The sequence below is a fragment of the Rhipicephalus microplus genome, chromosome 2, assembly GCF_043290135.1.
Source record: "Rhipicephalus microplus isolate Deutch F79 chromosome 2, USDA_Rmic, whole genome shotgun sequence".
Classification (NCBI taxonomy): Eukaryota; Metazoa; Arthropoda; class Arachnida; order Ixodida; family Ixodidae; genus Rhipicephalus; species Rhipicephalus microplus.
The window spans coordinates 50788612-51076969 of record NC_134701.1 but is presented as its reverse complement, the minus strand read 5'-3'; the positions used below and the strand labels follow the sequence as shown (position 1 = coordinate 51076969).

The following is a 288358-nucleotide window of genomic DNA, read 5'->3' as shown; positions in this document are numbered from 1 at the left end:
CAGCCAGATTGTCGGCCAAAACATTCCCTTGTATTTCACGGTGCCCTAGAACCCAGCAGACAACGACCTGCTGTTTTGATGTGTAGAGTGTGCACAGAAGTGAGTAGAGTGACACCAGCACGGGGTTCTTGTGTTTTTTAGGAGTTTTCAGGGCTTTGACCACGCTTAGGGAGTCTGTGTATATTACCGTATTTTGTAATTTTATCTGTTTAATGTGTTTTACGACCGCCAGTATTGCGTAAGCTTCTCCTGTGAAGATGCTTGCATTAGGATGAAGAACGCCGTACTCGGTAAAGGATTGGCCTACCGCTGCATATGACACAGAAGTGTTTGACTTTGACGCATCAGTAAAGAACTCAGGGCATGTGTATTTATGTTGTAGTTCTAAAAAGTGTGTATGTATGTGTGCAAGTGGTGCGTGCTTTGTGACATCAACAAAAGAAACATCACAGTCTATAAGCTGCCACTGCCACTGTGGCAGATATGTTGCAGGATCCATCAAACTGGGTTCAAGAAGAAGCACACCTGTTTTTCGGCCAGGCTCCTTACACGCAGCGCGTAGGGCTGCCTAAACGAAGGACGGTTCTCGAACAAGCCATAACAAGACAAATCATTAATTGAGAAATGGGAGGGATGTTTCTTGTCTGCCTTCACCTTCAAAAAGTACAGAGAGGACAAGGAACATCTTTGTAGGTGGAGCGACCATTCATTCGAATCCACGTACAGGCTCTCCACAGGGCTGGTGCGGAAAGCACCTGTAGAGAGGCGAATGCCTAGATGGTGGACAGGGTCGAGAATTTCCAAGGCTGATGGTGTTGCCGACTGATAGATTATAGCACCATAATCTAGGCGTGTGCGTACGAGGCTTTTATATAAGTTAATTAAACATTTCCTGTCACTACCCCATGTAGTGTGTGACAACACTTTCAAAATGTTCATTGTTTTTAAGCACCTGTCCCTTAAATACTTGATGTGTGGGGGGAAGGTTAGTTTAGGGTCTAATATGAGACCAAGAAACTTGTGCTCGGTCTTCACTGACAGAGGTTGACCATGCAGGTCAATGTCGGGGTCAGGATGGAGGCCCCTCTTTCGGCTGAACAAGACACAAGTGCTCTTTTGCGCGTTGAGTATAAAACCATTCTCGTTAGCCCATTGAGATACCTTGTTCAACCCTAGTTGAACTTGACGTTGGCACATTGAGATATTGCACGATTTGTAACCAATCTGCACATCATCGACATATATGCAGTAAACAATATTTCGTGGGAGAGACAGGTGCAAGGAATTCATTTTAACTATGAAAAGTGTGCAGCTCAATACACCTCCTTGTGACACTCCTGTTTCTTGGACAAATACTCGAGATAAGGCAGTGCCAACTTGGACACGGAGTGTACGGTTGGACAGGTAGCTTTCGATAACTGTCAGCATTCTACCCCGCACACCTAAATGTGAGAGGTCTCGCAATATGCCGAAGCGCCATGCAGTGTCATAAGCCTTTTCTATATCGAGGAACACAGAAAGAAAAAATTGCTTATGAACAAAGGCGTCGCGAATTTGTGCTTCGATACGGACAAGGTGGTCAGTGGTAGATCGAGCCTCTCGAAACCCACACTGGTATGGGTCAAGTAGGCCACTAATTTCAAGAAAGTGCATCAGGCGCCTGTTAATCATTTTTTCAAAGACTTTGCAAATACAGCTGGTTAATTCTATTGGCCTGTAGCTGGAAACTGAGGCCGGGTCCTTGCCTTGTTTTAGGATTGGGATAATGATAGCTTCCTTCCAGGCTGAGGGTAGCTCACCAGAAGACCATATCGCATTATACAGAGAGAGGAGAGCTTTCTGGGTTTCAGTGGGCAGGTGTTTTAACATTTCATATGCCACACGTTCCGGGCCTGGGGCAGATTTATTGCAGCCGGCAAGTGAGGCCTGCAGTTCAGCCAAACAGAAAGGTTCATTGTATGCCTCATGTGTTTTGGGCTTGCGCTCTAATCTCTGTTTGTCTATTGCGGTTTTGTATCGTCGGAACACTTCACTATAGTGTGTTGAGCTGGAGACCTGTTCAAAGTGCGCTCCGAGAGTATTTGCCTGGTCTTCCAAACTCTCCCCTTGTGTGTTCACTAGAGGAAGCGAATGTGCTCCTCGTCCTGCCACCTTACCAACCATGCTCCAGACTCTCGACTCATCTGTGTATGAGTTAATGCCCGATAGAAATTTGTGCCAACTTTCTCTTCTCGCCTGTCGGCGCGTCCTCCTTGCTTGCGACTTCACGTTCTTAAAGTTTACAAGATTCTCGGCTGTGGGGTGTCTCTAAGCAACCTCCATGCCTTATTTTGTTTTTTCCGAGCCTCACGGCACTCATTATTCCCCCATGGTACTCGTCGTTTGCTTGACGGTACACATGTTTGGGGAATACATTTTGTTGCTGCATCAACCAGGAAAGCTGTAAAGTAGCATACAGCATCCTCTATGTTCAATGCAGCCATGTCAGTCCAAGATGATAAAGTCATTTTTTGAAACTTTTCCCAATCAGCTTTGTCGGTGAGCCATTTGGGAAGTTGTGCAGGACATGTATTTGTTATTGATGTGCTGACAACGATAGGAAAATGGTCACTACCGGTAATATGGATCATTAATGACTTCCCATTTAAGTAGAGGCAGGAGTGATGGGGATATTATGCTGAGGTCTATTGCTGAGTACGTATTGTTAGCGATGTTGTAATATGTTGGCTTTTTCCGATTCAGCAGGCACGCACCGGAAGAAAAAAGGAGCTGTTCAATCAGGCGACCTCGAGCATCGCAGCGAGAGTCACCCCATAGATTGCTATGTGCATTGAAATCTCCAAGGAGGATATAAGGTTCTGGAAGTTCCTCTATGAGGGACTCGAATTCATTCTTTTCAAGATGGTGTTGTGGAGGTATGTAGAGGGAGCCAATGGTGACGAGCTTATTCAAAAGAACTGCTCGAACAGCCACCGCCTCAAGAGATGTTTGCAGTGGTAGGTGTGTGCATGCAATCCCTTGATTGACTATAATGGCAACACCAGCGGATGGCACAATGGCATCATTCCGGTCTTTCCGAAAGATAACGTAATGACGTAAAAAGTTGGTGTGTTTATGTTTCAGGTGTGTCTCTTGTACGCACAGCACCTTAGGTGTATGTTTGTGTAAAAGTTCATGGATATCGTCGAGGTTTCTCAAAAGTCCTCTGACGTTCCACTGTAGAAGTTGTGTCATTTTAATGTAGTGTGGTGCTGTGTGTACAGGTGTTGCGTTAGTTTACAGGGCCTTTTGAGGGCCCCGTGATTCGAGGTTTTTCTTTTTTGGCGCGCTCCAAGGAGTTGCGCCTATCCTTCGGCGTCTGAGGCGCCGGAAGAGTGGGACTTGTATCCATCACCTCTTGTGAGGTGGTGGATGGTGCCTGCTGGGCAGGCACATTCACTGAACTTTTGGACCTAACTGCGCCTGCAGTGGTCCCAGGTTCGGCAGACACCGGGGTCTGCCGGCCCTGTTTGTCAGGTGGCGGAGCAGTACAGGCTGCTCCAGCCGGGGGCGCTGGCGGCACGACCGCGGCCACACACTGTGTGACATTCGCGGGTGCCGAGGCATGTGGCGCAGCGCCCCGGCGCGTCACATCTGCAAAGGAGGGATAAGATGGGTTGTGTATTGCAAAACGTTGGTGTGCTTCTTGGAATGTGAGATTGAATTTAACCTTAAGTTCTACTATTTGTTTCTCTTTTTTCCATGCGGGGCATGATCGTGAGTAGGCAGCGTGATCTCCTTCACAGTTCGAGCAATGAGTTGTTTCTGAGGTGCAATTGTCCGATATGTGTTGAATGGATGCGCACTTTGCGCAAGTGGCACGCCCTCTGCAACTCTGCGATTCATGACCGAAACGTTCTCACTTGAAACATCGACGAGGGTTGGGAATGTATGGTCTTACACGAAGCTTACAATAGCCGGTTTCGATTGATTCTGGTAGGTCACTTGTTCCGAAGGTAATTATTACGTGTTTTGTAGGGGTCAGTTTGTTGTTGCGCCTTATTGTTATTCGTTGGACTTTGACCACGTTCTGGTCCTGCCAACCTTCGAGCAGCTCACTTTCAGGAAGCTCAGTAAGATCATCATCGGAAATTACGCCACGGACAGTGTTCATGGACCTGTGTGGGCCCACCGAAACAGGGGTTTCCCCAAAGGCTACAAGCTTAGACAGCTTTTCATACTGAGCTTTGTCACGAACCTCCAAAAGAAGATCGCCACTTCCCATCTTTGTCACTTTCTAACCTGGGCCTATTGCTTCTGTGAGAGTTTTGGAAACGAAGAAAGGTGAAATGGCTCGGACTGTCTTGTTTTCTTTTGACTGTGGATTACATGGTACTTTGGGAATGTCGGCTTTGGTGTGTTAAGCAGGAAAGTATCATCGGTGCGCCACCTTTTTAGGGAGCGATCAGGAAGGAGGGGAAAAGCTTTTGCCATAAAAATACTATAAAGTTCGGCGGCGATGGTGGCCACCCACCACCAAGCCCAGCAAGGGGACGCTACAAGGTTGACTAGTGAACACTTGGAGACGCAAGCCATGCATCGCCGCTATAACCGAATATAACCGGTTAACCCTGTGTAGTTACCCAACCCAAGGTTGGGTAACTACACAGGGTTAACCCTCGCCGCCAGGAAATTTGGAAGTAAACGGAAAAGATAAGATGACAGGACAGATAAAAAGAGAGAGATAAAGACGAAGATGTAGGAAGAGAGTGATAGGAAAAGGCGACTGCCGATTTCCCCTGGGTGGGTCAGCCCAGGGGTGCCGTCTACGTGAAGCCGGGGCCAAAGGGGTGTGTTGCCTCTGCCGGGGGGCCTTAAAGGTCCAATCACCCAGCGTCGGCTCAACCCCCAGGATCCACTTTTCCCCAGACACGGCAAAGCCACGCACGGCTAGGCGTGGGAGGGAGTAGAAACTCCCCCGTTTGCTCGGGTCCGTGGTGTCGCTACACACCAAACGCCTGCTTTCACAGGCGCCCCTGCGGGGAAGCAATCTGTGGTATGAACCGCGCTTGTTCTTCATTGTCATCAGGATCATACTTGCCATGACGTATACACTCATACCTTAATAGAATACAGTTGGTATTTGCACGAAAATAGGTACTTTATGACCGAAAATTTAAAATAAAGGTATGTTTTTAGCACCACTTTCATTGCAAGACCACTCTTCGCTTACAGCGTTATAATGCTTCGTTTTATCCAGGTTCATTATAAGGAGGGTTGAGTGCAGTTGGCACCTTGCAAATGCTGTTCCGTAATGGCAGAAGATTTGTGTGGTATGAATAGCGCTTGTTCTTCATCGACATCAAGATCATACTCAACAGGATGTATACACTCATACCTCAATAATATACAGTTGCTATTTGCAAGAAAATGGGTACCTTATGACCAAAAATTTGAAATAAAGGTATGTTCTTAACACCTATTTCATTGTGAGCCCACTCATCATTTACTGCGTTATGGTGCTTCATTTTATCCACGCTCATTATATTAAAGCTTGAGTGCAGTTTTCCGTTGCAAATGCTGTGCCGTTATGGCGGAGACATTGTGTAGTATCGATCGCGCTTGTTCTTCATCGTCATCAGGATCATACTCGTCATGTCGTATACACTCATAACTCAAGAAAATAGAGTTGCTATTTGCTCGAAAATGGGTACCTTATGACCGAAAATTTGTAATAAAGGTATGTTTTTAGCACCACGGTCATTGCAAGACCACTCTTCGCTTACAGCGTTATAATGCTTCGTTTTATCCAGGTTCATTATATTAAGGGTTGAGGGCAGTTGGCACCTTGCAAATGCTGTGCCGTGATGGCAGAAGCATTGTGTGGTATGAATCGCGCTCGTTCTTCATCGTCATCAGGATCATACTCGCCATGACGTATACACTCATACCTAAATAAAATAAAGTTGCTATTTGCACGAAAATGGGTACCTTATAACCGAAAATTTGAAACAAAGGTATGTTTTAGACCACTTTCTTTGCAAGACTACTCTTCGCTTACAGCGTTATGATGCTTCGTTTTATCCAGGTTCACTATATAGAGGGTTGAGTGCAGTTGGCACCTTGAAAATGCTGTGCCGTGATGGCAGAAGCATTGTGTGGTATGAATCGCGCTTGTTCTTCGTCGTCATCAGGATCATACTCGTCATGACGTATACACTCATACCTCAATAAAATACAGTTGGTATTTGCACGAAAATGGGTACTTTATGACCGAAAATTTGTAATAAAGGTATGTTTTTAGCACCACTGTCATTGCAAGACCACTCTTCGCTTACAGCGTTATGATGCTTCGTTTTATCCAGGTTCATTATATTAAGGGTTGAGTGCAGTTAGCACCTTGCGAATGCTGTTCCGTGATGGCAGAAGCAATGTGTGGTATGAATCGCGCTTGTTCTTCATCGTCATCAGGATCATACTTGCCATGACGTATACACTCATACCTCAATAAAATACAGTTGGTATTTGCACGAAAATTGGTACCTTATGACCGAAAATTTGTAATAAAGGTATGTTTTTAGCACCACTGTCATTGCAAGACTACTATTAGCTTACAGCGTTATGATGCTTCGTTTTATCCAGGTTCATTATATTAAGGGTTGAGGGCAGTTGGCACCTTGCAAGTGCTGTGTCGTGATAGCAGAAGCATTGTGTGATATGAATCGCGCTTGTTCTTCATCGACATCAGGGTCATACTCGTCATGACGTATACACTCATACCTCAATAAAATACAGTTGCTATTTGCACGAAAATGGGTACCTTATGACCGAAAATTTGAAATAAAGGTATGTTCTTAACACTTATTTCATTGCGAGCCCACTCATCATTTACTGCGTTATAATGCTTCGTTTTATCCACGCTCATTATATCGAGGCTTGAGTGCAGTTGGTACCTTGCAAATGCTGTGGCGTTATGGCAGAAACAATGTGTAGTATGGATTGCGCTTGTTCTTCATCGTCATCAGGATCATACTCGTCATGACGTATACACTCATCCTTCAATAAAATAGAGTTACTATTTGCTCGAAAATGGGTACCTTATGACCGAAAATTTGTAATAAAGGTATGTTTTTAGCACCATGGTCATTGCAAGACCACTCTTCGCTTACAGCGTTATAATGCTTCGTTTTATCCAGGTTCATTATATTAAGGGTAAAGGGCAGTTGGCACCTTGCAAATGCTGTGCCGTGATGGCAGAAGCATTGTGTGGTATGAATCGCGCTCGTTCTTCATCGTCATCAGGATCATACTCGCCATGACGTATACACTCATACCTAAATAAAATAAAGTTGCTATTTGCTCGAAAATGGGCACGTTATGACCGAAAGTTTGTAATAAAGGTATGTTTTTAGCCCCACTTTCATTGCAAGACTACTCTTCGCTTACAGCGTTATGATGCTTCGTTTTATCGAGGCTCATTATATTAAGGGTTGAGTGCAGTTGGCACCTTGCAAATGCTGTGCCGTGATGGCAGAAGCATTGTGTGGAATGAATCGCGCTTGTTCTTCGTCGTCATCAGGATCATACTCGTCATGACGTATACAATCATAACTCAATAAAATAGAGTTACTATTTGCTCGAAAATGAGTACCTTATGACCGAAAATTTGTAATAAATGTATGTTTTTAGCACCACTGTCATTGCAAGACCACTCTTCGCTTACAGCGTTATGATGCTTCGTTTTATCCACGTTCATTATATTGAGGGTTGAGGGCAGTTGGCACCTTGCAAATGCTGTGCCGTGATGGCAGAAGCATTGTGTGGTATGAATCGCGCTTTTTCTTCATTATCATCAGGATAATACTTACCATGACGTATACACTCATAACTCAATAAATTAGAGTTGTTATTTATCGAAAATGGGTACCTTGTGACCGAACATTTGTGATAAAGGTATGTTTTTAGCACCATTTTCATTCCAAGACCACTCTTCGCTTACAGCGTTATGATGCTTAGTTTTAACCAGGTTCATTATATTTAGAGTTGAGTGCAGTTGGCACCTTGCAAATGCTGTTCCGTGATGGCAGAAGCATTGTGTGGTATGAATCACGCTGTTTCTTCATAGACATCAGGATCATACTCGTCATGACGTATAACTCATACCTCAATAATATACAGTTGCTATTTGCACGAAAATGGGTACCTTATGACCGAAAATTTGAAAAAAAGGTATGTTCTTAACACTTATTTCATTGCGAGCCCACTCATCATTTACTGCGTTATGATGCTTTGTTTTATCCACGCTCATTATATCGAGGCTAGAGTGCACTTGGCACCTTGCAAATGCTGTGGCGTTATGGCAGAAACAATGTGTAGTAAGAATTGCGCTTGTTCATCGTCATCAGGATCATACTCGTCATGACGTATACACTCCTCCTTCAATAAAATAGAGTTGCTATTTGCTCGAAAATAAGCACCTTATGACCGAAAATTTGTAATAAATGTATTTTTTTAGCCCCACTTTCATTGCAAGACTACTCTTCGCTTACAGCGTTATGATGCTTCGTTTTATCCACGTTCATTATATTGAGGGTTGAGTGCAGTTGGCACCTTGCAAATGCTGTGCCGTGATGGCAGAAACATTGTGTGGTATGAATCGCGCTTGTTCTTCGTTGTCATCAGGATCATACTTGCCATGACGTATACACTCATACCTCAATAAAATACAGTTGGTTTTTGCACAAAAATGGGTACCTTATGACCGAAATTTTGTAAGAAAGGTATGTTTTAGCAACACTTTCATTGCAAGACCACTCTTCACTTACAGCGTTATGATGCTTCGTTTGATCCAGGTTCATTATCTGGAGTGTTGAGTGCAGTTGGCACCTTGCAAATGCTGTTCCGTGATGGCAGAAGCATTGTGTGGTATGAATCGCGCTTGTTCTTCGTCGTCATCAGGATCATACTCGTCATGACGTATACAATCATAACTCAATAAAATAGAGTTACTATTTGCTCGAAAATGAGTACCTTATGACTGAAATTTTGTAATAAAGGTATGTTTTTAGCACCACTGTCTTTGCAAGACCACTCTTCGTTCAGCATTATGATGCTTCGTTTTATCCAGGTTCATTATATTGAGGGTTGAGTGCAGTTGGCACCTTGCAAATGCTGTGCCGTGATAGCAGAAGCATTGCGTGATATGAATCGCGCTTGTTCTTCATCGACATCAGGGTCATACTCGTCATGACGTATATACTCATACCTCAAAAAAATACAGTTGATATTTGCTCGAAAATGGGTACCTTATGACCGAAAATTTGTGATGAAGTTATGTTTTTAGCACCACTTGCATTCCAAGACCACTCTTCGCTTACAGCGTTATGATGCTTAGTTTTAACCAGGTTCATTATATTTAGAGTTGAGTGCAGTTGGCACCTTGCAAATGCTGTTCCGTGATGGCAGAAGCATTGTGTGGTATGAATCGCGCTTGTTCTTCATCGTCATCAGGATCATACTTGCCATGACGTATACACTCATACCTCAATAAAATACAGTTGGTATTTGCACGAAAATTGGTACCTTATGACCGAAAATTTGTAATAAAGGTATGTTTTTAGCACCACTGTCATTGCAAGACTACTATTAGCTTACAGCGTTATGATGCTTCGTTTTATCCAGGTTCATTATATTAAGGGTTGAGGGCAGTTGGCACCTTGCAAGTGCTGTGTCGTGATAGCAGAAGCATTGTGTGATATGAATCGCGCTTGTTCTTCATCGACATCAGGGTCATACTCGTCATGACGTATACACTCATACCTCAATAAAATACAGTTGCTATTTGCACGAAAATGGGTACCTTATGACCGAAAATTTGAAATAAAGGTATGTTCTTAACACTTATTTCATTGCGAGCCCACTCATCATTTACTGCGTTATAATGCTTCGTTTTATCCACGCTCATTATATCGAGGCTTGAGTGCAGTTGGTACCTTGCAAATGTTGTGGCGTTATGGCAGAAACAATGTGTAGTAAGGATTGCGCTTGTTCTTCATCGTCATCAGGATCATACTCGTCATGACGTATACACTCATCCTTCAATAAAATAGAGTTACTATTTGCTCGAAAATGGGTACCTTATGACCGAAAATTTGTAATAAAGGTATGTTTTTAGCACCACGGTCATTGCAAGACCACTCTTCGCTTACAGCGTTATAATGCTTCGTTTTATCCAGGTTCATTATATTAAGGGTAAAGGGCAGTTGGCACCTTGCAAATGCTGTGCCGTGATGGCAGAAGCATTGTGTGGTATGAATCGCGCTCGTTCTTCATCGTCATCAGGATCATACTCGCCATGACGTATACACTCATACCTAAATAAAATAAAGTTGCTATTTGCTCGAAAATGGGCACCTTATGACCGAAAGTTTGTAATAAAGGTATGTTTTTAGCCCCACTTTCATTGCAAGACTACTCTTCGCTTACAGCGTTATGATGCTTCGTTTTATCGAGGCTCATTATATTAAGGGTTGAGTGCAGTTGGCACCTTGCAAATGCTGTGCCGTGATGGCAGAAGCATTGTGTGGAATGAATCGCGCTTGTTCTTCGTCGTCATCAGGATCATACTCGTCATGACGTATACAATCATAACTCAATAAAATAGAGTTACTATTTGCTCGAAAATGAGTACCTTATGACCGAAAATTTGTAATAAATGTATGTTTTTAGCACCACTGTCATTGCAAGACCACTCTTCGCTTACAGCGTTATGATGCTTCGTTTTATCCACGTTCATTATATTGAGGGTTGAGGGCAGTTGGCACCTTGCAAATGCTGTGCCGTGATGGCAGAAGCATTGTGTGGTATGAATCGCGCTTTTTCTTCATTATCATCAGGATAATACTTACCATGACGTATACACTCATACCTCAATAAAATACAGTTGGTATTTGCACAAAAATGGGTACCTTATGACCGAAACTTTGTAATAAAGGTATGTTTTAGCAACACTTTCATTGCAAGACCACTGTTCACTTACAGCGTTATGATGCTTCGTTTTATCCAGGTTCATTATATGGAGGGTTGAGTGCAGTTGGAACCTTGCAAATGCTGTTCCGTGATGGCAGAAGGATTGTGTGGTATGAATAGCGCTTGTTCTTCATCGACATCAAGATCATACTTGTCATGATGTATACACTCATACCTCAACATAAACAGTTGCTATTTGCACAAAATTAGGTACCTTATGACCGAAAATTTGAAATAAAGGTATGTTCTTAACACCTATTTCATTGAGAGCCCACTCATCATTTACTGCGTTATCATGCTTCGTTTTATCCACGCTCATTATATCGAGGCTTGAGTTCAGTTTTCACCTTGCAGATGCTGTGCCGTTATGGCAGAGACAATGTGTAGTATGGATCGCCCTTGTTCTTCATCGTCATCAGGATTCTACTCGTCATGACGTGTACACTCATAACTGAATCATATACAGTTGCTATTTGCACGAAAATGGGTACCTTATGACCGAAAATTTGAAATAAAGGTATGTTCTTAACACTTATTTCATTGCGAGTTCACTCATCATTTACTGCGTTAGGATGGTTCGTTTCATCCACGCTCATTATATTGAGGCTTGAGTGCAGTTGGCACTTTGCAAATGCTGTGGCGTTAAGGCAGAAACAATGTGTAGTAAGGATTGCGCTTGTTCTTCATCGTCATCAGGATCATACTCGTCATGACGTATATGCTCATACTTCAATAAAATAGAGTTGCTATTTGCTCGAAAATGGGCACCTTATGACTGAAATTTTGTAATAAAGGTATGTTTTCAGCACCACTGTCATTGCAAGACCACTCTTCGCTTACAGCGTTATGATGCTTCGTTTTATCCAGGTTCACTATATTGAGGGTTGAGTGCAGTTGGCACCTTGAAAATGCTGTGCCGTGATGGCAGAAGCATTGTGTGGTATGAATCGCGCTTGTTCTTCATTGTCATCGAGATCATACTCGTCATGACGTATACACTCATAACTCAATAAATTAGAGTTGTTATTTATCGAAAATGGGTACCTTGTGACCGAACATTTGTGATAAATGTATGTTTTTAGCACCATTTTCATTCCAAGACCACTCTTCGCTTACAGCGTTATGATGCTTAGTTTTAACCAGGTTCATTATATTTAGAGTTGAGTGCAGTTGGCACCTTGCAAATGCTGTTCCGTGATGGCAGAAGCATTGTGTGGTATGAATCACGCTGTTTCTTCATAGACATCAGGATCATACTCGTCATGACGTATAACTCATACCTCAATAATATACAGTTGCTATTTGCACGAAAATGGGTACCTTATGACCGAAAATTTGAAAAAAAGGTATGTTCTTAACACTTATTTCATTGCGAGCCCACTCATCATTTACTGCGTTATGATGCTTTGTTTTATCCACGCTCATTATATCGAGGCTAGAGTGCACTTGGCACCTTGCAAATGCTGTGGCGTTATGGCAGAAACAATGTGTAGTAAGAATTGCGCTTGTTCATCGTCATCAGGATCATACTCGTCATGACGTATACACTCCTCCTTCAATAAAATAGAGTTGCTATTTGCTCGAAAATAAGCACCTTATGACCGAAAATTTGTAATAAATGTATTTTTTTAGCCCCACTTTCATTGCAAGACTACTCTTCGCTTACAGCGTTATGATGCTTCGTTTTATCCACGTTCATTATATTGAGGGTTGAGTGCAGTTGGCACCTTGCAAATGCTGTGCCGTGATGGCAGAAACATTGTGTGGTATGAATCGCGCTTGTTCTTCGTTGTCATCAGGATCATACTTGCCATGACGTATACACTCATACCTCAATAAAATACAGTTGGTTTTTGCACAAAAATGGGTACCTTATGACCGAAATTTTGTAAGAAAGGTATGTTTTAGCAACACTTTCATTGCAAGACCACTCTTCACTTACAGCGTTATGATGCTTCGTTTGATCCAGGTTCATTATCTGGAGTGTTGAGTGCAGTTGGCACCTTGCAAATGCTGTTCCGTGATGGCAGAAGCATTGTGTGGTATGAATCGCGCTTGTTCTTCGTCGTCATCAGGATCATACTCGTCATGACGTATACAATCATAACTCAATAAAATAGAGTCACTATTTGCTCGAAAATGAGTACCTTATGACTGAAATTTTGTAATAAAGGTATGTTTTTAGCACCACTGTCTTTGCAAGACCACTCTTCGTTCAGCATTATGATGCTTCGTTTTATCCAGGTTCATTATATTGAGGGTTGAGTGCAGTTGGCACCTTGCAAATGCTGTGCCGTGATAGCAGAAGCATTGTGTGATATGAATCGCGCTTGTTCTTCATCGACATCAGGGTCATACTCGTCATGACGTATATACTCATACCTCAAAAAAATACAGTTGATATTTGCTCGAAAATGGGTACCTTATGACCGAAAATTTGTGATGAAGTTATGTTTTTAGCACCACTTGCATTCCAAGACCACTCTTCGCTTACAGCGTTATGATGCTTAGTTTTAACCAGGTTCATTATATTTAGAGTTGAGTGCAGTTAGCACCTTGCAAATGCTGTTCCGTGATGGCAGAAGCATTGTGTGGTATGAATCACGCTGTTTCTTCATAGACATCAGGATCATACTCGTCATGACGTATAACTCATACCTCAATAATATACAGTTGCTATTTGCACGAAAATGGGTACCTTATGACCGAAAATTTGAAAAAAAAAGGTATGTTCTTAACACTTATTTCATTGCGAGCCCACTCATCATTTACTGCGTTATGATGCTTTGTTTTATCCACGCTCATTATATCGAGGCTAGAGTGCACTTGGCACCTTGCAAATGCTGTGGCGTTATGGCAGAAACAATGTGTAGTAAGGATTGCGCTTGTTCATCGTCATCAGGATCATACTCGTCATGACGTATACACTCCTCCTTCAATAAAATAGAGTTGCTATTTGCTCGAAAATAAGCACCTTATGACCGAAAATTTGTAATAAATGTATTTTTTTAGCCCCACTTTCATTGCAAGACTACTCTTCGCTTACAGCGTTATGATGCTTCGTTTTATCCACGTTCATTATATTGAGGGTTGAGTGCAGTTGGCACCTTGCAAATGCTGTGCCGTGATGGCAGAAGCATTGTGTGGTATGAATCGCGCTTGTTCTTCATTGTCATCGAGATCATACTCGTCATGACGTATACACTCATAACTCAATAATTTAGAGTTGTTATTTATCGAAAATGGGTACCTTGTGACCGAACATTTGTGATAAAGGTATGTTTTTAGCACCATTTTCATTGCAAGACCACTCTTCGTTCAGCGTTATGATGCTTCGTTTTATTCAGGTTCATTATATTGAGGGTTGAGTGCAGTTGGCACCTTGCAAATGCTGTGCCGTGATAGCAGAAGCAATGTGTGATATGAATCGCGCTTGTTCTTCATCGACATCAGGGTCATACTCGTCATGACGTATACACTCATACCTCAAAAAATACAGTTGATATTTGCTCGAAAATGGGTACCTTATGACCGAAAATTTGTAAAGAAGGTATGTTTTTAGCACCACTTTCATTCCAAGACCACTCTTTGCTTACAGCGTTATGATGCTTCGTTTTAACCAGGTTCATTATATTTAGAGTTGAGTGCAGTTGGCACCTTGCAAATGCTGTTCCGTGATGGCAGAAGCATTGTGTGGTATGAATCACGCTGTTTCTTCATAGACATCAGGATCATACTCGTCATGACGTATAACTCATACCTCAATAATATACAGTTGCTATTTGCACGAAAATGGGTACCTTATGACCGAAAATTTGAAAAAAAGGTATGTTCTTAACACTTATTTCATTGCGAGCCCACTCATCATTTACTGCGTTATGATGCTTTGTTTTATCCACGCTCATTATATCGAGGCTAGAGTGCACTTGGCACCTTGCAAATGCTGTGGCGTTATGGCAGAAACAATGTGTAGTAAGGATTGCGCTTGTTCATCGTCATCAGGATCATACTCGTCATGACGTATACACTCCTCCTTCAATAAAATAGAGTTGCTATTTGCTCGAAAATAAGCACCTTATGACCGAAAATTTGTAATAAATGTATTTTTTAGCCCCACTTTCATTGCAAGACTACTCTTCGCTTACAGCGTTATGATGCTCTGTTTTATCCACGTTCATTATATTGAGGGTTGAGTGCAGTTGGCACCTTGCAAATGCTGTGCCGTGATGGCAGAAACATTGTGTGGTATGAATCGCGCTTGTTCTTCGTTGTCATCAGGATCATACTTGCCATGACGTATACACTCATACCTCAATAAAATACAGTTGGTTTTTGCACAAAAATGGGTACCTTATGACCGAAATTTTGTACGAAAGGTATGTTTTAGCAACACTTTCATTGCAAGACCACTCTTCACTTACAGCGTTATGATGCTTCGTTTTATCCAGGTTCATTATCTGGAGTGCTGAGTGCAGTTGGAACCTTGCAAATGCTGTTCCGTGATGGCAGAAGCATTGTGTGGTATGAATCGCGCTTGTTCTTCGTCGTCATCAGGATCATACTCGTCATGACGTATACAATCATAACTCAAAAAAATACAGTTGGTATTTGCACAAAAATGGGTACCTTATGACCGAAAATTTGTAATAAAGGTATGTTTTAGCAACACTTTCATTGCAAGACCACTCTTCACTTACAGCGTTATGATGCTTCGTTTTATCCAGGTTCATTATATGGAGGGTTGAGTGCAGTTGGAACCTTGCAAATGCTGTTCCGTGATGGCAGAAGAATTTTGTGGTATGAATAGCGCTTGTTCTTCATCGACATCAAGATCATAATTGTCATGATGTATACACTCATACCTCAATAATATACAGTTGCTATTTGCACGAAATTGGGTACCTTATGACCGAAAATTTGAAATAAAGGTATGTTCTTAACACCTATTTCATTGCGAGCCCACTCATCATTTACTGCGTTATGATGCTTCGTTTTATCCACGCTCATTATATCGAGGCTTGAGTGCAGTTTTCACCTTGCAAATGCTGTGCCGTTATGGCAGAGACAATGTGTAGTATGGATCGCCCTTGTTCTTCATCGTCATCAGGATCCTACTCGTCATGACGTATACACTCATACCTCAAAAAAATACAGTTGATATTTGCTCGAAAATGGGTACCTTATGACCGAAAATTTGTAATGAAGGTATGTTTTTAGCACCACTTTCATTCCAAGACCACTCTTCGCTTACAGCGTTATGATGCTTCGTTTTAACCAGGTTCATTATATTTAGAGTTGAGTGCAGTTGGCACCTTGCAAATGCTGTTCCGTGATGGCAGAAGCATTGTGTGGTATGAATCACGCTGTTTCTTCATAGACATCAGGATCATACTCGTCATGACGTATAACTCATACCTCAATAATATACAGTTGCTATTTGCACGAAAATGGGTACCTTATGACCGAAAATTTGAAAAAAAGGTATGTTCTTAACACTTATTTCATTGCGAGCCCACTCATCATTTACTGCGTTATGATGCTTTGTTTTATCCACGCTCATTATATCGAGGCTAGAGTGCACTTGGCACCTTGCAAATGCTGTGGCGTTATGGCAGAAACAATGTGTAGTAAGGATTGCGCTTGTTCATCGTCATCAGGATCATACTCGTCATGACGTATACACTCCTCCTTCAATAAAATAGAGTTGCTATTTGCTCGAAAATAAGCACCTTATGACCGAAAATTTGTAATAAATGTATTTTTTAGCCCCACTTTCATTGCAAGACTACTCTTCGCTTACAGCGTTATGATGCTCTGTTTTATCCACGTTCATTATATTGAGGGTTGAGTGCAGTTGGCACCTTGCAAATGCTGTGCCGTGATGGCAGAAACATTGTGTGGTATGAATCGCGCTTGTTCTTCGTTGTCATCAGGATCATACTTGCCATGACGTATACACTCATACCTCAATAAAATACAGTTGGTTTTTGCACAAAAATGGGTACCTTATGACCGAAATTTTGTACGAAAGGTATGTTTTAGCAACACTTTCATTGCAAGACCACTCTTCACTTACAGCGTTATGATGCTTCGTTTTATCCAGGTTCATTATCTGGAGTGCTGAGTTCAGTTGGAACCTTGCAAATGCTGTTCCGTGATGGCAGAAGCATTGTGTGGTATGAATCGCGCTTGTTCTTCGTCGTCATCAGGATCATACTCGTCATGACGTATACAATCATAACTCAAAAAAATACAGTTGGTATTTGCACAAAAATGGGTACCTTATGACCGAAAATTTGTAATAAAGGTATGTTTTAGCAACACTTTCATTGCAAGACCACTCTTCACTTACAGCGTTATGATGCTTCGTTTTATCCAGGTTCATTATATGGAGGGTTGAGTGCAGTTGGAACCTTGCAAATGCTGTTCCGTGATGGCAGAAGAATTTTGTGGTATGAATAGCGCTTGTTCTTCATCGACATCAAGATCATAATTGTCATGATGTATACACTCATACCTCAATAATATACAGTTGCTATTTGCACGAAATTGGGTACCTTATGACCGAAAATTTGAAATAAAGGTATGTTCTTAACACCTATTTCATTGCGAGCCCACTCATCATTTACTGCGTTATGATGCTTCGTTTTATCCACGCTCATTATATCGAGGCTTGAGTGCAGTTTTCACCTTGCAAATGCTGTGCCGTTATGGCAGAGACAATGTGTAGTATGGATCGCCCTTGTTCTTCATCGTCATCAGGATCCTACTCGTCATGACGTATACACTCATACCTAAAAAAAATACAGTTGATATTTGCTCGAAAATGGGTACCTTATGACCGAAAATTTGTAATGAAGGTATGTTTTTAGCACCACTTTCATTCCAAGACCACTCTTCGCTTACAGCGTTATGATGCTTCGTTTTAACCAGGTTCATTATATTTAGAGTTGAGTGCAGTTGGCACCTTGCAAATGCTGTTCCGTGATGGCAGAAGAATTGTGTGGTATGAATCACGCTGTTTCTTCATAGACATCAGGATCATACTCGTCATGACGTATAACTCATACCTCAATAATATACAGTTGCTATTTGCACGAAAATGGGTACCTTATGACCGAAAATTTGAAAAAAGGTATGTTCTTAACACTTATTTCATTGCGAGCCCACTCATCATTTACTGCGTTATGATGCTTTGTTTTATCCACGCTCATTATATCGAGGCTAGAGTGCACTTGGCACCTTGCAAATGCTGTGGCGTTATGGCAGAAACAATGTGTAGTAAGGATTGCGCTTGTTCATCGTCATCAGGATTATACTCGTCATGACGTATACACTCCTCCTTCAATAAAATAGAGTTGCTATTTGCTCGAAAATAAGCACCTTATGACGAAAATTTGTAATAAATGTATTTTTTTAGCCCCACTTTCATTGCAAGACTACTCTTCGCTTACAGCGTTATGATGCTTCGTTGTATCCACGTTCATTATATTGAGGATTGAGTGCAGTTGGCACCTTGCAAATGCTGTGCCGTGATGGCAGAAACATTGCGTGGTATGAGTCGCGCTTGTTCTTCGTTGTCATCAGGATCATACTTGCCATGACGTATACACTCATACCTCAATAAAATACAGTTGGTTTTTGAACAAAAATGGGTACCTTATGACCGAAATTTTGTAAGAAAGGTATGTTTTAGCAACACTTTCATTGCAAGACCACTCTTCACTTACAGCGTTATGATGCTTCGTTTTATCCAGGTTCATTATCTGGAGTGTTGAGTGCAGTTGGAACCTTGCAAATGCTGTTCCGTGATGGCAGAAGCATTGTGTGGTATGAATCGCGCTTGTTCTTCGTCGTCATCAGGATCATACTCGTGATGACGTATACAATCATACCTCAAAAAAATACAGTTGATATTTGCTCGAAAATGGGTACCTTATGACCGAAAATTTGTAAAGAAGGTATGTTTTTAGCACCACTTTCATTCCAAGACCACTCTTTGCTTACAGCGTTATGATGCTTCGTTTTAACCAGGTTCATTATATTTAGAGTTGAGTGCAGTTGGCACCTTGCAAATGCTGTTCCGTGATGGCAGAAGCATTGTGTGGTATGAATCACGCTGTTTCTTCATAGACATCAGGATCATACTCGTCATGACGTATAACTCATACCTCAATAATATACAGTTGCTATTTGCACGAAAATGGGTACCTTATGACCGAAAATTTGAAAAAAAAGGTATGTTCTTAACACTTATTTCATTGCGAGCCCACTCATCATTTACTGCGTTATGATGCTTTGTTTTATCCACGCTCATTATATCGAGGCTAGAGTGCACTTGGCACCTTGCAAATGCTGTGGCGTTATGGCAGAAACAATGTGTAGTAAGGATTGCGCTTGTTCATCGTCATCAGGATCATACTCGTCATGACGTATACACTCCTCCTTCAATAAAATAGAGTTGCTATTTGCTCGAAAATAAGCACCTTATGACCGAAAATTTGTAATAAATGTATTTTTTAGCCCCACTTTCATTGCAAGACTACTCTTCGCTTACAGCGTTATGATGCTCTGTTTTATCCACGTTCATTATATTGAGGGTTGAGTGCAGTTGGCACCTTGCAAATGCTGTGCCGTGATGGCAGAAACATTGTGTGGTATGAATCGCGCTTGTTCTTCGTTGTCATCAGGATCATACTTGCCATGACGTATACACTCATACCTCAATAAAATACAGTTGGTTTTTGCACAAAAATGGGTACCTTATGACCGAAATTTTGTACGAAAGGTATGTTTTAGCAACACTTTCATTGCAAGACCACTCTTCACTTACAGCGTTATGATGCTTCGTTTTATCCAGGTTCATTATCTGGAGTGCTGAGTTCAGTTGGAACCTTGCAAATGCTGTTCCGTGATGGCAGAAGCATTGTGTGGTATGAATCGCGCTTGTTCTTCGTCGTCATCAGGATCATACTCGTCATGACGTATACAATCATAACTCAAAAAAATACAGTTGGTATTTGCACAAAAATGGGTACCTTATGACCGAAAATTTGTAATAAAGGTATGTTTTAGCAACACTTTCATTGCAAGACCACTCTTCACTTACAGCGTTATGATGCTTCGTTTTATCCAGGTTCATTATATGGAGGGTTGAGTGCAGTTGGAACCTTGCAAATGCTGTTCCGTGATGGCAGAAGAATTTTGTGGTATGAATAGCGCTTGTTCTTCATCGACATCAAGATCATAATTGTCATGATGTATACACTCATACCTCAATAATATACAGTTGCTATTTGCACGAAATTGGGTACCTTATGACCGAAAATTTGAAATAAAGGTATGTTCTTAACACCTATTTCATTGCGAGCCCACTCATCATTTACTGCGTTATGATGCTTCGTTTTATCCACGCTCATTATATCGAGGCTTGAGTGCAGTTTTCACCTTGCAAATGCTGTGCCGTTATGGCAGAGACAATGTGTAGTATGGATCGCCCTTGTTCTTCATCGTCATCAGGATCCTACTCGTCATGACGTATACACTCATACCTAAAAAAAATACAGTTGATATTTGCTCGAAAATGGGTACCTTATGACCGAAAATTTGTAATGAAGGTATGTTTTTAGCACCACTTTCATTCCAAGACCACTCTTCGCTTACAGCGTTATGATGCTTCGTTTTAACCAGGTTCATTATATTTAGAGTTGAGTGCAGTTGGCACCTTGCAAATGCTGTTCCGTGATGGCAGAAGAATTGTGTGGTATGAATCACGCTGTTTCTTCATAGACATCAGGATCATACTCGTCATGACGTATAACTCATACCTCAATAATATACAGTTGCTATTTGCACGAAAATGGGTACCTTATGACCGAAAATTTGAAAAAAGGTATGTTCTTAACACTTATTTCATTGCGAGCCCACTCATCATTTACTGCGTTATGATGCTTTGTTTTATCCACGCTCATTATATCGAGGCTAGAGTGCACTTGGCACCTTGCAAATGCTGTGGCGTTATGGCAGAAACAATGTGTAGTAAGGATTGCGCTTGTTCATCGTCATCAGGATTATACTCGTCATGACGTATACACTCCTCCTTCAATAAAATAGAGTTGCTATTTGCTCGAAAATAAGCACCTTATGACGAAAATTTGTAATAAATGTATTTTTTTAGCCCCACTTTCATTGCAAGACTACTCTTCGCTTACAGCGTTATGATGCTTCGTTGTATCCACGTTCATTATATTGAGGATTGAGTGCAGTTGGCACCTTGCAAATGCTGTGCCGTGATGGCAGAAACATTGCGTGGTATGAGTCGCGCTTGTTCTTCGTTGTCATCAGGATCATACTTGCCATGACGTATACACTCATACCTCAATAAAATACAGTTGGTTTTTGCACAAAAATGGGTACCTTATGACCGAAATTTTGTAAGAAAGGTATGTTTTAGCAACACTTTCATTGCAAGACCACTCTTCACTTACAGCGTTATGATGCTTCGTTTTATCCAGGTTCATTATCTGGAGTGTTGAGTGCAGTTGGAACCTTGCAAATGCTGTTCCGTGATGGCAGAAGCATTGTGTGGTATGAATCGCGCTTGTTCTTCGTCGTCATCAGGATCATACTCGTGATGACGTATACAATCATACCTCAAAAAAATACAGTTGATATTTGCTCGAAAATGGGTACCTTATGACCGAAAATTTGTAAAGAAGGTATGTTTTTAGCACCACTTTCATTCCAAGACCACTCTTTGCTTACAGCGTTATGATGCTTCGTTTTAACCAGGTTCATTATATTTAGAGTTGAGTGCAGTTGGCACCTTGCAAATGCTGTTCCGTGATGGCAGAAGCATTGTGTGGTATGAATCACGCTGTTTCTTCATAGACATCAGGATCATACTCGTCATGACGTATAACTCATACCTCAATAATATACAGTTGCTATTTGCACGAAAATGGGTACCTTATGACCGAAAATTTGAAAAAAAAGGTATGTTCTTAACACTTATTTCATTGCGAGCCCACTCATCATTTACTGCGTTATGATGCTTTGTTTTATCCACGCTCATTATATCGAGGCTAGAGTGCACTTGGCACCTTGCAAATGCTGTGGCGTTATGGCAGAAACAATGTGTAGTAAGGATTGCGCTTGTTCATCGTCATCAGGATCATACTCGTCATGACGTATACACTCCTCCTTCAATAAAATAGAGTTGCTATTTGCTCGAAAATAAGCACCTTATGACCGAAAATTTGTAATAAATGTATTTTTTTAGCCCCACTTTCATTGCAAGACTACTCTTCGCTTACAGCGTTATGATGCTTCGTTTTATCCACGTTCATTATATTGAGGGTTGAGTGCAGTTGGCACCTTGCAAATGCTGTGCCGTGATGGCAGAAACATTGTGTGGTATGAGTCGCGCTTGTTCTTCGTTGTCAACAGGATCATACTTGCCATGACGTATACACTCATACCTCAATAAAATACAGTTGGTTTTTGCACAAAAATGGGTACCTTATGACCAAAATTTTGTAAGAAAGGTATGTTTTAGCAACACTTTCATTGCAAGACCACTCTTCACTTACAGCGTTATGATGCTTCGTTTTATCCAGGTTCATTATCTGGAGTGTTGAGTGCAGTTGGCACCTTGCAAATGCTGTGCCGTGATGGCAGAAACATTGTGTGGTCGGGAGCGCAGTAGTTTTTCATAGTCATCAGGATCCTCCTCCTTATAACGTATACGCTCAAGTCTCATTAAAACTGAGTTTCTATTTGCGTGACAATGGGTTCCTTATACTAGAAGAATCATAACAAATGTGTGTTCTTAACACTACTTTCAATGGCAAGACCACTCTTCATTTAATGCGTTATAATGGTTTGCTAATTCCACGTTAGTTATATCGAGGCTTGAGTGTAGTCGAACCTTGTAAATGCTGTGCCGTGATGGCAGAAATATTGTGTAGTGTGGATCGCGCTTGTTCTCCATCGACATCAGGATCATACCCGTCTTGACGTATACACTCATACCTCGGTAAGATACAGTTGGTATTTGCACAAAAATGGGTTCCTTAAACCCGAAAAGTCGTAATAAACGTATGTACTTAACACTACTTTCATTGCAAAACAACCCTTCATTTACTGCGTTATGATGCTTCGTTTGATCCATGTTCGTTATATCGCGGCTTGGGTGCAGTTGGCACTTTGCAAATGCTGTCCGGTGATGGCAGAAACCTTGTGGTATAAATCGCGCTTGTTCTTCATCGTAATCAGAATAATACTCGTCATGATGTATGCACTCATACCTCAATAAAAAGGAGTTCCTATTTGTACAAAAATAGGTACCTTATGACCAAAAATTTGGAATAAAGGTATGTTCTCTGCACACTTTCATTGCGAGACCACTCTTCGCTTACAGAGTTATGATGCGTCGTTTTATCCTCGTTCATTACATTGAGGCTTGAGTGCAGTGGTACTTCGTAAATGCTGTGCCGTTATGGCAGAAACATTGTGTGGTCTGGATTGCACTTGTTTTTTATAGTCATCAGCATCGTCCTCCTTATAACGTATACTCTCAAGCCTCATTAAGACAGAGTCGCTATTTGCACAAAAATGGGTACCTTATGACCGAAAACTTGTAATAAATGTATGTTCCTAACACTTCTTTCATTGCAAGACCGCTCTTCATTTACTGCGTAGTGACGCTTCGTTTGATCCACGTTTGTTATATCGAGGCTTGAGTGCAGTTGGCTCCTTAAAATGCTGTGCCATGATGGCAGAAACAATGTGTAGTTTGGATCGCGCTTGTTCTTCATCGACATCGGGATGATACTCGTCATGACGTATACACTCATACCTCATAAAAAAAGAGTTGCTATTTGCTCGAAATTCGCTACCTCATACCCTAAAAATTCTAACAAATGTGTGTTCTTAACACTACTTTCACTGCAGGACTACTGTACATTTAATGCTTTATGTTGCCTTATTTATTCCACGTTCATTATATCGAGGCTTGAGTGCAATTGGTCATTTGCAAATGCTGTGCCGTGAGGGCAGATACAATGTGGTTGGATCGCTCTTGTTCGTCATTGACATCAGGATTATACTTGTCATGACGTATACACCCATACCTCTGTAAAATATCGTTGCTATTTGCACAAACATGAGTACCTTAGGACCGAAAATTTGTAATAAACGTATTTTCTTAGCACCACTTTCATTGCAAGACCACTCTTCACTTACTGCGTTATGATCGTTTGTTTATTCCACGTTCATTATATTGGGGTTTGAGTTCAGTTGGCACAATGTAAATGCCGCGCCGTTATGGCAGAAACATTTTGTGGTCTGGATCGCACCTTTTTTCCAGTCATCAGCATCCTTCTCCTTATAACGTATACCTGCAAGCCTCATTAAAACAGAGTTGCTATTTGCATGACAATGGGCTCCTTAAACTTGAAAAATGGGAACAAATGTATGTTGTTAACGCTACTTTCAATGGCAAGACCACTCTTCATTTACTGCATTATGAAGGTTTGTTTATTCCACGTTCATTATATGGGGGCTTGAGTGCAGTTGGCACCTTGTAAATGATGTGCCGTGATGGCAGAGACATTGTGTGGACGGGATCGCAGTTCCTTATACTGGAAAATTCGTAACAAATGTATGTTCTTAACAGTACTTTCAATGGCAAGAACACTCTTCATTTATTGCGTTTTAATGGTTTGCTTATTCCACGTTAACTATATCGGGGCTTGAGTGCAGTTGAAACCTTGTAAATGGTGTGCCGTGATGGCAGAAACATTGTGTGGTTGGGATCGCAGTTGTTTTTCATAGTCATCAGCATCCTCCTTCTTATAACGTATACCCTCAAGCCTCATTTATACAAAGTTGCTATTTGCATGACAATGGGTTCCTTAAACTTGAAAAATGGTAACAAATGTATGTTCTTAACACTACTTAATGGCAAGACCACTCTTTATTTACTGCGTTATGCTGGTTTGTTTATTCCACGGTAATTATATCGAGGCTTGAGTGCAGTTTGCACCTTGCAAATGCTTTGCCGTGATGACAGAAGCATTGTGTGCTCTGCATCGCAGTTGTTTTTTATAGTCATCAGCATCATCCTTCTTATAACATATACCCTCAAGCCTCATTAAAACAGAGTTGCTATTTGTACGAAAATGGGTTCCTTATACCCGAAAAGTTCCAACAAATGTATGTTCTTAACACTACTTCAAGACCACTCTTCATTTACTGCGTTATGATGGTTTGTTTATTCCACGTTAATCGTATCGAGGCTTGAGTGCTGTTGGCACTTTGTAAATGCTGTGCCATGATGCTAGAAAGATTGTGTTGTCGGGATCGCTGTTGTTTTTCATAATCATCAGGATTCTCCTCCTTATAACGTGTACCCAGAAGCCTCATTAAAACAGAGATTCTATTTGCACGAAATTGGGTTCCTTATACCCGAAAAATCCTATCCTACAATATGTGTGTTCTTAACACTACTTTCATTGCAAGACCACTCTTCGCTTACTGCGTTATGATGGTTTTTTATTCCACGTTACTTATATCGAGGCTTGAGTGCAGTTGGAACCTTGTAAATGCTGTGCCGTGATGGAAGAAATATTGTGTGGTCTAGATCGCAGTTGATTTTCATAGTCATCAGCATGTCCTTCTTATAACGTATACCCTCACGCCTCCTCAAAACAGAGTTGCGTTTTGCACGAAAATGGGTTCCTTATACCCCAAAAGTCTCAATAAACGTATGTTCTTAGAACTACTTTCATTGCAAGACCATTCTTCCCTAACTGCGTTATAATTCTTCGTTTGATCCATGTTCCTTGTATCATGAAGGAATGATGACAACAAAAGAAAACATCAAGCATCATCGCAAAGTGCGGCACCACGAGATCGGCACTCGAGCTCATTTATCTTCCTGGTCCTTTCGCTATCTCGAATCTTCCACCTGCCCGTTTGGTTCGCCCCATAAACTTCTTTACATTTGGTGGAGGTGCTGGGTAACCTTATTGCCTAGAACCTGGAACTCTGATCCCGCACCCTGCCGTCGACCACGCAAGTTGACGCTGCCCAACAAACAATACCTCTCGCGGCCGCTAGTTGCCCCGGCCCGGTTCATCAGCGAGACCCCCCGATCTTTGCGGGCACCGAAGACCAGGACGTCGAGGACTGGCTGTCGTCATACGAGAAAGTCAGGGGACCCAATAGGTGGGATGACGCTGCTAAGTTGGGCACTGTCAATTTTTACCTCACCGACGTGGCCAAGCTGTGGTATACGAACCACGAAACCGAGTTCGCGAATTGGTCCGCCTTCAAGGAGGTGATATGTGCCGTTTATAGTCGTCCTGCCTTACGGAAGCTACGCGCCGAACAACGTCTGCGCACACGGGCACAGGAGCCAGGTGAAACTTTCACATCATATATAGAAAATGGGATCGATCTCTGCCAGCGCATCCATGCTTCCATGAGCGAGAGTGCGAAGATACAGCATATTATGAAGGGCGTCGACGATGACGTTTTCCAGATGCTTCTCGCGAAGTCTCCTAGCACTGTGGCAGAAGTAGTGACTTTGTGCCGAAGCTATGATGAATTGCGGAGGCAACGAGCTCAGACGCGACGCTCATTCCAGACAATCCAACCAGTGACCACACTGGACGTTTTGACTGACCAGACGAACCTTCTCGCACAAATGAAAGACTTCGTGCGAGAGGAAGTGGCTCGGCAGCTTTCTCTGCTGCCTTTTGCTCAATGCCAGGAGCTCTCGCAGCAACAGCCACTGCGACACCCACCACCATTGGCTCCCATGCTCCGACATGTGGTCCTGGAGCAGATTTCCGAGGCTATGCCGGTGCCCTTGCAGCAGCCCCCCGTCACCGCGCCTCTTACTTACGCTGAGGCACTAAAGCGGCGGCAGCCACACCACACCCCGTTGTTCCAGGGACTGCCGTATACCTCAGCCCCAACTCAGCCGTCCACCGTCTGGGTTCCTCCCATTGCCATCACAGCCTCAACTCACCCGTCTGCCGCATGGGCTGCTCCCCTCGTCGCCAATACTTGAAGAACGCGCGATAACTAGCCCATCTGTTGTGCATGCGGCGGTCCTGGCCATATCTCCCGTTACTGCCGTCGTCGCGTACCGGTATACACAGACGCCCGGACACAGAACAACTTCTGGCCCTCAGTCAAGCTCGTCTTCATGGGAATGTCCGCGTACTATGTCTGGTCGCTCACCTTCACCCCGTCGTCACTACCTGTCACCCATGCGTCGTCGGCCAGCTCCTGAACACGAGGGAAACTGACCGCCGCAGTTCAGGAGGCAAGAAGTGCGCTGTCGAAATGCTCAAGTCCTCGCACATTGCCGTCGAATATTGTCGAAGGTTTTGTAGAAGGTACTCGAGCATATGCTCTAGTGGATACCGGTGCTGCCGTTTCCGTGATAGACGCTAAACTTTTCCGCAAGCTCCGAAAAGTGACGACGCCTCTTAATATGATGTCCTTGCAAACAGCGAATGGGGACCCGGTTCAGCCTGTAGCCGCCTGTACTGTCCGACTGATGATCGCGAAGGACCACTACACTGTTAAGTTTATTGTCCTTTCGTCATGCTCACACGACATCATACTCGGATGGGATTTTTTGTCGCGTAATCATGCCATTATTGATTGTGCAAGATCGGACTTGAACTTTTCCCGTTTTACGAGCAACCAACCAGCCGCATTCAGCCTGCCGTACACAATCTCGTCGTCACAAAAGGCACTGAAATTCCTCCGACAGCAGCTGTGTTGCTCCCCATGTTCTGTGGCGGCATTAGGAACGAAGCTGCATTCTTTGAGCCATCAAGCCTCTTCCTTAATGGGAGATCACTTCTTCTGCCTTATTCAACCCTCTCTATTTCTGAAAGAAACAGTGCTCTTTGCCTCATCAATCCCCTTCCGTATCTCGTCGAACTGTTTCAAGGTGAATCTCTTGGACACGCGCATGCCATTGATAAAGAACAAATTTTTACCATGCCGCCAAATTTTTCCGGTGACTACGACGCCATCAGTGCCCTCAACCCTTCCATTATACCACCTTGCGAGCTTTTCGATTCATCGATTGCCGACGGACTACCGCCATCTGAATGCTCTGAGCTCCTTCAGCTGCTCTACCAGTTTCATGAATCCTTCGACGTTGCTCAACCTACCCTTGGCCGAACTCCCAGTTTTTTTTCACTGCATCGACACAGGTTCCAACGCGCCAGTACGACAGCGACCATACCGTGTTTCCGCCATGGAACGTCGGGTTATCACCGAACAGGTTGACGATATGCTGAAGCGCGACGTTATCCAACCTTCCCAAAGTCCATAGGCATCGCCTATCGTTCTCGTTAAGAAGAAGGATGGTACAATTCGCTTCTGCGTTGATTACAGGCGCTTAAACAAGATCACTCGCAAAGACGTGTACCCTTTGCCCAGGATTGGTGACGCCCTTGATTGCTTACAAGGTGCCGAGTTTTTTCGTCGTTAGATTTGCGTTCGGGGTATTGGCAGGTGCCCTTAGCAGATGGTGATCGTCCAAAAACAGCCTTCGTGACACCGGACGGGCTATATGAGTTCAATGTCATGCCCTTCGGCCTGTGCAATGTGCCAGCCACATTCGAGCGCATGATGGACTCGATTCTGCGGGGTTTGAAATGGAACATATGCCTCTGCTACCTCGACGATATCGTCGTCTTTGCACCTGAATTTGCAACACATCTTGTACGCCTGAAACATGTCCTCCCGTGTCTGAAGAATGCGCAGCTCCAACTGAATCTCAAGAAATGCCACTTCGCTGCTCGGACGTTCAACATTCTCGGTCACGTCGTATCAAAGAATGGCGTTCTTCCCGACCCGGCTAAACTACGCGCTGTCGCTGAATTCTCCAAACCGACGACTGTAACACAGTTACGCAGCTTCGTAGGATTGTGCTCCTACTTTCGTCGCTTTGTGCGCAACTTTGCCTCCATAATTGCCCCTTTTACTAAACTTTTAAGCAGTGCCAACGACATCTCATCATGGTCTTTCGAATGTGATCACGCATTTACCACTCTTCGCCGTCTCCTAACATCACCGCCTATATTGCGCCACTATGATCCCACGGCTGCAACAGAAATCCATACAGACGCCAGCGGTGTCGGTCTCGGTGCAGTTCTCGCTCAACGCAAGCCTGGATCCCCTGAGTATGTCGTCGCCTACGCCAGCAGAACGCTCAAAAAGGCTGAGGTAAACTACAGTGTTACCGAAAAAGAGTGCTTAGCCATACTTTGGGCAATTGTGAAATTTTGCCCATACTTATATGGCCGCACCTTTGCTGTAGTTACAGACCATCATGTCTTATGTTGGTTGTCGTCACTGAAGGATCCATCAGGTCGTCTTGCTCGTCGGGCTCTGCGACTTAAGAGTATGACATCCGCGTTGTGTATCGTTCCAGCCGCCAACATGCCGATGCTGATGCGCTCTCACGATCACCACTGTCCGCTGAGGTTGCCTCTATATGTCCTATAGAACACGCAATGTCCGCTCTTGACATCGACACAATGACCTCTGCACAGCGCGACGATCTATGGATAACTTCGCTTCTGGACGTCTTATCTGGGGTACCGACACTTCCCACACCTCGAGCAATGCGACGCCAGGCTTCGCACTTCACTATTCGAGGTGGCGTCTTGTACCGGCGCAATTACTCACCAGACGGCAGGAAGTGGCTGCTCGTTATTCCCCGAAAGCTGCGCTCTACAATCTGTGCATCATTTCACTCCAACCCGCAATGCGCTCACGCCGGTGTCTTCAAGACCTACGAACGTTTAAGGAAGCGGCACTACTGGCGTGGGATGTTTACTTTTGTTCGACGGTTTATTCGCGGCTGCCACGAGTGTCCGCGACGAAAACAGCCACCGAATGCAGGAGCAGCTCCACTAGAGCTGCTTGCTTGCCCTAACCGCCCATTCGATCGCGTTGGAATGGACCTTTATGGACCACTGCCATTGACCACAGCAGGTAACCGGTGGGCTATCGTTGCTGTAGATCACCTCACACGGTACGCCGAAACCGCTGCTCTTCCTTCGGCGACCACTCAGGACGTCGCATCTTTCATCCTCCATCGGTTTGTGTTGCGTCACGGCCCTCCTCGCGAGCTCCTCAGTGACCGGGGCCATGAATTTCTATCCGGCGTAATCCAAGCACTTCTCCGTCGGTGCCACATTGTACACCGGATGAGCACTGCTTACCACCCTCAGAGGAATGGCCTGACTGAGCGGTTTAATCGGACCCTGGGTGACATGCTCGCGACGCATGTGGCATCTGACCAAACGAACTGGTACCTGGTTCTTCCGTTTGCGACCTACACGTACAACACCGCTACTCAAGTCACCACCGGCTTTTCCCCATTCTATCTTCTATACGGACGTCAACCATCGCACACAATTGACACTTTGCTGCCATACGCACCAGATGTATCGAAGTGCACGACCGTGTTTGAAGCCGCCCATGACGCCGAAGAATGCCGCCAATTAGCGAAGCAGTTTACTACGGCTGACAAGCAACGCCAGAAAAAGGCCCGCGATGACGACTACCCTTCTTCTGCAGAGTTGACAACAAAAGGGAACAACAAGCATCATCGCAAAGTAAGGCACCACGAGATCGGCGCTCGCGCTCCTTCATCTTCCTCGTCCTGTCGCTATCTCGAATCTTCCACCTGCCCATCTGGTTCGCTCAATAAACCTCTTTACACTTGTATTGAGGCTTGAGTGCAGTTGGCACCTTGCAAATGATGTGCCGTGATGGCAGAAACATTGTGTGGTCTTAATAGCACTTGTTGTTCATTGTCATCAGCATCATCCTTCTTATAACGTATACTCTCAAGCCCCATTGAAACAGGGTTGCTATTTGCATGACAATGGGTTTCTTACACTAGAAAATTGTAACAAATGTATGTTCTTAACACTACTTCAAGACCGGTTTTCATTTACTGCATTATGATGATTTGTTTATTCCACGTTCATCATATTGAGGCTTGAGTGCAGTTGGCACCTTGTAAATGCTGTGCCGTGATGGCAGAGAGATTGTGTGGTCGGGATCGCAGTTGTTTTTCATAGTCATCAGCATCATCTTCCTTATGAAGTATACTCTACGCCTCATTAAAACAGAGATGCTATTTGTATGACAATTGGTTGTTTATACCCGAAAAATCCTATCCTACAAATTGATGTTCTTAACACTACTGTCATTGCAAGACCACTCTTCGCTTACAGCTTTATGATGCTTTGTTTATTTCACGTTCAATTTATTGAGGCTTGGCGGCAGTTGGCACCTTGTAAATGCTGTGCCGTGTTGGAAAAAATTGTGTGGTCAGGATCGCACTTGTTTTTCATAGTCATCAGCATCCTCCTCCTCATAACGTATACTCTCAAGCCTCATTAAAACAGAGTTGCTATTTGCATGACAATGGGTTCCTTAAACTAGAAAAATTGTAACAAATGTATGTTCTTAACACTACTTTCAATGACAAGACCACTCTTCATTTACTGCGTTCTGATGGTTTGTTTATTCCACGTTAATTATATCAAGGCTTGAGTGCAGTTGGCCCCTTGAAAATGCTGTGCCGTGATGGCAGAAATATTGCGTGGTATGGATCGCACTTGTTCTTCCTCGTCATCAGGATCATACTCGTCATGACGTATACACTCCTACCTCAGTAAAGTAGAGTTGCTATTTGCACGAAAATGGGTACCTTATGACCTAAAATTTGTAATACAGGTATGTTCTCAGCCCCACTTTCATTGCAAGACCACTCTTCGCTTACAGAGTTATGATGTTTCATTTTATCCACGTTCATTATATTGAGGCTTGAGTGCAGTTGGCACCTTGTAAATGCTGTGCCGTGATGGACAAAACATTGTGTGGTCTTGATCGCACTTGTTTTTCATAGTCATCAGCATCATGCTCCTTATAACGTATACTCTCAAGCCTCATTATTACAGAGTTGCTATATGCACGAAAATGGGTTCGTTGTACCAAAAAAATCCTATCCTACCAAATGTATGTTCTTAACACTACTTTCATTGCAAGACCATTATTCATTTACTGCGTTATGATGCTTCGTTTGATCTATGTTCGTTATATCGAGGCTTGAGTGCGGTTGGCATCTTATAAATGCTGTGCCATGATGGCAGAAACTATGTGTAGCATGGATTGCGCTTGTTCTTTATCGTCATCAGAATTGTACTCGTCATGACGTATACACTTATACCTAAATAAAATACAGTTGCTATTTTTACGAAAATGTGTACCTTTGACTGAAAATTTGTATAAAAGGTATGTTATTAGCACCAATTTCATTGAAAGACCACTCTTTGCTTACAGCGTTATGATGCTTCGTTTTATCTACGTTCATTATATTGTTACGTGGAAAATAACAGTGGTCGGTCCGCAGCCACAACGCAGCTCACTGACAACGTCCACTTCTTTTCTCTCAGTCTGAGGCACCTTACTTGGGTATGCCCCACTATGCCCTCTTTCAGTCAGACGAAATCACGTAACACGACCCCCGGCGGCAAAAGCGCCGACCCGGCGAGTTTACGGGGCCACAGCAGGAGCAGTGTGGTAACGCTTGAGCCTTGATACGTGGACGATGTCCCTTGACAGCAGAGCGGAAGAGGTTGATGGATTATCAGGGACAATTTCATATGTAGTTTCGGTCACTCGTCTAAGCACGCGGTATGGGCCCGTGAAACGAGAGAGAAGTTTTTCTGACAGGCCTGCATGTCGCGTAGGGGACCAAAGAAGAACGAGGGAGCCTTTGGAAAGTGTTCGTTGTGATGCCGCTCGTCGTAACGATGCTTCTGCGAGTCTTGGGATGCCATTAACTTGCTGCGGGCAAGCTGACGAGCATGGTCGGCTCGGGTAATAGCGTCGCGTGCATATTCAGAAGTATACTGCGCAGCGGCTGGCAGGAAGGTATCCAACGGCAAAGTTGGTTCGCGTCCAAACAGAAGGTAAAATGGCGAGTACCCGGCAGTGTCATGCCGGGAGGAATTGTATGCGAACGTCACGTAGGGTAGTGCAAGGTCCCAATCACGATGGTCGGCCGAGACGTATTTTGATAGCATGTCTGTCAAGGTGCGGTTTAAACGTTCTGTAAGCCCATTTGTCTGGGGGTGGTACGATGTCGTGAGCTTATGTTGGGTAGAGCAGGAACGCAGGATATCGTCAACCACCTTCGAAAGGAACGTACGGGCTCGGTCTGTCAGCAGTTGACGAGGGGCTCCATACACTAAAATGAGATCGCGTAGAAGAAAATCAGCGGCGTCTGTAGCGCAGCTTGTTGGCATGGCTCGCGTAACTGCATAACGGGTCACGTAATCCGTAGCCACCGCGACCCACTTGTTTCCGGAGGCGGATGTTGGGAAGGGACCGAGAAGGTCCAAACCAACACGGAAGAATGGCTCCGATGGAATGTCGATGGGCTGAAGATATCCGGAAGGTAGTCTCGACGGCTTTTTGCGACGCTGGCAAATTTCACAAGCGTTGACATAGCGACGTACAGAACGTGAAAGGCCAGGCCAGTAGAAGCGGCGGCGCACACGGTCATATGTGCGAGAGACACCAAGGTGACCCGCGGTTGGCGCGTCATGGAGCTCGCGTAGGACTGTAGAACGCAGGTGCTTTGGTATGACCAGAAGCAGGTCGTGACCATGGGGCGATAAATTACGCCGATATAAGGTGTGGTCCTTTAAGGTAAACATGCGAACGGAAGCGTCTTGCGGTGAAGATTCGAGCTGTTGTATTAGGCGGCTGATATCCGGATCGCGACGCTGCTCGTCCCCGAGATGAAGCAGCTGGGAGATGGAAAGGACGCAGCCCACAGAATCAGTGCTCGTAGGATCGCAGTCGGCCACAGGGTAGCGTGACAGACAATCCACATCTTTGTGCAGTTTTCCTGATTTGTACACTACGGTGTAAGAATACTCCTGGAGGCGGAGTGCCCAGCGGGCGAGACGACCTGTGGGATCTTTGAGGGAGGCGAGCCAGCAGAGAGCGTGGTGGTCGGTAAGAACTATAAATGGTCGGCCGTATAAGTAAGGGCGAAATTTCGCGACTGCCCACACCAGCGCTAGGCATTCGCGCTCTGTGATGGAATAATTACGCTCCGAGGTGGACAGCAGCCTGCTGGCATAAGCTATCACGCGATGCTGCCCACGTTGTCGCTGAGCCAACACAGCGCCTATTCCGTAACCGCTGGCATCGGTGCGCACTTCCGTCGGTGCCGTAGGGTCGAAGTGAGCCAGCACAGGAGAAGAAGTGAGCCAAGTGGTCAGGTCGGAAAATGCTGCTGCTTGCGAGGGACCCCAGGTAAACGTCTCATCCGGTTTGAGTAAATCTGTTAGGGGCCGAGCGATTTCCGCGAAGTTCTTGATGAACCGCCGAAAATAGGAGCAGAGCCCCACAAAGCTGCGGACATCTTTGGCGGTTTTCGGCACAGGAAAGTCCTTCACAGCTCGAACTTTTTCTGGGTCAGGCTGTACACCGTAAGCGTCAACAATATGTCCAAGTATTGTAATGCGACGGCGACCAAACCGGCACTTAGATGAATTCAGCTGAAGGCCGGCGAGACGGAATACATCAAGAATTTTTGACAGTCTCTCAAGGTGCGCTTCAAAAGTGGGAGAAAACACAATCACGTCATCCAGATAACAAAGACACGTAGACCACTTGAATCCATGGAGCAGGGAGTCCATCATTCGTTCAAAGGTGGCGGGGGCGTTACATAAGCCGAAAGGCATGACTTTGAATTGGTAGAGGCCATCGGGTGTTACAAAAGCTGTCTTCTCTCGGTCCATGGGGTCCACAGCAATCTGCCAATAACCAGAACGAAGATCTATGGAAGAAAAGTAGGCGGCACCATGGAGGCAATCAAGGGCGTCATCAATGCGGGGCAGAGGGTATGCGTCTTTCTTGGTGATGTTGTTAAGGTGGCGATAGTCCACACAAAATCGCCACGATCCGTCCTTCTTTTTAACTAATACCACCAGGGATGCCCAGGGACTGGAGGATGGTTCAATAATGTCCTTCGCTAGCATCTTGTTCACCTCCTTCTGAATTATGCTCCGCTCAAAAGCAGACACTCTGTAGGGACGGCGGTGAACAGGGTTGGCATCACCTGTGTGTATGCGATGCTGGACAAAGGACGTCTGCCCAAGAGGTCGGTCACCAAAATCGAAAATATCCTGGTAGGCCTCGAGAAGATGTTGTAGGGCTTCAACTTGCAGAGATGGAAGATCAGTGGCGATCATGTCTACAATTTGACGGCTGCCCGAATGTGTTGCGAGTGATGTGCACTGCAGTGAAGCAAGTGTGTCTAAGGCAAGCACTTCAATTTGTGAATCGAGCAACGGACACAGGTGGGCCACAGAAATACCTTGTGGAAGCACATGATTCATGTAGCCGAAATTGACAAGAGGTAGACAAGTTTTGTTATCTGTGATGCTGAGCACCGTATAGGGCACTGCAACATTGTGCGCAAGCAGTACGTCGGTGAGAGGCGTAGCGTAATAGTCACCGTCGGGCACAGCTGGTGAGCACAGAAAATCGACGTGCGTCACAGTTTTCGAGGGCAGGCGAACAAAATCGCTGCATTGTAATCGGCATGTAGGTTGGTACGGGGCGGCACTGATTTGTGGTAGTTCAAGGCGGAGCACACCAGCGGAGCAATCAATCAGAGCAGAATTGGCGGCAAGAAAATCGAGGCCTAGTATGAGGTCGTGGGGACATGTTTCAAGCACGGTAAAAAGAACGACCACTTGATGACCGGCTACGGTAAGTTGAGCTGTGCACATACCGACGACAGGGACTTTTGCACCATCTGCAACTTGGACGACACTGGTCAAGGGGGGGCGTGAGGACCTTCTTCATGCGACGACGAAAACGTGAACTCATAATACAGACGTGAGCGCCCGTATCTATCAAAGCTTCAACAGGTGTACCATCAACATATACTTCTAGGGTGTTCCGGTTCAAACGTAAGGGCAACAGAGGATTTTTGGGTAAGGTCGACAGGGCAGCTTCACCTCCAGAAGCTGCGCAGCCTAGTTTTCCGGGGACGCGCGGCGGTTGAACGATGGCGAGGGAGAGCGGCGACGCGTGTTTGAACGAGAAGGGCGGCTTTGAGGCGGTGGCGACGACGGGGCAGGGTGGCCGTAGTTCTCAGGGGCAGTAAATGCTGTAGACTGAGTGCGGGTCGGATAACGGAGGTTTGGTGGACGGAATGAGCTACTGTAAGCGGGGTACGAGTCAGAAGACATAGATGGCCATTGACTGCGGCAGTAACGAGCGATGTGTCCTGCGCGACCACAGCGGAAGCAGATTGGCTTATCATCAGCTGTTCGCCATTCAGACGGGTTCCTGGTTTGAATAGAGTACGGACGGCGACGTCTCATATCCACAGAAGCTATCGAGGGACCAGTATTATCCAGTGTGGATGCAGTGGACAGGATACCAAGGTTTGCGAATTCCTGGCGGACAACAGCCTGGATCAAGGCGACAGCTGGCGTTGAGGCGTCGGGCAACGTCGGTAGTTTGTTGGCAGCCGGATAAGCGGCCTCGAGTTCACGTCGGACGATGCGCGTCACGTCTTCGGTTGTAGACGGATGACAAGGAGTGGCTTCGCAAGACGACGTTGCCGCGGTGTTGGGTAGGCGCTGAAACTGCTGCAAAATGCGTCGACTCTTCGCCTGCTCGAGACGGCGGCACTCTTTGATCACGGCGTCCATGGTCGTTACGTTGGTGAATACAAGCAGACTGAACGCATCGTCGGCGATTCCTTTTAACACGTGCGAAATCTTGTCCGCCTCAGTCATGTTGGGGTCGGCCCTTTGACACAACGCTAAGACGTCTTGAATATAAGTCAAGTAGGGCTCAGTGGACGTCTGTGTACGGACAGCCAATTGCTTTCGGGCATCAAGTTGTTGACCAAACGGGTTGCCAAAAAGGTCGCGGAGCTGTTGCTTAAACATTTCCCAGCTTGTGATTTCGTGCTCGTGGGTCTCAAACCAGGTGCGAGGGGTCTTGTCAAGATAGAAAATGACATTCGCAAGCATAACGGTTGGGTCCCAGCCATATTGCTTGCTGATGCGCTCGTACATGCTAAGCCACTTGTCCACATTCACGTTGTCCTCTCCAGTAAAGGTACCGGGATCACGGGGTTGCGTTAGGGCGACGTACCGGGTTGCTGTCGTTGCTGAGGTAGGTGGCGAAGCCGTATCCTCACCCGGAGCCATGGTAGCAGACTTAAGGAGGCGTCCACTGCGTAGCTCCGTTGTCAGAAGAGTACCCAGCACCTCCACCAAAATGTTACGTGGAAAATAACAGTGGTCGGTCCGCAGCCACAACGCAGCTCACTGACAACGTCCACTTCTTTTCTCTCAGTGTGAGGCACCTTACTTGGGTATGCCCCACTATGCCCTCTTTCAGTCAGACGAAATCACGTAACAATATTGAGGTTTGAGTGCAGTTGGCGCCTTGTAAATGCTGATTCTAGCCCTAGCAACCGTGGAGTGCGGACACTCGTCTCTCGGCTCCTTCGACTACGGCGCGTTCCGCCGTGCCCGCTCCCCAGCTGTGAATCTAAGACGTTGCCGCGTTCCTCGTCGCAAGCAGCCAACGACTTCGCTGCTGTGCGTTTGCTTTTTGCCGCTGCCCACGTCTCTGCAGCTCTGAAGTGGTTCCCAGGCAGCCGCCCCTGTTAGGGCCATAGCTGTCCAGGCGTGTTTTTCCTACCATGAGCCAGGAACGCCCATCCAGCAGCTCATCCAAGGTACGTTTTCTCAACCTGAGCGCCAAGGGCGTTCGGCCTATTACCCGCTCTGTTTCGATGGAGCATTTGACTGGCTCCACGACAGTTTCCAACGAACATGAAACGCCGTGGTCGACGGCGAACACCGACGCGCGTCCCTCGGTAGCAGCGCAGACACCCGCGGCGAATACTGCGAGGCCGGCAACTGATTCTGCTGTCTCCAATTCTTTCTCCCAACAACCTGAAGTCGACACTCCTCCCGGAGAAAGGATGGAGGAGGACACTACTCTTTGCGACAACACGGACAACGACGCGGGAGGTTGTTGGAAGACGGCCCAACACAGGCGACGCGCCCGCCATATGCACGCCAAGGCGCAACCCCCCGAAGATTCATCAGACATTCCTTATGCCCCTCAGCAAACCACACGCAAGCGGAGCCAGAATCAGGATCCGCGCCCGCTTCCTTTACACGATGAAAAGATAATTCTGCGACCCCACGGCGGACTTTGCCTCGATAGTTGGACGCGCCCAGAACTCGCCAACGCTTTAAGGAGCGCAGCAGGCTTGAGCACCGAAGATCGTCAGAACATCATATTCCGCCTGCAGCCCTAGCAGAACTTGGCAGTCATAAGCACACCCAAGTCACATGTTGCCGACGCATTATACAAGGTGCGGGAACTGAGGCTTGGTCAGCGAGTGTATCCTATCACAACGTATTTTGCTGCCCCAGACAACTCATGCAAGGGCATTGTTCCCGGTCTTGTACCCGGCACGCCGTCGTCCACGCTAGTGGACGAACTTTTGACACCTGGAACCCAGATTCTTCAAGCACGTATGATGGGGCAGACGAACGTCGCGTTAGTCACCTTTGAAGGATTGAAAGTGCCTCGCTATGTGCGATTCTACGGCGCCGAACTCCGCTGCTACCCTCATCGCCCTCGCCAACTGGTTTGCAAGATATGTCACCGGCTCGGTCATTGGGCTGACCACTGTCCCATGCCACACGTGCTTAGTTGTGCAACATGCGGGACTGACAACCCAGCCCCGCCGCATCCGTGCACCCCTCACTGCAGGTCCTGCGACGAAAGCCATCCTACATCCGACCCAAACTGCCCATGGCGCGCTCGCCAGACACCGAACAAGGCGCGGGTGCGCAAACTCTGAAGAAAGAACAGCGTGAACTGCAGTCCCCCAGCACACCTACTGCTTCCAAAGATATGGCAGCGACTGGACACTCACAAGTCTCGACTCAGGGGACACTGCGAGTGCGTTCGAAGTCTCGCTCGAGATCCCGTCGCAAATCCCAGACCCGCTCCAAGTCTCGGTCCAGATCCCGCGGAGCATCAATGCGGCCGCCCGAGAAACGCCCTCCTGACCAAACTGCACCACCCTCTCAACAACCCTACAAGAAGGCCCTGCTTACCAACGCTTCTGCCAAGGTGGCCCAGGCCCCCACGGAGACGCAGAGAATCTCGGCGCAAAAAACATCCACACAGGCACCTCGGTAGGTAAGTCGAGTGGCGGATCTCCCACAGCTAGTTAGAGACCATACTTCACTTTCTACTCCATCCCCTTTCACTACCTCATCCTCTGCTTCTGATCCCCTGGTAGAAATCGCCCGTTTACGCCGTGACATGGAGGCAACTTGCAAAAACAAATGAACTCGCTGGTGGCAGACATGGGTACAAGTATGCAGGCGGCCCTCGACCGAATTGAATGGCAGATGGAATAACTTCGTATAGGAATTACGGAGCAAGTGAAATTATGTATAGAACGTACTCTCGCGCGAGATAATAACATACAAACTCCTGAACCTAGCAGTTACAGCGCCAGCCTGCCACCCGACCACATCTCTCGGCCGCGATATTCAAACGTGGGTAACTCTAACGGGGGTAACCGACGCGCGCATCCCTATACACGCCCCTCGGCTTCCTCTCGTGATGATGATGGCGCCGCGTGACCCGCCACAGCTAGTGGTGTGGCAGTGGAATTGGCGGGATTCCGTCAAAAACGAGGTTCCTTGCAACAGTACGTTGCCACATCCACAAACCCTCCGGATGTCATCCTCTTACAGGAACGCAATTGCACCCCTTCGTTATCCGGTTACAGCCCGCTCTCGGGTGTCTCACCTCTTGCGGGAGCCCTAGTCTCGAAACGCGTTACATGTCGCATGCATACGACGAGTAGCGACATTCCTCATCAAATATTGGAAGTTATTACGCAAGAAAAACGCGGCGACAGTTTGTTTATTCTTAATGTATACAGTTACCCTCGTTCACGTACACACTGTTTTTACCGTCTGTTAAAAGAATTTGGCAGCCTTGGACGGGTTTGTGTGGTATGTGGTGACTTCAACGCTCCACATGTCACATGGGGTTACGTTAAATCGCAAGCCAAGGGAACCCGCTTATGGAATTCCATCTGTAACATGCGATACACACTGCTCACCAACCCAAAGCACGCCACTCGTATAGGCAATGGTGTTTCTCGCGACACCTGTCCTGACCTTACCTTTGTCCGCAATACTGGCCCAGTCGTAGCGCACGGGCCTTTATAAGAGCACCATGGCAGTGACCACTATATTGTCGCAACTATCCTGTCGTTGCGAGGCACTCGCAGGCCAGAGCGAAATGTGCGCATTACAGATTGGACAAAATTCAGGGAACGCCGCCAAGACCCACCTGAGGGCCAGGGCTACGAACGATGGCTTGAGTCTCTCGCTGACGATCTTGAGGCCACCACGCGTACAGTGCGTACCACAACTGAGACACCAGACATAGATGCGCATTTACTTCAAATTTGGAACGCCCGGAGAGGGTTGACGCGGCGATGGAAGCGACAACGCCTCAACAGAAAACTTCGGAAACGTATAGAAGAAATTACACGGGAATCCGAGGAGTACGCATCGTCCCTCACCAGTAATAACTGGTGACAATTTTGCATCCGCTTCTCAGGCACATTAAGCACAGCTAAAACGTGGTCGATTCTACGTTCGCTCACAGACCCCAACACATCAAAGAGAAAAACATTTCAGCAGCTGCACATCTTAATTCACGAGCACCGGGATGATCCTGACTTGCTCCTCACGGAACTAGAACATCAATACAATCCCATAGGCCCACCACCACAATACCCTGATTACCCGTATGTGGGTGAGGAGAATGAATTGCTGGATGCCGACATAACCCCGGACGAGGTGCGGGTGGTCCTACAAGACCTACGACGAAACACGGCTCCAGGAGTGGACCAAATCCGATTTCCCACCCTTCGTAACTTGAGTGACGCGGATATCAACCACATTACCCATATCTTTAATGAATACTGGCGCGAAGGCACACTTCCCCAAGCGTGGCGACATGCCGACATTACACTTATCCCCAAACCGGGTAAACCTATAAAAGTTGAAAATCTACGGTCCATCTCTCTAACATCATGCATTGGTAAGCTAATGTAGCACGTACTCTTGCACCGCCTGCAACCTTTCCTGGAAGAACACTCTTTCTTTGCTAACACACAATTTGGATATCGAGCTCATCTGTCTGCCCAAGATGTCCTTTTACAATTACGGGAGGAAGTCTTAGGACCACCGTCGCGCACCCAAATGAGAGAACTTGTCGCCTTAGATCTCAAAGGGGCGTTCGATAATGTTGCACATGAACTTATCCTTCGCAATGTTGCAGAGTCGCATTGTGGGGCTCGTATGTACAACTATATCCGCGCATTTCTTCGAGATCGCACAGCTACCATCGGAATCGGGCCGCATCGATCAGGTACAATCCGCCTTGTAGGGCGTTGGACACCACAGGGCTCTGTTCTTTCCCCCACCCTATTCAATATCGCGCTTGCAGGGCTCCCCCGGCTTCTCGATCATATGCCCGATGTCGCCCACGCTATTTATGCGGACGCCATCACTATCTGGTGTACACGCGGTTGCGACACTGCTATCCAAGAGCGACTGCAGCAAGCAGTCAACACTGTCTCTGAGTATGCGAGAAAAGGGGGCTTAAATTGTGCTCCGCAAAAGTCGGAGCTCATAATCATTCGTTCCCACAGCCCCTCATCTATGCCGCCCACCACTGTACACGTGGATGGTATACCCATACCACAGGTCAGCCGTGCTCGCATTCTAGGACTACACGTCCAGGCGGATGGCAGGTCTAACTATACTGTTTCCCTTCTATCCCGACCAACTGAGCAAATTCTGGCCATAATCAGGCGGGTCTCTAACAGGCACTCGGGTCTTTGAGAAGAGGACCTGCTGCGCTTGGTGGAGGCATGCCTCATCAGTCGTCTTACATATCATCTTCCCTTTCAGCGCTTGACCCAAGCGCAACAACTTCGCGTTGATGCCCTCATTCGTAAAGCGACAAAGCTAGCCCATGGCCTACCGCAATATACTTCCACATACCGTCTCCTTAATTTAGTAACGCATAACACACTAGGAGAACTACTAGAGGCGCATTGCGTCAGTCACCGCCAGTGCCTCTTGCTCACACGTACTGGCCGCTATCTCCTTGCATGGTTAGAGCACTCTGTCCCACCGCTTGAACCTGAAGCCCGCCCAACGACCTTATCACCCGCCCTACGTAAGGTACTGAATATTCATCCCTTGCCGCGTAATATGCACCCAGTGCATAACAAAGGACGGCGTAAAGCTCGTGTGCAATACCTTAACCGCATGCTCGAAAACATCCCCAAATCCCAGGCTCTGTACACAGACACGGGCGCGCATTCAAGAGGGCTATACATCCGTAGTGTTGGATGGCACTGAATTTCTGAAGGACTCTGCTGCAATGCGCGGCACTAATGTCACGTACGGAGAAATTCTCGGCGTAGCTCTCGCCATTCGACACGACGTTCGTGTCCCAGGGGAAGTGTATATACTGACGGACTCGCAACAGGCATGCCGGGCGTTCCTATCAGGACATGGCATTCCGAGAGCGGCACAACAAATTCTCAAACAGATCGCGAAAAATGATTCACTCACACCTTCATGCATCCACATAATGTGGACCCCTGGTCATGCCTCGCTGCCGGGCAATGAACGCGCACATGCAGTAAGTAGCCCGCGATATTTCCCTCCGGGCGGCCCGGCGTGGTGAAATGACCAGTTCAGGGTAGGGGGATCCCTTGCTGCGTTACGGAGAGATTCTCCGTCATTATAGAAGCTTTCGCTGCACTCACCGTGCGCCACCACCATCCTTCTCGAGAGAGGAAGCAGTGGCACTACGCCAGTTGCAAACCGACACTTTTCCTAATCTTGTCTCCCTGAACAAATTCTGGCCACACTGTTATGCCGACAATTCTCCGGGCAGTGGCGGGTCACCCTCCATCTTCCACGTCACTATCGAGTGCACGGCAAACTTTCTCCCTCCATTACCACCCCTCCTCCGCCCGCTGCGCAAAAAAGAGCTGTGGGACGATGCCCTCCGCGACAGACCTCCCGAGGTTCTGCGAGCCATCATACAACGGGCTCGACACGTCGCCGGAGTCGTTCTAGGGACCCCGGACTAGAGGTCCCTCCCATGCTTTTTGTTCTACCTACATAATAAAGATGTTTGTCTCTCTTGTGAATGCTGTGCCGTGATGGCAGAAACATTGTGTGGTCTGAATCGCACTTGTTTTTCTTAGTCATCAGCATCATCCTCCTTATAACGCATACCCTCAAGCCTCTATAAACAGAGTTGCTATTTGCACGAAAATAGGTTCGTTATACCCAAAAGATCTTATTCTACCAAATGCGTGTTTTTAACCCTACCTTCATTGCAAGAGCACTGTTACTCCGTTAGGATTCTTCGGTTTATCCACGCTCATTATATCGAGGCTTGAGTGCAGTTGGCACCTTGCAAATGCTGTGCCGTGATGGCAGAACCATTGTGTGGTATGGATCGCACTTGTTTTTCATCGTCATCAGGATCATACTTGTCATGACGTATACTTTCTTTCCTCAGTAAAATACAGTTGCAACTTGCACAAAAATGGGTACCTTATGACCGAAACTTTGTAAAAGAGGTATGTTCTCTTCACCACTTTCATTTAGAGACCATTCTTCGCATGAAGAGATATGATGCTTCATTTCATTAACGTTCATTATATTGAGGCTTGAGTGCAGTTGGCACCTTGTAAATGCTGTGGCGTGATGACAGAAACATTGTGTGGTCTGGATCGCACTTGTTTTTCATAGTCATCAGCATAATACTCCATTTATTGTATACCCTGATGCCTCAAGAAAGAGAAATGCTATTTGCATGAAAATTGGTTCCTTATACCCGAAAATTCGTAATGAACGTATGTTCTTTACACAACTTTCATTGCAAGACCACTACTTGCTTCCAGCGTTATGATGCTTTGTTTTATCCATGTTCATTATATTGAGCCTTGAGTGTAGTTGGAACTTTGTAAATGCTGTGTGGTGATAGCAGAAATATTGTGTGGTCTGGATCGCACTTGTTTTTCGTAGTCATCAGCTTCATCCTCCTTTTAACGTATACCCTGATGCCTTATTAAACAGAGTTGCTATTTGCATGACAATAAGTTCCTTATACCCAAAAAGTCGTTATAAACGTATCTATTTAACACTATTTTCACTGCAAGACCACTCTTCGCTTACTGCGTTATGATGCTTCGTTTCATCCATGTTCGTTATATCGAAGCTTGAGTGCAGTTGGCACCTTGCAAATGCTGTGCCGTGATGGCAGAAAAATTGTGTGGTATAGATCGCACTTGTTCTTCATCTCTCATCAGGATCATACTTGTCATGACGTATACTTTCCTACTTCAGTAAAATACAGTTGCAGCTTGCACAAAAATGGGTACCTTATGACCGAAAATTTGTAAAAAAGGTATGTTCTCAGCACCACTTTCATTGCAAGACCATTCTTCGCATGAAGAGATATGGTGCTTCATTTCATCAACGTTCATTATATTGAGGCTTGAGTGCAGTTGGCACCTTGTAAAAGCTGTGCCGTGATGACAGAAACATAGTGTGGTCTGGATCACACTTGTTTTTCATAGTCATCAGCATAATACTCGGCATAACGTATACACTTATACCTCATTAAAACAGAGTTGCTATTTGCACGAAAATGGGTTCGTTATACCCAAAAGATCTTATCCTACCAAATGCGTGTTCATAACACTACTTTCATTGCAAGAGCACTGTTACTGCGTCAGGATGCTTCGTTTTATCGACGCTCAATATATCGAGGCGTGAGTGCAGTTGGCACCTTGCAAATGCTGTGCCGTGATGGCAGAAAGATTGTGTGGTATGGATCGCACTTGTTCTTCATCGTCATCAGGATCATACTTGTCATCACGTATACACACTACCTCAGTAAAATAGAGTTGCAACTTGCACAAAAATGGGTACCTTATGACGGAAAATTTGTAAAAAAGGTATGTTCTCAGCACCACTTTCATTGCAAGACCATTCTTCGCATGAAGAGATATGATGCTTCATTTCATCAACGTACATTATATTGAGGCTTGAGTGCAGTTGGCACCTTGTAATTGCTATGTCGTGATGGCAGAAGCATCGTGTGGTCTGGATCGCACTTGTTCTTCATAGTCATATGCATAATACTCGGCATAACGTATACACTCATACCTCATTAAAACAGAGTTGCTATCTGCACGAAAATGGGTACCTTATGACCGAAAATTTGTAATAAAGGTATGTTTTTAACACTCAGTTCATTGCAAGACCACTCATCGCTTACAACGTTATGGGGCTTCGTTTTATCCACGCTAAATATATCGAGGCTTGAGTGAAGTTGGCACCTTGCAAATGCTGTGCCGTGATGGCATAAACAATGTGTGGTATGGATGGCACTTATTCTTCATCGTCATCAAGATCATACTCGTCATGACGTATGCACTCATGACTCAATAAAGTAGAGTTGCTATTTGCACGGAAATGGGTTTTTCATGACCGAAAAATTTGTAATAAAGGTATGTTCTTAGCACCACTTTTATTGAAAGACCACTCTTCACTTACAGCGTTATGATGCTTAGTTTATTCCACGTTATATATAGAGGCTTGAGTGCAGTTGGCACCTTGTAAATGCTGTGTCGTGATGGCAGAAACATCATGTGGTCTGGATCGCAGTGTTTTATTATTGTCATCAGCATCATCCTCCTTATAACGTATACTCTATGCCTTATTAAAGCAGAGTTGCTATATGATTGACAATAGGTTCTCTATACCCGAAAAATCCTATCCCACCAAATGTATGTTCTTGACACTACTTTCATTTGAAGACCACTATTATTTTCCGTGTTATGATGCTTCGTTTGATCCATGTTCTTTATATCAAGGCTTGAGTGCAGTTGGCACCTTGTAATTGCTGTGCCGTGATGGCAGAAACAATATGTGGTATGGATCTCGCTTGTTCTTCATCGTCATCAGGATCATACTCGTCATGATGTATACACTCATACCTCAATAAAATACAGTTACTATTTGCATGAACTTGGGTACGTTATGACCGAAATACGCAACATTCCTCTCCGCGCAGACGAAGGCCGCTGGACGAGTCAGTCGAGTTGTCGTGGCGTGTACAGTTTCAGGTGCGCAACATGAACCACTTGAGTTTTGGCAGCTCGTCGACCACTCGCCGTGATACGAGCTATTACATAGTTGACCTCTGTAAGTCTGTTGACGATGACAAAAGGTCCATCGTGAGTGGCCAGAAACTTTTGGCATAACCGCGCTTGCGCATCGGAGTCCACAACCACACCAGATCACCACGGCGATAAATCACTGGTCGATGGTGAATGTCATAGCGTGCCTTCGCTTTGTCTTGCGATGCCAATGTGCTTAGTTGAGCTATGCGACGCGCCTATTCGGCGAGGCAGAGGGTCTCGGCGACAGTGACAGAAAGGCAATATTGTGTCAATTGTGTGCCGGGGCGAACGTGCATAAAGCAAAAAGAAAGGACTATAGCCTGTAATCTCATGCTTCGCGGTGTTGAACGCGTAAGTAATGAACGGGGCTACGTCATCCCAGTTCTCGTGGTCGCATGAGACATACATAGACAACATGTTGATAATGGTGCGGTTGGTACGCTCCGTCAGCCCATTAGTTTGGGGGTGGTATGGTGTCGAGTGACGCAGGCGGGATTCACATAAACGGAGTAGCTCCTCCACGACATCCGCTGTGAATTGTCGTCCACGATCACTGATAATCAGGCGAGGTGGGCCATGTCGGAGGATGACGACCTGTAAAAAAAACGACGAGACTTCACTGGCAATTGCGGAGGGGACGGCTGCCGTCTCGCAGTAGCGTGTGTGGTAGTCGACGCAAACAATTATCCATCGGTTGCCCTTAGCCGATTTTGGAAAGGGGCTCAGAAAGTCAATGCCCACTTGTTCGAAAGGTGCGCTTGGAGTAGGCATCAGCTGTAGAAGACCAGCTGGACCAGCAGATGGACGTTTGTGACGCTGACATTGCATGCAGCTTGCCACATAACTCTCAACAGACTTCTGCATACCAGGCCAATAAAAGCGCTCTTTAGTCCGGTGAAGCGTCCGCGCCAGACCTAAATGTCCAGATGTAGGGTTGTCGTGCATGACACTCATAATAACTGTTCGCAGGCTCTCCGGGACCACTAGAAAGAAATGCGCGCCACTGCTGGAGAGGTTCCTTTTGAACAACAATCCATCACGCATACAGAAACGGCGTGCACTTGTGGAAGCGGATGCAGCGGCAAATAGTGGTGCTAGTTTAGCATCTTTCCGCTGTTCTGCTCTGAAACTGGGATAGTCCGGGAACGTAGGCGACACAGACGCTACAAGCTGGTCAAGGTCATCGGATTCACAGTCTGTTGTGCTAAGTGGCATACGTGAAAGACAGTCCGCGTCAGCATGTCGACGACCACTCTTGTAAGCGACGGTAAAACTGTATTCTTGTAGCCGGAGTGCCCAGCACGCAAGGCGGCCACAAGGGTCACGAAGGTTGACAAGCCAACACAATGAGTGGTGGTCGGTTACAACTGTGAATGGCCGTCCGTACAGGTAAGACCTAAACCGCTGAATTGCAAATAATACCGCCAGGCATTCTTGTTCGGTAACAGTGTAGTTTTGTTCCGGCCTGCTTAGGGAGCGACTTGCGTATGCGATGACGTGTTCGCGGTCGCCGTAACGTTAAACTAGGACGGCTCCAATACCTATGCCGCTAGCATCCGTATGAAGCTCTGTCGGAGCAGGACTGAAGTGCTGAAGGACGGGTCGTGACGTAAGCAAAAACTTCAATTGACGGAATGAAGAATCGCACTCCGGAGTCCACTCAAAGGAATTGTCCTTTCGTAAGAGGCATGTGAGAGGATACGCAACGTCGGAAAACTTCGGAATAAAGCGGCGGAAGTACGAACAAAGACCCAGGAAACTACGAAGCTCCTTGACGGAACGCGGCGCATTGAACGCTTCAACTGCTGCTATCTTCTGGGGGTCAGGGCGGATGCCATCCTTGTCAACGAGATGCCCGAGCACAAGCGTCTGGCGGTCTCCGAAGTGGCGTTTCTTCGAGTTTAAAATTAGGCCAGCGTTTCGAATGCGGTTCAAAACAGTATCCAGACGAGAGTTGTGTCCACTGAACGTGCGGCCAAAGATGACGACATCGTCGAGGTGGCACATGCAGATGTTCCACTTCAAGCCACGCAGGATGGTGTCCATAAACCTCTCGAACGTGGCCGGTGCATTGCACAGTCCAAATGGCATCACGTTGAATTCAAAGAGCCCATCAGGGGTTACGAAGGCAGTCTTTTCCTTGTCCTTTGGGTGCATCGAAATTTGCCAATAACCGGATCGTAAGTCTACGGAGGAAGAATAAGAGGCCGAATGTAAGCAGTCTATTGCGTCCTCTATACGTGGCAGCGAGTATACGTCCTTGTTAGTCACGGCATTCAGTCGGCGATAGTCGACGCAAAATCTCCAAGATCCATCTTTCTTCTTAACAAGGATTACCGGTGCTGCCCACGGACTGGCTGACTCTTGTACCACTCCCTTTTGCATCATTTTCTGCACTTGGTCATTGATAATTTGTCTTTCTGACGGGGAAACACGATATGGTTTTTGGCGAATCGGACTTGCCGCGCCAGTGTTGATGGTATGGCGCGTTCGAAATAGGGGGATAGGGATTACTTTGCCCTTCTGCGCAAAGTCAAATACCGAAACGGGCTTCAACAGCACATTCATTAAATTTCGGCGCTCGCTTGAGCTAAGCGACTTATTTATTGTTCCCATAAGCGCCCCGTCCAAATTGTGACGACCAGTTCCGTCACGTTTTTCCGGCACGTCTGTGAGCTCGCCCACTGATAAGGGCACGTGTTCTTTGCTGACGGAAGCTAATTTCAAACCATTGGGTAGTGTCACGGGCTCAGAGGAACAGTTTACAGTCCATAGGCCAGTTCATCCACCATCAATCGACTCCATACAATGGGGAACCAACAGATTCTTTTTCACGCAGTTTATGTGCATTGGTTCTACGCTCGCATCGAAGCTGTCAGAATCCGCGCCGCGACAAACAACAGGAACACGTACGGTAGACAACGCAGGTATAAACGTATCGCCACAGACACAAAGCGTAGTTTGGTCATTCGCCGGAACTTCCAGAAGTTCTGAAGGCATCTGGCCACTCACAAAGACTTGCCCCGTGCGACAGTCTACAGTGGCACCACATTCTCGCAAGAAGTCCATGCCGAGAATGACATCATGTGTCGACCGAGGAATAATCGCAAACTCTGTCGTTATCATAAGGCCTCCCAAAAATATCTCAGCACAACACATTGGCAGAAACATTGTGTGGTCTGAACCGCACTTGTTTTTTATAGTCATCAGCATCATAGTCTTCATGACTTATACACTCATACCTTAAAAAAATATAATTGCTATTTCCACGTAAATGGATACATTATGACTGAAAACGTGTATGGCGAACGCTTACTACAGTTCGTAGGAGCTAAAGTGTGGAATAACATACCACTAAAGATTGAAGATTCTAGGGTTTTCTCGAGCGCACTCAAAAAATATTTGCTACAAGTAGATCAATAGTAATGACCATGTACTAAGCCTTACACATAGTTTGATGTTTTGTCTATATTTGATTATTTCAATATTCATGAACAAAGTGCAACAATGTGTATCTTCTTGTATTTTTGTTCGTTTGTTGAAAAATCAACGTTTTTTGATGTTTTGATTTTTTTTCTTAAACACAAATTGTATTCTGCTTGTATACTTTCTCTCGTTAGACCCCTTACTAGCCTATGGCTATGGGTCTAATCAGTGTTGTGCCTTTCTTGAAATGTGGTCATAACAACCTCAATAAATATAAAAAAAACTTGTAATACATGTGTGTGCTTAGCACCACTTTCATTGCTAGACCACTCTTCGCGCACAGCGTTTCAACGCTTTGTTTATTGCACTTTCTTTATATTGAGGCTTGAGTGAAGTTGGAACCTTGTAATTGCTGTGGCGTGATGACAGAAATATTGTGTGGTCTGTATTGCACTTGTTTTTCATACTCATCAGCATCATCCTCCTTATAACGCATACCCTCAAGCCTCATTAAAGCAGAGTTGCGATTTGAAAGAAAATGGGTTCTTTATACCTAAAAACTCTTATTCTACCAAATGTATGTTCTAAACACTACTTTCATTGCAAGACCACTTTTACTGCTTTAGGATGCTGCGTTCGATCTAAGTTCGTTTTATCGAGGCTTGAGTGCAGCTGGCACCTTGCAAATTCTGTGCCGTGATGGCAGAAACATTGTGTGAACAAGATCGCGCTTGTTCTTCATCGTCATCAGGATCATACTCGTCATGACGTACAAATTCATACCTCAACCAAATACAGTTGCTATTTGCACGAAAGTGGGTACCTTATGACACAAATTTGTTATAAAGGTATGTACTTCGCGCCACTTTAAATGCAAGACCACTCTTCGCTTACAGAGTTATGATGCTTGGTTTATTCCACGCTCATTATATTGAGGCTTGAGTGCAGTTGGCACCTTGTATATGCTTTGCCAAGATGACGAAAACATTGTGTGGTCTGGATCGCACTTGTTTTTCGTAGACACCAGCATGAACTTCCATATAACGTCATCCCTCAAGCCTTTATAAACAGAGTTGCTATTTGCATGACAATGGATTCCTTATACCCAAAACGTCATAATAAACGTATGTTTTTAACACTACTTTCATTGCAAGACCACTTTTCGCTTACAGCCTTATGATGATTCATTTATTTCACGTTAATTGTAATTAGGCTTGAGTGCAGTTGGCACCTTGTGAATGCTGTTCTGTGATGGCAGAAACATTGTGTGGTCTGGATCGCCTTTGTTTTTCATAGTCATCAACATTATCCTTCTCATAACGCATACCCTCAAGCCTCTTCAAAACAGAATTGCGATTTTCACAAAATTGGGTTCCTTATACCCGAAAAGTCTTAATAAATTAGGTTCTTAGCACAACTTTCATTGCAAGACCACTCTTACCTTACTGCGTGATGATGCTTTGTTTGATCTATGTTCGTTATATCGAAGTTTGAGTGCAGTTGGCACCTTGCAAAAGTTGTGCCGTAATGGCAGAAACAATGTGTGGTATGGATCGCGCTTGTTCTTCATCATCATCATGATCGTACTCGTCATGACGTATACACTCATACCTCAATAAAATACAGTTGCAAATTGCACGAAAATGTGTACCTTATGACTGAAAATTTATAATAATGGTATGTTATTAGCGCCACTTCCATTGCAAGACAACTCTTCGCTTACAGCGTTATGATGCTTCGTTTTATCAACGTTCATTATATTGAAGCTTGAGTGCAGTTGGCAGCTTGTAAATGCTGTGCCGTGATGGCAGAAAGATTGTCTAGTCTGGATAGCACTTGTTTTTCATAGCCATCAGCATCATCCTCTTTATAACGTACACACTCAAGCCTCTATAAACAGAGCGGCTATTTGCATGAGAATGAGTTCCTCATACCCAAAAAGTCATAATAAACGTATGTTTTTAAAACTACCTTCAATTTCAAGGCCAGTTTTCATTTACTGCATTATGATGCTTCTTCTTATCTATGTTCGTTATATTCAGGCTTGAGTGCAGTTGGCACCTTGCAAATGTTGTGCCGCGATGGCAGAAACATTGTGTGGTATGGATCGTGCTTGTTCTTCATTGTCATCAGGATCATCTTTCTCATGACATATACACTCATACCTCAATAAAATACAGCTGCTATTGGCACGAAAATTTGTACCTTATGACTGAAAATTTGTAGGAAAGGTATGTTATTAGAGCCACTTTCATTGCAAGATCACTCTTCGCTTACAGAGTTATGATGCTTGGTTTATTCCACGCTCATTATATTGAGGCTTAAGTGCAGTTGGCACCTTGTATATGCTTTGCCAAGATGAGAGAAACATTGTGTGGTCTGGATCGCGCTTGTTTTTTGTAGTCAACAGCATGAACTTCCATATAACGTACACCCTCAAGCCTCTATAAACAGAGTTTCTATTTGCATGACAATGGGTTCCTTATACCCAAAACGTCATAATAAACGTATGTTTTAACACTACTTTCATTGCAAGACCACTCTTCGCTTACAGCCTTATGATGCTTCAGTTATTTCACGTTAATTGTAATTAGGCTTGAGTGCATTTGGCACCTTGTGAATGCTGTGCCCTGATGGCAGAAATAATGTGTGGTCTGGATCGCCCTTGTTTTTACTGGTCATCAGCATTATCCTTCTCATAACGCATACCCTCAAGCCTCTTCAAAACAGAATTGCGATTTGCACAAAAATGGGTTCCTTAAACCCGAAAAGTCTTAATAAACGTATGTTCTTAACACTAGTTTCATTGCAAGACAACTGTTCTCTTACTGCGTTATGATACTTCGTTTGATCCATGTTCGTTATATTGAGGCTTGAGTGCAGTTGGCACCTTGTAAAGGCTGTGCCATGATGGCAGAAACAATGTGTAGTATGGATCGCTCTTCTTCTTCGTCGTCATCAGGATCGTACTCGTCACGATGAATACACACTTACCTCAATAAAATACAGCTGCTGTGTGCACAAAAACGTGTACCTTATGACTGAAAATTTGTAGTAAAGGTATGTTATCAGCGCCACTTTCATTGCATGACCACTCTTCGCTTACAGCGTTATGATGCTTCGTTTTATCTACGTTCACTATATTGAGTTTGAGTGCAGTTGGCAGCTTGTGAATGCTGTGCCGTGATGGCAGAAACATTGTGTGGTCTGGATCGCACTTGTTTTTCATAGTCATCAGCACCAACCTCTTTATAACGTATACCCTAAAGCATCATTAAAACAGAGTTGCTATTTGCATGACAATAGGTTCCTTATACCCAAAAATTCGTAATAAACGTATGTTCCTAACACTACTTTCAATGCGAGACTACTCTTCACTTACTGCGTTATGATGCTTCGTTTTATTCACGTTCGTTATATCGAGGCTTGAGCACAGTTGGCACTTTACAAATGCTGTGCCGTGAGGGCAGAAACAATGTGTAGTATGGATCGCACTTGTTCTTCATCGTCATCAGGATCATACTCGTCATGACGTACACATTCATACCTCAACAAGAAACAGTTGCTATTAGCACGACAATGGGTACCTTATGACAAAAAATTTGTAGTAAAGGTATGTACTGAGCGCCACTTCATTGCGAGACCACTCTTCGCTTAAAGCGTTATGATGCTTTGTTTATTTCACGTTCAATATATTGAGGCTTGAGTGCAGTTGGCACCTTGTAAATGCTTTGCCATGATGGTAGAAACATTGTGTGGTCTGTATCACACTTGTTTTTCATATTCATCAGAATCATCCTCCTTATAACGTACACTTTCAAGCCGCACTAATACAGAGTTGCTATTTGCGCGAAAATGGGTTTCTTACACCATAAAAATCCTAACAAATGTATGTTCTAAACACTACTTTCATTGCAAGACCACTCTTTCTTTACTGCGTTACGATCCTTCGTTTGATCCATGTTCGTTATATCGAGGCTTCAATGCAGTTGGCACCTTGAAAATGCTGTGTCGTGATGGCAGAAACATTGTGTGGTATGGATCGCGCTTGTTCTTCATCGCCAACAGCATAATACTCGTCGTAACGCATACACTCATGCCTCATTAAAACAGAATTGCTATCTCCACGAAATGGGTACCTTAGGACCGAAAGTTGTGATAAAGATATGTTCATCACGCTTATTTTATTGCAAGACCACTCATCATTTACTGCGTAAGGATGCTTAATTTATATACGTTCATTATATTGAGGCTTGAGTGCTGTTGGCACCTTGTAAATGCTGTGCCATGATGGCAGAAACAATGTGTAGTATGGATCGCGCTTGTTCTTCATCGTCATCAGGATCATAATCGTCATGACGTATACACTCATACCTCCATAAAATAGAGTTGCTGATTGCACGAAATTGTGTACCTTATGACTGATAACTTGTAATGAAGGTATGTTATTAGCGCCACTTTCATTGCAAGACCAGTCTTCACTCACAGCGTTATGTGTCTTTGTTTTATCTACGTTCATTATTGAGGCTTGAGTGCAGTTGCAGCTTGTAAATGCTGTGCCGTGATGGCAGAAATATTGCATGGTCTGGATCGCACTTGTTTTTTCATATTCGTCAGCACCATTCTCCCTATAACGTGTACTCTCAAGCCTCGTTAAAACAGAGTTGCTATTTGCATGACAATAGGTTTCTTATACCCGAAAAGTCGTAATAATCGTTTTTTCCTAACACTACTTTCTTTGCAAGACAACTCTTCATTTACTGCATTATGATGCTTCGTTTTATCCACGTTCGTTTTATCGAAGCTTGAGTGCAGTTGGCACCTTGCAAGTGCTGTTCAATGAGGGCAGAAACAATGTGTAGTATGGGTCGCGCTTGTTCTTCATCGTCATCAGGATCATGCTCGTCATGGAGTACATATTCATACCTCAACAAAATACAATTGCCATTTGCAAGATAATTGGTACCTTATCACAAAAAGTTTGTACTAAAGGTATGTACTTAGCGCCACTTTCATTGCAAGACCACAACCGCTTACAGTGTTATGATGCTTTGTTTATTTCATGTCCATTATATTGAGGGTTGAGTGCAATTGGCACCTCTTAAATGCTTTGCCATGATGGTAGAAACATTGTGTGGTCTGGGTCGCACTTGTTTTTCATAGTCGTCAGCATCACCCTCGTTATAATGTACACTTTCATGCATCAGTACAACAGACTTGCTATTTGCACGAAATTGGGTTTCTGATACCCTAAATATTCTAACAAATGTATGTTCTTAACACTACTTTCATTGCAAGACCACTCTTCATTTACTGCGTTACAATGCTTCGTTTATTCCGTGTTCGTTATATCAAGGCTTGAGTGCAGTTGGCACCTTGAAAATGCTGTGCTGTGATGGCAGAAACATTGTGTGGTATGGATCGCGGTTGTTCTTCATCGTCATCACGAGCGTACTCGTCGTGACGTATACACTCATACCTCAATAAAATACAGTTGCTAATTGTGCGAAAATGTTTGCCTTATGACTGAAAATTTGTAATAAAGGTATGTATTGGCGCCACTTTCATTGCAAGACCAGTCTTCGCTTACAGCGTTACGATGCTAGGTTTATTTCATGTCCATTATATTGAGGGTTGAGTGCAATTGGCACCTTGTAAATGCTTTGCCATGATGGTAGAAACATTGTGTGGTCTGGGTCGCACTTGTTTTTCATAGTCGTCAGCATCACCCTCGTTATAATGTACACTTTCATGCATCAGTACAACATACTTGCTATTTGCACGAAATTGGGTTTCTGATACCCTAAATATTCTAACAAATGTATGTTCTTAACACTACTTTCATTGCAAGATCACTCTTCATTTACTGCGTTACAATGATTCATTTATTCCGTGTTTGTTATAACAAGGCTTGAGTGTAGTTGGCACCTTGAAAATGCTGTGCTGTGATGGCAGAAACATTGTGTGGTATGGATCGCGGTTGTTCTTCATCGTCATCACGAGCGTACTCGTCATGACGTATACACTCATACCTCAATAAAATACAGTTGCTAATTGCGCGAAAATGTTTGCCTTATGACTGAAAATTTGTAATAAAGGTATGTATTGTCGCCACTTTCATTGCAAGACCACTCTTCGCTTACAGCGTTACGATGCTAGGTTTTAACTACGTTTATTATATTGAGGCTTGAGTGCAGTTGCCAGAATTTATATGCTGTGCCGTGATGGCAAAAAGATTGTGTGGTTGTATTTCACTTGTTTTTCACAGTCATCAGCATAATCTTTCTTAAACGTACTTCCTTAAGCCCTAATAAACAGAGTTGCTATTTGCATGGCATTGGGTTCCTTATACTAAAAAATTCGTAATAAACGTATGTTTTTAACACTACTTTCATTGCAAGACTACTCTACCCTTACTGCGTTATCATGCTTCGTTTGATCCATTTTCGTTTTATCGAGGCTTGAGTGCAGTTGGCACCTTGCAAATGCTGTGCCGTGATGGCATAAACTTGTCTTGTCTTATCCTCTAGGATATCTTGGCTCATACCCACATGGGGGATTGGCCACCATGTCCCTCATATTATATAATTTTTACAACACTTGCTAAAGAAAGAAAGAGAAATTAGATTGGAACAATAATAAGGTACCGTTAAAAAACGTGAAAAAGTGCAGAAGAATGCCATAAACCAGAATATATAAAACAAATTAACAAGAATGAGGAAGGGGGACAAAGGATCGGATATATCTGCCAGTACCACTAGTAGCGTATCCTTCCGGTTGCCTGAATGAATTTATGTAGCGCTGACATAATAACTTTGCGGTCCACACCCAACTTACTGGCTCTTAACGATAATAGGGTAGATGTATTAACTGGCAAACCAAGCATACCAATCGATTTTTCAAGAATTATTCGTCGCAGTGAGGCGAAGCGGCGGCATGTGAGAAGAAAGTGATCTATTGTTGCCGGTTCATTGCAAACAGCACATAGGTTAGTTATAGAAAGCCCTGATTTGTTGAGATAATAATTTAAGCCAGGAACTATACAGCGAAAGCTTGTGAAGGTCACCTCACATTGACGGGAAAGGCATTTTGCGGTTTTCCATGTGAATTGCAAGTGCCGAAATTCTTCAGATTGGCAGAAACATTGTGTGGTACGGATCGCGCTTGTTCTTCGTCGTCATCAGGATCATACTCGTCATGACTTATACACTCATACCTCAGTAATATAGAGTTGCTTTTTGCACAAATGTGGGTACTTTATGACCGAAAATGTGAAATAAAGGTATGTCTTTAGCACCACTTTCATTGCAGGACCACTCTTCGCTTACAGCGTTATGATGCTTCGTTTTATCTACGTTCATTATATTGAGTTTGAGTGAAGTTGGCAGCTTGTACATGCTGTGCCGTGATGGCAGAAACATTGTGTGGTCTGGATCGCACTTGTTTTTCATAGTCATCAGCACCAACCTCTTTATAACGTATACCCTAAAGCATCGTTAAAACAGAGTTGCTATTTGCATGACAATAGGTTCCTTATACCCGAAAAGTTGTAATAAACGTATGTTCCTAACACTACTTTCAATGCATGACCACTCTTCATTTACTGCGTTATGATGCTTCGTTTTATTCACGTTCGTTATATCGAGGATTGAGTGCAGTTGTCACTTTACAAATGCTGTGCCGTGATGGCAGAAACAATGTGTTGTATGGATCGCGCTTGTTCTTCATCGTCATCAGGATCATACTCGTCATGACGTACACATTCATACCTCAACAAAAAACAGCTGCTATTAGCACGATAATGGGTACCTTATGACAAAAAATTTGTAGTAAAGGTATGTACTGAGCGCCACTTTCATTGCAAGACCACTCTTCACTTACAGCATTATGATACTTTGTTTATTCTACGTTCATTATATTGAGGCTTGAGTGCAGTTGGCAGCTTGTAAATGCTGTGCCGTGATGGCAGAAAGATTGTGTGTTTTGGATCGCAATTGTATTTCATATTCATCAGCATAAATCTCCTTATAACGTACTCTAACAAGCCTCAATAAACAAAATTGTTATTTGCATGACAATGGGTTACTTATACCCGAAAAGTCGTAATAAACTTATGCTTTTAACACTACTTTCATTGCAATACCACTCTTCGCTTCCAGCGTTATAATGCTTCGTTTAATCCACGTTCATTATATGGAGGTTTGAGCACAGTTGGCACCTTGTAAATGCTGTGCCGTGATTGCAGAAACATTGTGTGGTCTGTATCGCACTTGTTTTTCATGGTCACAAGCATCATTCTCCTTATAATGTATACCCTAAAGTGTCATTAAAACAGAGTTGCTATTTCCATGATAATGGGTTCCTTATACCCGAAAAGTCTTAAAAAACGTATGTTCTTAACACTACTTTCATTGCAAGACCACTTTTCCCTTACTGCGTTATGATGCTTCGTTTGATCCATGTTCGTTCTATCGATACTTGAGTGCAGTTGTCACCTTGGAAATACTGTGCCGTGATGGAGAAACATTGTGTGGTATGGATCACGCTTGTTTTTCACCGTCATCAGAATCATACTCGTCATGACATATACACTCATACCTCAGTAAAATAGGGTTGCTATTTTCACGAAAATGGGTACCTTATGACCGAAAATTATCAATAAAGGTATGTTCTTGGCACCACTTTCATATCAAGACCACTCTTCGCTTACAGTGTTATGATGCTTCGTTTTATCCACGTACATTATATTGAGGCTTGAGTGCACTTGGCACCTTGATAATGCTGTGCGTGATGGCAAAAACATTGTCTGGTCTGCATCGCACTTCTTTTTCATAGTCATCAGCATCAACCTCCATATAAGGTATACTCTCAAGCCTATTTTAAACACAGTTGCTATTTGCCTGACAAAGCTTTCCTTATTTCCGAAAAATCTTAACAAATGTACGTTCTTAACACTACTTTCAATGGCTAAACCACTATTCACTTACTGCGTTATGATGCTTTGTTTATTCCCCGTTCATTATGTCGAGGATTGAGAGCCGCTGGCGCCTTTCAAATGCTGTCCCGTGATGGCAGAAACATTGAGTGGTCTGGATCGCACTTGTTTTTAATAGTCATCAGCATCATCCTCCTTATAACGTATACCCTCAAGCCTCATTCAAGCAGAGTTGCTATTTGCACTAAAGTAGGTACCTTATGACCGAAAATTGTAATTTGTAATAAAGTTACGGTCTTAGCACCACTTTCGATGGCAAGACCACTCTTCGCTTACTTTGTTGTGATGCTTTGTTTCATCCACGTTCAGTATATCGAGGCTTCAGTGCAGTACACACCGTTTAAATGCTGTGCCGTGATGGCAGAATAATTGTGTGGCCTGGATGGCACTTCTTTTTTATAGTCATCAGCACCATCCTCCTTACAACGTATACTCTCAAGCCTCATTAAAACAGAGTTGCTATTTGCACGAAAATGGGTTTCTTATACGCGAAAAGTCATAACTAATGTATATTTGTAACACTACTTTCCATTTCAAGCCCACTCTTCATTCCAGTCTTATGATGCTTCTTTTATCCACGTTCATTATATCGTTCGTTATATCGTGGCTTCAGTGCAGTTGGCACCTTGTAAATGCTGTTTCGTGTTGGCAGAAACATTGTGTGGTCTCGATAGCACTTGTTTCTCATATTCATCAGCATCATCATTCTTTTAAGATACACGCTCAAGCCTTTATAATCAGAGTTGCTATTTGCATGGCAATAGGTTTCTTATACCCGAAAAGTCGTAATAACGTATGTTTTCAACGCTACTTTCATTGCAAGACCACTCTTTGCTTACATTGATATGATGTTTCGTTTAATCCACGTTAAATATATTGAGGATTGAGTGCAGTTGGCACCTTTTAAATGCTGTGCCGTGATGGCAGAAACATTGTCTGGTCTGCATCGCACTTCTTTTTCATAGTCATCAGCATCAACCTCCATATAACGTATACTCTCAAGCCTATTTCAAACACAGTTGCTATTTGCCTGACAAAGCTTTCCTTATTTCCGAAAAATCGTAACAAATGTACGTTCTTAACACTACTTTCAATGGCTAAACCACTCTTCACTTACTGCGTAATGATGCTTTGTTTATTCCCCGTTCATTATGTCGAGGATTGAGTGCCGCTGGCGCCTTTCAAATGCTGTCCCGTGATGGAAGAAACATTGAGTGGTCTGGATCGCACTTGTTTTTCGTAGTCATCAGCATCAACCTCCATATAACGTATACTCTCAAGCCTCATTCAAGCAGAGTTGCTATTTGCACTAAAGTAGGTACCTTATGACCGAAAATTGTAATTTGTAATAAAGTTACGGTCTTAGCACCACTTTCGATGGCAAGACCACTCTTCACTTACTTTGTTGTGATGCTTCGTTTCATCCACGTTCAGTATATCGAGGCTTGAGTGCAGTACACACCGTTTAAATGCTGTGCCGTGATGGCAGAATAATTGTGTGGCCTGGATGGCACTTCTTTTTTATAGTCATCAGCACCATCCTCCTTACAACGTATACTCTCAAGCCTCATTAAAACAAAGTTGCTATTTGCACGAAAATGGGTTTCTTATACGCGAAAAGTCATAACTAATGTATATTTGTAACACTACTTTCCATTTCAAGCCCACTCTTCATTCCAGTCTTATGATGCTTCTTTTATCCACGTTCATTATATCGTTCGTTATATCGTGGCTTCAGTGCAGTTGGCACCTTGTAAATGCTGTTTCGTGTTGGCAGAAACATTGTGTGGTCTCGATAGCACTTGTTTCTCATATTCATCAGCATCATCATTCTTTTAAGATACACGCTGAAGCCTTTATAATCAAAGTTGCTATTTGCATGACAATAGGTTTCTTATACCCGAAAAGTCGTAATAACGTATGTTTTCAACGCTACTTTCATTGCAAGACCACTCTTTTCTTTCATTGATATGATGTTTCGTTTAATCCACGTTAAATATATTGAGGATTGAGTGCAGTTGGCACCTTTTAAATGCTGTGCCGTGATGGCAGAAACATTGTCTTGTATGCATCGCACTTGTCTTTCATAGTCATCAGCATCAACCTCCATATAACGTATACTCTCAAGCCTCATTCAAGCAGAGTTGCTATTTGCACTAAAGTAGGTACCTTATGACCGAAAATTGTAATTTGTTATAAAGTTACGGTCTTAGCACCACTTTCGATGGCGAGACCACTCTTCACTTACTTTGTTGTGATGCTTCGTTTCATCCACGTTCAGTATATCGAGGCTTGAGTGCAGTACACACCGTTTAAATGCTGTGCCGTGATGGCAGAATAATTGTGTGGCCTGGATGGCACTTCTTTTTTATAGTCATCAGCACCATCCTCCTTACAACGTATGGTACTCTCAAGCCTCATTAAAACAGAGTTGCTATTTGCACGAAAATGGGTTTCTTATACGCGAAAAGTCATAACTAATGTATATTTGTAACACTACTTTCCATTTCAAGCCCACTCTTCATTCCAGTCTTGTGATGCTTCTTTTATCCACGTTTATTATATCGTTCGTTATATCATGGCTTCAGTGCAGTTGGCACCTTGTAAATGCTGTTTCGTGTTGGCAGAAACATTGTGTGGTCTCGATAGCACTTGTTTCTCATATTCATCAGCATCATCATTCTTTTAAGATACACCCTCAAGCCTTTATAATCAGAGTTGCTATTTGCATGACAATAGGTTTCTTATACCCGAAAAGTCGTAATAACGTATGTTTTCAACGCTACTTTCATTGCAAGACCACTCTTTGCTTACATTGATATGATGTTTCGTTTAATCCACGTTCAATATATTGAGGATTGAGTGCTGTTGGCACCTTTTAAATGCTGTGCCGTGATGGCAGAAACATTGTCTTGTCTGCATCGCACTTGTTTTTCATAGTCATCAGCATCAACCTCCATTTAACGTATACTCTCAAGCCTATTTTAAACACAGTTGCTATTTGCCTGACAAAGCTTTCCTTATTTCCGAAAAATCGTAACAAATGTACGTTCTTAGCACTACTTTCAATGGCTAAACCACTCTTCACTTACTGCGATATGATGCTTTGTTTATTCCCCGTTCATTATGTCGAGGATTGAGTGCCGCTGGCGCCTTTCAAATGCTGTCCCGTGATGGCAGAAACATTGAGTGGTCTGGATCGCACTTGTTTTTCATAGTCATCAGCATCAACCTCCATATAACGTATACTCTCAAGCCTCATTCAAGCAGAGTTGCTATTTGCACTAAAGTAGGTACCTTATGACCGAAAATTGTAATTTGTAATAAAGTTACGGTCTTAGCACCACTTTCGATGGCAAGACCACTCTTCACTTACTTTGTTGTGATGCTTCGTTTCATACACGTTCAGTATATCGAGGCTTGAGTGCAGTACACACCGTTTAAATGCTGTGCCGTGATGGCAGAATAATTGTGTGGCCTGGATGGCACTTCTTTTTTATAGTCATCAGCACCATCCTCCTTACAACGTATACTCTCAAGCCTCATTAAAACAGAGTTGCTATTAGCACGAAAATGGGTTTCTTATACGTGAAAAATCGTAACAATTGTATGTTTTGAACACGACTTTCCATAGCAAGACCACTCTTCATTCCTGTCTTATGATGCTTCGTTTTATCCACGTTCGTTATATCGTGGCTTGAGTGCAGTTGGCACCTTGTAAATGCTGTTCCATGTTGGCAGAAACATTGTGTGGTCTGGATAGCACTTGTTTTTCATAGTCATTACCATTATCCTCTTTATAATGTACACCCTCGAGCCTCTATAAATAGAGTTGCTATTTGCATGACAATAGGTTCCTTATACCCGAAAAGTCGTAATAAACGTAAGTTTTTATCACTACTTTCATTGCAAGACCACTCTTTGCTTACAGCGTTATGATGCCTCGTTTAATTCACGTTCATTATATTGAGGCTTGGGGGCAGTTGGCGCCATTTAAATGCTGTGCCGTGATGGCAGAAACATTGTGTGGTCTGGATCGCAGTAGTTTTCATAGTCATCAGGATCATCCTTTTTATAAAGTATACCCTCAAGCCTCAATAAACAGAGTTGTTAATTGCACGAAAATGGGTTCGTTATACCAAAAAATCTTATCCTACCGAATGTATGTTCTTGACACTACTTTAATTGCAATACCACTAATATTTTACGGCGTTAAGATGCTTCGTTTGATCCATGTTCGTTTTATTGAGGCTTGAGCGCAGTTGGCACCTTGAAAATGCTGTGCCGTGATGGCAGAAACATTGTGTGGCCTGGATCGAAGTAGTTTTTCATAGTCATCAGGATCTTCCTCCTCATAACGTATACCCTCAAGCCTCAATAAACAGAGTTTTTAGTTGCACGAAAATGGGTTCGTTATACCAAAAAAATCTTATCCTACCAAGTGTATGTTCTTAACACTCCTTTCATTGCAAGACCACTCTTCCCTTACTGCGTTATGATGCTTCGTTTCATCCATGTTCGTTATATCGAAGCTTGAGTGCAGTTGGCACCTTGCAAATGCTGTGCCGTGATGGCAGAAAAATTGTGTGGTATGGATCGCACTTGTTCTTCATCGTCATCAGGATCATACTTGTCATGACGTATACTTTCCTACTTCAGTAAAATACAGTTGCAGCTTGCCCAAAAATGGGTACCTTATAACCGAAAATTTTTAAAAAAGGTATGTTCTCAGCACCACTTTCATTGCAAGACCATTCTTCGCATGAAGAGATATGGTGCTTCATTTCATCAACGTTCATTATATTGAGGCTTGAGTGCAGTTGGCACCTTGTAAAAGCTGTGCTGTGATGACAGAAACATAGTGTGGTCTGGATCACACTTGTTTTTCATAGTCATCAGCATAATACTCGGCATAACGTATACACTTATACCTCATTAAAACAGAGTTGCTATTTGCACGAAAATGGGTTCGTTATACCCAAAAGATCTTATCCTACCAAATGCGTGTTCATAACACTACTTTCATTGCAAGAGCACTGTTACTGCGTCAGGATGCTTCGTTTTATCGACGCTCAATATATCGAGGCGTGAGTGCAGTTGGCACCTTGCAAATGCTGTGCCGTGATGGCAGAAAGATTGTGTGGTATGGATCGCACTTGTTCTTCATCGTCATCAGGATCATACTTGTCATCACGTATACACACTACCTCAGTAAAATAGAGTTGCAACTTGCACAAAAATGGGTACCTTATGACGGAAAATTTGTAAAAAAGGTATGTTCTCAGCACCACTTTCATTGCAAGACCATTCTTCGCATGAAGAGATATGATGCTTCATTTCATCAACGTACATTATATTGAGGCTTGAGTGCAGTTGGCACCTTGTAATTGCTATGTCGTGATGGCAGAAGCATCGTGTGGTCTGGATCGCACTTGTTCTTCATAGTCATCAGCATAATACTCGGCATAACGTATACACTCATACCTCATTAAAACAGAGTTGCTATCTGCACGAAAATCGGTACCTTATGACCGAAAATTTGTAATAAAGGTATGTTTTTAACACTCATTTCATTGCAAGACCACTCATCGCTTACAACGTTATGGGGCTTCGTTTTATCCACGCTAAATATATCGAGGCTTGAGTGAAGTTGGCACCTTGCAAATGCTGTGCCGTGATGGCATAAACAATGTGTGGTATGGATGGCACTTATTCTTCATCGTCATCAAGATCATACTCGTCATGACGTATGCACTCATGACTCAATAAAGTAGAGTTGCTATTTGCACGGAAATGGGTTTTTTATGACCGAAAAATTTGTAATAAAGGTATGTTCTTAGCACCACTTTTATTGAAAGACCACTCTTCACTTACAGCGTTATGATGCTTAGTTTATTCCACGTTATATATAGAGGCTTGAGTGCAGTTGGCACCTTGTAAATGCTGTGTCGTGATGGCAGAAACATCATGTGGTCTGGATCGCAGTGTTTTATTATTGTCATCAGCATCATCCTCCTTATAACGTATACTCTATGCCTTATTAAAGCAGAGTTGCTATATGATTGACAATAGGTTCTCTATACCCGAAAAATCCTATCCCACCAAATGTATGTTCTTGACACTACTTTCATTTGAAGACCACTATTATTTTCCGTGTTATGATGCTTCGTTTGATCCATGTTCTTTATATCAAGGCTTGAGTGCAGTTGGCACCTTGTAATTGCTGTGCCGTGATGGCAGAAACAATATGTGGTATGGATCTCGCTTGTTCTTCATCGTCATCAGGATCATACTCGTCATGATGTATACACTCATACCTCAATAAAATACAGTTACTATTTGCATGAACTTGGGTACGTTATGACCGAAATACGCAACATTCCTCTCCGCGCAGACGAAGGCCGCTGGACGAGTCAGTCGAGTTGTCGTGGCGTGTACAGTTTCAGGTGCGCAACATGAACCACTTGAGTTTTGGCAGCTCGTCGACCACTCGCCGTGATACGAGCTATTACATAGTTGACCTCTGTAAGTCTGTTGACGATGACAAAAGGTCCATCGTGAGTGGCCAGAAACTTTTGGCATAACCGCGCTTGCGCATCGGAGTCCACAACCACACCAGATCACCACGGCGATAAATCACTGGTCGATGGTGAATGTCATAGCGTGCCTTCGCTTTGTCTTGCGATGCCAATGTGCTTAGTTGAGCTATGCGACGCGCCTATTCGGCGAGGCAGAGGGTCTCGGCGACAGTGACAGAAAGGCAATATTGTATCATGTGTGCCGGGGCGAACGTGCATAAAGCAAAAAGAAAGGGCTATAGCCTGTAATCTCATGCTTCGCGGTGTTGAACGCGTAAGTAATGAACGGGGCTACGTCATCCCAGTTCTCGTGGTCGCATGAGACATACATAGACAACATGTTGATAATGGTGCGGTTGGTACGCTCCGTCAGCCCATTAGTTGGGGGGTGGTATGGTGTCGAGTGACGCAGGCGGGATTCACATAAACGGAGTAGCTCCTCCACGACATCCGCTGTGAATTGTCGTCCACGATCACTGATAATCAGGCGAGGTGGGCCATGTCGGAGGATGACGTACTGTAACAAAAACGACGAGACTTCCCTGGCAGTTGCGGAGGGGACGGCTGCCGTCTCGCAGTAGCGTGTGTGGTAGTCGACGCAAACAATTATCCATCGGTTGCCCTTAGCCGATTTTGGAAAGGGGCTCAGAAAGTCAATGCCCACTTGTTCGAAAGGTGCGCTTGGAGTAGGCATCAGCTGTAGAAGACCAGCTGGACCAGCTGATGGACGTTTGTGACGCTGACATTGCATGCAGCTTGCCACATAACTCTCAACAGACTTCTGCATACCAGGCCAATAAAAGCGCTCTTTAGTCCGGTGAAGCGTCCGCGCCACACCTAAATGTCCAGATGTAGGGTTGTCGTGCATGACACTCATAATAACTGTTCGCAGGCTCTCCGGGACCACTAGAAAGAAATGCGCGCCACTGCTGGAGAGGTTCCTTTTGAACAACAATCCATCACGCATACAGAAACGGCGTGCACTAGTGGAAGCGGATGCAGCGGCGAATAGTGGTGCTTGTTTAGCATCTTTCCGCTGTTCTGCTCTGAAACTGGGATAGTCCGGGAACGTAGGCGACACAGACGCTACAAGCTGGTCAAGGTCATCGGATTCACAGTCTGTTGTGCTAAGTGGCATACGTGAAAGACAGTCCGCGTCAGCATGTCGACGACCACTCTTGTAAGCGACGGTAAAACTGTATTCTTGTAGCCGGAGTGCCCAGCACGCAAGGCGGCCACAAGGGTCACGAAGGTTGACAAGCCAACACAACGAGTGGTGGTCGGTTACAACTGTGAATGGCCGTCCGTACAGGTAAGACCTAAACCGCTGAATTGCAAATAATACCGCCAGGCATTCTTGTTCGGTAACAGTGTAGTTTTGTTCCGGCCTGCTTAGGGAGCGACTTGCGTATGCGATGACGTGTTCGCGGTCACCGTAACGTTAAACTAGGACGGCTCCAATACCTATGCCGCTAGCATCCGTATGAAGCTCTGTCGGAGCAGGACTGAAGTGCTGAAGGACGGGTCGTGACGTAAGCAAAAACTTCAATTGACGGAATGAAGAATCGCACTCCGGAGTCCACTCAAAGGAATTGTCCTTTCGTAAGAGGCATGTGAGAGGATACGCAACGTCGGCAAACTTCGGAATAAAGCGGCGGAAGTACGAACAAAGCCCCAGGAAACTACGAAGCTCCTTGACGGAACGCGGCGCATTGAACGCTTCAACTGCTGCTATCTTCTGGGGGTCAGGGCGGATGCCATCCTTGTCAATGAGATGCCCGAGCACAAGCGTCTGGCGGTCTCCGAAGTGGCGTTTCTTCGAGTTTAAAATTAGGCCAGCGTTTCGAATGCAGTTCAAAACAGTATCCAGATGAGAGTTGTGTCCACTGAACGTGCGGCCAAAGATGACGACATCGTCGAGGTGGCACATGCAGATGCTCCACTTCAAGCCACGCAGGATGGTGTCCATAAACCTCTCGAACGTGGCCGGTGCATTGCACAGTCCAAATGGCATCACGTTGAATTCAAAGAGCCCATCAGGGGTAACAAAGGCAGTCTTTTCCTTGTCCTTTGGGTGCATCGAAATTTGCCAATAACCGGATCGTAAGTCTACGGAGGAAGAATAAGAGGCCGAATGTAAGCAGTCTATTGCGTCCTCTATACGTGGCAGCAAGTATACGTCCTTGTTAGTCACGGCATTCAGTCGGCGATAGTCGACGCAAAATCTCCAAGATCCATCTTTCTTCTTAACAAGGATTACCGGTGCTGCCCACGGACTGGCTGACTCTTGTACCACTCCCTTTTGCATCATTTCCTGCACTTGGTCATTGACAATTTGTCTTTCTGACGGGGAAACACGATATGGTTTTTGGCGAATCGGACTTGCCGCGCCAGTGTTGATGGTATGGCGTGTTCGAAACAGGGGGATAGGGATTACTTTGCCCTTCTGCGCAAAGTCAAATACCGAAACGGGCTTCAACAGCACATTCATTAAAGTTCGGCGCTCGCTTGAGCTAAGCGACTTATTTATCGTTCCCATAAGCGCCCCGTCCAAATTGTGACGACCAGTTCCGTCACGTTCTTCCGGCACGTCTGTGAGCTCGACCACTGATAAAGGCACGTGTTCTTTGCTGACGGAAGCTAATTTCAAACCATTGGGTAGTGTCACGGGCTCAGAAAAACAGTTTACAGTCCATAGGCCAGTTCATCCGCCATCAATCGACACCATACAATGGGGAACCAACAGATTCTTTTTCACGCAGTTTATGTGCATTGGTTCTACGCTCGCATCGAAGCTGTCAGAATCCGCGCCACGACAAACAATAGGAACACGTACGGTAGACAACGCAGGTATGAACGTATTGCCACAGACACAAAGCGTAGTTTGGTCATTCGCCGGAACTTCCAGAAGTTCTGAAGGCATCTGGCCACTCACAAAAACTTGCCCCGTGCGACAGTCTACAGTGGCACCACATTCTCGCAAGAAGTCCATGCCGAGAATGACATCATGTGTCGACCGAGGAATAATCGCAAACTCTGTCGTTATCATAAGGCCTCCCAAAAATATCTCAGCACAACACATTGGCAGAAACATTGTGTGGTCTGAACCGCACTTGTTTTTTATAGTCATCAGCAGCATAGTCTTCATGACTTATACACTCATAGCTTAAAAAAATATAATTGCTATTTCCACGAAAATGGATACATTATGACCGAAAACGTGTATGGCGAACGCTTACTACAGTTCGTAGGAGCTAAAGTGTGGAATAACATACCACTTCAGATTGAAGATTCTAGGGTTTTCTCGAGCGCACTCAAAAAATATTTGCTACAAGTAGATCAATAGTAATGACCATGTACTAAGCCTTACACATAGTTTGATGTTTTGTCTATACTTGATTATTTCATTATTTATGAACAAAGTGCAACAATGTGTATCTTCTTGTATTTTTGTTCGTTTGTTGAAAAATCAACGTTTTTTGATGTTTTGATTTTTTTCTTATACACAAATTGTATTCTGCTTGTATACTTTCTCTCGTTAGACCCCTTACTAGCCTATGGCTATGGGTCTAATCAGTGTTGTGCCTTTCTTGAAATGTGGTCATAACAACCTCAATAAATATAAAAAAAACTTGTAATAAATGTGTGTTCTTAGCACCACTTTCATTGCTAGACCACTCTTCGCGCACAGCGTTTCAACGCTTTGTTTATTGCACTTTCCTTATATTGAGGCTTGAGTGAAGTTGGAACCTTGTAATTGCTGTGGCGTGATGACAGAAATATTGTGTGGTCTGTATTGCACTTGTTTTTCATACTCATCAGCATCATCCTCCTTATAACGCATACCCTCAAGCCTCATTAAAGCAGAGTTGCGATTTGAAAGAAAATGGGTTCTTTATACCTAAAAACTCTTATTCTACCAAATGTATGTTCTAAACACTACTTTCATTGCAAGACCACTTTTACTGCTTTAGGATGCTGCGTTCGATCTAAGTTCATTTTATCGAGGCTTGAGTGCAGCTGGCACCTTGCAAATTCTGTGCCGTGATGGCAGAAACATTGTGTGAACAAGATCGCGCTTGTTCTTCATCGTCATCAGGATCATACTCGTCATGACGTACAAATTCATACCTCAACCAAATACAGTTGCTATTTGCACGAAAGTGGGTACCTTATGACACAAATTTGTTATAAAGGTATGTACTTCGCGCCACTTTAAATGCAAGACCACTCTTCGCTTACAGAGTTATGATGCTTGGTTTATTCCACGCTCATTATATTGAGGCTTGAGTGCAGTTGGCACCTTATATATGCTTTGCCAAGATGACGAAAACATTGTGTGGTCTGGATCGCACTTGTTTTTCGTAGACACCAGCATGAACTTCCATATAACGTCATCCCTCAAGCCTCTATAAACAGAGTTGCTATTTGCATGACAATGGGTTCCTTATACCCAGAACGTCATAATAAACGTATGTCTTTAACAATACTTTCATTGCAAGACCACTCTTCGCTTACAGCCTTATGATGATTCATTCATTTCACGTTCATTGTAATTAGGCTTGAGTGCAGTTGGCACCTTGTGAATGCTGTTCTGTGATGGCAGAAACATTGTGTGGTCTGGATCGCCCTTGTTTTTCATAGTCATCAGCACTATCCTTCTCATAACGCATACCCTCAAGCCTCTTCAAAACAGAATTGCGATTTTCACAAAAATGGGTTCCTTATACACGAAAAGTCTTAATAAACGTAGTTTCTTAGCACAACTTTCATTGCAAGACCACTCTTACCTTACTGCGTGATGATGCTTTGTTTGATCTATGTTCGTTATATCGAAGTTTGAGTGCAGTTGGCACCTTGCAAAAGGTGTGCCGTAATGGCAGAAACAATGTGTGGTATGGATCGCGCTTGTTCTTCATCGTCATCATGATCGTACTCGTCATGACGTATACACTCATACCTCAATAAAATACAGTTGCAAATTGCACGAAAATGTGTACCTTATGACTGAAAATTTATAATAATGGTATGTTATTAGCGCCACTTCCATTGCAAGACAACTCTTCGCCTGCAGCGTTATGATGCTTCGTTTTATCAACGTTCATTATATTGAAGCTTGAGTGCAGTTGGCAGCTTGTAAATGCTGTGCCGTGATGGCAGAAAGATTGTCTAGTCTGGATAGCACTTGTTTTTCATAGCCATCAGCATCATCCTCTTTATAACGAACACACTCAAGCCTCTATAAACAGAGCGGCTATTTGCATGAGAATGAGTTCCTCATACCCAAAAAGTCGTAATAAACGTATGTTTTTAAAACTACCTTCAATTTCAAGGCCAGTTTTCATTTACTGCATTATGGTGCTTCTTCTTATCTATGTTCGTTATATTCAGGCTTGAGTGCAGTTGGCACCTTGCAAATGTTGTGCCGCGATGGCAGAAACATTGTGTGGTATGGATCGTGCTTGTTCTTCATTGTCATCAGGATCATATTTCTCATGACATATACACTCATACCTCAATAAAATACAGCTGCTATTGGCACGAAAATTTGTACCTTATGACTGAAAATTTGTAAAAAAGGTATGTTATTAGAGCCACTTTCATTGCAAGATCACTCTTCGCTTACAGAGTTATGATGCTTGGTATATTCCACGCTCATTATATTGAGGCTTAAGTGCAGTTGGCACCTTGTATATGCTTTGCCAAGATGAGAGAAACATTGTGTGGTCTGGATCGCGCTTGTTTTTCGTAGTCAACAGAATGAACTTCCATATAACGTACACCCTCAAGCCTCTATAAACAGAGTTTCTATTTGCATGACAATGGGTTCCTTATACCCAAAACGTCATAATAAACGTATGTTTTAACACTACTTTCATTGCAAGACTACTCTTCGCTTACAGCCTTATGATGCTTCATTTATTTCACGTTAATTGTATTTAGGCTTGAGTGCTGTTGGCACCTTGTGAATGCTGTTCCCTGATGGCAGAAATAATGTGTGGTCTGGATCGCCCTTGTTTTTACTGGTCATCAGCATTATCCTTCTCATAACGCATACCCTCAAGCCTCTTCAAAACAGAATTGCGATTTGCACAAAAATGGGTTCCTTAAACCCGAAAAGTCTTAATAAACGTATGTTCTTAACACTAGTTTCATTGCAAGACAACTGTTCTCTTACTGCGTTATGATACTTCGTTTGGTCCATGTTCGTTATATTGAGGCTTGAGTGCAGTTGGCACCTTGTAAAGGCTGTGCCATGATGGCAGAAACAATGTGTAGTATGGATCGCTCTTCTTCTTCGTCGTCATCAGGATCGTACTCGTCACGATGAATACACACATACCTCAATAAAATACAGCTGCTGTGTGCACAAAAACGTGTACCTTATGACTGAAAATTTGTAGTAAAGGTATGTTATCAGCGCCACTTTCATTGCATGACCACTCTTCGCTTACAGCGTTATGATGCTTCATTTTATCTACGTTCATTATATTGAGTTTGAGTGCAGTTGGCAGCTTGTGAATGCTGTGCCGTGATGGCAGAAACATTGTGTGGTCTGGATCGCACTTGTTTTTCATAGTCATCAGCACCAACCTCTTTATAACGTATACCCTAAAGCATCATTAAAACAGAGTTGCTATTTGCATGACAATAGGTTCCTTATACCCAAAAATTTGTAATAAACGTATGTTCCTAACACTACTTTCAATGCAAGACCACTCTTCACTTACTGCGTTATGATGCTTCGTTTTATTCACGTTCGTTATATCGAGGCTTGAGCGCAGTTGGCACTTTACAAATGCTGTGCCGTGAGGGCAGAAACAATGTGTAGTATGGATCGCACTTGTTCTTCATCGTCATCAGGATCATACTCGTCATGGCGTACACATTCATACCTCAACAAGAAACAGTTGCTATTAGCACGATAATGGGTACCTTATGACAAAAAATCTGTAGTAAAGGTATGTACTGAGCGCCACTTTCATTGCGAGACCACTCTTCGCTTAAAGCGTTATGATGCTTTGTTTATTTCACGTTCAATATATTGAGGCTTGAGTGCAGTTGGCACCTTGTAAATGCTTTGCCATGATGGTAGAAACATTGTGTGGTCTGTATCACACTTGTTTTTCATATTCATCAGCATCATCCTCCTTATTACGTACACTTTCAAGCCGCACTAATACAGAGTTGCTATTTGCGCGAAAATGGGTTTCTTACACCATAAAAATCCTAACAAATGTATGTTCTAAACACTACTTTCATTGCAAGACCACTCTTTCTTTACTGCGTTACGATCCTTCGTTTGATCCATGTTCGTTATATCGAGGCTTCAATGCAGTTGGCACCTTGAAAATGCTGTGTCGTGACGGCAGAAACATTGTGTGGTATGGATCGCGCTTGTTCTTCATCGTCAACAGCATAATACTCGTCGTAACGCATACACTCATGCCTCATTAAAACAGAATTGCTATCTCCACGAAATGGGTACCTTAGGACCGAAAGTTGTGATAAAGATATGTTCATCACGCTTATTTTATTGCAAGACGACTCATCATTTACTGCGTAAGGATGCTTAATTTATATACGTTCATTATATTGAGGCTTGAGTGCTGTTGGCACCTTGTAAATGCTATGCCATGATGGCAGAAACAATGTGTAGTATGGATCGCGCTTGTTCTTCATCGTCATCAGGATCATAATCGTCATGACGTATACACTCATACCTCCATAAAATAGAGTTGCTGATTGCACGAAATTGTGTACCTTATGACTGATAACTTGTAATAAAGGTATGTTATTAGCGCCACTTTCATTGCAAGACCAGTCTTCACTCACAGCGTTATGTGTCTTTGTTTTATCTACGTTCATTATTGAGGCTTGAGTGCAGTTGCAGCTTGTAAACTGTGCCGTGATGGCAGAAATATTGCATGGTCTGGATCGCACTTGTTTTTTCATATTCGTCAGCACCATTCTCCCTATAACGTGTACTCTCAAGCCTCGTTAAAACAGAGTTGCTATTTGCATGACAATAGGTTTCTTATACCCGAAAAGTCGTAATAATCGTTTTTTCCTAACACTACTTTCTTTGCAAGACAACTCTTCATTTACTGCATTATGATGCTTCGTTTTATCCACGTTCGTTTTATCGAAGCTTGAGTGCAGTTGGCACCTTGCATGTGCTGTTCAATGAGGGCAGAAACAATGTGTAGTATGGGTCGCGCTTGTTCTTCATCGTCATCAGGATCATGCTCGTCATGGAGTACATATTCATACCTCAACAAAATACAGTTGCCATTTGCAAGATAATTGGTACCTTATCACAAAAAGTTTGTACTAAAGGTATGTACTTAGCGCCACTTTCATTGCAAGACCACAACCGCTAACAGCGTTATGATGCTTTGTTTATTTCATGTCCATTATATTGAGGGTTGAGTGCAATTGGCACCTTGTAAATGCTTCGTCATGATGGTAGAAACATTGTGTGGTCTGGGTCGCACTTGTTTTTCATAGTCGTCAGCATCACCCTCGTTATAATGTACACTTTCATGCATCAGTACAACAGACTTGCTGTTTGCACGAAATTGGGTTTCTGATACCCTAAATATTCTAACAAATGTATGTTCTTAACACTACTTTCATTGCAAGACCACTCTTCATTTACTGCGTTACAATGCTTCGTTTATTCCGTGTTCGTTATATCAAGGCTTGAGTGCAGTTGGCACCTTGAAAATGCTGTGCTGTGATGGCAGAAACATTGTGTGGTATGGATCGCGGTTGTTCTTCATCGTCATCACGAGCGTACTCGTCTTGACGTATACACTCATACCTCAATAAAATACAGTTGCTAATTGCGCGAAAATGTTTGCCTTATGACTGAAAATTTGTAATAAAGGTATGTATTGGCGCCACTTTCATTGCAAGACCAGTCTTCGCTTACAGCGTTACGATGCTAGGCTTATTTCATGTCCATTATATTGAGGGTTGAGTGCAATTGGCACCTTGTAAATGCTTTGCCATGATGGTAGAAACATTGTGTGGTCTGGGTCGCACTTGTTTTTCATAGTCGTCAGCATCACCCTCGTTATAATGTACACTTTCATGCATCAGTACAACATACTTGCTATTTGCACGAAATTGGTTTTCTGATACCCTAAATATTCTAACAAATGTATGTTCTTAACACTACTTTCATTGCAAGACCACTCTTCATTTACTGCGTTACAATGATTCATTTATTCCGTGTTCGTTATATCAAGGCTTGAGTGCAGTTGGCACCTTGAAAATGCTGTGCTGTGATGGCAGAAACATTGTGTGGTATGGATCGCGGTTGTTCTTCATCGTCATCACGAGCGTACTCGTCATGACGTATACACTCATACCTCAATAAAATACAGTTGCTAATTGCGCGAAAATGTTTGCCTTATGACTGAAAATTTGTAATTAAGGTATGTATTGGCGCCACTTTCATTGCAAGACCACTCTTCGCTTACAGCGTTACGATGCTAGGTTTTAACTAGGTTTATTATATTGAGGCTTGAGTGCAGTTGCCAGAATTTATATGCTGTGCCGTGATGGCAAAAAGATTGTGTGGTTGTATTTCACTTGTTTTTCACAGTCATCAGCATAATCTTTCTTAAACGTACTTCCTTAAGCCCTAATAAACAGAGTTGCTATTTGCATGGCATTGGGTTCCTTATACTAAAAAATTCGTAATAAACGTATGTTTTTAACACTACTTTCATTGCAAGACTACTCTACCCTTACTGCGTTATGATGCTTCGTTTGATCCATTTTCGTTTTATCGAGGCTTGAGTGCAGTTGGCACCTTGCAAATGCTGTGCCGTGATGGCATAAACTTGTCTTGTCTTATCCTCTAGGATATCTTGGCTCATACCCACATGGGGGATTGGCCACCATGTCCCTCATATTATATAATTTTTACAACACTTGCTAAAGAAAGAAAGAGAAATTAGATAGGAACAATAATAAGGTACCGTTAAAAAACGTGAAAAAGTGCAGAAGAATGCCATAAACCAGAATATATAAAACAAATTAACAAGAATGAGGAAGGGGGACAAAGGATCGGATATATCTGCCAGTACCACTAGTAGCGTATCCTTCCGGTTGCCTGAATGAATTTATGTAGCGCTGACAGAATAGCTTTGCGGTCCACACCCAACTTACTGGCTCTTAACGATAATAGGGTAGATGTATTAACTGGCAAACCGAGCATACCAATCGATTTTTCAAGAATTATTCGTCGCAGTGAGGCGAAGCGGCGGCATGTGAGAAGAAAGTGATCTATTGTCCGGTTCATTGCAAACAGCACATAGGTTAGTTATAGAAAGCCCTGATTTGTTGAGATAATAATTTAAGCCAGGAACTCTACAGTGAAAGCTTGTGAAGGTCACCTCACATTGACGGGAAAGGCATTTTGCGGTTTTCCATGTGAATTGCAAGTGCCGAAATTCTTCAGATTGGCAGAAACATTGTGTGGTACGGATCGCGCTTGTTCTTCCTCGTCATCAGGATCATACTCGTCATGACTTATACACTCATACCTCAGTAATATAGAGTTGCTTTTTGCACAAATGTGGGTACTTTATGACCGAAAATTTGAAATAAAGGTATGTCTTCAGCACCACTTTCATTGCAGGACCACTCTTCGCTTACAGCGTTATGATGCTTCGTTTTATCTACGTTCATTATATTGAGTTTGAGTGAAGTGGGCAGCTTGTACATGCTGTGCCGTGATGGCAGAAACATTGTGTGATCTGGATCTCACTTGTTTTTCATAGTCATCAGCACCAACTTCTTTATAACGTATACCCTAAAGCATCATTAAAACAGAGTTGCTATTTGCATGACAATAGGTTCCTTATACCCGAAAAGTCGTAATAAACGTATGTTCCTAACACTACTTTCAATGCATGACCACTCTTCATTTACTGCGTTATGATGCTTCGTTTTATTCACGTTCGTTATATCGAGGATTGAGTGCAGTTGTCACTTTACAAATGCTGTGCCGTGATGGCAGAAACAATGTGTTGTATGGATCGCGCTTGTTCTTCATCGTCATCAGGATCATACTCGTCATGACGTACACATTCATACCTCAACAAAAAACAGTTGCTATTAGCACGATAATGGGTACCTTATGACAAAAAATTTGTAGTAAAGGTATGTACTGAGCGCCACTTTCATTGCAAGACCACTCTTCACTTACAGCATTATGATGCTTTGTTTATTCTACGTTCATTATATTGAGGCTTGAGTGCAGTTGGCAGCTTGTAAATGCTGTGCCGTGATGGCAGAAAGATTGTGTGTTTTGGATCGCAATTGTATTTCATATTCATCAGCATAAATCTCCTTATAACGTACTCTAACAAGCCTCAATAAACAAAATTGTTATTTGCATGACAATGGGTTACTTATACCCGAAAAGTCGTAATAAACTTATGCTTTTAACACTACTTTCATTGCAATACCACTCTTCGCTTCCAGCGTTATAATGCTTCGTTTAATCCACGTTCATTATATGGAGGTTTGAGCACAGTTGGCACCTTGTAAATGCTGTGCCGTGAATGCAGAAACATTGTGTGATCTGTATTGCACTTGTTTTTCATGGTCACAAGCATCATTCTCCTTATAATGTATACCCTAAAGGGTCATTAAAACAGAGTTGCTATTTCCATGATAATGGGTTCCTTATACCCGAAAAGTCTTAAAAAACGTATGTTCTTAACACTACTTTCATTGCAAGACCACTCTTCCCTTACTGCGTTATGATGCTTCGTTTGATCCATGTTCGTTCTATCGATACTTGAGTGCAGTTGTCACCTTGGAAATACTGTGCCGTGATGGAGAAACATTGTGTGGTATGGATCACGCTTGTTTTTCACCGTCATCAGAATCATACTCGTCATGACATATACACTCATACCTCAGTAAAATAGGGTTGCTATTTTCACGAAAATGGCTACCTTATGACCGAAAATTTGCAATAAAGGTATGTTCTTGGCACCACTTTCATATCAAGACCACTCCTCGCTTACAGTGTTATGATGCTTCGTTTTATCCACGTACATTATATTGAGGCTTGAGTGCACTTGGCACCTTGATAATGCTGTGCGTGATGGCAAAAACATTGTCTGGTCTGGATCACACTTGTTTTTCATAGTCATCAGCATCATCATTCTTTTAAGATACACCCTCAAGCCTCTATAAACAAAGTTGCTATTTGCATGACAATAGGTTTCTTAGACCCGAAAAGGCTTAATAAACGTAAGTTTTTACCACTACTTTCATTGCAAGACCACTTTTTGTTTACATTGTTATGATGTTTCGTTTAATCCACGTTCAATATATTTAGGCTTGAGTGCAGTTGGCATCTTTTAAATGCTGTGCCGTGATGGCAGAAACATTGTCTGGTCTTCATCGCACTTCTTTTTCATAGTCATCAGCATCAACCTCCATATAACGTATACTCTCAAGCCTATTTTAAACACAGTTGCTATTTGCCTGACAAAGCTTTCCTTATTTCCGAAAAATCGTAACAAATGTACGTTCTTAACACTACTTTCAATGGCTAAACCACTCTTCACTTACTGCGTTATGATACTTTGTTTATTCCCCGTTCATTATGTCGAGGATTGAGTGCCGCTGGCGCCTTTCAAATGCTGTCCCGTGATGGCAGAAACATTGAGTGGTCTGGATCGCACTTGTTTTTAATAGTCATCAGCATCATCCTCCTTATAACGTATACCCTCAAGCCTCATTCAAGCAGAGTTGCTATTTGCGCTAAAGTAGGTACCTTATGACCGAAAATTGTAATTTGTAATAAAGTTACGGTCTTAGCACCACTTTCGATGGCAAGACCACTCTTCACTTACTTTGTTGTGATGCTTCGTTTCATCCACGTTCAGTATATCGACGCTTGAGTGCAGTACACACCGTTTAAATGCTGTGCCGTGATGGCAGAATAATTGTGTGGCCTGGATGGCACTTCTTTTTTATAGTCATCAGCACCATCCTCCTTACAACGTATACTCTCAAGCCTCATTAAAACAGAGTTGCTATTTGCACGAAAATGGGTTTCTTATACGCGAAAAGTCATAACTAATGTATATTTGTAACACTACTTTCCATTTCAAGCCCACTCTTCATTCCAGTCTTATGATGCTTCTTTTATCCACGTTCAATATATCGTTCGTTATATCGTGACTTCAGTGCAGTTGGCACCTTGTAAATGCTGTTTCGTGTTGGCAGAAACATTGTGTGGTCTCGATAGCACTTGTTTCTCATATTCATCAGCATCATCATTCTTTTAAAATACACCCTCAAGCCTTTATAATCAGAGTTGCTATTTGCATGACAATAGGTTTCTTATACCCGAAAAGTCGTAATAACGTATGTTTTCAACGCTACTTTCATTGCAAGACCACTCTTTGCTTACATTGATATGATGTTTCGTTTAATCCACGTTCAATATATTGAGGATTGAGTGCAGTTGGCCCCTTTTAAATGCTGTGCCGTGATGGCAGAAACATTGTCTTGTCTGCATCTCACTTGTTTTTCATAGTCATCAGCATCAACCTCCATATAACGTATACTCTCAAGCCTATTTTAAACACAGTTGCTATTTGCCTGACAAAGCTTTCCTTGTTTACGAAAAATGGTAACAAATGTACGTTCTTAACACTACTTTCAATGGCAAGCCCACTCTTCAATTTCTGCGTGATGATGCTTTGTTTATTCCCCATTCATTATGTCGAGGATTCAGTGCCGTTGGTGCCTTGTAAATGCTGTTCCGTGATGGCAGAAACATTGAGTGGTCTGGATCGCACTTGTTTTTAATAGTCATCAGCATCATCCTCCTTATAACGTATACCCTCAAGCCTCGTTAAAGCAGAGTTGCTATTTGCACTAATGTAGGTACCTTATGACCGAAAATTGTAATTTGTAATAAAGTTACGGTCTTAGCACCACTTTCGATGGCAAGACCACTCTTCACTTACTTTGTTGTGATGCTTCGTTTCATCCACGTTCAGTATATCGAGGCTTGAGTGCAGTACACACCGTTTAAATGCTGTGCCGTGATGGCAGAATAATTGTGTGGCCTGGATGGCACTTCTTTTTTATAGTCATCAGCACCATCCTCCTTACAACGTATACTCTCAAGCCTCATTAAAACAGAGTTGCTATTTGCACGAAAATGGGTTTCTTATACGCGAAAAGTCATAACTAATGTATATTTGTAACACTACTTTCCATTTCAAGCCCACTCTTCATTCCAGTCTTATGATGCTTCTTTTATCCACGTTCATTATATCGTTCGTTATATCGTGGCTTCAATGCAGTTGGCACCTTGTAAATGCTGTTTCGTGTTGGCAGAAACATTGTGTGGTCTCGATAGCACTTGTTTCTCATATTCATCAGCATCATCATTCTTTTAAGATACACCCTCAAGTCTTTATAATCAGAGTTGCTATTTGCATGACAATAGGTTTCTTATACCCGAAAAGTCGTAATAACGTATGTTTTCAACGCTACTTTCATTGCAATACCACTCTTTGCTTACATTGATATGATGTTTCGTTTATTCCACGTTCAATATATTGAGGATTGAGTGCAGTTGGCACCTTTTAAATGCTGCGCCGTGATGGCAGAAACATTGTCTTGTCTGCATCGCACTTGTTTTTCATAGTCATCAGCATCAACCTCCATATAACGTATACTCTCAAGCCTATTTTAAACACAGTTGCTATTTGCCTGACAAAGCTTTTTTTGTTTCCGAAAAATGGTAACAAATGTACGTTCTTAACACTACTTTCAATGGCAAGCCCACTCTTCACTTTCTGCGTGATGATGCTTTGTTTATTGCCCATTCTTTATGTCGAGGATTCAGTGCCGTTGGTGCCTTGTAAATGCTGTTCCGTGATGGCAGAAACAATGAGTGGTCTGGATCGCACTTTTTTTTTAATAGTCATCAGCATCATCCTCCTTATAACGTATACCCTCAAGCCTCGTTAAAGCAGAGTTGCTATTTGCACGAAAGTAGGTACCTTATGACCGAAAATTTGAAATAAAGTTATGTCCTTAGCACCGCTTTTATTGGCAAGACCACTCTTCATTCACTGTGTTATGATGCTTCGTTTTATCAACGTTCATTATTTCGAGGCTTGAGTGCAGTACACACCGTTTAAATGCTGTGCCGTGATGGCAGAATAATTGTGTGGCCTGGATGGCACTTTTTTCTGATAGTCATCAGCATCTTCCACCTTCTAATGTATAGTCTCAAGCCTCATTAAAACAGAGTTGCTATTAGCACGAAAATGGCTTTCTTATACGTGAAAAATCGTAACAAATGTATGTTTTGAACACGACTTTCCATAGCAAGACCACTCTTCATTCCTGTCTTATGATGCTTCGTTTTATCCACGTTCGTTATATCGTGGCTTGAGTGCAGTTGGCACCTTGTAAATGCTGTTCCATGTTGGAAGAAACATTGTGTGGTCTGGATAGCACTTGTTTTTTAAGTCATTAGCATTATCCTCTTTATAATGTACACCCTCGAGCCTCTATAAATAGAGTTGCTATTTGCATGACAATAAGTTCCTTATACCCGAAAAGTCGTAATAAACGTAAGTTTTTATTACTACTTTCATTGCAAGACCACTCTTTGCTTACAGCGTTATGATGCCTCGTTTAACTCACGTTCATTATATTGAGGCTTGGGTGCAGTTGGCGCCATTTAAATGCTGTGCCGTGATGGCAGAAACATTGTCTGGTCTGGATCGCACTTGTTTTTAGATGTCATCAGCATCAACCGCCATATAACGTATACTCTCAAGCCTCATGAAAACAGTGGTCTATTTGCATGACATAGGGTTCCTTATACCCGAACAGTCTTAATGAATGTATGTTCTTAACACTATTTTCATTGCAAGACCACTCTTCATTACTGCGTTACAATCCTTCATTTGATCTACGTTCATTATATCGAGGCTTCAGTGCAGTTGGCACCCTGAAAATACTGTGCCGTGAAGGCAGAAACATTGTGTGGTATGGATCGCGCTTGTTTTTCACCGTCATCAGAATCATACTCGTCTTGACGTATACACTCATACCTCTGTAGAATAGAGTTGCTATTTGCACGAAATCGGGTACCTTATGACCGAAAATTTGTAATAAAGGTATGTTCTCAGCACCATTTCCATTGCAAGACCCCTCTTTGCTTACAGTGTTATGATGCTTCGTTTTATCCACGTACATTATATTGAGGCTTGAGTGCACTTGGCACCTTGATAATGCTGTGCGTGATGGCAGAAACATTGTCTGGCCTGGATCACACTTGTTTTTCATAGTCATCAGCATCATCATTCTTTTAAGATACACCCTCAAGCCTCTATAAACAGAGTTGCTATTTGCATGACAATAGGTTTCTTAGACCCGAAAAGGCTTAATAAACGTAAGTTTTTACCACTACTTTCATTGCAAGACCTCTTTTTGTTTACATTGTTATGATGTTTCGTTTAATCCACGTTCAATATATTTAGGCTTGAGTGCAGTTGGCATCTTTTAAATGCTGTGCCGTGATGGCAGAAACATTGTCTGGTCTGCATCGCACTTCTTTTTCATAGTCATCAGCATCAACCTCCATATAACGTATACTCTCAAGCCTATTTTAAACACAGTTGCTATTTGCCTGACAAAGCTTTCCTTATTTCCGAAAAATCGTAACAAATGTACGTTCCTAACACTACTTTCAATGGCTAAACCACTCTTCACTTACTGCGTTATGATGCTTTGTTTATTCCCCGTTCATTATGTCGAGGATTGAGTGCCGCTGGCGCCTTTCAAATGCTGTCCCGTGATGGCAGAAACATTGAGTGGTCTGGATCGCACTTGTTTTTAATAGTCATCAGCATCATCCTCCTTTTAACGTATACCCTCAAGCCTCATTCAAGCAGAGTTGCTATTTGCACTAAAGTAGGTACCTTATGACCGAAAATTGTAATTTGTAATAAAGTTACGGTCTTAGCACCACTTTCGATGGCAAGACCACTCTTCACTTACTTTTTTGTGATGCTTCGTTTCATCCACGTTCAGTATATCGAGGCTTGAGTGCAGTACATACCGTTTAAATGCTGTGCCGTGATGGCAGAATAATTGTGTGGCCTGGATGGCACTTCTTTTTTATAGTCATCAGCACCATCCTCCTTACAACGTATACTCTCAAGCCTCATTAAAACAGAGTTGCTATTTGCACGAAAATGGGTTTCTTATACGCGAAAAGTCATAACTAATGTATATTTGTAACACTACTTTCCATTTCAAGCCCACTCTTCATTCCAGTCTTATGATGCTTCTTTTATCCACGTTCATTATATCGTTCGTTATATCGTGGCTTCAGTGCAGTTGGCACCTTGTAAACGCTGTTTCGTGTTGGCAGAAACATTGTGTGGTCTCGATAGCACTTGTTTCTCATATTCATCAGCATCATCATTCTTTTAAGATACACCCTCAAGCCTTTATAATCAGAGTTGGTGTTTGCATGACAATAGGTTTCTTATACCCGAAAAGTCGTAATAACGTATGTTTTCAACGCTACTTTCATTGCAAGACCACTCTTTGCTTACATTGATATGATGTTTCGTTTAATCCACGTTCAATATATTGAGGATTGAGTGCAGTTGGCACCTTTTAAATGCTGTGCCGTGATGGCAGAAACATTGTGTTGTCTGCATCGCACTTGTTTTTCATAGTCATCAGCATCAACCTCCATATAACGTATACTCTCAAGCCTATTTTAAACACAGTTGCTATTTGCCTGACAAAGCTTTCCTTGTTTCCGAAAAATGGTAACAAATGTACGTTCTTAACACTACTTTCAATGGCAAGCCCACTCTTCACTTTCTGCGTGATGATGCTTTGTTTATTCCCCATTCTTTATGTCGAGGATTCAGTGCCGTTGGTGCCTTGTAAATGCTGTTCCGTGATGGCAGAAACAATGAGTGGTCTGGATCGCACTTTTTTTTTTAATAGTCATCAGCATCATCCTCCTTATAACGTATACCCTCAAGCCTCGTTAAAGCAGAGTTGCTATTTGCACGAAAGTAGGTACCTTATGACCGAAAATTTGAAATAAAGTTATGTTCTTAGCACCGCTTTTATTGGCAAGACCACTCTTCATTCACTGTGTTATGATGCTTCGTTTTATCAACGTTCATTATTTCGAGACTTGAGTGCAGTACACACCGTTTAAATGCTGTGCCGTGATGGCAGAATAATTGTGTGGCCTGGATGGCACTTTTTTCTGATAGTCATCAGCATCTTCCTCCTTCTAATGTATAGTCTCAAGCCTCATTAAAACAGAGTTGCTATTAGCACGAAAATGGGTTCCTTATACGTGAAAAATTGTAACAAATGTATGTTTTGAACACGACTTTCCATAGCACGACCACTCTTCATTCGTGTCTTATGATGCTTCGTTTTATCCACGTTCGTTATATCGTGGCTTGAGTGCAGTTGGCACCTTGTAAATGCTGTTCCATGTTGGCAGAAACATTGTGTGGTCTGGATAGCACTTGTTTTTCATAGTCATCAGCATTATCCTCTTTATAATGTACACCCTCGAGCCTCTATAAATAGAGTTGCTATTTGCATGACAATAAGTTCCTTATACCCGAAAAGTCGTAATAAACGTAAGTTTTTATCACTACTTTCATTGCAAGACCACTCTTTGCTTACAGCGTTATGATGCCTCGTTTAATTCACGTTCGTTATATTGAGGCTTGGGTGCAGTTGGCGCCATGTAAATGCTGTGCCGTGATGGCAGAAACATTGTCTGGTCTGGATCGCACTTGTTTTTAGATGTCATCAGCATCAACCGCCATATAACGTATACTCTCAAGCCTCATGAAAACAGAGGTCTATTTGCATGACATAGGGTTCCTTATACCCGAACAGTCTTAATGAATGTATGTTCTTAACACTATTTTCATTGCAAGACCACTCTTCATTACTGCGTTACAATCCTTCGTTTGATCTACGTTCATTATATCGAGGCTTCAGTGCAGTTGGCACCCTGAAAATACTGTGCCGTGATGGCAGAAACATTGTGTGGTATGGATCGCGCTTGTTTTTCACCGTCATCAGAATCATACTCGTCTTGACGTATACACTCATACCTCTGTAGAATAGAGTTGCTATTTGCACGAAATTGGGTACCTAATGACCGAAAATTTATAATAAAGGTATGTTCTCAGCACCATTTCCATTGCAAGACCCCTCTTTGCTTACAGTGTTATGATGCTTCGTTTTATGCACGTACATTATATTGAGGCATGAGTGCAATTGGCACCTTGGATATGCTGTGCCATGATAGCAGAAACATTGTGTGCACTTGATCGGACTTGTTTTTCATAGTCATCAGCATCATCATCCTCATTATAATGTATACCCTCAAGCGTCATTCAAACAGAGTTGCTATTTGGACTAAAATGGGTTCGTTATACCCAAAAAATCTCATCCTTCCAAGTATATCAACTTAATACTACTTTCATTGCAAGACCACTCTTCACTTACTGCGTAAGGATGTTGCGTTTGACCCTTGTTCGATATATCGAGGCTTGAGTCCAGTTGGCACCTTGCAAATGCTGTTCCGTGATTGCAGAAACAATGTGTGTTAAGTATTGCACTTGTTCGTCATTGTCATCAGGATCATACTCGTCATGACGTATACACTCATACCTCAGTAAAATAAAGTTGCTTTTTGCACAAAAGTGGGTACCTTATGACCGAAAATTTGAAAAAAGGTATGTCTTTAGCCCCACTTTCATTGCAGGACCACTCTACGCTTACAGCATTTTGATGCTTAGTTTTATCCACGTTCATTATATTGAGGCTTCAGTGCAGTTTACACTTTGTAAATGCTGTGCCGTGATGGCCGAAACACTGTCTGATCTGGGTCGCACTTCTTTTTAATAGCCATCAGCATCATCCTTCTTATAACGTATACTCTTAAGCCTCACTAAACATAGTTGCAATTTGCATGACACTGGGTTCCTACTACCTTATAAATCATAAAAAACATAATCTTAACTATACTTTCAATGGCAAGACCACTCTTCGCTCACTGTGCTATGATGCTTCGTTTGATCCGTGTTCATTATATCGAGGCTTGAATGCAGTTGGCACCTTGCAAATGCTGTGCCGTGATAGCAAAAAAATTGTGTGGTATGGATCCTGCTTGTTTTTTACCATCATCAGGATCATACTCATTATGACGTATACATTCATACCTCAGTAAAATAGACTTGCTATTTGCACGTAAATGGGTACCTTAGGACAGAAAATTTGTAATAAATGTATCTTCTTGGCCCCACTTTCATGGCAAGACCACTCTTCGCTTACAGTGTTATGATGCTTCGTTTTATCCACGTACATTATATTGAGGCTCGAGTGCAGTTGGCGCCTTGTAAATGCTGTGCTGTGATGGCAGAAACATATTGTGAAATGGATCGGACTTGTTTTTTATTGTCATTGCATCATCCTCACTATAACGTATACCCTCAAGCCTCATTCAAACAGAGTTGCTGTTTGCACTGAAATGGGTTTGTTATACCGAAAAAATCTTATCCTTCCAAGTGTATATACCTAATACTACTTTCATTGCAGCACCACCCTTCACTTTACGGCGTTAGAATGTGTCGTTAGATCCATGTTCCTTATATTGAGGCTCGAGTCCACTTGGCACCTTTAAAATGCTGTGCCATGAGGGCAGAAACAATGTGTAGTATAGATCGAGCTTGTTCTTCATCGTCATCAGGATCATACTCGTCATGACGTACACAGTCATACCTCAACACAATACTCTTGCTATTTGCACGAAAATGGGTACCTTATGACAAAAAATTTGTAATAAAGGTATGTTATTAGCGCCACTTTCATTGCAACACCACTCTTCACTTAAAGCGTTATGACGCTTTCTTTATTCCCCGTTCATAATATCGAGGCTTGAGTGCCATTGGTGCCTTGTAAATGCTGTTCTGTGATGGCAGAAACATTGTGTGGTCTGAATCGGACTTGTTCCTAATAATCATCAGCATCATCCTCTTTACAACGTATACCCTCAAGCCTCATTAAAGCAGAGTTGCTATTTGCACGAAAGTAGGTACCTTATGACCGAAAATTGTAATTTGTATTAAAGTTACGGTCTCAGCGCCGCTTTCAATGGCAAGACCACTCTTCACTTACTGTGTTAAGATGCTTCGTTTCATCCAGGTTCATTATATCAAGGTTTGAGTACAGTACACACCGTTTAAATGCTGTGCCGTGATGGCAAAATAATTGTGTGGCCTGGATGGCACTTCTTTTTTATAGTCATCAGCATCATCCTCCTTATAACGTATACTCTCAAGCCTCATTAAAACAGAGCTGCTTTTTGCACGAAAATGGGTTTCTTATACGTGAAAAATCGTAACAAATGTATGTTTTAAACATGACTTTCCATGGCAAGACCACTCTTCATTCCTGTCTTATGATGCGTTTTATCCACATTCCTTATATCGTGGCTTGAGTGCAGTTGGCACCTTGTAAATGCTGTTCTATGTTGACAGAAACATTGTGTGGTCTGGATAGCACTTGTTTTTCATAGTCATCAGCATCATCCTCCTTATAAGGTACGCCCTCAAGCCTCCATAAATAGAGTTGCTATTTGCATGACAATAAGTTCCTTATACCCAAAAAGTCGTTATAAACGTATCTATTTAACACTATTTTCACTGCAAGACCACTCTTCGCTTACTGTGCTATGATGCTTCGTTTGATCCGTGTTCGTGATATCGAGGCTTGAGTGCAGTTGGCACCGTGCAAATGCTGTGCCGTGATGGCAGAAAAATTGTGTGGTATGGATCACGCTTGCTTTTACCGTCATCAGGATCATACTCGTTACGACAAATACACTCATAACTCAATAAAATAGACTTGCTATTTGCACGAAAATTGGTACCTTATGACAAAAAATTTGTAATAAAGGTATTTTATTAGCGCCACTTTCATTGCAACATTACTCTTTACTTACTGCGTTATGATGCTTTGTTTATTCCACGTTCATTATATCGAGGCTTAAGTGCAGTACACACCGTTTATATGCTGCACGGTGATGGCAGAAAAATCGCACTTGTTTTTTATAGTCATCAGCATCATCCCCCTTATAACGTATACTCTCAAGCCTCATTAAATAGAGTTGCTATTCGCACGAAAATGGGTATCTTATACGTGAAAAATCGTAACAAATACATGTTTCAACATAACTTTCCATGGCAAGACCACTCTTCATTCCTGTCTTATGATGCTTCATTTTATCCACGTTCGTTATATCGTGGCTTGAGTGCAGTTGGCACCTTGTAAATGCTGTTCCGTGTTAGTAGAAACATTGTGTGGTCTGGATAGCACTTGTTTTTATAGTCATTAGCATCATCCTCCTTATAAGGTACACCCTCAAACTTCAATAAACAGAGTTGCTACTTGCATGACAATAAGTTCTTTATACCCGAAAAATTGTAATTAACGTATGTTTTTAACACTACTTTCATTGCAAGACCACTCTTTGCTTACACCGTTATGATGCTTTGTTTAATCTACGTTCATTATATTGAGGCTTGAGTGCAGTTGGCACCTTGTAAATGCTGTGCCGTGATGGCAGAAACATTGTCTGGTCTAGATCGCACTTGTTTTTCATAGTCATCAGCATCAACTTCCATATAACGTATACCCTCAAGCCTCATTAAAACAGAGTTGAAATTTGCACGACAATGGGTTCCTAATACCGGAATAATCATAAAAACATATATTCTTAACTATATTTTCAGTGGCAAGACCACTCTTTGCTTACAGCGTTATGATGCTTAAGTTTTATCTACTTTCATTACGTTGAGGCTTCAGTGCAATAGGCACCTTGTAAATGCTGTGCTGTGATGGCAGAAATATTGTGTGGTCTAGATTGCACTTGTTTTTCATCATCATCAGCATCATCCTCCTTATAACGTACACCCTCAAGGCTCTATAAACAGAGTTGCTAATTGCATGACAATGGGTTCCTTATACCCGAAATGTCTTAATAAACGTATGTTCTTAACACTTCTTTCATTGCAAGACCACTGTTCCCTTACTGTGCTATGATGCTTCGTTTGATCCATGTTCGTTATATCAAGGCTTGAATGCAGTTGGGACCTTGCAAATGCTGTGCCGTAATGGCAGAAACGTTGTGTGGTATGGATCGCGCTTGTTCTTCATCGTCACCAGGAACATACTAGTCATGACGTATACACTCATAACTCAATAAAATAGAGTTGCTATTTGCAAGAAAATGGTTACCTCATGACTGAAAACTTGTAGAAAACGTATGTTCTTAGCACCCCTTTTATTGCAAGACCACTCTTCGCCTACAGTGTTATGATGCTTCCTTTTATATACGTTCATTATATTGCGGCTTGAGTGCAGTTGGCAGCTTGTAAATGTGGTGTTGTGATGGCAGAAAGATTGTGTGGTATGAATCGCGCTTGTTCTTCCCCGTCATTAGGATCACACTCATCATGACATATACTCTCAAGCCTCATTAAAATAGAGTTGCAATTTGGATGACAATGGGTTTTCTATACTAGAAAAATCGTAACAAATAAATGTTTTTAACACTACTTTCATTGCAAGACCACTCATTATTTACTGTGTTATGATGCTTAGTTTTATCCACAATCGTTATATCGTGGCTTAAGTGAAGTTGGTACCTTGTAAATGCTGTTCCGTGTTGGCAGAAACATTGTGTGGTCTGAATCGCACTTGTTTTTATATAGTCATCAGCATCATCCTCCTTATAACGTATACCCTTAAGCCTCATTAAAACAGAGTTGCTATTTGCATTTACAGTTGGTTCCCTTTACCCGAATTGTCATAATAAATGTATGTTCTTAACACTACTTTCATTGCAAGACCACTCTTCCTTTACTGCTTCATGATGCTTTGTTTATTCCACGTTCAATATATCGAGACTTCAGTGTAATTGGCGACTTGCAAACGATGTGCCGTGATGGCAAAAACAATGTGTAGCGTGGATCGCGCTTGTTCTTTATTGACATCAGGATCATACTCGTAATGACGTATACACTCATACCTCAATAAAATACAGTTGCTATTTGCACGAAAATGGGTACCTTATGACTGAAAATTTGGAATAAAGGTATGTAATTAACACTTATTTCATTGCAAGACCACTCATCATTTACTGCATTATGATGCTTCGTTTTATCCATGCTCATTGTATTGAGGCTTGAGTGCAATTGGCCCCTTGCAAATGCTGTGCCGTGATGGCAGAAACATTGTGTACTATGGATCACTCTTGTTCTTCATCGTCATCAGGATCATACTTGTCATGACATATAAACTCAAACCTCCAAGAAATAGAGTTGCTATTTGCACGAAAATGTGTCCCATATGACTGAAAATTTGTAGAAGACGTATATTCTTAGCACCACTTTTATTGCAAGACCACTCTTCGCCTACAGCGTTATGATGCTTCCTTTTATATACGTTCATTATATTGAGGCTTGAGTGCAGTTGGCAGCTTGTAAATGCTGTGCCGTGATGGCAGAAATATTGTGTTGTCTGAATCGCACTTGTTTTTCATAGTCATCAGCATCATCTTCCTTTTAACGTATACTCTCAAGCCTCATTAAAACAGAGTTGCTAGTTGCACGAAAATGGGTTTCTTATACGCGGAAAATCGTAACAAATGTATGTTTTTAACACTACTTTCAATGGCAAGACCGCTCTTCATTCCTGTCTTATAATGCGTTGTTTCATCTACGTTTGTTATATCCTGGCTTGAGTGCAGATGGCAACTTGTAAATGTTGCTCCGTGTTGGCAGAAACTATGTGTGGTCTGGATAGCACTAGTTTTTCATAGTCATCAGCATCATCCTCCTTATAAGGTACACCCTCAAGCCTCTATAAACACAGCTGCTATTTGCATGACAATAAGTTCCTTATACCCGAAAAGTCGTAATCAACGTATGTTTTTAACACTATTTTCATTGCAAGACCACTCTTCGCTTACAGCGTTATGATGCTTCGTTTAATCCACGTTAATTATATTGAGGCTTAAGTGCAGTTAGCCCTTTGTAAATGCTGTGCCGTGATGGCAGAAACATTTTGTGGTCTGGATCGCACTTGTTTTTCATAATCAGCATCAACCTCCATATAAAGTATACTCTCAAGCCTAATTAAAACAGAGTTGCAATTTACATGACAATGGGTTCCTAATACCCGAAAAATCGTAAAAAACATATATTCTTAACTATACTTTCATTGGCAAGACCACTCTTCGTTTACTGCGTTATGATGATTCGTTTGATGCACATTGATTATATCGAGGCTTGAGTGCAGTTGGCACCTTGCAAATGCTGTGCCATGATGGCAGAAACATTGAGTAGAATGGATCGTGCTTGTTCTTCATCGTCATCAGGATCATACTCGTCATGACGTATACACTCATACCTCAGTAAAATAGAGTTGCTTTTTGCACAAAAGTGGGCATCTTATGACCGAAAATTTGAAATAAAGGAATGTTCTTAGCACCACTTTCATTGCAGGACCACTCTTCACTTACATCGTTATGATGCTCCGTTTTATCCACGTTCACTATATTGAGGCTTCAGTGCAGTTTGCACCTTGTAAATGCTGTGCCATGATCGCAGAAACATTGTGTGGTCTGGATCGCACTTATTTTTCATAGTCATCAGCATCATCCTTTTTATAACATATACTCTCAAGCCTCATTAAAACACAGTTGCTTTTTGCACGCAAATAGGTACCTTATGACCTAAAATTTGTACTAAAGGTATCTTCTTAGTACCGCTTTTAATGGCAAGACCACTCTTCATTCCTGTATTATGATGCTTCGTTTTATCCACGTTTGTTATATCGTGGCTTGAGTGCAGTTGGCACCTTGTAAATGCTGTTCTGTGTTGGCAGAAAAATTGTGTGGTACGGATCGCGCTTGTTCTTCATCGTCATGAGGGTCATACTCGTCATGACGTATACACTCATACCTCAATAAAATAGAGTTGCCTTTTGCCCAAAAGTGGGCTCCTTATGACCGAAAATTTGAAATAAAGGTATGTTCTTAGCACCACTTTCATTGCAGGACCACTCTTCGCTTGCATTGTTATGATACTTCGTTTTATCAGCGTTCATTATATTGAGGTTTTAGTGCAGTTGGCACCTTGTAAATGCTGTGCCGTGATTGCAGAAACATTGTGTGGTCTGGATCGCACTTGTTTTTTATAGTCATCAGCATCATGATCCTTATAACGTATACTCTCAAGCCTATTTAAAACACAGTTGATATTTGCCTGACAAAGGGTTCCTTATAACCGAAAAATCATAACAAATGTATGTTCTTAACACTACTTTCAATGGCAAGACCACTCTTCACTTACTGCTTTATGACGCTTTGTTTATTCCCCGTTCATTATATCGAGGCTTGAGTGCGGTTGGCGCCTTGTAAATGCTGTTCCGTGATGGCAGAAACATTGTGTGGTCTGGATCACACTTGTTTTTCATAGTTATCAGCATTATCCTTCTTATATTGTATACCCTCAAGCCACATTAAATCAGAGTTGCTATTTGCATGACAGTGGGTTCCTTATACCCGAAAAGTCATAATAAACGTATGTTCTTAACACTACTTTCAAGTCAAGACCGCATTTCATTCACTGCGTTATAATGCTTCTTTTTATCCACGTTTGTTATATCGAAGCTTGAGTGCAGTTGGCACCTTGCGAATGCTGTGCCGTATTGGCAGAAACACTGTGTGCTCTGGATCGCACTTGTTTTTCGTAGTCATGAGCATCATCCTCTTTATAAAATATACCCTCAAGCCTCATTAAAACAGAGTTGCTATTTGCATGACAGCGGGTTCCTTATAACCGAAAAGTCGTAATAAACGTGTGTCCTTAACACTACTTTCACTGCAAGGCCACTCTTCATTTACTGCGTTATGATGCTTCGTTTTATCCACATTCGTTATGTTGAGGCTTGAGTGCAGTTGGCACCTTGCAAATGTGGTGCCGTGATGGCAGAAACATTGAGTAGTATGGATCACGCTTGTTCTTCATCGTCATCAGGATAATACTTGTCATGACATATACACTCATACCTCAATAAAATAGAGTTGATACTTGCAGGAAATTGGTTACCCCATGACCGAAATTTTGTAATAAAAGTATGTTCTTAGCACCACTTTCATTGCAAAACCCCTCTTCCCTTACAGCATTATGATGCTTTGTTTATTCCTCGTTCAATATATCGAAGCTTGAGTGCAGTTGGAACCTGGTAAGTGCTGTGCCATAAAGACAGAATTATTGTGTGGTCTAGATTGCACTTGTTTTTCATAGTCATCAGTATCATCCTCATTATAACATATACCCTCGAGCCTCATTAAACAGAGTTGCTATTTGCACTCAAATGGGTTCTTTATACCCAAAAAATCTTATCCTTGCAAGTGTATGTTCTTATGACTACTTTCATTGCAAGACCACTCTTCACTTACTGCGTTAGAATGTTGCGTTTGATCCATGTTCGTTATATCGAGGTTTCAGTGCAGTTGGCACTTTGCAAATGCTGTGCCGTGATGGCAGAAACATTGTGTGGTACGGATCGCGCTTTTTCTTCATGGTCATCAGGATCATACTCGTCATGACGTATACACTCATACCTCAGTAGAGTTGCTTTTTGCCCAAGAGTGGGTACCTAATAACCGAAAATTTGAAATAAATGTATGTTCTTAGCACCACTTTCATTGCAGGACCACTCTTTACTTATAGCGTTATGATGCTTTGTTTTATCCACATTCATTATATTGAGGCTTCAATGCAGTTGGCACCTTGTAAATGCTGTGCCGTGATCGCAGAAACATTGCGTGCTCTGGATCGTACTTGTTTTTCATAGTCAGCATCATCCTCCTTATAACGTATACTCTCAAGCCTCATTAAAACACAGTTGCCATTTGCCTGACAAAGGGTTCCTTATACCCGAAAAATCGTCAAAATTGTATGTTCTTAACACTACTTTCAATGGCAAGACCACCTTTCACTTACTGCGTTCATATGCTTTGTTTATTCCCTGTTCTTTATATCGAGGCTTGAGTGCCGTTGGCGCCTTGTAAATGCTATTCCGTGATGGCAGAAACATTTTGTGGTCTGGACCACACTTGTTCTTCATCGTCACCAGGATCATACTTGTCACGACATATACACTTATACCTCAATAAAATAGAGTTGCTACTTGCAGGAAAATGGGTACTCTATGACCGAAAATTTGTAATTATTGTAGGTTTTTAGCACCACTTTCATCGCAAGACCACTCTTCGCTTACAGCGTTATGATGCTTCGATTTATCCACGTTCATTATATTGAGGCTTGAGTGCAGTTGGAACCTTGTAAATGGTGTGCCATGATGGCAGAAACATTGTGCGGCCTCGATCGCACTTGCTTTTCATAGTCATCAACATCGCACTCGACATAAAGTATACACTCATAACCCATTAGAACAAAGTTGCTACACTCAAGCCTTGATATATTAAACCTGGATAAAATGAGACATCATAACGCAGTAAATGAAGAATGGTCTTGCAGTGAGAGTAGTGCTAAGAACATACCTTGATTACGAATTTTCAGATATACTTATTTCTGCAAAACTTATTTTCATTCAAAAATGAAAATACACACACACCCATTTTGAGCAGAAAACTGCGAGAAAGACAGTACACAAAGCCAGCAAGAAGGCTTGTGTAGAGGCCACGTATGCCAATTGATCTTGTTGGATCTCGAAAGAATGACACAAACAGTGGGAGGCATGCCGTATATAGGTGCAAACACTTCACACCGTATGAAGAAAATCCGTCCGCATCTTCACACGGGGGTAACTAGATCAAGTGCATCGTAGAGTGGTGGAGTTATCGCATGAATCTTGCATAATTGGATATTGTTTCGTAATGCTTGATTGTTACTTCGTCTTTGTTATTTTTATGTATTGGATGAAGGAGAAGCGTTGCCTTCAACAATTGGTGGGACACTGATGTTGGGTTGTGCCCGACTACTTTTGAATGTACTCTTGCTTCCATTGCATCTGCTTGAGTCAAAAATCTGCTTGAGTCAAGTCAAGCGAAAGTGAAGTAAAGAAGCCCTTGGTTGAATTCCATACGCGTAATTCAGTGCATACATATGGCCAGTGGACAGTTGTGCAGTGTAAGCAGTTGGTTTTTACTAGTAGACACTGCCTGTGTCGGCCTTGCAAGACACGAGATACGAGAGAGCGACAATCTATACTAGCGACCTTGTGCGTATCCTCATAAGCAGTCCACAACTTTGACACGAAAATGTCAACTGGAAGCACGACGAATGATTAAGCTTGATGATAGTACAACAAGAAAGCTGCCACGCTGTTGTTCACAGTGGACCACCACGGTATGTCGCCATAGCAGAGGATGTGCAGAAAGTAGCACAAAATCTGACTGCAGCACTGCTAGTTGTCGCGACCGATGTTCGGCCCATCCTCCCACGCTGGCGGAGATACGGAGTTTTAAAACTGAGTTTATTCTCGTAACGTTGGGTAACATTTCATCTCAACTTGATGCTTGTATAAAGCAAAGAACTATACTACAGCTAGGATCACAGCATGTCCATGTTACAAAAAGACACAGTGCTTTTTACTAGGCTCGGGCGAATAGTGAATTTTAGGTTTGAAACAATTTGGAATATCACACGTTGTAAAGCAAAAATGGCATATTTGTAATGACCTAACCAATCTGCCCACTATACATATGTATTTATTCAAAACAAGGCCTGTGCAAATGCCACTTTTGTGGTTCAAAGGAAGTGGAAACAACTTTGAATAGTAGCAGAATTTGACTTTTGATAGAATGCAAGTGATAACCTGTAATATATGTTACATTTTAATAGTTACTACCCTTAGAACATATAAGGCAGTAATGTCAAAAACTATGAATCAATGTGAGGGTGACAGTTTCATTTAACGTTGAAGTGAGGCTTCGGGGCAGTGTGGATTTCCAATCACTAGATGTTTTTTTGGCTTAGCATTCCTCCACTGCAGTGAAGCCATTTTTATGAAGGTTACATGCGGACTAATATACATCCATTTGTTCATTTCGAATACTTCAAAATTTTCAGCAATACTGTGATATTCGTTCGAATATTCAAGGCATTCAAATATTCCCACAAGTCAACTTTTCAATCATCTGAGTGCATGTGGCCAGAAATTAAATACGGGTAATGAAAACAAAATCTCACTTGACTAAATGAACACTCTTTGAGCTTTCAGGACTCTCAGTGATTAAGCTGAAAACTACAATTGCTGCATCTCTAATGAACCACACTCGACATTGCTGCCTTAACTTTTGCATTGTGCAACTTACATCTTTATGCCACATTATTAAAGTGATTCAGATCACACAAAAAAAACTGTCGTTGTACCACCAGATTCTGCTTCTGCAGTTAGGTGAGTATTGAAAACCCGTGTTCACATGCTTTTAGTGCAGATTTGCTTGCTAACAGCACAGAACAATGAACTTGTCAAAAAGAGATCTGCCTGTCCTTCTAACAATAGGGCCCCGTATAAAGATGGAGGGATCCCATCTCCTTATATAAATACTGAAAAGTGTTCCTACTTTTGTACCCTCAACACTGTATTATATACAGAAGGAAATGCACTAACTTCACTCAACAATATTTTTATGTATATGTTTCTAAAGTACCGATCAAAGTCAATTCGGCACTGGCTGCAAAATACAGCAATAAGAAATGCTGCATGGTCAAGCACTCAATGCTGAGGAATGTATACAGCACACACACCTGATCCCAGCCTTTTTACATGTACTCTGGCTATCCAGTTAATAAAACAGGAAATCAAAACCACCAGTCAATGGTACATCATTTCAACAGGACACAACACAAAAATCCAAATGAGCAACAACTAAAGATTATACTGTTCAGCACTTACCCAGGACTCATTCTCTTTCTTTTCTCAAAATGGCACACACAAACCATTCATGCTTCCGTCCGTAAACTCGCAGTTTCACCCGCAAGGACAACTACATTAGCCTGTTACATTCAGTAGTGGCATTGAAAAGAAAGACACATCAAGGAAGAATACTTCCATAACAAATTCCATAGAAGGAACAGTATAACAATAAAAATGATTAAACAGAAACAACAACTGATATCTGAAAAGAAGGCCAAACACTGTAACAGCACTTACAACTGGACAATAAACCTTCTGAGAAGGGCAAAAAAAGAAAGTCAACAAACTTGCAGAATAGACAATTTCCATGTGTGCAAGATCATTCTGATGGTCATATCAAGCAATAATATACAAACAATTTCGATCAGATTGATATTCACAAGGAAAAAATTCATGTTGTAGTGGGAGTTGGCTTCACCGCACACAAGTGATTTTGCCACTGTCACCCGAGGCCATTTCAGAGGCGCTCATAGTCGAGGAACTGAACCCAAATAAACACTAAAATTTGGTTTGTTTCTTCCTGCACAACAGAAGTGTGTGCTTGTACTAAGAAGAATACTATTCTGAAATAGATGGCGAACAGTAAGATGACAAGTTTTGCTCTGAACAAGGCTCTTCACCAGCTCCTCCTGATATCTCACATGATGTAAAAACAAGCAGAAGAAAAAAAATGCACCCTCCAGAAAAAGTATAGAGGATCACTAAAGCTCAAAAACGTTTTCATGCCTGTGCGAAAAAACACACAAGCATTGGATGATCTGTCGTGTTATCTGCCCTCCGAACAAAACATGCACATGATCAACTTGGCTCGTCTTTTGTCCCTAATGAACTGATTAGAAAACCATGGTAGCTACAAATTCAAAACTAACTTTTTTGTTGTCAGTGAGAAACACTGACCCTGATAACAATCTTGTCAGCCACTTCTCAGCCAAGCTCAACAGCTCCCATAAAAAGAAAAACCATAGCATCAAAGAGCAAAAAAATAAAAAAACAAAACCAGTAAACTAAACATTGTTACCAAAACGAGCTCATCTGCTGGCAGTTGTGTGAAGATGCAGCAAGACGTGTCTTTGTATGGCACGCAAAAATCAAATTTTCAGTTTGCTTTTTCAGTTTTTTTTTATAGTTTTCACTTATCATTTATAGCCTGTCATAACTTTTACCAATCAAAGCTAATACATCCAAACTCGGAAGAGAACTTGTCTGTGATATATTTCCTTTGTGTGTGTTTGGTCTGTGCATATTTGCATGCAGTGGCTTTCAAAGCAAAAGATAGCGTACAGCAAAGGACACTGCAATTATTGCACGAAGCATACGCTCAACTTCTTTGGGTTACAGTACTTGAACAAGTGACAAAGTGCCGCATGATGTGCACTGTTGCGACACTAGACGTGCAGAAGTAGTGTTTCATCCAACCAACTTGTTTCATTTAACTGCTCTGTGAAGGTGAAAAACAAACAAAAAAAAGGTTTTGCTTTCCACAAGTTGCATCTCTGCCTGCACAACCAATCACAGTGGTCCCTGAAGTGCTTTTAAGCAATTGCAGGGAGAGCATGAACTCAAGATGAATGCTGAAAATGCTTCTTGGCCGACACTTTATGAAAGGCAGGCTTTTACTTTTTTCCCTGAAGTCGGTGCAGCTTGGTGACATTTCTGTTCCGTTGATGTAATAAAGTGGCCAATTTTTAAAAGTGCTTTTTTAATTTTTTTGAAAAAATATATACAAGGTATGCTGAAAAGCTTGTGAACTTCCACATTTAAACTGTGTGCAGAAGGGTTTATAACAAAAAATTTTATTTTCTCTAAGGCACACACTAGCTGAGTTATTTCAGTGGCATTTTTCAGTGATGAGTGGTGGCCATCTTTCAATGCTGCCCTAAAGGTTTCCCTAGCTCGTGGAAAAAGCACATCACTAATAAGTCATGGTCTTCATTAATGTATTATGCTTTTGAATTAAACATGTCTTTGCTATATTAACACATATTTAGGTTGCATAAAAAAACACAAACGAATGAAATTACACAGGACTTTTGTCCATGTTTTTTTTTTTACGCAGCCCATATATACGTTCCAAGACTGCACGAACTAGCCCAAAGAAAGCTTTACACTATTGACAGTCTGCAATTTTTCAATGAAAAGCCTACTTCAGTTGAACACCTTATAATGCAGAGTGAGAGTTATGCACAGAATTCTGCTGCTTCTAAAGGCCTCTCGCCTCTATAACACACACAAAAAAAGAGCAGTAGGCGATTCGCTGTCGGAAGTATGCAGGCTTAATGCTTGTATGAAAGGGGCCCATTTGCTACTTATTAGGGCCCGGAACCACCTTTCCAAGTAATCATCGAATGAACCCAATGTTACTGGCTCACGAATGTATTGCCAAACAGATTTCTCGAATCCATCAAGAATGAGACTGAAGTAGCAGGGATTGGTCGAAACCTTTCAGAACTTTCTCTCTTCGCTCGTCCCAAGGAATGCACTCAAGCCTACACAGAGAACCATCTCGATATATGCACGATGACCTTGAGCGTTGTTTTTTCTGTTGTGGTTCCAGTGCACGACTGTGGCTCACTGTGCAATGTCGGCAAACTACAAAGCTGGCCCATGGTGGCTCCTACCGTCTGGTTCAAAGAGCGCTCCTCTTGGTGTATGCTCGTCATAGGTCGGCGAACTCACTCATAGTCACTCACTCAGACTCACTCAGATTGAGCCATGTGTTTGAGTGAGTCTGAGTGAGTCCAAAGTGCAGAATATATTTCTTGAGTGAGTTCCACTTTATTTTGCAGACGTAAGGTCCTATCTAGTTATCTTCAGCATTACTATCAGCCTTACCTGGTTCATGTTTATACTCGCGCCTACTCACAGGTGTTCCAAAGCAGTGTCTTTCATACACAGTTTCAATATTTATTAATTAGAGGCGTGAATAACCCATTAGGGTGCCTTGACCTCCCCCCACAAACTCTTCCAGGAAATTTCTTGATGATAATTATCTTGTGCTGTCATCTTTTACAAGAGAAATGACGTTACTGGTTTGGAAACACTCAGAACACTCAATCAAAGATACTGTGTCAAACGGCACCAAGAAGAGCACCGATTATTTGACATACTGATGTTAAACAGCATTGACACCACGGTCGAGGAATCTAATTAGACTCACTCAAATAGAACCGTGAATCTGAGTCTGAGTGAGCCCGTGTGAGTAACGTTTTGGCGAGTTTTACTTTGAGTGAGTCCGTCTGAAAAACATTTTCGTCAGTATGAGTCCAAGTGAGTCTGGCTGAGGAAAACTTTCGTGAGTCTGAGTGAGCCCAAAGCAAAAATATATTTAATGAGCGAGTCTGAGTGAACTCCACAAGTTTTGTTGACCTATGATACCTATGGGAGCAATCTGCTGGATGACGACATACAACAGTGAGGATGGAACCCTGTTTTAATAAGCGAGGAGGCTTCAGAAAGCTGTGACTTCGCACTTCACTTATAAATGCTCCTTGCCAGGCACAACTGCAAGATTTGGCTGAGCTGCTCAAAGCAGCGCTTGCTTTGCACCCGACATGTTTCCCCACCAAGCGGTTCATGACCCCTTTAAGAAATTACTTTTCATAATTTTTTGTGCAGGATTTATACATTGAAAGATAACCATATGCAGCTTCCTGAGATACTTCTGTGATACTTGGGCCTGTGACGTGGTGATTTTTTTAGTGTGTAGCATCATTCGAGGACAGAAGAAAGTGAATTTTAGCTGACTTTAGAAAAATTTATTTTAAATTGCAGGCAGTGTGCTCCACTATAATATTTAGCTCCCATGTTCTCTGGAGCCTCAACTACAGATCGGCATTTTCTGAACATGCTCAAAAAGTGCTGCAGGGCCCTTTCAAGAAGTTTTTTTGCGTTGGCAACCAAGTAGTCCTCCATATCGCCCACTAATATAGGCGCAAGATAGTGGAGATGCATTTTTCAGGTGTAAAGCCTCAAAAAACATACTTTCATTCATTTTCCCCTTAGGTAGCCGGCATATGTCACGCTTTGCAATAGTTTTATAACCGTTTTAACTATAACTTATGACTTGCATCTTACATAGCTACACCTATCAAAAGTGTTTGACCCGCCGCTGCGGTAGATTCCCTTCCTTTCATTTTCTCAATTTCTCACCGTGGGCAGGCTAAAAGCAGTTCAAGAGCAAAGACAAGAAAAACGAGGCGTCAAAAACTTGCAAAGCTGCAACGAACACATGAAAGTGTGTAAACTCAACAGAAGAGCTGCATCCTAAACAACTCTTCACCATTTCTCACCTGCCACGGCACTAAACATCACATTTCCCTCATAAAACAAGTACTCTCAGTCGATAGCAAGACACACAGCCCGTAGCTTGCGTAAGGCACTGAAAAAACCAGTTAAAAAAGAACAAACTTGTGCAACAAAACTTAAATACAAACAGGGTGTAGCAAAAATATCTGGTACACTCTTTGGCCATTGTTGGAGACCTACAAAAACTCTCTAAGCCTCCGTTGTGGTGAACAAACACACGTGTGTGACAAGAGTCGTCAACCTAGACAGGCAGCAGTGCGATGTGCCTGACTACTGAATATCTTGCAAACCAGATGGTTCGGTAAGTCAAGACCATTTTCCCCATCGGCCGAGGTAGGTCGCATCGTGGGTCAGTTCTGTCGGTGGGGGCGTGCACTTTGAAACCGGACAGCTGCTCTTAGGAAGGCGGCAGTTTCAAGTCTATGAATTCAGCCTTGTGCCTCTTGTACATGTCCAGCCGCTCCAAGGCAAATCTGGAAAAGTGAAGTACACTATTGCATGATCTGGTTACACTCATCTTAAACATGTTAACTCGCACAAAAGAACCTTTAACTTCTAAAAAAAATCGCAAGTGATGAGAACAAAGAGTGGGAGGAAAGTGCGCTCTAACCGTGGTGTTAATAATACAAGATCTCGAGAAAAAGCTAGACCAGAAAAAAAAAAGTACCAATTACGACAGCCCCCGCACAGTGAACCCTTGTGCCAGCCGCATGGACACTACGCAAACACAACTAACATAGCTGGCTTAGGTCAGCTGATTAAAACTGAATTTTATTGTCTAGAAAGTCATGGGAGCTGGTAACCTTCTTGGTTTCGCAACTGGGCGGTGATCTCACAGTCAAAGGTGAAAGGATGTCTGAGTGTGAGATCTGGAGATCTTTCAGTTCGAGGAGATCGGGTTGTGTCACCAGAGGTGTTTTGAAATCAAAAGCAGTGAAAAAACATGATAAATCGATACAAGCCAAGCTTTTAAGATGGAAAAGCAACATTCCTGGTTTTCAATGTACATTTTGTGTTTCCACTACGTTTAGTTGCAAGTGAAATCACCAAGAAGGCCTGAATGACTGTGACTGCTATAAAAAAAATTTTTGTTGTTCATGGCCAGTAAAGCTCGTTCCTATTCTAATAGAATAGGAACGAGTAAAGCTCGTTCCTATTCTAAAGGAACGAGCTTTACCACATTTTGCAAATGAGTGCAGTTATTACAAATGAAGTGTCACACCATGGCAGTTGCGAATACACTTAGGACCTAAAATCATTTGCCTACTGCAGTATTGCCGAGCGCTTTTTAAATTCAAGATTGGCTACCTACATTAATTACAGCGTCGATATTCAACTTGGAAAAAAAAAGTCGTTTCGCTATACAGTTTTCCAGTGCAAATCTCGCCATGAAAATGGGCTTGCACACTGAAGGAGGTTTATTAAAAAATTTCTAATGGTTTGTAGTTTGGGGTGCAGGGATGGACCTGTTATACATAGGAAAATAGGGTATCAATCCAAACGGGACCCTAAACGTCTTCAAATTGTTGGAGGCCCCTCGTTCGAGGCCCCTTGGCCCTCATGCCAGTCTTACTGTTGAGTATCATGTTCAGCATGCTTCTTAGGCTACTCCAGCACCAGACTCCATGCTCAACAGTGTTTATCCTCCCCAGGTTTGTGCAGAGCAACAGGTCTTTCTGTTTCACTGCAGGGGTCGCGTTGATGAAGGGGATTTGCTTTACTTAGGTGTCTGTGCTATCCACAGTTCACAGAGAAGAGAATTGGGACCGAGCTGGCAGGCATGACAAGCAATCAGGTCATGCCATTTGTGCAGTTTCATATCTTTAATAAATAAACAACACTTTGTTTCTATGCCCATAGCTCCCCTGTGTGTGCCTATTCCTTACGAGGACTACTTCCATTTTTTTGTGATTGTTACCGCTAGCCCCAACGAGTCTGATACTACAGCTGATCCCGGATATACTAAACTATTGAGTATATCAAACAGTTGAACAATCCCCTTAAATTTCCCATGCAGAAGTTTGCGACAGCTGCACACGTATATCGAACTCCCACACAGCGGAACATCCGCTATATCGAATTCTATGCCGCGCCAAAGCTCAGAAAAAGCATTTTGTCCAACAAACATCGATCATTTTTCTCCGGCATTCTGACAAGTTCGATTTCTATTCACATGTAGGTGACAAAGAGGCAGTGTTATTTCATCGCGTTGATCTGGTTGGTTGTGCGGCACTTCTGGGTGTACTAGTTTGCTTGATGCGTGATCTGCAAGTATTAATGCACGAACAAAGTATTCTTCAACAAAGACAAGAATGGCACGAAGACAAGAATGCCACGTGACTCAGAGATCCTGTTGTAACATTCGCATTACCTTCCTCGTGTACTCGCGCCCATTGGCATGTAGGCCAAAAAAGCATGGCCTTCGAAACGTGCTACCTTGCGATGTATTTTGGGGTTTTCGGTTTTGGAATGCACCTCTCCGAGGCTAAACTTTTTCTAGCTTTTCGTGCTAAAACAGCGGCTGCCTGCTGCAAAACCACAAGTGACATTGCTATTGCCAACATGTCGATGGTGGGGGCTTACTTCTTTCTTGTTTGTAAGCAGTGTTGTTTCTGCGGCTGGTGGACTACTCACCTTGTTCCTGAGAAATCCTCACTCTGGAGTCGAACTGAAAATTGACCCACTTGTGGCAATAAAACTTATGACAGATGCTTGGAGCGACGTCCCGTAAAGCATCGTGGTAAACTCTTTTGCGCTTTACTGCCAGGTGTTGATTTAGGGTGTGTCATGACCAACAACAAGAGAAGTTAACAAAGCACAAGAAAGAATGCAAAGAGGCAAAGCTGCTGGTGAGGATAAGGTAACAACAGATCTGTTGAAAGATGATGAAGAGAGTGTGTTAGAAAAACTGGCCACTTTGTATACAAAGTGCCTCTTGATGGAAAGAGTATCAAAACCTTGGGAAAATGCCAACATTATCTTAATCCATAAGAAAGGGGATGTCAAGGAGTTGAAAAATTACAGGCCCATCAGCTTACTGTCCGTTCTTTACAAGCTATTTACAAAAGTAATAGCTAATAAAGTTAGGATGACATTAGAGTTCAATCACCCAATGATAGATTAACGATAGACCAACGAGCTACCCAACGATAGACCACATTTTATCTATCAATCAGGTGATAGAGAAATGTGTGGAATGCAACCAACCCCTATACATAGTCTTAAAAGATTACGAGAAATCATTTGACTTGGTTGAGATACAACGGATATATCGAACTTGAAGGGGATCGCGAATTAGTTCGATATATAAAAAATTCGATATAAAAAGTAGAGGTCCCGAGAACTTACCTGTAGCGAATCATCTTACAATAGGTGCATTGAAGAATGACAGCTAATTCCGTATGTATGCCGCAACATAATGATTTATTTGCGTGAAAAAAAAATTGCTAACCTTAGCCTGCTCCTTTATTTTTGAAATGTTGAAGATGCTAGTCTCGATCTTATCACAACTCGCGAAACGTGTCGTCAATGCGCTCGCCATCGTCTTCACCGGTTTCCACAAGTTCCGCCATCTCGAAGCATGCCTTGCGGGAAGCAGTTGACCACTGTGTCCGCCTTTACGTCTCATCATCATCATCAGCCTGACTACGTCCACTACAGGACAAAGGCCTCTCCCATGTTCCACCAGTCAAGTCGGTCGTGTGCTTGCTACTGCCACTTTATACCCGCGAACTTCCTAGTCTCATCTGCCCACCTAACCTTCTGTCTCCCCCTAACCCACTTGCCTTTCTCTAGAAATCCAGTTAGTTACCCTTAATGACCAGTGGCTATCCTGTCTATGTGCTACATGCCCCGCCCATGTCCATTTCCTCTTTTTTATTTCAACTATGATATCCTTAACCCCGGTTTGTTCCCTAATCCCCTCTACTCTCTTCTTGTCTCTTAAGGTTACACCTACCATTTTCCTTTCTATTGCTAGCTGCATCGTCCTCAATTTGAGCTGAACCCTCTTTGTAAGTCTCCTGGTTTTTGCTTTGTAGCTAAGTACTGGCAAGATGCAGCTTAGAAACACCTTCCTTTTGAGGGATAGTGGCGTTCTATCTGTCGTGAGTTGAGAGTGCTTGCGAAATGTGCTCCAGCCCATTCTTATTCTTCTAGTTAGTTCAGTCTCGTGGTTCGTCTCCGCAGTTATTACCTGTCCTAAGTAGACATAAGTCTTTTACAACTTCAAGTTCACTATTACCTATCTCAAAGCACTGTTCATGTCTCGCCAGGCATTAAAGATCTCCGCGGGAGAAAACTTCTCAGAGATTTCCGGCCACTTTTTCGACATCCATTGCTGGATGTCCTCGCTGCTGACAGCTTCGCTTTCTCCAAAAATGGTTTTGCCAACATGTCATAGCGCTGCTTAAATCGGTGAAGCCACCCGTTGTTGTCGGCGAAGTTGTTTCACCAAGTACAGCGGCAAATTATTTGGCCTTGGCAATCAGCATCTGGCCATCCACCGGAATGTTGCTTGTGCTCACTTCTAAAAATTAGGCATACAGTGTCTTTTCTACATTTACCGTTGGCAGAAGCACGCACATGAGAAGCTCCCCGACGTTTGCTGCTCCGCGGGCATTGCCTTGGCATTTGCCTTTTTTTTAGCAAGGTACTCAGAGTGCTCCGTGGTATCCTGAAGTCGTCTGTGACGGTCGAACATTTCTCACCCACCTCAACACGCTGAATAGCCTTCAACTTTGTCGCAAAGTCAAGGCTCTTGTGCTTCTTGATGCTGGCCATAGCTACACGAGAAGTCGACAATTCAACGAATCCGCATCGGCTTTGCACACACCATGCATGTAAAAAAGAAATGCTGCACAATGGGTGGTACGTGGGCGACGCGACAGCTTGAGAGCAACAAAGCGTGAGAGCAACAAAGCGCTCGAGAGGCGATGGTGGTGGTAGTGGTTAGAAGAGAAAAAAGGCACCTAATTTCTGCAGCCCGGTAGGGAGCACGGCACAGTGCCTAAGGTGATGGCTACCTGCGGGGGCAACAGCAAAAGGCGTGAGCTACGGTTGGCTGATCAAACCTCGCAGAACAGCAACAAAAAATAAAAGAGAAGGCAAAAGGAGGAGGACGTCGGCTCCTTCGTTCCTGCTCTCCGAGCCGAAGCGTACGCGGCGAAAGCATGAAAGAGAGGAAGAGAATTGAAAGAAAAAAAAAACTTTCTGCAATTTGGAGATGCGCAGTCCGAGCCCTCTCGCCCTTGCCTTTTTTTCGAGCGTTTGGGATATTGGCGGAGGCGTGGTGCCGCAAGGGCGGAGGTCGTTGGGTGCCACTGCTAGTGCCAAAGCGCACCTTCCAGCTTGCGCGGCGTTCGATATATCCAAAGGCGGGTAAAAATGCCGTACGATTTAAACGTGCGAATTTTCACACTTTTACAAAGGAATTTCAAGGGAATAACTTGCCAGTTGATTATACTCAAAAATTCGATACATGTGGGTTCGTTATAGCTGTGTTCGACTGTATCAGCAGTGATTCAGAATCAGGACATTGATGAAGTCTGTAAAACATACTGGAAGAAATCTACAGTGGATCCACAACCACAATAATCCTCCATAAAGAAAGCAACAGAATACCAATAAAGAAGGGTGTAAGGCAGCGAGACACGATCTCTTCAATGCTATTCACCTTGTGTTTACAAGAAGGTTCTCAGGGCCCTAGATTGGTAAGAGATGAGAATAAGAGTTAATGAAGTGTACCTTGCTAACTTGCTATTTGCTGATGACATTGATGAGTAACTCAGGGGACAAATTACAGCTCCTGATTACTGAACTGGACACTGCAAGCTAAAAGTTAGGTCTGAAAAGTAATATGCATAAAACTAAAGCAATGTGCAACAGTCTCGGCAGAAAACAGCGATTTGTGATAAGTGGCGAGACACTGGAATTTGTAAAGGGATACGTCTTCTCAGGACAGGTAGTAACCCCGGATCCGAACGATGAGAGTAAACTAACTAGAACAATAAGGATGAGGTGGAGTGCATTTGGCAAGCATTCTCTAATCATGAATGGTAGTCTTCTACTAATCCTCCAGAGGAAGGTATGTAACAGCTGCATCTTGCCAGTGCTTACTAAAGGAGCAGGAACATGGAGAATTACAGAGAGAGTTCAGCTTAAATTGAGGATTACGCAGCGAGGAATGAAAAAGAAAATGATTGGTTAACCAGGGTTGCCACCAACTTTTCAGTGAAATTTGCCAAATCACAAGCGAAAAGTCCCCAAAAGTCGCCATTTTTCTTCAAATTTCGCCAAGAGTCTGAAGCATAGGTTGAGTGGCGACTTTTTGGCGAAATTTGAAGAAAAATGGCGACTTTTGGGGACTTTTCGCTTGTGATTTGGCAAATTTCACTGAAAATCTCTTTCAAAACTAAATTTTGATGCTCCAAAATACACCTTTCGGTGCTCCAAAGCTGCCCCAAAATTCCCTTTTTTACTGCTTCAAAACCGCATTATTCCTGCTCCCAAAGTCGCTTCAAGAGTCTGAAGCCTGCTTCCACCCCTGGATACTATAATTATCCTGCCTACGTACGACATGTCCGGCTTTTGTCCATTTCTTCTTCTTGATTTCAACTGTGATATCCTTAACCCCGGTTTGTTCCATGAGCCACTCTACTCTCTTTTCGTCACTTAAGATTGCACCCAGGGTTGTGACTGCTAGCTACTGTTCACCAAATTGGCAAATTTGAGAGGCCCGTGGTGACTTAAAGTTATGAATGGCAACATTGTGATTTTTTTTGGCAATTTTTGGCTTATGTCTAGACTTAGTTGTGCATTCTATATTCAGTGTTTTGGAAGTAAATGGGCAGCAAAATTTTTAAAATTTTTAACAGATTTAGAACCTCCAATGGAAGACACACTTTATGTGCAATTCAGTACCTCTGTCCTGTTTCTCAATTCACCTATATCCTTGAGACGTTGGCATACTGGTGCATCCGCCAGCAACCTCCCAGCAGAATTCATGTCAACTGAGTGCTTCGCGTACCGCGAAGTGGTGGTATAGGTTTTTTAGGTGCTTTCAGAGTTTTAAGCTTCTTTAAAGTTTTGCTTCTCAAGTGGCTAGGTAATGGTTAGGCCAGATGTTCTGACCACACTTCTAACTGTCCTCGATAGGTCGTTGACTTCTTCACTAGAGTAGTACGCCTTGATTAGGTATGTAAAGGTTAAATTTTTTAACATAATTTTCGGGGGCAGCCAAGAAGTCACTTTCTTTGGGCAGCCTTCAGAAACTGCACTGAAGCGATTTGTAGCGTAAGCATGACTTCAAAGAAAGCTGGGTGCGGGCATCGCCACGGTTACGCAGTCCTTTTTAATTTATTTCTGTTGTTTTGTAATTAAGTTGTTGGATTACTGGACACATTATTGCAATACAACAATATTCTCTCAAATCCACAGGAAGGCCCCATACACCGTCCCTCTGTTTCGCCCTGTATTCGATACAGCTGAAACTACCACAAACTTTTGTTAGGCGCTAGTCTTCAGGGACACTCCTGGTGCACGCATGCCCCCTCTCAGTGCTCCCATGGGGAAGCCCAGTGAGCCCTCCTATGGTGATGTGGGTGAATCTATTGGCATTAAGAACGTCAATATAATTTAGAGTTACGGATGGTATTCTACTTCAGGGGCTAATCACAATTAGCAATCTTTATTACTAGGCTCATCATGCATAGGTTGAGTGGCGACTTTTTGGCGAAATTTGAAGAAAAATGGCGACTTTTGGGGACTTTTCGCTTGTGATTTGGCAAATTTCACTGAAAATCTCTTTCAAAACTAAATTTTGATGCTCCAAAATACACCTTTCGGTGCTCCAAAGCTGCCCCAAAATTCCCTTTTTTACTGCTTCAAAACCGCATTATTCCTGCTCCCAAAGTCGCTTCAAGAGTCTGAAGCCTTTGGAGCTTTGGAGCACCGAAAGGTGTATTTTGGAGCATCAAAATTTAGTTTTGAAAGAGATTTGTTGGCTCACACATCTCTTTTAATTAAAATTTTTGCTTTCTGTTAAGCACAATAGGTTCAGTGGTCTTTCATGAAAGCACAGCAACTAAAAAAAAAGCGGCATTCTAGACCTCAGACAAAGGAAAAAATTTAGTGTTGAAGATGTTGCAATGTCCAAAATGTTACTAAAACACCGCATCCAACATGAAAATCAACTCAAGACTAGAGATGAGCTAATATATTAAAAGTTATGTTCATACTGAACCAATAGGGCTCTATAAAAACAAATGTAAAATAATTATGTTGCGGTCATTAAAGTGCCACAGCCGATACGAAAACCTCGAGAAAATTTAGATGTGCTCACTGCGCCATTGCTAGGCAATAAAGTGAAACATTTTTTTATTATGACAGAAATTATATGGACACTCGACGGATTTTGGACACTCGACGGACAGAGCCATGCTCTGCATAAACTACAATGGTAACGTTCCCTGCATGTCGTACATTATACACGCGCGTAACATTGCGCAAGCTGGGGTGATAAACGCTGCTCAAGCAGAGATTAAATGAGGCAGCCAATTTCCGTCACTCCGAGGGCGCGCGCTATAGCATCCCACTGTCTGTTAGACCTGCCATCGAATGCTCAAGCGGAGAGGAAACACGCCGCCTATCTTGAACGAGCATGAAAAGATGCGAGGGAAAGAGTGGTCACTCAAATAGCAGCCATGAATATTGATTCCAATAAAGGGCGTGGTTGTGATAGCTGGGGGGTGCATTATTGGCAAGCATCAGTGCATGGTTCGTAAACCGTTCTGCCTGGCACGCTCTCAGCGGGAAGATATTGTGCAATAAGAGCATTTCTTCCTCGAGTTGCGTACTTATTTTCTTACACCAGCATTGTAGTTGCGAGCGTGACGATGTCGAATCCAAAAGAGTTAGCTGTCAGCCTTCGTATTGTCACAGGGTTATGATGTTGACGAAGGCAGGAGCCGTTGTTTTCATGAGCGAACCTTTTATTTGAGCTAACCTGTGCCTGGACAATGAAACGTCACTATACAAACAATATGCGTTGCAGACGGACAGCAGCAAACATAGAGCGTCGATCGTCGATTATCTGCCATGCAGCTAAGTGCATCACCATTTATACAAATGCCATTGAAGATTGCAGCGTTATCGCTAGCGGCTGCATGTGAAAGTTCCAGGACAAACTCTAATGTACAGGTTGTGCACGTTATCTGATCGGAAGGTTCTATGAATATCTACAATAGATGGTTCTGCGGTCATTCGGACGTGGTTTGCCCAAGGCAGCGTTAAACGCGTAATGATGTGGTAACAAAAATAAAAAGAAACGTGTGCGGTATTACCATTAGAACATTACAAATTGATGCTATTGCCATAATCGCTTTCTCAGTGAAACTGATTTTAATTTTTTTTCTGTTTATATGATTTGATAGTCCCGATCGTAGAGGGTGCGTGGTGCTTGGCGGTTGCTCTGCAACGGTGCGGCCAGTTTTTTTTTTTTTTTGCAACATCACTGCTGTCTTTATAGTTTCACTAACATATTTCCTATCAAAACATATGTAGTTGCATAATGAGGTATGCACACAAATGCCACCTTAACAAGATTCATGAATGAACCGAAATACGACGTGACCGCACAAATCTGATATGGACGCGGTTGCGTCCTCTGTTTAGCCCACGCATGTTGCTCGGTCGATGATAAAACTGGACTAAATTTGGCATTGCATGTGCAAATGGCTGTTAGGTGCAGCATTTCCATCCCTGGTAACTGACTAGATTCTCAGAGAAGGCAAATGCACGAGGAGGAGATAGAAAAGCTAGGGGGGGGGGGCCGATGAGATTTTAAAAAATTGGAACATCCTTCCAAAGGGAAGCTCATGGGATGCGAAGCAGTAGTGTTGAGCACAGGTGGTGTCATGGGTTGAATGGCCTTAATGCGGGTGCTGCAGTGTGCGCTGGAAGATTCGTTTGAAGCGATGGCTGGCATAGGTCTTGTAGGTGATACGTACACACATGTTCCAACACGTACATTAGGCGCGTGTCAGGTTTATGGCGCATAAACCGACGAGTTGGCGATGTAGCAAGTGGCGGTCGCAGCAGGTGTTGCGGGTGCCCCAGCGAGCGCACGGCGGATGAGGGAGAACGAAATCAGCACGCACTGCGAGAGGGGAGCGTAATGTTAACGTGCAACATCGACGTGACCTACTTGGCACAGCACCAACGCCTGCGGCGCAACGCATTCGTACAGAGGGACAGTGTTAACAGGCTAGTCAAAAAGCTGCTTCAGATCTGAAAGTTTACAGGTACAACATGGCAGCAGAAAGCACAAGACCGAGTTAATTGGCAGAACATGGCAGAGGTCTCTGCCCAGCAGTGGGCGCAGCCAGGCTGATGATGATGATGACCACTGACAACGGCGTACAGTGTCTTGTGCTATCGGGCACTATTTCGGACAGCAAGCGACATCATCCAAATCAACACTGCATTGGAAGCATATTTCATTGTTTTCGAAACATTTGCCGATGAGTATTCAGTAGAAAAGCTGTGGAACTTGTTTAAAGACAAGATCCTCGAGCTGAGAAACAGATTTGTTCTGTCATGGGTGCTGACCAGAAAGCGTAATAAAGGTAAACTAGGGTTTTGTAGAGAACTCGACGTTTTGGTCAAGCGTAGGCAGAGAATTTACCATTCACTTCGAAAAAATCCCTTGGAAGAGAACTCTTCCAAACTGAAGCTGGCAACGCATGAAGTAAATAATGCTACAGTCGAAATGAAAGCTGCCTACTTTAAAACAATTGAACGTAAAATAACGCGAAACCCAAAAGAACTTTGGAGGTATATCAAATGAAACAAGAAAGACAACATTTCCATTCCCGCTTTGACCAGCAGTGATATTACCGTGAGCGATCCGACAGAAAAGGCCGAGTTGTTCAATTCATATTTCACGTCAGTGTTCTCAGCCGCTACTGACCCAAAAAGACTTGAAAATGTTGACACATGAATCCATATCCATGCCTGATGTAGTACTTGAAGCTCGTGGCATTGAATTACTAGTTATAGATCTATATTGTGTAAAAGCATTGGGTCCTGATGGCTTGCCTAATTTTATCTTGAAGTCTTCTTTCCATGCAGTGTCTATGTACTTGAAAGTTATTTTTGAAAACATGTTACAACAGAGTTCTCTTCCAACTGATTAAAAAATGGCGTCTGTTGTTCCTATACATAAACCTGGCCCATGCAATGCTGTGAATAATTACCACCCTATCTCACTCACTTCTGTGTGCAGTAAAATTCTTGAACATATTTTATATACTGCGATTGTAAAGTACATAGATAGTAATTCCTTATTCAACTCTAACCAGCATGCATTTAGCCAGGGGCTATCATGCATCACACAAGTGGTAGAGTTTACCCATGTTTTAGCAGCAGCACTGAACGACAAATTTTCAGTCGACTGCATTTTTCTCGACTTTCAAAAAGCGTTCGACACTGTTTTGCACTACTTATTGCTGCAAAAACTAACTGGTTTTAATATTAATCCCCAAGTTATTGCAGGGATTGCTGAATATCTACATGAGAAGAGACAATATGTAGTTGTAAACGGCGAACAGTCTGATATAACTAGTGTTACGTCACGGGTACCTCAGGAATTAGTTCTGGTACCATTACTTTTTTATTATATATAAATGACATTAACGAAAACTTACAATCCTATAATAGGCTATTTGCAGATGACTGCATATTATATCGTCGAATTACCTCTGAAATTGACTACTCCGTAATCCAAAATGACCTATGTGCAATATACGCGTGATGCCAGCGATGGGAAATGAAACTGAATCTTAAAAAAACTGTATGCATGAGGTTTTCCAGAAAAAAAAAACCTGGTAAATTTGAATACACAATAAACGGCTCTCCGGTAAAAATGGTGCGCGAATACAAATACCTAGGTGTTTTCTTCTGCACCTCTCTATCATGGAATTGGCATGTAGATTACACAGTAAATAAAACTTGCCGGAGCTTAGGATTCCTAAAAAGAAACACACGTGCTTTTCCACTGCAAACCCGGGAGGTACTATACAAGACATACATGAGATCAGTACTGGAGTGCGCATGTTGTGTGTGGGACCCTGCAATATCTTCAAATAAAGAAAGATTAGAAAACGTTCAGTCCATGGCGGCAAGATATGTGTTTAATGCATGTATGTACGATAGACAATTCAGTGTGACGGAAGCTAAACTGAAGTTAAAATGGAAGTCTCTGCAGCCCCGAAGGACATCATTTTGACTGAAGCTATTGCAAAGCATATTTTATTCACATACTGTACTCGAATTGCCCGTGATGTATACATCAGCCGGCCTCACTACATTTCAGACCGAAATGATCATGAACACAAGATAAGAGAATATAAATGCAATACATCATCTTTTAGCAACTCTTTTTTTCCCGAGAACTATAAGTCAGTAGAATCGACTTCCTTCCACAGTTCTGCAAATTTCTTCAACGGATGCGTTCTTTTCTGCAATAAAAATGATTGAATCTTTCAACCGCTAATCCCTAAAGACTATGTGTGTGCGCCTGGTAGTCGCCATGATCTGTATGGTATCTTGATTGTAAACTATGTTGTTTTGGGGTTAATTTGCCCTTGGGCTAACTGAATGCTGCACTTTGTTTTAATTATCATAAAATTTTCATCTATTTTTGTGGTTTCTGCATCTTTTTCTCTAATACGGATTACTTTTCAGACGCAGCTGTGCTCGGTGCAGCTGTGTATGTTTTGTGTATTGCAAATCTACTTCTTTTCTCTTTTTTTTTACACAAACTTATGTAAACTTATGTAAGCCTGCAAATTTTCATGTTCTTTCTTGTACCCCCCCCCCCCCCCCACACTATAATGCCTGTATGGGCGCTGCAGGTATTAAATAAATAAATAAATAAATAAATAATAAATAGATGACATAGCTGTTTCTGTCTGCATTGATGCCGAGATCATGGCTGACGTTGCCGGTGCCGCGGAGATGTACTACCTGTGCCGTTGCTGCCTCCAACCAACCTTTTATCGCAATACTGCACTTGCATGATGTTGAGCATCAATCAATGCTGCTGTGGTCGAGGGAGCTGAATGTGCTATTTTGTAAAGCTGCAACGATATTGAGGATGACTGGAACTTGGTGGCGCTAAAAGCCAGACAAGCTTACGAACTATTTTCATGTAAAATAAAGTGCAGTAACTTACAAAGTTACCATACCGTGAGCGACTCATCATGTTAGCACTTGTTAGGATTTGAAAACTGTTTCGAGGCTTGAAATGCTTCAATTTAAACCTTACATAGGCATATTTTGTATTTTGAATTATTAATATACCAAACTATTTCGCGATCCCCTTTGAGTTTGGTATATCTGGGATCGACTGTAGAAGCGGTAGACTGTAGATGCAGCACTTTACATGTCTAGAGACTTGAACATCTCTGGCACGTCGTAGCATAGACAGCAGGACGCGCATATGAATTTCTATTCAAAATGGCGCGGGGATAGTGTTGCCCCCTTGTGGATCAAGATCAGTGATTTTACAAGCATGGTCTGGGAAAAGGTACAACACAACAGAACTCACTGGATGAAGTCAAACTTGATGGTGGAATGAGCTGCCTGAATGAGAGCCCAGAGACACCAGAGCATGCACGAGGCCTGAAAGGAGACAAAACACTCGCATTCAGACAATAAACCTTACATAAGACAACTGACACTGTGTAGTGCAAGGTGAGTAGGAAAGAATAAAAAAAATTAACTTGAGTCACTTGATGCAGACAATCGTATCATGCCAACCCCGCGAAAGCACTACTTACGAAACCATATACTGCGTATTATAAAAAAAATGAGCATATCTGTCATGGCCCAATATTTAAAAAAAATTGAAACAAGTACAGTGGACTCTCACTAAACGGAAATTTGTTAAATGTAACTACTGCTTAAACGAAATTATTGCCTCGGCAATGCTTGTTTTCAGACTTGTATTCTGCATTCATGTTCATCTCTCAGTAAGTTAACAGAACTCCTGTTAAATGGAACATATTTTCCTGGTCCCTTCAGGTTCCATTTATCGAGTGTTTACTGTATGCGCAAATGTCATTATTTTCGGTCAAAAAGAGCAAGCCACTTTGAATAGTAGCAGAATTTGACTTTCGTTATAATGCAACTGATAACCTGCAAAATATATTATGTTTTAATAATTACTATAACCTTGAGCATATTGGCCAGTATAACAAGCTTTTAAACTAAAAAAAATTATGAACCGATGTCAGGGTAATGAACATATTACCCTCACATCGATCCATAATTTTTTTCATCATATTACCCTCACATCGATTCATAACCTTGAAATGAGGCTTTGCAGCAGTGCAGATTTTCCCTATATTTCATTTCATTTATTAACCCTAAGGGCCCACAAATTGGCATTACATAAGGGGGGAGGAAATACAATATATTGTATAACAAATAAATGAAACCAAATAAAAAACGTAACAAGCACGGAAAAAGAAGAATGCAATAACAAGTAAACACAATGGAAACACAATGTAAAAAAAGGCAAGGACAGTTCAATAATACGTCAGGCAGAGTGGAATACATGCAATGAATAAATATATGACAGGATACAATTTAAGATAAGAAACGCATGGAATAAATGAAAATTTGAATAAGACAATTGAGCTAGTATAGCAGGACTGCTCACTAAGATAATATAGCAGGGCTGGTTAAAAACCAGTCATTTCTTTAATGTTTGTAATGATGTGCAGAAAAGTGTTCCACTCGTTTATCAATAACACCAAAGGAGGGCATAAATATTTTTCAGTGCGAGCGAACACCTGATGTACCTCGTGATCGGGGTCACATCAGGCTGAAATGTTCACGGCTTGATGAATGAATTTGCATAAAAAAGGACTGTAGCTAAAGCAAATGCTGTGAAAGAATAATCTCGAATATTTTCTGCATGTTGCAAGCAATAGACGGTTTCTGTATTTGTAAACAAACTGGCTCGCGCCGAACGGCCTACCCCAGCAGACTTCCGGCTATGCTTTTTCAATGGTCCCGGCGGTGTTTTCGCGGTGTGTTTGAGTTTGATGTTTCATTATTTCTGGCACATTCCTTATGATGTGTTTGGAGCAACGCCTAGCGGTTACATGAAGTAGCTCGACGTAGCGCACGGCAGGTACAGGTGCAGCCACTGCTGCAGGTAACACGGCTTGCGTGGCCGACGGGCGCCGCCTAAATATCTGTCATGGCGTTCCGATGAGCGCGGCCTCCTGATCCATGTTATCTCTGACAGTGGTCTCACCTATACAAACAGAAAATGCATAAAATGCAGAAGAAGTTCGTCAGCGAACTTAATTGGGCCAGTTGGTTCTGCATGTCGACGATGTGGATGCACTTTGAAGACGCGAACCGGGAATCGACAGTGCACACGCACCTGTCTTTTCCTTGTCCGGATCTTCAAAGTGTTCCCACATTGTCGACATGGAGGAGAAGAGTTGCTCGATTCATAGCGAAGTTGTTCAATTCAGCTTCTCGACTAGAACTGAAAACCTTCCTCCTGTTGAACCCCGAACATATTTTTGTTTTTGTCTAAGCACACAACCTCAGGATAAAAAGCTTATTTCTGCGCCTGTGTCACACTGGGCACTTTTTAGAGAGATCAGCGGCAAGTGGAATCGCTCGTGATCCGAAGTGTTTGTGTGACTGAGAAATTATAAAATATACTGATGTGTGGACATCAACTGCGGCTGCAGGCTCATGCGAGCTGTTGTGGTTTACTCAAGCGTAATTAAGCTATATTCATGAATCAAACTTTCAAGTTGAACCCACCTAAACCTACAGTACATGTTCACACCCAAAAGATAAATTAGCTATAAAATGCGGCGATGTTCATTAGCAGCAGATAAACAGGCAATCAGCCATTTGCTCAAACAGATGAGAGCCCAATCTCCGGCGACGCTTTAAAAAAAATCAAATGCAACGACAACGAAACATGGACACCACGACATACACTGCTCTTCGATTCATGTTAAGCGTGGCTATATACTTTGTGTCCCGTGTTGTTTCGAACAGTACACATCATTAATATCGCTCAAACTATAAATAAAACACCTTTGCGATGGATATTCAGTGTTAGCTTTCACATTTTTCGACCCAATTCAGGCGTCAGTACACTTATCTGCAAAGGGTGGAAGACGACTGTGACTGATGTGTTGCCGGCAACCCGGTGTTTTCAACTAGTCTAACGTCCGAGTATCGCCTCTGTGCCATTGGTCTGCGCTCAGCTTTATATTACCTTTGATGATGTGGGCAGAAAAAACCTACGCGCTCTTAGTGGAAATCACCGGTGGGAATCCAGTATTCTCGCATGATCGCTGCAATGCAAAAGCACTTGCTATCGTCATCGAATGGAAAACCGAACGTTTTGAATAACCTATAAAAGTAATTTAGACATGTAGACTGCATCCTGGCTTGACACAGCTGTGCTCGAGTTGCCAGCGCTTCGTCGGAATAATTTTATCCGCATAAAACGTCAGAACACAAGTAGCCGCGACCAGAAAACAAGCTAAACCGGATGTTTCCAGGGGTGTTTTCTGGTGAACGCACAATGTTGCCAGAGACCGGCAGGCTCTGGCGACATCGTCTATAAAAGTGCCAAGAGGACGAAGCACTGAACCTGGCGGCTCTATTTTGAACTGACTCAAGCATGTCAATAAGGTGTGCTTGATGCGGATGCTATATGTTAGAAGCATACTCTTGGAATGAGCAAATTAAATTGCCTAAAGTTTAGTGTCTCTAATAGCCAGGCATAGGCAGCGTTTTAAAATGCCTGGCATGCAAAATGCTGTGCTGGTAATTATTTCTACATAAAGTAATATATAGGACTGTAATGCAGGATAACACCGAAGTACTTGCTGGATGATGCCGTTTTAATGGAACAGTTGTTGATGAGCTATACATAGGCGATAGACTAGCATCTCGGCTAAATTTAACATGCATTTGCTATTTGCTGCACCATTGGTTGATATTTAGCATATTTTTTACTCTTCCCAAAACCACCATTTGATTATGAGAAACATCATTGCTGCACCATTGGGAAAGTGTAGTTAAGTGATATTGCTGAGTTAAGATGTAGTTCTGGTTAGCTATTTCTTCATATACTACACAGTCATCAGCTAAAAGTCGTACGACAGACTGTATGTCAAAGAGCTAGTAAACAACCCCGAGGTCCAAAAATTTTAATAGAGAGAGATATGTGCAATTTTGTATCTAAACATGCTGCCCCAAGAATTTTGCAAATACGTCCTTGATAAGGAAGTTACAGGGGTTAGAACGTCCATTTCAGCCGGTTTGAAATTTTTATGCGGCCCATCACCACTCTTCTCCACAAAGGAGTAGCCCGTCGCCGTGGCTTTGCCCACTTCGGCAATGTGACATGGCGTCCAAGATATGTCATCGGCACACAACCAACGACTAAGCAGGGCTTCCCTACAAGAGCACGTGTCATAACAGCGTGGGCATCCCCTTGCGGTAATGTAGTGAGATGCCTCTTTATCTCGGACACTTTCGTTCTGGCAATACTACTTCTTCCAAAGTCTCGGGCTATACAAAACGGCAGAGGGCAGACAAGAAAAATGAAAATGCGGACTATGTGACTGAAACTGCCCTGCCGATGGGCCAAGGTGCCATCTCATAGGACAAAGAACCAATCGACGGGCTCAGTGGTGCGTAACGTTACCCATAGGCAAGCTTTTATCAGACTGCGTGTATTAGGAGGATTGGTCAGGTAAGAAAAACAGGTGCAAGATTGTTTTTCGGAATGGAGGGTCTGCACCGCCCACAGCACTGTAATATTCAGAAAATGTGATCATCGCGGTCTACTGTACAAATTGGGGAGCCTATTTGGTGGCGTTGCTATGACCGTCGTCAGTAGACACCATGCTGTCGCTGAGAAACGTAGCCGGGCAGCGCTCCCACGCCTGGAACCCCAGTTCTCTCGGAACCAACGTCCAGTGGCAAGGAGCGAAAAAGGGATTAGAAGACGGTCCGGGAGCCAATGTCCCTACAAGCAATTCCTCCGGGCCTGCTTGTTTGGCGAGACGGCGAAGCAGACCAACTGTACAGGTCATGTCTCCGCGATTCAAGTGTTTACTCCTTGGCTGCCCTTCCTGGGAAAGGCAGAAGAAGCAACCCAACCGCCAAATTGTTTCGCCAAATTTTCCCCTATTCTCAGAGCATTGCGTCAAAAGGGGCAATAACTATTCGGCGGACCATGTGCTACTGAATTATGCCCTGTGGGTGGTGTCGTGTGTGTGTGATTGACGTTCCAATCAAGGAGGAGGAGCTTGATAGGGTTTAAAAAGATGCTGCAGAATGCAGGACGTGGCTCTGAACCATGTAACGGTTCAACCACCACGCTCGTGGTTTGGAAAACTCTCAACCTCTCTATGCTGTAAATAAGTGTAAATAGTGCCACAAACCTGTGTGTTTTTCATATGCCCATCTTGTCAGCGTTCGCTTCCTCAACCTGAAGTTACGCCACGCTATCGCAAGAAACCGGGCAGACCCCGGTCCGCAACTACTGGTGATCAAGGCTGGAATTCGGAGCGACAACAGGTGAACAGCATGGAGAGCCACCACAACAGGTTGGCAGCGGTCGGATACGAAGCTACAAGAGACAACAACAGTCGGCCCACGAGAAGCAGCTGGCTCGAGACATGGATCACGTATGGGTGAGTGCTTGGCTTTTTCTTTGAGTGAACCAGGTTCTAAAAGAGGGTAAATTTTAGTACTGGTAGGTAACTTTGCCGAAAGACTCAGTTTCGCCGTTTCGGGAAGTTTTTTTTGGAAGTAGCGAGCACTCAGTACGATCTTGGACTTATGGGAGCTGCGGAAGCCGGACTTGTTGCTGTTGTGTGAGGAATTGGGGATTGATACAAAGGGTTTGGCACGAAAACCCATAAACAATCAAGTGATTAATGATTTGGAGGCTGATGATGAGGAGCTCTGTGAAGCATGGGACCTCATCAGTCAAAGAAAGAGAAAGCAGAGAGAGAAGGAAGAGAGGAGCGTCGCTTAGAATGCGAGCGTGAAACAAAAAGGCGTCGCTTAGAACACGAGCGTGAAACAAAAAGACAACAGTCTGAGAGAGAGAAACGCCGCTTAGAAAGCGAGCGTGAAATAGGATGAGGAGAGTTCCAGCAGCCCTAATGGGCCCAGTAAGGAGCTGGAAACCTTCTTCATGCCTCAAGAGGACGTTTTGACATCGTCAAATTTAGGCATTGTTAGCGCAGTTGCTGAAGAAAGCAAGAACGCCACGCTTCAGCAGTGCAGCAATACCATCGAGGTGGTTCGCAAGCATCGCAGAAAAAGAAAGAAGCGCAAGCATTTGGCACCGCATAAACCTAGGGCAGGTTCCACTTCGTCACAAGAAAGACTAAAAGGTAGGCCGTTACTCCGTTTAAGGAAACATCAATGGTGGTGTTCAGGGAGGCACAAGCGGCGAGCCAGGTTTGGAGGGGGAAAAGGAGGTGGGTCACCCCAAGGAAAAGCGCAATTTAGTTCGACAACTTCAGGAAGGCGACCTTGTTCGAAGGATCAAAGTCGAAAAGCCACAATCACTAAATACCGCGTGGGGGTAAACACAAAGAGACAAAGGCCCCAGCTTCCCCCCTGTTTCTGGTGTCCCTTTCAAATTCCTGAGGGGAACAGGCCGAAGTGTAAAATGAGGTGTGACAGTGGTGCACCACTTAGACATTATGCATTTTGTAGCCTCTGGCGTGCTCGAAAACCGCCGGGACCGCCACCCCATCGTGTGCGATTCAAGCGAATCTAGTTGAGAAAAGGGGGCGGTCAGTTTGAACTTGATGCACATGCGTGTTACACATGTTTACTTAGTGTCGCTTTGGAGATGCGAATTTCAGCCAGTTTAATTTTGTAAGTTACGTGAGGCGGTGTTAAATTTTTTAAAAGGAAAACCAATGTGCTAAAGGCTGAAGGTTAGTAAAAGTGTTTTAAACCTTAGGGCGAATATGTGCAGAAGGTGAAAACTGAAAAATTGTGTTATTTTTCTAGTATATTCAAAGGTTATTAGTGCCGTGTCTTTTTCAATGCTCTAGAAATGAGGGTAACTGAACGCTCAGGAGAACCCAGTGAGTTTCACTCAGAGGCATTAGCATAGGCATTTTGCTTTAACTAAACGAACCTTCTAGAAAGCAGTGTTTGTCTCTATGTTTTGTTGGTTTTCTTTAAAGACAATTGATCAAGTGATCATATGAGTGGAACAGTAAGCTTTTTCTAATGTTGAGCAAACGAAGAGTATTTTGGCCACAGCGTAGGCCAAAGTTTCAAGAAAGCTAGATAGCTTAATGTTTCAGTAGTAGAAAAATATTTGGCGGCCGTAAACAAAGACGGACGTTGGGACAACTTTAGCGCTCACTGAATCCTAGTTCCAGACTGATGCTCTCCGCGGGACAGAACCGATGAAAGTGGTCAGCGTTTAAAAGAAGCAGGCAGCCTTCTTAAGTGAAGAGGTAATACTGATCGTCATCCGGTTTTGAGAGCTTGTGTTTACTACCGAGAATTAACGGTTCAGGGTTATGCGAGAGACGAGGCCTAGGTGCCGTTCTATGTCGGGACGACAGTGGCAACGAGTATGGTGCACTTTACTTGAGCCAGAAATTGGGCTCTCGTGAGATAACATACTGCGCTTCAGGAAAGGAGTGCGCTTGCTTTGTGTAAGCTTTCAGCAGTTGCAGTGTTATCTCAGAGGTACTAAACTTAAAGTACAGACAGACCAATGTCTCCTTACTTGGCTGCAAACCGTGACATCAAAGAACAGTCGCCTTGTGAGGTGGGGCTTGATTCTTCGAAAATATAATTTTGGCATTAGGTAAAGAGCAAATTGAATGAAAACGCTGACGTGCTCCGTGGCTCTTTCTAATCTATCTAGGGGTGCTCTTGATATATCAAAATTGATATTTTAGTTTTTTTCGTGCATCTTATTATGTGAAATGTGGAAGATAGCACGTCTGGTTTCTCAGCGCAAGTGAGTTCTGAGAGTTTTGAGTGTGAGCTTTTTTTTAAAGCTAGTAATAAAAATTGGTTTGCCATCCCTCTTCTGGCTTGGTTTGTTGAAGGGGGCTGAGTGCTTGCTTGTGCATGTGGTCGAGTTTCACAGACGCGGTCGAAGTTTTCGGCAATTACGCAGGCCATGCGACAAGCGAAAGCGAGTTCCTGGCATTACACTATGGACCCTTTCGTCGTCGCTTCGAGCAGCAGCGGTGACTGCTACCCTCCGTGACTCATCTAGCGAAGGGGAAGCTGTTATGACCGTCATCAGTAGGCGCCATGCTGTCGCTGAGAAACGTAGCCGGGCAGCGCTCCCACGCCTGGAACCCCAGTTCTCTCGGAACCAGCGTCCAGCGGCAGGGAGCGACAAAGGGATCAGAAGACGGTCCGTGAGCCAATGTCCCTACAAGCGATTCCTCCGGGCCGGCTTGTTTAGCGAGATGGCGAAGCAGACCAACTGCACAGGTCGTGTCTCCGCGATTCAAGTGTTTACTCCTTGGCTGCCCTTCCTGGGAAAGGCGCAAGAAGCAATCCAACCGCCAAACTGTTCCGGGAAGGAACCCCATTTTCCCTATCCTCAGAGCATTGTGTCAAAAGGGGCAATAACTATTCGGCGGACCATGTGCTACTGAATTATGCCCTGTGGGTGGTGTCTTGAGTGTGGGTGATTGACGTTCCAATCAAGGAGGAGGAGCCGGAGAGGGTTTAAAAGAATGCTGCAGAATGCAGGACGTAGCTCTGAACCATGTAACGGTTCAACCACCACGCTCGTGGTTTGGGAAACTCTCAACCTCTCTATGCTGTAAATAAGTGTAAATAGTGCCATAAACCTGTTTGTTTTTTGTATCCCCATCTTGTCAGCGTTTGCTTCCTCAACCCGAAGTTACGCCACGCTACCACAAGAGAACGGGCAGACCCCGGTCCGCAACAACTGGTGATCAGCGCTGGAATTCGGAGTGACAACAGGTGAACAGCGCGGAGAGCCGCAACAGCATAAAAGAAAAGTCGGAGCCTGTTTACTCGCCCTTTAATTGATGTGTAGTTGAACTAGAAATACCGTCAAAGTCCACGTATAGCCCGGGTTTTTTTTCCCAAAAATTTAGGGTACGAAATTTCAGCCCCATACGAAATGTGAACCAGAAAAATTTTCGGCCGAAATTCAGTTTTAGTTTTGGCATAGTGCAGAGCTATCATCATCATCAGGCTTTATTTTGTTTATGTGTTCTGTGCGTTCAGGTATGTAATCTGGCTGTTTTAAGTAAATGCTTCTGTTAATCCCTGTCTTACTGTGAAATATCTGATAGAACAATTTTTTACGTTGTGATGAAAGTGACTCTTAGTTTAATTCCTTTTTTATTTTGATACAACTGTGATTTATTTCATACCGACTCATGACAAACCTCGCTGCTCTGTTTTGAATTTTCGTCTAATTTGTAAATTAAACCTACTTGTGACAGATCCCAAAGAGTACAAGCATATTCTAAAATTGATCGAATACAAGTGAGGTAAGCAGTGCTCCTAAGGTTAAAATATGCACATCTCAAATTCCCATGAATATAGTTCGATGCCGTCCGTAGTTTTAACAACCACATAATCCACATGCACATTCAAGAAACAATGGTGCGACAATTATACACCCAATAATTCGTACCTACATTTTTTTATCTAAAATGTTTCCATCTAAATAATAGTTTGCAATAACTATTTTTTTCTTCTTTGTGAAACACACATGGACGCACTTGTTAGCATTTCAATTCATTTGCCACTTAAGACACCATTGATGAATACATTCAAGGTCAGCCTGTAATTCAGTGACATCATGTCCCTTTTGAATTTTTCTACAAATAGAGCAATCATCAGCAAATAGCCATCTGCCATATATTAGAGCTTATGCCTACATTAATGTCATAAAATAATAAACAGCAGAGGACCCAGCCTTTACTATTGATAGCAGAGGCTATGTATGCATAGCAGATGCCCCCGCCTCTGTTATGCCCGATGTGACCTCAAAAAATTTGAATGATGGCATTGAAACAAGTAATTTTCAATCCAGTTAAGAATTTTTTTCGTTCATATTTAGTGCTAATAATTTTCAATGAAGCAGAGGATGGTAAACAGTGTTGAAGGCCTTGCTGTAATCGAGAAAGATTCAGTCTGTTTGCCCACAAAGTCATTGCTGATTCTAGGTCGTTACAAAAGTCAAGAAGCTGGGTCGTACATGAAAAGCCTTTACGAAAACCATGTTGTTTCTTTGTTAAATAGGAGTAATCTAATAAATGCTGCATTATACCCTTGTATATTATATAAGTTCAATAATCTTCCATAATATCGATGTGAGCAAAATAGGTCTATAATGTGCGACGTCTTTCTCGGAACCTCCTTTGTAAATTGGGACCACATTTGCTACTTTCCAATCTTGTGGCAACTGACTAGTAAATGATTTCTTAAACATTAGGTAAAGGTAAAGCGAAATTAGGTGAGCACACTGTTTTAGAAATGTTGGAGAAACTCTATCAGGGCCAGTAGCTTTGCTTTTGTCGAGGTTCCCGAGCAAGGCCTCAATGCCACTAGCACTAATTTCAAGTGGTTTCATAAGAGGAACACTACTACTTGGCAAAGGTGAGCTCAATGTAGACTTAGGAAGAAAGACTTGAATGGAGCAATTATCTAAGGGGTAAAAAGGGTCTTAAAATAGGACCAAATTGCTGTGAAAAATGCTGACTTGCAAAATATGTAATTTGAGACATTTATAGCCGAAAGTATGCTTTGGAAAAATTTGTATTATGGCTAAATATAATTTCTTTTTGTTAAAAGATTAATATATGAAATTACTAATGTTTTTAAAACTGGAAACATAATTTTCTTCGTAATGTTATTTTTGTGAAGTGAACCAGCCTTACAAAAATTTTGAGCTAGTTTCTGTGAATATATCTAAACAAACTTGGTACAATTTTTTTCAGCAGCACTTGAACTACAGGCTACAGCTTTTCTTTTTCTTTCAACCTTGACAGAATCATAATTATGTGATAAATACCAGCTAATTACTGGAAGCTCATTTTTGCCTTCCAAATTTAAAAATTATTTCAGATCAAAGAAATAGCCATTTTGACATTTAGTTTGCTTTAGCCTGTGGGGTGAATCTTTTAAAAGAAACATGTAGTTTTGAAAACCAACTTTTTTTGTTGCGAGTTACCATAACAATCCGTAACAAAATACCTAATTATAATGTGGAAATCTATCATTACTTTTTTTTCTAATTGAAATATTTGAAATCTGTTTGCAGATTTGAAATCTCTACTGAATAATACACATGCATGATAATTTTCATGACAGTAGGATAATAAATATAAAGCTTTTCTTTAAGAGCCTCATCTTCCCTTAAGCACGTGGCTTTTTCTGAATTCTCTGATAGAGTGCGTCCACTAAAAGTACGTTTATTTATTCCAACGGGATCAGACCCACATCCCTTTGAATGTTGCCAAAAATTTTTACGATTTGTTTTCATATTTTCATTCAGTCGTTTGAAGAATTGCTTCTTTGCATTTAAAGTTATATTAGAGTTCTTCATTTACTTTCTTATAACGGATTTCATTATATCCTGGTTCCTTGTACAGTAGAATCTCAATGATAGAATTATGATTCAATAAAACTCATTGCTGGGCTAGTTGCTTATTTGTCATGTTGATACAAGTCATCATTAACATCAACGAATGCACCATAAAGGCGACGAAGATGACGATTGAACAAAAGCTCATGTTGTTGTTTCCAATCCACCATCTTGGTTCAAGGACACTGTGTACTCCGTGTACAATCTGTATATATATTTCTGCCCTCTGCCTAACCTCACCCTGTGACATTTTGGTGGAGGTGCGGGGTAACAAGATGATGGAGCTACGTAGCGGCCAACGCTTGGTTTCTTGCTCGATGGCACAACAGCATCTGGCTCCAGCTCCCGCAGCGGCCACCGCAACAACGACAGTTGTTCTGCCCCAGCTGAAAGACCCTGGCATGTTCTGCGGGACCGACAACCATTCTTCAAAAGAAGAATGGTTGCCGCTGTACGAGCGAACAAGCAGGAATTATCGTTGGGACGAAATGCTCATGCTGGTGAACATCCTATTTTACCTGAAGGGGACAGCCAAAGTGTGGTTTGAGAACCACGAAGCGAAAATTGGCAGCGGGGATGCGTGCAAAGAAAAGATGGGTGCACTGTTCGGCAAATTGACTGGCAGGAAGGCAGTGGCCAAGAAGGAGCTGGCATCTCGCGCTCAAACGTCATCGGAGTCGCACCTGCTTTACATACAGGACGTGCTTGCCCTTTGCCGCAAAGCAGACGACGGCATGGAGGAGTCCGAGAAGGTAGCGCACATATTAAGGGGGGACGCGGCCCTTGAAAACCGAAAAATCGCGAAAAAGTCGGTTTTTGAAAAACCACATTTTTGGGTTGTATGTCTTATAAACTACCTATTCTGTAATTATCAGCACCTAATTCAATCGCAAAGTGCAAAAAAATACTATTTTCGAGGCCGCGGCGGCGTCCAAAACAGGCGCAAATCCCGAAATCAAACCAAACTTCGCGCGCGCGCCATTCCCGGACCATGCGGTCGTCCCGCGCCATCTTGGTGTTGTTTTGGCCGTGAATTCTTTCTCTCTCGTTCACCGCCTTGCAAAATGGCGTCGGCAGCACAGTTGAGACGCTATTGGCGTTTTCCCGCGATGCGATGCGGAGCGCTGATTGGCTAGAGCAGCGCATTCATATCTCGCGGGAGAAAGCGTGCCCACCATTGGCTGCTGTGCAGCAGCGGGGGCGGTCGCTCCTCAAGATGGCGCGTCCAGCGCGCTCGCTTCGTTGTTGCTCTCTGCTCCGTCCGCCTCGACAGACGTCTGCTTACGAGCCACTCTTCGCCTTGTGCTATCTTTTCGATCATTTTCTCTCGTTTTTTTTTCTTTTTGGACTAGTTCTGTGCCTTTCGTCTTTGTTGTTGCGGGCGATGCCGGCAACGAAGCTGAAGTCAGTGCGGAAGTCCGGTGCGCGGAGGCGCGCTCTATGCGGCTTGTACGATCATGGAAATTCCGCTATTGTGCTGCGGGTGCTGACTGCGTAGACGCTTGCAGCAACGGAACTGTGTTGTCGGCTGTCGCCAGTCGAGAATCCGACACATCGAGTGTGGCTGGAGCCGCAAATGCACCGAGTGTTTCCGAGATCGCCGGGCTCGACACGTGCTCCGAATCGATGCCATCCAGTGTGACACCGAGTGATTCTGATATCGCCGGACCCAGCACTTCGTCTGAATCGGTGCCGCCATCGAGCGTGAGTGGACCGTCGCTTCATCTGCGGACGCGTTTCCTAACGAAGGAAGAAATCGATGCGAATGCGAAACGTCGTGACGCCGTTCGCGCTGAACTCGAGTCTACGCCGGCGAGGCAGAAGAAATTTCAACTGATGCAGCCGGCTCTTGCACCTGCAGTGACAAGTGAGGGCGAACATTTATCGCTCGTTCAAATGAACATCTTTAACGTCGTGCTCAGCCGCACAGTGTGCAAAGAATGTTTGAAAGGTGCTATGACTGTCCGAGAGAGCACCAAGCTTGAAGTTGCAACAAAACTTGAAGTCGTGTGCGCCTCTTGTGGCACCGTCGATAAATTATGGACATCACCCCACAAAAAGAACACGCAGGCCTTCGATGTAAATGTCCGCGCCATAATGGCTATAAAGCAAATAGGCAAGGGGCAAACAGCTCTTAATGACTTTTGGGCTGCCATGAACGTCTCTTACAGAGGTCTTTACCACAAGACGTTTCAAAAGCACTTGAAAGAGACGTTCAGGAAGCCAGAGGCTACCACTTTGGAGAAGTTTTATGCTGATTCTGCCACAGCAGTGATCAAAAGATATAAAGAAATGGACCCCAGCTTCTGCAAGGACATCACCGTAGTGTACGATGGCACATGGCGTAAGCGGGGTCACACATCACACATCGGAATGGGATCGGTAATTGACTTCTTTACAGGTCTCATCTTGGATGCTGTAGTTCTTTCAAACCACTGCCTTGGATGCCAAACAGGGCCCAAACCTGGAGATGCAGCATACGAAAGCTGGCAGAAACACCACATTTGCCAGAAAAACACAGACGCAAAATCGGGAAGCATGGAAGTGGAGGCAGGCTTGACTCTCTTTGGGCGGTCTGTATCCAAGCATGGCCTGCGGTACACCACTCTTGTGTCCGACGGAGACAGCCGTACCTTCGCTGCCCTCACAGAAGAGAATGTGTACGGGCTAGTGCCAATTGTAAAAGAAGAATGTCTGAACCATGTTCAGAAAAGGATTGGAAGTGCTCTTCGAAACATTGTGCGGAAAAGTGATAAGCCACTGAGTGGGAAGGGGAAGCTGACTAAAGCCCTCATTGAAAAGCTGACAGGATATTATGGTTGGGCCCTGAGAAACAATTCAACTGACCTAACAGCCATGCAGCGTGCAGTGATGGCAACATATCACCACGTCACATCGACTGACCAGGACCCTCACCATGAACTTTGCCCAGAGGGGGCTCAATCGTGGTGCCGCCATAGAGCTGCAGAGGCAAAGCGTGAGCCACAGCCTACCGGACTATGTCGCTGCAGCTATGCTGCCCATCTACGAAAGACTGTCACAAAAGTCGCTTCTTCAGCGCTGCCTGGGAGCGAAGACGCAAAATGCATCAGAATCATTCCACTCCACTCTGTGGTCTCTGATGCCGAAGGAACAACACTGATCCTTGATTGCGGTAGAAACAGCACTGCATGAAGCAGTGCTGCGCTACAATGCCGGCTGCTGCAAAGCAACCCAAGTGATATCGGACTCCATTGGACTTCAACCAGGTCATCTGGCCATCCAGCGAGCTCGTGAAAAAGACGCTTTACGCCTAAAAAAGAATTCTAAAAGACACCAAGAGAAGATGGAGGCCAGGCAAAAGAAGAAAAGAGTGCGCCAGGACACTTCTAGCTACTGTGCTGGAGTTTTTTGAAGAAAACACGTGTTTTGAACTTTCTCGGCCTGTTTTCTCAGAACGGATTTTTTTGCTAGTTGTGGTGCTGAGGAAAGCAAGAACTCGAAAACCGTTCATCAGATTTGTGTGCCGTTTTTTTTATTCTGTTCCTGAATGACCTTGCAAGGGCGTAACAAGCTCCTTTTTTTGAAAATTGGTGCTGTTAATTTATAATAAACAATTAATTTTTGATGAATCTGGTCATTACTGGTTACATCAAATTCACAGTTGCGTGAAAATTTTGGGGGGGGGGGGGGGGGGAATTAAAAAAAACGGCTTTGTAGCACCCTGGGGTAGCTATCAAGGAATGACCACAATGAATTTCAGCTGTCTACTATGTCCTGGGATTTCTCACGACTCTTCCTCAGGCACCCATGTGAAGTACCCAGTTAAACCTCAATAACTCTGGAACTAAGAAACACAGCTTCGTGAAACTTAGCAGTTGTGCTAGTTTTATTGTAGTGAACAACCCCTGAAAGTTTCATCCAGATATCTTAAAAAATAAAAAAGTTCGGTCTCCAGGGTAGCCTCCCCCCTTAAAAGGCTTTGCCGATGATGCGTTCAATTTGCTAATTTGCAAGGACTGTGACACAGTAGATGCCATTATACGAGAGTGCCAGCGTTTTGAGACCGCCAAAGGCCGACAAATTTCCCATCAGTTCGCTCGACTTCCCAACACCGCAGCAACATGGTGTGAAGGCATGCCTGTACCACAGGCACCGCTGACTGCAGAGCTGACAGCAGAGCTGCACCGCTGACGTCACGAAGATCATCTGTCGAGACCTTGAAGCTATGTCTCCCGCTTCAATTTTCTCTCGTGCCTGTGACTCCAGCTCCCGAATGGTGCCTTTAGTGCATGCCATCGTTCGCCAAGAGCTTTCGAACGTTGGCCTGGAATCTGTGTGCACCACCGCCTCCTCCCGACCGACTGACCATTGTCCGCTAGTTTCCTACGCCCAAGGCCAGAGGCTCCCAGCGCGCTCTCGCAATCCCGCTGAGTGAAGGACTGCTGATGACCGGCCCATTTGCTTTAACTGCCATCGTGTTGGCGTCAGCCTTCCTATGGCTACAACCATCGTGCAGAGGCACATGATGGCCACTTCGGAACACGCCACAAGTCGCCTCGGCCAGCCAATGGTGACGGTTCGTCGATGGTGCATTGTCGGTCACCATCCCATCCCGGCCACCAGTCCCACTCAGCGCTGTCTCGTCGCCCATCGTCGTACTCAACCCGATTTCGCCCATCGTCGTACTCAACCCGATTTCGCCGTCCTCCTTCGCCGACTGCACATCTGGCTCGGGAAAACTAGACGATGCAGCTTTCAGAGGTGATGCTGCATCGACAATTCGCCAGCCAAATCCTCTGACTATGCCGACACGATGCAACCTCATAGACGTTAAAGTAGATGATGCACTTGTTGTTGCCCTTGTAGACACAGGGTCCCACATTTCGGTGATAAACTCGGAGCTTCGCCGCCGTCTTACAAGGGTTTTAACACCGCCTACAGTGCCGCTCATCCAAGTCGCTGACGGTGGAACTTTTCCTGTGCTTGGGATGTGCTCCGCACATGTTAGTGTTACCGACTGCTCTACAACTGTGCTTTTTGCCGTGCTCGAGAAGTGCTCTCATGAACTCATCCTGGGCAAGGACTTTCTTGCCACGCACTCTGCCTTAATTGACTGAGTAATAGGCTTGCTTCAGCTTGACCTACCTTATTGCTATGACACTCAAACTACACCTCAACCATGTTTGTGTTCTGTCAAATACGTTCGCCTAGCGCCCCAACCCATTACCTATGTAACCATGAGGTCTTCCTCCGGTACCCGACGACGATTATGTGCTGGCACCGATTTCGGACGTGTTATTAGACAGAAATGTTGCCCTTCCTCATACTCTGTTGACGATTACGAATAATGTGGCGTCGCTACCAATACTGAACTTCAGCTGGTGCGCTCAAGTTGTTCCAGATGGCATTACTCTAGCCAACGTCTCTTCCATCAGTGAACATTCTCTTTCTGCATTTATTGCTGACGCTCTTTTGCCCACTACTGCATCCTCTTCACAGAGCTCCAATGATGCCGACTTTGACAAGATGATCACGCCAGACCTCGTTCCAGCACAGGCAGCCGATCTCCAACATATCTTGGCATTCTTCAGGGATATCTTCAACTTTGGCGACAGCCCCTTAGGTCAGACGTCAGTTGTTACTCACAGGAGCAACACTGGAGACGCCAGCCCAATCCGACGACGTCCTTATCCCGTGTCACATGCAGAGCGACAAGTCATCCAATGTAAAGTTGATAAAATGCTCACAAAAGACGTCATTGAACCATCTTGCAGTCCATGGGCCTCATCAGTCGTTCTAGTAAAAAAGAAGGATGGCTGCTGGCGCTTCTGCGTCCACTACCGCCACTTAAAGAAGGTCACACGCAAGGACGTCTACCCACTGCCACGGATTGACGATGCCCTCGACTGCCTACACGGGTCTGCCTACTTCTCCTCTATCGACCTGCGTTCAGGATACTGGCAGATTTCCGTCGACGATTTAGACCATGAAAAGACTGCATTTGTTACACCGGATGGACTTTTCCAGTTTAAAGTAATGCCCTTTGGCTTATGCAATGCCCCTGCTACATTTGAGAGGATGATGGACTCCCTGCTACGGGGTTACAAATGGTCTACGTGCCTCTGTTATCTCGACGACGTCATTGCATTCTCGCCGTCATTCGAAAGTCACCTTAGCCGTCTGTGTCAGCTGCTCTGGAAGTTTTCAGAAGGGCAGGCCTACAGCTCAACTCCTCCAAATGCCGCTTCGGCCGCCAAACAATCACTGTGCGAGGCCATCTTGTCAGCGTTAAAGGCGTGCAACCCGATCCCGGCAAAATTCGCGTCGTCAAAGATTTCCCCACACCACGTCCCATTAAAGATGTACGGAGTTTTGTCGGCCTCTGTTCCTATTTCCGGCGTTTTGTCCACAACTTCGCCAACATTGCCCATTCTTTGACACAGCTACTGAAGAAGGACACACCAATTTCTTGGGGTGTCCTCGGCAAGCCAATCCATTTCGCCAACTTACTGCGTTGCTTACTTCCCCGCCCATCTTAGGTCATTTCATTCCTTCAGCGCCCACTGAAGTTTGCACTGACGCCAGTGGACACCGTATTGGCGCTGTCCTCGCCCAGCGGCAACAGGGTCAAAATCGTGTAATCGCCTACGCAAGTCGCCTCCTCTCCCCATCCGAGCGGAAGCTTTTCATCACTGAACGCGAGTGCCTCGCTCTTGTATGGGCAGTTGAAAAATTCCGACCATACTGGTTCGGCCGCCACTTTTCGGTCATTACGAATCACCACGCCCTGTGCTGGTTGTCCTCCCTCAAAGATCCTTCTGAACGTCTGGGTCGTTGAGCTTTAAAGCTACAGGAATACAGCTTTGACAAGACCGACAGGTCTGGCCGAATACACCAGGATGCCGACTGTCTATCTCGCCATCCCGTCAATCCCCCTGATCTGTCAGCGCATGATTCTAATGCCTGTGTCTTTGCCATTTCTGATTTCACAGACATACGTAAGGAACAACTCAGTGATGCCAATTTGTAGCCTATCATACGCCGTCTAGCTTCTGACACCTCGGATCCTTCCCTTCGCCTGTTCACGTTTCACGACGGAAATCTCTATCGGTGTAACACAAGCACCGAAAGCCCAGAACTTCTTCTGGTAGTTCCTGCAACGCTCCATTCTACTGTGCTCGAACAACTTCATGATGCCCCACCTGCAGGACATCTCGGAGCAGCCTGCACGTATCACCGCACATGGCGTTGATTCTACTGGCCCGGCCTTTACCGCTCTGTGCGCCGATACGTTACATCTTTAGTCTTGCCAGCACCGCAAGCATCCTTCATTGGCACCATTTGGCCCACTTCAGCCTATCAACATTCCAACAGACCCGTCTTACCGCGTCGGCCTCGAACTCATATGACCATTTCCAATGTCTCTGAGTGGGAATAAGTGGGTAGTGGTGCCTACAGACTACGCGACACGCTTTGCCATCACGCGAGCACTACCAACAACCTGTGTTACTCATGTTGCGAACTTTCTTTTTCATGACGTTATTCTCCACCACGGAGCACCGCATCAACTGCCGACCGACCGTGGTCGTTCATTTCTCTCCGAAATCGTGGACGACATTCTTCGCTCGTGTTCCACACGTCATAAACTCACCACTGCCTACCACCCGCAAACAAATGGACTCACTGAGCACCTTAACCGCACACTGACCACAATGCTATCCATGTATGTTTCTGCAGATCATCGTGATTGAGATGCCACTTTGTCTTACGTGACATTTGCATACAACTCGTCACGACACGACACCGCTGTCTTTTCTTCCTTCTATCTCTTGTACGGCCGCCACCCCGCTTTGCCATTTTACGCTCTTCTGCCGTTGCATACTGACACTCCTACCGAGTACGCTCGTGATGCAATTACTCGGGCTCGAGCGCCCCGCCAAATTGCCCCGGATCGCCTTTATGCCTTGCAGCAACCTCAAAAGGATCGCTACGACAGCCGTCACAGAGCTGTCTCTTACTTCCCAGGATCGTTGGTCTCGCTCTCGACTCTCTCCCGTCACGTTGGCCTGTCCTCGAAGTTCCTCGCTCGCCACAACGGGCCTTACAAAGTCTTGCACCAACTGCCCGACGTCACCTATGAGATCGCCCCCTTGAACACTGCATCCTCATTGTCTCTGCCGTCCACCGATATTGTACACGTCTCCCGCCTTAAGCTGTACTTCTTTGCGCAGGATCGCACGCTTTCTTAAGTGCCGAGACGGCGCTTTCACCGGTGGCAGCTATATGATACAAGTCATCATTAACATCAACGAATGCACCATAAAGGCGATGGAGATGACGAATGAACAAAAGCTCGTGTTGTTGTTGCCACTACGTCATCTTGGTTCAAGGACACTGTGTACTCCGTGTACCATCTGTAAATATAGTTCTACTCTCTGCCTACTCTCACCACATGACAATATTGTAAAATATTTAGCACTTCACTTTTGAAAACACTCACACATCCACTCTAGTAACACCCACGACACTCAGCGCTTACTACCAACTGCTTATTGCTCCTAAATGACCTCCTTATATGTGTACAAAAAAATGTGCAAAGGCAATATTGAACAGAGCTGCGCATGTGGAAAGCAATTTAACATGTGATGTATATAGCGCCACCACACAGCAAGGAGCAAGTAAAAATGAAAAAAAAAAAAGAAATACGAAAAGCAAATAGACCAGCTAGAATCACTAAATCCTTGCCTGAAGAAAAGATATTTTCTGTTGATGTAACACCAAATACGCCTCACTGACAAGGATACCTTTTTTTTTTTTTTTTTTTCAATAATGTATGCTTCCAACAGCAGACGTGCAGATCAATTCAAGCTTCTTCCAAGAACCTTCGTATCCTGTGAATTGCGGTTCACACCCACATGCAGCAATATGTCCCACAAGATGTGCGTAGTTATCCTCATTTTTCTTAGCCTTTAGCGCATGCTCCCTAAGCCGATCATTGAGGCATCTCTCGGTTATGCCAATCTACACGTTACCCCGGAATAAAGAAATGGAGTATACAACTCCCATGGAACATTTAACGAAGGCTTGCTCATGTTTCAGGCAACTGGTTCTCTTGCTATTGCGAATGCGCGGACACAACTTGGCTAGCTTATCTGGTACCGAAAAGACCACAGCCACGCCATGCCCAGCAGCGACCTTCTTATATGTAGGAGAGCTTGTGCATATAAGGCACCACTTCAGGCTTGGAACCCAATGGATCCCAAGCAGCTCCATCCCTTCGTGTTCTACATTTCATCTTCTGCAGAAGTGACTCGACGACCGATGAAGGGAAGCCCGCCACTGTCAATCGGCTGATCTGATCATAAAAACTAGTACGCATATGGTGTGGACACAACTTCGTCAATGAATATTCTAGGCAAAGTGAAGCAATTCCTTCAACTTCTTAGGGTGCGCAGAATCATATGGCAACAGCCCATTTTTCACACAAGGATGGTAATACCAACCAAAGAGTTCACTATCCCACAGTAGCTTGAGCTCTAAAAACTGTAGACAGGTCTCTGTGGGTACCTCGGTAGTGAAGCTAAGTCCACATCTATATTCTATAGAGCGCTCAACTCTACAGAAGGCATATTTAGTGCACACACTTATCGACGTACAATCATCCTCTTGAAAATCTAAAATGTAATCAAGGAGTGTATAAGGCGCCCGTTTGTCTATAAGAATTAAGAAATCATCAACATATCTAAAGATCATTAGAACTCCCCCCCCCCCCCCTCCTAAAAAGTTATCCAAGGTCCTATCTACATCAGCTAAAAAAATATCACGGAGAACTGTAACAACACAGGATCTTATACAGATTCCTTGACGTTGTAGATAGGACTTGTCATGAAAAGTAATAAAAGAAACTTTAAGATAAAAATCTCAAAGCGCTAAAAAATTCTCAACAGACACGCCCGCGTTGTTCATAAAAAAATGTCGCCATTATCTTCTATGCACTTTCATACCGAGGCCAAAAGCTTATCATGAGGAACAGAATAAAACAAGTCTTCAACATCTACTGAAAAAGCAAAGGAAATCTGCTGGTTAGTCCGAATGAAATCACAGACATCACTATAGCTTTTGGTACAAAATGGCACGTCGAATTGCTTTCCACATGCGCAGCTCTGTTCATTTTTACCTTTGCGCTTTTTTCTGTATGCATATATGAAGGTCATTTAGGAGCAATAAACAGTTGATAGTAAGCGCTGAGTGTCATGTGTGTTACTCGGGTGGATGTGTGAGCGCTTGAAAGAGTCAAGGTTGCGCCAAATATCTTACAATATTACGAATACGGTTGATGCAAATTTCGCGATAATACATATTTTAATGTTGCTTCGGATGAACTACATTATATAATATATACTGTGATTCGGTATTATACGAATAGTTTCCCCAGCAACCACGGATTATACGAACGCACGATTGACCGCTGCATGCGAGCGGTGCAGCGCGGCTTGTCTGTGAGAGGAAAGCTATTCACACTTGGCCTCGAAGGAAGCAAATATGGCAAAACTCACCGGAACTTCTCTCCCTTTGCCGCTGGAATCGTGGCCGAAAAACGATGCCGTGAAGTCAATGCGAAAAAATCGGTCTGAGATCAATTTTGCCGCCACGCAATAGGGGATCGCCTTTCTGCTACAACTTTGGCTACACCGCCTGTGCTAGCTCTCAAACCACGTGATGTAATCAACCATCTGTACATTCAAGATGGCAGCCGAGGCGTCAGAGAGGGGGCGGGGGGGTGCGGCGGCTCACGGCGCCACAATCGTGAATTACCCACGCAGCACGCCAGAGCTCACAACCTTAAATAAGACGCATTCATCAAGAGCCTGGTTCGGATTAAGATCGCTGCGAACAGCAGAAAAAGGAGAAGGTGCGGCAGCAGCGAGTTGGCATGCCCTAATATGTCTCTCTTTTACACTGCCGGCTGAATTCGTCGCCGCCGATGCCGGTGCGTCAGGTGTCGTTTCTTCCGACATACCTCCCGAAACAACATGTGTAAATGCGTAAACTGTTTCTTTTCTGTGCTTTGCATGGATCACTAAAATTCGGTGGGGGTTTTAATGCTCAGGAATAAATTCTCATGAGGCGAAGATGGCGGCGGTGGAATGCATACACGGGGCAGAATAAATGTGAACATTTTCGATGAGCACAGATGTGGTTTTGCGACCGCTCTGGCGTTTTCGCTGGAATTCTAGAATGTGAATTCTATTGGACTAATTTTTTCATATCGACTTCTCGGCGCGTTTTTTCGACCGCTGAGGCAGCGAGGCGAGTGAATTTTCAAAAAGTTCTGCTGCTTACGCTCTCTTTGATGCTAAGTGTGAACGCACCTTATAGCATGAGTGAGAAAACCGCGGCACTATATTGAGAGCCGGTCAAAGCAGGAAAGTTGAAAAGAACATCATACACATTTTTCAGAAAGAAGTAGTTGACCCCAATAAAGTTCTTGTTTATCTTCAAGATCAATTTTAACTTGTTGTTGGTTCATACAAATTCGGGAATCGTATACAATTGTATCATCGAGATTCTACTGTATCAAGGTTTGAGTGTAGATCATTCTGTTAGGATTGCACGCGATACGCGAACACTCAAGCTTCTTCCAGAGCTTTCGCGACGACCAGTGATAAAACTAGAATATTCAACAGCACATGCATAAATGCCGACACGCTTCACCACTTGTCAGTTGATTGACGGCTGATGCTCTGTTCGCCATACCAATGCCATCTTAACTGAGTGCGCGAAAAAAATCTGAAGTACAAAAGAGAGAAACCTAGATACAGCGCACACTAACAACTGAAACTTTATTTTAAAAAAAAACAGACAAATATGTGCTGTCACGAGAAGACGTGCGGTGAAAGAAAATGATTAGATGAGCAGACAGATTGTACTAATGATGCGCTTCCAAAAAAGCTACTTCAGCGAAAAGTAACGTAACCAAGGGTTGCGCGACATGTGAATTACCAGCTTTATTGATGAGATACGCCTCTTCAATTTCTCGCGCTACCTTGTCCCTGAATCTAGGTTTAACTGCCGTATCCCCAAACAAGGGCGTGCAGCAGCATTCTCTACAATGCGATGATAGGTTAGAGCAGTGGTTCTCAAATGGGAGTCTGCGGATCCAAGGGGGTCCGCGAAGTCATTTCTAAGGCCCGTATTCACAAACGCTCCTTCACTCAAGGGCTCCCCTCGACTTGACGAAGTCAAGGTGGAGTGTGCTCCTCCACTCAAGGGGCCGCTGCGTTTCATGAACGCTCCTCCACACTTCCTTCGCTAAGGGAGGCCTTGGAAATGCTCCCTTCACTTGAGTGAACTGCATGCGCCGAGAAAAGCGCCTAATAACGAGAGTATTCGCAATTGTGGTTAAGAATTGCCTATCTATGTACTATAAGAGAACGCCTTTTCTAGTTATTCTTTTTTCTAAATTGACATTACAGCAAAATACATGCATTTAGAGTGGTAGTGTTGTTTTCTTAAGCCTTGTGCTGATAGAGTTAGCGAAACCCTCCTTCAAGTCTGGCAACAGTCGAACCCAGGCAGCTGAACGAACAGCTGATGGCATTTCGTCTGCTGCTGAACGTGTCTACCTGCTTAGTTTTTGTCTTGTATGCGCCTAATAATTGTGCTAATAATTGCAGTTTCTATTTACGGTAGTGTCTGCATGTGTGTCGTTTGAGAGCCTACTTTCGCCGGGGTGACTAACGAACTACGTGAGTGATAACAGGAAGCGCAATAGCTGGTTTGTTGCTTTGTTTACTTTTGCTTTACTGAGATCCTTCTGATCACTAATGTAGCCACCGAATGTATAACGCGGTGGAATGAGTATTTTTTACTATCTATCACAGTATGTTGGCGTGCTTTTAGCATTCACCACCGCATTATGTATAAGGATTACTCGTACGTAAATTCGTTCTCGCTACGGGAGTACGTGCACAGTTCCTAATTTCAGGGGGCCTGTGCAATGTTTATTTTTCTCATTTACTGCGAATTTAACCGTGGCGCTTTCGTAGTTGTTCCTCTGCGTATAATAGGAAATTTGCAAGACATTGCTCGCAACTGATATTCAAGGTTATACCAGGGTAGCGTTAAAAACTAGGCATGTTATACTCGTGGCTGAGCGTTCGAATTAGACTGCTACACAAGTTAAGAAAAGCGATCGTGTGCCTTTCTTTCACTATTGGCGAAAAATACATTTTAAAGTTGTTTTCTTCATTTAGTAACATATATAGTTGGTTAACAAGGACTGGTGTGTGTGTGTGTGTGTGAACTTTAACATTTTAAACTTTCAAGGAATAAGTTATTGTTTTTGCATTGTTTTTCTATTTGCCCTGCATTTGTGAATGCGTCTAATTTGACAGATTTGCATAGAAGTAACCTTCAAATTTTTGTAGCTCCTGTCTCCAAGTTCACACAGCGGCAACGTCTTAAATTTTTTTCCCGTCTCCTTCATCTGCATGCTCAAAAGGACAATCGTTAGTGCATGAATGACCTTCGCACTAATGTTTTGGATTTTATTTGCAATATAACTACTGGAAATACCTGTTGAAAAGGATCGTAATGTCTGTGCTGCATTCCAAAGCCGCGGCACAACATAAATTATAGAGGATGTTTTATTTTTTTGGAAATCATAAAATTGAAGCCGCGTCTGACTTTTGGCGCTGTTCTGTTTTAAAAACTATCCTGTGGGTTCTCTCAACCTTCGAGAAAGTGTCATCAAGAGCAGCGTATATTATTCTGCTGATTTATTGAAGACCAGTGCAACAAAGCGATGAAAAATGCTCAAGAGTATTGCAGTCATCGCGGATACATCTGGTCAGAACCCTGTAAATAAAATATCCGCTATTGCTGCATCATTAGCAAGTCTACCAGTTAGAACCACGCCATCTCAGTTCCGTGGAAGAGGAGTGGTGCTGCTTTATATAAAACAAGCTTCATTTTCCTAGAACTGCTTTCCTGTAGAATCGGAGAAGTGGTTTTTGCAGTCCTGTCTCATCATGAAAAGACAAACACGACGATAATTATGTATTGATAAATGCACAAAACAGAAGTTGTGAATGGCAAATGGACCTCTATTACATGTGGCTGATGAGGAGCAACGTGGCAAACATAAGAATGCAAATGAAAAGTGTTCATCAATCAAACATATGCAACCTACACACTGTAAAGATAAAGTACGAGCTCGGAGGACATCATAAATAAGATTAAGGAAGTAGACACCATATATAGCGCGCCTAATGCAGTGTAGCTGCACGCATTCACTGCTGTTTTTGTGCTTTTGTATACAGTCGTACAAACTCTGCAATGCATTGATAATACGGCAGATTCTAGGAGGCCTTTTCTCTGTGTTCTTCTGTCGGCAGCTGGTCCCCTGCACAAAAGAGGCAAGAAATAATATTAGAGAAGTGTAATAGCTTGGATACAAAAGCCGCATTTTTCTTTATTTCTAGCTGTGCACACATTCATTAGTATGTCTCGCGTTCAAGAACAGACATGGCTGAAGTATTGAGCTTTGATTATTTTGACATATGTTTGGCTCAGGCACTTGGGCAGCTGACCAGGCATATGGGTATATAATTTCATTATCTAATTGCACGAATCAGTGCCATAGCCAGCAATTCTTCTTCGGGTGGTAGGAATGGGGTTAAATTAAAAAAAAAACAATCTCATTATGTATCTGCTGTATTTATATTTCATATGTTTGCGTTTTCATACGACACTCGACGCACTTTTGCGTACATGCAGGTTTCACAGAGCATTATGATCTGCTTGATCCCCTAAATGTGTACTTGGTTGTTCATTGGTATTGTGAGCTGCATAAACACTGTATAAAGAAGCTATGTTTCACGCGTAGTAGCTACAGCAGCACACTCATTGCGCCCAGTGTATTGTGTTGTGCTTTTCTTAAACTGTTTTTAATAGTAATCTGACCGAAGCAGGAAAAAAATAAAAAAACACAGGACACCTTACCTTCTCATTGGTACAGATGGTCGTCTAACGGAGGTGTGCTTCGTCGTAAATTTCGGCTAGGGCAGCAAAGGTTCACCGGAGAGGAAGCCACTTTAAAGTACGGTGAACCCAGCGCATCAAAAGTTTGCTATGCCGCTTGCTTGTCAAGCTTTCGCATCACGCTTGAACTGATGCGGTGTGCGAGCTTCATCAAAACACTTCAAAGCACTGGAATCCGCAGTAAGTCATGGAGCACTCGCACGAAGAGTATACGCACACCCGAAGGCAGGTAATCCACTGGCTCATGCACGGAATGCAACACATCACGGCACTGGTGAGGGCTCCTTTTGACACCACGCCCGCTTGTCCCGGCGCCACAGTAGCTGTTGCTGAACCGTTCGAAGACAGCTGCGTAGTAAACGCGCACCGTCATTGTCAAAAGAACGCGGCGGTGGCAGCCTACTTGATCGAGAAACGCCGTCAAAGTGAGACAGGCTCCGCCATGGACGTGATGCTGGCGCAAATATTTCACTCGAGGGACGATTCAAGGTAGCTCGATCGCTTCTTTGACAATCTCGAGGAAACGCTCAAGATTTCTTCAAGTGAAGGAAGCGTTTCAAGTGAAGGGCGGTTTGTGAATGGGAAAATGCCACTTAAGGAGCGTTTCGAGTGAAGGGTCGAGTGGAGGAGCGTTTGTGAATACGGGCCTAAGATTCCCGAAATCCTCAGCCACTTTTTTTTTTACACTTTGAATTTTCTACCTATGCAACTCTGTTTAATTGCGACTGTGCCACATATTGATGAACTGTCTGAAATGAAGGGGCACGTTTGTTTGATGCTTTTGGCAGAAACAAAAGCCACCTGTTTCGACTTTGATTTACCTATACTATATCCCCCCTCCCTCTGCTCCAAGTTGTCCCCCATCACTTCCACCAGACCACAAGGGGTGCGCCCGACACATCCATGGCTGAGAACCACTGGGTTAGAGCATGGTTGTCCCTTCAATGAAGCTTTGTGATTATTGATACAACGCCCCGTATGTCCAAAATAAAACTTCCCACACAACAGCGGAGTGCGGTACACCACATCGACAGCACTGTCGACCTCTTTGGCCCTATGCCTGACCTGGCAAGTACCCTTGCCATGCCGCTCACCTTCCATACTACTTGCAACTGCCATGCAAATGCTGCCTAAACTGTTGCCGGCCGTCTAGGCAGCAAGTGTTTAGGTTAGGATTTCTTGATTGCTCTATTTGATTTGTCACAGTACAGTGTAACAAGAGGGGGAGGGAAAAGCTGTAATGACGGCTTGAGGGATCCTTTGTGAACAATGGCAGCAGCTGAAGAGCATCTAAACATATGATATACTTTTTTTTTACCCCCTGAAACTGTCACATTGTTTTGAGTAAAGATCATGTCCTAAAAGAAAAACTAAAAACGTGGTTTATACATAGCTTTCACAAGAAAGAGACCTGATGCAATCTTCTGCACCTAAAGAAATTACTACATAGTTTACACAACGAAAAGAGCCACTAATTCTGTGGCACCTAAATGAGACACATCTATACCATTGTTAACATATTTATTCAGAATTCTTGGAAGAGTACATCGAAACATCTGAAAACCATAATTAGTGTGGAAGTAAGGAGCTTTCCACTTTCTGTATTCCTTGTTTCGTACCTCTTTTCTTTTAAGCAAAGATTCACCATCTTCGTAAACGAAGAGTTTGAGCGTTTGCAGCTAAGATGGTACTCTCGTAGCAGTCTGTAGTGAGGATCATTCACTTTGATTATCTTGTATTTTTTAAAACAGTGGGTCACTAGGTGCTAGAGATATAGCGTTAGTTAAGGCTAGGTTCCGGGACAAGGTAGCGCGGGAAATTGAAGAGGCATATCTCATAAAAAAAGCTGGTGATCCATGTGTCGCGCAACCTTCGGTTATGTTACCACTGATATGGCTTTTCTGGAAGCGCATTATTAATTCAATCTGCCTGCTCATCTAATCATTTTTTTTCACCGCACGTGTTCTTGTAACCGCATATATATGTCTGTTTTCTCAAATAAAGTTTCAGTTGTTAGTGTGCACTGCGTCCAGGTGTCTATCTTTTGTGCATCAAATTTTTTTGCGCACTCAGTTAAGATGAATTACCAATTCGCCCTGCAGTCTGTGCTTATCAATGCCAGTGTGATGCTGTAAACTGACGTTTCATTTACTGACCACAAGTTTGGCCAAATAAACAGTTTTCATCTGAACATAGAGTTCAGATGAAACAGTCCCAGAGTCAGGATGGCTTCGCCATCCTGACTCTGGGACTGTTTGGTTCTAAGGCTCACACTGCTGTAAGCTCTGTTTTCTCCTCTCGCGAAGACGTCCGCATCGAAAAAGTTAAATCGGAAGCAAAAAAGCTATGCAAAGACCTTGACCTCCCTCGAGTTGTCGGTGGCATCACAAATAGTAAGCATGACTTTTTAAAAGTGTTTTTTAATGCAAAGACTCACAAGAGCAATATGCCTTTTAGGGTAATTGTTTCAGAATGTGATACTTGGCAGAAATCGATTGCTACTTTTTTGCAAGAACAGTTGAACCGGCTTGACGTTGATGATCCTTTCATTGTAAAAAATTCTGATCAAGTCATAGATTATGTGAAAACTTGTGTTGATGAGCATGTTTATGGTTTTTCAGTCGACGTGACTGATTTTTATTATTCTATTCCCCATAATCAGTTGCTTCCTGCGGTTGAAGAGTGCATAGATTTGTTTGGCTCTGTTAGATTTCAAACCGAGTGTGGTGTTCCTGTAAGTCGGTTTTTAGAACTTTTATCATTTTATCTCAAGACGACCTACATTTCATGGGATGACAAGCCTTTTATTCAAAATGGCGGAATCTGTATCGGGTCTTGCATTGCGCCCATTTTAAGCGACATATTTTTAAGTAGAATTGACAGATCGATTTACCTACATCTTGATAATTTGAAGATAAAAAAAGTGTTCCGGTATGTCGATGACTATCTTACTTTATTAACTAATGACACGGTAGCGGACGAGGCAGGTTTGGCAAAAATAATTTCACATTTTTCGGAGTGTTTTAAACCCTTGACTCTCACACACGAACTGCCTGAGAGCAATGCCATAAAATTCCTCGATGTCCTCTTCACCTTTCATCCTAACCGCATATGTTGGGCTTACCAACCACGTACGAACAAACCGGTCCTTCCTTACCAATCAGCTCACTCTAAACTAGTGAAAAGAGGCATCATCAGTCATTGTTTTCGTCATGCTTTAAGCAAATCTTGTGAGCACGAAATCGCCAATAGTTTTCATAATCAGTCAGACCGTTTGTTGAAAGCAGGTTATCCTATGCACGTCCAAACTTCAGTTGCAGAAAGCTTGCTTCGTACGCTTCGCAACCCAGGATGTACAGCGAGTCGTGATGCCGAGAAACCGAAGCACCTAGTCGTCATACCGTACTTTCACAAGATATCGCACAACCTAAAGAAATTAGCTAAGCGCTCTGAAGTTAGGGTTGTCTTTTCGGCTCCCAAGAAGTTGGTCAGCCTTTGTGGCCTTCATAACCGTGACGAAAAACCCAAAGAATTTAGTAAGAAGCATCGAACTGTTTATGTCCCCAGCATCATATGCGTTGTTTATCGCATCCCGCTTTCTTGTGGTAAAGAGTACATTGGACAGACGGGCCGTTGCCTTAATGATCGATTAAGAGAACATTGTAATAATGTGAAAAACGGCCAGGGGAGTTGGTTGGCCATACATTGTAAATCCTGCGGCTGCGCGCCGATATTCAATGCATGCACAGTTATCAAGAGAATGTTCGATAAGCTTACTAGAGAGATTATTGAGGCTGAGGCTATCGCTTCACTGGGGTCTAAGTGCGTCAGCACTCCCTCTCTTACGCTTAGTGATAAAGAATTGTATTTTCTAAGAAATTAATTTTTTGTGCGCATCTTTCATGTCATGTGATTTTTTTTTTTTTTGATATAGGCGAGCGTGCGGTGGTAATAAACATTATGTTGGAAGTTAGCGCCTGTGCTGTGTGTCCTCTTCTTGTGTCCTCGTTTTTTAGCGCTATTTTCAGTCGTCACAATGCACCAACAAGCCCAAATTTCGACAGTGTTCACATGGCTACATGTGCCCGCTCTGCAGTGTACCGGACAACTTCGCACACTTGCTCCTGGAATGCCAGTGCCATGCAAACCACGACATGCAACCGAAGCGGGACCAAGCAGCAAGAATGAACGACGTCCACCTAATCAAAACGTGGAAGGCCAAGCTCGTCCTTGAAGACCTGGAAGACCAGCAACAACTCGTCGCCAGAGCCAAGAGGGCAGTCGAAGCCAGAGGGTTTCTGAACTAGGGAACCCTCCCGCTGTAGGGTGATACCGGGCCTCGCTTGGAACACTGTTTCTAAATAAACGTTTATTTCTCTCTCTGTGGCTGCAATTTTGAAAATGTGCCACTGAATTCCGCAAGCGTGGAGTCCTGTCATTTTAGAACAGCGGACATGAGATTCAAGGTCACAGGAATGTCCAATGAGCTTGATGGGAGAGAAAACGGCCTTATCTGGCACAGAGAACACGACAAGTTTGCAGAAGGAAGAGGAGGCTCAGAAATAACATTTGTGCAATGGCATGTAAATGACACGTCTTTTTTTTTTCCTTCCCCTGTACAAGCAAGTACTGTAAATTAATAAAACCAAGTGCTGCTGAAAATGTTAAAAAAAAAAAACACACTTGAGCCGTTTTCTTGTTGTGAAGGCCACAAGTTTAATTTTCCGCATAAACATTGGTAAGCAAAACCTGCAGCCATTCCACAGGTGTATTTGGTAATAGGTGATCTAGACAAATAAATACAATTAAACATCTATACGGACAATCAATGGGCCAGCATATTAGCCAGCAGTAACACCATTAAAGAAAGTAGATCTATTAAGTGTTACTATTATGAGAGAAGTGTTTAATCTCTGTTGGAAATTTCTCAATTCTTAGCTTTTCTGGATGACTGCCAAATACAAACACAACTAGTGGCCATTGTCTGAACTCACCAGGGCAAACTTGTTCACTTGGACGTACAGCACTTCCACATCACGGGAGGAGGCACACTCGCCCCTGCCTGCTAGCCTGTGCCACTCGTCCAGGTAGTGCTGCAACCAACAAAGCTGGAACTCGCGGTCTGGATAGAGGGAGCTGTCAAAACGCTCCACACCTGAAAAAAATACATGGTGCAATGAAAGTCAACAATGATGTACAAGTACATAAAAAATTGCCCTCCACAAACTTGCAGCCTAAAGTTACAGAGAAGTACAGAGGAGGTTTCTAATGAAAAAAAAATACATGCCAGCTCCACTGCTGTGAAACGTGAGGAAGTGCATAGCACAGGCGATTGCCGTTTCCAGAGTCGCCACTGTTTGAGGGAAGCTTTGTGTCCACAGCACGGGTTCTCTAGCTGTGCGCTACTTTTTGCTGCACTTTATTGATTTTATGCTTATTTTGGCACATGCTGTCCACAGCAAGTTCAGTCCGGGTGGTTTCCCCCTAAAGATGCGCAGTGGCTTCGAGGAAGCGTAGAGAAAAGAAAGGGCACTTGCTCACCTGTTGGCACCCTATTTTGCATGGTGCCATAGCCAGCTGCAGGGTTTTTAAATGTTTTTAGCAATTTTAGTTCAATTTAGCGATTACTTCTTGGCTATTTGGTTTAATTATGTTATATTAAGAACTCTTCATTCATTTTAACCCGGGCTTGAGAATTGATAGCCCTGTTATGGCCTGTAGTGAGCTCGTTGCCGCGAGCGTGAACACGAGATGCATAGATGGACAAGCAGCACCCCTGAAGTGCTCAAAACTAGAGCGGTGGGAATAGCAAAACTTTAGGTGCAAAGCAAATTCGAATCGTCAAGTGTGAGTGAAAATAGAATTGAATATTTATCGAATATTTTAAAATGTTTGTCCAATAGTTCGAAGCGAAATTGCAGAAAAAACTAGTTGAAAAGCATTCCTAAGCATACTTTTATGAGACAGCAACATGAAAATGTTTCTGCTTGTTAAGTTAATGAATTACTGGTGGAGGGGTGTTTCACAGTTGTCTTATCAAGAATCAGGCAATGTGGAGGCCAAATACTATAAATGGACATGATTTAGTTAGTGGAATTAATCTGTTGCCGAGAACACTTTACACGTGAAAGATAAAGAGGCTATTTTTTCATTTTCTCCTGCTCTTTCAACATCGGATGTGGTGGACAAAGGTGCGCTCCCTTCAAGCCTGCCGATCCAAATCAGCCCCGTAAACGTTAAATTATAGAACATCTGAAATTTGGAATGCTAAAAGTTTTTGGCGTCCAATTTACGGGCTTTTAGCCCAAATTTCAAACTCAAAACACTAATGAGCCCTCATCCCTGCCAAATCTGTCATCTCTATGTCGGAACCAGCATTCTTTTTTCATTCCTTTTCTTCTTTCTAGTCAATTATGTGCATCCGTCCAGGAGACTGAAAGGCAGCTTTTTCACAGTGCTAGAGTGTGAAAAGGTGAAAATTCGGAAACTGCCAAACAAAATAATAATTGCTTTAATTTTCAAGCTCTAAATAGCAACTTTTACATGATTCCGCAGTTGAATTCTCTAAAACGCAAGTTCAATGCATACTTTTATGTACGTCACAAATTCTCCATACGGCACAGAAGCGAGGACCTTGCAACAAAAAACGTATTTCAGAACTACATAACATGTGTTCCACCTCTTTGGTGCGTCCACATCAAACAAATAAAAATATTGAAAATAGAACTTACGCCACCCAGGTGAAAAAAATGAAGTGAGAGCTTTTCCATGCACTCCGTGCTTTTCGCCATCAGCTACAAAACAATTATTTCTAGCAAAAAATACCTTGGACTAGATGGCGCTAGAGTTTTCATGCTGAAAGCAACATTCCCCATGAGTACTTGACAACCGGCATTAAAGACAGCACACATACCATCACTTGCTTGATCGAAGTTGTTCAGTATGCCGCGAATTCGCGACATTTGGCAGTAAAGGGTTAAAAAATTGATGGGGCCAATTCAATGTTGACTATTTGTTTTTGGGAGTCGAATAGTTTTGAATAGTGAAATTCCAGTGCAAATCGAATCAAGTAGCAAACACTATCAGAAAAAATATTTGAAATTTCCTATATTCGCACACCCCTACCTAAAGCTCATTTTCGTTTGAGGTTCGATTTCTGGAACAATGCCTTGTAACTTTGTGCTACTAATCGGTAGGCGGCAACTTTCTTGTTTAAGATTCATACTACATCTTGTGGGATTCTGGAAACAACACATTAGCGATGTACCAGAGACTACAAATTTGTGCAATGTTACATTGCAGACAGCGTAACAAGTACTTTATTCTTGTCACAATGTCCTAAGGATACCTCAAAGGCAGAATTTTCTACCATTCCAGCGACTATAGGCAGCGCAACAGTAGGTCAAAATGGCGGACGAGACGGTGATGAGGCGATCTCGCAAGTGTGCGTGTCTGGACTAGAAAAGGACATCAGGCCTCTTAGTTTCCCTGCAGACTCTACTTTCTCTCGATAAAGAGACGCAGACATGCTTGAATGAAAGAAAAGCAATCGCCCACATAATTTGCCTCACCGCTGGATAAAACAAAAAAAAAGAAGGTGTGGATTGTTGTGTGCTGCCGAAGCCTTACTCGGGCCAATGGTTCACCTCGGGCCCGCTCTGTATCACACAAACTTGTGCGCTCGGCAAGTATCAATTACAAATTACATCACTTACAAGATATTTAAAAAAACGCGAACAAACTTACTGCATTACAAATACAATCGCATATATAACAGATTGTACAGGAACATTTCGAGGCTGTGGAAACTGAACACACGCAGGTTCAGTTTTTACAAGCTGCAAATTATCTTTTTGTGCACTTTTCTTTCTTCACATTTACAGTACTATTACCTTGCATTATATCGGATATACTTTCCTTGACATCATTGTCTGTTAGTTCTAATTAACATTAGGTAATGACACAGGCACTGAGCGTTTAACTCCAAATTACCACATTTCGGTGGGGGCGATATGCAAGAATACTTGTGTAATCATGCCTAAGTGCACAACGAAGAACACTTCGAGTCCTCGTATACTCACCACATATGTGTAGCCCACAATTCTGATTGATTAGATTGATTTCTATGTGGAGTTCAAAGTAGAAAAACCACCATATAAAATTTAGACCACCTGAGGTACTTTAACATACACCCGAATCTGAGCACACGGGCCTACGGCATTTTTGCCTTCATCAAAAATGCAGCTGCCGCCGGGATTCGATCCAGCAACCTGTGGTTGAGCAGCCGAGTACCTACGCCACTAGGCCATCGCAACAGCAGCCTACAATTCCTCGAATGCATCTCGAATATTTCTGTTCCAAAATCACTCAAACGATCGCCAGCGCTGATCGTCGTCCCAGCGACTCTTTTCAAAACAGTGCATGAACAGCGCCATCAGTCGATTTTTCAAGATTAACCGTCAACACTACACGGCTCACACGAAACGCTTGAAACATCAAAACTTCTTGGTCGAGTTCACCACTCGCCCTGCCCTCCGTCCCCTCCCCCTTGAATCCTTCCCAGTTTCACAAATATATTAAATGATTGTTCGGAGCGCAGCACGAACCACAGCGACAGCTATATAAGGAAAAGGAATTCGTCTCGGCGGTTCGCAGCCCAACTATGATGTCTCGAATTCTCCCGATATGCGCAGGCATTAGTCTGTCGCGTGGCATGCGACAGACTAATGCCAAGATATAAACAATTTAACAGCCAAGATATAAACAATTTGTATCTTACACCATGCTAGAGGGTAAGGGCATGTCCTGGGCGCCTTTTGATACTTTTGTTTTTCGTTGCAAGCGCCTGTTCAGGGAGAATGGTTACTGCGGTCGCTTGATCCTATCGTCTGGATGCGGCAAAGCTCGTCTGCGTTAGCGCTTGTTTGTGAGGGAGAAAAAAGGCTCTATTACGAATTTTACGATTCCCGACAATGTATGTCGCAGAGGAATACGTGGTCATGGGCCCGCCGCAATGCGTCGGCGCCTCAGTGCGTGAAGGAGCGCCCATGATTACTGTGATACGAACTCTGAATCCCACCGAATTGCGTTGCAGACTGTTATCAGCGTGTGGGAGCTTCGGAGGCGGGCCACATGGCGCCGCCTGCGTCGCTAGAATGACTGAATCCAATTATGTGCATTTTTCAACAGGTTACGGTACTAGAGGCGACATAGTCTTTCAAGTGCTTCATATCAGTCAGCTAATCATGTTTTAAAGTTTTCTTCCTTTCCGCAAACGATCATTCAGTGAAATGCCCCAGTTGAAACTGACAGCATAGTAATGTTTGACTCAATGCTTGCCAGTTGATTATGCAAAGTTCCTTTCTTTATATTTCATGCCTTTTGCTTTGCTTGAGCGAGTTGTTTTTGTTTCAAAAGTTTATTATGTGTTATTCATGATTGTAACCTCAATCTGAAACGACTTCACCAGAAGTTGGCAGTATTGTCAAATAAATGAATAAATAAATTTATACAGACTGTCCTCATAAGTGAACAAAATATGATTTCCTAAGTCAGAAATTTTTATTTATGCGGCACATATTCACAGTACTATAATTGTTCGAGTCACTGTAATCTGTGCCATACAGTAACATGAAATGGCAGGCTCAAAGAATGGGTACCGTCACCAAGTAGACTGCACTGAAGTGTTTGCAACATAAAGATTTGGGCAGGTTGGTGATGCATGATGGACGAAAGGACAACCACCGAAACTAGGACTTACATGCTTATTTATTTTGGTTCATCATGAAGTGCTTCCACAGGTGACAGCACAACCAAGTTTGGCAAAACAATTTTGCCAGTCCTGCTTGTTTCTCTCTTACATTTTTCTCATGAGAAAGCACAAAAACTGAATTTGCAAGCCGTAACAGCTGTTAAGCACTATTATTAGCAATATCAGTGTAAGTGCATGTGAGTTCCAACTCACCTCCAAACTCACAAAAGTGGTTCCCTATGTCCAGTGCCTGGTAGTTGTTGTCAGCATACTCAAAGTCAATGAAGATCACTCTGCCTGTAACAGAAATACAACTGTTGAAGCACTTCTAAACCACCTCCCTGACACTTTTTTCCCACATTTCAAGTAGGCATGCAAATTGAGTTCACAATGAGGCCACAATCAGATATACTGAATGCAACAGCACCTCATACTACAAGAATGCCATAAGATTAAGATCAAGCCAGTCAGTGGTCTTCCCTGCTTTTTCAGTGTGTCCCCTCCTAAAGCTCATGACATCAGCTGGTGCACCTAGTGATGTCACTAGGAATAGTCGCTGCTTATTGGTCAAACAAGACTTTTCCTTTACATTGTGCTTTGTTTTGCGTCCTTTGGTATTCTGCGGCCAACAAAAAGGAAACAAGCACAGCACAATACACGCGATCCTCACAGCTATTTATCACAGCAACCAGAACACGAAGAAAGTGTGGAAAAAACAAAACCACCAAGAAAGTCAATACAGAATTACCCTGTTTCTCTTGGTAGATGATGTTCTTGACGAGCAGGTCATTGTGGCAGAACACGACAGGCGAACCCAAGCCCGACAGGTGCTCTTCAAGTAGCGACACTTCCAGTTCCAACTCTGCTTTGCTCGGGATGCACGACACAAACCTGTGTGAACACATGCCAGTTGAGGCTTGAGCCCGTGAATTGTCACAGAAGCATTGTGACGTTTGAAAATAGTTCAATATAAAGAATAATTAGGTTTGACCGCGTTCAATATTGATAATACCATATTTTGCGCTTCCTCCTTCTCTTCTTCAGTTGGGTTCAACTGTATCATATATGATGCACACTGAACAATCTTACCGTCACAAAGAAAAGCATGAGCACACAGCTAGAACGCATTTCTTTTTCTCACAATCTTATTGAAGCGTGAAGTTTTTCTTCTAAGTCGTGGTAGTGCAAAAAGTTTCGTATCCATCAAGAATGAACAGGGATTTTCTTGCACACTTTTTTTCATCACTTGTTCTTAGTAGAAGCTACACAGGGAGGCATGGCAGAGAGGTTAGAGCATGTGATGAAACCCAACTGCTCTCCCATTGCAATTCCTTCATGCTCGAGAGTGATTGATATGTGGGGTTTAACGTCCCAAAACCACCATTTGATTATGAGAGACGCCGTAGTGGAGGGCTTCGGAAATTTTGACCACCTGGGGTTCTTTAACGTGCACCCAAATCTGAGTACACCGGCCTACAACATTTCCGCCTCCATCGGAAATGCAGCCGCCACAGCCAGGATTCGAACCCGCGACCTGCGGGTCAGCAGCCGAGTACCTTAGCCACTAGACCACCGTGGCGGGGCCATGCTCGAGAGTGGCTACAGTAGAATGTTCGCAGACTACTGTGCGTGGCACCAGCACACGGCAGCACCATGAGGCCGGAAGCACATCTGACCCAAATGCTGCTTTTGATTTGTGTCAGCTATTAGCCAATAGCATGCTATTCGACATCAAACAGCAGGCACTCCGAAAAAAGTGAGCACTGATATTTGTTCCAAAAGAGGGTACGTGAGAAAACAGCAACTTCGCTCTTTGCTTTTTGGTATCCACTACTACAAGATTTGGCTGAATACATGGGCACAGTAATGTATGCTTTCTTTAGGATGTTTTCTCAACGAGCCCAAGGTGTGGTAAATAATTCCTCTTACTTGAGTTTTCGCCTGCATTCAAATCAGATCAGATCAAATCAAATTTATTTCAACATTCAAAGTTGAGGACCATGCACTAAAAGCCGGCAAGGCTTGACGAGGTCCATGGCCACAATTTTCTAAGCAGAAACAATAAATGAAAACAGCAGTTCAACCCTAAAACAGAAATTATAGGCTGGTGATGCAACTCATAAAATACGTTGTGCAAACCTATATATTGTACTCCCCATTGGTAAACAATGAAAATCTTAGAAGCAAGCAAGGCACATAAAAAACATAACCAAAACGGAAAAAAAGATACAAAAATGTGTACTACATAAGTTTTTTGGGATGCAAAAGATGAAAAAAAAATCCCTAATACACAAAAACATTTCACTCCAGTAACAATACAAAAGTTGATCGGCAGAATTCATAGAAGAAGTAGAAACAAACTTTTTATACAAAAATATATACCGCATTATAAGTGCTGCCACATAGATGTTTGCAGAGGCACATACGGTTACTCTATCACACAATATCATGAAATGATACATAATGTTTTTTCTGTTTAAATGGTATGGCAGTTTATAACGTAACATTTGGTTCACTTAATTCGATTAACAAATTATTTCTACATGTTGTGCTTCTTAGCTTTTTGAACTAAGTAGCTTTCCTTTCTTTCGTATAGGGTTCTTTGCAGCTTCATGCTAAAGTAGGGGCCATAAAGTATGGCTGGCTATGACTTCATTGTTTAAGACCCCTTGGCACTTCCTTGGCACAGAGCACAGGTCAAGTAACAACTAACAACTATGACTTCTCATGATTTCAAGACTCAACCTTCTTCTAATACAGACTGCAGAAGACCATTGCAATCAACTGTTACATATATTCATAGGGAACTGGAAACTCGAGCTGTTTGTATTGTTCAATTTCGTGTAAACGAGGGAACTTCTCACCGATTATTAGTAGCAATTGTTAGCTTTAAGATATAAGTACACCTCGTTTTAAGGCAAACGTAAGTGCACATCTGAGTTGGCAGCATATCATGCACCTGAAGGACTCATGCTGAAGAGTTGTGTCAACTGCAATGTCCTGGTGCCGTATAGCTCTCACTGATTGGTGCCTTGCCTACAATATCCCCTGACAGTTTCCTTCTCTTCTTTATCTATTCTTTTTACTTTTTTTCAGTGCTCCCCTCCTCAAAAAGTTAAGCTACATCATCACATTCGGCAGACAGAAATGAGCTCCTTTCCTTCAAGAACCGCTCACACATACATCATCACATTGACAATAGCACGACAACAATAGGGGATTCTCTCTGACAGTACGAGGACACAAAATAGTGACAAAGGCCAGCTAATGCAAAACCTGCAAGGTTGAGTAGGCACCAAACTCCACATTTAAATGCTACCGAAACACAGATTCACAAACTAATGCATTTTGTCCATGTTGCAGCAATGTACGTTGCAAAAAGAGCCCACCTGTCAATGAAGAAATGGCAAGAGCACCTTCAAACTTTGCTACTTACAATAAACATACACTTAGGTGCAGCAGATTCAGAACAGATCTAGTTGCAGGAGTAAAAACAAGCAATACAGTATCAAGCATCTGCAAGCATGCAGGAAAAGAAGAACATAAAATATAGACATGCATTAAAAAATTACATAACAAATATAGACAAGCCATGCATGTTTCAATGCAATGGAAGCATGTGTAAAGTGAGGAAGCATTATTAATATTCGCACTTCAAATCCAGTCAACAGAAACTGCATCATCAGTTATGCCACACCAACTGCTGAGTGGATTGGTGAATGAGGCGAGTGACAGCACCGGTGCCCGTGAATAAATTTCTGCAAAATGAGTTGCATAACAAGTTCACAGTTGCAGTGGGGGCTTATAAGCAGCTGCTTGGTAGAAAACAGTGAGGCTGAAGATGTGCAGGAGGAGCAAGCCAGAGCGAGAATCAAGCTGGCCAGGCTGAAAAGTGGCAATCACATTAGCAAGATTCAACAAGAAAGCCAGATGGCTTCCATGTATCCAGCAACTAATACTCGCCTCTCGCTAAATCCATCAGGACAGGCACACAGCAGGGTGGCCCCCATATTCAGTGCCATTCACAGAGAAAGATCAAAAGAACAGAAAATGTGTTGTAACCAAACATGATCCAAACAAAACAGAGGAGAAATAAAAAGGATGAAATAATAGTTACATGCCATAACATGCAACTCATGAAGAAAATTACTTTTACACTTTTGAAATCAATGTGCGATGTCTTGCATTATCTGAAGCTAATCTCAGTAAAGCACTGCATTACAAATGCAATTTACTTTGCCTCTGTGAATGCTGTGCGTTAAACATCTTTTTGTGAACCATTTGGATTGTCTGCACTGACTGTGGCTCACTCAAAACACTACAACAAATTTATTTATTTATTTATGAGAATACTGCCAGTCTGAATGCCAGACTTTGGGCAGGAGTAGGCAGTACAATCAACACAACAATATGCAGGAAGTACAAAAAAATATTGAGTAGATTATACAGCAGTACAAATATTGCGTAGAAAAAGAAAAGGAACATGTTTATTCACATAGAAAGAAAACAGAAAATGCAGGCCACAAATGTTGTGCCTTACAGAGCAATATCAAAAACTGCGTGAAAGCAGTGCTTGGCAGATCTCGCTGTGCACAAAAAAAGAGAAAAAAAGGAAAAAAGGGCTAGTACAAGTATAATCGGTAACACTGCAAAAAGTACATCCGGGCATGTTAGTTGCAAGCGTGGCAAATTGGTGAGACAAACATTTTGACAAAGACTAAGATGGGCACAAGAAGAATCGCACTGTAAAGAAAATGGGAGTTGGAATACCTGACTTAGACATTAGAGAAACTCCTGTTTTAGTGGGATGAACTCAGTGAAGATGAAAGGGGTACAGTGAGAGTTGCAAAGATGCTTGCTGCCTACCTGAGGTTTTTTTCAATGTCGTCGAAATGCGTAGGCACCAGGCGAAGGTACTTGTGCAGGGTGGGGAACAGAGAGGGCGCCACCTGTCCCCCCTTGTGTAACTTCACAGAGTGCATGCGTGCTAGTGTCTGTGCTATCAGCCTGCAATCAAACACAAACTGCACTCCTCAGGTCTGGGTTCATTCTGAAGAACAAAAGATACCTTCAAGAAGCAATAACATTATGGTAAATTGTCCCACATTATCACAAAGTAAGCTTTTACTGTCTCCCTGCATTTGGTCTTGACTTGTTTGATAAAAGTTACACTTTGAAAAACAAAAAAACAAGAGCAAACAGCCTAATGATGGCATTCAGAGGCCAACACCACATATAAATATTCTTCGTTGAAAAAAAATCAGGAAACTTCGTTACCTTTCTTGCCATCTACGTAATTGTGCCTGTTGAGGGTGCTTAAAATCCAACTGCACTGAAATTTGACTAGAGGAGAATCGGCTCGAAATGCATAGCATAAGTTGGGTAAGCAATGATAACGACAGTAAAAAAGCTTGCAATCGTGGATTTCAATAATAATGGGTGCTCTAATTTTCAACTAGAAAATAACACAGAACCCCAGTGGTACGCCCGAGCAAATCGAACCCACTCGGATATGACGTCAATCGCAGCTCACTACCGCTCGTGAGTAGAACGCCCTGCAGCTGCATCCCATCATTTTCAGCGTGAGCCTCCTTACAATTGAATAATTCTGAATAGCTACTCATTTTGTTGTATGAAATGCGGTGCTATAGGCTGCTGGATAATATGTTCCAGCTGGGACCGGCTTTTAAGATTTCCGAACAACAAAGAGCTTCAAAAGCTGCCGGTTATCGGAGTGAAGTGAATGGAATTGGAGAACATGGCGCTTTACACGGCGCTCTTCAGAGATGACAAAATATGAATGCACCCATTGTCTCTTCACCCAAATAGTGCTGAAACAGAAAAGAATGTTTAATCCTGATGCAGTGCCTCCAATATTCAGCCACTGCAAACACAACAGTGGTATTTGTAGAAAACAGCTTTAGTATAGTGCAAAATGCTTGTGTTAGCGTGTTTCGCTCACTGAATTTATAGCGTAACGCCATTCCAAAAACTAAACCAATGAAACGAAGCCCCCCGATGTGCTGGACTACCTGCACCATGTAGCTGCATTAGCTGCACCAACCAAAGCTCCAAAAGCTTATCGGCTCACTTCTAGTAGTGCTTGTAAAAGCAGAGAAGTTCAACAGAAATGTAATCATGCTTTGTCCAAAGCAACTTAAGCACATAAACATATTAAAAAAAAATTAATGGTGCTGCCTTTGATCCATAGTAATAGTTCTTGGTGCAGTCACCAAAGTGTTTACAGAAATCCAGGGACACTTTTGGCAGACATGGAAGTGTGCCATACCAAGCATAGGAATTGAAAACAACGCCGCCATAGCATCCACGTTTATTAACAAAGCGAAAATATCTGAAGCGTAACCCTGCAGCGCGAGTTACTGTGAGCCAGCGAGTTCTTCAAGAAAGCAGGACAAGACGGTATGGTAGGCACGAAGCCGGCAGTCGTTATTTAGAGACACACTTTAATCAACACTTATGAATATGTATTCTTTGCGGCGCATGCTTACATGGTTTGCTTTTCGTTACCATCTAAAGGGACAACTCTGCGACACAGCCACGAAGTGTATACTTCAGAGCAAAGAGCAGATGATTCGTCTTCATCAATCGGTTTGTTGGGTGTCTGTACATCAATTACGGCCTATTGTAACAATGTCGTTTTTAATACGACGGTGTTAAAGAGCTCCTTTCGCAATAAATTCTAGTGTTGCGTTCGACGTCGGCATCGGCATTGTTGATTGTGAGCGAATCATCTTGTGCGTGAACAAAAAATCAAGAAATATGCAAAACAACAAACTAAATATTTTCGGATTCGAGTCAAGATCGTACCCAGGCGGTTTGAATGGCAATCAAGTGTTCTACCACACAGCCGTGCCTCTGCTTGGAAATACAGTGAAAATAACTTTCTCCGCTTAGAAGCCAATGAAAATGACTTTCGTGTTTTACAAATACACGCGTCCTGTATACGGGCTTCACACTACAATGTGTTATACTATCGCAGCAATATTGCGCAGGATAAATGTACATTGCCACAGAATGTCAGAACATGTTTATCATGACAACTCCATCGTTTGAAGCAGGCCACTCATAGAGGAAGGCACACACCTTACTGTGCATACTTTGTTAAGACAACATATCAAGTTCGGAAAGATTTCACGTGCATAACTGCTGCTAGTTTAAAGCGTACTACCCATTACACAAAATGACGCTATATGTCAATGTTTCAATGACACAAGCCACTTAAATTTATCGATGACACAATAAAACTTCCTCTTTAGCTAGTTGGTGTTGCATGATGATGATGATTTATAGTGTTTTGTGGTGCAAGGGCCATTTAATGGCCAAGAGCACCAGTTCATGGGACTAAAGATGAGGACAATAATTGTGATAAGTAGCTCTACAAGGCCTTAACATTCCTTACGCTAAGGCGGATAAAAACATAGAAGTAATTAAATCATGACCATGTCATGAAATTAGTGTAGAGTCAATGGATGACGAAAGTTTGTGATAATAAAAAAACCATGGTGGACATGTATGGCATTAGCACAAGTGCCTCGATCGTCCATGCCCCTGCGTCCAAGGGCAGTGAGGCAAGTGCTTTGTTCAGAGTAGCCACCGCAGCGGAGACCTCTCTGGAGAGGTTGTACTACGGAATGCCCGGGCATATGACATAAAAGGTACGAACTTCTCTCAAAAAAGCCAACACTGATTTATATGTTAAAAGTGGTTCCCTACCGACGAACACTGTAGGGTGAAGTGGTATCTGTTGACGGTAGGGTAATGGAAAGTGTTGTCTTCTCAGGGTGTCTAACAGTTTACACTGGATTAGTATGTGAAGTACGGTAAGTGCTTCTCTACATCTGTCACACAAAGGTGGATTGCCACCAGACAAAAGAAATGAATGGGTTGTGTGTGTATGTACTGTTTTTAACCTTGTAAGTATTACTTCCATGTGGTACAATTCTAATACTGGTGGCCAATGACCAAGTTGCGGCTTGATAACATGCAGTTTATTACCTGTGTGTGTGCCTAACGTGCTCTGCCAATAACCCCTGAGCTTTCATTTTAGAAAAGGCTTGAAGTCAAGTGCAGGAATCGGTATCAATGTATTGTTAGCGGTTTTGTTAGCCGATCCAGCTAGCTGGTCCACCAAAACGGTGCCCAGTATTTCGCAATGACCTAGCAAACATGCTGTTTGGATGAGTAGACTGTGCATAAAAGTGAGTAAAGTGAGACAAGGACGTGGTTTTTGTGCTTATTAAGAATTTTCAGAGCTTTTACCATGCTTCGAGAATCTGTGTATGATATTGCCTTCTGTAGTTTTATTTGTTTAATGTGTTTAACGGCTGCAGGTATCGCATAAACTTCGCCGGTGAAAATGCTTGTGTCACAGTGCAGAACGCCGAATCCCGAAAAGGATGGGCTGATGGCTGCGTACAAGACAGAAGTGTTGGACTTTGAAGCATCCATAAAGAACTCGGGACATGTGTATTTCAGTTGTAGTTCTAGGAAGTATGTCTGAATATGTGCAAATGGTGTGTGCTTTCTAACCTTTAAGAAAGACACATCGCAATCTATCGCCTGCCACTGCTACGGAGGCAGGCACACTGCGGAAGCCATCAAACGGTGTTCAAGTGGCACACCAGTTTCCTTCGCCAGAACCCTCACACGCAGTGAGTATGGCTGTCTCATAGCAGGCCATTTTTTAAACACAACAGAACTTCAGATGTCATTAATTTTAGAATGCGAAGAGTGTTCCTTGTCTGCGTTCACTTTAAGATAATATTTAAAACACAAATAACATCTCTGTAGATGGAGCAACCATCCGTTTGATTTCACGTACAGGTTTTTCACAAGGCTAGTGGGAAGAGCACCCGAAGAGAGGCAGATGCCTAGATGATGTACAGGACCAACCATTTTAAGGGCAGTAAGTGTGGCAGACTGATGATATGCTAGTGCCCGATAGTCTAGGCGAGTATGTATGAGGCTTTTGTACAAATTCATCAAACACTTCTTGTCACTTTCTCATGTAGTGCAAGACATCACTTTTAGAACGTTCATGGCTTTTATGCACTTCTTTTTCGAATACTTGATGTGTGGTATGAAGGTTAGCTTGGTATCCAAGATTAGGCCTAAGAATTTTTATGCAGTATTAACAGAAAGACGTTGCCCATGCAGTTGAATATCGGGTTCGAAATGAATGCCTCTCTTCCTGGAGAACAAGACGTGCCTTTCTGCGCATTCAGTCGGATCCTGTTTTCTTCTGCCCAATTGGAGACTTTGTTCAAACCAAGGTGAACCTGCCGCTCACACATGGCCAGATTACAAGACTTAAAACCAAGCTGGACGTCGTCGACATATGTGCAGTAAAACATATTTTGAGGGATGAACAAGCGCAAAGAATTCATTTCGATAATAAATAGTGTGCAACTAAGTGACCACCTTGCGGCACTCCTGCTTCTTGTAGAAATGTTTGGGAAAGAATGCTGCCCACTCGGACACAGAATGTCCAATGTGACAAGTCCCTTTCGATTATAGCAAACATTCTGCGCCGCATGCCAAGGTGGGCCAGGTCTCTTAATATTCCAAATTGTCATGTCGTACCGTGAGCCTTTTGGATATCGCGGAATACAGAAAGAAAGTATTGTTTGTGAACGAAGGTGTCACTGATCTGTACCTCAATACGAACAATGTGGTCGGTGGTGTATCTACGCTCTCAAAACCCGCACTGGAATTGGTCGAGCAAACTGTTTGTTTGAAGGAAATGTACAAGTCGATAGTTTATCATTTTCTCGAAAAGTTTGCACAGGCAGCTTCTAAGTGCAATAGGGCTATAACTCGAAACTGAAGAAGGGTCCTTCCTCTGTTTAAAAATGGGAGTAATAACAACCTCTTTCAAGGAAGTAGAGATAGCACCAGAAAACCAGATAGTATTGTACAGCAAGGTAAGGTTTTTGCGTTTCGATTGGTAGGTTTTCCAACATTTTGTACACCGCACGATCAAAACCAGGGGCGGAAATGCTGCAGGTGTTTAGTGATGTTTGGAGCTCAGCTAAGCTGACAGCTTGGTTGTATGCCTCGTGTTTTGTACATTTGTGTTCTAGTTTCTGCTTCTCTATTCTTGTTTTGTATTTTTGGAAAGCGTCAGTACAGTGTGACGAGCTAGACATCCATTTGAAGTGTGCGCCGAGGAAGTACGCCTGATCTTCCAAGGTGTCACCCTGTGTGTTTACGAGTGGGAGTGAGTGTACTTGTCATTCTGCTACACTGCTAACCATGTTCCAGACTTTAGTCTCCTGTGTATATGAATTATTCCCTGAAAAAACTTCTGCCAGCTTTCTCTTCTGGCCTGCCGATGCGTTCTCCTGCCTTGAGACTTAGTTTTCGTAAAGCTGTCAAGGTTTTCGGCTGTCGGTGAGTTCTGAAGCAACCTCCATGCCCTGTTATGCTCCTTTCGCGCATTCGGGCACTCAGTGTTTCTCCATGGGATGCGTCACTTGTCGGACAGTCCTGGTGTTTGTGAGATAGACTTGGCTGCTGCGTCAGTAAGAAAAGCTGTAAAGTACTGCACAGCTTCATTTATGCTTAACCCACATGTGTCAGTCCTACTTAAAGGAGTGGTGTTGTGAAACTGTTCCCAGTCGGCTTTGTTTATCAGCCATTTGGGAACATGTGTAGGACATTTTCATGAAGTTGGCGTACTCAAAACTACAGGAAAATGGTCACTTCCATATGGATTATTTATGATTTTTCATTTCATTAGGGATAGAGGTGAAGGAGATACAATATTGAGTTCTATAAACTAGTAAGTTTTGTTAGTAAGGTTATAGTACCTTGGTTCTTTTCTGCACTGGAAGAGAACATGAACATGCACCAGAAGAGAACAAAAATTTTTCAATCAGGCGACATCGCGCATCGCAGCGGGGATCACTCCATAGAGTGGAAATTCAAATAACAGGGCTGTCATTGAAACCCATAATTTGCTTCTAGGTTTTCTTGGCGCTCTCCAAGAAGCCACGTCGATCTTTTGACTCCAAGGGTACCACTGTGTCCATCGCCTTCTCAGAGGCCCTGGATGCCCGCACGTGCGAGCTGTTCATTAAAATTTTGGGCCTCCCCTGGTGAGGTGAGGCCATGAGACCTGAGGAACCTGGAGTCTCCAGTCTCTGTTCACTAGTAGGCTGAGTAGCCTCAACTACTTCTGCCTTGGCGCCACAGCCAACGGCTCACTCTGCGCAGGCCAAAGGAGTGGCGAGGACCGGTGTGACGCTGCCCCCTGACGCACTGCATCAGCATATGTTGTTGGGCCATAGAATGGTGAAACCCTTCTTCTTGCTTCTTTAAACGAGATAATCTCCTTCACTTTCAACGAAATAATTTTTTGTTCTTTCTTCCAAAATAAACACGGCCGTGAATATGCAGCATGATTTCCATCACGGTTGACGCAGTGCGCCGGTTATTTGCAGGAGTCGGAGGTGTGGCCCGAAACTCCACACTGTGCACAAGTTTGCCGGCCACGACAGCTTTGCAAGCCGTGGCCATATCTCTGACATTAAAAGCACCATCGGAGATTAGGTATGTATGGTCGGACACGGAGATTTGTGTACCCAGTTGCAAGTGTCTCAGGAAGAATGCGGGAGCCAAAGGTAATAATTACATGTTTTATTGGGATATCTTTGCCATCTCGCTTCATCTTAATTCTCTGGACATTGATAACATTCTCTTCTTTTCAGCGGTCAAGAAGTTTGGCATCTGTCAAATCAACTAAGTCGTCCTCTAACACTACTCCTTGGACAGTGTTGGTAGTGATGGGGACATCACCTAAATTCTTCAAGCTGGATAATTTTTCATATTGTCCCTTGTCTCGGATTTCAATGAGGAGGTCTCCACTGGTCAGTTTCGTTGCTTTGTAACCTGTTCCAATTGTGTCTATTAGACACCTTGAATCTAGGAATGCGGAGAGCTTTCTGAGTGGTTTTGCTGGTGTGTCACTGTTAGTGACATGATAGCGTTGGAAGTTTTTTCGTTCAGTAGGAGAAGCTGAAAGCTTGCTTAGGTGCGCACCCGTTTTAGGGAGCCATCAAAGGAGAGTTGAGAAAGTTTTTAGCCATAAAATATGGATTGTGTTCAGTAGCGGTGGCAGCCACCCACCACCGAGCCCAATGAGGGGACGCTGCAACACAAAGAAATAGCTTGCATACGCCAGCTGTGCACCGCTACTATAACCTGATGTGACGCATCCCAAGGTGGGGCGAACACACAAGGTCAACACTTGCCGCCAGGAAGAATCTAAAGTAAACAGAAGAGAAAATTAGACAGGACAAATCAAAAGTGAGAAATAAAGATGAAGATGTAAGAAGAGAGAGATAGGAAAATGAGACTGCCGATGTCCCCTAGGTGAGTCAGCCCAGGGGTACCGTCTACATGAAGTCGGGGCCAAACGGGCATGTTGCCTCTATGTGAAGCCGGGAATAAAGAGACGTAATGCCTCTGTTGGAGGGCCTTAAAGCTCCAATAACCCGGCGTTGCCTCAACCCCCAGGATCCCCTTTCCCCCGGACACGGCAAAGCCATGCACGGCTAGGTGTGGGAGGGAGTCGAAACCCCCTGTTAGCTCGGGTACACAGTGTCGCTAGGCACCAAACGTCTGCTTGCGCAGACGCCCCTGTGGGGAGTTAGTGTTGCATTCCGGATGTCATGTTTTTAGCCAATTAGGAAAGAAAGGGAAAGAACTGGCTGAGGGGAGAAGACGATAGGGCAGAGGGCAAGTGCTAAACTGGCTTATTCCAGGAAACCACGAAAAAGACAAATCACCTAAAGTGCATGTGTGCAGCCATAGCAAAGGTAATCAATCATTGATCTGAATAATTTTAAATTATCAATAGTTGTACAAATATTTGTACGGCAATGAGTTCAGATTCTTCCGATCGATGATTGATTAGCTATGCTATGGCTGCACACATGCGCTCTCGGTGATTTGTCTTTTCTGTGATTTCTCCAAATAAGCCAGTTTGTCATCTTCTCGTCTCAGCCAGTTCTTTCTTTTCCTTCCTGATTGCACTAAATAATGTGACAATCTCTGCAGGTTTTCACGTAGTGGGTGACGTCCGCACTGAGGCGGGGCCAGTGATATTTTTCCCGTATCCTCGCTCTTGGGAGAATCCCAGGTGCCCAGCCATTGGGTTGTCATGCAGAGCACCCAGAACTTCTGAATGTAAGGCTGAAGGTACTATGATGAGATAGTTGGCCTGATGTGGCAAGATGTTTTTCTTAATGAGGAAGCTGCCCCGCAAGAAAAACGATGCTATTCCTCGCTTGAATACCTTTGGAACAACAGCAACCTCGCTTTCGAGGTATTCCACAAGGCCCTTGATTTTAGGGTTTTCCAATGGGCGAAAACCCCCTGTATTTTGAATAAGCGAGCATTTGCGACGGTTAATTCGACCATACCGCGCTCCGAAAATGCTCTCAGCACCACGCCCAATCCTGTGGCGGCACTTCCGACACCTCAACGCTGCGCGCAGGGGAAAAAAAAAAGGAAAGAAAAGGCTGCAGTGGAATGTTTGCTTTCTCTCAAATGCCGATCTGCGATGCAGCTGTGTCACATTTCTTCCTTTTCCGTCCCTGCCTCCTTAAAAACTCCAACTCTGGCCGGCCGGCTTACCCTCCACCATCTCCTGACGCCGTGAAGCTTTCACTGAGTGGTGCCCCATCCTCGGACTCCTTCGACCGTGTCTCCATCTTTCTCTATTTCATCTTTACTTCTCACTTCATCCCTTTTAATTCCTCCTTATACCCTTCCCTCGTGAGCCACTGTCGAGGTATCGCATTTAGATGCAGTCAGTTACGGGGCTCACTTTAACTTTTTTCTCTGATTTAAAATCACCCCCCCCCCCTTCCAACGCCGTGCGTGAAGAGAGAGAGAAAAAAAAAAAAGAAAGCTGTCGCGGAGTGTTGGCTCTGTCTCACGTGCCGGTGCCAAGCGTCCCCCTTTCCCATCCCTGCCACATAGACTCTTCTCCTTTGAACATGCGCGAAGAGAGCAAAAAAAAAGAAGCTGCCGTAGAGTGTTAATTCTCTCTCAAATGCCGATCTGCTTCTCTCCGCGTGGAGACACTCCTCCTTTGTCATCACGTGCTGGCCATGCTGCGCCTGCATAGCAGGGGTACAGTCGTCGTCGTCATCTTTAGAGAGTGTCAGCGCTGGACATTGCTGCGCGCAACTTCTTTTGCCAGGAGAATGCTTTGCAAGCTGCGTGCGAAATTGACTCGCTGCAAGGCGAATGTGTGCAGATGCGCATCACCAAATGCTTCAATTAATGACAAATGTCCTGTGATTTGTGAATAAATGTAAGTCTTCTGAAACTTCCTCCTCGTGTGTTAGCTCAATGCACATAGGCAACTACATAGTGAGCCCTTCGTTCATTTAGTTTTCATTAATTTGAACATTTAATTTTTTAAAAATTTTCGAGCTTCTTGGAGTTTGAATTATGGAGATTCGACTGTACTTCGAGATTCGGCCTCACTTCCTTAACCGAGTGGCCTGGCACTTTCCTCTGTAATGATACGATGTTTTGCGACTGATGTCTGTCAAACTCTTGACGGAGACTAAAAGCAGTGCTTGTGTTGCAGGAGCATGGTTTTGAGCTGTTCTTGTTTATGCATCAGAAGGCTTGGATTGACATCAAAAGCTGGTTGAAGAGCTTAGTTCGTTGGAGCCTCGAAAGAATCGAGGAGACGAAAGCATTGGTGACTTGCACAATTTATTCTATGTAGGCGACCGTCATGCCTTTGTTCAGATGCTTGAACACGTTATGAAATTTGTGAGCAGCACTGTTGCCCCCCCTTCCCTTCACAGCTCTGCGATTCCTTTTGCAAAGGAAATCTTGCAGTTAATCAAGTGGTGCTGGTAACCTTCAACAATGCCTTCCAGGTCCGCTGATTTCTTGGTACTATGGAAAACAAAGACGCTGCAGCGAGAGAAAATAGTGACCTAGTGTTCAAGCACATTTAAGGCGTGCTTTCCTGGTGGCATGTGCGTCAATGGCGCTTTTTCTGATGACTGCCCCATGAAAGCCCAGGAACTAGTAGTAGTAGTAGTATTTTTATTTACAGTAAGCCGGATACAGAGCTCACTGCAGGGGCAAAGGGCTAAAGGCGAACAGCCTGACAAAGGCCCTTGTCCCTCCGCAGTCCGTGACAGTGCAAAGCTTAGACATCAGCACTGACAAACAATATATATATTCAATACATTGGTTTCAAGCAACCTGAAATTGTAAACACAAAATTCAAACATAAATAGCATAAGAAGTTTACATAACACATTTTAAGAATTAGAGGTCACTCTCGTTAAAATTGACAACTAACAATATCAATGAAACAACTCAAAAACATACACAAAATGCATGCGGATACAATGAATTTTGCTGTATACACTCGTATAATTGACATAGAAGTTTATGAACAATTTAAGCATTTGCAGAGGCATGAGACTCCATTACGTAGTTTCGATAGTGTAGACCAGTGGTTATGAATAAGTTCTTTATTTGTTTCTTGAAAGTCGCACTACTAGCCCTAAAGTTCAATTGATCTGCAAGGGTATTTAAAACCTGAGGTACCTGGTAAGCAATACTTTGTTTTCCATATTGGGTTCTTGTTCTAGGAGCTCGTTTCTTTTGTTCTCGCAGACTGTAGTGTGGTCTTCCGGTGCAACTTTCTTCATATAGCTTAGTCTTTTGTATTAACTGAAGTAATTTAAAATGATATAATTGATCAATTTTGAGTATGGAATGTTTAATGAATAGTGGAGCAGTGCGCAAGTCTTGTAGATTTCCCCTGTAATTTTCAAAGCAGCGCAATATTTTCTTTTGTATAGTTATTAACTTATGGTAATTCCCTTGTAATGTCGTTCCCCAGACTAACATCCCATAACTTACTTTAGAATGGAAGAGTGCATAGTACATACTTATTTTTAACCTCAATGGGATTAAGTCAATACCAAGGATGAAGTCTCTCGAGCATAGCTGTAGGACTACGAAGCTAGTGGAATAAATCCGGTTGTTAATAGAGACCCTGGTGGTGCAGATTCCTGCCACCACTACTAGGTGGCCTCCAGCTGTCCAGATATCAGGGCCTTTTCAAGCAGTCCCAACTTTCTTCAATTTTGTGGCGAGCGACCCACTGATTACAGAACAGTCGGCTCCAGTATCAAAGAGAGCTGTCACGCTGTGGCTGTTGATAAGAGCATTGAGATCGCTTGTTCGTCTTGTGGCGTCGCGGTTAGGTCATGGCATCGGATCCCGGCTACGTCGGTTTGTTACGCTGTTTCCAAGTTGCGTCGTCAAGTTTTTTTGGGGCTTTGAGATTTTGACATCAGGGCCATGTCCGGACGTCAAATTTCACTGTGGCGTGGTCATCACTGGCCGAGAATATTCAGTGTTTCGTTGTACAGCAACTGAATCAGTTGTGGTTCTTTGTTTTCCAGATCTGGGCTGGGCCACCAGCCCCAGGATGGGCTGGTTCTGGCGTACGGCCAGTGGTGAAGTGACATGTAGCCCTGAGTGATGGTAAACGAAAAGATCCTCAGGGCATCCACTAAGCTTCTGCCAGGTTGTCAGCGATCTCGCGTGGTCTTTCACCTCGCTGTGGACATGGCACATTGATGGGAAAACAATGTTGTCCCATTTGGTAGTACTGGCATCGGCAGTAGGTGTGCCCAGCTTTTCCACAGTGGTAATACAGTGGTTGGTGGTCAGTATAGGGCGCCAAACGTTGTTCTTTCTCGAAACATGGTGCTGGCTGGCGAGTGGATGGAATGGCGTCTAGCATCTTCTCAATCATCGTCTCTTATGAAACAAATTCTTAAACTGTCAAGGGTGCGTTCTGCATTAGTCGAGTGAACTTCCTTGTCCATGGGCACAGCAGGGTCAGCGTGGCGAAACAGTCAGCTCATTTCCTCAAAGAAGATGGCCACGCTTTTATTCGGTAGTTGAACCCATGTCTCCATCAATGCTGTAGCCCTTTCCCTTTACACAACACTTGCAAAAGTTTCTAAGAAAGTGCTGCAAAAGAGGTCCCATGTTCGAAGTGTGGCCTCCCAGTTCTAGAACCAGGTCCTTGCTGCTTCTTTAAGGAGAAAGTACGCATGTGCAGCTGCTCCTCGGCATCCCAGTTGTTGAATGTTGATAGCATTTTAAACGTCTCAAACCAGGTTCCGGGGTCTTCATTAGGTGATCAATGGAAACTCAGGGGCTCTCTGAGTGGCTACATCAGCGCGGTTGCAGGGGACACAGTGGCTTGTCCTAGTCGCTGTAGCTTCTGGCTGTCCGTGAGGAGTACGTGCTGCGGGGGTATGTCCTCTCAGTGTGCGGCTGGCTCAACTGTTTGTGAAGGGGTCAGTGCCTTCATCACGATTTGGCTTGGGTTCACGGCTTAGCCGGGGCATTCAGAACATGAGCGAACAGCTCCTCCACCAGATGTCACATGGTCGTGACGTTGAGAAAGGCATCCGTCGGAGTCTTCAAGATAAAACTTTTTATTTGTCCAACTTGTGGCCGCAAGCAAGCAATGCATGCTATGCACTGATATCGGTGCACATAAGCGTCGATTGTCAAAAAAAAAACGGTCATCATTGGTACGCACCGCACTGTCTTACCCTATTTACTCCCCTAATTCTCGCACTTTCTTTTACGGAAAAATTATGAAAGGTTGGGGGATGCAAGAATCATGCGAGCAAATTTTTCCGCAAATACTTAGAGTGAAAAAAACAAAAACAAAAAACGATGTGGTCACAAATCAGGACGCTCACGCTAGCAACTAACTTCAAACTTTAAGAAGTACTAATCAAGAATCCCTCAACAATAAAACCACAGGTTCAAGACAAATCAAGTTTTATTTGGGACACAAAAGCTGCAAGCAAATAGTGAAGACAGCGTTTTGAAATACCGTATGCAAAGCTTGCGGGGGTTGCAGGCACATCGATAGCATTCGTCACTCAACGGAAGCTCACAAAAAGTTAGCATACAGCGTCAAGCTTGGGCTGATGACCATCTAACACAGCATTGTCTGCAGTTACCTTCTGACGAAATAAAGTTTTACCATGTGGGGGTGCTGACACCCCCTGTAAAGTTGTTTGCACCGTATGGCGCACGTGTCTCGCCCCAAGGCCGCATTTCAGGTGACCACCGCCGGCCGATAGGTGGCGTTGTGTTCGCGTTGAGTACCACAGTTGGTAGAGTGATAGCGCCAGCGGTGACCCCTGGCGGAAGGCAGGCCTTGATGGCAGGCGAGAGTTGAGCGAGCCTCTTCTGCGCGTGGCGGCTGCCGCGAACGGTTGTCTCATCACGTAGGCCGCCTACGGTAGGCCCACGTGGTGAGTCAAGCGTTGGCGACGCCGCCTTGGGTGTGTTAGTGTGTTTGTTATGTGTGTTTGTCGTGTTGTTGTGTAATGATGTCCTAGCCTGTTCATTACTGATGTATTGATTTGGCGGATGATATCGTCATCTAAATTAGTTAAATAAATGTATGTATGTTGTTTGGTTTGTACTAACCGTGTCTGCTGTGTCCGTTCACTTCAAGAGCATGGCGTGGAACGTGCTCGCCTCGTGGAGACCCCACAACCATTCATCCCAGTCATAGGCACACAAAAAGGCCAAGCGCGTCAGTGGCTTTCAGCTGCCCGTGCAACCATCCCAAACACAAAACAACCCAAGTGGCATGGTGCGGGCTTCCCGTATGGGCCTTCAGCTGTCGCGCCCTTCGAAACGACAGTGTACCGCCGGCAGTAGCAATAGAAATGCCATCTAAGCCTTTTTTTTTTTTCAACGATTTTATTCGTAAGACTTGACAATGGTACGCATAAAAAATGGTTTCTCATTTAGTTTTAGGCATTCAAAAGCATGAATAGTGAGAATGCGCAGAAGATTAGAAAGTGACGCACTTTCAGTAGGTCTGAAAATAATTAACCATAAAACTGAAGTAATGTTCAACTCTCTAGGCAGAAAGCAGTGCTTTGTGATAGGTGGAGAGATACTGGAAGTTGTGAAGCAATATGTCTACTTAGACAAGGTAGTAACCTTATGGAATAGTAGCTAACCCCAAACATCAAAACGATGACCTACTGCAAGATACTACCCCACTTGCTACTTATAGGTGTTGTGACCTCAGTAAGCATGGCAGAACACTGGGCCTTGCACATTAGCAAGGGTTTATTAACAGTAACAAGTACAAAGAAACAATAGGCATTAACGTAAGCTGACTGCCTTATATACAAGAAGTAATCGCGATAGTAATCACGTCAGTCAAGTCTCACACACATGCTCTGTCACCCGCACTGCGTTGTACTCACACACACGCCCTGGCGCACGCGCACTGACACAACACTCCTTCCTCTTTATGTGAGAGTTCACAGGGCGCTACGGAGCGTAACGATCTGGGGGTCACCTCTCTCTATTACGGCGATGCAACGGAGGCAGGGACTAGCCTTGTTGAACGGCTGGTCCAGCTTCATTCTGTTGTGCCTGAATGGGTGAAATAGGCACCTGCTGTTGGCTAGAGCTTCGCTGGATCATTTCTGACGCAAGCGCTGACGGGAGGTTCTCGACACCCGTGTCCTTCACTTCAGGGATCCGTGCTGGTGCCTTTAAGGATGCTGTGTCTAGTTCGTCGTAGGTTTCAGCCAGCCGACTATCAGACGTCGCCTTCTCTGATAGACTGCGAGGTCGTAGGTTGTCTGCATGAACATACCCCTCTTCGCTTCCCATACGGACCAAATAGATAGAAATACTCACGCGCTGGAGCACGATTGCTGCCAGCCATTTTTTCTCGCACGGCCTTAAGCCATTCATTTAAACAAGCACTCCTTCACCAAATTCTCTCCATTTTCCTTGCATTTGGTTTGCCGTATCATTCCTCCTGTCTAACCTTTCTTGCATTCGTTGTTCAAGCTCGGGGTGCAGAAGGCTGAGCTGTGTCCGAGGCTTCCACGATAGAAACAGCTGGGCTGGTGTTTCCCCTGTTGTTCCGGTCAGCGTATTCCTGTACGTAAAAAGGAATTGATAAATACGATGCTGGAGTGACCGCTGTTCGCCAGCTTGTTTTCCCTCTAAAACTTGTTTCAGAGAGGATTTCGCTTCAACGTTTGCACACAACGCTCAGCAGTGCCATTCGAGGTGGGTGGTAAGGAGGAGTCTTTGTATGTTTGCACACAACGCTCAGCAGTGCCATTCGAGGTGGGATGGTAAGGAGGAGTCTTTGTATGGTGGATTCCATCTCGTTTCAAAAAGATCTCAAAGCAGACCGAAGTGAACTGGGGACCATTGTCCGTTACTATTTCTTTCGGTAAACCGTAAGTAGCCAACACCTTGCGCAGCTTTTTCACCGTCTCTTCGCTGTTCGTTGTGTTCATCGCAAAAACTTCCAACCACTTCGAATGAGTGTCTACCAATACAAGAAACCGCTGTCGATCACGTTAGGCAAAGTCAAGATGTACTAGCTGCCACCTGCGTGCAGGCCATCCCCAAGTTAACAGCGGTACTCTGGATGCTGAATTTTGTGTCAGCTGACAGGTAACGCAGGCAGTCACCGTTTGCTCGATGTCTTGAGTTGAGCCGGGCCCCCATACGTGGCTTCGCGATAACATTTTCATTCGTGTCATGCCAGGGTGACCTTTATGCAGCATTGACAGAAAGTTTTTTCGCGAAGACACTGGCACAACCACCCGGTTTCTCCACGCTACACGCTCCTGAAGTTCACTGCGTTGCCTAAAATAGGTCGTTAACGCTTCATCGGTCACACTTGATGGCCACCCATTTGTTGTGAATAACAGGACCTTCGAGAGCACCTTGTCTTTCCGCGTTTCCGTCCTGATCTGTCTCGCAAACAGTGGAACTTCATCAAACACGAAAAGGATGTGTACGTACTTTTGTTGCTCCCCCTGTTCAGGAAGCGGCAACTTTGACAGTGCGTCGGCGTTCGCAATAACACTTGCTTTGCAATATACCCACTGGTAGTTGTAGGCCGCCAGTAATGAGGCCCAATGCTGCACACGTGCCGCTGACATAGCCGGGACACGTGTTTGACAACCGTATGCTCGAGAAGGCGCGAGAGAAAGGGGAGGCGCGCCCATGTCGTCTGCTACGGCGCTCATTGGCAACGGCTACCACGAATGTCATTTCCGCGTTCAGTTAGAATTTTTGCTGTTTTTTGTGGTTACCATGCCAGCAGCCAAGTCCGCTGTGGACTCGCCGGTAGCGCCGGTACTGAGAGCAGCTGTGTGTGTGATGTGTTTTGTGAATCAGATTGCTTTTGGGTTGTTTCTGAACTACTGATACCGTAAGTAGACAGTCTAGAGTGAATCGCGTAGACAGACTGCACACAAGATGAATTTGTTTGCCGCAGCATCGCTAGCATCAGGGCTCTCTTTTTCCCGTAGATCCCGCAGCATGTTCGTCACGACTCTTAAACACATGTTAAGTTTTAATCCGGTAGGCTTATTATGCTGTTTCAGGTACGGCCGTACGTCACCGTTCATGTTTTGAGCAATTTCGAGGCTACCGGTGTTCTTGCCTACACAATCAATGCATATCGTTAGTAATTGCGAGTCTAAACTATCAAGTGCTCATAATACACCCCAGTTGGTTTTTTACCTGCAGCGAGAGTGGCGCAAAAACGTGAAACAGTTGTTCAACCACTGTCCTGTTTTAAAATAAAATTGGCTAGTTACTTGACATTGCAACGTCGGTTCGTGATGCCTGCCATAGTTTTGCGGACTTTGTGCAGCAGTCACTCTCCAAAATACTGCATGTGTATAACTTGCAAGTGACTGTGGGTAATGTTTGAAGCAAAATCAGGGAAATATGGGGTAGTTGCAGTGCAAAACAAAAACCAAATTTGACAACATGTGCTTGGCTCCCAAATGTATCACTATGATGGTACTGAGCAGCATCCTACAATGATGAATAGAGAAAAAGATACATCACAGGCAGACGGTGCAAAAGAAAACTAGGCAGACGGTGCAAAAAAAAACTGAATTACCGTTGAGGATGACTTTAATTTTCAATAAATTTCTGCAAGAGTATGTTTGTTTATGCCAGATGTTTTATTCATATTACTTCCACGGCCTGAGCGCACCGCAGGAGGGAGTAGAAAATTCAATGCACACAAATAAAGTAAGCATTAGTAATTTCTAACTTTACAGTGTTACCTATGTGGTTGCATGCTTCAGAGGGGATCAGGTGTTTTATTATAAGTAAGCAAGTACTAATGGACAGAGAAAGTAAAAATCCTGTGAATAATGTCATCGGGTTCCTCCTGTCTCAGCAATTTGTTTTTTATTTTTCAATGCAACCAACTCACTTTATTATTTCTACGCTTCCACATTAAGCCTTCGCTGTGAGTCACTCTTGCTACCTTCATGTGGAAGGCTTGAGAAAGGCAACATACATACTCACAATAGGCTCCCAGCAGTTCTTCTGGGACCTGCTAATGCGATATTTTTGCAATATAGCTTTTCTTCAACTGTTTTATTAAATATGACATATATTGACTTGGACACGCTGCGTTCAAGTGTAAACAGTGTTGTCAGAAACAGAATGAAGAAAGTTCTGCATTTTCAACTGAACTGGGCCAGTTGGTATGTACATTACAAAATGCTGGATTTAGACAAGTCATACTGATCTATTTAAAACTCGCAAGTACAAGCAAGCACTAGAAACTGCTCAAAACACAAACGGCAGCATATAGCCGTTAGATGCGGCCGTTAGAATGGGGATTAAGATTACAACTATGGGGGGTTAAAACTTGGGCATGAGCCAAACAAGCGTGGCGAAAAACGAGCTCCCCACACTATGGAACCCCGCAGCCACAGCCGTACGTCTCGCTCCAACGAGTAAATCTTGTCAGTCTACTACTCATCGTAATGCCACGAGTGTGCAGATGCCGCCTGTTCTCGCAGTAAGCCCCGACACTGTTTACTTACGACTTCAGTAGTTCGAAAACCACCCTAAAGCAGTTGGATCACTGGCATATAGACACAATGAAATACCACGATCACCCGCTCCTCACCCCGTGAGCGCGGTGGCGGCGGCAAGGACAGACGAAGGCATCAGGCGTTGTGCAGGAATGACGTTTGCAGCGGTGGTAGCCAATGAGCACCGTAGCAGACAACATGGGCTTCTCCCCTCTCTCTTGTGCGTTCTTCAGCATACGGTTGTCAAACACGCAGCCGGGACGAGCTTGTGGTGTCCAAGTATGCCTAGTAATGGTTGATGGTCTGAGTATATTGAAAACTTTCTGCCGAACAAATATTTGTGGAACTTGCGTACCCCGAACACCACTGCCAATGCCTTTTTTTCGATGTGGGCGTACCCTTTTTCCACCTTGCTCAGTGTTCTGGATGGAAACGCTATAAGCTTTTCTTCTGAGCCTATCCTACGAAAAAGTATCGCGCCCACACCATATGCCGATGCGTCGCAGATGAGACCAAGTTTCTTTGTTTGATCATAAAAAGACAGTACGGAATTGTGCGTCAGCCATTCTTTCGTCATCTGAAAACATCATTCTGTTTCAATCGTCCATTCCCATTTTGTTTTCTCACTTACGAGATTGTAAGGTGCGTTTAATTGTGTTGACATGTTTGCAACAAACTTGCCGTAAATGTTTAACAGCACGAGGTAGGATCGGAGCTCTTGCCTGTTTTTAGGTGTTGGTGCTTCTTTAATTGCGCGCAGCTTCTCGTTAGAAGGCCCGACGCCTTTTTTTGTCAACAACGTGACCAAGATAAGTTACTGATCTTTCAAAAAACTTGCACTTTTCTTTGTGCAGCTTGATTCCTCGATCCTTGAACCTGGTTAGTACGCAATCCATATTTTTTAACACTCTCCCAGTGTTTGTCACCCTATAATGACGTCATCGAGATAGCATGACACAGTATCCGCACCCTTGAGCATGTCATCCATGACTGCTTGAGAAATTACTCGGGCACTGGTAATTCTGTATGGTAGTTGCGTGTACCCATGTGTGTGTTTACTGTGACAAGTGACTGGGAAGACTGGTCTAGCTGTAGTTGCTGATAAACTGTAGCGGGATCTATTACCGTGAAGCATTTACATCCATGCAAGATCACGAAGATGTCTTTCATTACAGGTGGTGGTTAATCCCCAGACCGCAGGCGAGGATTCACAGTCACTTTGTAATCACCACAAATGCGGACCTTGTCATTTGGTTTCGGTACTACCAGGGGCGTTGCCCAATCGCTTTGCTGAGTAGGAACTAGCACTTCGCTTTCCACTAAAGACTGCAACTCTTGTGCAACGGCGTCTCGCAAAGCAAAAGCCACCGTATGTGCCTTGGAGAACGCAGGTAACGTACCGTCTTTCAAGACCAGCTTTACCGCATTGCCACTTATTAATCCCAGTGCTGGCTCAAACACTTCCGCAAACTTTTCAGTGTCACCGAGTTATCTAGACTGATACCACACACCTTCATCCAGTCTAGTTTTAATGCCTCCAACCAACACGTGGTAGGTTCACTTTCTGGCCAAGATGCTTCACCAACACTTTACACTGACCTAAAACATTAAGGGGAACACCTCCACAAGTTTTCAACTGCAAGGTGCATAGAGCCAGAGCCTATTCAGGCCAATAATTCTTATAGGCACTCTCTGGCACGATAGAGATGCCCCAGTATCAATTTGCATTTGTACATTTCTCCCTGCCACTTTAACAGTCACCATGTAGCCATGACTGCTATTCTCACAAGAAAAAATGTTATGCAGCAGAACTTCACTTTCACTTTGTGCTTCCGTACCATCGGTGCTGTCTTTCACATTTTGTATCGCCCTTGACGTTTGGCAACACCTAGCTAGATGACCCAGTCGGTGACAAGCATGGCACCGGTACTTCCGAATGGGCAAGCACTGGCGGCGTGGTTCTGTCTGCATCGGAAACAGTCTTCTGCACTGTGTTCCAGTCTTGCCCACATATTTGCCACTGTTTTCCTATTGGTCTTTGGAACTTTTCGCCAGAAAAATACCGCTTTACCGCATTAACTTCTGTTTCCCTAGGCGGCTGCATAACCTTTATCTCTTTGCAGGCCAACTCGGTGCTCTTCGCAACTTCACACGCATCGACAAATGAAAGTTTGCTTCTTTTCAACAATTCTGCTTGAGTCACATGGTCTCTTAATCCAACAACAAAATGGTCTCGCAAAGCTTCGTCTAAGAAACACCGAATTCACACGATGTGGCCAGTCTTTTCAGTTCCATCGCGAACGCTGCCACAGGCTCATTTTCTTCTTGTACTCTGCAGTTAAACCAGAACCGTTCCGCGACAACTATCCTTTTTGGAGCGTAATGCGCTTTGAGAACCTAAACGAGGTCTTCATCGTTCTTGTTATCCGGTTTTTCTGGGGCAAGCAGGTGCTTCAGCATTTGATATGCTTTCATTCCAATGGCCATTTTGAAAACGGAAACCTTCAGCTCAGCGCTCACCTGTGTGACTTGTAGGTAGTGTTCGAAGCGCTCGATGTACGACTCGAAGTCTTCATCCCCATCTTCGATGAACGGTTCAAACTGCCCATGTGCAGCTATGCTGCGCCGTCTTCCACTGAGGTTCTGTAGGCCTGCCGGTATAGAGGTTATTCACTTCGACTGCGAACCCATCCTTGTCGCCACTGTTGTGCCCTCAGTAAGCATAGCGTAACACTGGGCCTTGCACTATAACAAGCGTTTATTAACAGTAACAAGTAGAAAGAAAGAATGGCCGTTAACATAAGTTGGCTGCCTTTTATAGGGGCAATAATCGCGATAGTAATAACGTCAGTCCAGTCCCCCACACGTGCTCTGTCACTCCCACTGCGTTGTACTCACACACGCCCTGGCGCACGCTCACTGACACAACAATAGGTACAATAGAACTACACGAAAGGGTGGTGAACTGATCTTTCTTTGTTCTAATATCACCCCATACCGCGGTACACAACACTGTAACCTAGAAATCATCTGTGTTAAGATGTCCCTCAAAACTTGTATGAACATACTTATTGCATGTTATTGCCCTCCGAACTGTGAGCAATTCTTCAACAGTGTGATGGTTCTTGGTTCTACTTAGTTTGACCTCGCAGTTCTTTAGTGCCAATTATATACTTTTGGGTGATTTCAACTTTCCTGACATATAGTAGAATACCATAATTGCATCCTCACAATTATCTAAAGACTTCCCTAAGTCAGCCCTTTTGTTCACCCTTACTGAAACTATACTTTCTCCCACTCGCATAAATAACATTGTCCATATTGAAACTGGTCTCAAATCCTGACTCGGTGTCAGTTGCCATGGAATCGAGTGGTCACAAAGCTGCAACATTTAACCTACCGTATTTACTCAATTCTACCGCACCCTCGATTGTAACGCGCACCCGATTTCCACCGCGAAAAAAAAAAAAAAAACGTAAGACATCGATTGCAACGCGCACTCATTTTTCCCGCTGGCCCGCACGATCACACCACTCGAAAAAACGACTCCTTCCAGGAGTGTCTTCCATTTAAATATGAGGTACGGGCGAAGCTTGAGCCCATCTGACGTGTAACAGAGCATTGCCGTCACTGTAGTTTTACCGTGGACCGATGTCAGCACACGAACTTGCTTCGCCCCCTTCTTCTCGACGGTTGTGGAGCCAGGCATGTCGAAGTAAAGAGGCGTCTGATCAGCATTCCCGATTTGCCTAAGCAGGTAGCCGTTGTTGCGCCGCAAGTTTAGGACGAAACTCTGAAACTGTAAGCTTTTCATCGTACTCCTCCGCAAAACTTTTCGCATATGCATGTTCCCCTTCGGAGGGACAAGCCTTTCCTCTTCATAAAGTTAGTTAGCCAGCACCTGCTCGCTTTAAACTGGCTCCGCATTAGACCTTTTTCTAAGACTAATTGCATAGCCCGCACTTGGAGCAGTTCTGTCGTCACGGGCCGCTGTGCCGCTCACTGCTCAAGCACATACTCGCCGAGCAGCTCTTTAATTTGCGGAAACCGACCCTGCTGTGGTTCACTGAAGCCTTTGCGTGAAGCTTTGCTGTCGACAATCTTCTGCTTTTGTTTCCGCCGGTCCCGCACGCACGTTTCGGGAACTCCGAACGACCGCGATGCGACCCAATTTCCGTCCGTTTCTGCACACGCGATGACTTTTCTTTTAAAAGCGGCATCGTAGTGCATTAGAGTTTTTGGAGTCGGCCCTTCCACGGCGTCGATGCTAATGCACTACTAGATAACGAACTCCTCAGCACACGTACGAAGTGCCGCACATGGGAAACACATAGGCAGAAATGGCCGACGCGCCATGCCGACGCACGTAAGGGGCGATCATTTTGGATTTCCCAATGGCAATAGATTGACCGTAATTTTTTTGTTCGTACTCGATTCTAACGCGCATGCGATTTAAGAACTCGCTTAACCGGAAAAAAGGTGCGCGTTAGATTCGAGTAATTACGGTATCTATTCCCATTCAAAAGAAACAGCCGATAGATAAATACATTAGGAGCTGTAACAAGGCAAACTTTTCTGATATTATCTGCAAATTAGAATCCTTTTTTGAATGTTGTCATTTATTTGCTTCATCAAGGCCAGTCAACAATAACTGGTTGCTGTTCAAACAGGAAGTCCAAAGTTTAATTGATGCTCATGTCCCTCTGATACGTATTCGAGGCGACACAAGCAAGCTTTGGTACTTGCTAAGAAAACTTTTAAGTAAGAAAAAAAAGGTTGTATCGTGCTGCTCAAAGATCATAATCTACTTCTAAATGGACGAGATATTCTGATTGTTTGCAGGAATATGCCAGTCATTTGAGGCACTCGAAACGCAAATTTCAACGTGATGATCACTAGTACTAACCCCAAAAAAATTTGGGAAGATTTTAAAACCAAAAAACTGGTCGCACAACTTTTTGCTTGTATATCCAGATGGCTCTGACGTTCTGCTTAATCAGCGAGCAAATGTCCTAAATTTCTACATCTCATCTTTTTTCACTTTCGAACATGTTGATAATGTACCGGCGTCTCTTGATCTAAACTTCAGTGTTATGACGGCTGAGTCGTTATGACAGCTGTGGGAATTTCATGTTTAATCAGAAAACTAAAAACGCCTAGTGCTCTGAGTCCTGACACTATTCCTGTGAAACTTCTTAAAATTACCAGAGAAGTGTCGAGTCGAATCTTGCAGATAATATTTGCGTAGTCCCTTTCGGAAGGTGAAATTCCTGAAGATGGGAAAACTGCGACAGTAACCCCGGTTTTCAAGAAAGGTAATCGCTCTTACCCGTCGAATTACCGGCCTATATCACTGACCTGGGTTTCATGCAAACTTATGGAGCACATAATTTATTCCCACGTTGCCAGTGGCCTCGATAACAATGTTTTCTTTTTATGCAAGCAACATGGCTTTCTACCTGGGCAATCATGTGAAACACAACTGTTCGAATTCACTACAAACATTCACTTGGACTTGGATTCCTCTTTTCAGACCGACGTAATTTACATTGATTTTTCAAAACCATTTGATTGAGTGGCTCATTGGCGCCTCATGGCTAAACTCTGTTGTCTAAATCTTGATCTGTTTACTTTATCATGGATAAATAGTTTTCTAACAGCACATTTCCAGTTCACAGCCATCGGCAGGAAGCCGTCAACACCCGCTTAAGGGGGGGCATGGTTTTTAGGGCTCTCTCATTTATTTTTGAACCAAGTGTGACAGAAGGTGGCATGCTTACTTAGTTTGTTTTCCGGATTCTAAAAATGTAGTTATTTTTTCTGTAGCTTCATTAGTTAACTAAATAATCAAGATAACAATTTCGATCGTTCTTACCATAATAAAAAAATAACCACCAGTCAAAAATTTATAAATAACATAGGGATTGACAGTAGAAAGCATAAGACATACAACATAAGAAGCACTTTTTTGAATGGGTCATTATTTCTTACTTTACAGTACTCTAAACTTCACAGCCCTGAATGTGGCCATTGTGTGGTCACACAAAAGACTAGTTTGAAAAACTTGCATTAAGAGAAATCAAAATCTGCTTCCTATGTTGTGTGCTCCAAACATATAGTTTCATGCTGCAAAATAAAATATTCTGCTATCTGTAATAGTTTCAGATATATTGCACTACTTTTCATGCAGGGTGTACAAAATTGCCATTTTGAGAAAATCAAGAAAACAAAGAATTCTAACATTTTAACTGTAAAAATGTATGCACTTATAATTACATAGCCATTGACATATAAATGAATGTTAGAAAGCCTAAGGAGTGCAATGCTGCAAGCTGATCGAAAATTGAACGAGTACTTCTCGAATTACAGCACAGTAAAATTCATTGCATGCAACCAAATACAAAAATATTTATATTAACACAAAAAAATGAATGTAATGCCCATTAAATATAGGCTCCAAGCATTGTTTTTGTTCACATTTAGTTACATTGTGCAAAAACAATTACAGCTCTAGCTGTCCTGGGTCCACTTTTACTGAACAAGCAAAAGAAAGTGGTCAAAATCTGTGCTTCAAGAATAATGCTGTTAAAACTTAATTTCGCCGTTCTGAGAGAAAAATATAAAGGCGCACATACTTTTAGTCAGTTAATATGCACCGGGAACGTAATAGGACTGATTGTTTGTACGAGCGTGTCGTTTCTTCTAGTCCTGTAGCAACTTGTCGTCGTGTGCTCGTCTGCCGCGAGGCCGCTTATCAGTTCGGTGACTGTACTGACAGCAATGTGCGACAAATGTGCGTGCGTCATCCACAATCCGTCGAATAATGCGGCGATGTTTTCCGGCTTGTCATGAATAAGTTACCCGTAAGTGTTGCGAACCAAAGTTGCTCCCTCGCTCATCAATTTCGAGGCTACACGAGTGCCGAGGTGTTAGTTTCCTTTTCACGTAAGACTGCCGCATTTTCGAGCGGAGATCGCGACAACGTTGCGAACACGTCATTAAAAGCAGTCTACCTGTTGCCAGTAGCCTCTATTGCGAGGGCCACGAGCATGTTCACTGCGAACGAATTGACTTTCTGTTATTGGTCGACGCGCGGCGTACTCCACTCTGACGACCCCTCGCGCAGTTCAAGGTCCTTTCGTCAGGCGGGGGGAACCACCACATCGGCGGGTTTAGCGATAAGACTGCACTTCCGTTCCGTCACTACAAAGATTGATATCTCTGGTAGCTTCACTTCTGCTTTTTACTTGCCGTCCTTTAACTGATGAGGCTGCAAAACACAGCCGTTCTCAGTAACGTTGGCGCCAACCAACGGGCTCGTACATGAGCTAGGCCTACACTGGTGACTCGGCGACCGCCGTCGACCGCGTTGAGTTCGTTATCCTCGTTGTCCTGAGCCATAGCGGGGATCTTTCTGAAATTCACAGCGAACGAACCACCGCCAAACCCGCTTCACAAATTACTGCAGCACGGAACTTCTTTACTGCTGCAAGCAGTCAGTAGCACCATGAAAAAATGGCGCATGTCCGTGCGCGTCACGATGGTGAAGCAGATGCCGAAAGCGTCCTTTGGCCAATCAGATGCCTAAATTTGGTCATGTGCCCCAAGCAGCCAATTGAATCGTGTGCTAGTGCTTCTCGATGATGCATTTTTGCTAAAAAACCAATGAGCAAGGTGAGCCAGCGGTGGCGGGAAATTGAAGATGAAGAACGACTCTTCCAAACGAGACCAAGATGAACGCGATAGCTCGTGTGTAACGGCAACAGTTTGGCGTGGAAAAAGCGTGATTTTAGCGTCAATTTACGCTCACATTCATCTCACAGGGATGTTATAAATTGATTTTGCGGCAGAAATATTGACACGAGAAGCTAAAAACTTCTCAGATAAGTGCAAAAATAGGCGCAGATTTCGAAAATGTCAGCTTTAAAAAAGTTGATTTTTTTGCGATTTTTGGCCTTCTAAGACCTGTGTCCCCCCTTAAGTTGTCTCCGGCGTTCCTCAGGGATCTGTCTTTGGCCCGCTTCTCTTTCTTATTTTTATTGTCAGGAGGCATTCTAATGACGACAGAGTCGTCAGATGATAGAGTACGGCAGCGACAAAAACGCACAGGAATGCACCCAAACAAAAGCTTTATCAGCAACTCGTTGGCCTCTTCTTTTTGAGTCACATCTCCACTGCCCAGTACAGTTACCTCCCCAAAGAAAAAAGAAGCCGTCTCTGCAATTTATGGGTAGCAGAGCACGGGCAGTTCGTAGTAACGTTTTAGACGTTCAACATGCACAATTTTGCGCTGCCGGTGGCGCTTGTCTGAAGGTGGCTTTAAGGGTTCTACGATATATTTCACGGGAGACGACTGCTTTAACACACGGTATGAACCCTAGTATTTTGAAACAAATTTTGGTGACAATCCAGTGTTTGTGGCAGGCACCCGATGCCATACTAGTGAGCCAGGATCATAAGATGCAGGGGCGACGGCAGAATCCTGGCGGTGCTTCTGACGTTGCTGGTCCTCAGATGTTGTCATGCGTATATAAAAAAAAAATGAAAAAGAGGACGACGAAGGACGCATGTTTGATTCGGATAATGCTCGTTAAATTTGAAGGGAAATTAAAAAAAGAGGGAGACGAAGGCAAGAAAAAGGGGCACGAGCGACGGAGTGGCCGAGATGGACGGAGGTGCGTGACCCCAGCGGCAATCGGCGTGCGAGCAGCGACAAGCTGGCATTGTCGACGTGAGCTTCGCAAGAGAACGACGCATCGCCAGCTAGCGTACTGGTGACGGGAACGGCAGGACAGCAATTCAGCAACATGTGACACGGGCGTCCCGAGATGAAGATGGAGACCTCGACAAGCTTCGAGGCAGGCTACTAGAGATGCAGCCGCCGCACACAGCAGGCGCCCGTGTTCCTGGCACAAACCCCTTTTGAAGCAAGCCCCCGAAGACAGTCCCCGGGTGGTGACGTCACCGTGCTGCACTGGGTATCGCCAGCAGCCACTAGGCCCAACCACTGAGACATTGCCACGTCACCAACATCAGGCGACGACGACAACGAGCGACCAGATCGGCAGTAGCAAGGACGACGACTTTCTTCGAGAGCATAGAGATCCCCGACAAGGACACGACCAATCCGGACATTGACGAGCAGCACGTCAGCTACGACAAGTAAGGTGACGAGAAGCACCATGAGAAGCACTGAGGCTGTAGAGATGTCTGGAAATAGTTAGGGCAGTTTAGTCTGTAAAGGGATTTGTTTATATGTTATCAGTGATTTAGATTGCAACTATTTTTATTTGTTTGCTACATTTTTGTATATTTGTATATAAAGTGTGCCGTGCGCGTGTTTATTAAATGTGGGTTTTGTTGTTATGCAAGCCATGATTCGGTCTATCGCCCGCAGCTGCAGCCCATAATTCGTGACAGATGTCGACATGCAGGAGAGCTTGCGGCACGCTTCTGCGTGAGCAGCAGCTTCAAACAGGGGTGTGGATTCCGTGGCATCAATGCAATATGAAAGAGTAGTGTTCATGGTAGAGGATAGCTCCCACCCATAAAGTAGAAAGAAAGGGGAAAAGCCCGTGGTGGCTTGTGTGACAGTATTATAGGCATATGTGACAATGGGAGCACATGGTCCCTATTGGTGTGGTCCCTATTGCACATGGTCCCTATTGGCGACATACATGGCCAACATGTCGCCAAGAGTTAGACTGAAACGTTCAGTCATTCCATTAGTCTGCGAGTGATATTTAGTTGTGGTGCAGTGAATGATATGGCATTTTTCGTGGAGAGCTTAAATGACGTCGGAGAGAAACACTCGGCCTCTGTCACTGAATAATACCCTCGGGCACCGTGGAGCAGGACGATGTGGCGCAGCATAAATGAGGAAATATCATGTGCAGTAGCTCTAGGTAAAGGTGAAGTTTCTGCATAACGTGTCAGATGGTCGATGGCCACGATCACCCATCAGTTGCCGCCGTGGGTGCTCGGTAAAGGACCATAAAGATCAATTCCTACACGATCAAATGCATGGGTTGGGCAAGGCTAAGCTTGCATTGACGCAGTTGAACAACGAGGAAGATCCTTGCGACATTGGCCCGCGAGACAGAAGCGTACATAGTGACTGACGAAGCAGTACATGCCGCACCAGTAATAGCCAAGGCGTATTTGTTCAAAAGTCTTAAGTACACCTGCATGCGTGCACTGTGAATCATCGTGAAATGCCGCACAGATGTCCAAGCGAAGATGCCGAGGAACGACGAGCAACCATTTTTGGCCGTCCGTATGGTAATTACAGCAATATAAAAGTCCATCATGCACAAAGAAGAGGTGTGCTTGGCGACGCATTGCCAGGCTGGCAAGAGGCGTCAATGGCGTTTGCAGAAAGCTGAAGATAAAAACAATCCATGGGTTCTTCTTCTGCTGGAAAACCATGTTAGTAGCAGAGAGAAAGGACTCGGCTAACAGGGTATTAGGAGAATTGGTCTCACAGTAAAGTGGGGAGCGAAAGAAGACGTCTGCATCAGAGTTATTTCTGCCGGAACGGTAGAGCACGCGAATGTTGTCTCATTATAGCCAAAGTGCCCATCGAGCGAGACGACCTGAAGGCTCCTTCAAGGAAAGCCAGCACAAAGAATGGTGGTCTGTTGTCACGTCGAATGGGCGGCCACAGAGGTATGACGATGTACTCATCGAAGCCAGGCTTTCGTAGAGCAAGGACAACGCCAAGGCCCACACCACTGGCATCCGTGTGTATTTCTGTGGGTGCGCTTGGGTTGCCGCAGAATCGGAGGAGAGGTGAGAAGAAGATGCAGCATTGTGAACCTGTCATCACAATCTAGTGGCTAGGTAGAAAGGTTGTGGTCAGCACGAAGAAGCTGTGTCAAAGGGGCTATGATGGTGGCGAAGTTGTGTATGAAGCATCGAAAGTATGAGCATAACCTGACAAAGCTGCGAAGTTCTTTCAGGGTTTTAGGTTGTGGATAGTCATCAACAGCTTGTAGTTTCGACGGATCAGGGGGTACCCTGTATTTTGTCACGGCATGGCCTAGGCCAGCTGCCAAGCAGCAAAGCAACATTTCTTCAAGTTGAGCTGGAGGCCGGCAAGTGCGATGCATGCGAGAACTTGTTTGAGTTGACGTAGGAAAGAAGGAAAGTCCGGTGAAAAAATGACAATATCGTCCAGACAACAAAGGCAGATTTGCCACTTCAGCTCCCGGAGGATGTTATCCATCATTCTTTCAAATGTGGCAGGTGCACTGCATAGGCCGAAGGTCATGACGGTTAAATCATATAGACCATCTGGGGTGACAAAGACAGTCTTTAGATGCTCTGCTTCAGCCACAGAGACCTGCCAGTAGCCGGATTGTAAATAGAGGGACGACGAAAATTCTGTGCCTTGGAGGCAGCATAGCGTGTTGTCAATACGAGGAAGCGGGTAAACATCCTTACAGGTTATGTTGTTCAGAAAACGGTAGCCCAGACAAAAGCGAAGGGTGCCATCTTTTTTTTTTACCAACACCACAGGAGAGGCCCAGGGACTGTACGAAGGCTGTATAACTGTTCGTTTGAGCATGTCTCCAATGTGCTCATCAATGACTCGGCGCTCTGTTGCGGACACACGATATGGCCATTAACGCAATGGTGCGAGGTCTCCGGTGTGAATGTGGTGGACAACAGTAGAAGTGCAGCCTAAGCGAGCTTGTGGAAGGTCAAATTACATATGCAACTGGTCGAGAAGCGCGACCAGCTGAGTGTGCTGGTTGGATGTGAGTTTGGAGTCAATGCATCGAGAAAACGGTAGGTCAAATGACGGCTGTGCAGGAAGAACATCAACGTCTACGGCGTCAACCTGTAAAGGAGCGGGGTCATCAGGCACATGATAGACAAAACTTGAGCCAAGGTCGTCAGCAGGACCAAGGCACTCATCAGGTTGACTGGGCACGAAAACATTTTCCAAGCATGAAGTGCGCTGACACCCTGTCGAATAGTAAGGAGGGCAAAATGAAGTAACAAATGGTGATGGTGAGTAGCAAGCTTAGACGACGTGAAAAGAACAGTATTGTCGGAAAATGCAGTGCAAGAGATGGGAACAGAAGTAGATGAGAAAGAAGAAATGGTAGTGTTTGTGGCCACTAACACTCGACGAGAAGCGGCTAAGAAATCTTCTGCAATGTTGCCACCGAATTAAGACAGCGAAAGTTCTTCGTGGGTGCAATCGATAATGGTACGATGGGATGGCAGGAAGTCCCATCCCAAGATCATGGCATGAGAGCATTGAGGCAGAATGATGGACTCAACGTGGTAAAGCATGTCGTCTATAAAAACATGAACAGTGCATTTTCCCACACGATGAATGGGCTAGGCACTGGCTGTGCATAACGAAAGTGCTGAAAACGGTGTGGCGACCTTGCGGAGCTTAAAACAAAGCTGGTCGAAAATCACTGATACCGCTGCTCCCGTATCTACAATGGCAATATCTTCGGCATTAACTAAAATTACATTAGCAGGTAATAAATGAGGTCTTGAGCATTTCATAGAGAGCCCAGTTCTTGCCTCTTGAACTGCATTTGTCAGTTTTCTTCTTGGGGAGCTTCAAGTGGGCGGATGAACGGCGACGGGGAACGTCAACGAAGGGATGAAGACTGCCGTGTGCTGGCAGCTTGAGAAGCAGCAGGCGCAACATCGAAGCGCTGAGTGCCAGTATCAGAGCAGAAGACATAGTCTGGACCAAAGCTTTGTGGCCCCGCAGTGTCGACAGAATTTCATGAACGTCAGCGGCAAAACTGTGCTACGTGACCAGCGCAGCCACTTGAGAAACAAATGGATCGGTTGTCAAGGGTGCGCCACGGGTTGAAAACAGGGGCTGTAGGTGGAGCGAATTATTGCCGTGCAGGGCGAAGTGGCTGCGATGGTGGACAGTAGGTTCTTGGTGTGTAGTTTGCAGCCGAGGGTACAAGTAAAGAAGGGAAGGTGATCGTAGGCGCGTAGCAACAGCGGCAGCGTAAGTTACCGGAGCAGTCACGGGAGCCGGTTGATGAGCAAGAGGTACGATGTCTGCCACTTGCTCCTGTATGACCTGCCGGATGTCAGAAGTCAAGAGGGAATCAGATGCTTGGGTGACTGGCAGAAGGAACAGCTGACGTGCGACTTTTTCTCTTACAAACTGCTTGACTTGGTCTAGAAATGAGTCGGAGGGGGCAGCACAGGAACTTTTAGTAAGCACCTAAAGCATACCATTTGATAAGAGATCTCGGTGCATAGAAAAGTGTTGCTTATGCAGCTCCTCATAGCTCTGGCAAAGAGTTGTTACTTTGTTCACCGTCTGAGTATTTTTCGCTAAGTGCATTTGAAAGGGGTCGTACTCTATGCCCTTCATAATGTTCTTTATCTTCTCCTCTTCAGTCATGTTGGAATTAACGCGACGCCAAAGATCCACTACATCTTCAATATAGCTGGTGAAGTTCTCACCTCTCTGTTGAGCACGGGTGCGAAGCTGCTGCTCTGCCCGAAGCTTGCTGAGGGCAGAGCGTCTGAATACGTTTTGGAGTCTAGTCTTAAGTGCCGCCAAGTAGGAAACTCCAATTGATGATTGTGGAACAATATACTGGTGACTCTGGAGAGGTAGAAGCTGACGTAGCTGAGCTTAGCTGCGTCATTAAACCTATTGGCCACACACACTTCATCATACAACGACAACCAAGTGTCAATGTCTTAATCTTCAGTTTCACTGAAAATCAGAGTGTCTCGCTGGCGGGGTGTACCTGAACAATAGACCGCAGGCGATGCCTGGAAAGGGCTGCTCAGCCCAGTGTTTTCAGGCATGGCAAGCTTGGAGGGAAGTGTCCGGTTTCAGAGTTCCTGGTCTGGAAATACCCAGCAGCTCCACCAAATGTCAAAAGGCGTTCTAGATGACAGAGTCAGAAAATGGTAGCATAGGGCAGCAAGAAGTAATGCACAGAAATGCACCCGAACAAAAGCTTTATCAGCAACTTGTTTGCCTCTTTTTTTAAAGCCACATCCCCACTGCCCATTGTTGTCCAGTACATTATCAACGACATGCCATTCAGAAAAACATCATCTATTTGCCTCTTTGCCGACGATTGCGTTGTCTACTGCCGAATCTCAAACAGTAATGACCAGTCTTTATTACAACATAATTTAAACCTAATAGAATCATGGTGCTCACGCTGCTCATAGAAACTAATGTCTCAAAGTGCAAATGCATGGTTGTGTCACACAAAAAAAGTAACTTGATACATCAACACACACGTAGTTCTTCACCTCTATCTCATACAACCTCTTAACGATACCTTGGCATCCTCATTACCAGCAAACTGCGATGGTCTAAGCATACCTCAAATATTACCTATAATTGATACGATACGTCCAGGACTTTAGGTTACTTGAAAAGAGCCCTACGTCTGTTCCCTCTAGAAATTAAGAAAATGGCTTACGAAACCTTTGTTAGAAGCAAATTAGAATATGCTTTTGTCTTTTGGAGCCCCTACCTAGAGTACTTGATCGCCTCTCTCAAGACGGTTCAAAGTAGTGCGGCCCAATTTATTTCATCGAATTATGGTTCACACGCTAGCATAACGCTCATTAAATCATCTCTTGAACTTCCCCCTTTAGTAACCAGATGTAGAATCCCTCGATTTGTCTTATTCCACAAATTATATCGCAACTTCTCTCACTTGCATGGAACACTGTTACTTCCACCCGCTCGAACTTCTCGCCGCTTCTTCAACTCCAACAACGTTCAATGCCTTTATGGTTCGACCCTATCATTCAATAAATAATTTCTCCCAGCAGCCATTGAAGACTGGAATAGCCTTCCTGAAGTCATTCCTTTTGAGGCGAACTCGGAAAAATTTAAACAATCTATAGACACATTTTTTTCTTACATAACTTCAGCTATGCACTTTTATAATTGCATGCATTTTTATAACTGCTACAATTTTTTATAATCACCTGTTTCAATTGTTTATAATTGCTCTATATAATTGCTCTATGTTGTAATAGCTTTGTAATTACCCTATGCTTTAAATTTTAGCTCCCTCGTATTCTTGTGTCTACACCTTTTCTTTCAGTAATCATTTGTACTGATGCACTCTGTATTTGCTGCATTGCTGAAGAGTTTTGTATGTAGAGTTTGTACAATCGTACATCCCATGAACTCTGCAACCTCCCCCCCCTTATGTAATGCCCTGTTCAGGGCCCTTAAAGGTTAAAAAGTGATGATGAACCGTGGAGCCCAACCATGAGAGTTAAACACCTAGAAGAATAAGAAAGAGGTGGATCACATTTGCCAACAAACAGTCAGATATATTGATATCAATTACAGAAAGTTTGCCGAATAATGTCAACGAGGTGTTGTGACATTTTGAGCTACAGAAGTGCAGGGACATTAGCAGTATACCTTCACTTACACCAGCGAAGGTTTCGTGCGGTTCGATGCATGCATCAGCCAGCGCTGGACGGCTTCTGTGCTACGGTCATCTGCATTGGTGCTATTCGTAGTACACACCTTGTTAGTACATGAACGCTGATGCATGCATATTTTTTCACTGCTGTACATGCTAAAATGTTACTTACATTGCTTTTATTTTATGTAAGCATCGATCGATTGATTTGCAGTAAAACCATTTATTGCTGCAAGCTGTGTGATCAGCGTTGTCCTTTCGCTCGGCCTGTATCGCCATCGCTAACTTACTTAATAAGTAAGTATGCAAGATACTTGTGAGCTTCTAGCAAGTAGTTTACTTCAACGTGCTATATAGAAACATGAGAAATTGAGAGAGGGGGCTACTGCAAAGAGCGGGGAACAGCCATAATCCTGAAGCAGACGATGATGGTGTCGTCTGCTCTAAGGATTATTATCAAAACACCATATTCATATCAAAACACCTTTGTGTTTTTAAAATCTATTTGAATGTAAAAGGTAAAAAACTTTTTCACTTATAACTAAAATACAGTCGAACCCCGCTACAACAAATGCTGCTTCAACGAAATTTCCGCTACAACGTAAAGTTCTTGGTTCTCTGTCAGCACTCCATAGGAGTCAATGCATAAGTATTCTTGCCACAATGAACAGTTCTTTTTTGCCGTTCTGCCTAAATGAAATTTGACGATGCAATTCCAGGCTCGGATATTTGATTCCATGCAGTAAACATAATCTTTAATATTCTGATACAACACCCATTGGCACCACAAGAAATCGCAACTGTTTACCAAACATGGCGACCACCATTGCTCGATAGCGGTGGCAATGAGACTGCCCTGTTTTTGCTACCGGCTTGCTTCTGAGCCGCAAACAATCTGAAGCTGAAGCTCAATTCATGGTTTTCTTCATGCAGCTGCTGAGTGCAGTTGCGGAATGATGCCTTTTCCGATGCCAATGCTTTTGGTTCTGTTCACGCTTGGCCAGAGCCTACCTGCCAAGTTCAAGGATTATGAATCCGGGAGATTTCTACAACAAGGAAGGAGGGGGAGAGAATTGACGTGCTAGATTATTTTCCCTTTTTGCCAACAAAAGAAAACATCAAAAGGCATCGCACAAAAACAAGAGCTGGGGGATGGGGGGTCCCAATCGCAAGTGCAAACATCAGCGTTGCGGCCTTATAATGGCTTAGAGTGGCCAAAGATACGAGGTAGGTTTCTCACTAAGGTAAGAGTCTCGAAAGGGAGCGCAAATGCTCCCAAAATTTCACGCCATCAGAACAACTAGCTAAATTTATTTCGGACAAAATAACTCGCGTATGTCTTCCTGGGACACACATGAACGGACAGGACGGTGAAGCTGGCTGTTGCGAAGGCGCGTGTCAAATCTTTGGCTTTGCTTGCAACTAGATTCTTTGGACAGGAACACCAAAAATGCTTCTAGCCTTTTTTTCACATATTTACTGCCTTTATTCCACTGCCGCCTTATCCACATGCATTCGGAGCTCGTAGATCGCTATCGCGCTACCACCACCACGGTTTTGTCTGTTACAATGCATGACACTCACTCAACAGAAAATAGCTGGCACGTCGTTTATTCCAGGTCAGCCAGAGCTTTGGCGAACCCAAGATCATGTGCAGCGCGAGCGTCACAAGAACAGCGAGTCACACTTTTTGCTGATGATAATGATGTTAGTCTCTGAAGCCACAGCTTCTCCCTTTCGTAAAAGTTCAAACGATCAGGAGCGCGGCGCTCTCGCGTTGAGCGCCGCAAAGGTTGAGTTGCCAGAATCGGTGAATCTTTTGCGCTTTCATCCGAAAGTGCTTGACGGGCCAATAGCATGTCAGTGTCGCACGATTTGTCAACTGAAGCATTACGCTGTTGCACTTGGTCACAATGTCGCCATCCCATTCCCTCAGTCGTGTCTACTGTGATCATGCGCTTGCCCTGCTGGTCCCACACGATACCTGGTATCCACCTTTTCCGTGGCCGGAACGTTTATGTCCAGACACGCTGTCCTACCGGCCATTGCTGTTCTCGTTCATTGCACGGATTTGCTATAACATCATCTGTGGTCGGCATAATGCAGAGGAGTTTCGTTTGTATTTGATACCCTAGCAAAAGCTCCGCTGGAGACTTGCCCTCCTTCACTGGCGTGCCGCGGTAACGAAACAGAAGCCTTGAAAGTCGAGTTTGCAGTGAAATTTCTCTGTTTTTATTCAAGCCTTCCTTCAACATTTTTACTGCTCGCTCCACTAAACAATTTCATTGGGGATAATAATGTGCTGTCGTCAAGTGTTTTACTTGGTACTTAGCTAGAAAATTGCAGAAGTGGAAACCCGTGAACTGAGGTCCATTATCAGTCACAAAAGTACGTGGTAGTCTGAACCTCACAAACACTGCTCTCCTTTCGAACTGCTTCCTCTTGTACTGGCTGCCATTTCCACGTAACTCCTTTAGTTAGCACTGAAGAACTGCTTCAATGTTGTCGTCCTTAGGTTTGAGCCCATAAGCATTAGCTCGATGTTCAAGAAAATGAGTTCTTCTTGTCTGAATTTGCACTTCGTGATGTTTAGCCTGAGACCATAGTCCCGTAAGCGCATCAAGACTTGCTTTAGCAATGAAGTGTCATTGTGCTTCTCAGCCACTATAACGTCATAAAGATAGGCTTGTACACCCGGGAGATCCTTGAATAAGGAATCCATATGCCTCTGGAAGATGGCCGGAGCTGATCTAATCCCAAAAAAAGCATATTAAAGCAAAATGGGTCCTTGTGAGTGTTTATGGCAGTCAGCTTCTTGGCCTCGTCGTCCAGGGGCAGCTGGTTGTACGCTTGAGTCAAATCCAGGGTACTAAATACTTCGCCATACAGTCGTGCGAAGATGTCATCCACAGGAGCTGATGGGTACTGTTCAGTCACTATGGGCGTGTTCACTGTCAGCCGAAAATCTTCACACAGTCTAATGAACCCATAAGTCTTAACAACTGGAACAACTGGCGTTACCCATTCTGCTGCCATAACTGGTGATATCACACCATTGGCAACCAATTGGTCCAAAGCATCAGACACCTTGGTTGTCAGAGCATATGGCACCGTACGTGCTTTGCGAAAGCGGGGCGTGGCATTTTGTTTCAGGATAAGCTTCACAGGTGGACCTCAACATGCACAAGGTCTTCCTTGCGCATGTGGAGGTTTGCGACGACACTTGGCCTCAACATGGCCACTCCACAATTGTAGTCCTTGATGGTATCCCTTTCGCATAACGCTTGTCCAGGTGTATCGACAATAACCAGGGTTCCCTATACGTCATGCCCCTCGCAGGTCGCTTTCATGTGTACTTCTCTAACCACTGGAAGTTCTCCCAAAAAACATGACAATTTCAGAGTGGTGCTGCTTAGAGGCAGCCATCTGCTTTGATTCTGCTTGAACAGGCTCATTGAAATAACGCTAATGGGTGACCCCGGATCGATCAACATAGTAACGGGCACACCATCCCATGTGATTTTCTTGAAAATTGGCTTAGCCATGCGGCCAGTACTCGTTTTATGAGCCAGTATAGTATAGAGCTTCTTCTCATCTTCCAAGCTATCATCAGCTTCTACCAACAAGACTTAAGCGCCAAGGGACTGCCACTGGGTTTGTTTTTGGCACATTCGAGCGACATGTCCTCATTTACCGCATTGGCGGCAGACCGTACAGACATGATAGCACTGCTCGTTCGAGTGAGCTTCACTGCTACACCTATGGCAAGGTGTCATGCCTTTTGCCTTCGATTGCCCTTTTCGTGGCCGATTCTGACACATGAATTGGATGCTACTCTGATCAATAGATTGCATGCTTCTAGCATTTGTGGCCGCGTTCTGAGCTGCAACAATGAAATCCTCTGCTTCCGTTAGCACCAGGTTCCTGAGAGTCAGCAAATGTCATCTCACATCTTCATTTAAGACTCCACACACGATTCTGTCTCGTAGCGTGCAATCGAGCGACGATCCAAAATTGCATTTTTCTGCCAATCCCCTTATTTCAACAATGAATTCCTGTACCCTCTCTCCTTCTAGTTGTGGTCAAGTAAAAAAAAAATAACTTGCAGCTATTTCGTTGACTTCCGGGACACAGTACTCCTCGAGGTAATTAACGGCACCGTCGTAGTTAAGTACATAGATTTGCCTCGGATGGCAACATCCCTGGACCACTCGAATTGTGCTGTCGGGAAGCGAAGCCACTAACACTGCTCATCACTTCGTCGCGTCCATGATGTCTTGCGCTTCAAATTAGGCTTCGAGGCGAACTCAAAACGTTGAACACGTTCCCTCAAACACTGGTGGCTGTCCCACGCTCATGGCTCTGCAGGTGCAGGACTGGTTGAGGTCCTCGTTTTCCTCATCGCCACTGTTGAGGACCTCAACCAGTCCAACCAACCAGACACTCACTCAACAGAACATAGGTGGCACGTCGTTTATTCTAGGTCAGCCAGAGCTTCGGCGAACCCGAACTCCCGCGCAGCACGAGCGTCACATGGTCGGCGAGCTACGCTTTTTGCTGGTTATGATGATGTTAGTTTCGGATGCTACATGTGCGTGGCGGTTGCGGCAAACTGTGGTTACATTTTTAATCCATGTGTGTTGGCTACGCACGTGCCTTCAAAACTAAGTCGTTTTATGCTATCTATGATCACATCTGCCGTGGTCTTGTCCACAGAGTTTGCAGAAATAAGTGCTGCTTTGAATGATCAAGCGTCGTACGCGCACACACTTTCGGAGTACTGTCAGTAACATCGTCACCATACATGATCGTGTCAAGAACGACCGCGGTTTCGTCCACAGTAGTTGTGGCAACAACCACATGCATTGTAAAAAACAATGCAAGCGCTGGTCACACGCTTACTTCTGAAGCTTCGAGCACGCTGCTCTCGGTCAGCCTTCGTTCGACAGTTTTGTTACTGAAGTGCACCTGACATGCCTCGTTTTGGAAAAAAGTTCAAAACATTCAAATTTTGGCCCAATAGACACATGAAAATTTAGCTGAAAAATTTCACGAATTCATATCTGCCGTGGTTTTGCATCATTGAGACTACTGTATGTTAAGATGAGCGCCTTCTAAATTCGTTTATAATAAAATGCGGTGGGTTCGCAAAAAGCCTGAAGTGGACCGACTTCCATATTTGTCAATGCGGCCAATTCATGCACAAAAAATTCAATTTCCGGGAGGTTTACATGCCAACCGTACAAACAGAAGAAACGGTCAAACTCCGGAAGCCTCCTGAAAAATCCGGAAGACTTAGCAGGTATGCCAGTATGGCAACAAATCAGACCGGCTGTTCGTTCGCATGAGCAACCAAATGAGCCAGTTGCGAGTGGTTGATGATAAGAATAGCATAGTATAAGGCAAAAGTCACCACTCCACTATACCACACCTCTATCTCGGCGTTGTCGGATACACTTTGAGGGTGGTCAGCTGCTGGTATTATGTCAGTGCAACTGTTAGGTTCGTTCACAAAAACCTGTGGCCAGTGTTTGAGCATGCTTTTCACCATGACATCACTATTAATTGGTTAAAATCGCGTCGTGACGCTGCTGGGAAAGAAAAGGGAGCCGTCGACACTTTTTCTATTTTGGTAATAAATGATCCTTCATTTTGCTAGATTAGACCAGCTATATTTTTCAATTTCACTGCAACGCAATTTTTTCCACACACTATGAGTTTCGTAGTACTGGGGTTTGACTGTAGTATTTCTGCAATCTTTTTACAACTGCCATCAGAATCCAGATGGCATTATCATTGCATCCAATTTTCATCCCCAATGACTCTATAGGCATGTCACTCCCTTGCACAAAACTCGTCGACTCTAAAGTGCCTAGCGGCGGCCCTGTTGTTGCTTAGTGCATGATCAATCACTTTCAACTTGAAAGCAGCCATGTCGCTTCTGTAATGGCTATAATTTTCGAGGGTGCAATAATTTACTAGCAAAAAAAAATCCGATTTTCGTTGGGCAATGTGGAGGGTGCGAGAATTATGTGAATGCTAGGATTACAGAAGTAAATACAGTATATACATTATGCATCGAATTTCAACCTTAGCACTGGTCGTTGCACAAGCTTTGTAATTAGCTCGAGTGTTCTCGTCGTGCGTGCAATCTCAACAAAACTATCTCCTACAATCATGAAGTTTCTTGACCACTGAAGGTGTGGTTTGCACTGAACACTGCTGACAGTCTTAGTAGGCCTAAACCAAATACAGCAAAAGTTAAATAATACACAAGTGTAGCCGTATCATAAAACAACAGTACAGATTAGAGAGCAAGTAAACACACACAGCCTATAAACAACCATGATAAAGATGTATGTCATGCATAATGCATAAGGCAGTTAATCAAAAAGAGTTTAACTTGGGGCAGGCCCCAAGCAGCTGGTAGGGGAAAGAAGTCATTGTAAGTTGCCAATGCCAAGGATGATGATCACCTGGATATGTGAGGGTCCCTGACCAACTGTGTGTCACCCACACAGCCAGGGTTGAACCCGTAGCAGAGGCCGTTGCGGAAGGCACAATGCAGTGGTGCCGCGAGGCCATGCGCGTGCAGCAGGCGCATGTTGAGGACCTCAGCCGACCTGTCGATGAAGAGCTCTGTCTTCTGGCCATAGATGCGCAGCAGCAGCGCCTCCTCCCCCAGCTCCCCTCCACCTTGCCAGCAGCCGACCAGTTGGTTTGTGATGCCATCTGTGAACGTCTGCCGAAGTGAACATCACAGTCACTGGCTGGTCTGCTACAGAACAAGAAGCCCTTCGTGATGCTTTTGACTCGCAGAACTTGCATAAACAAAACGGAGACTTTCTTGATCTCATTTGAGAACCTTTATCTTAAAAGAAGCAAATCTACCTTAAAAGCAATTGATAATGTAATATCTTTCTACTTATAATATGGGCATGTGTGCTACAACAAGCTTTAGTCAACGTGCTAATGCTACCTGAGAACTTTAGGCAGTTGCAGTATGGCCACTATTAAGAAGTAATTGTCCGACTGGGCACTACAGAACTTCTATCCAGAATAAGAAGAGAAATGCCGTTTGTGTTTAAAGCACACACTTTGTAAACCATTTGTAAATCATTAAGTAACTGGTTTACACAGGAAAAAATACACAGTGTTGGTTGGGCACAATAATGAATGGCAGGCAGCCTGTGTCTGCAGAACTGCTTTGGGCACCCTGCTTAAGCTGTCTGTCTGAAAGTGGCAGTGCAAGAGCAATATTCCAAAACTGTGTAACAAAACTTATCAAACAAATGTTGCTTTTCTTTGCTTCGATCTTCTGCTGCATGAGAAGAGTAGAGATTGCATGTAGCAAGAATGAAATCCAAATGTATACAGTGCACGCTTCTTTCTGGCAACAGGTGCTCTCTTCTGGACAGTTGGCAACTTTTTCTTGTCCATTCTACTAAAGGCTTCCAGAACATGGCCCATCCATTGATTCGGCATTGACGAGCATACTTTTAGACTTATCTTGACCAGAGAGTGCGTATGCAAAATTCGTCCTTGGTCTGTGGCACAGCTTAGTACATCACTGCCTCTTACTGAGACAAAGCTGTCCCCAAGCCTTTGCTTTCATATGTGTACATTTCAGATACACTTCCTTGCAACAAGACAGGATAGCAACTAACTGGGTCACCCATGAAATGGGCTGTAGAAGGCTGAGTTTATCCACAGAGCACACCCACTGGTTGAACTGGTCTGGCTCACTTTGATTGCGAATGATGAAGCATCTATCCGACTGTTTTTCATTTTCTATTCAGAGCTCAATTCTATTCAACTCAATTTGATCAAAAATTGTTTTTGATGTGACAGCTCGTTTAAAAGAAATTTTGATGTCAGCTTTGTAGCTTGCGAGAGAAAAATCATCATCTTGTCTGTGACCGATAAATTGGCAAATAAAATAAATAATGAAAATGTACAGTTCGAGTAAGAATCAAACCCAAGCCATCTATCTGCATGGCAAGCAGGTATTCTAACACATAGCCGAAACTTGCTTGAAACTGCTTCAGAAGAAAAAACTAAATGTGTTTTGTAGATGGAGGAGTCTGCTTGACCTTTTGAGATGCTACATACACAATTGTGTACACCACTCGTTTTTACTATTTTCATCTCGTAAAGTGCAAGAAAGGGCAAGATATATTGTACTTTGGATGAACTGAACCTCCTGCATGTGTATTGATACGTATGATCACTTTTGTGAAGTAATCCACTATCACGTTCGATGAGTAGCACGACGTGCCACTTCCTGCAACAATGTGACAAGCAGAAATTTTCTTTGCTCAAGATTAACATAACGAAAAATGAATTAGCACTATATTCCTAGCCTAAGATTTTATTTTATCAATACCAAACGTAAACACTTTTGACTTCAGGGTAAAGAGATGTTTAATTACAACTTAATTAGTATGAACAACTTAATTAGTGTGAGTTGCTATAACACTCATAAATTCAAGAATTATCTCATCATTCTTGTTGCAATAGTATATCGAGTGCCTTGAAGTGATGTAGCAATTTAAGACATCTACAGACGGTTCATCATAAGTGGTGTCTGAAATGGTTAAAGGGATACTGGCACACAATTTCACAACTGAGATAGACTGCAATATTGATTCCCGTAAACATACATATGTCTTCTGCAAAATATTAACAGCGGATATAGCTTGAAAGGTATCCTAAATTAATTTTGAAGTTTGCATGAGCGATCGACTTCCTCACGCTATTGTCACCCTCAAAGGTGACCCTTGGTGACACGCCTACTTCCCTCATGTCACCATGCTGCAACAAGTTATGATAATGTCATAGCCACCATTTTTCTCGCCACATTTCTACCAGCACACTATTACTTGGCAGCTGCTCGCAAGTGCATGACCACAATGAATGCGTTTTGTGTTGGTAAAAATTTTATGTTTGCGGAGACTGCTCTTCCAATTCCTGTTCGAAAGGACTTGCTGATGCGGACTATATAGAAGTTTGTCACCATTCTGTGTGCTCTTGTGGTTGAAAATTGCACACACTAGGAGGCGATAGTTACACTTGTGGCTAGTCATTTCTGGATCTCTATCAAACTGAAACTGAGACGTGTCAATAATGAGACTCCTGTAATTAATTACCTGTCACATACTGCAGTAAACAATGAGCTGTGTTATGACCAACAGGCCTACAGAAACACATCGCAACAAACAACATGCGGCCAAAATTTTTGTTTACGTATGTGAAGGCAGAAGCATAGAGTTGCACTAGGCATGAAAGCATGTGAAGTACGTAATGAGTGTGTCTTTATTTAAAGGCTTACCGATTACAATGTGCTCAGACATGTTTAATCATCATCAGCTGCAAAAGCATAAAAAAGTGAGCAGCTGCGTAGGTTTGCATGTTGCATCACATATGCATAGTGGGCCCTTCGCTGATATGCAAAAGAAAGAATTATGACGTAGTGGACCCTCGGCAACTATGCTCGCGACAGGCATTCTAGGATAGTTTGAAATGGCCAATGTTATCCGCACAGTCGTTCATTTTTTAACAGAATGATTGAGGCATGCACCAAAAACCTAACTCGGGCAAGAAATTGAGGTGATGCACACAGGGCCTGATAACGCTATCGTGTTTTACTCTTCAAGGTGAAACTCAAGTGTCTTCCAAATTTTTGATACAATAAATCTATGCGTGGTTCACATCTCCCACTAAACTAAGCCGAATATCACTTTTTTGCTTGTACTGAAAGAATCCTGATTTTGTGCATAGCAATGCACAATATGAATAAGATGCTTTTTTTTTTTCTCAGTTCTTTCATGTTCACTCATCTATGGAGAGGCAGAAGTGCAATTTCATGACACTACAGAAAATTACAAGACTGAATTAACCTCTATATACAAAGGATGAGAGACTGCTACAAAAGTTCCATTTGTTTGAGCTAGCTATACAGCAAGCTAGAAGAAAATACTTATCTCAATTGATGTTTCCCATCTAACAGACTGAGGGCTGAGGGTTAATTGGTGTATTCTTGTGAGAGGTAGTGGCCAAATACTGCAGTGGGGTGGCGAATCCTGCTCTCATGAGGAAGTGCATTACATTTTTTGGTTGATGATGAGGCCACACCCCGGGCCACTTTTTAAATTCAATTTGTCATCAGTTTTTTTGTTAATTTGGTGGGAAATCATCTGGCACCAGGATTTCAACCACAAACTTCTTGAATGCAAGGCTGATGCTTTACCTCTACGCTATTACTCCAGCAGCTGTGAAGAGAAAACTGGGCATATGCAAAAACCAGATGTATTAAGGGACAAAGAAAGCAAACCTACTATCGATATAAAGTAGCTGAGAAGTTCTACAAAGATCCTCACAGTAGCCTCATGATAATGTCAGTAGTAGAAGTAGTACTAGTAGCTGATCTTGATTCATAAGAAAGGGGACGCCAAGGACTTGAAGAACTACAGGCCAGTCAGCCAACTATCCTTTGTCTACAGACTATTTAAAAAAATTAAAATTAATTGATTTGTAGGATTTAACATCCCAAAACCACGATCTGATTATGAGAGACGCCGTAGTGGAGGGCTTCGGAAATTTTGACCACTTGAAGTTCTTCAACGTGCACCCAAATCTGAGCACACGGACATTTAAAAAAAATAATAGTTAATAGAATTAAGATGATTAACATTAAAGTTCAATCAATCGAACTACCACCCACACAGGATTTCGTACTAGCTCCTAGAGAACAAATCATAGTCATACTATCAATTGGGTCAGAAGGAAATGTGCAGAATACAACCAACCCCAACCCCTGTACTTGGCCAAATTGACAACACCGAGCCTGTCATCAAGGCTATAGACATGCCTGTTTTTGCCACGACATCCCAGCCATAGCAGCATCCCAGTCATAGCTATGAAATGCTCTTTTGCTGCCAAACGTGAGGGAAATTACCAGCTGGCAGATGAGCAAACTGTGCCTCGACAGTGCGGCGAGAAAGACATAAGCCTGCTGATTGGATTTGATTAACTTTGGAAGTTTGTAAGCAGGAACATCATACACTGCAGGGAAGTGCAAGAATTGGCCGCGGAAAAGACCACTCTCGGGTGGACACTGGAAGGCTCGGTCGAGAAAACGAGCGTCATGGGCGGAACATATGGAGTGATGACTCGCGTCCTGCGAGTGCAAGCTCAAGAAGGCAAAGACTTTGAGCAAAGCATAATCGATTCCCTTTCCACGTTCGATGCTACTGAAATCGCACCAAAGGAAGCAACTCACGAGTGCGCTGTTACCTTGTTTGTCTTCAAAAATAAGGTCGCAAAGATTGACAAACAGTACCAAGTAGCCATGCCACAGAAACACAAGGACACCGATTTGCTTCAAGAAAGCTACAGCGTCGCAATTCATCGCTTGCAATATCTGACTAAACGTATCTCAAAGCCCGAAGAAGTGATCGAAAACTACAATATAGCATTTCGTCAGTGTATTCTTTCCGGCCAATCTAAGTTTTACTTGACGAGAAATCAATGAATGACTCCCATACTACTGCACACACAGGGAAGTTATTCGAAAAAAACTGCTTACCTCCAAGTTCCGTGTCTCCAACGATAAGTTCAAGATTAAGAAAAATGAATTCATCTCTAGTGAAACCATATCAGCAGCCAGAGGTATTGGAGCCGGCAAGTTTCGACAATATCGTTTCCAGATGAGAAAAGATTCAGACACTAACCCGTGGGTAGCGCAACTCCATCCATTTATCGACGAGAACAGGATCCTACACATTAGTGAAAGATTACAGAACCTCAAAAACAGCTGGGACATTGCACATTTATTCCTACTGCCAAGTCCACACACTTTCACTGAGCTTGTGTTTGACAACGGCAATCGTCAAGTCATGCACAGGGAAGTGATGGCAACAGCACACAACGTATATGAGTGCTTCTGGGTCCCAAGAGTTCCACAAGCGGCGAAAAATGCGATCAGCCGATGCCTACTGTGCGTTAGGCTTCACACGAGACTCATTTTGCCACCGTACTCGCCGCTTCCAGTTTACGATACCCTTCGACACTACGAAGCTCAGTTTCAATCAGAACATTGTCTAGAACTAGAGGTGACCGCATTTGAGGCCTCGGAAGATGTCGGAGATAGCAGACGACGAAAAAGGAGTGATCATGGGCTGCTGTCTCCACAGCGAGTGCCAAGAAGTGCGTGAAGATTATTATCATCATAAACAGTTCAGTGTTCATTTGTCCCCGTTGAAGGCATTCTGTTGGTTTTTCCCCGGCTGGCTCCGTCTTTCTGACGGCATTACAGGTAACAAAGGCTGGCGTTCCGCGAAAAAGGGTGTAAGGCAGGGAGACAATCTTTCTAAAGTCATTCGCTGCTTGTGTACAGGAGGTCTTCAGGGCCCTAGATTGGAAAGAGTTAGAGATAAGAGTTAATAGAAAGCAGCTTAGCAACCTGCGATTCGCTGATGACATGGCCGTGAGAAGTAAGTAACTCAGGAGATGAATTACAGCTCATGATTACTGAACTGAACACGGAAAGCAGAAAAATAAGCCTCAAAATTAATATGCACAAAACTAAAGTAATGCGCAACAGCCTTGGCAGGAAACAGCGCTTTGTGATAGAAGGACATGAGGTGGATCACATTCAGCAATCATTCTCAAATCCTGAACGGTAGTTCACCACTATTCCTCAAGAGGAAGGTATATAACAGCTGCTTCTTCCCAGAACTTATCTACGGAGCAGGAAACTGGAGGCTTACAAAGAGGGTCCCACTTGAATTGAGGATGATGCAGCGAGCTATGGAAAGGAAAGTGATAGGTATAACCTTGAGAAAGGAAGAGAGCACAGTGGGTCAGGGAAAAAATGGCTGTTAAGGATATCGTAGCTGAAATCAAGAAGAAATTGACATAGGCTAGGCACATAGCGTGTAGGCAGGACAACCACTGGTCATTAGGTGTAACTGACTGGATTCCAAAAGAAAGCAAATGCACAAAGGGGAGAAAGAAAGTTAAGAGGGTAGATGAGATTAGGAAGTTTGCGGGTACAATGTGGCAGCAGCAAGCACTCGATCAGGTTGATTCGTGAAACATGAAAGAGGCCTTTGGCCTGCAGTGGGTGTAGTCAAACCGATGATGATGATGATTTGAACAAAGACAAAAGCTTGTATTGAACTGATGATGCCAAGCAATAGATAAAGCAAATTCAGTGTACATTGTAGAGTTTTGGGTGGTGGCTGTCTCGAAACCCCTCAGAGGAGAGACTGAGGCACGAAGGGACTGCCCATTAGCAGCCGCTAAGCACGAGCTGTGAGCGTGCCATCGTTCAATGTTTTCTTCTTCTGCAGTCAGTGCATTCGCAGGTGCCCTCCCATATTGCTTAATCCGCCACCATAATGCGTTGGCTATGATAAATGCCACCAATGCCTTCTCTAGAATGATGCCTACGACGTCACACGCTTTGCCATGGGGATGGGAGATTCTTTGTTGTTTAGTACTTTCTCCGTGAGGAACACTCGCAGCTGACACTACTACTTCCGCTGGATTCTCCGAGACGGCAGTGACATTGCTTTAATTTCGGAGGCCGCAAGGTTTAATGCGGCCGCCTTAGCGAGCGCTCGCAGCGGACACTAATTGAAGGAGCGGAGGAAGAGAGGACAGGAAAGGGCCGGGAACCAGCTCTTCGGCACACATCGCAGGCACCTTTCTAAGAAGTCGTTGATGCCACATATTGTCACGGGCGTCCTGAGAAAAAGATGAAGGTAACAGTGCAAACGTGCATCTGCACGCATTTATGCAGAAAGCAACAATGAGAAAGACAAGGAACTCTCGCCCGCTGTAAATAAAAAGATGGAGCAGCTGCTGCTTTCCCAAATTCTTCAAATACGACCTCTGTCTTCACGTCGCAACACTGGTGGAGGTGCTGGCACCTCCAACCTGATGCAGGGCAGTGTTGTTCGGGACCATACATCCAGTCCGGAACCTCAACATCTTGTTACAACTCCTGTACATCGATTCAGCCAGCGCCTACTAGGCCCAAGTCCGGAACTCTTGACTGCTTCTCCCCTTACTAACATGCCGGCCCCTACGTCTGCGAATCTTCATCCTGCCCAGATGACTTTTCCTTCCCAAGGTAACTTTGCAGCCTCCTAGTGTTCTCGAAGTCTTCCATGAAGAAGCATACGAGGATGTCGAGAAATGGCTCGACAAGTTCGAGCGGACCGCTGTGATAAATCATTGAAGCGCACAAAAAAACTTAGCCGTGCCTACTTCGCAATGGAAAATAGCGCTCGCACATGGCATGAGAACAGGAAGCCTACTTTTCAAACTTGGGAAATTTCTGGCAAAAGCTTCTGCCTTGTCCCGTTTCATTTATATTTGAAGACCCTTGTGACCATGGTGCTAATCACCTGCCGACCAACCAAGCTTCTTCACCACATCGTCGCCAGCGATCTCCCTCACCTGCACGAGGTCACACTTCCCCGGATCGCCAAAGTTACGCTGTCTGAAACCGCTCCCCAAGCCCATGCCAGGGAAACTAACTGCTGCGACCTCCGGGAACAAGGTTGCCAATTGCCGAGACGCCAAAAAGACCCCATTGCCTCTATAGAAAGACATGACGATGGTAACGACGACAACTATGAGTACTAATGCCGACGAACTTGTACGTGCCGGCCTTAGCGTTATTATAGACGGCCACTACATAACAGGCCTGGTTGACACTGGTGCTGACTTCTCTATTATGCGACAACAGCTCGCCGACCACCTTAAGAAGGTCAAGACGTCGTGGAGTGGGCCGAGCATAAGGAGTGCTGGTGGAAGCTAATGATGGCAATCGGTAAATGCAACGCTCGGCTCGTAATCGGTGATTCGAGGTTCGTCGCCACTGTCGCGATTTTACCAGACTGTTGTAAAGAGCTGATTTTGGGTATAAATTTTCTGCGAGAGTACGGTGCTGTCATCAAAACTCCAGAACGTATCTCCACATTTTTCACCCATCCTTACATTGACACCACCACTGAAGAGCAGCTGCAATGTTTACATGTAGCCGATGATGTGATGCTCCAACCGAGATCTTGCTGCCTTATGTCAGTGTTATGTGAACGGCCGTGCCGTAACGAGGTGATAGCGGAGCGAATAGTCACGCTATTGTTTACGCATGGTGTTTCCTTAGCGAGAGGTGTTCTGGCACTAACTGATGGGCGAGCAGAAGTGCTCCTCAACAACTTTCTCAACGAGTGCTGTCACATCCAGAAGGGCATTGCAATTGCTTACTACAGCGATATGGACAAAGCCAGAGATGGCTTCGCTTTGCAACCGGACGACGCGACCGTCTCAGCCTCGACACCTTTGTTTGTCGACATTTGCTTTACCCTGTCACTCTCGGATGAACACAACCTACTAGAGCTGATACACCAGTTCCAAAATTGTTTTCGTGCATGTCGAAGATCAAGCAAAAACCACTGACCCGGCACCGAATTATTGTTGAAGAAAATGTGAGACCAATCCGGCAAAACCCATACCATAAGGCTCCGAAATAACGCGAGGAGATCCAAAGGCAAGTTCTGAAAATGCTCCAAGATGACATAATACAGCCTTTCAAAAGTTCCTGGGCATCCCCCATGATATTGGTTAAAAAGAAAGATGGCAGCTTGTGTTTCTGTATAGATTAACACAAGTTAAACCAAGTCACGAAGAAAGACGTCTACCCACTGCCACGCATAGATAACTCTTGATTGGCTGCGGTTTGCACACTATTTTTCATCAATGGACCTGCAAAGTGACTATTGGCAAATAGAGGTCGACGAGAAAGACCGTGAAAAAACTGCCTTCATGACGCCCAACGGTCTTTATGAATTTAAAGTGGTTCCATTTGGGTTATGCTAAGCGCCAGCCACTTTTCAACATGTAATGGACACCGTGCTATCAGGACTGAAGTGGCAGACATACTTGGTCTATCTAGACAATGTTCTTGTCTTCTCAGCTACATTCGAGGAACACCTAAATCGTTTCTTCACAGTTCTACAAGCTATACGTGCGGCTGGCCTGACTTTAAAACCAGAGAAGTGCCATTTTGGTTTCAGTGAACTTTGATTCTTAGGCCACGTGGTCAGCCACGAAGGTGTCGGACCTGACCCGGGCAAAATTGACGCTGTTGCAAAGTTTCCTGCACCACATGACAAAAGAGCGGTGGGGCGCTTCTTAGGCCTCTGCACTTATTACCGACGATTCATTGCCAACTTTTCATCTATTGCAGCGCCTTCGACACGGCTCACATGAGAGGATGTCCCTTTTCTTTGGGGCGAAAAGGAACAAACTACATTCAATGAATAACGCCAACACCTCCTAACACCTCGGGTTCTTGCGCACTTTGACTAGGAAGCGCCAACAGCACTTCACACCGACGCAAGCCATGAAGGCCTTAGCGCCGTACTGATACAATGGCAAGATAACTCCGAAAAAGTGACAGCCTATGCCAGCAAAGCTCTCTCTCGCATGGAGGAGAACTACTCGACTACCGAGAAAGAGTGTCTCACCGTGGTCTGGGCAGTTCTCGAATTTCGACCGTATCTATATGGCCGCTGATTCAAGGTCATCAGCGATCACCACTCACTTTGCTGGCTTACTAACTTGAAAGATTCATCCGGCCATTTGGCACACTGGAGCCTCCGAATTCAAGAGTTTGATATGACCATGATTTTTAAATAAGACAAGAAGCATACTGGCGCGAACTGTCTCTCGCAGTCACCCGTCGAGCCTGCCGCTATTAATGATGAGTCCATGGACGCCGCATTCTTGGGAGTTATCAACGCGGCCCCTGCTTCAAAAGAGCAGTGCAGTGACCCCGACCTGCTTCCGCTTATCGACTTCTTAGAAGGATGACCTGAAGACGTGCCGTGAGTTTTCGCCAGAGGACTGCCGTCTTTTTGTTTAAGGAACGACGTCCTATACAAGAAAAACTTTTCTCCCACCGGCCGCCCATACTTGCTCGTCGTCCCTGCATCACTGCGAAAAGAAATTTTGGAAGCCTGCCATGATGAAGTCACCTCCGGTCATCTCTGCTACACTGGAACATTGCCTTAACTGCAAAACAGTTACTTGTGGCCGAACCTACCTGCTGCTGTAAAACATCACGTCAAAACCTGTGCCGACTGCCAAAGACGCAAAGCACCCTCTGGCAAGCCAGCAGGCTTATTACATTCCGTACAAGTACCAGCAAAGCCATTCGCCCAAATCGGAATGGATTTTCAGGGCCCATTCCCAACTTCTACCACAGGGAACAGATGGATCATTGACGCCACCGATTACTTGTCTCGCTACACAGAGACTTAAGCCATACTGAGGGCCACAGCATCAGAAGCGGCTCATTTCTTCATAGAAAACGTCGTCCTTCGACATGGTGCTCCAACAGTTCTCGTCACAGATAGAGGAACTGCGCTCATGGCAGGGCAGAACTTTTGGAGTCGGTTCTCAGGCTCAGCAGTACAGCTCACCGGAGAACAACGGCGTACCATCCCCAAACGAACGTACTAACAGAGCACCTTAATAAGACCCTCGCGGACATGCTCTGAATGTATGTCAACACAGAACACAAGAACTGGGATGAAATCTTGCCTTATGTGACCTTCGCCTATGGTACCGCCCGGCAGAAAACTACCAGAATGACGCCGTTTAGTTTAATACACGGGCACGAAGTCACTACAACGTTGGACGCTATGCTGCCACACAAGTGTGACGACACTCATGCTGCCGCCGAAGAATTTCGTGAGTGCGCCAAAGAAGCCCGACAGCTAGCCTGTGTGCGTGTTTGTCACCAGCAACACAAAGATGTGAAACAGTACGACCTACGTCATAAATTAGTAACACACCAGGCGACAAGGTATGGGTCTGGATCCCAATACCTCGACCAGACTTTCAGAGAAGCTATTACGACGATACTTTGGCCCATATCGAGTCACTCGACGCTTGAACGTCGTCAACTACGAAGTTATTCCCGACGACGATTGCAGTTCTAGTCGTCGAAACCGCTCACCCGAGATCGTGCATGTCATCCAGATGAAACCCTACTTGTCCAACTAACCCTCGCTTGTCTTGTGGGTGCCAGTACATAACTGCATATGTGCGTTTTTATAAGTAGAGCGCCTTGGCTGCGTATCGGGACGATGCCATTTTCGAAAGGAGGCAAATGTCACGTGCATCCTGCGAGAAAGACGAAGACGACAGTGCATACGCGCATCTGCACGCTTTTATGCAGAAAGCAACAATGAGAAAGACGAGGAACTCTCTGGCGCACGGTAAATAAAAAGACCAACCCGCTGCTGCTTTCTCAGCTTCTTCAAATACGACCCCTGTCTTCACGTCACGACAATATGAAGGTTCACGTTTAGGATTTTAGTTGCCTAGAGCTGCTTAAAGAGCCAGTAAACAACCCCCAGGTCCAAGAATAGTTGTAAAGAGAAATGTGTGTACTTTTACTTCATGAACAGGCTGCCATAAGAATTTCCCGAATACGTGCTATATTAAGAAAGTTACAGGGGCTAGAACATCGCGTTCAGCTGGCTTCAAATTTTTGCGCGGTCTTGCCACCCTTTCCTTCACAAGAAAGAGAAGCCGTGGCCCATCGTCGCGACTATGCGTACTGCGGCAATGTAACAATGATTGATTGATATGTGGGGTTTAACGTCCCAAAACCACCATATGGGAGATACCGTAGTGGAGGGCTCCGGAAATTTCGACTACTTGGGGTTCTTTAACATGCACCCAAATCTGAGCACACGGGCCTACAGCATTTCTGCCTCCATCAGAAATGCAGCCGCGGTTGCAGGGATTCGATCCCCCAACCTGCGGGTCAGCAGCTGAGTACCTTAGCCACTAGACCACCGCGGTGGGGCGGCAATGTGACAAGATGTCAGTGATTGACATCATCGGCGAACTCGGTCAGTCGCAACGTGCGTCTGCTTGCTGCGATGCTTGGTTGTTTTCCGTTTACCCGGTGCCGATGCTTCTCTGCGGCCCAGTTACTCGATTTGCAGCTGACAACGATTTGCAGCAAAACTGCGTTCCGAAACCCAGACATGAAGTAAGCCTGATTTTTCTGGACTTCAATTTTTTCGGGTTCAGAGTGCAGTGCCATCTGGGAGCAGCAACACAAAACACAAATATAGCGCTTACTAGTGGGTGTGCCCGTCAACAGGTGGCGCGACAATCTGCTCACTCCTAAAGACTGGGTCAGTGAAGTGTCCCGACTTCGATGCATGAAGCCTATGGGGAGTTTCGCAACTCGTATGTTTAAATAGCTCTGTCATAGCTGCGGGTGGAAACAGGAACTGTCGTTGACTTCACTACTGTTTGTTGAGACCTGGTATAGACAAATCTATACCAGGTCTCATGGGCTGCATGCTGCATCACATCACCAATCGTCGAGTTGTCACTGCCCGTGGAAGGAGATTGGTCAGGCGTAGGAAAAGAATGGAGGAATTGTTTTTTCAAAATGGAGGCTGTGCGCGGCGTGCAGCTCTGTAATATTTAGAAAACGTGATCCCTGCTGTGTACTCCGTGAATTACCGAGCTTGTTTGGGGTGTGTAAAAAAGAAGTCTGAGCCTGTTGACTGGCCCTTTGAGGAGGGACGCGGCTTTCATATCACTAGAAATGGCCAACAAATTGATTTTTGAAAATCACATTTTCAGTTTCTACAGCCCTTCTTCTGTCATATTTCAAGATATCTCCACTGAAAACCGCTTAGAAGTGATTTTAACAGTTGGCATTACAAAGCAGTCGACGTTACTAGCACAAGTGACCTCCAGGTGTGGGACACTCTCACAGAAATGTCATAGCACGTGATAATCGCCAGGAGCTCGAATTAAAATCCATGCACAGAAGCAATCAAAGAGAGGGTAAGAGGCGACAAAGGGGTTTCAATAGGGATGTTCCCAGGACATAAGCTGGAAGCAGTGATAAGGCAAGCGAGTGCAAAACTCACAACTAAAGTTAATGGATGAAACTTCCGTGATAATTGTGGGCATTCTAAATGATGTCTTGAATAAAGAATCAGCAGGACTAGCGACGATATTGACGAAAGGGGTCGATGACATGCACGCCATTTCCCCTGAGGTACAAGTAGTGATATGCACAATACCGGAGGTACCGAGTTCACTAGTCGTCGTCAACTCCCCGGCGAGAGTTTCCTCGAGTACGTGACACTCCTGAAGGAGAAAGCCGTACGATGCAAGCTTGGGCTCACGTACGCGGAACGCGTCCGCGATCAGATTATTCACGGCTCGTCCAACTTGCGGGTGAGAGAGAAGCTGCTGGCATACGGCGAAGAGTTGTCCTTGGAGAAAGCGGAAGAAGCCGGTCGGACGCTCGAAGCATTGTCCTTGGCGAACCAAGCATTTGCTCCCAGTCAACCAGAACATGTCGAAGCCGTTGGGCAAGGCGCCCAATATGGCGGCGCGAAGAGAAAGAATGGCCGCGCCAGTCGGGGAGGCCGTGACGTCACGTCACCAGGTCCGGGAGACCAAGATGGCAACTTTCAGCCGCAGTCGTCGTCTGGGTACCGTGCTCCAGTCCCAAATGAGAAGTCTCAAGGCGACTTCCAACCTCAATTGTGCAACCGCTGTGGAAGCAGACGACACCACTCAAGTTTTCGAAAAGGTCCAGCCCGAAGTCGACGTTGCAATACGTGCAACGCTTGGGGACATTTCGCGTCGATGTGCCGCAAGACTGGCCCTGTACAGCGCGTCTCTTCGAGGGGAGCTGTCGACGTCGTACCGGAGCAGCAGGCCTCCACTTAGTTGAACTCAACTTCAAGCTCATCAGTGTTATCTTCGGATCGTCCTTAGTTGTCCGTGCTCACAGTTAGCACCTCATCCAGAAAAGACTTAGTCGTCCACGCTGTGGTCGATGGTGTTACCCTGCGACTACTGGTGGATACAGGAGCGTCTGTATCCTTGATGACTGCAGAAGACTTTCAGCGTCATTTCAGCAAACAGCACAGCCTGTCCAAAGCTGTAGTCGACTTGCGAAACTTCTCCAAGCAGCGCATCGGGATCCTTGGCTCCTTTTAAGCTCCAGTCAAAGTGTTGCAGCGGTCTTGCTCCGTGGTCTTCTACATCACCGATAAGGGCACATCGCTTTTGGGCCTTGACACCATTCAGCGACTGGGAATCCAGATTGACGGCGCGTCCTTGACGCGCCGTCAATCAAGGACGGCGTGTCGACTCGCATCATGTGAAGTGCAGTGTCCCTCCAACGTGCCTTCGGGCTTCGAGCAGCTCTTCAGCGACGAGTTGGGTCTTGTCAAGGGTTTCATTCATGGCATTCAACGGCGGCCAGGTGTGACTCCGGTTGCATCCAAGCTGAGATGCAACCCTCTGGCTCTTCGCGATCAGGTGGCGACCGAGTTGCGACGACTCGAGGAATCGGATGTCCTCAAACGCGTCGACGCTTCTGAGTGGGTCTCGCCGCTCGTCGTCGTCCGCAAGTAAAATGGAAGCATCTGGCTGTGTGTAGATCTCAGGGAACCGAATAAGGAAATTATCATCTATGGGTATCCTTTGCCGCATGTTGAAGAGTTGTTGCAGATGTTTTATGGAGCCACTTGTTTTTCTAAGCTGGACTTAGCGTCAGCTTACCACCAGCTGTTGTTAGAGGAGAGCAGTAGGGACTTAACGACGTTCATCACACATGATGGCTTGTTCAGGTTTAAGCGTGTCTGTTTCAGTCTGGCGTCCGCGCCTGCAGTTTTTCAAAAAATGATGTCCCAGATTTTAAAAGATTGCAAGAATGTAATCTGCTATCTGGATGATGTCCTTGTGTGGGGTAAGACTCAGTCTGAGCATGACGCGAGCCTAATTGAAGTCTTGACTTGCATAGCCAACAGTGGCATGAAATTGAATGATAAATGTCTTTTTTCCGTGAAAGAACTTAGCTTCTTGGGACACCGGATTTCAGCTGATGGCATACCGCCGTTAGAAAGTACAGTAAAAGCTATAGTACATGCCCCAGCCCCTACAGACTTTAAGTCTTTACAGTCATTTTTAGGTCTGGCAGGATACTATGCCAAATTCATTGATCACTATGCAGACCTAGTTGAACCGCTTCGTCTCATGCTCAGGCAGGGCCAAAAGTTTTGCTGGTCGGAGGATGCCCAACGCAGTTTTAACCAGTTGAAAACGCGCCTGACTTGTTCGCCTGTCATTAAGGTGTTTAATCGTGAGCTACCTGTGGTGGTTACAACCGATGCATCTGACGCGGGCATCGGGGCTGTGTTGCAGCAGCTGTATGGCCCTAAGCTTGAAACAGTAGCCTTTGCGTCGAGAACCTTGTCAGATACTGAAAGAAAGTACTCTGTGGGTGAACGCAAAGCGCTTGCCTGTCTATTCGCCTGTGAAAGGTGGCATATTTACCTCTGGGGTAGACGTTTCACCCTTAGAACCGACTATCAGGCTGTAGTTGCTTTGTTAGCCGCAGGTGATGCAGGCCGACGGCCTTTAAGGATTTCGCGGTGGTCAGCTAGACTTCTGTATTACAACTTTGACATAAAATATTGCAAGGACTCAGAAAATGTGGTCGCTGATGCCCTTTCTAGGCTGCCAATTCAGACCTGTCCAGAACTTAGCAAGGATGAAGAAATAGTGTCTTTAGTGACATCTGTAGTTGACAAAGAAACCGTCCAACTTGCAACGAATGCAGATGTGATGTTGCAAAAAGTCTGTGAATGTGTATCCAAGGGCTGGCCTTTTAAGAAGCATATAAACAATGAGTTAATGGCTTACTTTCATGTTAGGAATGAACTCTGTTGTGTAGACGGATTACTCATGCGTGGTGACCATGTAGTCATTCCTAGTGTTCTGGTACCTACTTTCTTCCAATTAGCACATGAAAATCATGAAGGGATAGTACGTACTAAGCAACTTCTGCGTGAAAGGTATCGGTGGCCCCAAATGGATCGTTCTGTAGAAGAACATGTCAAGCATTGTCACATCTGTCAGCTGACAGACAAGTCGGCCAAGCCGCGTGTAGCCCCGTTGCAGCCCGTTGAATGGCCTGAAGGGCCGTGGCAAAAGTTGGGTATGGACATTGTCGGCCCGTTAAATGTATCTTTTCCCCAGGTATCTTGTTACCTTAGTCGACTACTATTCAAAATGGCCTGCAGTTCTTGGCACGAATTCTATCTCCACAGAGGATGTCATTAAGCTGTTGGAATCGTCGTTTAGCCGGGAAGGGCTACCAGAGTTCTTAGTAACTAACAATGGTCCACAATTCGTCTCTGTACAATTTCAGGAATATCTAAAGGAACAGGGCATCCGTCATATATTTTTGTCCAATTATTACCCCCAGGCCAACGGTCAAATAGAACGCCTTAACAGGGTTCTTAAGGTACATTTTCAGGTAGCCAGACTTGAAGGTAAAAATGCCTCGAGGAGCATCACACAATTTTTGAGTTTGTATAAGGCCACACCACATGCAGTGACTGGCCTGTCTCCAGCTTTTTGCTGCACGGTTGACAACCTCGTTCCAAAGTAGACATTAGCAACTTTAGGATTCGTCCTAAAGTATCGGAGTCGCAAAATGGGTTGCCTCATGTTCGGAATCAGGTTGCAGCGAAACAGAATAAAAGCAAAGGGTATTTTGACAAAAGGAAAGGTGCGCAGCAAACCCGCATAAAGGTCGGCGATTTGGTTAAGGTAAGACTCCATAGGAAAGGCTTTTTCAAGTATAGTAGGCCTCTTACAGTGAAGGCTCAGGTTGCGCCGTCCACTTTACTCCTCAGTGACGGAAAAGTGTGGAATGCATCCAAGTAAACAGTAATTCCTAGAGATTCTTTCCAGAATGCCGCCCTTTCTACTACACCCAAAGAACTTATTTACTCTTATTCCAGTAGATCTTTGTGGCAGTCAGTCCCCTGGTGCACCTACGTTGCAGGGCTCCACCCCCAGTTTTCAGTCAGACTCTGATTCGTCAGAGATCTCTTATAGTGAAGGGTCTGAATCAGTTGTTCCCCAAGGAACGTTGGGAAGTCAGCATGACCCGTGTGGGTACCTTTTTCAAGTAATCCACTAAATCTCAACCCTGGGGAGGGGGAAAGTGAAGGGACTACAAGGTTTTCAAAGACGACCGAACCTGGTCGCACTTCAGCAAGTTCTACTGAGACTTCTATGCGTCCGCGCCGTCAGACAAAACGACCTGACTGACTCAAAGATTTTGTCACTTAAGGTCAAAAGAGAGCTAGTGGGCCCAGCCACGACATTGCAGGAGACTTTCAGTTCTGTGTTTTTTTTTTTTGCAGTGTATTTCGTTCCACAAGATGTGTGACGTATCTATTGTATTAGGCCACTTGTGCCTGTGCGCGAACTACTGTTCTCCCCGCCGCTCATGTGGCGTGAACATTCCTTAGTGGAGATCCTGGGACTTTCTCTAGTGTTACCCTGTGATAATGCTCATTTTGTCGACGGGGGGGGGGGGGGAGGATGATGTGGTGTCGTGGTGCCACCTGTGAGTGGCGCGCGCACTGAGTGCGTCCTGGTGTGTACTCTGTTCAACAGATGTCGTCTGTAACGGCACACACGTGATTGCATGCAGCCAATCGCATGTGTCCGCGTGTCCGTTGTGTGTCGTTCAATAAACGGCCGCTGGCCGGCTCAGTCTTTGTTGGGTTCCCGCGGGCTCCGATCAACTCACTTCTACTGCGCGTGTCGGGGGCGCGCGCCGGCGCATGATGCGTCTCGCGTTCAGTCGTCGGGCCCTCGCCGTTGGACGCCGTTCGCCGACACAACAGTGCATAGCTAGGGTGGTTTTCAACAAGACAGAATTCACTTCGATAGAAGGCTAGGTCATGAGGTGGGTTGGCGACTTGCAGGACGTGCAGTAGCTTTCTTGGGTGCCCTTCGGGGTCCAGTATAGCTAATAACAAGGAAAACAACCAGGGGGACGTTTTGACAGGTGGTATAGCGAGAAACCACAGAAAAGGTGAAATATGGGAGAAGGCACGTGTTGCAATTAGTTACATTAACATGCAGGGTAGAAGAAAAAAGGCAAAATGGTTTGATATTGAGGAGCAGTTAAGCAAGTAAAAAATAAGTGTTTATGCGGTTACAGAAACACACCTTAAAGAGTTGGAAGAGCCACACCAGATTTTGAGAAGGATGCAACAGGATCATACCAGAAAGGAAAAGTGGAGGTGTTGGAATGCTAATCCATAGCACTACCAAATGGGACAGAGTGAAGCAAACATGTTCAGACCACCTTTGGGTTTTGGGCACAGTAGAAGGAAAGAAAACGTGGCTAGGTGTAGCTTACTTGTGGTTGGGGAATTACTGCTAGGAAAAGAATCTGGAGATAGCGAATTGCATACGCGTCGATATCAAAGCATTTGGTCAGGGGGCCAAAATAACCCTTCTAGCAGACAAGAATGCTCACATACAGGACCTTGACTGATATTCACACAGAAATGGTAGGTTATTGCTAGATCTCTGCGAGCAACATAGTCTTGAGACAGTTAATGCGGGGCCTAAGTGTGAGGGGCAGATTACGTAGGAAGTCAGACACAGGCAATCGAGCATTGATTATTGCCTTATGACAGAGGAAATCTATGGCAAACTTAGAGAGATGAGAATTGACGAGGAAGGCATTAACAGCTTGGGTAGTGATCATAAACACATAATATTACAAATTAGATATAAAACTGAAAATAAGAAAATAGGGTCAGAGTATGACAGCTCAAATTTAAATGACACACAAATAACAAATATAGCCACAAGAGTTGAGGATGAAGCAGGAAAACTACCAAGCAAACACTGGGAGTATAGTGAGCTGTTACATGACGATAGAGGTGCAAGAAGAGAAGAAACCACAGTAGCAAGAAATTGTGGCCTTAATCTTGCCATAATGTTGCCATAATGTTGCCAATGTTGTTGAATGTTGTGCAACATTTAGACACAGTGCATCAATATTGTCAGAAGTTGCTCAAATTTCACCAACATTTCAACAATGTTGCACCAGAGATGTTGTGGTAACATTTCATTTTTACATTGTGACAATGTTGTCAAATGTTGACAGACTGCCCATATTTGGCCACACGGCTGCTTAATATCCACCGCAATTGTGTTACTATGGTCCCTAGAATATACTAGCTAGTTCGCCGTCTCCGCTCTCCACCACGGCCGCTCGGTGATGCATGTGGTGGTGGCACTGCGGTCAATCGGAGTTCCTTGAGCAGACTACCCTCTCGCGGCTCCCGCTTACAGGCACGCTGGCGGAGAGGTTTACAACAGCGCTTTCGTGTTTGCTTACCTCGTCACGTCGAGTGTCTGTGGTATTTTATTTTATTACAGAAGGTAAAAATTGTGCACACTTAAGTAAGGAATACCTTAGCGCTAGTTGCTGAATAGCACGAGGTGTCACTCAAGTTTCCCAGTGGTGACCATGATCCCTCAGTGCATTCATGCTGCTTATAACATACGAGACATAATTAGGAGCATCGAAATCTTTATTTATTCCTTTACATGGTTTTTGTGAGCATCATTTATTTGCATCTTATCAACTTTAGCAGCTTCATTCTTTGCCGCTGTACATCTCTTTCGCTGTTCGGTGATTTTGTGAAGAAGCGGAATCTTAGTAAAATGTAGGACTTCATGAGGCTTTTTGTGATGAAATTTGAATGTTATTCATATCCCAGGTGAAGCAATTTTTTTTTCAAGAAAGTGCTGAAATGTACTCATACTTATTGCTCTGTACAGATCGTATTGCCCGGTATGTATTTTTTTCTTCAACCTACTCCTGCATGAGCCAGAGAAGGGCCTGCAGTATTGTGAAAATAAAATAAATAAATAAATCCAGAATACTCTTTTCATGTAGCTTACCGTTGCTGAAATAAGTAGTGAAACTATTTTCGAGTTTTGCGATAGCTGCTTTGAGGGGTCTGGAGAAATATATGAGGCCTCCGTTATCAAAGAGCGCTGTGAACAGTGAAGCCTGATCAGTCCCTGTTGCTATACTTCTGTCCGATGCGAGACATATATTGGGCAAGTCTCAAACTGTGTTTTTTTTTTTTAGTGTCTTATGCGCTACACAACCAGAAGTATAATAGGTATACATATCGTGGCTTTTTTTCTTTTTCACATATGCACTGTGGTCTGTAGGTGACGCTAGTGCAGTCTCCACGCTACTAAAATCTCCTCCATTGATGAGACTGTCAACGACGTCAATTGTGGAAGGTGTGGGTGGCCATTCCCAGACAAAAGAGAGCTGATTACCTGCGGCGAACAGTTCCCCGACTTTGGTTGTCTCTCAAGGTTATAAAATTCAAGGGCATTTATTGTCACCAAACACTGAGCTGCAGTGGGATGATCATTTGTGCCGGAGGCTTGCCAAGCAATTCTATTTCTCAGCTTGTCTAGGCTTAAACATGAAGTCATCAAATATCTGAAACTGGCAGACCTGAGGAATTCAAGCAGTTGCACTGTGCTCTCAATTACGAACAGAGCCCTTCTGCTGTGCTCGATGAAAGGAAACCGCAAATTGTACTCTTGGCATATGTCTCCCATTCTTTCAAATAGTCTAACAATTCTTTTAGGAACACACAGTTTGGTGAATTTGGGTAGAGAGCCTTTTTTGGCATTCGGGAGGTCATTATTCTAATAATTCTATTCATATTTTTAATAAAGTTCTGAGTTGGCTCCACGGGGCCACAACCTTTCTCGACCTTGTCGGAATGCAATAATAACCCCCTAATCACCTCATTACCGAAGAGTTGAAAAGCTGGTGTCACCCTGTGGGAATTGAGGCTGGCCCGCTGCCTTTGCGCGGGCTTTCCCGCCTTTCTGCCATTCTCATGTCCCGACATGTCTGCCCTCCTTTGCTGTCTGCCGCGCTGGGAAGGGCGGAGTGACGTTTAACTCCCTCACCCGGTAGCGGATGTTGACTGTGGCGCCGCGCGGGGAGCCTCCCGAGAGGTTTTCGCGCGCCGCGTCGGGAGCGGTGAGTACAGTCCGGGACTTCAAACGGTGAGCCACGCATTCTTTTCCGTCCGTCGAGTCCCGTCGCTCGGGGCTCGTCGGACTTCGCTGACAGCGCCTCGCGCCCGATGCGAACGCTCACCTTTTGTTGCCCCGCTGCGTACTCACGGCCGAAGGGCAGTACGGTGTCCTAGTGCGTGGCCTAGCTACGCCGACCCGTCTCCCTTCGAAGCCAACGCGAGCGCCTTTGCCCTCGCTCGAGCAACCGGGCCTTTGCTCCGGTGTCTCCGTGGATCAGCTTTACCGCGGAGACGTGCTCGTGGCACCCCTGTGTAGTACTTTGTGCCCGTGGCGTGGATAAGCCTACTTGCTTTCCCGCCGCGCCTATTTGCAACGGGCTGTACTGCGTTTGGTGTTGCCACAATAAAGTGTTGCGACTTGAGCAGTATCGTGTTTCCCGCCACGGCGACGGTTAACGCGTGCCCTGCGGCTCGCTAAGACCGGACCCACGCTGGTGGCCGTACTCCTTCGGGATACGTGTACACCACACTGGCGCCCAACGCGGTATCAAAAGCTCTAGCTTTTGACTGCTCTTAGCGAGTCAGTTCGCCTGCGCGATTCGGGCTCGTCGCAACATGGCTGCTTCGCGGGACTTTTGTCCACTGTCCCTTTTAGCGGATGCCGCGTTGCATACAGAGGCCATTGCCTCTATTGACGGGAACCCTTCTGCACCCGTCCGTGTCGGCACCCCCTATTGCGGTGACGACACGAGGCGCCTAGCCTCTCCCTTTGGAGATGGCGCGTCGCTTCGGAATGGGCCTCTTGCCCTACCCGAACGTTACGCACAAGCGCCTCCGACGCCCGTCCGTGTCGGCACCCCCTATTGCGGTGACGACACGAGGCGCCTAGCCGCTCCCTTTGGAGATGGCGCGTCGCTTCGGAATGGGCCTCTTGCCCTACCCGAACGTTATGTCTGCTTCGTGGCATGCCGCGTTGCACCAAGAGGCCACCGCCTCTATCGACGGGCGCCCTTCGGCGCTCGCCTGTGTCGTCACCCCTTTTTGTGGTGAATACACTCCTACGTGGTAGCTGACGCGCTATCTCGTGCCCCCTGTTGTCTGCCGAGAACCTGGATTTCGGTGCGACGGCCGCTCGCGGTGCCTTAGCACATGCAAGCGTCGGGGGCGAAACAGCAGCTTCGCCGCCATTCGGCGAGGAGGGTGAGTCCCCATGCGGACAAACCTTGGCTGCTATCCAGGTAAGCGGCGCACCGCGAAGCGGCCGAGCGGGGGAGCTTTCCGAAGGCCACGAGGCCGAGAGCGAACCCGTAACGCCGACTCACGCGGCGGTTGCTGCGGTCCTGAGTGGGCGCGATACCAGACTCCCCCATTTGGGAGAATGGGAATTGCTTTCGGCAGTGAAGAGCTACTGAAGGCTCAGCAGAGTGATTCGTTTCGAGTCTCGGAGGGACGGAGCGCCGTATACGCTGCTTGCTTTGCGGCGGGCGCCGTTAAACCGTCTTGACGAGGCGCGGAGCGCCGTTACGCTGCTTGTTCTGCGGCGGGCGCGATTAGGGGGCTGAAACAGCGTGTGTCGCTGAGTCCCCGGCGGATTCATTTTGCTGGACCATGACGGGCTCCTGCTGAAATATATAGCCACTGACGACGAGTCCATAGACCCGTTTAAGGTGGTTATGCCCATAAGTCTGAGAGCCGCACTGTTGCGATCCTCTCACGACGAACCCATGGCCGGTCACCTGAGTGGCTCGAAAGTTTTTGCAAACTGAGCAATGTTGTGACCTGGCCCGGCACGAAGCGTGGCTTTTATCGCTATTCCGTGCCTGCCACGTCTGACAAACGGTTGAGCCAAGGGTTGGAAAGCCGCCCGGTCTTATGAACCGATTGTCAGTGAGCGTCCGTGGCGCGTACTAGCTGAAAGATCCCCTTTGGGAAAACTCAGCCGTGCCCACATCGCAGACCTGAAGCCCTTTGTCACGGTCTGACGAGCTCGTGCCAGTGCCCTGCGGCACTTCGCGCAAGCAACGGGCACACCCGGAGCGACGGACCGCATTCGGACCCCGCGCCGGTATAATCTGAGGAAGCGGTCACCTTTGTGATTTCGCGCCGGACGGCGGACTTCTCCGCAACCGAAGGCACTCGGTTTACGGTCTAGCCTCAGTATAGGTTGGCTTCTTTACGGCCTTTTCTCGTAAAGAAGTTAACCCCGCCCTGTCTGCTGCCAGTTTTTTTTTAAGTGTTCATGTGTATTTTATGTTTCTTTTTGTCTAATATTAAGTGTTATTTGTGTTTTATGTTTTTCGCCATATGTTGAGTGTCATTTTGCTCTGTGTTTACTTTTTTTTCCCGTGTTCGTTTCGTCTACCGCGAAGGGAGCTGTGTGTGACCTTGAGTGTCGGTGCTTGCCGGGAGAGAGAGAGACGAAGGACGCTTTGCGCCTACGCTCGCGCAGCCGTCGGCGGTGTGTGTGCGTGTGTAAGTGCGTGACGCTTCAGTGCGAGCCCGCGAAGAGTGCGTCATGGCTTCCCCCCATCGATGCGGACGCTGGAGGTGCTGGGGGGTCATTGACCCACTGACGTCAGACCATCTGGCTGTGCTCTGCTCTCGGCCGTCGTCGAAGAAGCCCCGCTGCCTTTACCACCATGGCTCCTGCGCGAGGCCAGCTGAAAGCAGCTATATGCTGCCGGCCAACGCGATTCGCAGCCAATTTGGGTCGGCCTCCCTGAGCACTGGAGAGGCCCGGCTTCGCGCAACGTTCCAGCTTCATCATCGAGCCAGAAATGCGGGGCCTCCGAAGCACAGCCGAGGCAGCGTTCGTCGGACTCGCTGCTTAACAAGACCAGCAACGAGCCATCAGTGAGCCCCCCCTTTCGGTACCTCTGACCTCGCACTCGGGCATCGCACAGAGCGGACACTGTCACGCCTTTCCGCCCCTCCGCGCAGTGGACGCTATCCCCCTTCAGCACCACGAACACTAGTGCCACGTTTCTGTGCTCCCTTCCGCAGTTATTTGTATAGTGTCATGTGTTTACTTTGTTATTTATGTTTTGTTTCTCATTTGTGATCTTTTTTTTAGCAGCAGTAACAGGGCTGGACTGAGGTTAGCTACCGCTCATAGCAGTGTCATTTTAACTGCATGGGTGACGTCCGGCTGCCTTTTGCAGACCGGTAAAGGACAAGTTTAGGAGAGGGGGATGTGGGAATTGAGGCTGGCCCGCTGCCTTTGCGCGGGCTTTCCCGCCTTTCTGCCATTCTCATGTCCCGACATGTCTGCCCTCCTTTGCTGTCTGCCGCGCTGGGAAGGGCGGAGTGACGTTTAACTCCCTCACCCGGTAGCGGATGTTGACTGTGGCGCCGCGCGGGGAGCCTCCCGAGAGGTTTTCGCGCGCTGCGTCGGGAGCGGTGAGTACAGTCCGGGACTTCAAACGGTGAGCCACGCATTCTTTTCCGTCCGTCGAGTCCCGTCGCTCGGGGCTCGTCGGACTTCGCTGACGGCGCCTCGCGCCCGATGCGAACGCTCGCCTTTTGTTGCCCCGCTGCGTACTCACGGCCGAAGGGCAGTACGGTGTCCTAGTGCGTGGCCTAGCTACGCCGACCCGTCTCCCTTCGAAGCCAACGCGAGCGCCTTTGCCCTCGCTCGAGCAACCGGGCCTTTGCTCCGGTGTCTCCGTGGATCAGCTTTACCGCGGAGACGTGCTCGTGGCACCCCTGTGTAGTACTTTGTGCCCGTGGCGTGGATAAGCCTACTTGCTTTCCCGCCGCGCCTATTTGCAACGGGCTGTACTGCGTTTGGTGTTGCCACAATAAAGTGTTGCGACTTGAGCAGTATCGTGTTTCCCGCCACGGCGACGGTTAACGCGTGCCCTGCGGCTCGCTAAGACCGGACCCACGCTGGTGGCCGTACTCCTTCAGGATACGTGTACACCACAACCCTTAACTTCTCGAATGCATGAAGATGGATATGAGCGCTCGTGGTGCTTGGCATCACCTTTACTGTCACACTTTGGCTGTCATTTTTCCATCCTCCTTTTCGAATCCAACGTTCACAAAACCCTCCGGGGTATTGAACCCCTTGGTAATAAAAGCATTTCTTACGTTCATCAAAAAGTGTGGCAAATCAGAAAGAAAGAACAAATGGTGTGCCGGGACGATGGGGTGAGGAGCCTTGTACTGGATCCTACTGGCGGTTCCTGAATGCAACAATGTCATTAAAGAACAAACCTGGATAACTCCAATGGGGGATGCAAAAAATGATGCAATGCGATGTTTTATTGGTCAATAATATCAGAGCTTTACGTCCCAAAAGCACGATTTGATTATGACAGAGGCCTTAGTGGAAGGCTCAAGCAATTTGGACCTTCCGGTGTTCTCTAATGTGCATGGACATCGCACAGTACATGGGCCTCTACCATTTCGCCTCCATTCAAATGCAACCGCCACAGCTGGGATGAAAACCGCGACCTTCAGCCGAGCAGCCGCGCACCGTAGCCACTGTTCCACCTAGGCCGATGTGTTTTATCGGTGAAAGACGTTCTAGTGTGCCCAAGGAACATAATTAACGAAAACGTGTAGTTCATGCGAAAGTGCGAAATGTACGACAGGGTGCCATGCCCCACCGATGCCTCCTCCACGGCCTGCGCTGCATGTACCAAGTAGGCGCTCCAATAGATTGCAGTGCCCTCTGCGCATGCACGAGCAGCACGGACACGATCTTGCATGAGGACGACGCGGAGACGGCAGACTAGCCAGTTATTCTAGAGACCGTAGTGTTACTTCCTGCAAAGCCTTATTTCTGTGACATGCACAAATAAATTTAAAACATTGCTCCATTGCTTGCCTCAAATAATTATGCCATCGCTGCACTGCTGCCTGTAATGAAAGCACACCCATAGTACATGTACACAGCACATCACATATATATATGTACTTTCACAACTTATCCCACTGACGCGTTGGTTCTGGCGCAGTACTATGGTGCTGCAGGGACAAGGGAAACCAAAACCCAAAGCAAAGCCTTTGTGGATCAGCAGCAGCCCTACGGCTACTGACATCGCTAATGGCCGCACGTAAAGTTTCCTGCGTAATGTTGTGTGCGCTGTCACAGTGCCAGCTCTTTGTGGCGCTCAGCTGGAGACTACACAAATACTGTCTTGAGAGAAGAACGGTGAGTCTTTTTCGGAAGTGTGTCACCATCATCATCATCATCATCATCAGCCTGACTACGTCCACTGCAGGACAAAGGCCTCTCCCATGTTTCGCCAGTTAACCCGATCCTGTGCTCGCTGCTGCCAATTTATACCCGCAAACTTCTTAATCTCATCTGCCAACCTAACCTTCTGTCTCCCTCTAACCTGCTTCCCTTCTCTAGGAATCCAGTTTGTTACCCTTAATGACCAGCGGTTATCCTGTCTACGCGCTACATGCCCGGCCCATGTCCATTTCTTCTTCTTTATTTCATCTATGATATCCTTAACCCCCGTTTGTCCCCTAATCCACTCTGCTCTCTTCTTGTCTCTTAAGGTTACACCTACCATTTTTCTTTCCATTGCTAGCTGCGTCGTCCTCAATTTACGCTGAACCCTCTTTGTAAGTCTCCAGGTTTCTGCTCCGTAGCTTAGTACCGGCAAGATACAGCTGTTATATACCTTCCTCTTGAGGAATAGTGACAATCTACCTGTCATAATTTGAGAGTGCTTGCCAAATGTGCTCCACCCCATTCCTATTCTTCTCGTTACTTCAATCTCGTGGGTCGGCTCCGCGGTTATTACCTGCCCTAAGTAGACATAGTCTTCTACAACTTGAAGTGCACTATTACCTACCTCGAAGCGCTGCTTTTTTTCAACGTTTCTGTACATTACTTTCGTTTTCTGCAGATTAATTTTGAGACCCACCTTTCTGTTCTCCTTCTCTAACTCCGTAATCATGAGTTGCAATTCGTCCCCTGAGTTACTCAGCAATGCAATGTCATCGGCAAAGCGCAGGTTACTAAAGAACTCTCCATTAACTCTTATCCCTAACTGTTCTCATTCTAGGCTTCTGAAAACCTCCTGTAAGCACGCGGTAAATAACATTGGGGAGATTGTGTCCCCTGCCTTACACCCTTCTTGATTGGTATTCTGTTGCTTTCTTTATGAAGCACTATGATAGCAGTTGATCCCCTGTAAATTTCTTACAGGATGTTTAAATACACTTGTAAGATGTAAGATGTATGTAAGATATATTAGATGTCAGGATTGTGAAGATACTTGCAGAATATTTTGTGGTTCACTTTTTTTTTTTTCATGTCTGGCTTTCACTTTATGTGAAGTTCACGGGCGAAAGTTGCAGTGGGTGAAATGCCCATTGACTGAAGTAGGCATCTGGCAAAAACGTCAAAGAATAGCTGAAGACGTTCATAATGAACTTCTTAGCTGCATAGAAGCAAGTGATAATGGTCGCAGCGACGATCACGCTGCGAACAAGTCATCAGAGCAAGGGAATAAAGTTCTGCTTTGTGACCCAACTGCTCGGCACCATCAGTCGCCCGACGCGCTCAGTTTGCCTCGCGCATCAATCACAGGCAAACGTAATGCAAGTGATTTTTCTTCGTCTGACACTGAATCGGGCACTTTCACCTCACATCACGCCAAAAACATGAGTGCTCCGGAAGCAGTAATTTTATTTTCGTTTTCTTAAGGCCTTAACGCAGTTGCAAATTGAGTCAAATAGGCTTTGTAAATTTGTAGACAAATTAGCAAGACTTTCTCTGGATATGCCTTGGTGCTTAAGGTGACTGAAGCCTGTTGCTTTATTCTGCCAACTTGAATTAATGTGTTTTTTTTTTTTTCAGCAAGGCGGCTCAAGCCTGCATTCAACGTGCCCTCTAAATTAAAGTTTGTGTGAACTGGTTCTCTGTTTGCCTTGTTCGTATTGCAACAACATGAATCGTCCACACACAACTACAAATGTTCACCAGAAACCTGAACTAACTGCTCAAATATGATCCCAAATCTTGTTTTTTTTTTTCGCTTCTTTCTAATGTGTTGTAGAATTATGATAGCTTCGGAAGGGCAACTTGCACCTGCTTGTTTGTGCCTTGTAAATATAATACTATGTATCATATTAAGTTTGACATTACAAAACTGATGTTAAGAGACTTTAATATATTACAAGAGAAAAGTTGTTGTTCGGTTTGTTCAAGCTATTTTGTAATGTTACTGCTATCATTCATCTCGTGCAACATTTTGTTTGAGATATTTTAAAAGGAAAAGTGCTTTTGTTTTACACTATTTTGTAACATTACAGCATCTAGTCAAGCCTGCTTTTGAAAAATATTTTCATGGGTCACATTTTGTCTTTCTACATTACCTTAACTGGGCTAAAGCTGCTCTGGTAATTGCTCGTCCTATTTTGTAATATTATCTTTCTAGTCAAGCGTGCCTTTGCAGCTTTGTTGATATCAAGTTGATATGGGGCCACATAGTTAAGGATGCAAGCCTAGCAACATTATTTTTTACTGCCTCCTGGGTCCCAGATTTTTGTCTAGTTTACTCCAGGAGGGACAAGCTTTACTTATGTGTGGTCACGCTATCTTGCAATATTAGTGCCTAGTCAAGCATGTCTTCACAACTCGGTTCATGTTAAACACTTCATAAAATCTCGGCTGCGGCGGCTTCATTTCCGAAGGAGGCGGAAATGTTGTAGGCCCGTGTGCTCAGATTTGGGTGCACGCTGAAGAACCCCAGGTGGTATAAACTTCCAGAGCCCTCCACTACGGCGTCTCTCATAATCATATGGTGGTTTTGGAATGCTAAACCCCACATATCTATCAAACACTTCAAAAAGTACCACACCATTATCGGTGTATTTTTCCAGGATTATTTCTTACTTTCTCATGCGTAAGATTTTTATCTGTCGGTGATATATTCAAAAGAGAAACTTTCACCTATGTGCATTCATGCATGCTGTTATGCTACCGTATCTAGTCAAGCCTGCATGGCTTTTTCAATGTTTAAAACGGATAAGGGGCCACATAGGTAAGGGCACCAGCGCTGCAAGACTGCTGCTTATATTTCTCCTGTTGTTCTGGTATACCACAAAAAGGAAAGTGTAGTTGCTCCTAAGTTTGCTCATATTACTCTATCTAGTCAATCTTGCCTTTATAGTTTTGGCCACGCCAAGCATTCAAGTATCTGGTCATCCGATCGATCCAAGTTTTGCTCTTAAGCATCTGGTCGATCCCTTGAAAAGCAGCAAGCTTTCCATAGGATTGTCCACATGCAAGTTGCAGGTCGATTCCGAATGCCTGACCACTCATCTTGAACTACTTTCCCTAACTATTTTTTATACCCACAATGATTGACAAATTCTATGCACAAGACCTGAACAGTATGCACAGCCAGAGCTGTGAAAGTATTAATAATGGATGCGAATTATTTCCACCCCTTGGCTCCTCAAAGCTCTCACATTTACCCTGAAAAGTTAAGGTGCAATCATTATGAAAAAAATTCACACAGAATCTCACTCGGGAGTTGTCTAAGCATTATGTTTTATTGTACGCAGCAGCCACCTCTAGAACACGCATTGGCACAGAGTCTTCCATCTTCCCTCTAAAAGCTGTCAACATAAGCTTCTCTCTAGCACTCATGAACGCGCCATAGGACAACATCCCATGGCATGCACCTCCCACAGCCACTAAAACATGTGTTCGGCATAAAAAATTTTGTAAAGCTTGAACTTTTATATGTGTAAAGCTTCCCCTGTCGGTTTCACATAATTTCTTGCGAGGACTCTTCTCCAGGAAATTCAATGAAGCCTTCTACTAGCAACACTCGTTTTTTATCGCAAGTACAATGGATTGATGCAGGTCACATATGTTCATAATTTAATGAATCAATCGATCATTTTATTTTCCACTTTAGCAAGTAGAGGGCACGAGAAGAAAAAGCTCCTGCGAGCTGATTGACTAGGCTTCCTAGCCCGTTAAGTTCAGCAAGCAGTGATAGCATACAGTAACTGGCGTACGCAAATAAAAGCACAATAAAGCATACATTGTTCTTATACAAAGTCACTGAAATATCACTACACGTACATGCAATTCAGGAAAAAAAAAAGAGACTACTGCATCAAAGACAAAGTTCAAAACTGACATTTCAGTCATCTCACGAAGAAAGCATGCAGCGCAGGCCTGGAAGATGAAATACAAAAACCATTTTGCGATAGAAAGTTTAATACACAAGGCAAAGTTATTCTTAGCATCTGGGCCCTGTAGTTTGCACGTGGTGTTCTTGTTTCTAACTTTTTTCACGAACCGTAAGGGATACAAAGAAGCATGGAACCTTAAAGTTCAAGACACTTTAAAGTGTGACAGCTCAGGTTTGAACCCAAGCACTACATTCAGAACACCTTTTCTTTATTCCTTCATTTCTTTATAGCAGTCATTGTGCTAAGTGGACGAATGGACTGTTTCGTCGTTGAGTTCGCACATGCATGAATAATTCTGCTACTGATGAACTGTGACCATGCAAGTACAGGAGCGGCTTGAACAGACAAGAGACTCGAGGAGTGTTCACCTTGAACTGAACCAGAGAGAGGTCCCAGCAGGGACGCACATGCTGGAGAACCCGAAGCGCGCCTTCTCGCAGTGATGCCTCAGTGGAACCATCCACAAAGATGTCCACCACGTCCAGTGGGGGCTCACCGGCACCGTTTTGTACACACACTGTTGAGGCCAGAGCCACAGAGGAAGCCGGCTCCGAGCTTGGCTGGGCATGGTTCATGGCTGCCGTGGCCATCCGCAATACTCAGGCAAGACGGTCACTGAATCACCTTAGCAGCCAGAGGCATGGCACCTGAAGCAAAGAAGAAAACAAAATAAAGCCACACATTAGGACAACATGATGCTCTATGACCCCACAATGTTTTATGGAAGCCTAAAATGTGCTTACAAACTCTACAATCAGCACCAAAACATTGCTTACCAAATATAAAGACATAAAAAAAGACGGTCTTAGAAGTGATGTCGCAGAAATTAGCCAACTAGCACAAAACGGCCAGCAGGCTTTGCAGTTCCATGCCCTGTTTGTGAAAGCCCTGTAAAAAGTTGTGAGAGCGCTTCTTTCAGTTCTTCTACTGACATGTTATAGCCTTAGAAATAATGTCAAAGTACAATACGGCCCCAAAAGAAGATGCATCACTTCAATACACTCAAGATAACACAGCAGTAATGCGTTAATGACCTGCCACACAATGACTGCATACCCTGGTCAAAAGAATTTATCAGTGTGTCTGTCAGCATGGCAGAAACCCAATCCCAGCTGTATCTTAGCAGGGCCAGCAGTCTTTCAACGCTATCTCTGCTATCAGTGATGGGGGCTAATGTGTGAAGACAATGCATTTTCTCTGACAGCCAGCCATTCTTCTGTGGCAGTCACGTTCCACACAGACTGCAGACAAGACAAGACATATCAGACGAGCTGCCAAAGACGCCATTCTTGCGGTGGAGATTTCACTTACTCTGGCTATTTGCCCTGTGGGGACATTTGATGTTTTTTATTCACTTAGACACTGGTAAAATAAATAAAAGCCAGTAAATAAGAACAAACGCTTTTGCATGAACATGACTAGCAGAGATGTGATTACTTTTGCAATTTAGGTCTAGTGAATAAAAGAAACTTTTGTGTGCATGTAAAATATGGTCCGTGCAATTGAGAGTCAATATACACATGAAAAATATAAAACTGCCACTTATGCTTACAGAGATAAAATGTACAGCATAATGTACTACAAATTATTTTTTCAAGACCATCAATTAAACTTCTGCAGTGCTTTCCCACATTCAAACCTCAGTAATATTTAATGACTTCACACACACTGAACAATGTTTCACAAAAAGGGCTACTGACAATCACTTGACCTTTCAGCAAAGCTATAATACGTATCTGCTGGATTATACAACTTTTCAATAGTCGTTCCTTCAATACAGTTAAAGAAGTTCAAGAACTGATGCAACTAAAGTGAAACTGCCTGTAACAAATTTTTAGTGCACTACTTAAATGCTGAAAGTGAATGTGTATATCATTTTATTTGAATATAGTACCTGCTTTTCTACTATAAGCTACAGCTACTGAATTTGGACTCTAACTATTTGCACAGTCTGAATGTTTTTTTTTTGTTTTTTTTAACAAATCAAACCTAGTTCGTCTCTGCCAACAAGTAACAACTCTCCCCTGTGTCTAGTTTTCTCAGGTGTAGCACACAGATCAATCTACATTAATGCTTTACCTCCTTGTGTCTCATACCGTATCAACTTGTTCACAGATGGCTGTGTAATAGTGTTAGGTGATAAACCAGTTGCTTACACTGCAGATTATTCCCAAAATATATTTGCAAGAGCGGTTCCAGTGCTGGTCAGTTTGGATCCGAGCTCGAGCAGCAAGCGACCTTCGTCCTCTTCGTCGAGCTCACACACGTTTCGGCAATATGCATTCCGGCAGGCTACATGTAGCATAACCCCCGTCGGCAAAGGCGCCGTCTCGGTGCATCTAGACCTCAACGTCATTGCGCAAGTGGTACTTCTTCAGGCGTGCGACATGTACAATGTCGCTGGCCTGAAGGATTGATAAATACGACGAGGCAGCAGAAGCGATTTCATAAGTGACGAGTGTCACTGCACAAAGCACTCAACATGGCCTCGTGTACTAAGAGGGCAGTTTGTCAGACAGGTCAACGTGCATTGCTGGTTTTGTTGCCAACATTGGTTTTGTTAGGAAGTCAGAAGGCAAGTAGGAGTGGCTTTGCATGCATAGGCGGCACAGCTGAAGGTGTCCAGGGCATATTCAGTGGTCGGAGTGGCTGGCGCCGGAATGACTGTATTGAGGGGCAGTGTGGGTTCGCAACCGAACAACAGAAAAAATGGAGAATAACCAGCTGTGTCTTAGCGCGAATCAAATAACTCTGCACAAATGTCATGCACAGTAAAGCAAGGTCTGAGTCAGAGTGGTCTGAGGAAACATACTTTGAAAGCGTGTCAGTTAGGGTTCAATTCAGATGCTCGGTGAAGCCATCTGTTTGCTGATGGTATGACGTAGTGAGCTTGTGCCACGTTTGACATGAGCGCAGGATGTTCACTATGACGCTCGATAGAAATGTGCGGCCTCAATCCGTGAGCAGCTGGCATGGAACACTATGTTGCAAGATCACATCGCGCAGAAGGAAATCAGCAACATATGTGGCACAGCTTGTTGGCAAAGCGCGTGTGATGGTGTAGTGTCTGTGGCCACAGTTATTCACCTGTTGCCAGCAGAAGACAGGAGAAAAGGGCTGAGTAGGTCCAAGCCGATGCGATAGAAGGGTTCAGAAGAAATGTTGAGTGGTTTGAAGGCACCCAGCCAGAAGCGTAGACGGTGTATTGCGGCGCTGACATTCATCGCACGTTGCGATGTATCTCCTGGCGGAGCTTGCAAGACCTGGCAGATTGATACGACGGCGAATCCGGTTGTGCATGCAACTCATGCCGAGGTGACCGGCAGTTGGAGCATCGTGAAGTTCGTAGAATACAGCCGAGCAGAAATGTTTGCGTATAACAAGCAGCAGAGATGGGCCATCTGGATGGAAGTTAAGGCAGTAATAGTGAACCATTCTGCAGTACGAACAAAAGATGAGATCGGTACGGTGGTAAGGATTCGAGGTGCTCGATAATTGCCAGTGGGGATGCATCATGGTGTTGCTCGTGGGCTACATGAGTGAGTTGGGAAACGGAGCACACACAAGCATCGCCCTGAGGGATGGTGTGCGACTCGCCAACCAGATAGCAAAAGAGGCAATCGGCGTCATGATGCAGGCGTCCAGACTTGTATGTCACTGCAAAGGTGTACTCTTGCAGTAACAGAGCCCAGCGACCAAGTCGATCTGTGGGATCACTTAATGATAAAAGCCCGCAGAGCCCGTGGTAGTCCGTGATGACAAGGAAGTGAGTGCCTTATAAATATGAACAGAACTTGTAGACAACCCAGACAAGAGCAAGGCATTCTCCCTCCATGATTAAATAGTTGTGCCCCCCAGGTGTAAAAAGATGGCTAGTGTAGGCGATTACGCGGTCACATCCCTGTTGACATTAGGCTAGAATGGCTCCAATCCAGTACCATTGGCGCCAGTTCAGACCTCAGAGAAGTTTAGCCAAGTGATCCATCGTCAAGGTTGAAGATGTCGCGGTAGGAAGCCAAAAGGCGGATAAGGGTGGCTGTTTGCACTGGGGGGAGGTCTGGAGTGATCATAGGGCGTAATGCCATGTCAAGGCGTGTGGTATCGGGTGGGCGACAAGGAAGATTGGAGCATTTGGGCCTGCAAAAGTGGTGACGTGGCCATTGGCTAAGGATTGCAACGTGGTGATGAAGATGCCTCGACACAGGATTTGTTTCGTTGATTGATTGATATGTGGGATTTAACGTCCCAAAACCACCATATGATTATGAGAGATGCTGTAGTGGAGGGCTCCGGAAATTTAGACCACCTGGGGTTCTTTAACGTGCACCCAAATCTGAGCACACGGGCCTACAACATTTCCGCCTCCATTGGGAATGCAGCCGCCGCAGCCGGGATTCGAACCCGTGACCTGCGGGTCAGCAGCCGAGTACCTTAGCCGCTAGACCACCACGGCAGAGCCAGGATTTGCTTCGTATAGCCAAAATTTATAATGGGGAGATGTATCTGGTTGGCGGCTATATTGATGATGCAGTGAGAGTCAGTGATGCCCCGTGCAAAAAGGACATGAGGAATCAGCATGACGATGTAGTCCCCATCTCACACGAATAAAGTCGTGGCAAAATCGGCGAATGTTAGGGCTTTAGGCAGTAAGTGTATGAAATCTGTGGCTCAGAAACCGCGTTGAAGTTCAAGGTGAATATCCGGCTGAAGAGGAAGGTCCAAGCAAAGAGTACCAGCCGTACAGTCTATCAGAGCAGAATGGGTCGACAGGAAGGTCATCCCTCAGATGAGGTCATGAGGACAGTTATGGAGCCCCGTGAACAGGACAGAAGCGTAGTAGTCGGTGATGCTTATGGGAACTGTACGCATTCCGATGACAAAAACAGTTTCGCCATCAACGACACGTACAGCTTCTGTGGTAGAAGGCGTGACTACTACTTTTTAGGTGGCGACAAAGATCAGCACTAATTATGAACACGTGCATGCCAGTATGGACCAGCTCCATCTGAGAAATACCGTCCACATGCACATCGATAAGATCCGTGTTCGTAGAAAGTGTCAACGGAGAATTTGGGTATGACGCAGATGATGCAACACTTCTTCCAGGAGCTGCATAGTACAGTGTTCCGTCGGGTACTATGCAAAGATGGGCAGCGAGGAATGGCGGCGTGGTTGGGGCGACGGGAAACGAAGGCGTCAAAGGGACGGCTGTTACATGTGTCAAAAGCAGGGTCTGTATGGCCGGGTGAATACTAGCGAAGATCTTCATATTGGTGAGAAGGCGAGAAAAATTGCTTCCTATATGGCAGCGTCCAGGTGGCACGGCAGTAGCGAAGACATGTCCAACGCGGTGGCACCGGAAGCAGATCAGTTTGTCATCGAGAGTTTGCCATTCCGTGGGGTTGCGAGATGGTAGAGGAACGAATGGGTCACTTCGAGATGCATCGCTTTAGAGGAGGGGCGAGAGACAGAGCAGACGACAGGGAACCCGAGGTTGGCGAATCCTTGTCGTACGACTGCCTGAATAACGGAGACCGTGGGGGGTTGTCGGTATAGTGACATGGTTGAACGGACAGGGCTGAACTGATGCTAGACTTGCTGCTTCAAGTTCCTGTTGAACAATTTGCGTTACACTCTGCTCAAAGGACGGTGTGGCAATGTAATTGAAGCAGGTGGATGTAGCCGCCACGTTTGGCAATCGACAAAACTGAGAGTGCACACGACGGCTTTTTGCCATTTCGACGGCATTCTTGAATAATGCAATTGATAGTCAGACTTTGGTGTAGACCAGCAAATCGAAAGCATCGTCCGCGATTCCCTTCAAATATGACCAAGTTTATCAGCTTCAAACATTGCCTTGTCCCCTTTCTGGCAAAGAGCGAGCACTTGATCAACGTAGGACACATACGACTCAGTTGGCGACTGGACACAAGTAGCGAGCTCCTGTCGTTCAACTGCGTGGCGACCGGTCGGGTCCCCAAAGATGTCATGTAGCTTCTCCTTAAACGTGTCTCAGCTGGTGAACTCGGATTCATGTGTTTCGTACCTAACACGAGAATTCCATCCAAATATATGTGTGATTTAACGTCCCAAAACTACTTATGATTATGAGAGATGCCGTAATGGAGGGATCCGGAAATTTTGATCACCTGAGGTTCTCTAACGTGCACCCAAATCTGGGCCCACGGGCCTACAGCACTTTCGCCTACATTACAAATGCAGCCGCCACATCAAGGATACAGTCTCGCGACCTGCGGGTCAGCAGCCGAGTGCCTCAGCCACTAGACCACTGAGGCGGGGCGTTCCGTTCAAATAGAAGAGTACATTAGCAAGCATCACGGTAGGGTCTTAGCGGTGAGCTTGACAGCAGTGAGTTTGACCGATTCCCTAGCTATCTACAGTGTCGAGAAGCGTATCAGGATGCGTATTATTCGTGACAGAGCACTCATTTTTCTCACAAATGAGCGCTGAATCAGATGCACACCACCGCCTCCAGACAGCATCGTATCACCTTGCCAAACGTTCTCTTCATGGGCGCGAGCAACGAAACAAGAAAACAAGCATCAACAAAATGAGCCCAGTGCGCGCCCTTACACTCTACAAATGCAACAGCCAACCAGCAAAGATCTGGAGAATTCAAAACATCTTAGCAGGGCCTCTTTTGGGGGCGGCCGTCTCCACAAACGAACCGGCGAGACGAAACCTTTTCCCCAACTGTCCGTCACTGTGGTATGAAGGGTATGTGCTATACGTCGTACTTTCTATGTTCACAAAACCAGGATGGATAAAAACTAAAGGTGACAAAGACTAGGACGAGTGGTGAACTCAGCCAAGAAGATATGACATGCGAAGGGTTCGAGTGAGTCGTCTTGTGCCCGTCAATCGATATTGAAGAATCGAGTTGTGACGCCGCTAGAGTATTTTGTTAAAGAGTGTCGCCAGGACAACGACCAGCGCTGTAGTTCGTTTCAGTGTTTCCTTGAAGAGAAATATTCGAGACATGTTTGAAGAATTGTGGAGCACACGTGTGGAAAATATTTAAACAAGCACTGACATCAAATTTCAAGATTGAGATGTGCCCATCATTCGATCACTTCGTGTGCATAGGTCTTCTTGGCCAAATTTGAATGGCGTCCCTTGCGTCGAAGTTATTTTATTTCGACATCAAACAGCGTAGAAAAGCTAAGAAGAAAAAAGGAAAAATAGGCTGCCCTGCGACATCGACACTAGTGCTACGTGTTCGGTGTGATACATTCCACAAATATCATCCTGAGTGACGATACGATAGTAACAATGACCTCGACGATCTCCGAGTGTGTTTGTAGCTGACTCCCAGCCATGCTCTCACTAGTGGCTCTCCTTGCTGTGTTGAAGCGTGTGTGCGATTCATCGTGTTGCATCGACTGATTTGAGTTCTGCTCCACTGCGTGTGAGTACGATCATTCAGAGCGACAATACGACCCAGCATGTCGAGGAACCACTGCCTAGTGAGAACCTGCACATCGAGGCGCAGAAAAAGCGGGAAGTGTGTGACGTTTCATGCCTTGCCAAGCCACTAACCTCAACGCAGCCAGTGGATTGACTTCATATGCGCCATTGGACAGAGGGACTGGACGCCTGTGAAGAACAGCCACATTTGTTCCCTTCACTTTGCAGCGAGCTGCTACAAGATAAATCCTATGTTGGCGAACCAGTTGGGTTTCACTGGCAGTTCGAGGCCTCTACACGAAGCTAATTCGATTCTCACCGTGTGCCATGCTGCAGTTGAAGCAGCGATTCACTCGCCAATCATTCGAGACATGAGGTGTGTAGTTCGTGTTCCTGAGCTCCGACAGTACGGCCAGGACTGATAAATACATTGCATTTAACGCGGAGCTTGTAAAGCAAGGATCGTCGCGAATCGCGGTGATACCCAATCCCAAGTCACTGTCATCACTTGCCGATGTTGACAGCGAGGACAATGTTGGCGACAAAGGCACGTCTATGCCTTCAGAGACACAGCTAAACTGACTGACTACGTGTGCTCCTAGCAGACAAAGCGCCAGTGTGAAGTCACCATTTTTTGTGAAAGCGGCATCAGCTGTGCAGCGGCCTCGACGTGGCCATGAGGTAGCGCTGCCAGCACTACAATTTGCAGGACTTTCCACCCATTTCGAACCGCGTTCGATAGTGAATATATTAATCAATATTACAGATACTCAATCGTCACTGAAATGCGATTTAAGTCGTGAATCGCTACTAGGGGTCAATAGCTACTCATTGACGCAAAAATATTGACATAAGTAAATTTGATGTCAGTGCTCCTTTCAAGGCCTCTGAGAGTTCTTATAATGTAACGCGTGAAATTGCATTTGTAGCACAGTAAGTTTGTTCCCGCGGTTTCAAATACCCTCTCAGTTGTTTGACAGTTGTAAATAAAACCTGCAAAGTGTGCAAGTGTGATGCCTTTACTGAGAATACATATTTTGTTTCTGTTGTAAGCTCTTGGTTTTTCTTGGTTTTAACTGGGTCTTCGGACCACAGCTGACATTTGTGGTGCACTAAAGAGACCTACATTTAAATTGTGCATACTTTTGTGGTGCATTTCGTTAGGCCGATACGTCAGCCCTTGGAATCTGCTCTGCGATTGCTTCCCCATGAACGAAATCAGTGATCCTTTTCACTTCAGGTGAGTTAAAAGAGAAGTATTGATGGAGAATGTTGAGGCCTATACTCTATGAATGATTTGCCATCCTAGGGCAAACTGCTCCCATATGTCATGTAATTGGTACTCCTAACAACAACTAAAATCAAACCTGTGATACACAGCTACAAAACGTGTTATTTAAGCCCTACGGTTGCACATAGCAATGCATGTCGAAGCGTTTCTCTTGAGGAGTGGTGATGCCAGAACAAGGGGGGGTGAACTAGGCCCGTCCTGCCACATCGGAGGTAACCAACAGGCTGCACCTTGTTTTTTATCCAGCGCCCGTGGCACTACTAATGGAGGATAATAAAATGCGGTTTAGAGAAATTCACTACCAAGCTAGCAAGCAAACAATAAGCCAAACTATCACCCCATTAAAAAGTTTTTCGTACGGTACAGCCACAGCATTTAGATTACAATTGACTGGAACGCCTGCCCATGACATTGCCAAAATCACCCATTTACAGAAAAAATAAGATGTACATTTACAGAAAAAATAAGATGTAACTAACATTTACAGCTTACATTTACAGAAAAAATAAGATGTATGCCCACTTATTATATGTATGGAGCCAAGAATTTGAAAAACGTTGTATCCTAATATAATACCTCAAATATTACGATTGTAAGATGAATAAAGTGAAGTGATGTGAAGGGATGATCGATATTTGATACCGAATAGTTTTTACCTTACTTTTGCATATATGTGTGTAATCATATAATTGCAAATGTTTTTTGAACATAATAAAAAAATTGGCAGATCCCACGTACAGTGGGAATCGATAATATGCAAATCATGAATGAGGACGCTTGATATGTCACTTTAAAATCAGCACAACGTTACGAGTATAGACATAAATTATGCTGTACATGACTTCCCTGTTATGATTATCATGTTTAAACGTGTAATTAATCTTAAACGTGTAATCAATCTTTGTCGTCCATGGACATCTCGTGATACCAAATTTGGTATATGTGGAGCTTGTAAAATGGCCGCGAGCACGCTATAAGCGTAGCATGTAGTCATGTTTTACATGACATACATACAGAGATTATCATGTTTGGATGTGTCATTTACCTTCATCGTCCTTTCAAGTCACATAATACAAAAAATTTGGTATATCTGGAGCTAGCGAAACGGCTGGGAGCACACTATGAGCATAGCATGTACTCATGTTTTATATGACACGCATATCATGATTATCATGTTTGGACATGTTATTTACTTTCGCCGTTTATTCACGTCACGTAATATTAAATTTGGTATATGTGAAGCTGGCAAAATGGCTGCAAGCATGCTACGAGCGTATCATGTAGTCATGTTTTACATGGCACGCATATCATAATTACCGTGTTTTGATGTATCATTTAGCTTCTTCATCTATTCAAGAACGTGTTGCCAAATTCAGTATATGTGGAGCTAGCAAAACGGCCGCAAGCACGCTATGAGCGTAGCATGCAGTCATATTTTACATTATTGACACACGTCATGATTATCATGTTTGCACCAGTTATATACCTCCGTCATGTATTTACGTCCCATAATATCAAATTTCATATATTTGAAGCTAGTGAAACGATCGCTAGTACGCCGTGAGCGTGGCGGGTAGTCGTGACTTGCATGACATGCATGTCACGATTTCTACGTTAGGGTCTGTCACTTATGTTCGCCATGCAGTCATGTCATACTATACCAGTTTCGAAATATGTCATGTAAATGAAACCACCGAGCAAGACTATGAAATGTAAATCATGATATTCATGTTATGAGTGGTCACTTATTTTCATGCATTGATTGATATGTGAGGTTTAACGTCCCAAAACCACCATATGATTATGAGAGACGCCGTAGTGGAGGGCTCCGGAAATTTTGACCACCTGGAGTTCTTTAACGTGCACCCATATCTGAGCACACGGGCCTACAACATTTCCGCCTACATTGAAAATGCAGTTGCCACAGCCGGGATTCGAGCCCGCGACCTGCGGGTCAGCAGACGAGTACCTTAGCCACTAGACCATTGCGGCAGGGCTTATCTTTGTGCAATGAATGGATGGCTGGACAGATGGCGCTCAGTCGCCCAAGTTTGCTAAGAAATACTTCACATTTAATAAACTAGACTGGTGAAATTTTTTCATAAGATTACAACTGTGTATGAAGCCTTTCGACTGTGTCGGTGTTCTCCTTTCGGTGTCGGTGTTCTCCTTTCGGTTGTGTCAGTGAGTGCAACATGGCTGGTGCGAAGTTTCAGTACGACGAGAGTGGCGGCACGTTTTTCTACTTCCTACTATCGTTTCTCGCGCCTGTGGTGATTCCTTGCACGTACTACTTCTGGCCGAAGGATGAGCGCGCCGCGGACTCCGAGAAAAAAGGTGGCCGCAGCTGCCGCTGCCCGCAGTGTGTGGACAAGAGCCGGCGTCTGCGCGTCAACCAGCCGTGGCGCCGCACCAAACAAAACATTGTCCGAGTTCTGCTCGTACTTGGATGGGTGGCCATGGCCGCAACCGCGTACAAAGTGGCCCACCTAGAGCATGACTTTGTCAAGTGGGACCCATACGAGATCCTCGAGATCGACCCGTCCTCGTCGGAACGGGCCATACGTAAGGCGTACCACAAGCTCAGCTTGGTCTACCACCCCGACAAGGACACAGGCGACGAGCAGAAGTTCATGCTGATCGCCAAGGCGTATGCGGCGCTTACCGACGAGGAGGCGCGCAAGAATTGGGAGACGTACGGCAACCCCGACGGGCCTGGGGCCACGTCTTTCGGAATCGCTCTTCCCTCGTGGATCGTCGAGAAGGAGAACTCGCTCTGGGTGCTGGGCTTGTACGCAGCCGTCTTCATGATAGCACTACCTGTGGCCGTCGGTGTCTGGTGGTACCGCTCGGCCAAGTACGGCGAAGACCAGGTCCTTCTGGACACTTCGCACCTGTACTTGTAATTCATCAACAAGTGTCACCTGCTCATCCTGCGCCGTGTCATCACGGTCTTGGCAGCCTCCCTGGAATTCGAAAAGAGCCACAACCTGGAGATCATGCTTCGACCAGCGGACGACGTCGAAATCCCTGCGCTTATCAAAATGTTGCCCAACTTCAACGAGAAAAACAGCGAGCGGCCGCTCTGCTACGAGTACAGCATCAAAGCGCGCGCCCTGCTGTACGCGCACATGCTTCGCATACCCCTGAGCCCCGGTCTGGACGAGGACAGGTGTTACATCCTCTGAAAGTGCCCGGCCCTGCTGGCCCAATTTGTCCACTGTGCATCGCAGCTCACCATGCTCGGCCTGGCAGGTCGCATTTCAAAAATCCCCAGTCTGGAGACGCTCGAATCGGCCATGCGACTGAGGGCGCTGCTGGTGCAAGCACAGTGGGAGCACAGCCACCCGTTCCTGCAACTGCCACACGTCACGGAGGAGCTGCTAAAACACCTGAGCGGGAAGCGCAGGTCCATACGAAGCCTAAACCAATTGTGTGCTCTTCCGGCAGCTGACAGGCAGGCTCCCTTTCGAAACCTCAGCGATGCTCAGTATGAGGACATCCTCACCTGTCTCGAAAACGGGCCTGGTAATCATCCCTGGCTAGTAAGAGTAGCACTTACTGACTGCTGGCTAATGAGAGACGCTCAGGGAAAGTAAAATACACTCATGACTAGTAGGCACATGCATTTTATAACTATATTTTAAAGGAGTACAGACACAAAATTTAAGTATCTTTGCATTTCAACTTAAAAAAAAAATACAAATGTCAAGAACTAAACAAAATAGTGTTGTGGTGCTTGGGAATGCATCGAATATATTTTTAATACCCCCCTCCCCCCCAAAAAAAAAACACTTTGGGTTTGGATATCAAGGGGTCCGCTTTTCAGTTTTGTGTCATCACACACAGAAGACGGCAAACTGCTACGTACTAGAGTACCCGTCATATGCTCGAGGCCCACGTAAATAGCAATGAGTGAATTTCCGCTTGCTGACCCTGACGGTGATTATCGCTATTTAGGCTGTATGCAGGACACAGACTTCACTAACTCAGTGGAATTTTGTTGACTCAGAATAATGGCCATTTTGATGGACCTGGTTTGCTAATGCTCAGCGGTGGAAACTTTAAAGTAAAATATCTGAAACGGGCTATCCGACACCAGTGTGTGGTCTATATTAACGGTGCACACCATAGAAACAAGAAACGCTCCTTTTAAAATGTTCCAAAATTATGCCACTACTCCTTTACAATGTGTGCTTGTTTGGTCCATAGAACTTTGTGTCTAATTACGTGCCTTATTCCCTTGTACCCTTTTGATTTGGGCTAAATCTGGTTAATTGTCCTGGCTAAACCCTGCTTCAACCGGTCATATACATTCTTTTAGGCCTCCCATGTGCTGTGCTGATTCTCTTTCGTATGCCTTTATTTTTCAATTTGACCAGACGCATTTTTTAAGTGCAGCAAATTGCTATTTTATGAAAAAATAGGTGACTACTGCCCAGTTGTCTTCGCAAGCTGTATTAGGAGTGCTTCACATAAGCCATTTGTTCACATGTAATCAGAAAGGACTGTTTCTTCCTCACTATATAAAATAATTAAGCACCAAATCATCTGGAGAGTTTAAAATGATATACACAATGACATGATGGGAAAGAGGAAAAAAAAAGATGAATCTTCCCCCACACTACAATTGACCCAAATGGGGGGACCGAGTGATTCATGCTCACGTCTGTTCATAAATGTGAACATGCTTGCAATGCGTCTGATAAATGCAGAATATGGCTTTCACTTAGTTGAATCTTTGTTAGGTAATACACTAGGGACAGCGTTTTACCCAGAGCAGAGCATTTCATACAGAAGGAATATTATCAACAAAAAACTTACACACTGGTCATCACAATAGGAGCCCAGCCGGCTGGGATCAATATTACCGCCGGTTCAATCTCCCACGTGCAAGTAGGCCAGAGTAACAGTTCCACCAGTGGGTGCCCGAAGATGGAGATCGGGTGGAGGCGAGAAAGAGGACTTCGAAGTCGACAGTCTAAAGTGGCACGCAAGAGCTCTCACTGAGTACCCTTCGACAGCATTACGCTGCTTAAATAATGGTCCAAGACAAGTGCCACTGCGCTAGCTTACGACACCAATTGGTGTCGTAAGCATGTCAAATCAGTCCACTGAGCAAACTTCAAGAGACATTCATCAATTACCCCTTGCTAACTTTAAAACGGTGTATTTAGAAGGACCTTCTCGTAAGTGTGCTGGGTATAATAGAGCGCGACGTTTGCGAGGGGGGAAAAAACTAGAGGTTAAAAAGATTTTCTTTCATGTGTTTTGGTGTGAATAAAAAAATTCTAAGGTGACACTTGACACCTGGGTCGTTTAGTATTATTTTCTGGCTCTTGTGCTTTTAGTTGATAGAATACTTAATTTTGTGGATTTCTTGTACAATGTGACTTTTCTTTTGAATGGTCTTGCATGTACACGTAAGTGTCCTACCTAAAAGCAAGTCGAATTAACAAGTCGAACCTTGTCTAGCCCCTTGCATTCCATGCTCGTCCATTGTCGTTAATTGGCACTGCCACTTCATAATGAATGAACAGTAGTAGTGGTGGTTTGATGATGAAGAAAATGTATATTTCCATGACCCATCAGATAACACACACCAGTATAATTCGAAAGAAGAGAGTGAAAGAGGAACGAACAGGCCACCCACCAGCTCTAATATTCCTTGAAGACAATTTTGGAGTAAGCCTCCCTTTGACACCTGCCCCCCCTCCCCCCCCCCCCTTTTTTTTTTCAGTTCAGGAGACTGGAATGTTGGGCTCCTTAGTATCATGGAAAAAAATATGTGCACAAGAAACAGGGCACACAAATGACGAGGCAACGGCACAGGCGCTGACACCTGAGAATTTTTTTTTATTCACACCAAAGCACATGAAAGAAAATGCTTTTAACTTTTTAGCATAATACGCCTCCAGAGGCAGTCATTTAACGTAAATGTCAAGATAATCAATCCCTACTTTATCCGAAGTCAACGACCACTACACAATGCGCACTTCAAGAATGAAGAATAGCTCGACGACTAAACAGTCCTACCACCTCTTTTTTCGCTAAATACCAAGATAATCAATCCATACTTTATCCGAAGTCAACGAACACTGCACAATGCACACTTCAAGAATGAAGATTAGCTCGGCGACTAAACAGTCCTATCACCTCTTTTTTTCGCTCTCGCATACATTTTTGGTCGGTCATGCCGACAGAAAATCGCTTTTATACTCTACACAGCACTAAGATTGGCCAAACAACTGTTGGCGTTGCGCTTGAGTGCACAAGCTCTCTTGGAGGAACCCACTATAGAGACAAAAGAAGTCACTTTGAATAGCACAGATCGCACACTTGTCTCTGAGAAAAAAGAAGGAAGAATAGACCCACCCACCTGTTTGTGCTGAAGAGTGAAATAGTTGAGGCTAGTGCTAATTGATGGGTTTTAAAAGATGAAGGACACAGAAGAAATGTTTTGTAGAAAGCCAGTCTTACAAAAATGCTGGGCTTTGTGAGAGGTGCTTTCATAGTCTTGGACTGGGACGGCCACAGCGACCACTCGAGAAAAAATTTTACGTTTTGAAAAATTGCTTTTGGTGAGGGGAAAAGCGGGAAGGCAGGGTGTGGCTGATAGCTTTTGGAGGGGGAAAGGGCTGGGGGGATCCACAATTGATTGAATCCATAGTGCGAACAAAAAACACTAGGGTACCTAGCAAAACACTAATTTGCTAAAAGCTTGAATACACCGCCTCAGCTTGGGACCCCTTCCATGATAGCCTTATTTACTCACTTAAAATTATTCAGAACAACTCGACATGCTTCATTAGGACTAACTATGCACAAACCGCAAGTGAGACGAAAGAAGTTGAAGGCAAACCTTAAACTAACGTCATTATCATCCTGCCATAGGATTTACCGCGTCTCTTTCATCGCATATTTCACCATCATTCATTACACAATGATTATCTCACCTCCTCAGTATGTACAGTCACGCATTGATCACAGACATAAGGTAGCAGTTCTTTTTTGCAGGACGTCCACTTTCCTTACTTCATTTTTTTTTTCTTCGCACTTGCGAGGATTAGAACCACCTTCCTGCTCTCACCACAAATATTACTCATAATCGTTTTAGACAGATTTAACAAACAGCAACTAATTGGTTTTGGTTGATATACTTTATATCGTTTATTATTTTTCATGTTTGCCTTTACTATAATACTGTTTGTTACCACTACTCCCCTCTGTAATGCTTAAGCCCTGAGCATACAATAAATGAAATACTACTATCGTTACATGGGTCCCAAAGTTTTTCACAAATATCATCAAAGACTGCAATTTGTGCTGACTACACCACAGAATCTCTTTTAAAGTAAATTCATTATAGAATTGTGGCACACTAAAAATATGGAAGTGGCGACCACATACACTCAGTTTATGAACAATAATATGCACTAAACAGAAAAGGTTTGATGATATTTTGTTATCATTGCCTCTTATATCACCAACAACACTCTGGCCCCACCCTGGATTCACAGAATATGTCTAAACAAAGAAAATATAAGAAAACATGGCTAAAATCTTAATTATACACACCTAGTGTGTAATACCTGAAACAAGAAACATGCAAAGTCATTTTGAAAGTGGTGTTATACAGATGCCATAAAATACATAGTGTAATATTATACTGCAACTAAGCTTGAAAATTGCTCACTCCCTTTATTGAAGGTTGCTTAGAGTAAATTGAAATGATTACACAAACTGTTGAAAAGATTAATTGCTTTAAGCATATGAACAAATGCTGATAGAATTTCGTGGTGTCGAAACCTGAAGTTAAAATAGGTCTTGTGGGGTGAAAAAAAAAACAGAAACTTGGAATTAGTTCTCTCAGTTTAAAAGTTACAATTATTTAAAGCTAGACATGCCTATTTCGTTTTAGTCGGCTCACTTCAAAGACTGTCTATATTTTGGTTCTACTTACATATGCATATGCAGCAACTTACTTTAAAATGTGTATCTGCATAGGGATGCATAGTACGCATTTTATCAGGATGTCTTGAGGTAGGGCTATTTGATTGATTCAACAAACGACGCCAAATGCACAAAACTTGAAAGGGACATGACAATGCGCTCAATCTTCATGTTTTTCTTTTTTGCGTGTGAATGTGTGTGTGTGTTTGTGGCAACACTTTCGTCTCATAAATTTACTTTTTTGTAGTATTTTATTTAACACTAAATTAGCTTTTGTCTCTCGTGATAGCCACTATACGCATATTTTGCGGCTTGCAATTTCTTAAGAAATACAAATTTGGGCATAACTCAAAAACAAATCAAACTACATAAAAAACTCCCAAGCATTTCCCCGAGGGTGAACATGGTTAAGTGCGAATGCACGGGGTGATGCTATGAGGGGGAGTAAAGTTAAAATCCGTTGGCAACGCTGATATCGGTGTCAGTAACGCGCCTTATATCCAGATGGTAGCGTTGCCTCCGGGACATCCATCGCACGACCCGCTCTCAACGGGAGACTGAGAGAGAAGGCGGGCGCGCGAGAGAGAGGGGTGCGCGCGCAGCTGCAGCAAGCGAGGAGAGCGGAGGAGCGAGCGAAGGGGGAGGGGGACTATCAGCGTCGCGTCCGTGGCTTATTCGGTAGAGCGTCGCGCTGCGGCCCGCCAAGTCCTCTTTCTTTTAAAGATAGAGAGAAGACTGCGGACGCCGCCGACGGCGGTGGATGGTTTGGGGTCGCTTATAAAGTGTATTCACACTTAAAACTAATGAGAAATCCCACTAACTTATCGTGACTTAACACAGTTTTACAGCACAAGGTCAGCTCCCATCTGTCCATGTTTTAAGTAAACTAAACAATACGACGAAAAAAAAATGAATTCCCAGTGAAGTGATGTCAATAAACAAAAGATTTCTACAGAGTGGCCTATATGAAAACACTGTGAGAATGATATGGCTGCACAGCAAAATAACATGTAATGACATGACAATATAGGTCGCCTAGACACAGAGCCATGCTTGAAACAGCCGTCAGGTCGTCAGGTCCAAAGTTGTTACTAAAAGCTGCCACAAGCTGCGAAATGGGGCAACACCTGCTGGGCATGGCGGATTTGTACGGGAGCAGCCTTCCACATACACATGTGCAGTGGCCTCGCCACCTAAATGGCGCTAGCGGCCTTGGCTCAGGCAATTACATAGCCTCCAGTGCATACATAAAGGGCAGCTGGCTTGGAGGTCGTTTGCATCAGTGGCTGATGTCGACAGAAACAACCAAGTGCAGTTTGTAGAAGGCTGTCAATCGTAAAGGGTGCCACAATGCTGCTAAACACAATGTAGGTGTTTTATAAAATGCAGATTTGAAACTTCCCATGCACCATGCAATGTCTCGAGCGATGACATGTTTAAGAAAAACTTTCTGGTATTTCACAAGTTTGTGCAACTAATTTGAAAAGTGCCTCAGTGCCAGGATTATAGACAAGAAATAATGAAAAACCCTTCTACAGCAATTATTTTGAAGGAACACGAATGAGAAGTGCTAAATCACCTTCCATCAGTAGAGTGTCTCCAATAAACCCTATTTGCAATGATTTAATGAAAAATTAATTACCAATGGAGAAAAGAGCGGTGCTTTTAACCAGAAGCCATTTCAGTGGATTCTGGAGCAGTTACCAGCGCTACATTTCCAAATGCAAGTCTATAAGTCTTAGCTGGAAAAAGTGCATCACATTTGACACCATCAATTCAAGCACCCATGTATGCATAGCTGCTTAGAAAACCACACAGGATAAAAAGAAGTTACTTCCCTCGGATTCTCTGCACAGAGCTTAAGTTCCTTCAGTGCCGCAACCTCAGGCCACTTTGCATTTCCCCAGAGTTCGCTTCATGCTTGCAAGTGAATGTGGCTTCGGTACTTTAGTCACAGCACTGGATGAACAAGGTGTATAAATTTTCCGCGCATTCTGTTTACTGTCCAAAAGAAATATTCTAGTAATGTATGTGCTTTTAGTATAAGCTGGAGCTTCATTGTGTTGTGAAGTGATAGCGGTCATGCTTGATTGTTAAGCTCCTGGTTCATGGGCAGTCAATAACATACCGGGCCCAACGATTAGTTTGAAATCTAATCTGTGCTCCATGAAATTCATAATAATTTGTATTTAAGTCTGACAAGAGAAGCAGAACAAATAAGCATTCTGTGTAATCAACCTTCACAAAAGTTACGGTAATATTTCTCCTTATTTTAATTATCTTAAGTGCAATTAGGCCTCTCAATATTTAATGGCTTCTCAGACTTGTTGCACACCAGATGCTTTTTTGGCAGTTACCTAAAAGATACAGCAGCAGTCAAGATCATGCAGGTCGTCTAGTCTTTGACATCAATACGAAATATTTTCCTGTATATATTGGTGATATGTAGACATGCAAAATAAAAAAAGGGTTGGTTGTTTTATGTACAAGAAAACTTTACAGGCTACAGCGTAGGACCCTTTAGTGCACAACTTGCTGATGTCTTTAAAAAAGCGAAGCAAATGTTTACCCACAACTGAGTTGTGCAAGGCATCACTCTATGTGTAAGCTTCCTAGCTTCACATTTTGGTCTCAGAAATGGCCTTAGCAGTTAAACTCAGCTAAGAACATAAGGCATCGCATCCTGGTGGACGAACAAAAATATCAATAAAGCAAAATAGAATGATGGTCACTTCGACTTTTGGTTGATATATTCAACAAGGAGACAAGAACACAAAGAAAGAAGATCATAGTGTTCAGCTGCTTATAGTAACCATTTTTCACGCTGCAGCCTTCATCCTCTTGACTCATAAGCATGAGCCAGCACATTGCTCGATCTCTGGCAGAATTAAAACTCACAACTGATACTCTTTAATGGAGCATTCTTTTTTAATACCGAAAACAGCACCCGCACTATGAAAAAATAGTCACAAGCGCCTTCGGTTCTTCCAACTGCATTTATTAAGTCCAAGTACTCCGACATTGGTTTCACAGTGCGAATGGCTATTAAATCAGTGGCCACATGGTTAGCAGCGAAATTCTATAGACGTTGAGACATTGTAGGTAGAGTGTTAGTGTTGCCATAAATATACAAAAAATAAACATACCTTTTCACAGAAGTATGCTTTCAGATAACCATTCACAGTGACCAAGTTTTTTCAAGTTTGTCTGGTAGAACTTGCGCGATGGTCATTATTCCTGTGAGCAGGCATCCCTAGGCTTTCGTCAGTGTTATGATACAAATTGAGCACCAAGTAAATATAAGTGCCTCTGGATCAACAAAAATATCTGTGCATGCGGCAGTTCTCGGTTGAGGCACATGCTAAGGGAACATGTCACCATGTGTGTTTACTCTCGGCCAGCTTTTGGGTGCAACATGGTGAATGAGTTTAGTAGGCTCCAACTTTGGGGCCTCCTGATGCTGTCTATAACATGTGAGCCCATATCCTTGACGATGCAATAACACTGAATCAATAACCACATTTGTTCACCACATAAACCATATTAATACACTAGCCTAACAGAGCATTCCAATCTTCCATGCCCATGCTAACGCATTGGCTTATACAGTTCCTATCACAGTACTCGCAACATGCACAGTAGCTTAAAACTAAGGGCACTTGCTTGGGCCAGTTCATATCTCTCCATTGCTCTGTGACTGCGCACCACTTAAGACGAAGACTTAGAAGACAAAGAACCACAAGAGCATAAGCGTAACTCATGTGATTCCTCGTCTCCTAAGTCTTCATCTTTTCAGTGGTGCAAAGAGCATAATGAATGAATGCACTGTATATATGTTTTACATCCTATCTCTTTGCTAATTGCAAGCAGCCTCAGGTGAAAGTTATTCAATAATTTGAGCTTGTGTTTGAGACTAACTGTGCAAGGTTCAGTGTTAGAACTGCCGGCAAGTGTGTATTTTTCTACAAGACTATGAAAAATACTTTCACTGGTAACATGGATTTGCAATCAATATCGTCACAACAAGCATAGAAAATTTGCCTCAGTAGCAATAATGTCAAGTTACATATAAAGAGAGACGAGCATTCCAGAGGGCAAAAGCGTCAAACTCATTGCTCATCTCTCGCAGCAACTGCAAAAACTGCTATGGTGGAAATCCTGAGCACCCTTTCTAATTCATTTTTTAATAAACACTTGAACTGTCCCATGGCAATTGAAAAAAAAAAAAAGGTACTGTAGGATATAGGGAAAGAGGAAAACTGAAAAATAGGGGAAGGGGGGGCACCGATAATCAACACAAAGTAACTTATCCAGAAAATTGGACAAACTATGCACCATGTTCCATATTTTCTACTATGTTACTATCATGGCATTCCCAAAAGTTGCAAGACTACAGCCACAAAATACACAGCCATAAGCACACCTGAACATTGCACCTTTCTGATAATTACTGTCATGCTTTGAAAGGCATCCCCAAAAATAATTTTTGGGAAGGCTGCGCTGAGGTTAAAGTCTCAGTAGTACTTTTCATGGCTCTCCTATGCTGCTAACGAACATTTTTTTTGCTTACCTGAAGAGCTAATGAAGGTGTGCGAAGAAAGAATTGCTAAGTGATGCCAAGTTTATGTTCGACTGCCAGAAACTAGCAATTTTCATTGAGCACTATGAACACCCGCATTTCGTGTAATTTACAGACTTACCAGCATGACGTGAAAAAAATAAAGAGGCCCTTCAGTGGTGTGATTCAAGTAGAGAGCATAAAAAGCTAAATGATGGCCATGAACAAACGAAGAGCATCTTCGAAAACATGAGCGTGAGAAGAGTACAGATAACAAATTGTTTGTAAGAAGCCAGATGTGTAATCTTAACTTCCTTGTGAAGTGTCCTTATGTGATACAAGTGCTGCTGTCAGGCGAAGCTGCTATCTGTCTCTGCACTTTTATCTCGTATGCCTTCTGTCTGCCCACAGGGCACAGGAATCAGTGCATGATAAATGGAGTTGCACCCATGCGAGGTAACTGCGCATGCATTTGATGAGTGTCTGCTTTCAGACAGTGCATGTAAGCACAGCATGAAACGAATGCGTAATAATAAGTCCTTGCCTGCAATGGGCCCATCACAGTTTTACCAAGATTATTAACTCTTCAATGCCTGAATTATGAAACTGCAAAAAAAAATTGTTCTCAGTTTGTAGCTTTAAATAGCAACCTTTAATTAATTCTACAGTTAAGTTCTCTGAAATGCAAGTTTAATGCAAGTATACTTTTAGGTGTGTCACAAATTCTCGATATGATACAAAAGCGAGGACCTTGCAAGAAAACACGTACTCCAGGACTACGTAAAATGTTGTGTGCAACATCTTGAGTGTGAACAAACCAAATAAACAAGATTATTGACAATAGAACTGGCATCACCCAGGCCAAAAATAACGAAGAAGGAAAAACTGTTCGTGTTTCACACTCTCCGCCATCAGCTACAAAACAAGTGGTTCTATATTAGAGTATGTTACACAAGACGGCGCCAGATTTTTCGTTCTGAAAGCTACATTCCCCACCAGTACTTGACAACTAGCATCAAAGGCGGCACACATTTCGTGACTTGCTTGCTCTAAGTTTTTCGTTATGTCACGAATCTGCGGCACTCGGCAATGAAGGGTTAAAGAAGGCATACCAGAAACAATGCACGTGCACTTACATCACACAGGTGTAATAGGAATGCACGTGACAAACAATATGGAATGCATTTCAACTTCAGGGCAGTGTGGTACTGAATGCTGCATGAGAAATGGCAATAATGCTCTTTTATTTTTTTTTTCAAGCAAGATACCAAAACAATAATTTTTTTCAGAAGCTCATAAAAGCAGGGACCGCCACACGAACCATGTACTACAGTAGCAATGGGTACAAGAATAGATAAATAAGTGTTTAAAAAAAAAACATGCAAGCTCCGTGCAAGATATGATGCTAGAGCTCTTTTTTTTTTTGAACAAGACATTTGAACAATTTCGCACAGGCAGCATCAGGCAGCTAGAGTTCTGCAGTTTGCATTCATGCTCTGTCCTTGTTCTACGCTTACTAGGTGACAGGGACAGAGAGTGCCCATATTGTGAAACACAGTGGAGGCCGTTACCAACAAAAAGAATAATGAATACATTCATTGCTTCAAATAAGAATAGCAGTGATGTAGGCAAGTTGGCTTACACAGGTTTGAAAAAAAGAGGCACTAAAGTTCTTTCAGCACTTCACACGGTAGACTCTGTGAAATACTTATTTTATCCTTAAGGGGCCTTGCTCCACTTTCCTCTAGCAGAATACTAAAAGAGCCAGAAGTGGCGCTTCAGGAATGAGCAAACTGGGCAGTTTTTTTTAAGCAACAGTTCTCCAACTTTCTGATCTATTAGTACACAGTGCCCTGTCAAATTTTCAATGCAGCTTTCAGCTGACAGAATGTCCATTTTGTGCTGCCAGTGACATCATTAGTATTGAGAGCACAAAAAAATCTTAAGCCGGCTTTACACACAGCTGAACAAAACAGCCCTAAATGCAAAACCCGGTGCAATACTTATATTACACAATATCAGCTATTTGAAAATTGATTCACTATGTGTGCCACATTAGTCATAGAGGCTGTTTAACTACTCATATGGAGAAAAATATTTAGGAAACGCATATGGTTCTGTATGTGCATTAATGTACAGACAAAAGTATTGACTGTGACAGGCTTGTTAAAAATGTCTTGTTAGCCATCAACAGGCTTTTTAAGCATATAATGAAAAACACAGTTGATAAACACAGATGTCATGAATATACGCAACAGTTTAGAAAAAAAAAAAAAACAGGGAAAACTTTTCCTGTGTTATTGTAGTTTTTCATTTAAATCGCCGCTAACTTCGGAAACAGTTACAAGCCGGCTTGCATCGGCAGTTAAGCTCTTTCTCTACAAGTAAGCACGCATTTTAGACTTTACAATGATATTACTTCGCAAGCAATGTACTTAAAATGGTAAATGAAGCTTCCCGGTTCACAAATGTGCGACTACAGTGAATGTGTGCGATACCAAAAAAAATGCGCTGTTGTTCGGTTCTTCGCGCCGCACACAACGCCAAAGTCAACTTGATACTGAAAGCACATTTACTATGTCCCCAAACGCTAAATGAATGAGCGGACCGTGAATGAATGGGCGCGACTGACGCGGCAACGTAAGCAGAACACGCTCGACTCGAATGAGAAGAGAGGCAAGCACTCGAAAGGTCCGCGCGCGCTAAGCTGCGTATTGTATCGTTCCACTCACGGCCGAGACTGATCGATTCGCACGTTAATGGGACGAATCGATAAACTGGCCAGGAGCGCAACACGCGTGCGGTGAACACGCGTGGTGACCGACACAGCGCCGCAACGACAAATGAGTGAGCGAGCAAGCAGTGATTTGAGGGCCACTCTGGAAGAGCATGATTCCACGTGAAACGGGCCAAGAACCGCACACTTTTACCTAAGCTTTTTTTCCAGCGCCGGGCTTGAGATCACACGAGGGCCAGTCACGCCGTTGTCGTGCGAGGTGACGACGTCGTCTCTTCAAACTAGCCGCAGCTGCGGTCGCCTTCCGTCGACGTAACACAGCTCCCTACTCGTCATCACATAAACCGCAACGGCGCCGCAGCCAACACATGCGGGCAAGCCCGAGAGGAGGAGCGGCAAAACGTATGTAGGTGCTCTGTCACAGAACACCTACCAGTTTAGGCTCTGTGGCGAAACCATGGAGGAAAGTAAAAAGGAAAGTTTTTCTTTCCTCCGTGGGCGAAACCAATACCACAAAATGGAAATAATGGTAGCGGTGGCGTTGTAAACAACAGCATCTGAGACTAAAACAAATCTAGGGGGCACAGCCGAATTCATTTATCTATCTGGTAAAGGTAAGCAATTAGAGGTGTGCGCCGACTGGTCGGCGCGCCGCCGCCAAGAGTTTTCACCGCGCCGCCGCCGCCGACGCGTACTGATCGGCGCGCCGCCGCCGCCGCCACCGATGATTTTCATCGGCGCAATCGGCGCGCCATTTATGCGCCAATACTGACTTTTCACAGATTTTTCTTTTTCATCTTAATATATAGCTTCGTTTCACATTTTATGTAGCCAGTATAAACCAGGATTCTTAGTTATCTTCATCCAGCTTCAGAGACCGAGAGTACCACTATGAACAGCTGCACAAGTTCTGCGGCCACTGCATGAAATGATATATTGGACAAATTGACAAAAAATAAATGTAACAGTTACAGTAAAGCATAGACGCTGCCATCTTAGGCTTAAAAGCAATTTTTGCTGGTTTTATATGTCGTAATTAGCAATGATTATGGTCATACGACGTTGAATGTACTGGCCCCAGCGTGTTGATGCATGCGAGTTCACCGTAGCACTATTCGAATGTTTATATGAATGCAAAACGGCGTCATTATCACTCCAAGATGGCAGCCTGTGATCGTACCCGAAACAAGGCGTATATACAGAAGAAATGAAGTCGTAGCAGTGCAGCACGAATGCAGTGCGTTAGGTGAAGGACTACACAAAGCCCCGAAGGATGAAGTCGAAAGGGAGAAGTTTAATGGAGATTAAAAGTGTCGAGGCATAATACATGCTCGAACCTACTCAGGGTATATCATCACCTGTCCGTGGTGTTAAAGTTGATGATTTTCGAGGATGACCACTCATATGCAGCGTCTCAACATGCTGCAGAAAATATTCACCATCTGTTTTATTCTTTAACCTCCGTTGGTACCGGCCTTTTCAGGCATCAGATATCCGGGATGAAGATGCCAAGGCAGTAAGATGGCAAGGGAGAGAAAGGAAGGCTGGGGGATCAACCAGATCTTGGCATCCGGTTTGCTGCCCAGCACTGGAGGTGGAGAAATAGGGGCAAGAAAGGGGGTGTAGAGAGACAGAAAAGAAAACGCATGTGCACTCAGGAGTAGGATGGCAAACTTAACAGAGGATTTATTACGTTCTGTATAGACAAGGTGAGAGATCTCTTGCGGATGAGCTGGGTGGCTCATTATAAAGTGTGCGTTTTGACTAAATCATGTAATGGGTCCAGAATGTGCTGTTGAATCACGGGACACACACACCATTTCTGACGGTGCCACTCACACTCGCTCAAGTCAACGTCTTTGATTGGGGCGTGGTCACCACATTGGACCTGTGACGCCAAGAAACCATTGTGGTCGTCTCGTCGAACGTCTTATGGTGTCGGAATGCCACCTCACTTCTCGGCTAAGATGGACATAACACGGCGGACAGCAGGCTGGCAGCCCTTTGGTGACTTGTTTGATGAACAAAGAACGCCTCTCTCCCCCGTCAGCCCAGGCGCCGCGCGTAACAACGCTATCCAGTGGTGAGCAGAGGCGTATTAAGCTTGTCTGAGGCCACCAGTTTTGAAAATAACAAAATAAAATTTTAAAAACTTGCCAGCAGAAAGTTTACAAGAGACGGCTGGATTCGTCAATATTGCGGAGACACTTAAGCGGCATGTCATATATGACGTAGTCCAGCAAACATATTTTCATCACGTAACTTCAACGGACCTACAGGCACTGGGAAAGATGAATAATAATTGTTGCGGGCAGTGGTGATGTACTTCTGTTGCGGAGGTAATGCTCAGAATCAACAAAATAAATCTTAACATTATATTCAGGTCTTGATAAACAGTAAGTAAAGTTAGAAAGCTCCTCAGGTGGCCAAGTAATAAATTACTTCACCATACTTTAAGGTGAAGTAATTTGCAAATAAATAATGCAACCGCTGTTTAATTGATATTCAATGACGTGACCGCAATCAACGGTGTGTCTTCGCTATAAAAACTGGAACGTTATCTGCGGACGCGAGCGGGGGAATGCAGCGGAGAACGAATATGTCACGTAATAAAAGCGATGTGATGTTGCACATTTTCGCCCCTACAACTCCGTGCCCTTTCGCTTGCTCGTGATGCATTCGAAGGAGCTAGCCAAGTCTCGGGTAGAAGTCGAGCAGAGTAGCCGGGGCTGATAAGAGGAACGTTTGTATACACTATTTACACACTAAAGGTAGCGTAATACTATATGTTGATGGTAGCATCATGGAAGCTTGATGGAAGCTTCTGAGAGCTGTATCAGAGCGTCTCGGTGCTCGCGTTTTAAGCTCTGGTCTTCCTAAAATTATCTGCAGGAGAAAACAATGGACAGTTTGCAATAATCTGCAAGGCAGCTTTTCTGTAAGGTTATTTTTTCAAAACTCTTGTTCACAGACTGCTTTTCTCGCTCATTTCATTTTTGCCATTCCCCTTTTTGAGATCTTGTTGTACTCGCGTGCCTTCGCTAGAATTTGGAGAGGTGACATTTTGTTGTACTCGCGGGCTCAAAATGAGAAAGAAAAGCAGTCTGTGAACGAGAGTTTTTGGTTGAAAAACAAACCTTACAGGAGAGCCACCGTGCAGATCACTGTAAACTGACAGACTGCATGTCCATTCAGTTCAGGGCAGTCCAAAGGAATAGACCTCTCCCTTTTTGTAAACAGTGTGACGTCACTGCGGGCACCCCGCCCCCTACACCGTCTCTCGAAACAGGTGCTGGTTGGCAAGAAAGTTCCTCCGGTGGCATCTTTGTGCATAGCAGAGCTGCTTGTCTGCATTCTTTCGACAGAAATTTCTACATTGCTATGTTCTAAAGTTACAGCTTTTGAAAGAAGGGGGTCACTGAAGGGTTACTGCCCATAGTGTGGAAATTTGCTCATCGCAGTTGGATGGACGGAGAAACTGTTTAGAGTACTGAGAGACGCGACTAACATGCAGTGGGCTTCACCCACGTAGATGATAGCCATAAAAAATCTGATCTTTTTTGAAAGCAAACCTTTTGAATGAACACGATTACTAGCTCTTTAAGAAATATTTCCATGGCATGGCTTTAAACTTACTCTATTTCCATCGTGGCATGTGCAATACGAGGTACAGCATTGGCGGCAGCATGGTTTTGAGCTGCTGTGCGCAAAGTCACGGATAAGATTCTCACTCATTACCCAAAAGTCTCATCGGAGATGAATGAAAAAAACACCACTTCTTTCCGTTGATTAGACTGAGGTTAACATATCCTCGTGAAAATTAAAGTGAAGTTCTGCCGCTGCGTTTCTCAATAAACTAGTGAAAATTCATGTTATGTAAAACCCGACATCTTGATATTATATATAATATTATCTGGCACAGTTATCTTGCTGCATTTGACACCTATAACGTGTTTTCGTACCTATCGCTCCTTTAGGCCTGATACACAAACTTCTAACGCGAATTTTCACTTCATAAGGATCGAGTCGTAAAAGTACAAAAGAGATGAGAAACCAAAATCTTCGCTGTTTCCATTAACAAATATCAAGTATCCGATATTACGAGTTATAGCCGTGGTGAAGCATATATGCAGATTCGGCAACGCTACAACATGCTTATAGCTCATGCGTAGTCGTATATATCACCAGGAGGTCATGTACTTTTATTTTTCTGCAAGCCACGCATACGTTGAGATGTACCCACTCGCGGATAATCGCGTCAAATGCATTTTTACCTTGACTAAAATGTCAGATCGTAAAGTTATAACGACAATCTGATACTGAAACCGGCCCACAACGAATACCAGTGTTTTCGCAAACAGGACGCATCGCATTATTCACACTGCACACACCATGCACAATATTCCCAATTTTACCATCTGTAAAGATGAACCAATATTGTCGATGCCTTTTAACGCACACTACACGTCACCGTCAACACTGCACATTTTCAAAGAAGATGCCGCTGTTCCTCGCACAGACCGCCGCGTGTGTTCACTTCTCGTAGATAAACAGCCAGCCGGCCAGCGTAGCGAACATTTCATCACGCACTTTATCACACACCTAGATGTTCTCTGACACATGCCACAGCTAATGTTGCCACTGTGAGATGAAGATTACGCTTTCAAAAGGAAGAAAAAAGCGACTGCACCCACACAGGCACCGGCAGGAGTGTTTTGCCAACCACCGCTTTGCACGTGCACCGGTGACGTCACGCGGTGATGTACCCTGGTGGAGGTCTATTGTCGTCTTCATCTCCGTTCGCCGAACTGGGGGCGGGGGGGGGGGGGGGGTTGGAAGAAGGCGCCTAATTTCTGCAGCCCAGCAGGGAGCGCAGGGCGCAGCGAATAAGGATAAAAGAACGAGAGAGGGAGAAAGCGAGAAAAAGTCAAATACTGCCTTCTTTTCAACCCAGGAAAGAGAGAGAATGCACGTTCAGTTCGCCACACGGTGAGAGAGAAACACAACCTAAGTCACAGTGCAATAATACGCACAACACAGCACAGTGCAATAACATTGCATCGCACATGGAGAATAGGGTCTGCAGTGCTAGGCAGGCTAGGGCTTGAGGGAATGGAAGACTTCCAAGAACCACAGAGTGTGGGAAACATACCTGACGACGGATCCCAAGCGCGTCTCGTGGCACGTCGAACAAATCAAGCAGCCTCGATTTCAAACAGCTCTTCTTAGGCAGTCGTCAGTCAGGCGTGTCCAAAGAGTTTTTGACGAGGGGAGCCAACAGCCCTAAAGAATTCGAAGTATGACTTTCGTGTTGTCCCCACTTTGGGCGCACCTCGAGAGCGTTGACCCGGAACAAATCAGGGTAGGCTTAGCTGCAATCATTCCCCGCGTCCAAGGGGCGCCCAGCCAGAGAGGCCGATCTTAACATCTACAGACACACGCACACAAGCACGCAAATGTTAATATTTCACCTCATCGGTCATTTAGTGAAGGTCATTTCATTTCCACGTCCTTAAATGAGAGTTATGAATAGTTGATATCCAAGCATTTTTTAAAGATAGATGACTGGTGTTTATCAAAGGACCTAGAAGGAGTTCCGGGAAGGGGGAGATATGAACAGTTTTATCATTTGAAAAATAAATTTTTCGGCTTTACAAGCCGGAACGTCAATACGGCCATAGTAGGAGGTTTTAAATATTCGGAACCATAGGTTGGCAAAATAAATGGAGCCTATATAGACTCGCTCAGTAAATGTGCTTTTATCTTAGGACTCGATATAGGGCCCAGCATATAGCCGGTATTTTGTCACATATATAAATGACCAAAACCATTTTTCTCTGCAAAACATTTTCACAATAGACTGCTTTCATGGAGTAAATCAGCCCGACATTTTTCGAATACACCTGAGGTAGTCACCAAAACGCCTTGGACGTTCGGCGTGGAATGACCGATCAAACTTTACGTCGATACCTATCACTTTTCGTCTCCACTGTCTCTTTCCTAGTTCGTGACCTTCCTTTCTTGACATTCAACTTCACAGTAATTTAACAAATCTGCATTATATTGGCTCTATAGAAGAAAATATCTTGTGGTATACGCATCCTAAATAAAACTTGGCCGTGTACTCACGCCCCACCTCACTGTTTTGTATCAATCATTTCACCGTTCTCATCTCACCATATCCACGTGGTTGCAACGGCAAAGAATATGGTACTTGGGTTCCTCAAGACGACACTTTTTATTTCGTGAACGTGTGCCTAGAAAAGTACAAAGTACTAGAAATTCACGCTTTACGCAGATAGCGGTAATTAGAGCATTGGTCGTCGGTACTATGATCTGCGTGAAGATACGTCGCTATATATACCCGTTGCATCGAACATCATCAGTATTGTAGGTGTCTCAAGCTTATCAGAAGATTCTAAAATGATCTAGAATTTTCGCAGACAGCCAAGCGTGCTTTGCACAAGGCAATTGATCAATATGTGGTGTTTAACGTTTCAAAACCACCATATGATTATGAGAGATGCCGAATTGGAGGACTCCAGAAATTATGACAACCTGGGGTTCTTTAACTTGCACCCAAATCTGAACACATGGGCCTACAGCATTTTCGCCTCTATCGAAAATGCAGCCGCCACAGGCGAGATTCGATCGCGCGACCTGCAGGTCGGCAGCCGAGTACCTTAGCTACTGAACCACAATGGCGGTGCCTTTGCGCTAGGCAGTGACTTAAAAATACAAGCGAAGTGGCAGTATAATAACGTTGCGATAAAATTTCAGCAGATGCGACAGGCTCCACTGTGGACGCTATTTTCATACAGAACCGTCAGCGGGTAGCCACGCGCTGCTAGGTGGATCGACATCTTTGGGTATTTTGAGTAGGCTAACTTTCTACCTGAAACATACGGCGTGACGACAGCACTCACGTTGACTGTAAATTTTAGCGAAACGAAGTGCACGCTTCTGTTGGATGATATGCATATTATTAAGAAGCTGTTGTGTATTCCTCAAAGGTCGAGATCATCAATGGTCGAGCAAACCATCACTATATATAGCGTGCTAGATGAAAGGAATATATTTATGTAATGTGTACAGCCAGCCTATAGACCGCAACCACAACTGACGGTGTGGGCCGACATTACTCCTGTAAGTCTATATATTTAGGGTTGTATCCGTTACAGTAAAAAGTAACTAAATACGTTACTCGTTACTCTAATAAAAGAAAGGGAACGTTTCACGGCTTCACATTCTATATATATATATATATATATATATATATATATATATATATATATATATATATATATATATATATATATATATATATATATATATATATATATATATATATATATGTGTATATATATATATATATATATGTATATATATATATATATATATATATGTATATATATATATATATATATATACATACATAAAAAAGGTAACGCATTACCATTACCGTAACGAAAAACATAACGAATGTTACCTCTGCTGTAGCTCCGTAATCATCAGTTTTAATCAATGTGTCTTTGCCGCAGAAACCCACAATGAGAATTTTTAAATTTCAAATTTTTGTTTCACACATAGTAATCCAAGGAAGAATTATACTCAATGTTCAATTAACGAGAATTATTTGTACAAATGTGCTGAACCTTAGCAATGTTATATAGAGGCATAATGACGCCTGCCCATGTGATGGCTTCTGGCTCTGCAGTGACACAGGGCGAAACCATTTTTTTCCTTGGAGCATTATACGCAAAGTGAGGTTCAATAATCTACGGTATTCACAAAGAAGCTATCATTGAACTCTCAAGAAATTTACAACAATCGACCTTTTCTTGATCCTTCAGCACCTTCAATAAAGCATGTCGAAATCGGTACTGTTCGTCCTAGCAACCGAAATGGCCCACCGTGCGCCAGTAGGCAATCACGGAGGCCTACGGAGGCCTACATTGGTGCCTTTTTATTGGGGAGGGGGTATTGGGAGATGTCGTGGGGAGGAGGGGGGAGGGGGCACTTGCAAGTTTTTGACACCAGATGTGGCTTGCGGACGCGTAAGTCTAGAAAAATCTCGAAGGGGGACACACATCTTGCAATAGCAGCCATTTTGTTTTAATATTTTGCAGGTTTTATTTTTGTTTATAAAACAATTAAAATCATGCCGAGAAATGAAATTGACAAACGAACGTAGGTTCCCAGCACTCGTAATTGCATTGTTCGATTGAGTCTTTTCCGGAACCAGTCGAGAGTGGCAGTTGCGATATTATTTGTCTCATACACCTGATGGATATTGAGCACGTGTACACGTTACAAAAAAGCATTAAAAGTTGAATGTTTTATACATACTTATCAAGCATTCTTATTTCTGACGTTTTTAAGAGAAATTTTAATGGGGCCCACTTGCAAGGGGTGTTCCCCTCCCCTGACCGAGCACAAAGGGGTCGGGAGTCAACGTTCTCTGCAGGCGTGGTCAACGGCCCTCAAGGTCGTGACCAGTGTGGACTGTGTATCTGAGCAAATATTGCATTTGCTCTCATCTGCACATATGGCCATCGACAGGTTTTTGTTTTGGGGGTAAGCAAACCCTTTTTTCAACTTGCATCATGGCTGAGGGAGGGGGTCGTGTTGGTGTCGCTAGAGTGGGAAGCAAGTGCTGGTGCGGCTTGAAGGGGTCAAGTGCCCCTTTTGCACTACCCGGCTCTCCCACGCCCATGTCTACACTTCATTCATTGAACGCTGCGGTGAGGACTAGTTGACTAAATGCGCAGATTTGTTTTATTCTGCATCTTGTACCGCTACATAAAACATTCTCATATTGTGAAAAGTAGGTATGTCGATTTGTTTGAAGGAAAGTAACATTCAAGGCATGACAGATACTCAAAAAAGCGGTTTTCTGCAATCGCAATAAGAAAACTCGTGGCAGAGGTGCTTCTTTTTTTTGTGTGTGTGCAGCGTACAGAGTAAAAGTGAGATCTGATTCGGAAAAAGTGAACTGAGTGACGTGCGTCGGTGCTTGCTCAATGTTCAATGAAAAAAGGCTTCATGAAGTATGACGTAGCCAACAACAGAAACAAACTGCTGCATCTTAAATAAAAAAACAAGCAAAGTGCTGCACCTTCGTGGTAGAACCAATTATATCCTCCTTGGGTAGAACATGGACATATATTGAAATACGCGTATTTTATTATGAAAGCGAAATAAAAACTATTTTATAAAACGCTTTGCATTTATCGTGATGTCGACACATCTGTGTAGTGTCATTAGTGCTATTTCGATGAAAATCCCTGAATTTCAACTAATTCAGTAACCTGTGGCAGAAGAACCTTTTGAATTTTTAGTTTCGGTTTTCGTGCCGCCGGCGCCGCCGCCGCCGCCGACTCTGAACGACTTCCACGCCGCCGCCGGTCGAAATCGCCTCGGCGCACACCTCTATATGCAATGCGCCATAGAGTTTCTCAAAACTAACTAGAGGGCACTCTGGCGCTGCGATCGTCCAGCGACCATGGAAATGATGGGTAGTACACACGTTTTCCTAGTCTTCGTACTTGCGGGCGGCGAATCGTACTTGCGGCTTTATTGCTGTGCTTCGATTTTGTTTTGAAAGAAAAGTTCAATTCTTTTGAACGTCGTGAACCAATTTGGAAAGGTGATTTGAAAAAATTAGGGCGGTGAAGCGCAATCGTTGAACACTCGCTGAGTTTTGTTTCGAGAGAAAACAGCTTCAAGGCACACAAACACACACAGAACCAAAAGCAGGCCAGAAGTAGAGGTGTGCGCCGACTGGTCGGCGCGCCGCCGCCGAGAATTTTCGCCACGTCGTCGCCGTTGACGCGAACTGATCGGCGCGCCGCCGCCGCCAACGACGACGTTTTTCATCGGCGCAATCGGCGCGCCATTTATGCGCTAGTACCGACTTTTCACAGATTTGTCCTTTTCTTTTTCTTCTTGATTTATAGCTTAATTTCACATTTTATGTGGACAGTAAAAACCAGGCTTCTTAGTTATCTTCATCCAGCTTCAGTGACCGAGAGTACCACTATGAACAGCGGCACAAGTTCGGCGGCCCCTGCATGAAATGACATATTCGACGAATTAACAAAAAATAAATGTAATATTGTGTAAATCTTCACCTAACGCGCTGCATTCGTGCTGCACTGCTACCACTTCATTTCTTCTGTGTATACGCCCTGTTTCGGGCACGATCATAGGCTGCCATCTTGGACTGATAATGATGCCGTTTTACATCCATATGAATATTAAATATTATATATACGTTGATGGTAGCATCATCGAAGCATGATGGGAGCTTCTGAGAGCTGGTTCAGAGCGTCTCGGTGCTCGCGCTTTACGCCCTGGTCTTCCAAAAATTCTCTGCAGGAGAAAACAATGGACAGTTTGCAAATATATGCAGCTTTTCTGTACGGTTAGTTTTTCAACCAAGAACTCTCGTTGACAGGCTGCTTTTCTCACTCATTTCGTTTTTGCCATTCCTTTTTTTTTGATATCTTGTTGTGCTGGCGTGCCTTCACTAGAATTTGGAGAGATGACATTTTGTTGTACTCGCGTTCTCAAAATGAGAAATAAAAGCAGTCAGTGAACGAGATGAACGAGAGTTTTTGGTTGGAAAACAAACCTTACAGGAAAGCCGCCTTGCAGATCACTGTAGACTGACAGGCTACATGTTCATTCAGTTCAGGGAAAAGTATCTAAAAACGTTGGTTCAGGGCAGTCCGAAGAAATTGTCGTCTTCATCTCTGTCGGCCAAATGGGGGGGGGGGGGGGGTAGTGGTTAGAAGAAGGCGCCTAATTTCTGCAGCCCAGCAGGGAGTGCAGGGCGCAGAGAATAAGGATTAAAAAATCGAGAGAGAGAGAGAGAAAGTCAAACACTGCCTTTTTTTCAACCCAAGAAAGAGAGAACGTGCACGTTCACTTCGTCACACGGCGAGAGAGAAACATAACGTAGGTCACAGTGCAATAATACGCACAACACATCTCTGTGCAATAACATTGCACCGCATGCGCAAAATAGGGTCTGCAGCGCTAGGTAGGCAAGGGCTTGTGAGAATGGAAGACTTGCAAGCACCAAAGAGTGTGGGAAACATACCTGACGAGGGATCCGAAGCTCTCGGCTAATTGTTCAGCGCGTCTCGTGGCACGCGGAACAAATCAAGCAGCCTCGATTTCAAACAGCTCTTTCTAGGCCCTCAGTCAGTCAGGCGTGTCCGAAGAGTTTTTGACGAGGGGAGCCAACAACCCTAAGGAATTCGAAGTATGACTTTCGCGTTGTCGCCGCTTTTGGCCCACCTCAAGAGCGTTGATCCGGAACAAATCAGGGTAGGCTTAGCTGCAATCGTCCCCCGCGTCCAAGCGGCGCCCAACCAAGGAGGCCGATCTTAACATCTTTTAGACACACGCACATAAGCACGCACAGTTTCGCTCCAAGAGAGAATTGGTAGTGGTCGCATTGACGTACGTAACGTGCATAGACTATAAAAAGGCGTGCAGTGTATGCGATAGCTTTTTTTTTTCGAAAGTCTTGCAATTCTAGTATATTTTCATTATATAGCCGAGGTATGAGGCGGTTGTTACTCGCATATATTTGGGTTAAAGTACTACAAATATTTATTCGCCGCTCATGACTTCTAGAAGTGATACTCCGAGAAAAATGAAATCGCTCCAACATTTTCGAAACTAAGTTTCCTCGTGGGAGTACTTGTTCTCTGTCTGCGCTTTTCCATGGTTTATGAGTGTTAAGCCACGCTGCCGCTTTTATAGAATGGTGTACAATAAGCCGTATCAACGCAGTTACAGGAATTTCTACAGACTACCAAGCATACGATCACCAGGAATTTTCTCTCCGGCATATTTTGATTAAAAGAAGCGACATATTTTTGCTGAAAACCCGATTTATGCACTGGGGCCCGGTGCACAGATGTTGAATGTTGCAACTCTTGATATTGGCGAGTGCGAAGACGGCAAGTAAGGGCCTCTATGCTATTGTCTGTGCGTCCGGTGTAACGAAAACATCTAGTCTTGAGAGTGTTGGGTTAAACCATGCACTTTGCCCATTGCTATTTTTCATCATGGTGTTTTTGAATAAAATTTTGAGTGGTGCTACGTGGAGCACGCGGCAGTAGTGCCGATGTGCTATTGGGTGCTGGTACAAAGAGAAAACTAGCTTGTATCTCTTTCAATGAGTCCTTGAATTAACCTTATTCTAGGGGGCTGCATAGAAGACTATACGCCTGACACACTTGGAAAAGTAAAACACATTATAAGAGACCACTTCTGCTAATTGAAGGACTTATAGACCATCACCATCTAGACTGTGGTGCTCTGCAGAAAGATGTTGAGCCAATGACGTGCCGCATTAGGTTCTAAATTTAATATTGATGTGTCCAGACCGAAATATACTTAGCGCATTTGCTAGCAGCCTGCCCTGTGCACCGACTGTAAGTTTTTTTTCAAAAAAGCTTTTTTTGTTGTTTTTAGTGAGTTAAAAAATTTTGAATTGGCGTTTTACTGATCCCAGTCCTCGAACGTGTTTAAATGAAGGTGGTTGGTTGATACCTTAAGCAATGCGTCCTAGCATTAAGTGCAAGCTCAGCAGATACGAGAAACATCTAGACAGCATATCCAGCTCTCTAAGTACTTATTCAAGTTATTTCCGTGCAAGTATTAGCTTTAGTCAATGAGGAATTCGAATACTTTTAGAGTGCACCACGTGGACATCTTGTGACACTCTGAAAGGATACCGACGTGTCGAGCTCATCGTTAATTACACCCGTAGATTTATGAATTGATACAGCACAACGATCATGCAAAGAATCCGTGAAAATAAAAACAGGTATGCTTCGCGGCAGATAAGTTGCACTTATAAACCAACACATGATTAACTGGTTAATTAAACATGGTCTCTCAAATACTATTCAGTTAGTTCATAACTGTGACTTCTCTGTCATGCAACATTTTTTTAATTTATGGATTCTTTGCTTTTGTCGCACAGGTTGGTATCGCTTCCCGGTAAGCGGAGAGCTGCACTTGGTTTAAATGCACCTGGGTAGGGTTCGCATTTATTGTTGACTAAAGCCATAATAATGTGGCGCTCAAAATGCTCAAAATTAAAATGACGAACTTTTGGAATGCTGAAATTTAGAACACCAAAAAATTAAAAGATACCGAAAGTGTAAAATGTCAAAAAATCAAAGCACCCAACTATCCAAACGCCGAAATATCAAAATGTCTGCGTCACCTAGCTATACTGAAAGATGAAGTATCTAGCTAAATTAGAGGTTACGCCAGCACACTCGTTCACCCTCATTTCCAGTTGTCCCTTTACATTTATCTCAAGCCTTCATAAAAAAAGCAAACTATAAATTTTTCCACCTCCAATCGCACATCAGAGTGATTTCTTGCTTATCGCAAACAGCTTGCTCTGTAAGCAGGGGGGTTGTCGCTCCCTTGATGATGTCTCCAAGTCTGGCTTGCTTCCTCTTCATGGTAGCAATAAACCAAAATTGCAGGGCTGTCGTAGATCCCTTTCTTCGATATTGTCATGCGAGTACCTTCTACAGGAAGGCCGGCAGTCACTCTGGCGTTGCAGTCTCTTCACTTCTCGCCCCTCCAATAGTGCCTAGAATACACCTTCTTGTCAACAACATAAACATAACCACAACTGCAACAAAGTATTGGTTTTCCTTTTTGGTAACACACACCGCCACATCTTCGTCCATTTCCCTCCGAATCGGGGGTATTCGCGTGCATGGTTCAAGGAATTTTCGGCGATACGTCTTTTCAGCATTTTGATTTTCCAGCATTCGTTGTTTTAGGTGTTTCTATTCTATGGCATTTAAATTTTTCAGCTTTTTGACATTCGACCTTTTAATAAATCGGCGTCTTGCTTTTCGACATTTTGATAGGGACCCAAGCTAATACTCCCTAATAAATCACTTCAATTAGTGTAAACAAAGCTTAATATGTTCTATAAATGCTCCTCGCTTCCACACAGCTTGTATTTCATGCTAGGATCCATTGTTAAAAGGTATGAACACGTGCATGCACACAGATAACTTAGATAAGCCGAAGATAACTAGTGAATAATTTTCTCACCTAAAACAAAAAGTAAACAAAAACTTTCAGTCAGTACGCAATGAAAATCACTACTATATCGACTGTTCAGTATATTTTACCTGGTACACGTCAATGTAAACTTACGACCACTTATGAGCAAAAACAAAAAAAAAGAGCTTTGTTTAGCAAAATTTGACGCCAGTTGTCCACAGTATTTTGCATTACGTACGTTTAAAATTATTTTTCGCCTACAGGAAAACTACTTGACAATTCGTTAATACAATATATTTCATGTCACTATTATCTCTCTATGGAAAAAATCTCTAATATGGGCCATATTTCTCTTCCTTAAGGCATCAATAAACACCCATGAAAGGGTTCGTAAAAATTATTTCAAGTTAAAAGGACACCCCTGTTCAATTGGACAAACTCTTCTTTATTTTAATATTGGAGTGAGTTAGTGAAAATATTATCGAGAATGTAGAACAGACATTTTGACAATACATTTTACGAGTCAAGCTTCAAGCTTTCCGAAAACAATTCGCATGCGTCTTACGGTACTGAAAAATGTATTTCAAGAAACATTTCAGGGGAAAATCCATTGCCCTATAAATAGATAATCCTCAATTTTTTAAAGCTAATCTCTAATGGTCGAGCGCCAAGGTTTGGTGAGATGGCGTGGAATAGCCCAGTGATAACACTTTCCACATAAAGCTGTTTGTTTGCTTTAGGTTGAGGTATAAAGTTAATTTTCACTTGGAGCCCCCTGTGGTGTAAATTTCGTCTTAATGTGGACCCAAATTACGATTTTCTTAAGCCCGTATTTTTTTCACAAAAAAAAACTTTAGTCTCCTAAAAATATAGGCAAAATATACTCTCCCCAGAGCAAGCATTTTCTTACTCGGGTATTTATGCATAGCGCAACAACACAAAGAAATAAATTAGGGTCAGCGTCAGGATTATTTTACTGGTGGGGCACTCATGATAAGTGGGTTCCTTACGGGTGAGCAGGGAGGCAGGCAACTTAGCCATTGTGTAGTGACTATGTTCTCTCTCGGGGGGGGGGGCAGTGGGGGGCGAGTGAAAATTGAGGGGGGGGGGGTAGCTCCAGCTCCCCCATGCCCACCCCTTGCGCCGCTACTTGAAAAAAATGCGAACAGAACATTTAGGCAAGATTTCTGGATGCTTGTATGACAGAAAAATAGCAGCAATATTGTTCAGCTTTTAACACCTGGCACAAACAATTTTGCTTAACATATGAAAACGAAATTTGCCATTCAAACGAGCAAGGTTATAGTAAATTTCGCAAACAACATTCAGACTACACTCTGCGAAATACGGAAAGATCCCACGTACGGCATAGGTTGGCAAAATAAATAGAACGCAGTCAGACTAACTCAATAACCATATATAAAAATATTTTGCTTTGGACTCACTCCGACTGAGACTAACGAAATTTCTCTCTATTTAAACTCACTCAGACTCACCGATGTTTATGTCAGCTGAATCCACTAATATTTTCCTCAAGTATACCCACTCATACTCAGACTGATTAAAACGTTCCTCCAGCGGGCTTACTCGGACTCATAGACTCGCCAAATGTTTCTAAAACAGACGCACTTGGACTGAAAATGAGCGATATTCGACTTTGTCCGGCTCATACAATAAACGTCAAAGGAGCACCATTAAAAAACACATGTGAAAGAATTGCGATGGCCAAGCAACTTATATATATATATATATATATATATATATATATATATATATATATATATATATATATATATATATATATATATACATGCGCGCTGATAGCACTATATACAATAAGTACCATATGAATTGGCTGCTGTAAATACCTGTGCTATTTTGAAATTTGGTGATACTATGCTGGTATATACCTTCGCTCACGCTTGTAATTTGGTCATTGTGCGGAATGCTGTTATATAAAATTTTTGTCAGCAGAAAATCTGAGAATCATGATTTGACAGGGTTGCGTTCTTTAAAAAGTATGTTACCTGTCTCGAGTTTCGTATCAGGTAAGGTACATTCATGGTTCATTATTCATCAAGTCTTCCTGCAAAACACTACAAAAAAAACTTGTCTTCATTGGATCCACTGGTGTTAGTGCACATGTACGTGTTATCCTACTTGAGCTGAGTCTTTCGACAATAACTCATCAGTTGCAATACAGCGCCTGTGTTTGCTTCTTTTTAGGTATGCATGATTGTGTTGTATTGTGTGCTGCTTCCTCAAAAGGAAAATAATGACTATGTCGTTAGCTACCTGCTGCAACAAATAAAAAAACAACATGCAACATTTTTTTCTTTCAGTACTCCTCTTTCTACCCCCCCCCCCCCCCCGCACATACACGCACACCAGAGCTATAAGCGCCCAAGAAGAAAGAGGGGCTGTTTACAGTTGCGCACCTGTCATTGCTTCTCTAAATGTTTCGGTGTGTGGGGGTTTGTCGGAGCAGCGAGGATATAATGTACGACAGGAATCAAAGGTGAGCATTCGACATAAGCCTGTCTGTTTTGGATAGAAACTGAAGGAATGAAAACTCCAACCAAAATATATTTAAGGGGAAAAAAAAGAACCGATGTTTCGAAGCTGGTCCGGCTTCTTCTTTAGGGGTGAGAGATTGGCTTCAAAACGTCGTTCTTTTTTAATATGTTTTGGTTGGACTTTTCTCATTACTTCAACGTACGAATAGAAGTGGGGATGGTGGTAAAGGAAATGATTGCCCCAGTGGCTTTCGCAATACTTCATTAGGCAAAATATTTTCTCTTTTCATCTTGCTGTGTAATCTCCTATAGCCTTCTCATGACTCTCGGCTAAGCTTTGTTTTTTGCTCGGTAGCTCAGGGTGACGTGAGTTTCCGCGAACCTTACCTGCCTTCCAAACCAGTTACTGCATACAAGCTTCCCCTGAATGGATGAATCTGTGGATAAAGAAAAGGAAAAAGACGCTATCTTTCCTTGCGAGAGCAGGGCTCAGTGGCTTGAAGGGAGGGGGGGGGGAGTGGAAAAAAGAGTTTAGAAGTAGGAAGGAGGAGAAGGTTTAGAAGAATGTGACGGCCATGGCTGCCAGAGCAGAAAGAGAATAGGGGCCGTTGGCAGGGCAGTCCGAGTCGTACGACTTGGAAATGTGGGGCTGAGACCACGTACGCACATACCTATGGCCATTCCCACAAGAAAAAAAATGTCCTAGATCACCTTTCTTGGGCAAGAATACAGAAAACTAGCTAAACGAGAAAACTAAAATAAATAAACAACCGATAATCCAACCACCGATTGTCACCACAGCTGCGGAAGGAAGGAAAAACGTAATCCGTGACCGCGGCACCAGCGGCTACACAGAGGCATTTATTCGCAGAACACTGTGTATAAGAAAAGACACGGGAAACACGACACCGATGGTACTGCAACGACGCCGCATGTCGACCCAACTTGAGCGCAGGGAACAGCGAACGGAGCACAATGGCAGAACACTGCGACACCACTCGCAACATGTTTGCCCCATACCAGTCCCGAAGGCATGGTGTAGAGCTCGTTGCGATTTGTAGTCTTTCTGCATTCCTTGAAGAGTACAAAGAGCGCGACACATTGGGGTACGAGAAACTTGAGCGTGGAAAACGACCTTGCCATCAAGCCTTTTGCAGTGTGGACTGGGAAAACGCAATGATGGGTGAGGTACGACAGGAAGTTCTTACGCGCTTCAAAGATGACTATGAATGGAAAAGTGTTTAAATGAGAATGAAAAAAAAAATCTAAAAAAAAACATAGTCATAGATCAAGCTCTGTGTAAATTCCGATGTCACGTAATAAAGGTGACCTGGAGTGGCACATGTGTCACAACAAGCTGCAGAACCCAATTCCATGCCTTCGTACCGTCATGCTCGTTTAATGCAAACGTTTGTAGATTGTATTACAGAAAGAACATTAAAAGACCGAGAGATATTTAGTTCCTCCGTTCGTTAGTAACGCACTTCCTTATGTATTCTTCTGTTCTCTGGGAGCAGATCACGCGAGTTTTGTAGCATGAATTAACATAAAAATCTGTTTCTATTTCACCACAGTCAGCGAATGGGGTACTCTATACAAACACATCTCCTACATTAAACTTATTGCCAACACAATGCATACAATCCTCAATTACATCGCAAAAAAATACGGGTTTCACGGAAAGAATTTTCTAATGTTTCGTTATATATTAAAACGTCAAATTTAAAAATAGCAGCACCATGAACGGGATTAACTCCGTAGCCAATTTCACTGCAAAAAGCGCTCGAATAACTGCACCTTCCAGGTATGCAATATACATTGCTTGAGGTTTTAGAGGTGTGGTGACATCATTAGTTCTGGTTACATTGTTTTAGCGTAGAATTAGCTTTTTAGACACGTTTACTATGCTTTTTAATATTATTATTTCACCTCATCGGTCATTTAGTGACGGTCATTCAATTTCCACATCCTTAAAAAGAGAGTTATGAATAGTTGATATCAAAGCATTTTTTTTAAATATATGACTGGTGTTTATCAAAGGACCTAGAATGGGTTCCGGGAAGGGGGAGATATGAACAGTTTTATCATTTGAAAAATGAAGTTCTCGGCTTTACAAGCCGGAAGGTCAATACGACAACAAGACACGCCATAGTAGGAGGTTTTAAATATTCGGAACCATAGGTCAGCAAAATAAATGGAGCCTATATAGACTCGCTCAGTAAATGTGCTTTTATCTTAGGACTCGATATAGGGCCCAGCCTATATCCGGTATTTTGGTCACATATATAGGTGACCAAAAACATTTTTCTCTGCAAAACATTTTCGCAATAGACTGCTTTCATGGAGTAAATCAGCCCGACATTTTTCGAATACACCTGAGGTAGTCACCAAAACGCCTTGGACGTTTGGCGTGGAATGACCGATCACACTTTACGTCGATACCTATCACTTTTCGTCTCCACTGTCTCTCTCCTAGTTCGTGTATTTCCTTTCTTGACATTCAACTTCACAGTAATTTAACAAATCTGCATTATATTGGTTCTATCGAAGAAAATAGCTTGTGGTATACGCTTCCTAAATAAAACTTGGCCGTGTACTTACGCCCCACCTCACTGTTTTGTATCAATCATTTCACCGTTCTCATCTCAGCATATTGCCACGTGGTTGCGACGACAAAGAATATGGTACTTGGGTTGCTCAAGACGACACTTTTTATTTTGTGAACGTGTGCCTAGAAAAGTACAAAGTACTAGAAATTCACGCTTTACGCAGATAGCGGTAATTAGAGCATTGGTCGACGGTATCATGATCTGCATGAAGGTACGTCACTATATATACCCGTGGCATCGAACATCATCAGTATTGTAGGTGTCTCAAGCTTATCAGAAGATTCTCAAATAATCTAGAATTTTCGCCGACAGCCAAGCGTGCTTTGCGCAAGGCAATTGATTAATATGTGGTGTTTAACGTTTCAAAACCACCATATCATTATGAGAGATGCCGAAGTGGAAGACTCCAAAAATTATGACAACCTGGGGTTCTTTAACATGTACCCAAATCTGAACACATGGGCCTACAGCATTTTCGCCTCTATCGAAAATGCAGCCGCCACAGGCGGGATTCGATCGCGCGACCTGCAGGTCGGCAGCCGAGTACCTCAGCTACTGAACCACAATGGCACTGCCTTTGCGCTAGGCAGTGACATAAAAATACAAGCGAAGTGGCAGTATAATAATGTTGCGATAAAATTTCAGCAGATGCGACAGGCTCCACTGTGGATGCTATTTTCATACAGAACCGTCTGCGGGCAGCCACGCGTTGCTAGGTGGATCGACGTCTTTGGGTATTTTGAGTAGGCTAAGTTTCTACCTAAAACATACGGCGCGACGACAGCACTCACGTTGACTGTAAATTTTAGCGAAACAAAGTGCACGCTTTGGTTGGATGATATGCATATTATTAAGAAGCTGTTCTGTATTTCTCAAAGGTCGAGATCATCATTGGTCGAGCAAACCTTCACTATCACGTGCTGGATGAAAGGAATATATCTATGTAATGTTTACAGCCAGCCTATAGACCGCAACAACAACTGACGTTGTGGGCCGACATCACTCCTGTAAATATTAAGGGTTGTATCCGTTACAGTAAAAATAACTAAATACGTTACTCTAATAAAAAAGGGAACGTTTCACGGCTCCACGTTATATATATATATATACATATATATATGTATGTATGTATGTATGTATATATATATATATATATATATATATATATATATATATATATATATATATATATATATATATATATATATATATATATATATATATATACATACATAAAAAAGAAGGTAACGCATTACCATTACCGTAACCGAAAAAACAACAAATGTTACCTCTGCCGTAGCTCCGGAATCATCAGTTTTAATCAATGTGTGTTTGCAGCAGAAACCCACAATGAGAATTTTTAATTTTCAAATTTATGTTTCATACATACTAAGCCAAGCAAGGATTATACTCAATGTTCAATTAACGAGAATTATTTGTACAAATGTGCTGAACCTTAGCAATGTTATATAGAGGCTTAATGATGCCTGCCCGTGTGATAGCTTCTGACTCTGCAGTGACTCAGGGTGAAACCATTTTTTTTTCATTGGAGCATTATACACAAAGTGAGGTTCAATAATCTACGGTATTCACAAAGAAGCTATCGTTGAACTCTAAAGAAATATACAACAATCGGCCTTTTCTTGATCCTTCAGCACCTTCAATAAAGCATGTTGAAATCGGTACTGTTGGTCCTAGCAACCGAAATGACCCACCGTGAACCAGTAGGCAATTACGCAGGCCTACGGAGGCCTACATTGGTGCCTTTTTATTTGGGAGGGGGTATTGGGAGATGTCGTGGGGAGGAGGGCGGGCACAAGTTTGTGACACCAGATGTGGCTTGCAGACGCGTAAGTCTAGAAAAATCACGAAGGGGGACACACATTTTGCAAAAGCAGCCATTTTATTTTAATATTTTGCAGGTTTTATTTTTGTTTATAAAAGAATTAAAATCATGCCTAGAAATCAAATAGACAAACGAACGTAGGTTCCCAGCACTCGTAATTGCATTCTTCTATTGAGTCTTTTCAGGAACCAGTCGAGAGTGGCAGTTGTGATTTTAATTGTCTCACACACCTGATGGGTATTGAGCACGTGTACACGCTACAAAAAAGCATTAAAAAGTTGAATGTTTTATACATACTTATCAAGCATTCTTATTTGTGACGTTTTTAAGAGAAATTTTAATGGGGCCCATTTGCAAGGGGTGTTCCCCTCCCCTGACCGAGCACAAAAAGGTCGGGGAGTCAACGTTCTCTGCAGGCGTGGTCAACGGGCCTCCAGGTCGTGACCAGTGTGGACTGTGTATCTGAGCAAATATTGCATTTGCTCTCATCTGCAAATATGGCCATCGGCAGGCTTTTGTCTTGGGGGTAAGCAAACCCTTCTTTCAACTTGCATCATGGCTGAGGGAGGGCGTCGTTTTGGCGTCGCTAGAGTGGGTAGCAAGTGCTGGTGCGGCTTGAAGGGGTCAAGTGCCCTTTTTGCACCACGCGCCTCGCCCACGCCCATATCTTCACTTCATTCATTGAACACTGCGCTGAGGACTAGTTGACTAAATGCGCAGATTTGTTTTCTTCCGCATCTTATACAACTAGAGACATTATTCTCATATTGTGAAAAGTAGGTATTTCGATTCGTTTGAAACTCAAAAGACCGGTTTTCTGCAATCGCAATAAGAAAACTCGTAGCAGAGGTGCTTCTTTTTTCGTGCAGCATACATGTAAAAGTGAGATCCGATTCGGAAAAAGCGAAGTGAGTGGCGTGCACGGTGCTTGCTCAATGTTCAATGAAAGAAGGTTTCATGAAGTATGACGTAGCCAACAAAAGAAACAAACTGCGGCATCCTAAGTAAAAAAAAAACAAGAAAAGTGCTACGCAATCGTGGTAGAACATGCACATATATCGAAATACGCGTATTTTATTATGAAAGCGAAATAAAAACTATTTTACAAAACGCTTTGCATTCATCGTGATGTCGACAAATCTGTGTAGTGTCATTAGTGCTATTAGGATGAAAATCCCTGAATTTCAACTAATTCAGTAACCTGTGGCAGAACAACCTTTTGAATTTTTAGTTTCGGTTTCCGCGCCGCCGCCGCCGATGAAAATTGGCCGCGCGCCGTGCGCCGACGACGCCGCTGCCGCCGACTCTGAACGACCCTCACGCCGCCGCTGGTCTAAATCGCCTCGGCGCACACCTCTAGCCAGAAGTACTATTATTAGACAAATGTGTGTACAACCCATCCTTCCCATGCTCACTGAAACGCCGTGCGTTGCAGCTCCCATAGACACTAGCGCCAAAGTTCCCTCTAGTAAGTATTGTGGAAAACTCTATGGTGTGCGCCAAAATGTCGGCGTGCCGCCGCCAAATGTTTTCACGATGCCGCTTATAGAGTTACTGTACCGAATACTGATCATAGAACACAGTGAAAGAATACTTAGGTGAGAGAACAGTGCCGATTTCCCGTTCCCATATAGTTCTTTTTCTTAATAGCTCCCAAAGATAGCGCTACAAACTACTGGTATTATTCTTTTCACTCCTAATCAATAATTAGCGTTGCGAGTACTGTAGGTGTGGGACACGGGCAACGTTGTAGTGACGTTGGCCACATGAACGGGCTAGGCGGCTGTTTTGAAGAAGGTCAGGGCGCCCGGTTAGTTGTTAAAGAGCTAGAGCCGAACACGAAGGGGACCTAGTGAGAGGCTACTAGCGAAATTGAACACATATGTGTGCGGTGTAGGCGGCAGCTTCAAACAGTTGTTGAGGTAGGAGAGTTAACGGAGGCGGCTGGAATGCGGGATCAGGGTTGAACGTAGGCCTGTCGGGCACTCAGTCCGATGGTCGGGCGGGCAATGGCTAAGGAGGCTAGGAAAACTACGAGTGAGAATGAGCTGGTGCAGTGCGAAGAATGCAAGCGCTGGTGCTACTTAGATGAGACAGCATTCACGAGTTTGGCCGACACGCAGAAGGCAAGCTTCGTGTGCAGGCTGTGCGAGGCACTGAAGGCGGAGGGGCAGCGCATGGAGGCTAGCATCAAGGGGCTTCAGGGGGAGCTTAGGACGGAACGGAAGCAGAGGATAGAACTCCAAAAAGAGCTCGGAGCGTCGCGTGAGCGGGAGGAGGCTATCGCCAGCCTATCAGAGCAAATGAAGGGCGACTTTCGAAAAGAACGGGAAGGGCGGACCGAGCTAGAGCAGCGGGTAAAGGAACTAACAGCGCTTTGCCCCGGCCCCGAGCGGTGTGAGACGGAAGGCGTGCGTAGCGGAGAAGGCGACAGGCGGGAAGGAACAGCCGAGAATGGAGGTCAGGGGGCCGCAGTGTCTGGCCACAGCACGGAGGGTCCGAGAACATACAGCTTGGTGGCGCAGCAGTCATCAAGCAGGGCAGAAACACAGGACAGATGGAAGTGAGAAACAGGTGAAGCAAACAGGGGCGCCATCAGAAACAGGAAGCCAGAGATTGGAGCGTAGAAGGGTCCTAGTAGTGGGGGAGTCTAACGTGGCCAGGGTTAGGGATGGCGTCTTCAAGACAGTGAAAGAAGATGGCAGAGTCAGGGTGGAGGCTTAGTCAGGGAAGAGCATGGTGGATGCACTGGCCAAAGCTCAGGAGGTTGTAGAAAACAGCATGGAGGTCGGAAATCTAGTCATTATTCATGCTGAACTCAATGTTGTGTTGAAGGGCACAATCAGACCCTTCAGAGAAAGCTAGAGGATGGGATGCGTAAGCTCCGAAAAGCCTCTGGTAGTGTGCATGTGACCATACGCACAGTCCCAGAGGTCTGGGGGCAGCCTCGTGGGATTGAAAGGAGGGTAGTGGAGGCCAATTGTGTGACCAAGGGTTTGAGCCGGCGACTCGGATACAGCGTAATAGAAATTAACCAAGACGTGCACGAGCCCGGCGCTCGCCCCTTTGCATAGGATGGCATTCACTACAGTGGTGTGACGGGTAGGAGTGTCGGTAACAGAATGGGTCGCCAAGCCATAGCTTTTTTAGGGAGGCCCTGAGCCCTAAGGCCAACAGTGTAGCCAAAAACGGACCTAAAGGGGCACAAATATTCAAGCCACACGTAGTCCGTGAAAAAAAGAAATCGACGTAAGCACAAGGCCCGAGCTAAGTCAGACGTAGGCTATATTAACATGCAGAGTGGCAGCAATAGGTTAAAGTGGAAAGAGATAGACGAGCAGTTGAGGCAGGAGGAGCTGATAATATATGGGGTTAAGGAGACATATCTTCGTGACCTGGACCAACCACCCAGCAATCCAGACTACGTATGCGACTACGTATGCGAACAGGCACTACCAGCATTGATGTACGCAGATGATATAAAGCTAATGGCCGACAACAAGGAAGATTTGCAGAAATTGATGGACATCTGCAGTAATGAGGGAGATAGGTTAGATTTTGAATTCAATAAGGAAAAATCAGCAGTCATGATTTTTAATGAGAACGAAGGTAGTGAGCTTAGAATAGAGGAAGTCACGCTAGAGATAACAGATAAATACAAAAATCTGGGCGTATGGATAGGCAATGGGACCGAGTACCTAAGGGAACACGAAATATATGTGACAACTAAAGGTAACTGGAATGCAGCAGTGATTTAAAATAGGGAACTGTGGAATCACAATAGGTATGATGTTGTGAGAGGAATATGGAAAGGGGTCATGGTTCCTGGGCTGACGTTCGGCAATGCGGTCTTGTGCATGAGGTCAGAAGTTCAAGCAAGATTAAAAATTAAGACAGTGGAATAGGTATTTTTATTTATTTATTAGAATACCCTCAGGGCCCGTAGGGCATTACAGAGGGGGTGGGTACAACATATATAACACACAAGAAAAAAGACAAAATAAAGAAACAAGTATCAGATGCGCAAATCAGGAAGGCAACATAAGTCAACTAAAAATGTATAAGAATTCAAGCACATACAAGACAAAGATAGATAATGGAAACTGCGTATAGTTACAAACATTGCTGAGAAATTGCAGTCTTGAATTACAAAGGGTCTGTTATTGATACAACGGAAGAGGGAAGGTGGTTCCAATCGGCGGCTGTTTTCGGTAAGAAGGCTGCTGAAAAGAATTTGGTGCGGCAAAACGGAATGGCAACCTTATGCTGATGACCAATGCGCGATGAGTGGTATGACAGTTGTGAAATGAGGTCTCGCTTCATTGATGGATTGTGCAAAAATATCTTATGAAAAAAATGCAGTCGCGCCAGTTTCCTCCGGACAGTTAAATTGGGTAGGTCAAGGTTAGATTTCATTTCTGATATGCTAGCAGTACGGGAATAATTAGAACAAATGAAGGTACAGGTAGTCTTGCTTACGGAGCTCACCGGAATGCACCAAATCAGGGAGCACAAGGTGATATGGGATGGCCATCATTTGAAGGCAGGGAAGCTAGCAGCAAGATAAAATTTGAGAAGCGATTGAGAGAAATGGGGGAGGAGCATTGGGCTAGGAAGGTTTTCAGCTACTCTTACATGAAGAATGTCGATACAAAATGAAGGAAGCGAACCAGGAAATTGGCTGGTAAATACTTAGAAAACAGCAGGTGGCCAAACCAAAAAGAACTATCGGTTAAGAAGAAAGTGAAGGAAACGGAGACTGACATGTGAAAAATCGGCATGATTAAGAAGTCCGCACTAGAGATCTATCGAACGTTTAAGCAGGAAATTGCCAAAGAAAGGATGTATGATAATACTCGGGGTAGTTCTCTAGTGTTTGAGGCCAGGACGGGAGTATTGCGAACCAAGACATATCAGGCCAAATACGAAGGGCACAGTATGCAGTGCGTGTGGAGAGGAAGAAGAAACTGCTGAACACTTGATAATGTTCTGTAAAGGGCTTCACCCTATAGTTCAGGATGATGGCGCAGTTTTTCAAAGCACTGTGGTTTAGGGACAGGGAGGGCAAAATAGACTTTAAACGGGTAGACTTAACTAGAAGGAGGTTATCTGATTGGTGGCTAAAGTCATACCACGAATGAAAAATAAACCCCTCACTGCAAAGTACCCGTCCAACTTTACTATTTAAAGGAAAAAATAAATAAATATAGCGGTTAGTTGACTTAGTATTACGGCTAGGTGGCGTTAGCCGCCTCCCGATCTATAGGGTACAGCCACATACATCGATCCATCCATCCATCCGGTCAACGATGCCTTGGCCGCTTCGGTAGGCGGGCGGAAGCATCGTGGCCTGGAGATGACTTGAAACTCTGCTCGCTCATAATTATGCAAATGAATAATACTTTAAATGCAATGGTGTCTTAACTATTTCGCACAAGACGTAGCACGCTGTTATCACGTTTAGCCACTTTGTACGATCGCTGAAGCAAAGTACATCCCCTTGTCAGGCGCTCGCATGTGTGGCCAGTGCGTTCCGAAGGGAGCGGCATACTGAAACGACTGTTTCTTTTGACGTCTTAACTTTGCAAAAGTCACAAGTGACCGCAATCAATTCAGAAACCCACAGTGAGACACCTACAAATTCGGAATATAATTACCTTAAACTTTGTAATTTAAATTTACCCACTGCGCGTAGATATTGGGTTCACATCAAGCATATCGGTTCCACGCAGTGCCTGTTTATAGGGAGCTTACATGAACGGCGGCGACGCTATGCACTCTGGGTAGGCAGCCTTTCTTTTTTTTTTGTCAGAGGCGGTCAGGGAGAGCAACAGCGCAGTCGTGTTTGCGAGCGTTGGCGTAGCTTGCAAGCGTGATCGAGTGTGAGCGCGACGCAAATTTAACGCCAAAAAGTGTCGAGCGCGATGTCAGCCTCACCGGAAGACTACACCGCAGCGCTGTGCCAGAAAGACCTCGAGTGGTACGAAGAAGAGACGAGAGTTTGCTCCTATTGGACCCATGCACGCTTCGTGCGGGCTTCGTGCGGCCACAAGTGACGTGCACTTGTGGCCACACGTCGACAGCTCCGATCTTCACGAATTTCTCGTTCCGAGGACGAGTTTGAAAGCCTGGGGGCAGATGAAGTTCAGAAAGGCCCTTTTTCGTACTACTCGAGGTCTCTCTGGCGTTGCAATGCGGTGTAATCTTCCAGTGAGACTGACATTGTGCTCGACACTTCCTGGAGTTAAATTTCCGTCGCGCTCACACTCGATCACGCTTGCAAGCTATGCCAATGCTTGGAAGCACGACTGCGCTGCTGCACTACCCGGCCGCCTCTGACAAAAAAATGGCTGCCTACCCAGAGTGCACAGCGTCGCCACCGTTCATGCAAGCTCCCTATACCAAAGAGAATAAATCCGAATTTTTTCGACATGTGCGGCGAAGATCGCGCTAACTAGATTAGAGATTCATGGGGATGGTGGGTGATCCATCACTGCCTGATAAATTGTTATAGGTAAACAAGTACCCGACAACTTAGTAACTTCACGAAAATTATTATAGAGAACAATCGTTCAGAAAGGCACCGAAATTTCCAAACACAAATAGCGATGTGCGGAAAGCATAGTTATGTAATGAATAACACAAATTGAACAAAAGTTATGATTTCAAATGTCCATTGGGTCACAAAGCTCTCACACAAGCTTCGACATCTTCCGCAAATCCTGGCTTTTCTTAGCTTGGTTATCCTTGAGTTGTCGGCAATACTGTCGCATGCGGAGAAGTGTAATTATGCAGCAGCTTGGCTAGCATATCCTCTCTGTGGAGAGCACGCGAAATTAAAGTTTTCCAGAACAGCATCTGTCGTTTTGTCATAAACATCTCTATCATTGGAATACTTCGAGAAAGGTTCCTCAGCTTCCTTGAAGAGAGGATAAAGGTGGATGTTTGGGCGCTTCAGGTTACCTCTTGTCTTGCAGTTCACAAGGTCTGTCTCAGGAGCACCACAAATGCCAGTTTTCCCTTCCAGAGCTTGTTTGTAAGTAGCACAGGATGCTTCCTTGCTCCGCTTCCGTGTGATAAATCCTGTCACATAATAGACGATGCACTCAACAACAGTGGCGTTTGAATAATCATGCTCGAATACCTCTTCACACTCCCACTTTCCGGTGCTTACTTAGCCATCAAGCTTCTGCTCCAGATCTTCAAGCTTTCCAGTGCGCTATGCCGAGGAAGACTTAAGGAAGTCGGCAAGAGTAATAAAGGCAGACTGCCCCTTTTCTGGTGAAACACAGTTTCCAAACCGAGGTGGGTTTAGCAGCGAATGTAGCGACAGCGTGCGGTAGAGTTGAAAGAAAGTAGGGAAAGTTGGATGCTCATTTTGGCCACCTGCTTGCCTGATGATGCTGAAGAAGCACTTTAAAGGATTCTGGTTCAATTTACCTGTAAGCACTTACTTAAAGTCGCAGTGCTCCAGGAGGTACAGTGACAATGCCCTGATTGATTTTAACGTAAACCGTTCTCCTTCGGTTGTGGACTGCGTAAGAAAGAGGTCTTTGTGTATGTCACCCCGCATCACATCTCCCAATCATCAAGCCACTCAAAAGCCTTGATGAGGACGTCAAAATCTTTGCACCCTGGTGTTAATTCTTCAGCAGGAAAGCGTCTGTTGAGGGCATCAAAGATATCATTTAACAGCAATGTAAATTCCACGGTGGGTTCTACATCATACAATCGTGGTGCTCCTCGACGTGCGTAAAACTGCAGCCCCTTCGAACAGTCCTGCTGAAAATTTGAGTAGCGAGCTTAACTCTTATGCGGACCGTATTTGAGGGATTCACATGATTGTATGAAATTTTTGGGCACACTTGAAGCTCTCCAGTATTTTTCGAGTCTGCTACAAACAGAGCATCGTAGCCATCATAGCAGGACCATTTTATCAGTTTGCCCTTCCTCTTTAGGATTTTCTTGTCATGCAAACGATTCCGAATGCACTTGAAAAGGTGGGGCACGTCTGCGACCACAAATACTCTTCTTGGTGGATTTGATGGATGCTCAAATGAATTTACCACACGCCCTTTGATAGCACTGACACCTAATGTCTTCCACATAGCCCTATTTGTGGATGCACCATCGCAAACAACGCCATCAATAAGAACGCCAGCTTGCTCCAAATGTACAATGCACTGAAGCAATAACTGGGCTAAAAGTGTCCCTTTCGTCGGGCCTTAGGAAGTGAACACAGCTATTGGCTGCAAGTAGTGCTTACCAAATGGTGCCAATGCAAACACCAACCCATGATCGGCCAACTCGTCTTTCTGGCCGATACCCTCATCATGATCGACAAGGCCAGCATAAGTCATGGCTTTTGAGTTTACACACATTTCTTTCCTGAACTGAATTTCTTAAAGGATTAGCATTTCTCTGCGCTGGAAGGCTGCCTTACTGGATATTTCAACATTTAGGGCTTCGAAAAACTCATCATCAAAGCCACACTTGATTCCCACCATGTTTATGTATTTTCTGATCGTGGAGACTCATGGCAAAGGTAGTACTTCATTATTTCAAAGAAAGGAGTAAGACGCAGGGCTTCTTATATGCATCGAAAGGCACAGCAGCAGCAAGTCGTCAGAATACCTTCTGTTCTTCGACCTTGTAGTTCTAGCAGCAGAGATACACTCTTCCAGGAGAACAAGCTGTATTGGTGGAATGTCAAGCCCTCGGAGCTTCTCTCCGATTTCTTCATCCTGAACTTCAATAATTCTTGGTGTTCTGAAGATGCCTCACAATCAGTTTATTGCGCTTCACCAGTCGTGAGCGTGATCGTTGCAATGCAGACTTCGCTTTCCGCAAAGCGTCCAGCTTCTCCTTCTGCTTAGGCAGTACAGAGATCCTGATGTGCTTAGGTGGTTGCCTCTGTCTAGCTCTTGCAATCCGTCGGTCATTATGTATTCTCAAAGTGTAAACTAAGGCTCCGCATGTCCGACAAATGGCATTACAGGGTGGCACAAGTGGACATTTGTTGTGCCGTCATTTCGTTTCACAATCGATGTACGCGCATTGCGGAGAGACATTCGGAAAATCTTTCAAGCTTGGCCCTCCAGAGCAAACGTCTAAATTTGCCACAGCTCGCACCATCTCTTCAACTTTAAACACCGATGTAGCAAGTGAACTTACGCTAACATCACTGCAGGGTTGAATAGGCTTGTCAAATATAAACAATTGCACAGTCATGTCGCTTTTGATGTGCATAGACTTTCTGTTAAACGGCACACCAAGTGCGTTACTGCTGTTGCGAGGCACGGAAGCGTCATTGAACAGGACATCCTTAAACCCATCGCTGTCAATTCGATGGACAGCCCACGATGACGAGGGAAGACATATGCTTGCAGCTGACACGAACAGTCCATCAAACACAGACAGGGTAGAAACGTGATTAGAATGCACAATTGCGGCTTCGCTGGCGTCGCCAAGTTCTTTTGCAAAACCACTTTGCTTCGGCACTGCATTTTCTGTGAGCAAACGAGGCTGGCTCTCTTGCTCCACGGTCTCTTCACAGTGTTTACCGCGGGTAAAAGTGAGGGTCAGCTTGCCACATGTCTGCCATATTGTCTTCTTTCGAGGGCTCTTAATCTTTTTTGACAGGTGTAGCCAGGAGCACCATCTAAAATAGACGGCACAGCATCCTTGGTGAGCCCGGCTCTCCTCTTCCTGGACATTAAAACATGCCCATTCAATTCTGAGGACCACGTTTTCAGCACGAAATATGGAGCGAAGTGCCTTTCACACACACGGTTGGTCCTTTGCAACACGCGGTCTTTTCGAGGTATCGCACGCCTCCACACCTGAAGTCTTTTTTCGTTTGCTGGCGGCGTGAAAAGAGCGTACTTCTCATTGCAGGATTTGTAACCGCTGTTGCCAAAGGGCACAAAACACTTGCCCATTATTCTACTTCACACAAACACCAGGAGCCGGACCAGCACGAAAAAACGCAGCACCAGCAAAGCAGCAAACTAACGTGCTCCACATTGCCCATGCGGCACCAACACGGGGTGTCAAGGAGTTTTCTGCGGCGGGCGAACCGGTCCTATGATAATGTTGATGATGATGATTTGCTGCTGTTTCCTTTTTAACGGGCGGGTGTACTTACAATATGTAAAGACGCCCTAGCAAACAGATGTGAAAAATAAAAAGAAGAAAAATAATCAAAAGAGTAATAAAAACAATTAAAAACTCCAAAAACCTACGAAAGTGCACAGCAATAGGGAATAAAACCGAAGAAACAGAAAGGGGTGGGGAAATTAGAAGAAAGCACAAGCACAAGGGCGCGCTCAGTTTGTGTTTGCTAACACAACCGCGATTTGACATCGCACTGCCTCTATCTAGTCATCACACTGCGCCACTTTGTATTCTCGACCGCAGTGTCACAACCTCGGCCCTCCAGCGTTTAAGGCGCCGCATCGACATTCTCGCTGCCTGAAGATCAGTCTCTACATCTTCCCCCGCAAAGCCCAGGGCGGAGCGCAATGACTTCGTGCGCGGGAGTCTGTCCCCGGGTCCCGTTAATTCGGGAGGCGATCACCGGCCTAATTCCAAGGGCCGAAGTATCGGCCCCCCGAACCACACCACGAAAGCGTGGACAATTTAGAAGTGGTCCTATTTGGCGCGCCAGCAGACGCCGGCTGTGGTCCAAAGAACAAGTCAGAGCGGAGAGTTGATAAACAAAACAAAATTATATTTTCAGTTATGGCAGATCAAAACGATACACAAGTATGGACACTCGACAATAGTTGAATACAATATGTCACCAATCAAACAATGTACTACGCAGTACAATGAGCCACTCTCGAAACAACGGACACAGACAACAACACGCACTACAATGCGGTCGCATGCATCGAACAACCAAGACACTTAAAGACTAAAGAGTTAGAAAACATATTCAGTCCAAAGTTCTTGGAACAAAAGTCTGGATGATACTCTTCCGAGAATCACTCACTCAAAGTCCAGCGTTGTTGTCTTTCCGCTGCCCCCGAAGTTTCTCTTCCAGGAAACCTCGCGTCTTCACTTGGCCGCTCTCCAAGATTCAAACTTCTTTGCTGGAAACACGTCGGCTCCCCACACGCAGCTGTTGCCACGCGTCTTCGCTCGATAGCGGTTGACACAAACTCTTGCCTGTAGCTCGAGTCTTCACCCCTCAGATGGAAACCCTCTTCTTCCCCTCTTTTGTCACGGAAGACAAAAGGCTTTGCCCACAAGGCGGAACACCCTACGCACTCTGGTGCATACCTTCTTCTTCTCCTGCTTTGTCACTAAGGACAAAACCTTCACCGACAGACGCGGCGGTATACCCTACGCACTCTGGCGCTAACTTCCTTCTTCTCCTGATCTCCCATCTCTGCTGCTCGATTAAATACCTTCCACGCGAGATTCCAGAAAATTCTCATCATTTCGTCAGCGCGATACGCAGCGAAGGCTGCGGAGAGGGCGAGACGGTACGAGGGCCGTCCGCGCAAGATGACGCAACCCTGCATCACCACGCCCCTTTCCATCGAGAACTTTCTAAAGCTTGCTCGGCTGCCGATGCGAGGAGGTTCGTCGGCGAACCTACGCTTCCGAGAGGGGAGAGGGACGCGCGCCCGGGGAGTCTTTGCATGCTTGTTTTCTTTTTTATTGTTGACCTCGCGGCTTCACTCCAGCGCTTTGTGGCGAGAATTTGGCGGCGCGCCCTTTTTGAGCACTCGTTTTGTTACACTGCCTCCTACTTTAAGAATATTATCTCATATTATTCAAAACCACACAAACGAGCGCGAACAGTCCCCACACTCTCAAAGACTGTAACATAGTCTGTCGCTCATGACACGTCACATTCACAATAGATCACTCAATACAATTGTACATTGTACTTCAATCTCACAACACATGAAATATTACCACAGGTGCATGAGTACAACACTCCATCACAGATTCCAGACAATACAAATGTACAAAGTTCTCTCATTACAACAATTGTACAATCACATCACCGTAACAAACATTTTGACTCACTCGACATACAGTTGTGACACAGGATAACAACCACATTAACTTAACACACAGCACTGTCAAACACATTCCGAATCGACCTCGACACCTATCCTGTCCATTTAGAGCGGCGCTTGCGCCCTTTCCTGCGGTGCTCTTTCGACCTCTTCTTGTTTTTCCTCGTTCTTTTTCGGTGAGCCCTTTCCAACGACTGTATCTGAGGCGGCGTCTCAGCTATCGTTGTCACTTCCGACACCGTTAACGGGTCATAACGTTCAACGGGTCCTGTCTGTTTACCAGCTTGTTCATGTCATGGCATTGGGCCTGGCTGGCCGACTCCGTCATCTTTACATTGTCGGTCAGTTGAGGTCGAACCGACGTAAGTCCAGCTGCCCAGCACGTGAACTCATTCAACACGATCATCTTCTCATTCACTGTCTCTTGCACCGCGGCTTGACCTTGGGCTCGAGTAAGATCCGTCACGGGATGCTCCTCCACTGTATCTCGCGGTCGCTGGGTGGGCGAGGGCTCTATCTCAGGGTCTTCTCCCAAACGTTCTGGATCATTCGGCCGTCGCGCCCCGTCGATGTTTCGGATGACGAGGTCGTACAGGGGGGTCGTCATGCATAGAGCAGTAACCTTCCCGCTGATGTACGGGGTTTCAACCACGATTTCTGCTTCGAGAAGCATCCGAACCGTACTGTCAATTAGGCAAACTGGTTTCGTTTTGCCCGTTAACTCACTTTCCCGTACCAAATTTCTCCGCACGATAACGGTGCAGCTACCGGTGTCTCTTAACACCGTAATCTTCTTGCCCGCAACTTTTCCAGGGAGCGTTGGCATTCCCTACGTAACACCGGTCGGCTGTTTTGTCATTACAGCACCCACAATAGGAAGTTTCTCCCCAGTTTTCAACTCTACGAATCCGTCGGTGACGGCATTATCATCGGATTTTGGTGCTGCTAGCACACAGGATACCTGGTGAGTTTGACTCGCTCCCTTACCACATGTGTCTGCTTTGTGCCCCGCCTGACCACACTTGAAACATTTTAATACCGTAGTGCTCGTAAAGATTGTTCGCAGTTGTTCGCGCGATGACCCACTCGGTTACACAGAAAACATCGCGGAACACTCTCCGGTGCACGCTTCTTTTGTTCGGATGCCGAATTTTTCGAATCTTCGGGACACTCCTTCTTGACCTTAATCAAATTAGTTCCACCTTGCGCTTCCAAGAATTGATCAGCCAATTCAAGCATGCCTTCAGGTGACTCAGCCTTCCTCTCTTTCAAGTACAGCGACAGGCTTGCGTGGCAACTGTTAAGAAATTGCTCTCTAATAAGGAGCTCTCTAAGCTCATCGTACTCCTGCGCTGTCCCTGAAAGTTCAATCCATCTGTCGAAATAATGGCAAAGTCGGGCGGCATACTGCGTAGCCGTCTCACCATCAGCTGGCTTTCCTGTCCGAAATCTGTCCCGGAAACCTTCCACAGTGAATCTAAATCGCTTCAGCAAAGCAGCTTTCACCTTTGCATAGTTGGCTGCATCGGTCGGCGTCAGCCTGCCGTACACACTGAGTGCTTCCCCACTCAAGCAAGTACTCAAAGCAGTTGCCCATTGATGTTCCGGGCAATTCTGGCTCCTTGCAATCGTCTCAAATCTGTGAAGGTACGCGTCAAGGTCGTCCTCCCTACTGAAACATTCCGTATGAAATCTTACGGGAAATATATGGACTCCGTAACATTTCCTTATGCTACATACGGAAAAAACATGGAGTTTTATGGAACTATACGGAAGTGGTATGGCATATACAGAAAGCTTCTTATGGAGTATATGGAAGGATAAGGAAATCGTATGGCGTATACGGAAGGCTTTTTATGGAGTATACGGAAAGATAAGGAAAATGTATGGCATATATGGAAAGCTTTTTATGGAGTATATGAAAGGATAAGGAAGTTTTATGGCGTGGATGGAGTGAGTTTTATGGAAAATATGGAAAGATAAGGAAATTTATGGAGCATATGGAGAGTTCATTATGGAAGATATGGAAGGATAAGGAAAGTGTATGGAGTGTACAGAAGCTTTCATAAGGAAAATGCGGAACATAAGGTCTTACATAAATATACAGATTTTGTAAGGTGCTTACGAAAATGTGCAATAGTGTATGAAAGGCATGTGGATTGTTGCAAAAATGTGGAAAATCTACATTTTTTGTCACATTTTCAGCAGGAAATTTGAACTCTGCATAGTTATAAATGAATGCACAGTGACATCTATAGTGCAAAAGAATAACGCAGGCTAGTCTGTGTTGTCAATCAACGCTGTTCGCCCTTTTCCAGAATGAATACAGCTTCTGCAGATGACCAGGTGCTAAAGTCTGTCACACGTAAAATGTGTCATTCACAAGGAATGACAAAAACTGTCATTTTACTTGCATGCTGTCTCACGAAAACAAATCAAGCAAAAAAGCATATCTTCAAGGGCTCGATTTTTTAGTACAAACAATATTAATGAGAACTAAATTCAATGCGAATGAACGTGTCAATAATAATGAATCTGTTCTCATTAACATTGGCAAAGAGGAATGTCATTTTAAAATATCGACCATGAGCTTAGCCCTCCTGAGCACCGACAAAAGAGATGAAAATCTATGAAAACTAATTGCATGTAGCCTAAAAATAATTTTTTGTTGATAGAATGTGCTCCTACAATATAAATACAGCTATACACAACTTGCCACTGCTTCACGACAGAAACGAGGTAGGGGTAGAGGGAGTGGTCAAAAAATAATTAAGTACGAGAGCACAACTGATATGCATGGACACATAATGGTGCTTATCATTGATGCTCGGATGATCGTGTATAGAGCTGGGTCGTTTTGAGATTTTCAAAAGCATTGTTTCAGACCACCATGCAGATTACGCTTCAATTGCAGTGCTATATAAGACACAACTTATGGGCCGCCTTTATTGAATAAGAAGATTATAGGTGAAACAAATGCTTTAAAATATATCATGGCTGCATGGATGCATACAAGCTATGTAAAGCGCATAAAGTGAGGACGCATGAGCTTCTCTTGATGCTTCAGTTCTACATAGATGTTTCAACTGTGCTGCAAAGAAATTTAACCAATGTCTCTGTGTGCAACATTGTCCATTTTAAACTATCTATATGTATATCTAAAATTCCTACTTCGAGTTAAGCTACATAGTACTCCATAACTCTTCCTTTTATTAAGGACAATTTTTCAAACAATCAACATTATTCATTTTCTGTCTCATGACTTCGTGCCCGCAATTCTTGCTTTGGCTCGATCACAATTGTGCAGCCCTTATTTTGGAGAAATCAAAAAAAAACATCAACCAAAATATAGTTTGGAACTGCTTCTCGGTGATATTGCCTTCCCTCAACTGCCACAGCTTGAGATGAGTCATAGCAAGTCTCGTGCATACCTAGGGCCTACCCTTGAAGAAGCTGGTCCGGCTGTGAAATGCTCATTTTTTTCTCAAATAAATTTTTTGGTTTGAGTTTTCTCACTTCTCGAGTCCCTTCACAATCAAGCAGACCCAATGTTCTCCTTAGTCCTTATATTGTTATATTATGAAATAAAAAAGTAATAATGAAATTAAAAATACTAATAACTGTTGCACAAAAAACACAGCCCCACATATGTACTTGAACGCAATATTGCTTTTATTTTGTTTTAGTACCTAACGCATTAGAAAAGATAGCAGTACATAAAAAACATTAGAAAAAAAATTTAGACTTCGCGGGAATCGAACTTGCGCCTCTCAGTTGTGCTCGCGTACGTGAACTGGGTAAGTTAGCCTGCTAAACTATTCGCACTTTTTTTTCCTTTAGGGCCAAACCTCATAAGCGCGAAAATGCACGCGACAGCGACGAGCGACGCTATGAGCGACGAAACAGGGCGTTCGCGCGACATGTCGCGTGCTCGTTTTCGCGTGATCGCTCGGTTATCCAGATTTGGAAACCGTCGCTCATCGCCCGGAAGTGCTGGGCTCAAGCAGCCAATAGCGAAATACCGGAAAAGACAAAGACTACATAGATGCACGTGACCCTGCCCGAGTCACGTATGCGCAACAAGAAATAACGCAATGTTTATTGCGCATGTGCGTATAAAAAACGCTGAAAGGCACTAATAAACGTTTTCCGTTTCATTACACAACAATATATCTTATTTTTAAATTGCATACCACTCGCTACGCGGTTTTCTTGGTGCGAGTAGATGGCCTCATGCCAGCAACAGTGGAATTCGCTCGCCGAAGCCGTCGCGTGAATGAGGTTTGCCTGCGCTAGCGACTGATCGCGCGAAGCCGATCTACGTCGCGTCGCTTGTCGCTGTCGCGTGCATTTTCACGCTTATGAGGTTTGGCCTTTATTGCCTGTTAAACTATTCGCACTGAACAGTGCGGGCGTGTTTAAGTTATATATATAAATTTGCTGTTTACACGCTATGTCTTGGCATATTTATGTACGATATGCGATCGTATCTATTGTTGTGTGCATATGTTTTGTGATTGTATATACGTCACATGCTTTTCGCATGTCTCAACTATAGATTGCCGCCCCGTCGCGGATGAAAACAAGTAATTTTACACCCACGCACAAGCTTGAGCAGTTGAAGGTTGTTTCCCGGGGCTCTCTTGCGATTGAGTCGGCCACCACAGGAAGTTAGAGTGATACGCCATTAATCCCTGCATCTAGCTGCATTCCAATTAGTAGCTCTATCGCTTGATGACAAATCGAGCGCGGGGCACGACGCTATTGCTTACGACCATGCCTCGCGTAGCGGCGACATCAGCTGATTGCGCCGGCCGGCTTGCTTCGATTTGCTTCAGAGCAAAGAAATGTCATACCTTGAAAGATTGCGTACTGCACTATGTCAAAATGTTACTGCTTTGTAGTCATCCTATGATTCATTGAGAATTCATAACTCTGATATGACTACTATAGAGCTTTGCGTCGGCGACACGCACCGAACGTAAAACTGCACTACGTCTGTCGTAGAAGCAGTAGGAGGCTGTCGTCTGCTAGAACAAAAACAAAACAAAGACCTGCGAAAATATTCATAAGTTGTAACTTGTTTTTTGAATAAACGCTTATCACTTATAAAGTTATTTTGCAAGATAACATACTTTTTTAGTTTATAGCAGCCACAGATGTTTTTTTTCGTTTTCCTCAGAGAGATATCCAAGCCAAATTCATTCACAGCTTAAGCCACATGTTGTTTATCTTCTTTGTTTCCATGGGCATGCCATTTCGGTGCGTCTCTCATGTGTTCGCGCTGCTACACACGAGAGCACGAAATGTTAAATTTACGCAAGGAAGCGCTGTTCCCTGTTCGTGTGATGTGCTAAGATTGCGCCCTATTCTCGCGGTTGTTCGAGTGCGGATCAAGTGCGAGTCGTCCAAGGAATCGGC

The 288358-nt window shown here is 44.2% G+C and overlaps 1 protein-coding gene and 1 pseudogene across 3 annotated transcripts; one reads left to right on the top strand and one right to left on the bottom strand.

Moving 5' to 3' along the window:
* Window positions 1-95095: 95095 nt before the first annotated feature.
* On the bottom strand, window positions 95096-250411 carry eas (ethanolamine kinase 1). 3 transcript variants are annotated; one of them, XM_075886453.1, is made up of 10 exons: window positions 250058-250410; window positions 226674-226785; window positions 226266-226544; window positions 195208-195473; window positions 155215-155355; window positions 151097-151239; window positions 150562-150645; window positions 145592-145752; window positions 114477-114550; window positions 95096-101340 (listed from the first exon to the last, which is right to left on the bottom strand). In XM_075886453.1, the coding sequence occupies exons 3-10, from the start codon at window positions 226485-226487 to the stop codon at window positions 101265-101267; spliced, it is 1167 nt and encodes a 388-aa protein (XP_075742568.1). In that variant the 5' UTR covers window positions 226488-226544; window positions 226674-226785; window positions 250058-250410; the 3' UTR covers window positions 95096-101264. The 3 variants fall into 3 exon arrangements, with proteins under 3 accessions (XP_075742568.1, XP_037276066.1, XP_075742569.1); XM_037420169.2 differs by lacking the exon at window positions 226674-226785 and having other exon boundaries at window positions 250058-250409; XM_075886454.1 differs by lacking the exons at window positions 95096-101340; window positions 114477-114550; window positions 226674-226785 and adding an exon at window positions 142102-142300 and having other exon boundaries at window positions 250058-250411.
* LOC142789193 (translocation protein SEC63 homolog) lies at window positions 235508-238215 on the top strand (annotated as a pseudogene).
* Window positions 250412-288358: the final 37947 nt, after the last annotated feature.

Coding starts and splice junctions, on each gene's coding strand:
- eas (XM_075886453.1), bottom strand. CDS start 226,487: ATGGCCACGGCAGCCATGAACCATGCCCAGCCAAGCTCGGAGCCGGCT. Junction 195,474..226,265: donor TCTCTCTGGTTCAGTTCAAG/GTGAACACTCCT, acceptor TCACTTCGGCAG/ACGTTCACAGATGGCATCAC. Junction 114,551..145,591: donor AAGTGAACAAGTTTGCCCTG/GTGAGTTCAGAC, acceptor GTCTCCTTTCAG/GCCTCGTGCATGCTCTGGTG.